This window comes from Odocoileus virginianus, chromosome 20 (genome assembly GCF_023699985.2).
Source record: "Odocoileus virginianus isolate 20LAN1187 ecotype Illinois chromosome 20, Ovbor_1.2, whole genome shotgun sequence".
Lineage (NCBI taxonomy): Eukaryota > Metazoa > Chordata > Mammalia > Artiodactyla > Cervidae > Odocoileus > Odocoileus virginianus.
The window spans coordinates 51,945,606-52,233,334 of NC_069693.1; the positions used below are offsets into that span (position 1 = coordinate 51,945,606).

Consider the following 287,729-nt stretch of genomic DNA (forward strand, 5'->3'; position numbering starts at 1 on the left):
TCATAGCCCCTGACCTCAGGGAGCTGACCTGACCTCATGGAGAAAGGAATGCAGGTAATAATAATAATAACCACACAGATGTATTGTATATTATCATTTATATAAAATGAATTTGTCACACTTGGGAGGTAGAACTGACAAGACTAAAATACAGTGGGCATTAATGTTAAAATGGAAGTAAACTGTTATAAAGACGTGGAATAAGTGGCACTTAACTCCTGCATCACCTGAGAAGGCTTAGGGGAAGAGGTTTACAGCTGAGCTATTCTTGAAAAAGTGTGTAAGTGGGCAAATGTATAAGAGAAGGCATTCTCAGTAGAGAAACAGCATGTGCAAAAGAGCAGTGGTGTGGCTGGCCGTGGCAGGCCACCCGGTGGGAGATAAGGTAAAGTCCTGTAGTTTATGTTGGTTCTGGGGTACTGATACAAAATAGGAACTTGGCAATCTGGGGGCCTCTGCCTGAGACGCCTCTTCAACTAGCTCTCCCCCAACCCCTACCTCTACCCCATTCCTCTCTAGTCCTTCAAGACCCAGGTTACCAGGCACCCTAGAGTAGCAAACAACCAGGGGTACACGAGCAAACCTGGAAGGCTCATCTACACAGAGGCTTAAAAATCTAGAGAATACCACCCACTATTCCAGGGACGGAGGTCGTTATCAGCTGCTCAGAGCTGGTCCCCAAGTGTAGTACTGAAATCATCAGAAAAGCGTTCAGGACACGACTCAGCTGTGCAGACACGTTTCTCGGAATTTGATCCAGCAGCCTAAGCCTTCATGTGGGATCAGCAACATGAACAACAGCGAGATTATTAATTTGGTTTAAATAGGTGTTGAGCCTATAGCAAGAATCACAGGATGTTCATGCCTTGTGGGCAGCATCCCAGTCCCGAGAAGAGACTTGTCTGAGCGTGGCTCTCCCAGAAGCAGACGCGAAGACCAAGATTCCAGTGCACAGACGGTTCATCTGGGGCGGGAGCCCAGCACACGCCAGTGAAGGAGTGGGCAGTGAGACCAGCAGGGCAGACATTGCCGATGTCATTTAGTCGCTGAGTCGCGTCTGACTCTTTGCGATGCTATGGACTGTAGCCTGCCAGGCTCTGCTGTCCTCGGGATTTCCCAGGTGAGAATACTGGAGTGGGTTGCCATTTCTTTCTCCAGGGTATCTTCCCAACCCGGGGATCAAACCTGTGTCTCCTGCTTGGCAGGCAGATTCTTCACCACCGAGCCACCAGGAAGCCTGTGGTGGACATTAACAGTGCATTATCAAGGCCATTACCTTCTGGGACAACTGAGCTCCCTCGGTGGGGAACTCTGGAGATGGTGTGAACATGTGATCTTGAGAGAGCTGAGGGGTTGACCCAGCAACTTTGGTCAATAACAGTGAGAGTTTCTCCTGAGAGGCTAACTTCCAGAAACTTCCATCCTGTCCCTTGTGTGCAGAGGGAGGCAAAGAGCCACGGGTGCCTGCATTGAGAAGCCTTACATGCCAGTGTCTGCTATAACCCTCAAGAGATAACTCAGATGTTCATAGCAGTGCTGACTAGGATAGCAAAACTGAATAGATGGAGAAAATCACACACAAAATCTAGCAAATGGGAATGGACTACTAAAGGTCCATTTATGAAAGGAGACTCAGCCACCACCATACTGATTTCAAAGCCATTTAGCAACGTGGAAAAGACTTACTATAATGCTAAGAGGGAAAGGCAGGATTCAATGTGAGCTAGTTATATGTGAACTATGATTGTGCCTGAGTAAAATGTTTATCTTCAAGAGAAGAAGCATTCAAAGGAAGCACAAAGAAATGAAAATGTATTAGGGGGATGAAACTGAAAATTCTTTTGCTTTGTAGCCTTATTGATCAAATAAGAGACAAAGATTCAATATGACCAACAAAAACACCAATTCATGTAGAATTGCACTGTTTTCCAAATAAACTGCTTGCAGTTGAGTTCTTGTCTCAGGTTTCTGAGGGAAGCCAGACTAAAGTGGGTTTGTTCCTAGGACTGGGATGTCTGGGCCGCAGGGCATGAACAGCTTTCTGGTTCTTTTTTTTTTGAATGTAAATCCTTCATTTTTCTTTCTGGTTCTTTTTACGGACTCAATGCCCTATTTAAACCAAACCTGCTCTCTTTCTGTTTTCACTTGCTGATAATGCAAACCAGGATTTGGAGGCTTGGGCAGCTGGATTGGATCCCTGGAATCAGGCTCACATGGGTCCAGTCATGTCCTGTGTCTTTTCTTCACATACACAGAGGTTAAGGCACATTGAGAGCTGACATCACCCAGATGAATTCTGTGCCCAGGAGTCTGCAATTAATCAGAATATGAAGAACGTGAAAATGGAATTTAGCCTGCAGATTTGCAATCCTTATCTAATGTCACCAAGCACATTTCATGAGGGACATGAATTAAGCCTTTACCCAGGAGATACACTATCTCTGCTTGTGGCCTTCCACATAGTTTTCTAATGAAAGTCATTTGTTGCTTGGCCCCTAGAGATAAGAGGCTAGCTCTGCCCAGCTGGTGTTTCAGCCTGTGAGTCAGCGCTGACAACGAATCCTACCCAGGGCCCTGCCTGGCGGAACGGCTCCTGAGGGCTTGGAAGTCTTCTGGAAATGGAAACTGGGCTGGGGGTGGGGGTTGGTTTTCAAGGGTCAGCCCCAGGGACCTGGGATGGGGCCAAGTTGGCCAGTGCGATTGAGTCCTACTGTGTGCCAGCCAAGGGACAGACAGAGATTAAGAGACATCATTCCTTTCCCCCAAGAAATGCACAGAATAAAATAATCCAAGTGTACCTCAACAAAAAGATGGATAAACAATATGTGGTCTATATTATCTGCAGTAAAGGAATAAAGTGAAAACTTTGAAAATATTATGCTAGACACAAAGGTACACATATGATTCTGTGTGTATGAAACATCCAGAATAGTTATGTCCATAAAGATAGAAAGTCGTAGTTGCCAGAGGCTGGGGGAGACAGGGATGGGAGTGAAAAACAAAAAGTGGTAACTTAGGTCAGAACAAGTTAACAGCTTAAAACCACACATTAGACAACTGTGTTTTCTGAAGCCATTGGCCACCCTGCCACGAGAATCCATTTATCTGATACCTTTTCTGAAGGCTCCAGAGTCCCACCATGTTGCATGGCTCCCTTCTCCAGCCTCACATTGCTAACTGCCTATGCAGCCCATCTCATCCAGTGCTGTGTTTTGTCCTAATGGTATAAATTGGGCCCTGGTGTCACCCCATCACAACCCAAATGGCCTACACAGATATCTTTCTAAAGAAAAAATTCCCTAGAGAAACTCTGGCATTTTCCCACTGCTAAAGTATCATAGTAATTTTGGGAAACTTAATTAATCTAGAAGGTTATCATGAACAACAAACATTACCCAGAAAGGCAAACGAAAAGCTAAGGTGAGGATATAACATATCTGAAAGACCCTTCATTGAACTTTTATTCTATAAGCTTTTTAGGAATGCCCCCCACCCCAAAAGGAATGAAGCATCAATACCTGCTATAAGATGGATGAACCTTGAAGACATTATGCTAAAGTGAAAGAAGCCAGTCACAAAAGGCCACATAGTGTAGGATTCCATTTAGATGAAATTTTCAGAATAGTGGGTATATAGGATGTACCATATTTTATTAACCAATTTTCTTTCAATGGATGTTTAGGTTGTTTCCAATCTTTCCTTCTTACAAAATTCTGCAACGAATAACCATATATCTATACATATGATATTTCATATATGTATGAATTTTTCTGTAGGTAAAATTCCTAGAAGTAGAACTGCAACATTACAGAGCTTTTGCTTTTAAAATTTTAATAGATGTTTTTTGATAGATATTTCTACACTGCCCACAACAGAGGTTGTACTAATTTATAATTCCAACAGCAATCAGTGAAAGAGCCTGTTTCCTCACATTTTGGGGGTGTATTTGGAAACACTGTCAGGGACCAGTTCTTATAGGGCCTTGAATACAAAGCCAAGAGGTTTGAACTTGATCCATTGACCATGGACACCTGCCTGTTAGAGGGTTTAGACAGTGGGTGAGGAATGGCAGGTTTGAAGTTTTAAGAACTTATTTTCACAAAGACATCATATAAATTGTGTAGGAAATATTTACTCTCAAATAGCCATGAGTGGTAATGTGATGAGTCAGAGAGCAGAAAAAAGTCTTCATTAGGATTGAAGCCATGCTGGGAGAATGTGATTATCATCTGGGCAGAGTGGCCACTCCAGACACTAGAGCTGGATATGAGCACAATTTGGTTTCTTTACCATCCATAACTCTAGCTTCCCTGCTGTTTTTCTTTTATCGCATAGTTCCCACAAGCTGATGGCTCCTCATGAAACATCTAGCCCTGAAAGGTAATGACATAAAACCAATAACCAGGAATTTTTATCAGAAGCTAACAGTTGACCCAATGACAAGCAGACAGGTGATACAGCAATGCTATCTTTCTCTACAAGACTGCTTTGCAAAGTAATTGGATTTGGAACTGTCATGGAACAAAGAGCTGGGGGAAGCAAAAAGGCAGACACATTCATTCTGAGTGTTTTGTCTCTTAAACAAGAGGTTAGTCACTATGATGTGATACAAAAAGAGGAGGAAAGATGGATGGCAGTCAGTTGTGAAGGCACCAACATATGAAGGACCTGAGCCCTCCACCCAGATGCTCCAGCTGAGGTTCAGAGATGAGCGCCTTGGCTGTGGTACTCCTGGGGCTTGCTCTGGGGTTTGGGGCCATTACTGCTAAGCCAGAGGATGGCAGCTTTTGTTCTAAGAGCCAAGTGGCTTTCAGAGATGCTTGCTATGAATTTGTGTCTCTCGGCCGCACCTTCTATGGTGCCCAGAGCTGGTGTGAGGGGCAAGGAGGCCACCTGGTTTTCATTCGTGATGAAGGTACCCAGCAATTTCTGCAGAAGCACCTCTCCCAGGACAGGGAATGGTGGATTGGACTCACAGGGAACTCAGCTCGGAATGGAACCACAGAAGGTAGGTGCTGTGATAATTACACTTTATGGGGAGTTTGTGGCTGTGATTCTCACCATAGCTTCTTATCCAGAGCTCCATTGAACAAATTAATATGTGCCAATTCTCATGATTAGGAGATTCTCCTTTTGGTTGTTTTGTGGATAAAAGGAAATAATTCTTGCTCAGTAGCCAGCAAAGAATCTGGCACACAGCTAACGTGCTAGAAATGTCCTTTTCTTTACTTGTGCCTAAGACTAGCTGTGGCATCTTCAGTTCTTGGTGGAATAGTGCTGGGCACTGTCCTGAGGGCTTCACATCCATTTTCACACTGAATCCTTATCATAATTGATGAGAGTTATTACTGTTGTCCCTACTCGACAGACAAGAAAACTGAGCCTCGGGAAATAATGACTAAGCTATTTCCAAAGCACTTCCATATGTCTTTCCTTACTTGTTATGAGGCTGAAGTGGGTTAAGTGCTTAACACAGTTCAGTTCACATGTTAACGGTCATCCTGGAAACCTGTCCTTATCCTTCTCTCAGTTCTTGGTGGAATAGTGAGCCTTCCGTCAACCCCTGCGCGTTCAGGTGAGTCTTCCTCTTTGCACCTGCAGTACCTTGTCCACTTCTAGCATGACATCAATGCTTAAGTGTCTTCCTCCACACTGTGAACGCTTCAAGGGAAGGACCATTCTGGCCGTTTTTGTTTTCCTGGGGCCCGTACATAACAAAGGATGGGTGTTCATACTTAAGCTTTACACCTGCCCCACGAGGCGAGCACTGCTACACTTATTTTATGGATGGGGAAAATAAGTCCAGAGAGAGGACATGACTTGCTCAAGATGACAGTGTCCTGCCACCATGCATTGCCCTGTAGAAGCTGCTGGGCTTTAGCAGTGAGTAGCTTGGTCTGGGCTGAGCACCTGCGGAAATGTGCCAGCGTGGATGGAAAGGGTTTAATAAAGGAGCAGCCGGCAAAGCTCAGTGTAGGAAACTCACAGCCAGGAGATCTGAATTCTAAGATGCATCTTCAGGTGACATCCATTGAATGGTTTCTTGTTTTGTCGGCACAGGAAGTGTGGATTTCAGTATAGCAGACACTCGTTTTACACGCAGCTAAAGGAGCATGTCTGTTTTAAATGTTTATTTATTTATTATTGGCTGTGCTGGGTCTTTGCTGCTGCATGAAGGCTTTCTCTAGTTGCAGCGAGTGGGGGCTGCTTTCCAGTTGCAGTGGCTTCTCTTGTCCTGGAGCACGGGCTCTAGGGTGCACTGGGTCCCGCAGCTGTTGCGTGTGGCCTCAGTAGTTGTGGCACACAGGCTTAGTCATCCCACAACATGCAGGATCCCCAGGCCAGGGATCCGACCAGTGTCCCCTGCATTGGCAGGTGGATTCTTTACCACTGGACTACCAGAGAGGTCCGCAGCACGTCTGTTTAAAATCTCCAAGGGATGCTGCATGGCTGTTACAGAAAATGGGGTAGATCTGAGTAGGCTGGTAGGTCCCAACCATCCACATTCAGTATTGTTTAAGAAGCAGGGGACTGTCCTGGCTGTGTGCAGTACCATAGCATTTGTGTACTATGCTATGTACTGTTTGTGTACTAGATTCCAGGCACTCTACAGGCTGATATGTGGATACCATTTGTTCTGGAACAATTTGCAAGAATCATAACAATGATGGGAGAAGTCTGTAAGTTGAAACAGGGAAGATGTTTTCATTTTATACCTTTTTGCTCTCTGAGTCTTCTTTAACCATATGTATGGATTCCTTTTCCTCTAAAAAATGGTAAATGTATTTTTAAGTCTTCACAGTAAATATTTCATATCCAGTGCTTTCGAGATCTCTGGTGTTCTTGATATACTTACACACACACACACACACACACACACACAATCTCTCTCTCTCTCACTTCTTCAGTAGTCTTGTCAGTGTATTCAAGTCTCTGAAGAGTTTCATTCAAGCAATGAAAACTACTTTTACTTTAACTCATCGCTATCCACGTATATCTAACAAGTCCCCCTGTTTCTTTCTGGAACATCTCTCACCATCCCAAGGCACACTGCTGTGCTCTTTTTTAGACTGTGCTTAGACATTGCTGGAAGCATCATTTACTTAGGGTGAAATGTCCTATAGATATCAATAGGTCTAGCTGGTCCATTGTGTCATTTAAAGTTTGTGTTTCCTTGTTAATTTTCTGTTTAGTTGATCTATCCACAGGTGTGAGTGGAGTATTAAAGTCTCCCACTATGATTGTGTTATTGTTAATTTCCCCTTTCATTCTTGTTAGCATTTGCCTTACATATTGCAATGCTCCTATGTTGGGTGCATATATATTTATAATTGTTATATCTTCTTCTTGGATTGATCCTTTGATCATTATATAGTGTCCTTCTTTGTCTCTTTACACAGCCTTTATTTTAAAGTCTATTTTATCTGATATGAGTATTGCGACTCCTGCTTTCTTTTGGTCTCCGTTTGCGTGAAATATTTTTTTCCAGCCCTTCACTTTCAGTCTGTATGTGTCCCTTGTTTTGAGGTGGGTCTCTTGTAGACTGCATATATAGGGGTCTTGCTTTAGTATCCATTCAACCAGTCTTTTTCTTTTGGTTGGGGCATTCAACCCATTTACATTTAAGGTAATTATTGATAAGAATGGTCCCGTTGCCATTTGCTTTGTTGTTTTGGGTTCGCGTTCATACAGCCTTTCTGTGTTTCCTGTCTAGAGAAGATCCTTTAGCATTTGTTGAAGAGCTGGTTTGGTGGTGCTGAATTCTCTCAGCTTTTGCTTGTCTGTAAAGCTTTTGAGTTCTCCTTCATATCTGAATGAGATCCTTGCTGGGTACAGTAATCTAGGTTGTAGGTTATCCTCTTTCATTACTTTAAGCATGTCCTGCCATTCCCTTCTGGCCTGAAGAGTTTCTAATGACAGATCAGCTGTTATCCTTAAAGGAATCCCCTTGTGTGTTATTTGTTGTTTCTCCCTTGCTGCTTTTAATATTTGTTCTTTGTGTTTGATCTTTGTTAATTTGATTAATTGTGTCTTGGGGTGTTTCACCTTGGGTTTATCCTGTTTGGGACTCTCTGGGTTTCTTGGACTTGTGTAACTATTTCTTTCCCCATCTTAGGGAAGTTTTCAGCTATTATCTCCTCGAGTATTTTCTCACGGCCTTTCTTTTTGTCTTCTTCTTCTGGGACTCCTATGATTCGAATGTTGGGGCATTTCACATTGTCCCAGAGGTCCCTGAGGTTGTCCTCATTTCTTTTGATTCTTTTTTCTTTCTTCCTCTCTGCTTCATTTATTTCCACCATTTTATCTTCTACCTCACTTATCCTATCTTCTGTCTCCGTTATTCTACTATTGTTTCCCTCCAGAGTGTTTTTGATCTCATTTATTGCATTTTTCATTTTTAGTTGACTCTTGTTTATTTCTTCTAGGTCCTTGTTAAACATTTCTTGCATCTTCTCAATCCATGTCTCCAGGTTACTTATCTGTAACTCTATTTTGTTTTCAAGATTTTGGATCATTTTTATTATCATTATTCTAAATTCTTTTTCAGGTAGATTCCCTATCTCCTCCTCTTTTGTTTGGCTTGGTGGGCATTTTTCATGTTCCTTTACCTGCTGGGTATTTCTCTGCCTTTTCATCCTATTTAGATTGCTGGGTTTGGGGTGGCCTTTCTGTATTCTGGAGGTCTGTGGTTCCTTTTTATTGTGGAGGTTTCTCCCAGTGGGTGGGGCTGGGTGTTTGGCTTGTCGAGGTTTGCTGGTTAGGGAAGCTTGTGTCGGTGTTCTGGTGGGTGGAGCTGGATTTCTTCTCTCTGGAGTGCAATGGAGTGTCCAGTAGTGAGTTTTGAGATGGGTCTATGGGTTTGGTGTGACTTTGGGCAGCCTGTATATTGACACTCAGGGCTATGTTCCTGCGTTGCTGGAGAATTTGCGTGGTATGTCTTGCTCTGGAACTTATTGGCTCTTGGGTGGTGGTTGGTTGCAGTGTAGGTATGGAGGCTTTTGGATGATCTCTTATTAATTAATGTTCCCTGTAGTCAGGAGTTCTCTGGTGGTCTCAGGTTTGGGGCTTAAGCCTCTTGCCTCTGGATTTCAGTCTTATTCTTTCAGAAGCCTCAAGGCTTCTCCCTCCATACAGCACTGATAATACAACTTCCAGGTTAATGGTGAAAGGATTCTCCACAGTGAGGGGCACCCAGAGAGGTTCACAGAGTTACATGAAGAAGAGGAGAGGGAGGAAGGAGATAGAGGTGAGCAGGAGGAGAAAAGGGGGGACCTAAGAGGAGAGAGACAGATCTACACAGTACTCCATTCCCTAAGTGTTCTCCGTAGCCCAGACGCCCACAGAGATTCACAGAATTGGACTGAGAAGAGAAGGGGGAGGGAGGAAATAGAGGTGATCTGGGGGAGAAAAAGGAGAGTCAAAAGGGGAGAGAGTAATCTAACCAGTAATCACACTCCTGAGTAAAAATGGTTACTGAAGGTTGGATTCTTAAATGTCCAAAATTGATATCAAATACTGAAAAACAAAGATTAAAAATCTAGAGTAGAGGTTAGACTCTTAAAAATACAATATTAAAAAAAACAAAAACACAAAAAATTTAAGAAATGTATATGGAGTTTGCTTTAAAAATAGGGTACTTTTTTTGCAAGGTTATAGTGGGTTATAAAAGTGAAAATTAAGGAGTAATAGAGGAGCAATAGAAGACTTTAAAAAAGAAAAGAGAAAAAAAATTTTTTAATTAAAAAAATAATAATAGTCAAAATATATCTAGGAATTCCTCCGGAGCTGTTGCGGGCAGTGTGGATTCGGTTCAGTTTCAGGTAGCTCCTTGTTCGAGCTTACACTTCTCGATATCTATAGGCCCCTTCCAGTGTAGTCGGTGTTAACTACAGGGATTTTAATCTGTTGCACCTGTCACTTATAAAGCGGTTCCCTGTGTTTATTTGGCTTCTGTTTGCAGGTCTCTTCAGCGTCTAACTTCCGTCCTGACACAGGCGGGCGGAGGTGGTCTCTTGTTTAGGTTCGCTTGTTCAGTCGTGCTGTGGGGAGGGAGGGGTGCTGCAGACAAATATCACTGGTGCGTGTGGGGAGCACTCGCAGTGTTCCGGCCACACTGGGTTTGCCCCCGCTCACGGTGTGTGTGCTTTCCCCGTCTACACTGCTCAGGCTCCAGGCTGCTCTCCAGGGAGCGGGCCCTGAGTTGCGTGCACTTCCCAGGCCTAAGCCGCTCAGGTTCAGGTTTTCGGGTACTCCACAAAAGCACAGGCTCGGTTGGGCCTGCGTTTTGTGCTCAGGCAGCCAGGAGCTTGACGAGTGCACTCTCCCCGGGTGCAGGGCGCCTTATCCCCTCCGCGGTCCCAGCCTCAGTTTCCCGGCTCGCTGGTCCGGTGCGCCCTGTGTCTCTTCTGGGGAGCTGATCTCTGGCTGCAACCCTCCTGGCGGATGTCAACCATCCAGAATCTCAGGAAGTCTTTGGTTAGAGACTGGAGGCCTGTTTGCAGTTTGGTAGGGGATGCCGTCCCTGGGGCCGAGTTTGCCCCTTTCCCCTCCCCCCTGCCTCCTGCCTCTGGTGGGGGATGGGTCGGTCCGCAGCCCGCTAGCTCTTCTCTGGTATTCACTCAGTCCTTTGTTTTGGGAACGGGCGGGTAGTGCCTTAGTTTAGGGCTTTTCGCAGGTTAATTCTCTCTCTCTTGCTATCCCACAGTTTAAGTTGCTATCTCATGTTAGCTCCCTCCGATTGCCCTCAGGGCATTCAGGCCCGGTCCTTACCCTAAGCACTGCCGCCCACTCCTCTCCATTCCGCCCCCACTTGCTGGTGGCGGATGCGAGCGTCGGGTACTTTTTTGCTGGGAGTTGCTTTTAGGCATGTAATCTGTGGGTTTTATTTTTCCTCCCAGTTAGGTTGCCCTGCGAGATTCGAACACTTCCCCCAGATCTTCTGGTGAGAGGGTTTCCTGGTGTTTGGAAACTTCCTCTATTAAGGCTCCCTACCCAGGACGGATCTCCGTACCTAACTCTTTTGTCTTTCTTTTTATCCTTTACATTTTGTCCTGCCTCCTTTCGAAGACAATGGGCTGCTTTTCTGGGTGCCTAGTGTCCTCTGCTAGCGGTCAGAAGTTGTTTTGTGGAGTTTGCTCAGCGTTCAAATGATCTTTTGATGAATTTGTGGGGGAGAAAGTGGTCTCCCTGTCCTATTCCTCTGCCATCTTAGCTCCTCCCTCAGCATCATTTATTTAATCAAACTGCCTTGCATAGCCTCTCTGGCTCAGTGCCCTGGTTTGCAGGTCAAGAAACCTGGAAGACAGGTCTTCCTGTCTTACATTGGAACACAGTGGCTAGGCAATGCCCCTGCACTGGTTTGGCACAGAGGCCTTCAGGCCGTCCGTCAGCACTGATTAAGCACCCGCTGCAGACAAGGAGTGGTGCTGGGGCAAGGCCTGGTGGTCGTGTTCCCATTCCAGGGCCCAGGATCTGGATGGATGCCTCATGTGTGAGCTACAGCCACTGGCGCCGAGGGCAGGATGCTTCTGCACCCAACGCCTGCAGCTACATTGGGAGAGACCCTTCCTTTAGGTGGGTGGCCTCGGACAACTGCACGCAGGAGTTCGCCTTCATCTGCGAGTTTGGTGAGTTGGCCTCTGCTCTGGGGTCTCCCTGCATCTCTTTCTGTCTCTTGGTTTGTCTTTCTCTCTGCAGCCCTTCTCTCACCGTGTCTCTCTTTGTATCTCTCTCTGTCTCTGTCTCTCTAAATGCCCGCGGTCTGTGTGTGTGTGATGCTCTGTGTCTCTGTGTCTCACTCCATCGTCTCTCCAGCTTGCAGCCCTGTCCACTTATCTGCCTACCTCTGTGCTAGTCTCACGTGTCTCTGTCTTTCCCTCTACAACCTGCATCAGAGGGAGATGCTCGGCCCCATTTCCTCTCCTTTCCAGTCTTCCGTGGAAGGAGATGTGGTCCCAGGAGCTTGTTCTCACTTGCCCTTGACTCCTGCTCCCTGGTCAGCCTGGCTTTGGGCCCCTCACCCCCAACTCCTGAATCCCCTCCATGCTCTGCTCTTGTGCGCTTTCCAGCTGCTGCCCGTGGTTGACCCTTTGTGGGCCCTGGGGGCTGTGTGTGTGTGTGAGTCCCTGAAGGCATGTCCTGTGGCTCCATGCTGGGTCCTGCCTGCCATGTGGGGCTTGGTCTTGGAGTTGAGCTATCCCATGGTCCCCTGACCCTCAAGCCAGGCTCAATAGAAGCTTCTGGGCTTCCTGGGCTCAGCTCTTTCCCTGTTTCTAAGCCCCTTAGTGGAGACTCTGGCTTTTAGGCCCCCTTCTGGGCTCAGACACCTACAGGGGTCCCTGCTCTATTCTCCCCATGCTCAGCTTTAAATAGGTGCCATTCGAGCTTAACTCTCCTGCCTGGCTGATTCTGAAACTCAGAAACTTTGTGCACCTGTGGGTTATGCAACTTCCCTGGCTTCTTACCAAAGTCCCTCCCCCAGCCCCACCAGCCTGCACTGCATTCCCCACCCCCACTGCAAGCCTGTCTCAGCACCTTCAGCCCCAGGAACTGAACTGTGCACGCCTGGTGCACTTACTTGTCACACAGTAGGAGGACCTCTACTATTCTGTTGCAGGCCTACTACAAAGTTAAGGAAAGGGAGGCTCAGAAGTTCTGGGGCAAGTTCCTGGCCCAAGGTCACACACCTAGGAAGTGAGATGAGATGTGACGATCAGAGACAGAGAGACGGGGGGAGATGCTATGCTGCTGGCTTTGAAGATAGAGGAAGGGGCCACAGGATGAGGACTGTAGGGGCCTCTAGAAGCTAGAAAAGGCAAGGGAATCAATTCTCCCCTAAAGGCTCCAGAAGCAATCAGCCCTGGCCACACCTGGATTTTAGCCCAGTAAAGCCCACACTGAACCACGACTATAAGAAGATAAATTTGTGATGCTTAAGCCACTAAGTTTGTGGTCATTTGTTACAGCAGCCATAAGAATGAACACAGATTTTGGTGTCAGCCTCTGCCCTGTGGCGCTCCCACCAGGTAGACAGGCCTGAGTTTGAAGCCAGTGGTTCCTACTTTCTGCTGTTCACACCTGAGCAGGTCAATAAATAAATGCTTACTGAGTGTGGACCACATGCCAGGAGCTGGGCTGGAGTGGGGTCTCAACATAGGGACCCCACAGAGCCCAGTGTCACCAAAGAAGAGGATAACAGTACAGCTCACGACTGGTAAAAAGACCCAATGAAATCACTCATTCATTCAAAAAATGCTTGTTTAGCATCTTTAATGTTCCAGGCGTTGCTTTCGGATAAGGCTCAAGGAAGGTACTTAAACAGGCAGAACAATAGTTGCCACCTCTGTAGCCCCGACTCTACATGTAAAGATTCTTCTGATCCTCCTAACAGTTCTGTGGGGAGTGGTATTGACTGCCCCACTCAGGGGAGGCACAGAGAAGCCAAGTAACCTGCAGAAGGCAGCACAGCCAGAGCAAGGCCGGGCTGGCCCAGACCCTGGGCAGTCTGGCTCTGGACCCACGCTCATGCTCACTACCTTGTTTCTCACCCCTGATGAGTCAGCTCCCACTGTGTCCAGCATCTCACAGTCCTGACCCGAGGCCCCTCCACTTCCCACCAACGGGCACTGGCCCATCTGCGGCCATGTGTCCCCCTTACCTTTGCCACAGGTGTCGGCCAGAGTCTGGCCTGCGAGGGCCTCAATGCCACCATGCACTGTGGCTCGGGGGAGGTCATCCAGATCCAGGAGGCTTTCTATGGGCGCCGGACACCCCATTACTGCATCCAGGAGGCCGGACGCCCCTCAGACCTGGAGGAGGAATGCAGCTGGGTCAGCGTCAAGGATGAGGTGGCAGGTAGGACCCCAGGGCTTTGCAGCTTTGGCTGCCAGGGCAGGGCACTTCCCGGTGTCCTGTGCCCAGCAAAGGGGGCTGGGAGGACTGCACGACCTGCACATCTGAACTTGGGCCTCTTTCATGGGGAAAACCGGCCAGTCTGCCCGCACCAAGTAAGGGAGTAAGGGGGCTGTGGCTCACACCTCACCTGACATCAAAGCCACCTGATGAATCTGGTGGGCATTTTGCTCCCCACGCCATTTTGCTCAAGCAGTGCAAACGATACTGCTTTCTCTTCCTAATTTAAACTTCTAAAATTTCAAAATAATTCAAATGTACAGACAAGACTAAAAAACAGTTCAACAAACTCCTTGGACTCAATACCCAACTTTGTCAGATCTTAACATTATTCCTTATTTGCTTAACATTCTCTCATTACCAAAATAAATAAAATGTTAGATCACCCATCATTCCTCTTGATACATGTACTAGCATATTTGTTTCACCTATTATTTGACTATATCATAGTTTAGCTCTTCCTTTATTGAGAGATGTGTGGATTGATCCTTGCTATGTGAACAATCCTTAAATAATTGTTTTTCTTTGTCCAAACAAACAACCATTCTGGGTGGTATCTCCCTTTCACATGGGAGGATTTCTCCAGAGCCTTGTTTTCCTAAACCAGATTAAATCTGCCTCTGAGCCAGGTTCGTCTGGTGACAAGGATTTTCCCTTGGAAAACAATTTGCTCCTCTCCCCACACGTCTGACCCACATTGCCCTTGCTCCCTTTAGAGCAGGCGCCGGGGAAGGAAATGCTGACTTCAGCTAGGTGGTCCTCTCCGACTCCCTCGCTGGTCCCACATTCCTGAGACCGTGGCTCCCCAAGGGGGAATGGCCTGGGCTGGATGGGCCGATGAGTATGCCTCACTCACAGGTGGAGCTCAGTGGGCTATTTCCTCAAACACTCAGGTGCAAGCTCTCAAACCTTGTAGCCACACCCAGAAGGCACACTGGATGAAGCCCTGCATCCTTTGGGGGAAGTTTGGAGGAGGTATGGGCAGAGCCCCAGGAGGTGTCTGTTTGTATCTAAGAGCCACCATCACTCATTCATTCAGTCAGTTTGCCAACAGACATTAATTGAGCACCAACAGTATGCCACGCACAATAGTGGGCTCTGTGGATTCAGCGATGAATAAAACACAATCTGTTCTTCAACAGAGGTCACAGTCTAATGGGGAGATAGACACAAATGCAGGCTATTAGCACTGTGCTGAGTGTCACACAGAAGGGAGCAAAGCTGCTTCTTAGTAACTCATGCAAAACTCACTTTGTACCTGCTCCATGTATCAGGCACTGTTCTGTGTGCAGGAGATAGAGCAGTGGGCAAAAACAAAGCAAAACAAAACATGCCCTCCCTCTTGGAGACTGTACTCTAGTGCTATGGGTGCCCCTAGTAGGGAAAGAACTCACGCTGAGGGATGTAGCAAACTGGGTCCCGGCAGGAAACCAGAAATCATGCTAGGTCTTCCAATAGAGTGGACTACCCAAGTCATGGAAGGGCTGAGAAGCCAAACAGGAGATAAGGATGCAACCCTGAGATCAGAGCAGCACAAAGCCACTGCCGTCCCAAAGGGCTGGAGGGACAGCCACAGAGGATGTCACAGCAAAACCAGAAGTCAGGGCTGCCCAGCAGGTGCTGGGACCACGATGGAGGCTGCCTTGTGGGAGCCAGGACCAGCGGGGAGGTCCTCGCCAGAGGGATCTGGGGCTGCAGAGGAGCTACTGTAAGAATGGGTGACAGGCATCCTGCCTGCACCGCTTCCCATCTGGGGCAGGAAGAATTGTGAACGCCAAGGTCCTGCCTGCACCGCTTCCCATCTGGGGCAGGAAGAATTGTGAACGCCAAGGTTCCCGCCCCGTCTCCGGAACTGTGGGTATGATGAGATGCCAGGACCGTGAATTTGATAAATTCACGTGGCAAGAGGGTCTCTGTGCAAGTAATTATGGTTGCTAATCTTAAAATAGGGAGATTATCCTGGATTACCCAAGTGGGCACAGTCTAATCGCATGAGCCCCTCAAAGCAGAGAACTTTCTCCAGCTAGAAGCATAAGACAGACGTGGCAGATGGAGAAGTTGGGTAGATTCGAGCATGAGACAGATCTGATGGTCACTGCAGGCTCTGAGATACAGGAGGCCATGTGGAAGGACTGGAGAGAGGCCTCTAAGAGCTAAGAGCGGTCCCAGCTGACAGCCAGAAAGGACATGGGACCTCAGTCCTACAGTCCCAAGGAACTGAGTTCAGCCATCAGGAAGAGTGAGATTGGAGGCAGGTTCCTCCCCAGAAGCTCCAGGAAGGAAACACAGCCCTGCTGTGACACTGTGATTTCAGCCTGTCATACCCTGAGCAGAGCCCGGGTGAGCCACCCAGACCTCTGGCCTCCAGAACTGTGAGGTAATAAATGTGCACTGCTTATGCCACCAAGTTCCTGTTATTTGCTACAGCAGCCACTGGACATTTCGTAGACGTAGTATGACTATTCCTGGAGGAATAGGCTAATACATTGTCTCCAGTCTTCCATCAGCACCTGCTAGAGCACAGGGGAGTGTGGGAAATGTAGTTCCCCGAATTTGAAACCAAGGGGGGTGAGGGTGGATCTGCAGGCTGATGGTCAAAGGGCTGGCCCACTTCCCAGGGTAGGTGAGATCTAACTGAGACCTGAAGATCTGATAGGAATCACGCAGGAAAAGGACAACAGGGTGAATGGGGGGTGGTGTTTAGGGAGGGGGAGAGCCTGTGTCGGTCTTGGGGCCGAGAAAGAGTGTGGTAGGCGTAGGGAGCTGCAAAGTGCTCAGCGCAGGTAGAGGTGGGGCGCTCGCACCCGAGGAACCCAGGCTGCAGCCCAGGATGTTGGGGGAGCACTGGAAGCTTCAGAGCAGGGGAGGAACATGGCCAGGTGTATTTTAAAGCCACCCACAGGCTGCTGTGAGTCCAGGCAAGGGAGGCTGATGCCAGAAACCCAAGTGAGAGAGGCTGGGGGCACAGACTAGGGCAGTGCAGATGGAGAGAAAGGGACAGGTTTCAGAAACAGGAAGTACTGATGGGACTCATCAATAATGGGAGTCCAGGATGGCCTTGGCATTGAGAGGAGAGGCTGGAGGAGGAGCAGCTGGTGGAGAGGGGAGAAAGGAGATTGTACTCAGGTCCTGGGGCTGCCTTACCAAGTACCACAGACTGAGCAGCTTAAAACAACAGAAATACATTCTCTGGCAGTCTGGAGGCCGAGTCCAAAATCAAGATGAGAGCTGGACTTCTCTAGCTCTGAAACCTGCAGAGGAGAGCCCTTCCTCTCCTCATCTAGCAGACAGTATTTGTCGGCAACACTCTGCCATAAACCCTTGTAGATGTGTCTCTCTAATCTCTGCTTCCAGCTTCGCGTGTCCTGTCTCTGTGTTCACAGGACAGCAATCATACTGGACAAAGGGCTCACCCTAATGACCTCATCCTAACTTGATTATGTTTGCAAAGACTCTATTTCCAAGTAAGCTCACACGCACAGGCACCAAAGGCTAGAACTTCAAGATACATTTTAGGGGACACACTTGAACTTTAGTCTGAGATCAAAACCTCATTTCAGGATATGAGAGACTCGGGGTACCCTGTGACATCCATGTGTAGATGCTGTGTAGATGACTGGACACACAGGATCGGAACTCAAGAGAAACCTAGACAAGAGACATAAATTGAAGAGTCATTGGTCCATGGCTAATAACAACAGGTGAGGGTTATTAGTCTAAAATCAGTATGGATGGTGACTGCAGCCATGAAGTTAGAAGACAATTGCTTCTCAGTAGGAAAATTATGACAAACCTAGACAGTGTGTTGAAAAGCAGACACATTACTCTGCTGACAAAAATCCATACAGTCAAGGCTATGGTCAAGGCTGTGGTCTTCCCAATGATCACCTACAGTTGTGAGAGCTGGACCATAAAGAAGGCAGAGCACCAAAGAATTGATGCCTTTGAACTGTGGTGCTGGAGAAGATGCCTGAGAGTCCCTTGGACAGCAAAAAAAAAGCAACCCTGGTTCTTCCCAGTGCACCAGGTCCGAGCATTTGTCTCATGCATCCAACCAGAGGGATCGGGCGGAGAGGGAGGTGGGAGGGGGGATCGGGATGGGGAACACATGTAAATCCATGGCTGATTCATGTCAATGTATGACAAAACCCACTACAATATTGTAAAGTAATTAGCCTCCAACTAATAAAAAAAAAAAAAATAGAACCAGATAAAGTCAAATCTAAAAAAAAAAAAAAAAGCAACCCTGAATACTCATTGGAAGAGCTGATGCTGAAGCTGAAGCTCTAATATTCAGTTACCTGATGCAAACAGCCGACTCATTGGAAAAGTCTCTGATACTAGGAAAGGTTGAGGGCAGGAGGAGAAGAAGGAGTCAGAGGATGAGATGGTTGGATGGCATCACCAATGCAGTGAACACGAACTTGGGCAAACTCTGGGAGATAGTGAGGGACAGGAAGGCCTGGCATGCTGCAATCCATGGGGTCACAAACAGTGGGACACGACTGGGCAAGTGAACACAACAAGACAAGAGGGAGGCATGAAACCATGACACAGGGGGAGGAATCAGGGCCAGGAGAGAATCTGAGGATGGGGTGGGGCTTGCCTGGCAAAGTAACTGGACAGGCAAAGAGCACTGAGATATGCCCAAATCTGGGACTTTCCTGGTGGCACAGTGAATAAGAGTCGGCTTCCCAATAAAGAGGACTCAGGATTGATCCCTGGTCTAGGAAGACTGTACATGCCACGGAGCAACTAAGCCCCCACGCTGCAGCTACTGAGTCTGCATGCCACAACTACTGAAGCCTGTGCGCCTAGAGTCTGCTCTGCAGTAAGAGAAGCTACTGCAATGAGAAGACCACACACTGCCACAAAGAGTAGCCCCAGTTCGCTGCAGCTAGAGAAAGTCCATATAAAGCAATGAAGACCCAGCACAGGCAAAAATATAAATAAAAGTAGAAAGAAAACTAAATTTTAATTTTAGTTACCAGTCAGGTCCGACTCTTTGCTACTCCATGGTAGCTTTGGTATCGCTATACTCTTTGAGTAGAGAGTAAGAGTATAACCATGATATAGCTCACCAAGCTCCTCTGTCCATGGGATTTCCCAGGCAAGAATACTGGAGTGGGTTGCCATTCCCTTCTCCAGAGGATCTTTCCAACCCAGGGATTGAAGCCAGGTCTCCTGCATTGCAGGCAGTCTCCTGCATTGCAGGCAGATTCTTTACCTACTGAGCCACTAACCCTAGTAAAGTTGTTTTAAAAAATAAATATGTATGCCAAACTCTGGAGCAAGCATGGGTTTCTGAGAGATAAAAGAGGACAAGGAAGGTGATGTAGTGCGGGGCAAACCTCCAGGATGCTCTGGAGCCAAGGAGGGAGCCAGGACCTGCCTGCCCCTTCTCCAGGCCTCTCTAGGCATCTATCACATCTACATGGGTGGAGGGAGGGGGTTTGGGATGACCCGCAGTTTCTGACCAGACCACACCCCTCTCCTGTGGACACCTGGCGCCCTTGGCGGACACAGAGTTCCTAACCTTGTCCTCTCTTTGCCAGTTCTCAGGGTGTGGAATTCTACCTTAGGTCATCTGACTAGATGCCACTGGACCAGTGATTCTTAAAGTGGGGTCCCTGGGCCAGCAGCCTCGACATCACCTGTTAGAAAAGCAAATTCTCAAGCTGCCGGCCAAAACTACTGCATTTAAATCAGGGTCTGGAATCTGTGTCGTCACAAGCCCCCCTGGGGATTCTGGTATATTCCAACATTCTGGACCCTGAGCTATTGGAGGGAGGGAATCTACTTTTCTCTCAGCCAGCACCAGGCTCGGTGCCGGGTCTTCAGTTGACACCAACTGGTGCTTGCTGGGGGCGCGGTGTGTGAATGAGCAAATGCAAGGTCGTTCATCTCTTGTCTGGTGTTGTCCCCTGTCTCCTTCACACGGCTCCTGTCTCCTCTGGGATGTGGGCGCCTCCCAGGCCAGTGCCAGGGGCTACAGGCCTGCCAGGTGGCAGCAGATGGGACCTACTTTGGAGACCTGTGCCCCAGCCGGGGCAGCTACCTGTGGGTGCAGTACCTGTGCCGGGAAGGTGAGTCCCCAGCTTGCCTGGGTGTGGGAATTCCCTTCTTACTTCCAAGCCATGTCTAGTCCCTCTTGGAGCAGAGGCAGCAGCCATCCACAGGGTGGATCTGCTGTGTGCTGAGACCTCCTCACTCAAAACTGCTGCACTCAAAACTCCCTGCCTGGCTTAGCCTGGGGGAAAACCACTTGAGGTTCAGTTGCAAAACAAGCCATCAAACCAGAAGTTTAAAATAACTGTTTTAACCCCAAGACCTTTCAAATTAAATTTCATGGATTGAGCCAATAAACACAACAGACAAAACCGAGATTACTTGATTAGAAGGATTCCTACATGCCACACCCACTCAACCACCCCCCCCCCAATTGCCTGCCATTTTAGAATGCACAAGGGCTTTCACAAATCTAAAAAACCATAAGCGTAACCCAACTACCACAGTTCCTGCAAGTTTTATGAATCAAGAAGGAAAACTCCCCCCATTCAATTCTACAATCCTGTTTGCTATTAGAAACAACTGTTAACTATTCAGATAAAATTTTCCTTCCTTTTAAAGTATTTTCATAGACAGCCATAGACATGAATGTACAGATGTATATTTTTATACAAATATACATGAGTTAAACATATTAGTCTACAACTCAATGTTTTTCACTTACTAATATATCCTGGACATCTCTCCAAGTCACTACTTTATCCTTTTAATGACTGCACAGTATCCCATCGTAAGTGAAAGTGAAGTCGCTGGTCGTGTCCAACTCTTTCTGACCCCATGGACTGTAGCCCACCAGGCTCCTTGGTCCACAGGATTTTCTAGGCAAGAGTACTGGAGTGGGTTGCCATTGCCTTCTCCCGTCATAAGATTAAGTCAAAATTTACTTAACCTGTTTCCCTCTTGATGGACACTTAGACTGCATCTGAGTTTTCCTTCTTACAGATCACTCTATGGTGATCTCTTGTGCATGTATCTTGGCATGTACCTGGGATTATTTTTAGAGGAGAGATCCCTAGTAGCAGACATGCTGGGTCATAGAGTAGGTGCATTTTATTTTATTTTATTTTATTATTTATTTATTTATTTATTTATTTTTTTTTTTTACTTTTTATTAGAGTACGTGCATTTTAAATGTTAGTAGATATTGCCACATTACCCTCCAAAATGGTTGTATCGAGTTCATTCTTACTAACAATGCCAATTCCCCTTGGGTTGGGACACCACATTATGCCCTTGTCCAACCAATTAATTGGTCAGAACAGCAAATTCTACTGAGGCTGTGAGTAATGGAGCAAGGAGCTCTGCAGAGGAAGGATGAGTCAGGGAAGGTTGGGGTCCCTAGGGGCCATCCAGGAGAGCAGAACCCACAGAGACAGAAGGAAGAAGGCTTCATAGAAGAGAAGGTACAGGACGTGGGGGTGGCATTAGTTTATGGAACACACATGAGTGGAATAAGAGTTAGCAGGGTGTCTTGTTTTGTTTGCTGGGAAGAAAGGCCACGTGGTTTGGCAGCAGTTTCCGTTTGGTGATTTTGCTCCTGGACAAAGGGTGCCCTTGGAGATCTGCCAGTCACAGCCTCAGTGTCATTAGACACACACACAGCTTAGGGCAGGGGGTGAGCTGGGTCTGGCTGCCACATGGACCAGATTTTCTGTCTCGACTTTGATTTCAAATATCCTGTCCCTTGTGAAACAGTGTGTTCTGATCACATCAGCTTCTGATTTCTGAAGGGAGGAACTTCATCCAGCAGTCCCCTTTCCCACACCCCCCGGCCTTTGTGCCCAGAACAGCCTGCTGCATCCCGAGTTTCCTCGGATGATTGTGAATCAGGACCAATCAGGACCGCGGCTGCTTTCTGACCAGCTCAGGAAAGTCCTTTTCATTTGTGTCTCCTTTTTGTTTCTTTTCCCTTCTCATTTGTGTCAGAAACCAAAAGATGGTATTGCACAAATTAGCCCAGGGCTGCATGAACCCCAGAAGTTCTACCCTTCACCCATCCTGTAGGCTAACTTATGAAGCTTAAGGTTTTGTAAAATGTAAGGAGCACTAAATGGCTAACGATGATTCATCAGCCACCCTAACCAAGGAAATTTTTCTAAAGATGCTTTGCCTTTTGTCTTTTTAAAGCATTTTAAAGTACATTTAGACAATCAATGGATCCTAGTTAAATAAATTAGGGTACATTGTGCAGCTATTAAAGGGTATAAGAGCTCTCTGACTGAATTCATACAGAACAATCTCCAAGATATATTAAGTGAAAAAAAAATGGAAGGTGCCAAATAGTGAACAGAGCACCATCTGTATAAATAAAAAAGTATGTACATGCTTGTGCATGTGTCAGTTCAGTTCAGTCGCTCAGTCGTGTCCGACCCTTTGCGACCCCATGAATCGCAGCACGCCAGGCCTCCCTGTCCATCACAAACTCCCGGAGTTTACTCAAACTCATGCCCATCTAGTCAGTGATGCCATCCAGCCATCTCATCCTCTGTCGTCCCCTTCTCCTTCTGCCCCCAGTCCCTCCCAGCATCAGGGTCTTTTCCAATGAGTCAACTCTTTCCATGAGGTGGCCAAAGTATTGGAGTTTCAGTTTCAGCATCAGTCCTTCCAGTGAACACCCAGGACTGATCTCCTTTAGGATGGACTGGTTGGATCTCCTTGCAGTCCAAGGGACTCTCAAGGGTCTGCTCCAACACCACAGTTCAAAAGCATCAATTTTTCGGTGCTCAGCTTTCTTCACAGTCCAACTCTCACATCCATACATGACCATTGGAAAAACCATACCCTTGACCAGACGGACCTTTGTTGGCAAAGTAATGTCTCTGCTTTTTAATATGCTATCTAGGTTGTCCATAACTTTCCTTCCAAGGAGTAAGCGTCTTTTAACTTCATGGCTGCAGTCACCATCTGCAGTGATTTTGGAGCCCCCCAAAATTAAGTCTGACACTGTTTCCACTGTTTCCCCATCTATCCGCCATGACGTGATGGGACCAGATGCCATGATCTTAGTTTTCTGAATGTTGAGCTTTAAGCCAACTTTTTCACTCTCCTCTTTCACTGTCATCAAGAGGCTTTTTAGTTCCTCTTCACTTTCTGCCATAAGGGTGGTGTCATCTGCTTATCTGAGGTTATTGATATTTCTCCTGGCAATCTTGATTCCAGTTTGTGCTTCTTCCAGACCAGCGTTTCTCATGATGTACTCTGCATATAAGTTAAATAGGCAGGGCGACAATATACAGCCTTGATGTACTCCTTTTCCTATTTGGAACCAGTCTGTTGTCCCATGTCCAGTTCTAACTGTTGCTTCCTGACCTGCATACAGGTTTCTCAAGAGGCAGGTCAGGTGGTCTGGTATTCCCATCTCCTTCAGAATTTTCCACAGTTTGTTGTGATCCACACAGTCGAAGGCTTTGGTGTAGTCAATAAAGCAGAAATACATGTTTTTCTGGAACTCTCTTGCTTTTTCGATGATCCAGAGGATATTGGCAATTTGATCTCTGGTGCCTCTGCCTTTTCTAAAACCAGCTTGAACACCTGGAAGTTCTCGGTTCACGTATTGCTGAAGCCTGGCTTGGAGGATTTTGACCATTACTTTACTAGCGTGTGAGATGAGTGCAATTGTGCGGTAGTTTGAGCATTCTTTGGCATTGTCTTTCTTAGGGATTGGAATGAAAACAGACCTTTTCCAGTCCTGTGGCCACTGCTGAGTTTTCCAAATTTGCTAGCATATTGAGTGCAGCACTTTCACAGCATCATCTTTCAGGATTTGAAATAGTTCAACTGGAATTCCATCACATCCACTAGCTTTGTTCGTAGTGATGCTTTCTAAGGCCCACTTGACTTCACATTCCAGGATGTCTGGCTCTAGGTGAGTAATCACACCATTGTGATTATCTGGGTCGTGAAGATCTTTTTTGTACAATTCTTCTGTGTATTCTTGCCACCTCTTCTTAATATCTGCTGCTTCTGTTAGGTCCATACCATTTCTGTCCTTTATTGAGCCCATTTTTGCATGAAATGTTCCCTTGATATCTCTAATTTTCTTTCCCATTCTGTTGTTTTCCTCTATCTCTTTGCATTGATTGCTGAGGAAGGCTTTCTAATCTCTCCTGGCTATTCTTTGGAACTCTGCATTCAAATGGGAATATCTTTCCTTTTCTCCTTTGCTTTTAGCTTCTCTTCATTTCACAGCTATTTGTAAGGCCTCCTCAGACAACCATTTTGCCTTTTTGCGTTTCTTTTCCATGGGGATGGTCTTGATCCCTGTCTCCTGTACAATGTCACAAACCTCCGTCCATAGTTCATCAGGCTCTCTATCAGATCTAGTCCCTTAAATCTATTTCTCACTTCCACTGTATATTCATAAGGGATTTTATTTAGGTCATACCTGAATGGTCTACTGGTTATCCCTACCTTCTTCAGTTTAAGTCTGAATTTGGCAATAAGGAGTTCATAATCTGAGCCACAGTCAGCTCCTGGTCTTGTTTTTGCTAACTGTATAGAGCTTCTCCATCTTTGGTTGCAAAGAATATAATCAATCTGATTTTGGTGTTGACCATCTGGTGATGTCCATGTGTAGAGTCTTCTCTTGTGTTGTTGGAAGAGGGTGTTTGCTATGACCAGCACATTCTCTTGGCAGAACTCTCTTAGCCTTTGCCCTGCTTCATTCCGTACTCCAAGGCCAAATTTGCCTGTTACTCCAGGTGTTTCTTGACTTCCTACTTTTGCATTCCAGTCCCCTATAATGAAAATGACAACTTTTTGGGGTTTTAGTTCTAAAGGGTCTTGTAGGTCTTCATAGAACCGTTCAACTTTGGCTTCTTCAGCATTAGTGGTTGGGGCATAGGCTTGGGTCACTGTGATATTGAATGGTTTGCCTTGGAAACGAACAGAGATCATTCTGTCGTTTTTGAGATTGCATCCAAGTACTGCATTTCAGACTCTTTTGTTGACTATGATGGCTACTCCATTTCTTCTAAGGGATTCCTGCCCACAGTAGTAGATATAATGGTCATCTGAGTTAAATTCACCCATTCCAGTCCATTTTCATTTGCTGATTCCTAGAATGTTGACGTTTACTCTTACCATCTCCTGTTTGACCACTTCCAATTTGCCCTGATTCATGGACCTAACATTCCAGGTTCTTATGCAATATTGCTCTTTACAGCATCGGACCTTGCTTCTATCACCAGTCCCATCCACAACTGGGTACTGTTTTTGCTTTGGCTCCATCCCTTCCTTCTTTCTGGAGTTATTTCTCCATTGATCTCCAGTAGCATATTGGGCACCTACCGACCTGGGGAGTTCCTCTTTCAGTATCCTATCATTTTGCCTTCTCATACTGTTCATGGGGTTCTCAAGGCAAGAATACTGAATTGGTTTGCCATTCCCTTCTCCAGTGGACCACATTCTGTCAGACCTCTCCACCATGACCCGACCGTCTTGGGTGGCCCCACACGGCATGGCTTAGTTTCATTGAGTTAGACAAGGCTGTGGTCCTGTGATCAGATTGGCTGGTTTTCTGTGATTATGGGTTTAGTGTGTCTGCCCTCTGATGCCCTCTCACAGCACCTACCGTCTTACTTGGGTTTCTCTTACCTTGGACGTGGGGTATCTCTTCACGGCTGCTCCAGCAAAGCGCAGCCGCTGCTCCTTACCTTGGACGAGGGGTATCTTCTCACGGCTGCCCCTCCTGACCTTGAACATGGAGTAGGTCCTCTCGGCCCTCCTGCGCCCGAGCAGCAGCCACTCCTGTGCATGTGTAGGTATCTGTAAAAGGTGACCCAGGAGACTGGTTAACAGCGATTGCTTCTGGGGACCAGATCTGGGGGTCTGAGGAGTAGCAGTAGGGAAGGACTTTCTTTTCATTGTAGACCCCTGTACATTTTAAGTTCTGTATCTTGGATGAAAAACAAAATTCAAAAGAACTTTATAAAGTAGAATAAACATGCAGAAGCTGTAAAAGCTCCACTAAGGACACGTAGACAGAAGACAGTAAGTTTTAAACAGAAACATGCAATTTTGCTTCATAACAGCAAATGGTGTTTGTGTTTTGATCTGCAGGCCTACAGTTGATGGTGTCCAATGAGAGTTTCATCTTTGACAATGTCACCATCTCCCTTACATGGCTTCTCTCTCCCTACATTGGAAACCTGTCCTGTATAATTAATACAGGAGATGGCCACATTTTTGATCCCTACTACCCACCCAGGTAAGAGGTATCTCTGAGCCTTGATTCAGAATGTATCAGTCAGTTTTTGCTGCGTAACAAAACATCCTAACACTTAGTGATTTACAATAATAGCGATTATTTTTCATGGTTCTTTGGATTATCCAGGTGGCTTTTCGTATGTGGACTAGCTCAGATGGATGGCCTAGGAAGGCCTCATTCATGTGTCTGGCAGTAAGTTGGACATTGGCTAGTGGCATGTGTCAGTCAACATCACCCAACAGGCTAGTCTAGGCTCATGTGCATGGCAGCAGAAGAGTCTCCAGCAATGAGTGAAAGCAAAGCGCAACATGCAAGCATTTCTGAATCACTACCTATGTCACATTTTCTAATTTTCCCATTGGCCAAAGCAAGTTCCAAGGCCAGAGAAATAGTTTCCACCTGTTGACAGAAGGCATGTCAGAACCCCAGTACAAAGTGGCATACATATGGAAATGGGAAGAACGGTGTTCACAGGTTTTCTCAGTGAAGGTCACTCCAACAGTCATGGAGAGCTGGGTCCTTTAGGCTTGGCTCAGTAGAATCTTCCCTGAGTCACTTTTCAAGGAGTCAGTAATGGGGTGAAGAAGATGCTCACCTGGGGTGGGAATGCTTTTTATTGATAAGGATAATAAAAATAATAGTAACATTATTAATAATAGTGCAGCTAAGCAGCTTTCATACATGATTTCACTTAATCCTCACAACCTCATGAGCTAAAGTTATGCTGTCCAATATAATAGTCACTCACCATATGAGCTACTGGGCCCTTGGAATAAGGCAGCTCTCAATTGAGATGTGCTGTAAATGTAAACACACATGGAGTATTGAAGACGTAGCTCCCTTCCCACCAAAGAGTGTAAAATATCTCACTAAATGACGTTTTGATATTGTTTATACATAGAAATGGGCTGTCCCCAGGCAGTGCCAGTGGTAAAGAACCCACCCACCAATGCAGGAGACATAAGAGACGTGGGTTCGATCCCTGGGTCAGGAAGATGTCCTGGAGGCAGGCACAGCAATCCACTTCAGAGTGTTTGCCCAGAGAATCTCCTGGACAGAGGAGCCTCTTGGGCTGCAGTCCACAGGGTTGCAAAGAGTTGGACATGACTAAAGTGACTTAGCATGCATCCACACATACATAGAAATGATAGTGTTATGGACCTATGAGGTTCAGTTCAGTTCAGTCAGTCAGTCATGTCCAGGTCTTTGCAACCCCATGGACTGCTGCATGCCAGGTCTCCCTGTCCATCACCATCTCCTGGAGCTTGCTCAAACTCATGTCCATTGAATTGGTGATGCCATCCAACCATTTCATCCTATGTCGTCCCCTTATCCTCCCACCTTCAATCTTTCCCAGCATCAGGGTCTTTACCAATGAGTCAGTTCTTCGAATCAGGTGGCCAAAGTATTGGAGCTTCAGTTCAGCATCAGTCCTTGCAGTGAATATTCAGGACTGATTTCCTTTAGGATGGACTGGTTTGATCTCCTTGCAGTTCAAGGGACTCTGAAGAGTCTTCTCCAACATCACAGTTCAAAAGCATCAGGTTAAAGGAAATAAATTATTAAAATTAATTTCACCCGTTCCTTCTCACTTTTTTCAATGTGACCCTTAGAAACTTTATAATGACACATGTGGCTCACAGTTTCTGTTGGACAATGCTGAGCTAGATAATGATTATCTTGTTTTACAGACAAAGCTGTTGAGGCTTAGAAGGTTCGGTAGCCTTGCTCAAGCCATGCAGCTAGTGAGTGGCAGCACAGCTAGATAAGTCAGGTCTGCCTGGGAATCAAAGCCCTGGCTCTTAGGCCCCCGTGGAGAACACTTGATGCTTGCCACATCAGGGCCCGAGGGCATCGGGTGCTGCCTCCTGCAGGAAAGTGTACCGCCCCAACCTGATGGCAGCTGCACACAATTCATAACATTTCAGAGTCCTACCTGGGCCTGAGTAAGCTCCATTCTGCCCTGCTGGGTGCCCCAGCCAGAGGGCTGCCCCATCAGTCCTAGGTCCTTCTTGAGTTCTGGTTCATTTCAGGGGCCCCAGTTCAACAAGGATCCTCAGGGAAATCATGGAGGCCCACAAGCCCCTCACCTAACCCTGAAACATCTCTGGTTCTACCCGAGGGGCTAGGTCTCTGAATCCAACCATATGGGTACCTGGCCTTCCTGAAAGGCCTGGGTGGGCTGGGGCAAACAAAGCCAAGCCCTGCCCACAGCCAAGATCTGGTCCAGTGAGTGTGCTGGGTTCTCAAGCTCAGAAATCCTCTGGGGTCTCAGGCATTGTGCCATGCTGCCAAATAAACTGTGTCAAGAGGCTGGGGTTCTTATCCCAGATACAATTTTTAAGACCCAGAGATGATACCTGGGTTTCCATTTCCTTTCCTATCACATTTATATTGATGGCGATCTTAACACATTTAGTGACCAGGGAATTTTTGTTGAAATTAATACTTGTGTTGTTAATATGTTTCTGGTCAATAATGTGTTAACACTTTCACAGAATAAAATAAATTATACATGAAGATGCTTTGTGGGGGAAAAAAAGTTTAAATGATAGAAATATCCAAGGCATTATTCTGTGGGTTTCTTCCCATTTGCTAGTATTTCATTAATAAAACAAGAAATGCTATGTTACACAATCTTTCACCTCCCAAATTTCATACAAATTGTATTTGGCATAAGTTAAAATTGACTGACTGTAGCCCTGCTAAGCTCTTCAGTTACATAAGGACATTTCAGTGACATACAAATATAGTTAAAAACTGGAGCAAGTGGGACAAAAGTGCAAATATTTGTCCACTCAGGATGGTGAATTCAAGGGTATTTACCATATTACTCTCTGGAATTCTCTGATTAATTTTTTTCATAATCTAAGAGAAACAGCAATAAGCAATGCTTTACATTTGCAATCCCTCTGGGCAGTCCTGTAAGTAAAAGTTACTGGTATTTTTTTTTTCTCTTTCGAAAGAAATAGATGGTGACACCCTTCACCATCACCCCACCCAAATAATCCAATTTTGTCTGCTTTAGAGATTTGTTAGACCTTGAAACTACCCACTCACCTTCTTCTATGATTTTTTTTAAACATTAGGAGATATATTTCTGATGCTCTCTTATCTGCACTAGCAGCCTCAGTGCTCAATTTACAATGTGAAAATAGCATGAATTTTAACTGTACAGAGGTCACATACTTTGCATGAATGTCACTATGCTCTTTTAAAATGTGTTTGTAGAGACTCCTATTTTTGCTTAACTCCTCATTAGAGTATGAGGTGCGCTTTTTAAATTGGACCATTCATCTCCATACCAGATACATCGCCCGAGTTAATGGGGTAGGAGGGCTCTCCCAGGGGCTCAGCAGTGAAGAATCCACCTGCCAGCACAGGAAACAATGGTTCTATCCCTGGATTGGGAAGATCCTCTGGAGAAGGAAATGGCAACCCACTCCAGTATTCCTGCCAGGGAGATCCCATGGATGGAGGAGCCTGGCAGGCTACAGTCCCGGGGCTGCAAAAGAGCCGGACCCAACTTACCCATTAAACAGCAGGATAGGATCAGACCTCAAACAGGAGCATCATAGTTAAGTCAAAGGGTTTCTCCTTTAAATGCTTGCCTTGCACCCCCATGTCTGGTGTCCATTTGCATGGCAAGCTGTTTTGTTTCTTTGTCACGGGCAACTTTCTACATTTCTGAAATTATGTTACATGCCTTAAGGGACAATTAGCACAAAGTGAAATTTGTCCTAGTGCTGGATAACTCAGTGCCACCTACTGGCAGATCAGGGTATTGCCGTTATTCCTGGGTCTTTTATTTCAAGTCACCTCTGGACACCTCTGAGTCTGGAGGGCGACCTTTCCTTTCCATTAAACTGTATTCCAGTCATGTCAAATATCAAAGCAATGTATACAAGTCAGTAAGTGAGGGAGTCTTGAACTAATTTTTTAACATTTTATTGAGGCACAAGGTGTGTACAGAAAAGCACACAAAAAGATACAGCTCAATTAATTTTTTACACAATAAACTCAGGCATATAACCAGCATCCAGATCAAGAAACAAAACATGACCCGCCCCCCCCATAAATCGTCCAGGGCGCCACCAAGGATACTGATTTCTAACATCACTGAATACTGTGACCTGTGTTTTAAGATTATATAAATATAACCATAAAGTATGTTTTCTTTTGTGTCCTACTTCTGCTCAATAAGCATGTCCCTGAGATTGATCCATGTTATTGTGTGTAACTATGGTTTCTTTTTTCTCATTGCCCTATAACACTCTGTTGTATGACAGTCCTCTGCTTATTCGTTCTAGCACTGATATGCATAGGGATGGTTTCGCATTTGGACTGTTATTAATACAACTTGTGCAGCTGTGAACACTCTAGTAAATGACTTTTCAAGCATATATGTACACATTTCTGCTGGGCTTATACCCAGGAGTGGAATTGCTGGGCCACAGGACTATTAAATTTACGTTCTTGTCTCCGTTGTTCTGTGCTCCGAGCATAGCTCCTCTTTGTTGGCAGCAGTTACTAAACCACTTTGTGTTCTTCTCCCTTGGGTAAGATCACTGAGAGAGAAATCAGGGGAAAAATCCATTTCCCTGCTTGTTAGTCCTGAGCAATTTCAGCTGGCATCAGAGTTTAGAGAATGAAATAAATTGCTTCTTCCAGATGGATTGCTAAAAAATGGGCTACATTCAAAGCTATCCTTCACATTTCTATAAAGAGTAAGAGCTTTTTTATTCTGAAATCTACATTGTTTGATATTAATGGACACTCCAGCATTCTTTTGATTAGTGTTTACTGTTACATCTTTATCTTTTTACTCTTAACCTAGCCATACTGTCATATTTAAAGTGGGCATCTAGTAGACAGCATGTGGTTGAGTCTTGGTTTTTATTCAATCCTGTCTGGCATAGTAATTGCTGTTTAGACCATTTACAATTAATGTAATTATTGATATAGTTAGATTTAGGTCTGTTATTTTGTTATTTGTGTTCTATTTGTACCCTCTGTCTACTTCCCCCGTGTTTCTCTCCTTTCTTGCCCTCTTTTGGATAATTTGAATATTTTCAGTATTCTATTTTTCCTTATTTATTGGCTTTTTGGTAACACTTATTTGGATAACGTTTTAAGTAGTTTCTTTGGGGATTATAATATATATATCTAAACTTTCACTTTATTAACTCTCAGTGGTAAATATTCACTTAGAGTTAATATTTTACCACTTCAGGTAAAATGTTAAGGCCTTATTAGCATATGGTTTCCTTTGCCTTCCATCTTTTATGTTATAATTGTCAATTGTAGGGCATTTATATACATTGAAAAGCCCTTTCAACAGTTATGCATATATCAAAGAACTTAAGAGGAAAAAAATAGTCTACATTTACCAAGACATTTACCTTTTCTTGTGCTCTCCCTTCATTCCTGAAGTTCCAAGTTTCCCTCTGATATCATTTCCCTTCAGCTGGAAAAACTTCCTTCAGCATTTCCTTTAAAGTAGATTTCACAGCAACAAAGTCTCTTAGAGAATTTCTTTATTCCTGATAATGTGTTTATTTTGCTTTAATTCCTGGAAGATACTTTTGCCAGCTATAGAATTATGTGTTGACAGTTTTTTCATCTTTTGAAGATGTCATTTACTGTCTCTGACCTCCACAGTTTCCAAAGAAATCTACAGTCATTCAAATCACTGTTTCCTCTGTATATGGGAGGTAAGTCACTTCAGTTGTGTCCAACTCTTTGTGACCCTATGGACTGCAGTCCTCCAGGCTCTTCTGTCCATGGGATTCTTCAGGCAAGAACGCTGGAGTGGGTTGCCATGCCCTTCTCCAGGGTATCTTCCTAACCCAGGGACTCAACCCGTGTTTCTTACATCTCCTGCATTGGCAGGCAGTTTCTTTTCCAATAGTGCCACCTGGGAAGCCCCTCTATATATGCAGTGTATCATTTTTCTTCAGCATGATTTCGAGATTTTCTTTTTATTCTTTTGATTTTCAAGCTATTCAGCAATTGTGTGGGTGTGCTTTAAGTTTTTTTGCTTGTTTGTTGTTTACATTTGGTTTCATAGAACTTCTTGAATCTTTGAATTTATGTGTTTTGCCAAATCTGGAAAAATTTCAGCCATTATTTCTTCAAATATATTTTTCTACACCAAGCTCTTTCTCTCTGGTGCTAAAATAACACAAATGTTTAATTTTTAGATATTGTTTCACAGATTGTGGACATTCTACTCATTTTAACAAATTTAATCTCTTTTCCCTCTGTGTTCTCTAGGTTGGATGATTCCTCCTGCTCTATCTTTAGGTTATTAGGTTTTTCCTCTTCCATCTCTATCCTGCTATTAAATCCATCCAAGGAGTCTTTTGTTTCATACATTGTGCTTTTCATTTCTAAAATTTCCATTTCGCTTTTAATGGTTTATATTTCGCTGCTGAGAATGTCTATCTTTCCATTCATTTCAAGAGGATTTCCTTTTACTTCGTGGAGCATGGTTATAATCCCTGGGTTAAAGTCTTTGGTAATTTCAATATCTGAGTCATCTCAGAGCTGACATTTATCGATGATATTTTCCCTGAAATTTGGTTACATTTTCCTTGTTCTTTGTGTATCAGGCAACTTTGAATTGTATTCTGAACATTTTGGGTAGTAGGTTCCAAGACTCTGTGTTCTTTCTAAAATGCTCTGGAAAATGTTAATATTTTGTTTGTTTGTTTGTTTTGTTTTAGCAGACAACCAACTCAATTAGATGCAGGCCACACATTCTGACCTGCCTTCTATGAGCAGAGATTCACACACCAGTTCAGTTTCCAAAGCTGTCAGGTTCTGTTCCACTCATGTGCCACTTGGGGTGCTGGTTTACATTGTAGTTCAGTCCTTTACTAAAGGCGTTTACTATGTTTCTTTGGGTCTGTTCTGCATGTGCACACATTACGGGTGAACTCATGATTCATGCTAGGTCACACGCAGAATTAGGGAATTCTCTTCTCTCCTTTTAAGGACTTTCCCTACAATCTCCAGCTTCCACAGTCCCCTTTCCATGGTTCCTCTGGATAGAAAGATCAGTTTTCTCTTAGGTATTTCGGCATCATCCCACACAGTCCATGCAGCTCCAAGAGAGAGGAGAGCTTGAGATGGGGACAGGAGAGAAGAAAAGAGAAACAACATGAAACAAAAAATGGGTATTTCCTCTGTACTCTCAGACTCACTAGGCCCCTTTCTCTGGTCCCCTGGCTAACAGAAGGGATTTCTCTTCAGGTTTTTGTTTTCTTTACTCACTGCACAGTACCATGACTCAGACTACCACTGGGACAAAGTCAAAAGATAAAAGGGACTTAAAAAAAAGGAAAGAAGGAAAACAGGAAACTCCCATCTTTATGGATGATTCTTAAAGTTTTGACTTTTGTCCTCAATCTGCCTGCTGGTGTTTACTTTTCAAGGTCCTCTCATAGTTTTTGTGTTCTCCCAGTATTTTAGTTGTAATTAATGAAGAAACAGGCTATCATGGGCTAACTCCATCTTGGTTGGCACCAAGAATCGGGTCACTGTTCTCCAAGCTTTTTCACAACTGTGTCCTTTTGTAAACTATTTCTCAAGCATTTGCTATGTGCTAGGTGCTGTGCCAGGTGCCAGGTATAAAGGGAGAACTAGACAGATACTATTTGCACTGACAGCCCCGCAGAGAAGAATGACAGTGAATAAGTAAGGGTCACCCAGGAGAAGCAGTGAAGCTACAGTGTCTATAAAGGGAATCTAGGAAAACTTCCCAGAGGAGGCAATGTTTAAAATGAGAACTGAAGGAAGACCAAAAGTATGAGCAAAGAGAAGGGCAGGAGTTTTCCCTGCAAAGAACAGCATGCTTCCTGGACTTTGGGTGGGGAAGAGGTGACAAGTCCTATGAACTGGAAAGATGTCTGAGCTACTAGGATAGTCAGAGAAGGGGAGTGTGGCAGGGGCTGAGGAGAGGGACAGGAAGGGAGGTGATGAGGATCTTTTTGGACCATTTTAGAGATTTAAACTAGTCCCCTTGGGAAAATGAGAAGCAAAACAGCCACAATTCTGATATGTTTGGACTCTGATCCCATTTTACAGATGGGAAAAGAAAGCTCAGAGAGGTAGACTGGGCACAGTATTTTACAGACTAAACACGAAGGCCCAAAGAGGGGGTTGGTATGAACCACAGAGGCAGTAAATGGCAGAGAACAGACTTGCAGCCAAATACTTGGCTCCCTGGTTAGTCAGAGCTATTTCTTCCACTTCTCATTTGCTTTGGGAGCCTTAATGTAACCTCTGTGAACACTGAGCCCTGGCTTAGTTGTGTGGCATATTTTTCTTCATTCCTTTTATCCTTGCAGAGCAGGGAAGATGTGCCGTGGGTGAGTACATGTGTGTACACGTGTGAATCATGTATTCGTGTGAGCCCAACACTGGCAACGTTTCTGACTGTTGATGGCAGTCTGTCCAGCAGGGTGACCCACCAGTTCAGAGCCCCTGGGGATTTCACCGTGTTTGCTGAGTGTTCGACCAGCGAGTGGCATGTGATGGCTCAGAAGCAAGTGATGATTCAAGACAACACGGAGAGGCTCCGTGTGACTGGGTGCTCTGGCCTGATTACATCAGGAGCCAGCCCTTTCTGCCGGGCAGTCTTCGGGGACCCTCTGTGGGTTCAGGTGGAACTTGATGGAGGTGAGTCTTCAGAAATGGTCAAGATCAAGGCAACCTTGATTTGCCCCAAATCTATCCATCCAGCTCCCAGGCTTTAATAAATACTAACAACAATGATTTATGGAGTCAGTTTTCTCAGCCATTCATTTATCTAGCACCTAGTGTATACCAGAACCTGGTCTAAGTGCTATATATATATATATATATATATATATATACTAGTCCACCCAGTATATTTTTCAAAGGGAGAAATGGAAGAAATGTTCAGAAATTTGGCCTAAGTCACAAGACTAGTGAGGGCAACTAGCCTCCTAAAGATCCTTGGCATGCCCATGTCCCGTTGCAAGAAATGGACCTCCAAGCCACCCCATTTGGGGAGTGTGAAGAGGAGTGTGAGGGCTGCCAGCTGGGCCTGAGCGCATCTCAGCTCAGCCAGCAGTGACCAGCTTGGCACAATCACACTGCCCCCAGTTCAAGCTAACATTCAGCTGCACACACTGGTACAGCCGCAGCAGCTGTTACGGCTGGTGTACATCTGGCTGCTCCGTTTCCCTTCTGACTGGTCACAGAGGCCATTCTGCTCGGTCATCATGCCCATTTTGATTGGTCATGGTATCCATTCTGATTGGTCATGGCATTTATTCCAGCTGGTCACAGCAGTATTTCTCATTGGTCACAATGTCCTTCTAATTGGTCACAGCGTGCATTTCGATTGGTCACAGTGTCCATTCTGATTTATCAGGACATCATTCTACTTTGTAGTGTCCATGCGATGGCAGTTGCTAAATACTTTGTGTATCACCCCTTCTGTCCATAGAGAACCCTTCTAACCAAGACCTGACCTCATCCGAAGCAGCATCTTTCCTCAAGGCACAGGTCCAGTCTGAGATCTGGACAGAGGCTACTGAGCGGCACAGAGCTGTGGGGAGGAGGACAGGTCTCAGCCCAGCCTCACGCCCCCTGGAACCTCACTCAGAGCAGCAACTTCATGGAGCTATAACCGGGCTTTAAACAGAGTGCTTGGGGCTCCTTTCTGTTCTGGTGTTCTGGTTGGCTGAAGATGCAACCTAGGTGCACCTGGAAAAGCTTTAGATAATCTTTTTTTCATTCTAAAAATATAATTGAGTGACTACTCTTTGCCAGATATGGGAAAGTCAAGGTTCGTGTTCTCAGAGGGCTATCATCACCATCATCACCCCCATCAACATCACCATCACTCAAAAAAGAAACACACTAGCTTGGTTTCTATTGGAAAGAATATTAATTTGGGGGCTTAAATCATATTTTAAGAGTCAACCACAATATTTAGCATCCAGGTAGCACAACCACCCCCAAGCTGTAAGGGAGCCCTATCTTAATGTGAATGGGCTGAGTTCTCCCATTGGGCAGGGTTTCAGGTGGCCAGTCATGGAGACGGAAATAATTAAGACTATGCAGGTGAGCAGTGAGGACCCTGAAAGAAAAATCACTTGTGAACCCAATACTCAGAGATCAGTGTTAATTATCTGGGGGAGGGTATACCCATACATACATCTTTATATCCACATCTATGTGGATATGTGGACTCTGACTTCACAGCTGGAGTCTGAACTATCTCAGTATAGCCTACTGCATGTTGTTACTGACATCCTTAAATGTTTCTTACTCCACCTAGGAACAAGGGTGACTTACACCGTGCTGTCAGGTGACACAACCCTGGCTGAGTTCACCACGCAGAGGGGCCCGCTGCCGTACAATCTGACCCTGGACAGAGGAGTCCAGCGCCAAATGGGCCCAGGGATGCACTACCTGGAGATCCGAGCCACCAGCGACACCACCACCTCTGCCCCCTCCAGAAACATCACCGTCCACTTTGTGGAGGCTCTGTCGGGGCTTCAGGCCTCCTGGGCTTCTGACCACTTGGAGCTTGGACAGGACCTACTAGTCAATGTCTCGGTGGCTCATGGCATCCCGGAGGGTTTGACCTTTGAGGTGGCAGGACTCAATACAACCTTCTCCTATGAGAAAGAGAACCTCAGAGGGTCATTTGGGACTTACCATGTGGTGGTTCCTCTTGAAGGTATTTGGGGTGTGTGGCTCCCCTTCCAAACCTCCCTTATCTTCCCTTCCCAACTTGGTGTCTAGGGTCCTCTTAGCCAGTTTCTTCATATGTCCAAGACACAAATGTGGTTCAAAGCATCCAGTTGAGGTCACAAAATAAGGAAGGGACAGAGGCCATCTTCAGTCATGGAGCTTATAGTTATAGGGATTCTCAACTCCGGCACTTCTGACATTTTGTTGTTCAGTCGCTCGGTCATGTCCGACTCTTTGAGACCCCATGGACTGCAGCACGCCAGGCTTCCCTGTCCTCCACTGTCTGGAGTTTACTCAAACTCACGTCCATTGAGTCAGTGATGCCATCCAACCAATTTATTCTCTGCTGCCCCCTTCTCCAGTGCTCAACCTTTCCCAGGAGCCAGGGAAGCCCCCTCCTGACATTCGGAACCAGATAATTCTTTGTTGTTGGCACAGTCCTGTGCATCACAGGATGTTTAGCAGAATCCCTGGCCTGGACCCACTACAAATGTCTCCAGTCACTGCCAACTGCGCCCTAGAGAGCAGAATCACCCCCATGGAGAATCACTGGACGTGAGCAGGCGCACTTGGATCTCTTCCATCATTTCTAGAGGAGAATGTGTTTCGGGAAACTGCAGTCCATGCCCTGTGGGGAGAGAGACTGGTAAAAACTACAGGGTGGGAAACAGAGGGACAAGAAAGGAAGTGTCGGGATGCTGGCGGGAATAGATGACAGGGCAGCAGACTGGCTGGCACCAGCCAGGGCAGGAAGCCACAGCTGACGTGCAATTAATCTGCAAAGAACAGAGCTCTTTGAGGCCAGTGTGGTGAGGTCAGCAGGCAGGAATGTGATGAAGGCCGCAGAGTCTCCAGCCCACCCAGGTCCCCTGCCCTGGACCTCAGACATGTGTGAGAAGGTGGGGTAATGAGGTACAGGTGTGGGCCACCATGCCCTCAGCAACGGAGTCGGTTTAAAAAAAAAAAGAGAGAGAGAGAGATGGCAGAAGGAATGATAGAGTCAAGAAGAGAAAAACTGCAATTTTGCCAGGTACTGAAGGATACAGATTGGAACAGGAAGAATCTGGAAATGAAACGGAATGACAATGGAAAAAACAATACAGAGGCTATAGTTCAAATGTAAATTAATTTTTTGTCCCCTTTAAAGTTACTCAGCAGGGGATGAGAGATTAAAATCTCTGTACACCCTCTGACTTTCGGACTCACTCTCAGATGATAAGCAGTCTTCTCCTCCCACGAGAAGAACAGACTCGATGCCTCCAGGATGAAGGGGACGAGGGAAGGGAAAGGGCACCGGGTGGGAACAGAAGGCCTTCACGTGATGGTGCCGGCCCTGCTCTCGGGGCCCTGCAGGGGTTTGCAGCTACCTCTCTTGGGGGCTTCCACAGGCTCCTGGGGTGGGGGTAATGCCTCTCCTTCGGGGTCACATCGCCTCAGCTGGTGCTTCTCCCGTCACCAAAAGGGTCCCTGTCTCTGATCTCCTCATTCTCTCTACCATCTCCAGTGCCCCCTCTCCCAAGGGCAAACGTCTGGTCCATAGCAAATTCTCACCCAGTCCTTGGCTGCTACCAGCCGACTGTAGTCATTTCCCAAATACAGAAATGCCACCTTTCCTGTCTTCCCTTCCCCCTCCCTCCACCTGTCACAGATCATTCCTTCAAGGCCACGAGTAAGAAATTGCCCATGGGAGTCTCAGTTGGCACTAGTGGTAAATAATCTGCCTGCTAATGCAGGAGACATGAGAGACACAGGTTCAATCCCTGGGTTAGGAAGATCCCCTGGGGGAGGAATTGGCAACCCACCCCAGTATTCCTGTCTGGAAAGTTCCATGGGCAGAGGAGCCTGGAGGGCTATAGTCCATGGGGTCACAGAGTCAGACACGACTGAGTGGCCGAGCACAGCACACGTGAGTCCTCAGCCCCAAAGAACACATGCCCAGCTGTCCAAGGGCCCTCTCTGGAGACCTTCTCTCCAGGCTTGAGAAGAGAAGAAGGCAGCGCCCAGCCCCCTTCCCCATGAGCGGCAAGATGGAGACACACATGTAGCAGCAGCTCTGTCCAAACCCTCTGACAAGTCTCTCTCCCCGCTCTCCACCCTTGACCCTTTAAAACACGTCAAGGCCCCCTTCTGCTGGAATCCCCTCTCTTGGCTGGCAAATGAGGACTACTCATCCTTTGAACTTCAGCTCTGGGCCCTGCCACACCCCATAAACATTTCTTTCTCCCCCAAGATGGAAGCCACCCCCCTAACCTGTGCCCACACTGCTCCCCATGCCAATTCCTACCCTGGAAAGCCCCACATGCCTCCTAGACAATAAGGTCCTGAGGACAAGGACCACCTGTCATTCATTCCTGTGTCCTAAGAGCCTTGCTCCATGCCTGGCACACAACAGGGAATCATTAAATGCTTCAGTGATGGAAGAGTCAGATGCTGCACTCAGAGGACTGGAGAAGCACAGGCTGGGAGAACTGTCTCACAGTAAGTTGAACCTCTGATTACAATGCCCATAATTCTCCACTTTTTGTATTGCAGGCACCTTTCTGGTCACTGTACTGGTGAGGGACGCCTTCTCAAACTTGAGTTTGGAAATTGGAAGCATCACTGTCACAGGTAAGAGTTTTCTGAAAAGGGGCATAAAATTTGTGACTAGGGGCATCCACACTGGCTCAGGATCTAGAGAGGAGCCCCTCAAAAAACAGAGCTTTGAATACTTACTTTGTTCTACAGATATCAAGAATTCTCTGGTTACTCTAAACAGGCAATAATGTAACCAGTATAACATCCAACCATTGATACAGAATTCTAAAACATCTGAACTCGTATTACTTACAATCTTTTTGGCTTCAAGTAATAGCAAGCCCCACCTAAGTGGCTTTAAGTTCAAGTCACATTATCTCATGTAATTGGTTAGGAGGTAAGTAGTTCCAGGGATGGTTCAATGGCTCAATATCACCAGCAAGGACCCAGGCTCCATCTGTCATTCTGCTCTGCCATCCTCAGAGCATTTATTTGATCCTTAGGCTCATGCCTCATGTAATCACGATGGCTGCTGCAGTTCCAGACATCACATGTCAACCCAGCATTATCCAGCAGCAGCAGAAACCCATTTACCCGCATTCATCTCTTTTTAAAAAATAATTTTATTTACTTATTTATGGTTGTGCTGGGTCTTTGTTGTTGTGGAGGCTTTTCTCTAGTTGCAATGAGAAACTCTCTACTCTCTAGTTGTGATGCATGGGCTTCTCATTGCGGTGGGTGGCATCACTTGTTGTGGAGCATGGGCTCTAGGATGCACGGGCTTCAGTAGTGGCAGCTCCCAGGTTCCAGAGCATGGGCTCAATAATTGCTGTGGTGCTCAGGCTTAGTTGATTTGTGGCATGTGGGATTTTCCTGGACCAGGGATAGAACCTATGTGTCTTGCATTGGTAGGCAGATTCATTACTACTGAGCCACCTGGGAAGCCCCCCTCTCTTTTTATTGGTGGGGGGGAGCTTTTCCACTAGTCCTTAGCAACCTTCCCTTTAAATACCATTGGCCAAGGTAGGGTCATATGCCCAACTGCAAGGGATGCTGGGAAGCCAGAATTTTTAGGCCCTGTGGGAGAAGATGGATTCTGTCAGCCAAGAGGAAGGCTGTTGGTAGGCAGCCAACAGTAGATGTCACTGTCTGAAAGTTTGCCTTGAACATGTTTGCCAAAACTTTTGAGTAGCAAGAGGCAGAAAATTCAAACTGGCTCAAGTCAAGCGGAAATTTTATCAACTCTCAGAAAAGTCCAGGGTTTAGGCACAGCAAGATCCGTCACTCAATGTCTTCAGAAATCTGCCTCTCTCCATCTCTTGATTCTATGTTGGCTGCAGTCTGATTCCCTCTTCCTAAGTAGTAGCAAGATGGCCCCAGGCTTCAGTCCTTAACCCCGAGGAGAAAAAGCATCTCTTTGTTGACATTTTCTCCGTAAGTCCTGACGCTGCCTCTCACTTACCCCAGCTTGGCTCATGGCCCCTCCTAGCCCCGCTGCAGAGGCCGGGAGGGAGTGGTCCTCAGGGCAGACCAGGGCCACATGTCCACCCCAGAACCTAACACAGGGTCAGGTCCGCCCCAGAACCTAACGCAGGGTCAGGTCCACCCCAGAACCTAACGTAGGGTCAAGTCCACCCCAGAACCTAACGTAGGTCAGGTCCGCCCCAGAACCTAACACAGGGTCAGGTCCGCCCCAGAACCTAACGTAGGGTCAGGTCCACCCCAGAACCTAGTCAGGTCTGCCCCAGAACCTAACGTAGGGTCAGGTCCGCCCCAGAACCTAACGTAGGGTCAGGTCCGCCCCAGAACCTAACGTAGGGTCAGATCCACCCACAGGAGTGCGGGTGAGAGTGCGGAGGGGTGCTCCCCAGGGAAAACATCACCTGTGAGTGCTGTTATCAAAAGAAGGTGGCAAGGACACCTGGGTGGGAGGAAAGATATGAGATGTCCATTCTGCTGTCCACAGCCCCCTAGGAGTTTTCACACGTGCCACTTAAGGCCCGGAGAGGTGAACTGACTTTGAAGAAGTCACTCAGTTAATTCACAGCGGGACCAGGGTAGCAACTATCTCTCTGAATTTCTTTATTCAGGGACCATCTTCCTTCTTAAGGTTAAGCAAGTTCTCTGGGTCTAGCATTTTAGCTTTGCTTTGTATAATTTTACAGACCTTCAAACTTATCATTGTAAGAATAAGAATTTACTGAGAGGGAATTTTTTTAAAGATCAGTAATACCTTGATATTAAAATATCCAAGCCACCAGGGCCTAGTGAATCACATGGAATGACCGACCCTAAGTGCTCAGCTTAATCACTACACTTTAATTAGGCAGTGATCACACTCACATTTCAGTTATCTTCAGAGCATATCACCTGAGAATACCGGCTCCATTTTTTAAAAACTTGACACACTAATATTCTTTATGGACGATGACAAAGCAATAATATATACAGCACAGCACTCAGTGCTCCTGGAGCTTTGAAAATAAGGGTTGCCTTCAGCCTTCTTCACAGCTGTGTATGCTCGGTCGCTCATTTGTGCCCGGCTCTTTGCAGACCCTGTGGGCTATAGTCCACCAGGCTCTTCTGTCCATGGCTTTCCAGGCAAGAACACTGAAGCAGGTTGCCATTTCCTACTCCAGGGAGTCTTCTCAACCCAGGGATCAAACCTGCGTCTCTTGCATCTCCTGCATTGGCAGGTGGATTCTTTACCACTAGTGCCACCTGGGAAGCCCACTCTTTATGGATGAATTATCTGATACTCAGTAACTAACCTGCCCAGGTTCACACAGCCAGTTAGAGGCCAATGAACGGATCCAGAAACACACCATGGTGTGCTGAGTCCAACTCCTACCAGACCGCCAGAGTGGGTTGTACCCATCTCTCCCCACTCTGCGTTCTGTGAGGTCACCTTGGCATCTTGGGATCTGCCTTTATGGGATCATTTGCACCACAGAAATCCACAAGCACTACAAATCAGGGCTCCCATCCTCACCCTTCAAGTGCTAGGTAAACACTAATAGAAAACAGTCGCATGTCTGACCTAAATCTTAAGTGCACTGGCAGCTGTCTACCTCTTTCTTACCTGCAAAAGCAGTATCTCTGGGCCAGTGGCAACCATGACGGTTTTGCTTCTGACCTGTTTCCTATGACCTGAATGTTTGCTATGTGTCCCTAAATTATTTCCAGAGACAGGCAGATGCTATGACTCTGCCCTTTGGTGACCTTATAAACACCACCAATGTTTGACATCCATCCCCACTGTGTTCACAGCTCCTTCCAGTCTCCAAGAACCACCTGGAACAAAGGTCCAGAGAAAGAATGTGAGTATTTTTAAAAAACACTTAACCTTACAAGAAAAAAGGTGTCCAAGTACTCTGTTTTAGTCTGGGGTTTGGGCCTTTTGGTGCTAACAGCCAGAGCACTAGCAATCAATAAGGCTTCTTCTGTTTAAAAAGAAGCCCAGAAGAACTGAAATCAAATGAAGCATATTCTCTAATCACAACAGCACTATGTAATAAATCAATAATAAGTTATCTAGGATGTGTAGATAACTATCAGACATTTTGGAAATTAAACAGCACACTTCTTTAAAAAAAGATCAATGGATCAAAGAAAAAAATCAGAAGGATATTTTAAAATATTTCTAAGTGATAATACAGCCTATCCAAATATATGGGACGCAGCTCAGGCAATGCTCAGAGGGAAATTCATGGCTTTTAATGCTTATTTTAGAAAAAAGACCTAGGTACTTTAGTGTTTATAGCAAGACTAAGTATTTGATTCCTTGCTGTTGACTTTTTTCTTGCATTCATTTCTTCAACAACAAGATCTACTGTGCCTCTACGATGCTCAACATTCAAATATTAGGGGTTGGGGATACACTGGTGAATAAACATATGTGTGGTCCCTGCCTTCATGAAGCTTACTGGGTGAGATTAACTAACAAATTAGCAAAGAATTAATAATTGTGATGTGTCTAACCAGAATCAATAGGGTGCGATGACAGCAACTAACAGACAGTATAAGTGTACTATTAAATGTGACCAGACAAGACCTCTTAAAGAAGTGACATTTAAGTGGGGACCTGAAGGTAGGATAGGCAGCCACCCTGTTAGGCAGAACAAGAGCTGTCTGGGTGCATAGATGAGAAGGCTCTGAGGCTGTGTCAGGGGAGGAGGAGGATGGAGGAGATTATTGAGATGGGCAGAGGCCAAATAACATGAGTGCAAGGGTGTTGGGTTTTATTCTCGGCCATGGAGACCCCTGGGGGTTGAGCTCTGTTGCAGCCTCCTGTTGTTCCCAGGCCAAGCCCTCTGGGCCTGAGCTTTCATCAGGTCCAACCAGAACTGATCCTGGAGCACACTGCACTCCTGACAACCCCTTTCCTAGCATCCATGGTCCCTCTGTCACTGCCCAGCTCTCCCTCCGTCCTCCTCCCAGAATGCCCCAGGGTCCTGTCCTCTGGGAAGCTTACCCCAACACCGGCTGTCTGCTGCGTAGAGCTAACAGCTCTGCAGCCTCTCTGCTCCAGGCACAAGAGCACACGCGTCACTCTTATTCTCATTTGATATGCAGCAACCCCAGGAGTCAGACACTATCAGAACCTCCAGGGGAGCAGATGCTCTTAGCCTACTGCCTCCCTCATCTACATTTCCATGATCCCCTGAGCGCCCCCTACTGCAGCAGTTAGCACTCTGCGTTTTAATCCTTGGTCTTCTCGTCTGTCAGTCAGAGGAGACAGGAGGGCAGGGGCTGGGTCTCTCTCTGTTCCTGTATCTCTAGGCATCAAGCACAGGGCCTGGCCCATAGCCGCTGCTGCTAACACAGCTGAATGTATGATGAACCCTTAGCCATCAGTCCACACCAGGCTAGTGACTTACCTGGTGATCCATCCCACTCCACACCTTACACTGTGGCCATCTCTTGCACAGACTGCTCTGGGGAGGAAGGTGGGGTGCCAACTGTGGAGGGTGTCTCACTGTCCAGCTGCTTCTTCTGCAGAGAGACAAAGGGAACATGGAGCTGTACGTGGAACCTGGTCAGTACTTGGATCCTTTCACCACAGTGACCCTGGGCTGGCCAGATGGGGATAAGGACTTACGCTTCCAGTGGGCATGTGGTAGGTAGTCTTAGAGTTCTCAACCATCTTATCTCATCATGAAGCAATGGACAGCAGTCAGCTTTTGCTGTTCTTAACCTTCACACCAGGATTATTCATGCTTAACATTTTGTGTGCCTTGTATGTGCCAGAGATGGTGAATTCCATGGAAATGGGAGGTGTGAAGAGCAGTGGCCTTAAAGGCAGGCAACCAGAAGAGGCACTATCTATAGAGAATTTAGGAACAATAATTAGATCCTAAAAGTCAGTCTGCTTTTTCATTATTGCCACAAATAATGTCAGTGGTAAAACACTCCTCTCCTCTTGGACTCCATCCCTCTTTTAACCTCCACGCTTTTGGTATGCCACAGTTTAGAAAGAGGAAATGATGAGGCCTTTTCTGACACAACTTTTTGTCAACCACTAGCACCTATTTTTAAGAAGTGGTTGTTCTCCTTTTTATAGGGATAGCTAGCTAGGTGTATGTGCTCAGTTGTGTCTGACTCTTTGCGACCCCGTGGACTGTAGTTCACCAGGCTCCTCTGTCCACGGAATTTCCCAGGTAGGAATACTGGAGTGGATTGCCATTTCCTACTCCAGGGGAATCTTTCCAATCCAGGGATCAAACCTGCACCTCTTGCACGTCCTGCATTAGTGGGCAGATTCTTAGATATATCCTACCTATGGACACACTCCTTTAGAAATAAAATGAATGCCATTCATACTGTACATATAGCTTTTGTTAACCATTTTTTTTCATTGAACAATATATCCCATATATTTTTAAGTCAATATATTCTTCTGCACCTTGATTTTCATAACTGCATAATAGACTGCCAAATTGCTATATGGGCATTTACTCACCAGTGCCCTCTTTTTTGACACTGAGTTTCTTTTGAATTATTTGCCCTTAAAAACAACGCTATTAATGAACATCCTTACAAGGTTCAATTTTTATTTGCATCTCTGATTACTTTCATCAACAAGTTCCCAGAAATGGAATAACTGGGTCAAAAGTCATGCAATATTTGAAATCTTTTGATATGAACTGGCAAGTCTCACAACACCCTTCAGCATGTTAGTTCTTATTATCTGAATTAACAGATGATACAACAAATACAGACTTCAGGTGACTGAGCTGATGACCTGACCCCCAGGCATGTCCTGTGAATGACTACACACTGAGGGTAGTTGGGGTAGTGGATAAACATTGATCAACAGAGTTGAAAGGCAAAGATTGACTGAGCTGATATAAAGCAGGAGATGATCTGCAGCCTCCCAGATGGGGATTTGTCCTCCCAGGTCCCCAGTATACCCCCAGAGACAGACAGCTGTGGACAATCCCTTATATCAAGAACAAGAAGATGCCTCGAATGTTCTCCAGGTGGGGCTGTTTATCCTCTCAGCGCCTCTCCAGCTATAGGCTGTCCTGCTCACCAGTGCAAGTCACTGATGCAAAACAAGCCAACAAACCCTGCAGGTTTGCTTAGAGTTTGGGTGAAGCAAGGGTCCTTTTCCCAGAAGCATCTTTCTGTAGCACCATTCCTGCAACCTGAAAGTGAACTGGAAAAAAATAAATCAAAATCTCTATTTGGAGCCAATTTTCTTAACAATGACCCATTTCTTCTAGAAACCCCAAACCAGAAGGTACCTGCATGTGTCAAGTTCAAGGTTCCTGGGTGGATTACTGTGTTGACCCACCTCTCTCTCTCAGGGCGCTGCTGGGCCCAGTGGAGCGACTGTGTTGAGAGGCAGCTGCTCCGCACAGACCAGAGGGAGCTGGTGGTTCCGCCGTCCTGCCTGCCGCCCTCGGACTCTGCTGTTACCCTGCGCCTGACAGTCTGGAGAGGCCTGGAGCTGGAGAACCTGGGGGAGCAGTGCCTCTATGTGTCCGCCCCCTTGGAACTCAGGCCACGAGTCAGGTGGGGGTGTGAGAGCAAACTCCTGTGGGGCTGTCATCCAGCAGGGTGTTCTGACAGTCAACTCTGGCTACACTGACTAAGGGGCAGGATGTACAGTGGTGGGGAAAACCAGGCCCTGTCTCTGTTCTCTCTGGGGTCACTCAGTGGTCAGTGATGAATCACACAAATGAATGGAAGAAGAGAGTGCACTTCCATGACAGCTTCCCTGACCTCAAGGCTGCCTTAGCGGAGATGTGAAGACGGAAGAGGAATGAACTTGGCCAGGAAAGGGGGTCTTGAGAGAGAACAGAACAGCAAAGGGAGGGAGCATAGAACAATCTGGAAGTGAAAGAGGCTGGTGTGGCTGGAACACAGAGGAAGGGCAGGCAGGGGCTAGTTCGGCAGGGCCTTGAGGGCTGTGTCAAACGCATGACTTTGGACTTTACCCTAAGAGTTCTGGAAAGCCACCAAGATGTTTAAGCAGGCTGGGAACATGATCATGTTTTGCTTCCAAACACTGGTAGCTGGGTAGAGAAGCAGCTGGAGCGGGTGAGAGAGGACTCAGGGAGATTGCTTAAGCTCATGCAGGAATCAAGAGGAGAGTTCAAGGTAGCATGACTGCCAGCTGGGTCCCTGGAGGAAAAAGATGGCTCACTCGAACTGGGAACTGATGGGAGCTGGATAAGGGTTGATTTACAGATGTGGGCAGGGATAAGAAGACCAACCAGGGATGACCATGCAGGCTGCAAGAGGACGAAGCCATTGTCCCTCTTAGGACTTCAGGGGTAAGAGGGAGGGATGGCGTTCCTGTGAATCCCCTGGGGAGTTGCAGCTGTGGGAGAGGTGCCCCTGGGAGCTGGGGCCTCAGCCAGAGGAACACGGCCTCTGCCAACTGCAGGCCATTTGGTGAGGAGCAGGGAGAGTGGTGAATAACTGTCTCAGTGCTCCCGATCAGCTGGGCCCAAATAGAAGACAGAGGGTGTGGGAACCTGGTGATGCAGTCTATGGACCTCAGTCCTGGGTACACAGAGCCACAGAGTTGATGGCGAGCGGGCTGCAGGGGCAAAGGGAGAATGTTCAGCCCACTAGTTCTAGGGTAGACGAGAAGTCAGAAGTAGGGAGATTCTTCAGCTACTATGAAGCTCATATGAAAAGGACTGGGCATGGCTGGACACAGCAGGAGTCAAACTGACCTCTCATTGACTTAAGAGAGGGAATGTACCACAGAGAAGGCCTAAGACTCAGGTCAGGATGTATGGGCCCATGTTCCATCCCCCAGTCAGGACGAATCACATAAACCCTCTGAGCTCGGCTTGCTCATCTGCGATATGGGAATGCTGAAAGGGTTATGGTCAGCACTGGATAAGCTAGTAAAAGTGGGACATTGCAGGTGTGCTGCAAGATCATAGCATTCATCGGAGCCAAAGCTCTAATACACTGGTCACCTGATGTGAAGAGCTGACTCACTGGAAAAGACCCTGATACTGGGGAAAACTGAAGGCAAAAGAAGAGGGGGCAGAGGATGAGATGGTTGGATGGCATTACTGACTCAATGGACATGAATCTGAGCAAACTCCAGGAGATACTGAAGGACGGGGGAGCCTGGTGTGCTGCAGTCCATGGGGTGACAAAGAGTCAGACATGACTTAGCAACTGAACAACAATAATTGATCATTATTAGAACTATAAAGAATCATGGAGATTGATAGCTCTCATCCCCTCACTTTGCAAGTGAGGAAACCGAGGCTCAGACAGGTTAAGTGACTTGTGCGAGGTAGCCTTTCATAAGTGGCAGGGACAAGATTGGAGCCTGGAGTCCTGTCAGCCTCCTGCATTTTTCACACTGCTATCCTGTGCAGTGAATGGAGTGGGGATTCAGGCAGGCACAAACTGCTCCATCTCCATGACCACGGGGATGCCCCAGTTTGGGTTGGGGCAGGGGCTGCTTTTATTCCGCTTTCACTTGAGAAAAGGCCATTTCCTACCTTCTCAAATAACTTGAGAAGAACTGGATCAGGCAAGGTGGCCCCTCAGACTGAGGAGCTCCCCGGCTCCGTTCTCTCCCCACTTTCAGCTGTGAGGAGAACTGCGGGCCAGTGGATGCCAGCAGGGATGTTACACTGAAGGTCACCATGGGGGACAAGTCAGCAGCAGCCATGTTCAGCTGGTATTTGGATGACACCCCACTGGAGAAGGTGAGGATACTGGCAGCCTCGCAAAAACAGAAATGTCTTCCCACTTTGACTGACCAGACCTGTGTCACAGGCCCAGGACTGAGCTGGGGGTGGGTCAGTCCACTCAGCCAGTGGAGTAGGAGTCAGGGGCTGGGGGTATGGGCCTGCAGAGAGAGAGGATGCAAGGGAGCAAAACCAACAGGAAACATCACAGCAGACGCCGTGGGAGACCCAGCCATCCCTCTTACCAGGCTGATCCGGGCCTCCCCCAGTGCTATGGGGAGACTGCTGGCCCGTAACCATGGGGGTGTAACAGCCAGCCCCCCAGCCTTTGAGTGCCACAATTTCCGTGGTGCAGCTTATGCTCCAGAGCCCCCCATGACACCAGGCTGAATGAAGCAGGAAGCCTCCTGAAACCACTTCTTTGCCTCATTTCATTTTCTCCCCACCTCAGCTACCCTCCTGGTTTTCCCTGGGATCCCTCCCTTGTAAATGCCCTGCACACAAACCCTCATCTCAGGCTCTGCTTCCAGGGAACCTGACCAAGGACAGACACCCCAACACGCTAGGGATGGGCATTTGGGCTGACCTTGGGGAAAGAGCCGGTGCTGCTGTCCATCCATCGGAGACAAATCCGAAAGGCCTCCCCAGTTCAGAAGCCACTGTCCAGGGGGATCCTGTAGCCTGGCTGCAGCCTTAGGGGTCCTGGGCTGTGCTCTCTTTCAGGCCGAGCCCCTCCCTGAGGCCTGCAGACTCCGAGGATTCTGGCCGCGTTCTTCAATCCTCCTTCAGAGCAACACCTCCACCCTGCTGCTCAACAGCTCCTTCCTGAGGATCCACGGCCAGGCCGCCTGGATCAGAGTCACAGGTGGGAAGGCTCCTCCAGTCTCTTGTCACAGACCCCACCTCCTGCAGAGAGTGAAACGAGAGGAAGCCAGGGGTGCTGAAACAAGGCCAGCAGCGCGGGGTGGGACCATACACAGGCTCTGGCGTGAATTCCACCACTGCCACCTTCTAGCTGGGAGACCTTAGGCCATAGATTTAAGCCTGTTTCCTCACATGCAAGCAGGGCAACAGAAATGTCTGCCTACAAACTGCATGGTAAATGTTGAGCGACACAACACAGGTGGTAAAAGCAGACCGTCCCGGGGTGTGCAGTCTATGAATCCTGCCAGGTGATTCAGCATGTCTCACTTTAAACAAGCACTGGACAGCAGAATGCAGATTCTCAGAAAGATAAATAATGGGGTGATTATTCCTTTTCAGATGAATTTCTTTGATTCAGTATTTCTCAAACTGGCTCATAAGCCACTTGCCCAGGATAACCTGGTACTATTTTAAATTACACATTCCTGGGTTCACCCCAAACCTTTTGAATTAAGTCTGGGCCAGGGAATTCATTTTAATTGATTAAAATTCTGTATGCACAACTTTTCCAGGCATGCACTGTTTTTGAAAACTAGGTGATTATAACAGGTGGTGCGGGGTGTTGGTGCAGGTTAGCTGGGGCTCTTCATGGTGCTGTGGGAGCCCATGGTTTGGGGTAGGATCTTCCTCTTTCTAGGTCCTGACTGTGGCCCTTCAAGCTCGGTCTCTTGAGAAAGTCTTGTTTTCCAATATTCTCCCTCCTCACTAAAGCCCTGTGAGGAATCTATTGTTATTAGCTCCATTTTACAGATGAGGAACTGAGTCTCAAAAAGGTCAAAGCCAGGGTCACATGCAGAGTAAATGGCAGGACTAGGATTCTGTCTCTGTCCAATTTTGCTGAGGGAGACCCTGGAATGCCCTGCCTGAGGTGTGAGGGGTAGGGGTAGAGTAGTTAAGATATGCAGATTTCTGAGCCTTACCCCCAATCTCCAGAGAGAGGCTCTGGAGCAAGGCCTGGGAATCTGCATGTTGAACAAGTTCCCAGGAGATCATGAGCCATGGTGGAGTCTGTGTGACACCCACAGCCCCTAAGCACACCTTTTGTCTTTTCACTCTTCAGCAGTGACCGAGTGTGCCTACGGGGAGGACACCTATGTGGTCAGCTCCCTGCCTCCCCTGGAGGTGCCCACCTGCACCGTTGCCCCAGAGGAGGGGACCATCCTGACGAGCTTTGCCATCTTCTGCAACGCCTCCGCTGCCCTGGGACCCCGGGAGTACTGCTTCTGCCTGGAGTCAGGTACCGGCTCAGGCCTGCATCACCCCTCACTCCTGGGCTCATTCCTCTCCAAGAGCAGGCACCTGTCTCTCTCTGAGGGCTGCAAAAAATGTGTTCCGTGGGTGAGAGAGGTTTGCAGGATGACCCTTAACCCCCATGCCAGGCCCACTGACCCAGCCACACACCACAGCGACATGAGAAGCAGGTCCCATCAGTATCTCCTCGCAACTATAGAGGCCAAAATGATCTCTGTCCTGGCATGAGGGACACGGTAAGGGTGAAAAGGAGGAGGGTGTGCAGAAGTATGACCACCAGGACACCATTCCTTAGTACACACCGGGAGGAGCCCTGACCCCTGGAGCTCTTCGGGACTAACACGGCCCAGTTCACAGAATCATCGGTGATGTTAGGACCCATTTTGGAGAGGCAACAGGGAGAGGGTGATGTCACAGAGCATGCCGAGAGCAGAATCGCTCGCAAAGGTCTACAGGAGGAGATGGAGCATGCTGACACCGCCCCACCACGATGCCCTGGCCAGTGTCCTGTCACTGTAGCCCCCACCCAGGACTGCCGCAGGGCATCTCCAGGGGAGACAGGCAAGCCAGCCAAGTTGCCTCTGCTTGCCTGGAATGGGGGTGGCTGGTCCTTGGCAGGTTTACCTGAGTCCTTGTGTCTTCCCAAAGAAATTCAGCATTTTATGACCCTTACAAGAGCTCTTGAAAATGTTCTAGTCAGACTGGGACCATCCTCCAAACTGAGGCTCCAGGAATGTTGCTGGGGGGCTCCCCAGTATCTAGCATTAAACACCACAATGATGTACACTGGACACCTTGACGAGGTGAAGGTAGAGGGGCGCTATCGTCAGATCATGCGGTGTCCTTCAAATAGAGGTGGATTGCATGTCTGTGACTGGGTCTGACCCTGCAGGAAAACAATTCAAGGAAGGTAAGTAGATTTCATTTCAAATCTGTGTCTCCCTAAATGAAGACACCAGGCCAGCTGCTCCAGTTCTGATTGGTTATTCTGTTATAGTTCCTCCTTCTGCCTCACACAGGTGAGCAGGGGGAGGGAAGCGTGACCAATATAAAAATGATTTGGCAATCGCAATTCAATAACTTTGTGATTGTTTGCATGCTACAATGAAGAGATTCCAATGATAGGCAGGTCCCCTTTAAGGATACAAAGGAAATTCACTCATTCATTCATTTTTACAACAAATATATTGAATTTCGGGCTCTGGTCTAGGTCCTATATATACAGTAATGAACAAAATAGAGAAAGTCTCTGACCTCACTGTACTTATAATCAGTGGTGGAGACAGTTGGTAAACAAAGACACAGCATGGAAGGCACTGTTTCAGATAGAGCAGCTGGGAAGACCTTTATACAGGAAGTAATATTTGAGGGAGTTTGGATAAGCTTTGAATCAGTTGTTAAGACCGTCTTACTTTCCTTCTGCTCCTCTTTCTCCTTATTTTTGTAATTTGGTTTACCACTTTGAATTTTTCTAAAAAATCTATAGAGGGGGATTGTTTTTCTGAAAATCTTCATGGATTCTAGTAAGGCTATTCCAAAGTCACAGCAGCAGGTGATTTCCTAGGGAGGACAGTCAGTCAGTTCAGTTGCTCAGTCGTGTCCGAGTCTTTGCAACCCCATGAACTGGAGCACGCTAGGCTTCCCTGTCCATTACCAACTCCCAGAGCTTGCTCAAACTCACATCCATCGAGTCAGCGACACTATCCAACCATCTCATCTTCTGTCGTCCCCTTCTCTTCCTGCCTTCAATCTTTCCCAGCATCAGGGTCTTTTCAAATGAGTCAGTTCTTCGCATCAGTGGCCAAAGTGCTGGAGGTTCAGCTTCAACATTGGTCCTTCCAATGAATATTCAGAACTGATTTCCTTTAGGATGGACTGGTTGGATTTCCTTGCTGTCCAAGGGACTCTTGAGAGTCTTTTCCAACATCACAGTTCAAAAGCATCAGTTCTTTGGCGCTCAGCTTTCTTTATAGTCCAACTCTAACATCCACATATGACTACAGAAAATATCATAGCCTTGACTAGACAGACCTTTGTCGGCAAAGTAATGTCTCTGCTTTTTAATATGCTGTCTAGTTTTGTCCTAGCTTTTCTTCCAAGGAGCAAGCGTCTTTTAACTTCATGGCTGCGGTCACCATCTGCAGTGATTTCGGAACCCAAGAAAATAACGTCTTTCACTGTTTCCATTGTTTCCCATCTATTTGCCATGAAGTGATGGGACTGAATGCCATGATCTTCATTTTTTGAATGTTGAGTTTTAAGCCATCTTTTTCACTCTCCTCTTTCACCTTCATCAAGAGGTTCTTTAGTTCCTCTTCACTTTCTGCCATAAGGGTGGTGTCATCTACATATCTGAGGTTATTGATATTTCTCCCTGCAATCTTGATTATAGCTTGTGCTTCATCCAGACTAGCATTTCACATGATGTACTCTGTATATAAGTTAAATAAGCAGGGTGACAATATACAGCTATTCCAAAGTCATAGCAGCAGGTGATTTCCTAGGAAGGACAGTGGATCAGCATAAACTCTGTCTTATCCTGGGAATTATGGAGTCCAAGAGTCCCTGCCGTGACCTCACGAGCTGTGGCTTTTGTGTCCTTGTCATCAGGCTCTAACTTAGTGGACTTACAGTCACCCTGAGACCTGAGAATGCCCCCTTAATTATTCAATGTCCATTTGCCAGGTTCCTGTCTACACTGTGGCCCTGAACCTGCCCTCCCATCAGTTTACCTGCCACTTGGAAAGGAAAACAATGACTTCATGCTGACAGTGGTCATTTCTGTCTCCAATCACGCGGGGGGCAGACAGCAGACCCAGGCAATGGTTAAGGTGAGTGGTAGCCACTGCTCCTCTACTGAGACAAGTTCTTTTTTGTTTGTTTATTTATTTATTTAATTAATTTATTTCTTTGCTTGGCTGTGTTGGGTCTTACTTGTGGCACGTGGGATCTTGGTTGCATCATGTAGAATCTTTCATTGTGGTGCATGGACTCTCTAGTTGTGGTGCACAGGCTTATTTGCCCCATGGCATGCAGGATCTTAGTTCCCCAACCAGGGACTGAACCCATGTCTTCTGCATCACAGGACAGATTCTTAACCAGTGGACCACCAGAAAAGTCCCTGAGATAACTTCTTGACTTGTCTGAACTTCACCAAGAGGGTGGTGGGGTTGAAAGGAGCCAAGGGCATGACCGTATGAGGGTTTATTCATTCATTCCTTCAACATATATTTACAGAGCACCTACCACATGCCTGGTCCTGGGGATACAGCCATGGGCAAAACAGACCTAGTATCTCCCTTTGTAGATCTTATGACTAGTGGCCAGTACAGGGGAAGGATCCAGGGGATTTGGGGTGGGGTACCTGAGAGAGGTGGGGGCAGAAGAACCTAGAGATGAGTTAGACCAGTGCCTTCAGAGTTCAGAGGAAGGAGGACCAAGATCAGCCACTACGTCTATAAGGAAGAGGTTGGATAAAATTTCAAGTCAGTTTCAAAGGTGAGGAGCCAGGTGGATGGAAAGACCTGAGGGCACAATGAGGAGAACAATGAGAGGTGAAGTCATGGCCTGCCCGAGATTTGCTTCAGGTGGCCATCAGCACAAGTGGGTCCACTGCCCTGAAGCCCTGGGGGGAGCGCTCATGCCAGGTAAAGCCATCCAGCCATACTCTGCTTCACCATGTGCAGGCTGGGCCTTCAGGCTCCAGATTCTAGAACAAGAACTGGTGGGTTGAGGTCCTCCTACTCTGAGCACATCTCTGGTCTCCTGTTAGGTGGGACCTGGACACACCTGTGTGGAGGAAGAAGCATTCCAGGCCACAGTGTGGGACAATGTCACCGCCATTCTGCAGGGTGGGCGTGGCCCTGAGCGGCTCTTCCAGATGGCCAGGGCCGTGTCATCCGTACTGGACCAGGGGCTGGGCTCCAGGCAGCTGCCGAGAGTGGACACCAGACACAAGGTGCTCCCAATGGACTCTGTCCTTTTGCTGGGGCCCTGGGGTCTGCATGCAGCCATCTGGGGAGGGGAGTGGGGTCCATGGATCCGTGGGGAAATCTTTGGTGTCTCCCAAGTTGATGTCATGTCTCCTTTCCAGTACTTTCAGTGAGTGACATAAAATGAAAGCAACCTTTCTCTGCTCAACTTCATGGAACCACAGGTTTCTAGGGTGGGAGGGAATTTAGAGGGTACCACTCCCGTCTCTTCCTATTCAATTCAGTTCAGTCGCACAGTCGTGTCCGACTCTATTCGATCCCACGGACTGCAGCACGCCAGGCTTCCCTGTCCATCACCAACTCCCAGAGCTTACTCAAATTCATGTCCATCGAGTCGGTGATGCCATCCAACCATTTTGTCCTCTGTTGTCCCCTTCTCCCGCCTTCAATCTTTCCCATCATCAGGGTCTTTTCCAATGAGTCAGTTCTTCGCATCAGGAAGGAGATGAAACTGAGACCCAGAGGAGAAAAGTTACCCTGTCTTGGTCATACAGTTCATGGTTTGATGCTGTCCCAGCTCTGCTACTTACCATTTCTATTGTCAGGCCCAAGACTGAAATTCTCTAAGCCTCAGTTTTCCCATCTGGAAAACAGGGACAATAATAGTATTTTCCTTACAAGGTTGTGGTGAATGTTCAGAATTACATTCACTGTAGCTATGAGTCAAATCACAGGAAAATTGCCAACATTCAAACAGCTTTAATTCATGAATATGGCTATTCCATGTGATACAACCTAGTATAAACAACTCTGGCAGAAGGCATGGTTACTTCCACTCTCAATGCATGCTCCTAGGCATCTGCCTGCACTCACCGCACACAGCGTCACACACACCTGCTGGGTGTGGGGGACAGAGGACAGACTCCTCTGGACCCTGAAGGGTTTGCATGAGAGCTCTGAGCACACTGCAGAGGATGTGAGCAGCTTTCCCAGGTCCACATTTCCAGCAGGTAGTGAAGACAGGAGCAAACCCAGGTTGGCTCTTCCCCTGCCCACCTCCAGCCCTCTCACCCTAGCCTTTCTCCCCACTTAGCCCCCCGGCCCCAACACACATGCACACAATGCCTCCTGGCTCTCATTCACCCTGAGCATGTCTTACATGCTTCCCTTTGGAAGGGAACTTCCTTTTGGATGCCCTATGATCCTAAGCACACAGACTACATAGCCTGACCCCAGGTCTTCTAGTGAAATACTGGGGTCCTGGTGGGAGACAGATGTCAAGCTCTCATTGGGCAATGGAGGGGACTTTAAGAAGGGCTCTGTTGAGAAAACTGGGGGCAAAGTTTCAGAAACAAATGAGAGAGGACACAGGACCCCAGGGGATTACCCTGAAGTGACCAGCATCCTGAAGGGGCAGCTGTGTGTGGAGGGGGCTCCCCGGTAGGAGTGGTGGTTTTGAAGGATGAGGCCGGCAACCCTGGCAGGGAGGGTGCCTGCAACAAAGCTTCCCACTCTCTCCTCCTGCCCGCGAATGAATCCACAGGCCAGAGGCCCAGCAGCCACTGACATCTCCATGCAGGCAGCCTCCAGGATGGCGACCAAGGATGGGGAAGATGTGCAGAGGCAAATGTGAGGTCATCCATTACTCACCTGAGTTTCCCTCCAGAACATTCTGATACGAGTCCCCTCACAGACAGGCCTGTTCTTCCCTCTACCCAAGCTGTAGCCTGAACGGAAGCCTGGCTGGCAGCAGGCACGCTCAGACTCTGCAGCTGTTGTTTTTCAGTTGCTCAGTCGTGTCTGACTCTTTGCAACTCCATGGACTGTTGCCTGCCAGGCTCCTCTGTCCATGGGATCTCCCAGGCAAGAACACTGGAGTGGGTTGCCATTTCCTTCTCTAGGGGTTCCTTCCTGACCGAGGGGTAGAACCCTCGTCTCCTGCATTGGCAGGTGAGTTCTTTATCACTGAGCCACCAGGGAAGCCTCAAAGACTGTTAGGCGATTAGATGAGCAAATTGTGAGTAGCGAGCGGGACAGGAGGGTGAGAGCGAAAGTTCACCTCTATTTGTGTTCTCCCAGATGGTTGCTATAAGCCATATCTGGCCACCTGTTTTTAAATTAAAATGTATTTTAATGAAATAAAGTTAAAAATCCAGTTCTCTGGTTGCACTAGCCACATTCTAAGGGCTTAATACGTAGTTACATTTGGCAAGCGGCTATGTTACTGGACAAGCACAAGGATAGAACATTTCTATCAACACAGAAAGTTCGATGGGGCAATGCTAAAATTATATTCTTAGGTTTTATCTGCCTCAACCAAAGCCAGTCCCTGGCCAGCCCCTCGTTAGGGCTTAGAAAGCATGTTCCCCCAGATGCTCCAAGAGGTCTGGCTTAAAGCTGGAGTTGGCGGGGGGACTGGAGGGAGCCTTGTCCCCAGTGCCCCCCAAAGCACACAGGGACCTACGCTTGCAACAAGCTCTCCCACCCACACTGAGCCATCACAGTAAGCCAGTTTCTGAATTTCACGCCATTTGAGTCACAATGAGACCATTTGTTTTAAAATAATGCCAGATTTTACAGATTTGATTTGAAGAACTGGAAAAAGCTTGAGACATCCTGTATTAGTTTCCTCCTGCTGCTGTAACAAATAACCATAAACTTCATGACTTAAAATGACACAAATGTCTTATCTTACCATTCTGGAGGAAAGGAGTGTGAAGGAAACAAGTTTCACTGGGGCTAAAGCCAAGGTGTTGGCAGGGCTGTGAGCTGTCTGGAGGCTACAGGCAAGAATCCATCTATTGGCTTTTCCAGCTTCTGGAAGCTGTCCACGTTGCCGGTTCCATTTTCAACACCAGCATCTTCAAACCTCCTCCCTCCACTGCCTCCCCCTTCTCCTCCTGTCTTCCGTCTCCCTCTCTGCCACCTCTGCCTCCAGCATCACATCTCCTTCTCTGACTCTGACCCTCCTAGCTCCCTCTTTTAAAGGCCCCATGAAGACTCAGAAAATGAAAATATGGTTGCTGGAGGGGGAAGGGAGAGTTGCAGAGTCTGAGAAGGTCATGTACACACTGCAGTGTTTAAAATGGATAACCAACAAGGACCTACTGTCCAGCACAGGGAACTCTGCTCACTGCTATGTGGCAGCCTGGATGGGAGGAGGGTTGGAGGGGAGAATGGATATGTGTACATGTATGGCTGCATCCTTTCACCATTCACCCGGAACTATCACAACATTGCTAACAGGCTACACCTGATTCAAAATAGAAAGTTTAAAGTTTGAAAAAAATAAAGGAGAAAAAAGTCACAGGGACCCCTGTAATTACACTGGTCCCACCTGGTAAGTACAGCATACGCTCCCCATCTCAGAATCCTTAATTTAATCAAAGCTCCACAGAGATTCTGCCCAAGTGTCTCTTGTCATGTGAGTAACACATGCACAGGTTTCAGGGACTAGGGTGTGCCTATCTTTGGGAGGCTATCATTCTGCCTACCGTACATCCTAGGAGACAAACAGAGATTTATCAGCTTTGGAAGACCCCACATGAGCCTGGTCACTTTTCTGGTCACTTTCTCAGACCTCAGATCTTTCTGGGACAGCCTCATCAAGCCGCTGGAATTACATTACTCCCCCCACCTTCCTTTGTCTTTCCCAAGGTCAGAGAACGCATCCTGGGGTCACTGTCTGTGGTCAGTGCCACCAGAGGGGACATGCAGAGGGTGCGGGGGCTGGCCGAGGTGCTGAAAGAGGTGACCCAGCGCAGTGAGGAGCTCACGCCCTTGGCCCAGGTGAGTAGTTCCCATCCACTAAGTCCTGACCTTTATTTCTGGGACCCTGATCACTCGTCCCACTTAACACATCCATTTTCTCATGCACCCATTCTATGCATATACATCTATACATATATATTCCTGAGCTTTCATTCATTTATCCACGTGTTAATTTATTCATTCCTTTAACAAATGCTCCCTAAACACCTAGTATGTGCCAGGTACTATGCAATTCATAGAAAATTCAGCAGCAAACCCCATAGACATGGCCTGTGCCTTCATGGCACTTTTAGACCCCTGGGGTGACCAGATACTGAAAAAATAACTTCACAAGTACATATATGATTACAAAATTGGAATAAGTGCTGTGTCTGGCCAGCCAGCCAGCCAGCCAGCTGTCCCCAGTCAGTGAATGTTTACTGAATGCCTACTATGTGCTGGGCATTGTGCAAGCCACTCTGGGAAAGACTCTGAGATGGAGAAGGCTACTGTCCTGAAGGAACTGAGCACACGGCAGGGAAGGAACACCTGGCCTCCAGTCCCTGACACAGGCAGCTGGTGTGACGGGCCTGGCCCAGATTTCCCCTGGCTTGAGTCCCCACGTGCTCCCTTCCACCGCAGTGCTGGTCCCTGGAGGGGTTCAGGGGGTGGTCTGTTCCAGACAGGGCCTCATGCTATTCTTCCTCCTCCCCTGGGTGAGCCAGCGGGAGGCCGGCTGGGCTCTGCAGCATGCCAGCGAGAGCCTGTTGGCAGTGAGTGCCGAGGCCCATCCTGAGGACCGGAGGCGCCAGGCGGCCACCAGGGACCTGCTCCAGGCTGTGGGTAATGTGCTGGAAGCTTCCCTGAGGGACCAGTCAGAAGAGCCTGCACAGGCCAATGGCAGCCAGGTGGGTGTCCCAGCCCAGATGTGGACCTCATGCTAACCATATGCCCAGCTCACACCAGCGTTTCTAGGTGGATCCTTCTCCACATCGTGCAGATGAGGAAACTGAGGTGTGGCGGTTAAAGGCCCTTCTAGGAGCTGACAGAAAGGCTCCAGGACAGGAGCTCCTGGGAGGTGGCATGGTGCAGCAGACTGAGCACAGGCTTCAAACGAGGTGGCCTGAGTTGGAACTCTGCCTTCGTCATGTACAAGCCTTGTGCCGTGGGCAAGGACACTTCCTACAGCCTCATCTCCTCACCTGTAGTAAGCTGACACGCTCTGCTTCATCCGATTGGAGAGATCGTATGCTCACTCTCACAAGTCTGAACTCCAGGTTCACTCAGCCAAGGACACAGAGCATCTTTAGGAGACAGGTCGTTCCAGCACGTCATCAGGATGGAGACGCAAAACCCACCTCCTGCTGCTGCACAGCCCTTTACTGTGTGGCACTCCCGTCCCATTCTTACGGTGGCCACACAGGCACACTCAAACACACAGCCACACACTTACCACATGCACAAACATGACTGCACACACACACACATTCACACACACTGAGAGCCATCACTTACACTTTCACGTATACCTCAAAGCACACACTCCTGCACACACTCATAACTTCACATTCAGCTACAGTCATACACACACAGACTCTCACATGTAGTTGCAATCACACAAAATCACATACATACACACTCATTCATGCACAGATATTTATACTCCCACACCCTCAAGCCACATCTACTCAGACACACATCCACACACTTCCACTCACACATACCCACATCAATTCAGTTCAGTTCAGTCACTCAGTTGTGTCCAACTCTTTGCGACCCCATGAACCGCAGCAGGCCAGGCCTCCCTGTCCATCACCAACTCCGGGAGCTTACTCAAACTCATGTCCATTGAGTCGGTGATGCCATCCAACCATCTCATCCTCTGTCGTCCCCTTCTCCTCCTGCCTTCAATCTTTCCCAGCATCAGGGTCTTTTCCAATGAGTCAGTTCTTCACATCAGGTGACCAAAGTATTGGAGTTTCAGCTTCAACATCAGTCCTTCCAATGAACACCCAGGACTGATCTCCTTTAGAATGGACTGGCTGGATCTCCTTGCTGTTCAAGGGACTCTCAAGAGTCTTCTCCAACACCACAGTTCAAAAGCATTAATTCTTCGGCGCTCAGCTTTCTTTGTAGTCCAACTCTCACATCCATACATGACTACTGGAAAAACCATAGCTTTGACTAGACAGACCTTTGTTGGCCAAGTTATGTCTCTGCTTTTTAATATGCTATCTAGGTTGGTCATAACTTTTCTTCCAAGGAGCAAGCATCTTTTAATTTCATGGCTGTGGTTACCATCTGCAGTGATTTTGGAGCCCAAAAAAATAAAGTCTGCCACTGTTTCCCCATCTATTTGCCATGAAGTGATGGGACCAGATGCCATGATCTTAGTTTTCTGAATGTTGAGTTTTAAGCCAACTTTTTCACTCTCCTTTGTCACTTTCATCAAGAGGCTCTTTAGTTACTCTTCACTTTCTCCCATAAGGGTGGTGTCATCTGCATATCTGAGGTTATTGATATTTCTCCCGGCAATCTTGACTCCAGCTTGTGCTTCCTCCAACCCACCAGAGTACATGTTGTACTCTGCATATAAGTTAAATAGGCAGGGTGACAATATACAGTTTTGACATACTCCTTTCCTGATTTGGAACCAGTCCATTGTTCCACATCAGGTTCTAACTGGTACTTCTTGACCTCCATACAGATTTCTGAAGAGGCAGGTCAGGTGGTCTGGTATGCCCATCTCTTTCAGAATTTTCCACAGTTTGTTGTGATCCACATAGTCAAAGGTTTTGGCGTAGTCAATGAAGCAGAAATAGATGTTTTTCTGGAACTCTCTTGCTTTTTCAATGATCCAGCAGATGTTGGCAATTTGATCTCTGGTTCCTCTGCCTTTTCTAAAACCAGCTTGAAGATCTGGAAGCTCACGGTTCACATATTGCTGAAGCCTGGCTTGGAGAATTCTGAGCATTACTTTATTAGCATGTGAGATGAGTGCAATTGTGCGGTAGTTTGAGCATTCTTTGGCATTGTCTTTCTTTGGGACTGGAATGAAAATGACCTTTTCCAGTCCTGTGGCCACTGCTGAGTTTTCCAAATTTGCTGGCATATTGAGTGAAGCACTTTCACAGCATCATCTTTTAGGCTTTGAAATAGTTCAACTGGAATTCTATCACCTCCACTAGCTTTGTTGGTAGTGATGCTTCCTAAGGCCCACTTGACTTCACATTCCAGGATGTCTGTCTCTAGGTGAGTGATCACACCATTGTGATTATCTGGGTCATGAAGATCTTTTTTGTACAGTTCTTCTGTGTATTCTTGCCACCTCTTCTTAATATCTTCTGCTTCTGTTCAGTCCATACCATTTCTGTCCTTTATTGAGCCCATCTTTGCATGAAATGTTCCCTTGGTATCTCTAATTTTTTTGAAGAAATCTCTAGTCTTTCCCACTCTATTGTTTTCCTCTATTTATTTGCACTGATCGCTGAGGAAGGCTTTCTTACCTCTCCTGGCTATTCTTTGGAACTCTGCATTCAAATGGGAACATCTTCCTTTTTCTCCTTTGCCTTTGCTTCTCTTCTTTTCACAGCTATTTGTAAGGCCTCCTCAGACAGCAATTTTGCCTTTTTGCATTTCTTTTTCTTGGGGATGGTCTTGATCCCTGCCTCCTGTACAATGTCACGAACCTCCATCCACAGTTCTTCAGGTACTCTATCAGATCTAATCCCTCAAATCTACTTCTCACTTCCACTGTATAATGGTAAGGAATTTGACTTAGGTCATACCTGAATGATCTAGTGGTTTTCACTATTTTCTTTAATTTAAGTCTGAATTTGGCAATAAGGAGTTCATGATCTGAGCCACAGTCAGCTCCTGGTCTTGTTTTTGCTGACTGTATAGAGCTTCTCCATCTTTGACTGCAAAGAATATAATCAATTAGATTTCAGTATTGACCATCAGGTGATGTCCAGTCTTCTCTTGTGTTGTTGGAAGAGGGTGTTTGCTATGACCAGTGCATTCTCTTGGCAAAACTATTAGCCTTTGCCCTGCTTCATTCTGTACTCCAAGGCCAAATTTGCCTATTACTCCAGGTATTTCTTGATTTCCTACTTTTGCATTCCAGTGATGAAAAGATCATTCCATAATGAAAAGAACATCTTTTTTGGGTGCTAGCTCTAGAAGGTCTTGTAGGTCTTCATAGAACCATTCAACTTCAGTTTCTTCAGCATTACTGGTCAGGGCATAGACTTGGATTACTGTGATATTGAATGGTTTGCCTTGGAAACGAACAGAGATCATTCTGTTGTTTTTGAGATTGCACCCATGTACTGCATTTCGGACTCTTGTTGACTGTGATGGCTACTCCATTTCTTCTGAGGGATTCTTGCCCACAGTAGTAGATATAATGGTCATCCGAGTTAAATTCACCCATTCTGGTCCATTTTAGTTCACTCTTGCCATCTCTTATTTGACCACTTCCAATTTGCCTTGATTCATGGACCTAACATTCCAGGTTACTATGCAATATTCCTCTTTACAGCACTGGACTTTACTTCCATCACCAGTCACATCCACAACTGGGTGTTGTTTTTGCTTTGGTTCCGTCTCTTCATTCTTTCTGGAGTTATTTCTCCACTGATCTCCAGTAGCATATTGGGCCCCTACCAACCTGGGGAGTTCCTCTTTCAGTGTCCTATCTTTTTGCCTTTTCATACTGTTCATGGGGTTCTCAAGGCAAGAATGCTGAAGTGGTTTGCCCTTCCCTTCTCCAGTACATACCCACATAAACACACTCATATAGGTATTTGAGTGTGTTTACATACCCACATAAACACACTCATATAGGTATTTGAGTGTGTTTACATACCCACATAAACACACTCAAATACTTATATTCACACACGATCGTCCTCAACACACACATACACACATTCACACATGTATCAGATGTATGTACACATGCACACATGATCTGTGCTCTGATAGGAAATCTGCACAAATGTCAAGCCCTCCTGGCCCTCACGCCTGCCTTGGCTTCAGCAAGGCTGCATCTTCACTCCAGGCTTGAGCGGGCTTGGGGGAGTAGTTTGAGCCTGGTTGACTCCACGCAATGGCTCCGCCTATGACTTTCCATTTCCCCTCGAATAAGACCTGGGCTGAGGGTGGACCTCAGGGTCCAGTGGAGCAGCAGAGGCAGGCACACAGTGAGCCTCCCCGTGGTTCTGCAGCTTCCCCTAATCAACGCATGGCCTCCACAAGTCACCACTCTCTCTGTGCCTCTGTCTCCCCGTCTGCCAAACAGGGTGGTAAAAGCACCTGCTTGTAGAGCTTGGAATCTTCTCAGTGTTTATGCCCAATTCCCTACAGCACCGGGTACTTGGTGCAGTGCACCCCATTCGAGTCTCTGCCTTGCTTCTGCTGAAGGCCCACATGAGCTTGGTGGCAGCAGCCAGAGGTGGTATATGGAGACCGGCCCACAGCACTGGTCCCCTGCTTCCTTTTCCAGATGGCCACAGTGTCCCAGCTGCTGGAAGCTGCAGAGCACGTGCAGGTCGCCCTCCTGCTGGGGAGACTACCTGGGAGACTTCCGGCCACAGTGACCACCCCCTCCATCTCTGTGTACACAAACAGGTAATCTGCTGTACTGTGGGTGCCCCAAGAAGTTCATCCCCTGACCTGGTACACTCCACATCCACATCCCATGACCCTGGGACAGGCAGAACCCAGGAGACCCACCTGGTGGGAGGCAGGGGGTGAGTGATGGGACCTAGAAGTGGGAAGGGCTTTTCACTGAGAGAAGGTCCCCACTCCGGGTTTGTACAGCATAGGAAGGGAGGTGCTAAATGCCATGCCAGTGTCAGAGCCGTCCATGTGTCTCGAGAGTTGGGTCATATTGAACTGTGCAGCGAAGGGGGCTGAATGCGGGGGACCAACCCACTTTTAACTTCACTCAGTACCTGGCAAGCCCGCTGCTCTGTGGACTATGGGCTTCCAGACACTCTGGCCTTAGGCATTTCCCCAAGGAGTGCCAGCCTCCTTTCACTGAGCCCTCCTTCAGCAGCTGGGAATGATCTCCCCCTTCCATGCCACCCCCTGATGATCGGGGACTAGACGATGCTGCAGGCATTTTTGGGACCCTTAGCACTGAGCACCCTCCCTTGGTTCTTCTGCCACAGCTGCCTTCCTGGATCCCAGGGGCAGTTTGCCAGAGCAGCACTGTGATCACAACTAGGATCTGAAACCAGGTCCCCAGTCTACTCAGATGGGATGAGGTTAAAGGCCAGGAAAGACAGTCTCATAGGAGGTCAAGTAGGTTGGGGAGATAGGTCTGGAGAAGTGTCTACGTTCAACAAAACATGTATTGACCACCATCACATGCCAGGCACTGCCCTAGGCACTGGGGTGCCACAGGAGACAAGGCAGGCCAAAGCCCTGTCCTCGTGGGGCCACCTGCCCAGCCTTGAGGCATCACCTGCCTTTTATGCTGCTCCCACTGATGCAAACACAGAATCATCTGAGTAAGGCAGGTCTCTGAGGTCTAATGCCTGATGGTCTGAGGTGGAGCTGATGTAATAATAATAGAAATAAAGTGCACAATAAGTGTAATGTGCTTGAATCATCCCCAAGCCATCCCCCTACCTGGTCCTTGGAAAATTTGTCTCCCATGAAACCGGTCCCTGGTGACAGAACGCTGGGGACTACTGATCTAAGGGGATCTCGAAAGAGGCACTGATGCTAAAGCTAGTCCCCATGCAGTGCTAGACCGGGCAGATCATCCTCTGACACTGGCCTTCTCTTCTCTCTCCCGGCACCTCCGTTCTCACCTTGTGGACAGAATACAGCCCCGGAGTTGGCGAGGCTCCACGGTGCACATTGCTGCAGCCAGTTCTGCGACCTTCACCTTGCCTGCTACCCTCTCCCTTGGCTCCAAGGAGGACTATCAGGAGCATGTGGACATAAGGGTAACAATAGAAAGAACACCCTTAGCAACAGACCTTTACAGTTTGTAAAGCACTGGCACACATGTTTTTCATTCATGTTGCTAACAGTTCTATCAATTAATTAAGCCCATTTTACAGGTGTGTTCAGTGACTTGCCCGAGGCGACTAGCAAAGTGACAGACCCAGGCCTTCTGACTCCCCCGGCCATCCTCTTTCCACTGTATAATGGAATTTCTCCAGCAGCCCTGGTTTAATTAGTCCTTGGAAATGAAGCTCTTCAGACTCCATTCCATAAGTAGGCAAAAGTAAACTCAGGGCCATTTCCTTCCCAAATTAGGGCATATTTGACTCTCGGCTCCTTGAGCCTCCAAGAAAGCAGACAAACATCTTTCTCTTAGAAACCTTGTGCCTTTGCTAGAAGAAAGTATCACACTGTTCATAGTCCAGTAATTGCTCAGCTGTAGCAAGTATGATCAGGTCTCTAGGCCCAGATTTCTGAGGTCACAGCCTTGAAGGTCACTCACACACACACACACACACACACACACCAGGAAAGATAGCAGCAGCTAAAAATAGGGCCCTTTAATTCACCCCACAGGGCAAGGGCCACCTATCCACCCATCTGGGGAAACCTTTTCCTTCACACAGGGGCCTGGTTATCTTCCAGCCCTTGGGGGCCTTGGCTAATGCTCTCTGTTCTTGGTTTCAGATGATGAGCTTCCCCAAGAGCCCCTTTCCAGCCCGAGGTCACTTTGATGTCAGCGGAACTGTGGGTGGCCTCTCTCTGACCAGTCCTAGTGGACAACGCATCCCTGTGAAGAATCTGTCGGAGTATATCGAGGTAGGCTTGGGGTATGCTCAGAAGTCAGGTGGCACTTCTGAATTCTTTTTCAACTTGGTTGGGTCCAAAATTAGCTGGTTATGAAAAAAAAAGACTAAAGAAGAGAATCCTTGGGAATCACCTGGCGGTCCAGTAGTTACGACTTCACATTTCCACTACTGAGGGCCTAGGTTCAATCCCTGGTCAGAGAACTAAGATCCTATAAGCTGCGTGGTTTGGGCAAAAAAAGAAAGAAAGAGAAAAGAAAAAAAGAAGAGAATCATGAAAAATTATCCTTACCCTACTATAAGCATTGCAAACATTGTAATTTAACATAAAACTATATATTATTTGGTTATATATATGCTGTGATAAAGAATGTTCAAATGACTGGTTCAACCCCTGGTCAGGGGACTAGATCCCACATGCCACAACTAAGATCCAGCTCAATCAAATAAATGCATATTTAAAAAAAGAAAAAGGATGGGAGGAATTCCCTGGTGGTCCAATGGTTAGGACTTGGTGCTTTCACTACTGTGGTCCCAGATTCAACCTTTGAGGTGCAGTCAAAAATTTTTTTTAATTAAATAATAAATAGTGGGTGGAGGGCATTAGTTAATTCAGAGAGCTGATTAAATGGAGAGTGGTTATGAGAAGTTCTAATATTAGGATAAAGCAGAGGAATAGCAGCAACTAATTGAGTGCTACTGTGTATGTGGCACTTGGCTAAGGATTTTGTACATAATAACATTTTTAATCCTCTCAGTGAGGGCTTCCCTGGTGGCTCTGTGGTTAAGAATCCACCTGCAATTCAGGAGACTGCCTGCAATACAGGAGACCTGGGTTTCATCTCCAGTGCAGGGGACATGGGTTTGATCCCTGGTCCAGGAAGATCCCACGTGCTGTGGAGCAACCAAGCCTGTGTACCACTATTGAGCCTGTGCTCTGGAGCCCAGAGCCATCCTCGTGCACTTTCTGTGCAGGTGCAGCCCTGAGCCAGGGTGCACAGCTTGAGGAGCAGGGGCTGAATAAAGGCCCCGAAGATATGCTCATCCTCATCCCTGAGCCGTGAATACGGCAGCTGACACGGCAAGACGTGACTCTGCAGATGTGATTTAAGTTAAAGATCCTGAAATAGAGATCACCTGGGTGGGCCCAGTGTCATCGAGAGGTCCTTCTAAGTGGCAGGTGGGTGGGGCAGGGGAAAGGCAGTTTGATGACAGAATCAACAGGTTGGGTGATGCAAGAAGGGGTACATGAGCCAAGGACTGCAGGCACTTCAAGAAACTGGAAAAGGCAAAGAAGTGGGCTCTCCCTCCTGGAACCTCGAGAAGGAAACAGCTCTGATAACTGTAGCCCCGTGCAACTGATTTGGGGGCTTCTGGCCTCCAGGGCTGTAACAGAATAAACTTGTGTTGTTCTAAGCCACAAAGCTGTGGTCAATTGTCATAGCAGCCTCAGGAAACTAATGGAAAGAGCAGAGCGCAGGCTGGATTTCAGCTCCCCAGGGGCTCTCCCTGATGTTCACAGGCATTCCTGTCCTGGCACACCCTTGATTTGACTGTTTCTGAATACAGATCCTGCTGCCTCGGCTTGGACACGGCGAGCCAACCGTGCTGAACCTGAGCAGACCTGAAGCTCTGCGAGTGAACCTGACGTCAGGCAGCGCGGCTTTAGTGATCCAGCTTCACTGGAGACCTGACGCCCCACTGACGCTCAGCCTGGGCTATGGCTACCACCCCAATGAGACCAGCTACGATGCCCAGGCTCACCTCCTGCCAACGGCTGCTCCAGGTAGTCCCACCACCCAGGGCAGCCTCTTGAGTTGCTTCCTGGGGGTGTGACCAGCTTAAAACTGGAAAATCAGAGCCATAGAGAAAAAAAAGAAAAAGAAAAAAAACATTTGCTACATTCAGTACTTATTTTTGTTAGTGGTATGATTATTATTATTAGGCAATACTAGGTGAACAATTACTATATGCCCTGAATAAGCTGACAAGCACTCACAGAACTGACCTCATTGCAGTCTTCCTGACAGCCCCTGGGGATGAGGATGAATGAAACGTTTACTTTTCAGATACAAACAGAGAGGCTAAGTAACTAGTCCACAGTCACACGGCCAGGGAGGAGCAAAGCCGGAATCTGTGCCTCCTCGGGCCAACTCAGCTCACTGAGCTGGGCGTGCCTGCTCTCCTTACTCCTGGGGCATCAGGGAGACCGTCAGGGTCTGCCTCCCTGCCCAGGCACTGGTGCCCTGCTCCCAGCACATTAGAGGCAGCTTCCACGAGGCTTCAGCTGACCTGGACCCCCACCCCCACCCCCCGTACCCACTGCTTCCTGCAGACGAGCTGTCCACGTGGATCCTGAGCCCAGAGGACCTGCATTTTGGAGAAGGTGTCTACTATCTGACCGTGATCCCTGAGTCTGACCTGGAGCCGGCTCCCGGCAGGGACCTCACAGTCGGCATCACCACCTTCCTGTCCCATTGCGTTTTCTGGGACGAGGTCCAGGGCACTTGGGACAACTCCGGGTGCCAGGTAAGGAGGGGGAAGCAAAGAAGATGGTAGAGAGTCAAGCCCAGGTCTGTCCCCAGAGCACAAGCTTTAAGCAACATGAGGCACTGCTTCTCCAGAGCCCAGCCCAGGCTCCTGGAGCCCTGGAGGCAGGTGGTTCTATTAACAGCAATCAAACCCTTGTCTCAGGGCAGCTCATCTCTGCCTCCACGGAGCCAAGGCCTGTGACAGTGTCCTGGTGTCAGACATAGGTTTTGAGGCCATCAGAAGCCATCCCTGGGGCATCAGTGTCTTCCTTCCCTCTTCCATGCCTTTGCACATGCAGTTCTTTCCCTCAGAATGCTCTTATTCCCTACCCTGCCTGCAAAACTTCCATTCCCACTTCGATCTTCCAATCCAATGCCATCTTCTTGGGGTGGCAGATGTCTGCAGTCTCCCTCTGCTGGACTTCCATACTCTCCCCAGAACAACCTCCACGTCTAGTTGAATTTTATGACACACCCACCCCAACCCCCTAGATCATATTCCTTCTTTCATTCACTCTACACATGTTCACCAGTGCCAGGCTAACGGGTAGGGATACAATGATGAGACAAACAGTGAGCACTCAGTCTAGCAGAGGACAGACCAGAAGCAAATGGTGCATATGTCCAATGATAGCAGTCACAAGTCTAAGAGGCCAGATCCTAGCAGAGCCATAATAGGGGACTCAGAACCAAGATCCTGTGGGGTTTGTTTCTGCTTCTTCTTTGGCTTCCTTGTCAACTCCAGCCTGGCTTCCAGCTGCCACACATGGCAGCTCCCCAAAGTGCCAATAAGAGACATGGGCTCACTGAGATGTCCAAGAGACAGCGTGTTTCCCATGCTTGCAGCCTAAGTCTTTGTACCTTGCGAACGAGACCTGAGTGTGTTGCCATCTTTGAGAGTCCTCGCTACCAGTGACTCGTCTGATCCCCACACTGCTGACACAGAATGCCCGTTGCAGACTGCGCTGAGGCCTGAGGCTCAGAATAGGATGGTGCAGGGGCTGGCTGCAAGGACTCTGCCACTGGACAGACTTGGGTCCAATTCCATGTCATCAGCACTTGCAAGATGACCTTGGACAAGGCCCCCCACCTCTCTGAACTTTCCCATCTGAAAATGGGGGTAAAGGATGGCTGCCACTTACCACAGGGTGGGACCTAGACCAGGTTATAAGTATAAAGTACTTAGTATGGCACCTGGTACGTAGTAGGTGCTCCACAGATGAAAGTCACTGTTGGGTTAGACACTCTGCGTTGAGAGGGAGCATGAGGACAGAGTGAGGGAGGACCACTTAGCCAAATGTAAGCTACTGGAAAGTTCCTAGCTTTTGGATGGAGTCATGGGTTCCCAGGTTCTTACACATTTTTAAGAACATAGATACTAATGCACACACACACAAATGTGGGGCATACAAAAGTCATGGGGAATGTGTTGTCATATTACCAAAATTATGTTAACCCAATACTGTGAACCTGATGCTCATTATAGAAATAGATGTTGATACAGATGGGTACTGATACAGAGCCATCTGGAATAGGAAATAGCAACCCACTCCAGTATTCTTGCCTGGGAAGTTCCATAAACAGAGGAGCCTGATGGGCTACAGTCCATGGGGTCGCAAAGAGTCAGACACGACTGAGGGCACATGCGCAAGCATGCACACACACACACACACAGAGCTATAAATAATTAAATGGGGGGAAAATAAGTAAATGGGATCACCAATTTTGGATGGAAAAATCACCACTGTCTATTCTCTAAATAACCAAAGAAAGCTCCAAATCTGTGAACTGCAGACCTTATCAGTGGAGCAAAGGCAGAATTATTGCAAGGGGTTTGAGAACTTCTTTATATATTTTCTCAAAGGATACTAAAGGTGTAGCTTCTGTCATGGGGGAATCTCATGAAGAGTTTCTGGTTTTTCCAGATTAACTTCTGGTTTTCAAAAGGACTCTCATGCTGGCAAAGAGTAGGAAAGCCACTGCCCTCCAAGTCTTTGTGAAAACCCAAGGAAGTAAAACGTTAGGCATAGATCAGGTCTGGCCCCTGAGCGCCTAGTGCTGAGAAGGTCTTGTCAGGAGCACTTGCTTGGGGTTCTCTGAACCAGCCCGCCCCCTCCTGGGTGTGCCAAGGGTTCCCGGCCCACAGCTGATGCAAAACACTGATCAGGATTGGGAAATAGTAAGCAAATACGGATGTGAGACCCACGTGAACTCTGTCAATAAAACAGTTGACGCCATAGCTGTCAGAGGGGTCAGCCTCTCCAGGAGGTGTGTTAAGGGTAAAAGATAAGAATTATCTGCTGAGGCATGTTTGGGCTGCCACAGGTTCTTCCTCACCAGGTGTTGAGCAAAGAACTTTCCACATGTCAGTATTTTCTGTTGTCTCCTACCTTACCACCTCATGGTGGACCCTGGAATGAAAAAGTAGTGCTGGGTTGTGGGTCTGAATGAAATCTTCACTATCTGAATAGCCCTGGGTGGATTGCAAGCTAAGGAAAGCCTTAGCCTGCAAGAGAAGCCTTGCCGCTAAGTGCACAAAATTAATTAAGAGCCAGATAGAGAGCCCTCCCCTGCCCCATTCCTGTCTCTCTCTCCCCTAGCCTCAGTCCCCATACCACAAGGACCCTGAGCCCAAGCTCCATCTACATGCCCCATTTCCCCATGTTTTGCCATAGGAAATGGCAACCCACTCCGGTATTCTTGACTGGAAAATTCCAAGGACAGAGGAGCCTTGGAGGCTACAGTCCATGGGGTCAAAAAGAGTTGGACATGACTGAACAACTTCACTTCACTTCTTTGCCACTCTTGTGCCCGTCAGTGGCCACACCAGTAGCCAGTCCTCCACAGAAGGACGATCCTAAGGAATGGGTCTGGGCGGGCCCTGGAAGAGGGAATTCTGAGGTCCAAGTCTCCAGACCACAGTCTAAAAGTGGGGAGGGTCCCAGGGTAAGACATTAGGTAAGACAAATGAGGCATCTGGAGTGCAAAATCTAAGGCGGGGCTCTTTCTCAGGGTCACCAAGGATCTCACCCTGGTCCTCGCTGCATTGTATGTGCTATGGTGGGCATGGTTCCTCTGCCCCCACGACTCTTCATCCTGTGCACAAGGGCACAGCCCTAGGATGGCTAGAGTGGGACCCTTCAAAGCATGAGCCTGGGACAGGGGTCACTCCCTAGGTCTAAAGTGGGTAAAATGTAGAGAATTCTTTTCTGCTGCTGAGAACCAGTTTAGGATGTGAATATTTGTCCTTCCTGTTTTCTTGCCATGGTTCACCTGATCTCTGCCATTTTTCTCTTCAGTGTAAGATAACCCACTGTCTCAGTTTGCCTGGGACTCAGGGGGCTCCCAGGATCTAAGGCTTTCGGTCTGAGAAACAGAGAGGTCCCTGCAAACTGGGATGAGTGGTCACCCTGAATGTCCTCTCAGCACCTTGCCCGTTGCCTGGCCTGGGAGTAGCACCCCACAAACACCTGCCCGGTGAGGGAGCACCAGGTGGGAGAGAGGACTGGGAAGGAGGCACAGCAAACACGTGGCAGTGGCTGCTTCTGGAGGCTGGCGGACAGAGGGTGTTTTGGTTTTACCCTTTATACTTTCTATCCAAAGAGGGAAAGCAGATTGGCAAGATGGACATGGTCACTCACTGAGAATGACAGGTGCAAAACTGCTTGTTCCAGACACGTGTAAGCGTTAGGTCGCTCAGTCATGCCTGACTCTTTGCGACCTCACGGGCGGTAGCCTGCCAGGCTCCTCTGTGCCTGGAATTCTCCAGGCAAGGACACTGGAGTGGGTAACTATTCCCTTCTTCAAGGGATCTTCCCAAACCAGGGATTGAACCTGGGTCTCGGGCATTGCAAGCAGATTCTTTACTGTCTGAGCCACCAGATGAGCCCATTACAAGACATAATTCACTATATTTAAAGATTAATGTTTAACTAAATAAAAAAGCCCGAAGAGAATCCTGAAGCTGGCCTTCAGCAGTCTCCCAGCCCTTCCCAGGACAGGATCCACCCCTCACTGCTCTCCTCCCGTGGGCAGGGAAGATACGCTCCCCGAGTGCTTTCACCAGGGCCTCTTTGGGGTTGCAGGTGGGGCCGCGGACCACCCTCTCGCAGACCCACTGCCTCTGCAACCACCTCACCTTCTTTGGGAGCACGTTCCTGGTGATGCCCAATGCTGTGGATGTCCGCCAGACTGCTAAGCTCTTTGCCACCTTTGAGGACAACCCTGTGGTTGTGACCACCGTGAGCTGCCTCTGCGTGGCCTACCTTCTGGTGTTGATCTGGGCGAGGAGGAAGGATGCTCAGGATCAAGCCAAGGTGAGGTGGCACGATCCACGGGAATAGCAGTGGGTGAGCAGTCCCCTTGCAGGAGCTCCAGAGAATGGAGTCCTGGTGGGGAGCTGAGGGGCCAGCTGCAAGTCCAGGCCTTGACCCCTGGAGTCATCTCCAATAAGCTGGCCCCTCAGCCTCTTTACCTGTAAAATGTTCTTGTTTATCACATTATCAGGAGGATTATAAAACTGACCACTTATTGAGGATCTACTATGTGCCAGGTACTATTCCCACTTAATACCCACAACAGCACCAAGGGGGAGGGTACTGATGTTGAGAGTCCCCTAGACCACCCTGAAATTCAATGATTTGCTAGAAGGAAACACAGAACTTTAAAAAGCTATTATCCTCATGGTTATGGTTTATTACAGTGAAAAAGTGCAGATTAAAATCAGCAAAGGGAAGGGTCCAGAAGAGATCAGGCAGGAGATTCTAACTGTCCTCTCCCCATGGAGCCCTACAGACAGATGAATTCTTCTAGCAATGATGTGCAACAGCACATGTGACATATTGTTCACCAGGGAAGCTCCCTAAACCTTGGTTTTACTAGGGGTCAGTCTCATAAGTATGGCACCTGCATGACTGCTTTTAGTCTGCAGCAACCACTGCCCCTCATCCCTGCCCAGGTCAGACTGACAGAGCATGGCCCAAAGCTCTCACCACAGATCAGACTGTTAGCACATAATGCTTAGGGTGGCCTGAGACCCCGGGTAGTCACATACCCTGATCATGCAGAATATTTCAAGGACTTAGAGGTTATCTTCCAGGAGTTTGCCAAAACCAGTCCTTTCATTGGAATGTGTGGGGTTTGAACAACCCAGGCCTGCACAGTACCTCTATCATTTTACAGAGGAAGCAAGAGAGGGGCAGAGAGGGCAATTATCTAGTCCAAAGCCACCTTCCAGGAGCCAGAATTCAAACCCAGATCTGCCTGATAAGTCAGGTCTGAGGGTAAAAACGAGATCAAGCAATAACCAATTGTGACAACAAAGTTCTGATTCTTTTTCTGATACATGCATCACATCTGACCCATAGGAGCCTTCAATACACACTCACAAGTTAGTGAGCACATAAATGAATTTAAGAATGCATTGAACCTTTCAACATTGCCTACCCTCCCTACATACAGCAACACCTCTCAGGATGTGAATGGTATGAAACCTAAAAAGATAATAGTTTCCCAATTTATACTGTTGTATTTGATTTGCCCAAAGGGTTTAACACTAATATTTTAAGTCCCTCAGCTGTAGGTTGGTTCCTGGGGAGCAGACCAGATGGAGTTGAATATGCAGGGTGTTTATCAAGAAGTGCTTGGGATCAGCCCCCGGGCAGGGAAGGAAGAAGGTAGGATGGGTAGGGGGAGAAGTCAAGTTGGGATGCAGCCTATTGACAGTTGATTGACCCCTTGAGGAGCTCTGAAATTGTCCTGAACTATGCTGAGAAGCCCAGGTCTTGATCTTTGGCAATGCACCAATCTGTCCTTAGATACTGGCTCCCCTAGGAGGTGCATGACTTTGACAGAGATGACTTGCATCCCTGACAACACCACCTTGGCAACTGAGCAAACAGCCCTCCACTGACAATAGATCTGGGCAGCTCATCACTGCCCAGCCCTCTGTAGCCTCTGACCAACTCCAGCTATTTATTTTTTGCTAAAACAACATTCATTCATTTTCAATTCCCTTAGAGGCACAATCTGGTTACCAATGTTATGAGAAGTCATTTATGAACAGAGTTTGTATTTACCAGCTCAAACATCAAACATTCTCAGCTTAATATCAAGTTCATTTCCAATTTGACTACTTTGGGTCATATTTAATAATGAGTGTATATTTTTTATTTTAAAACTTTTGGTTTTCACTTGAAACCCTGCTTTTATAAAGAACAGTTCTTATCTGATGCAATGACTCAATAGCAGACATAATTGTCCTTCCCCCCTTTAATTGTCATGAATGCCCAACTCACTCCCGGCTACATGTGTGGTGGATGATCCCACAATGCCATCCTTCTATCCAGGTAAAGGTCACAGTGCTGGAGGACAACGACCCCTTTGCTCAGTACCACTACCTGGTGACAGTCTACACCGGACACCGGAGGGGGGCAGCCACTTCCTCAAAGGTACTTGACTCACAAGACCCCTTGGTCAGTTAGCATGTACCACCCAGCAAAGTGCTTGCCAGTTGGTTGTTGAGTTACTTTAGCACACTGGATTTCATTGTGGGTTTTTTTTAAACTAGACAAAAATAATACCCTAAGCCCTAATACTTAACAAGATAAAGGAGGAGGGGATTAAGGGAGATCTGGGGTCTGGTGCTGCTTCTCTGGTGGCTCAGTTGGTAAAGAATCTGCCTGCCGATGTAGTAGACGCGAGAGATGTGGGTTCAGTCCCTGGGCTGGGAAGATCCCCTGGAGAAGGAAATGGCAACCCATTCCAGCATTCTTGCCTGGGAAATCCCGTGGACAAAGGAGTCTGGCAGGCTATAGTCCATGGGGTTTCAAGAGTTGGACACTACTTAGAGACTAAGCTACCACCATCACTTTACCCACTGGTCTTCTCATTTAACCCTACTAAAGGATAATTCAAACAGCTAGTTACCTGCACTCAAACATGCTCACATATGCAGAACAGTCATTAGACTGCTAGCAATGGATAAAGGGGAAAAAAGAATTTTTTGGAGAAAGGGGAGAAAAGAAAGAAACATTGGCAACCATTTGAAAAAGAACCTCGAATTATATTTTTGAGGAAAACATATTAGCTGGCATCCAGCTAAGAGGTCAGGTTGTCCTTGAGAGGCTGCCTAAAGGTAGTGAAGCCATGATTTCATCTGTCTATGGATTCTCCAAAACCCTTAACAGTTTAGTTGTGGAGCACACAGCAGGTTGTTTCTGCCACGGGTCAGCATCCTTAGCTAAGTCCGCCCTGCATCACGTCTCTCATCAGGATGTACCATCCCTCACAGCAGCCTCCAAGCTTCCTTTGCTGAAACTGTGCTCCACAGAACATAGTTTGAGAACCATGGATATTGTGTGTACTGTGCTGAAGAAAGCTCTGCTGATTTGGGTTTTTTAAAAAAAATATTTATTTATTTATTTGGTTGCATCAGGTCTTAGTTGTAGCTTGCAGGATCTTCCATCTTCACTGCAGCACGAAAACTCTTAGTTGTGGCATTGAAGATTTAGTTCCCTGGCTAGGGATGGAACCCCCTGCATTGAGAGCTCAGAGTCTTAGCCACTGAACCACCAGGGAAGTCCCTCCACTGTTGTTTTAAATGGTGTTAGGCTCCATGAGAGCACGGCATGTGTCCACTTACTTTTTACTTTTTGAGTCTTATTTAAATCTTATTTTTACTTGTGTATATATTTTTATTTGAATTAAATGAATTTTTTAAAATCGCTGCACCTCAGTGCCTCAATCAGCTATCTAACACAGAGTAAGTGCTTAGTAACTATTTGCTGAATAATTGCAGGAATCACTTTCATCCATCTATGAAACACCCACTCCACTTTTGTTTGATACGAGGAACTAACCTTCCTAGGAATGAAAGAGTGAAAGCGTGTGATCCACAGGCCATTTCATGGCTCCCCATTTCACTTTTCGATTGATGTCTGTTAGCTGGGTTCTCCTGGCACAGCAGTTCTCAAATGGTTGGCCCCCAGGGATGGCTGGTAATTTGGAAGTGGTTCTGGTTGTCACAACTTGGGAGAGGAAGAGATGCTACTGGCACCTCATGAGCAGAGGCCAAGGGTGATGCTAACATCCTAGAGCACACAGGAAGGCCCCAGGGCAAGGAATTATCTGACTGAGAGTGTCTACAGTGCAGACTCTGCCTCAGAAGCTGACTCTGAAACAAGGATTCCAGCACAAGTAGTTCGCTTGAGGGGGGATTCCAGGGCACCCCATAGGGGAGCGGGAAGCCAGGCAGGGAAGGAACAAAAAACAGTGTCCACCCTGTGGACAGCTGGAGCCTAATCCCACCGGGGAACCCCAGGAAGCAGTGAGGAATGTGGGCCTCACAGTTATCCCAGCAGAGGCCTGAGTCAACTGCGCTGTGCACCCACCAACCCCACCAGTCATCAGCGGAAAACAGCTTGCAGGGGCCATTAATTCTCTGCTGCCTTCCACCTGCTGCTCTGACAGCCGAGACCCCCCAGGGCAAGAGACGCAGCAGCTGGCAGGGGGACATGGGGACACCACAGTGGTGAGGCTGAGGGACGGACATCAGTGGGGCATAGTAACACCTGCTGTAGTTGGTTTGGGCTCAGGTAATCAGGCATGGCCACCAGCAGCACCTGCAGGGCTTCAGAAAAATACGGGTTCCTGTGTCCAGTATTCTTGTTAGGTCTGGATGGGGCCGGGAATATGTATTTTCAGAGTAATGGGCAGTCATTCATTCCTGCCTCAATAATGGGAACTCTGGGAGCCCTGAGAATATAGTCATTAGGGAGAAAAACCAGTTCCTGTCCTATGGCCCTTTCCAATAAATAGACGGATAGTCTGAAAAGTTAATCAGGAAGCATTTTATGAGTATAGCTCATCTCAAAGATGTGCATACAGATAGTGTCACCCCAAATCTTCATACAACTGAAAAATAACTCAGGCAGGCCCAAGGTGGGAGGAGAGGAGGAGAAAGGGCCAAGCTTTGCTGGTTTTCATTGGTTTTCATGCACCTCCAGCGAAACACGGGCTCAGTTACCACAAAGAGTTAGTCACTACTGGCCTCTGGGTTTCAGGTGACGGTCACCCTGTATGGCCTGGATGGAGAGAGTGAGCCCCACCACCTGTTGGACCCTGACATACCGGTTTTTGAGCGAGGGGGAGTGGATGTCTTCTTGCTCTCCACCCTGTTTCCCCTGGGGGAGCTGAGGAGCCTGCGACTATGGCATGACAACTCAGGGGACCAGCCATCCTGGTGAGTCAGGGGTGGGCAAACCACAGGGACCTACTAAGCGCCAGGTCCAAGGCTGGGCGCTATGCATGTGCTGCCTTGCTGATCCTCATAAGCCTCTGGTAGAAAACATAGACTGGATGGCTATTTCACAGATGAGGAAACCAAGGGTCAGAGAGGCCCATCAGCCCACAGGCCACACATAATGCTCAGTCTCTCATTTAGCTCTCAGTTTCCCCATCTATAAAATGGGGATAGATGCCTAATCTAACGACAAACCCTGCCCAATATGAGGAGAGTAGATGAGACACTGGCTGATTCTCCAGGAGAAGATGTGAGAACGGCTCCACTGCAGAGCACTAAGCTAATTCCTCCTGTGCTTTCCTCACTGAACGCTCATTGACCCTCTGAGACAAACGCTGTTATTATCCTTGTTTTATAAGTGGGTGAATCTAAGCTTGGGAAAGATTAACTGACTTGCTCAAGATCATACAACTGGTAAGCTCAGAGCCAAGACTCCTCCCCATTTTGTCTGAGGCCCAGATGAGTGGCCTCCAGCCTGAACACTCGCCGGTAGCTGGCAGCTTTTGGAAAACACAGCATTTCGACCACTGTCCTTGACTCATCTAAAGGATTAAGACCCTCAGCTGAGGGTTGGTTCCTAGGATGCAGACTCTGAGATGAAGTTGAATATGGAGGCTGTTTACCCAAGGGATGCCTAGGATCAACCCATGGACAGGGAGGGAAGCAAGCAGGATGGGCAGAAGAGCTTTGATGCAGCCCAAAGACAGCTCAGCTGACCACACAGGGAGCTCTGGAACTGTGCTGAGTTGGGCTGAGGTGTCCAGGTCTTGATCACACCCAGGAGCCTCACCCAATGGGCACTGGATGTCAGCCACCTCAGGAGGGTGTGTGACCTCAACAGAGGTGGCTCTTACATGCCTGATGGGGACTATCCTCCATGAAAGGAGAAAATGCATGTCGGGAGATTCTTAGCATAATCCCCACTGTGTAGTAAATGCTCAATAAAGAGTGCCTACTGGGCTTCCCTGGAGACTCAGTGGTAAAGAATCCCCCTGCCAGTGTAGGAGACAGGGGTTTGATCCCTAATCTGGGAAGATCCCACATGTGTCGGAGCAACTAAGCCCATGCACCACAACTTTTGAGCCTGAGCTCTAGATCCCTGGAGCCACAACTACTGAAGGCCAAGTGCCCAAGAACTCATGTTCCACAACAAGAGAAGCCACCACAATGAGAAATCCACTTACTGCAACCAAGAGTAGCCCCCACTTGCTACAACTAGAGAAAAGCCCACACAGCAACAAAGACCCAGCAGAGCCAAAAATAAAAATAAATAAAATTATTTTTAAATAAATAAAACATAAAAGTAGATAATTTTAAAAAAAGGGTGCCTATTGATATCATTAGGCTCATTTCCCTATAAAGCAACAGGGAAAACAGCTGCTGCTGAATCTGACCTCCCAGCAGAGGCAAGATGACTTCATTTCTTCCCTGGGCCTCAAAGATCTAAATCAGATTTGATGATCACCACAGAGCCCTAAGTCCCAGATGGAGGGCAGGCCCATTCTCTGGATGCAGGCCCAGGGGTGGACCAGGTTTGTGAGCTCGAGCCTGCACCTCCCTGGACACATGATCCAAACAACTCGCCTTTCCTGCTTGTATCATGACAGTGACCCGGGGCTTGCTGCCCTACATGAGGGTTCACAGTTTCAGAATGCATGCTCTTGCAGCATACCTATGAAAACTTGGCAGCCTCCAAGCTGGTGGTCTACACTAGCTGAATTCCCTACATGAAGCCAAATTCACCCACTGAGTGGGGCATTTTGATCAAGGCACTAACAGCAATGAAGAAAAATACAGTGTCTTTTTAGTTCTTGTTCTTGGATTCAGGTCTGCAATATATTAACATTATCTTCAAGGGGTCCAAAGACATCTCATCCGCCTAACATTATCCTCAAAACTCTGGATCCCCTCCAGGTATGTAAGCCGTGTGCTGGTGCATGACCTGGCAATGGACCGGAAGTGGTACTTCCTCTGCAACTCATGGCTGTCCATCGATGTCGGAGACTGTGTCCTTGACAAGGTATTTCCGGTGGCCACAGAGGAGGACAGGAAACAATTCAGGTACTGTTCTTTTTTCTTTAAAGCAAATGCTTTTTTACTTTGTTATTTCATCTCTAGAGGAGTTGCATCATAATTCAGTCTCAGCCAAATAAAAGCATGTTTCAGCTTGCATGTCTAGGTAGCTCTGAATGTGTGATATTAATGACTAATCAGGTTTTTTGCTGTGATAGAAGGGCCCTGGAGGGACATGGACCCTTCAAGACAGAATTATCTTCAGGTGGTGATAACAGTTATGGAACAGTTATCCAAATTTCCTTACACACGTCACAGAATAATACTTTTTATATGAGTGAACAGACTGATCTGAATGGCGATTCTACGTCTGGCCACGTGGAGCCTCTTCTTCACACCATTTTACTCTCGATGCATTTTTCAGCGTCTCCCATGCTTTCCTCACTCCCTCCCTTCCCTGTCGTGTGCCCTTCGACATCCGCTCCCAGACACACATAAGCAGACACAAATGTACACCCCTGTGCACCCACCCACACAGGGCACCACATACTGCTGTTTATCTTGTATCTTTTAAAACAGCATGTTATCCTGAATATGTTGCCTTTTTTCTTTTAAAGGACTTTCCTGGTGGCTCAGATGGTAAAGCGTCTGCCTACAATGCAGGAGACCCAGGTTCAATCTCTGGGTCAGGAAGATCTCCTGGAGAAGGAAATGGCAACCCACTCCAGTATTCTTACCTGGAAAATCCCATGGACGGAGGAGCCTGTAGGCTATAGTCTATGGGGTCGCAAAGAGTCAAACACGACTGAGTGACTTCACTTTCACTTTTCACTTTTTTCTTTAATAATATATCACACACATCCTTCTGAGGGTCAAACTTCTGAGTCAAACTTTCCTTATTGGCTGCATGATATTCCACAGAATGGATGACCCACAATTTTCCTACACACGGGCATTCGGTCTACTTCTAGTGTATCTACCGAAAGGCGACATTTCCTCCCAGCTGCCACTGGGAGCAGCTCAGCCTCCAAGGGGGAAGAAGTCTGAACCAGAGAGACTTGGACCCCAACAGAGGCATAAAACAGATGTGGGCACAGGTCATAAAGTCCCACACGCCTGCTAGTGACTCGCTGTGTGACCTTGGATAAGTCACGCACTTCCCCAGGTCTCAGCTTCCACATCTGAAAACTGACCAATCAATGTGCATACCCCACAGGGGGCCCCGGGGCCCATGGAACGATGTGGTAATGTGCTTGGCACACTGTGCGGTTCAGGCTAAGTACTCAGTTCCAGGAGCAGAGCTTATCTCCAACCGCATCAGCACACGTGATGCCGAGAAGCCAGGCAACGAGCTCTCTGACGACAGGAGCTTCTCATCCCTGTGAAACCTGGGGGCCCAGCACACAGCCTGGAACACAGGACTGGGGGCATCAGACATTTGCTGAATAAGACAAATAACATGGACACTGTTGCTGGCAACTGACCTCTCTCTCTTTCTTCACCTTTACTCTGAGTCCAGGGCATCCACACTCCCTCGAGTGACAGTCAAAGTATTGTACAACCCTGGAGGGTGCTGGCACTGACCAATCAGAACAAGCGACAGTAGGAAATCTCTGCTCTGGACACTCTATTAGCAGAACCTGCACCTTTGAAATGCTCCTGAGGTTGAACTACATTCTACTCACAGGGAAATAATACAGATCCTTTACGAGAATGTGATGCCTTTTCTGAGACCCTGTCTCACAATTTTTACTCTCTCAATTCAGTCTGAATCCAAAGCCTGGGATTTTTAACCACTATTCTTTAATGCTCTAATTATAACAAAGCAAATAATATTAAAGAGTTATATTATTATATAAAAATTTTAACAAAAATTATTGCTAACACTGATGAATACTTACCTGTATGTCAGCTACTTTGCCAAATGCTTTTATCACTTTTAATCCTTTCAACAATCCAGTGAAGCACTTTCTGTTATTAACCACCTCCCCGCCATTTTACAGATAAGTAAACTGAGGTACAAAAAGTAAAATAACTTGCCTGAGGTCACAGAGTAGGTAAGAGGCCTGTCCAGGGTTCCAACCACTCTGTCCAGAGTCCCCATCACTAATTCTAAATGATGCTACTATGATGCTGTATTTCTTCTATAACAGAAGAAAACAGATGAAGAATTTAGAAACAAATCCTCCCTCTCAGTCCAGGATTGCTCCAAAAAGACCAGGCTTCTCCCCTATTCCTGCCTCCCTAAACGACTGTCCCTCTCCCTTGGTCTGTCCACAGCCACCTATTTTTCATGAAGACCTCCAAAGGCTTCCAGGATGGCCACATTTGGTGCTCCATCTTCAGCAGCTCAGCTCGGAGCAACTTCACACGTGTCCAGAGGGTGTCCTGCTGTTTCTCACTGCTCCTCTGCACCATGCTGACCAGCATCATGTTCTGGGGTGTCCCCAAGGACCCAGCTGAGCAAAAGATGGACTTGGGTAACTCCCACTCTCAAGGCATGGAGATCAGGGTTACTGGCAGTAGACATGAGTTGTCACTGCCCCAGAAATGCCATGCAATTCTAGAGGTCCCAAGACTACCCTGAAGTTCAATAACTCATTAGAAGGACTCAGAAGTCAGAAATGCCATTATACTCATAATTATTAGAGAAAGGATATAGATCAAAATCAGAGGCATGTGGGGCAGGAACCATGGGAGACTAGGCACTGAGCTTCCAGTGGAGTCTGGATGGCACTCACTCCTCCAGACAATGACATGTGATCACACGTGCAGAGTAATGCCAACCATGGATCCTCTCTTGAGCCTTAGTGTCTAGTTTTTATTGGGGCACGCTAACATAGACATGGCTGACCCTGGATGACTGACCTAAGATTCCAGCTCCTCTAGGCATTGAGGTGATACAGGGCAACCAAGGCCCCCACCATAAATCACATTGTTAGCACAGAGTATACCAGATGGCCCAAGACGCCAGGTAAACAAAGGCATACCCACCATGCAGGACATCCCAAGGGCTTAGTGGTCACTACTCCCCCAGCCCCCAGCCTTGGAGCCATTCAAGGGGCAGACCTCTCTTCAGGCAAGGTTAACCCTTGCTGCACAGCCACATTCTGGGAGGGGTGGAGGGGACTCTCTCCTTGACCCCTGCCCTCCATCTGCCCCAGGTCAAATCGAGTTCACTTGGCAGGAAGTGATGATTGGGCTGGAGAGCTCACTCCTCATGTTCCCCATCAACCTCCTGATCGTTCAGATCTTTCGGAATACCCGTCCTTGGGTAGCCAAGGAGCAGAATGCTGGGAAATGGGACAGGAGACGCCTCAGCCTGGCGCCCTCACCACAGCCCATGGAGGATGGCCTTCTGACGCCTGAAGCAGTGACCAAGGCAGGTCTCAACCCCGGAAGCATAGGGGGACCTCTAGCCTGGGAAGAAGTTGGGGTGGGGACTGGGGTTTGAGGCCTGCAGTCCATGTTGTCTGACAGCATCGGTCACCAAGATTCATCAACTGCACACACATGCACACATACACATATGCAAACATGTGTACATGACATGTAAACATGCGTGCACACACATGCCACATGTACACACATTCACACAAACCATGGATACATTCACAAACATGTATATATGTACACAAAGTACATCTGCACAGTGCACCCATGTACACATGCACACACGTACCCACACGAATGCTTACATACATGCCACATGTACACATTCATACACACCACGCATCTACAACACATACATATATGCAAACAATATGCACACATCACACACATGTACACACATGTGTACAGATGCACATGTTTATACACATGTACTCATGTGCAAGCAAAGACCTACAACATACATTCACACATGCACAGATACCTTTTTTGGGTACCTACTCTGTACAAAATATATACTTTCACTACAGATCACAGGCTAGAAGTACACAGAAAGAATTCCCTCTGTATTCATGCACTCATTAAGCATTTATTGAGCACCTACTATGTGCCACACTTTGAGGAATATAGCCTGAAATATGTCAGTTGGAATCCTAGAAGAGAGATTTTATGCAGGACAAAACAGAAGCTCAAGGTGGTCCAAGGTCATGTCTCAGTAGGCAGACCTGGGATCAGACCCAGAATGTACAGCCCCAGGGTGAGTGCTCTTGATTACTCTGCTATCCCCTTACCTGTAGCTCACATCCTGTTCCCACTGGGTGACTTGCAGGATCTGTGGAGACTTGTCAGCTCCCTGTTCAAAGCTCTGAAGGTGCCACCCCCTCTCTTGGGCTGGGACTCCACAAACTCAATGAACATCAACCAACTGCTGGCCTTGATGGAAGACGTCATCTGTCGACAGAACAAAGCAGGGCAGGTCTTCTCAGACGAAGTCAGCCAGACAGGGGCCTCTTTAACACTCACTCTTGGGTCAGTACAAGTAAAAGGTGAGTCTTCATATTTCTCTGCTTTGAGGGGGCATGTTGGAGCCAGGTGGATGCAGGACTGAGGGTCATGTCTGTATCACTAGGGGCTCAAGAAGTCCTCCCAGGGTCTCCCTCACCAGCCTCCACTCCAACCACTCACCACAGCCTCCCTCTCTGTACTGCAGGCAGCCTGGTCTCCACATAATTCCAAGGTGCCTTCCCATGAAGGCCTGTGCACATTGTTGGTCCTCTGATCTAGAATGTTCTCTCTCCTCTCTTCTCTTGGCTAATACCTACTCAGCCTTTATTCTTGGCTGACCTGTCCTTTCCTCAGAGGAGCAACTCAACCACTCAGCCCACAAGAGGGTCTCCAGCCATGTGCTCTTTAGCCCCTAAGCATCTCCTGCACTGCTTCACATTGCTTGTTGCTGAATCATGAATTACGTGGAGAGCTGCACATGTGTACTGCACAGTATTCTGGTCTGAACTAGTCTGACTCCCCTCTTGCACCTTTCCACCTAGATCACTATCTCCAGTGCTTAGACCAGTTGTCCCATAGGACGTTTCACAGTGACAGGAATGGTCTATGTTTCCATTGACCAATATGGCAGCCACCGGCCACAAGAAGCTATTGGCACACTTGAAACGTGGCCAGTGTGACTAGGGAACTAAATTGGTCTTATTTTAATTTAAATAGTCACACAGGGCAAGAGGCTGCCATATTTGGTGGTGTGGCTTAAGTATGCTGCCATTTTTAACACACAAGGCTGATCAATGTCTTAACCTTCTTTAGAATACAAAAATGGGCTCTATAGATTGGGGAGTTTGAATTCATAACTCTTTGGGCCACTTCTGATACAATGGATTAAATTTTCTGGAGTGAGGCCAGGAATCTGCATTTTTAACCAGTTACTTTGGTGACTGTTATGTGGACTGAATGTTGAGAGCCACCACCATCAAGACAAGGTCCCAGTTCCTTACTGGAGCACTCAAAGCCCACCTGGCCAGGCCTATGCTGACCCCATGGTCAGGCCCATTTTGACCCCTGTGTTCCAGCCACGCTGGAAGATTAGCCCCAGAGAGCTGGGCTCCGGCTGCCTGTGAAGGTCGTCCCCACAGGAGCTCTGCTGATGCCCACACTGGACACTTGGTCCTGTTTGGGGGTCTTTGGGGTTTGGGGGCATAGGCAATCACAGCATGGGCCTTAGAACAAGGGCTCTGGAGTTGGTCAGACCTAGGGCTTTCCCACATGCAAGAGCAGCTGTGCAGCTTTGGACAGCTGGTCAACCTCCCTGAGAAAACCATTTCCTCCCCTGTAAAATGGAAGCATTGATCCAGTCCTCTCCTTGGCTGGTTCTGAGGACTCAGTGAGGTTATTTGACACGTGAACTGCTTAGACCCGAGGCTGACACAGAGCAGGATTCAGTAAGTGGTTATGATTGGGAGTGATGGCATCTTCCGGAAACACTGCCAGAATGCTTGCAACACCAAGGCTGTTGATGCTGGACACTTTAGCTGTGGCATCAGTGAGGGAGGCCCAGGAAGGAGGGGAAGGTAGGAGGCCTGGGATGAGTCAAGGGAGGCAGGGTCCGTGTCGCCATGCCTTTACCCACAGCTAGTCTGCGTTTCTACTTTCTCCACATCACTTATTTTCTCAGTCACTTCTCACTCGTGACTGGAGAGGGGTCCTGGAGCCAGGGTGCTCCATCGTGCCAGCTTCTATATCCAGTTACATGCACCCTTTATGAAAATGAACTCTGGTCCAGACCTGGGCCCTTCTTGCCCAGGAGAAAGCCCTGAGGGTGCCGGTCTCCCATCTCAGGGTCCAGGGACCCAGGCCAGGCTCTACCTGCAGAGGCCAGGCTTCCCTTAGAAGGTATGGGGAAACAGTGGAAAGGGTCAAAAGTGTGTTCTTCTTGCATGGATGTTTTACCTCTGTAATTTAAGACATAAAACACCTTTGCTCTTTTAAACACGTTTTAGGAAATGAAATTTGAAGAAAAGAATTGGAGAAGAACATTCAGAAGTAATCAAGGGAAACTTTTTCACTGGCTGTTTCAGGCTGTTAAGGAATTATTATTATTGTTTTAAAAATTAATAATGACACTGGTTTTGTTTTTAAAAGGAGCCCTTTCCTGATACAGGAGAATATTTAGTGTCAGGACATGAGGCTTGGAATTTAGATGAGATATGACTGGCCATGAGGAGACAATTTTGAGCAATGGGTACAGATTCATCTCATTCTCTTTTCCAATTTAGAATTTTTCATAATAAAAAAACTAAAAACAAAAGATCAAGATTTATACCATCTTTGGCAACAGGCAAACTTGGCTTCAAATTAAAATCTTGTATATATTAAAATATTTGCAGATGACAGAACTCTGTGTCTAGGATTTGCTTTTTATATACTCCAGAAATTAAAAAAAAAAAAAAAAAACATTGTGGGGCAGAGACAAGACTGACAAAATGTGGGTATATGCTGTGGGAGGGCAATAGGTATATTATTCTCATCTCTTCTAAGTGTAAGGAAATTTTGAAAATGCCCTTGGTAAAAGACAAGCAGTGTGTGTGCTCAGTTGCTCAGTCATGTCTGATTCTTTGTGGACCCATGGACATGGACATGGACATGGACCCTGGCATGATCTTCTGTCCATGGGATTTTCGGGCAAGAAAAAGTACATTCAAATCCTAACTGACTGTGTGGGCTGAGTACCCCATCTTTCTGAATCTCAGATTTCTCATGGCCTGGCATATCGAAAGTGCTTGATATAAGAAAATCATCATCAACACTCCTGTTTCTTTTGCAGGCAGTCTACTCTGTCACTCAGCACCAGCTGATGCTCTTTCTCTCCCTTGTCTTCCAGAAAACGTGCAGCGCCTCAGGCCCAAGGTGGGCCCAAGTGAAGGCTGGAAGAACAGTGCCTACCGGCAGTGTCTCTACCTTCAGCTGGAGCACCTGGAGCAAGGGCTGCTGCTGCTGGAGGCCCAGGGCTCCTCCCAGGGTCAGAGCCACACCAGGGCACTAGGGCAGCTGCAGGCCCTGAAGGGCTGTCTGGTGGCCCAGGCTGGCACCCTGCCCCCAGCACACTCCAGGTAACCCACTCCCCTGGTGCTCCCAGCCGAGGGGCCTGCCGGGAGAGCATCTGGGCAACTTCCGAGGGTTATTCATCCAGATCTCCCCAGGAAGCAGCGACTCGGGACTCGTGGGCAAATTCAGGGAAGAGGACTTTGGACAGGGTGATTTTACCAGATGACCGTTGGAGCCCTTTGTATAGCATTTTACAGTTTATAAACATGTTCACATGGGTGTTTCAAGGCTGCATGCTTAGACAAGTCCCTCAACCTCTCTGAGCCATGTTTTCCCTATCTGTAATATGGGAATGATAACACCTATCTCTTGGTCCAGACCTAAAAAGAATTTAAAAGGTCCTGGCCCATAAAGAGCAGTATCACTCAGGACATCTACAAAGAATACAGGCTAGGTGTGGAAGGGCTGGAGACAGAGTCCTCTCCAGAGTCCTCTTGACCTGGCATAGTAAGCATTTGTTTACCAAACATCTGCTTTCATCTCCAGGTGAACTGCCTTCCTCCCCTTTGAGGTCCCAAGCTCCAACCCACTTCTCAGATGCTCACAACCTTCAATTGCCTAACTTGTCCTTGGGTCTTAAATTCTTCTGAAGCCCCATACATATGTAATTAAATTTGATTTTTCTCCTGTTAATCTGTCTCATGTCAATTTAATTTAAACCAGCCAGAAGAATCTAGAAAGGGTAGAAGGAAATTTTCTTTTTTTTCTCCAACAGTAGCACCATAACTGAGTGAGAAAATGACCATTTTTGAGATGTAGTCTGAAATAATTGGTGACAATTTTATATCATGTGTGGAATTTATTTTTAAATATTTCAGGGGGGAAAATGTGGAAATAGATGAAATAAGTGACAAGGAGGTGATGGTTGTTGAAAGTAGTTGATGAGGGTTCCGTCTACTCACTGATTTTTGTATAATGGGGAATTTTCATAATAAAAACAATTATATAGTACCAGCCTTCTAGGCTTGCCATCTGTATAAAGCAGTCTGTATGGGGACTGGCTCCTAGTAAGCATTGAATAAAGATGACCTCAATAGCATACGTGTATGTATATCAGACAGAATACAGAACAGGACAGAGGAGAAAACTGAGGGTCTAAGGGGTCAAGGAGCTTGACCAAGTCACGCAGCTGGTGGAGGTGGAGTAGGAGTTGAACTTGAGCCCAAATGGGGCCACACTGATTATATCCACCCTCTCCTGCAGTTTCTTGCAGGCAAGCAAGCTCCCTCGAGGCCTGCCCTGGTGGTGTGTCCTGGTGGGCTGGCTCCTGGTGGTAGTCACAAGCGGGGTGGCAGCCTTCTTCACCATGCTCTACGGCTTGCACTATGGGCGGACCAGCTCCCTCAAGTGGCTCATCTCCATGGCTGTCTCCTTCGTGGAAAGCGTGTTTGTCACCCAGCCACTGAAGGTCAGGACCTCTGTGGGGCTGCCCTCATGTCCTCCTCCCCTCTGTCCACACTTTCCCTCCTGCCAGCTGCTCCGTCCTCAGGCTTCAGCAGTTCCCTCATCTGTTCATTCACAAACCCAGCTGGAGTGCCACTTCTGGGTGGACCTGGGGCAGGAAGGTAATTACCAGGATAACTCACGCTCCCTCACGGCCAGATGCTGGCATCTCATCATCACTCTCACCCTTGGGAGGGTCCTCACCTCCACTTTACAGGTGGGAAAACCTGAGGTAAAGTGGACATGAGTTTGAGCAAACTCTGGGAGATGGTAAAGGACTGGGAAGCCTGGTGTGCTGCAGTCCACAGGGTCACAAAGAGTCAGACAAGATTCAGAGACTGAACAACAACAACAAAAGAGGATAAGGTCACAAAAAAATCTTGCCCTAGGTCACATGTAAAATAGGAATGATGTATTTCCTCAGGGCTAGGATGTTTTTGATTGTGGCATGTATAATGCCACAAGAACTTTATCTTCAGAAAATAAAAACACCAAGTCATTAGATGTGTCCATGAACTGGAAATACACTCCTATTCTTGAAAATGTAAAATTATGCAAGTGAGCAGTCAGTCACTGAATCTAGCCTGGAAGAAGCCAGGCAGTAGGAATCCTGGCATGGGGTAGGGGGAAGCTATAGAAATGAGGGAACAAAATTTATAGAGACTCTTTCTACCTATGCAGTATTGCGGAATCCTCCTCATCATACACCGCCCCCCGCCACCACCAGCAAACAGCTCCTGACACCTGCCCCAATCCAGTCTGAGAATATTAAGAACAGAGTCCTGAGCCTTATGCTTCTATGCTGTGGGTGCAAAGACAATGTAATGGGAGGAATTACTTCATACAGAAAGGGAGGGACAGACAGAGGGAGGAGGCAGGTGTATATGCTAGGGAGGTGTAAGTCACCAGGCTGAGAGGTAACAGAAAGGCTGAGCAAAAGGAGAGCAGCGGGTGGGAGGGCTCAGGACACGCCAGAAGCAGGGTGAGTTCAAGGATTTGCCTGTCTCAGCCTGGCGGGTGACCAGGCGCACACACACTTCATGACCACGTGCCCTCTCTGCAGAGGCCGGGTTGGTTCCCACCTGGCTGCCCCAGAGCATGACTCCTGTCCCAACTGACAGTTTCCAACACACGGTGGGTGTTTTGCAGGTGCTGGGGTTCGCAGCTTTCTTTGCGCTGGTGTGGAAGCGCGTGGAGGATGAGGAGGAGCCTGTGGCCCCCCTCCCGGGACGTCTCTCTCGTCCAGGTAACGGCTCCCTGGGTGTAGGCAGGGGCTGACGGGGCTAAGAAAGCCCACAGAGCTCAGCCGCTGGGTGGTCCTGGGCTCAGATCTCTGCTTCCCATCAGACTCCACCCTACTGGTGAGGCACCCCCAGACCATCCAGGGACAAGTGCCTCCTCCTCTGTCTCCTGAGCAACCTCATTCCTCCCCTATCCAAGCCTTTCTGACACCCAAGCATGAAGAGGCACCGTGGGGTCCATGTTCGGCAGGGGCCATCATCCTCTGTGTAATAGCAAGCAAGCATTCCTCTCCAGGGTTCATGTCATTAGAAAACCAAACTACAAGTTGTGGGGGTGAGGGGTAAGAATGAGGGGTAAGAGAGTTGTAATTAGGGTTCTCAGACAAGGGTCTGCAAACAACAGCCAGGGGCCCAAATCCAGCCCAGCGCCTGCTTTTGTAAAGCATTTTAGTGGAACACAGCCATGCTGCCTCTGGTCAGAGGAGCCCATGACCAGACCTCTTCCCCCCAACCTGACCTCTCACCTTTCCAGCCAAAACTCCTGAGGGTGCGTTCAATAAGAGAATTACAAAACACACACAGGCAAACAGAACAGAATCAACACTCTCACAGTCTATGCAGAGATTCCGACTCTCAAGGGAAAACGGGAGCAGACAAAAGCCCACACCCCTACATCCCCATGCAGTATGGTGACCTCCTCATGGGCCTGGATCCTTCCATCCTCCAATAGGGTTTTGGCTTTGCAGATCCAAAAACTCCATTAAAACCATCTTCCAAGTCAAAAGATTAATTTTCTCCAAAGAGACGTCAGCCTCCCGATGAATTACATATTCCCTGGTCATTCCTTTGGCATTTATCCAGGGAGTATTTGCTGTGTCCCAGGCAGTGCACTGGCTTGGGAACATGACTCACATAAAATCCAGTCACTCTTAGTGTATAATGCATTGATTCTAGTAAATTATGGAGTTGTGCAACTATCACCACAATTCAGAACAGCCGTGTTACCCCCAAAAGTTCCTTCTTGCCTGTTTGAAGTCAATCCCTGCTCTCTGCGCAGCCCTTGCAACACAGCACTGACTGGCTGGAACAGGTTACTGCTCTTAGAATAAAGGGCATCTGTGGTGTTAGGGGTGCCAGGGCAGGAGATGTAAGAGATCCAGGTTTGATCCCTGGGTCAAGAAGATCCCCTGGAGGAGAACATGGCAACCCACTCCAGTATTCTTGCCTGGAGAATCCCACGGACAGAGTAACCTGGTAGGCTACAGTTCATGGGGTCACAAAGAGTTGGACACGACTGAAGCGACTTAGCACACTTGGAATAAACAACCCATCTGGGAGACACAGTAAACAAATATATGTACAAAACGACTTGTAAGAAAGAATGAGGAGGGTAGAATAAGAGGGTACAGGCCTCTCTGCTGAAGGGGTACCTAAGCTGGCTCCCAGAGGATGGGAGAGGGCAGGACTGAACACTGAGTATGTTCAGAGACCCTGAGGTGGCACCACAGCTTGTCATTTGATAGCAGTTACTGACAGGGTGGCTACAGCACGGGGAGCTGTGTGTATGCGGAAGCAGTGGTTCAAGGTGAGGACAGAGTGGTGGGTGAGGAGCAGGTCACACAGTGCCCTGGGGCAATGCCGGGGCTTTGGAGTGTTTTAAATAGGAGATTTGTGATTTTAGGAAGATTACTATGACTGCTCTTGGAGACCAGAGGTAGTGGGTCAAAGGCAGGAGTGGAGAAGCCAGTAGGAAGACTAATGAAATGGTCCTAGACTGGGGATGGCATGTGTTAGCAGTGGGGATGGACAGAGGGGCGTGGATCTAAAAAGACAGTTGGGTCAATATACCCATTCCAGACTGCCTATAAACAGTGTTAACACCAAATGCAGACAAGGATGCAGAGAAGCTGGAGGGCGGACACAGTCCCAGCGGGAATGTAAAATGGTACAGACACTCTGGAAAAGAGTTTGGCAGTTCCTTTCAAAACTAAAAATGGGTTTACCATATGACTCGGCAATTGCACTCTTGGGCATTCATCCCAGAGAAATGAAGACTTATTTTCATACAGGAATCTGTGCACAAACATTCATAGCAGCTTCATTCGCAACAGCCAAAAGATACTTAGCCACTCCAAGGAACCTACCCAAGAGAAATGAAAATATATGTCCATACAAAACATTCATAGTCACATTATTCTTAATAGCCCAAGCAAGGAGTAATCCAAATATCCATCAATAGGTGAATTAAACAAAAGCTAGTCTGTCCATACAACAGAATACTACTCAAACATAAAAAGAAGCTAACTACTAACATACACAACATGGATGAGCATCAAATCATTACACTAAGTGAAAGATGCCAAATACAGAAAACTATCACGTATGACCCTATGTGAAAAGTCTAGAAAGAAAATCTATGGATACAGAAAGCAAATTAATGAGGCTGAGGGTGGAGATAGAGTGGGAGTAGAGACCAACTTCAGGGACATGAGGGAACCTCTAGGGGTGACAGAAACACTCTAAAACTGGGTTGTGGTGATGGTGGCGCAACTCTATAAATTTCCTAAAATCACTGAATTGTAGGCTTCCATAGGGTGAGTTTGTGAAAATTATAGCTCAATAAAGTGGTCTGAGAAAGAAGATACTTGGAATTAGACATAACAGGACTTTGAGATATTAGATACCCTCAACTTTCCAAGTTCGGGAAGCACTGAGATCCCCCTTAGAATCCAGGAACACAGGAAGACTGCATCCAGTGATCAGTGAGACCACAGGAGGGGAGGCATTTGTTCCTGGAGAAGGGACAGGATCCTGGGCACTGGGATAGCCCAGGCAGAGGCACGGAGGGCAGTGTTGGGAAATGGCTCCCGAAGAGTGGGAATGGTGGGTCCCGTGGTGCCTGGTGAGGGAGTCTCTTGGTTGCAAATGTACAGCCTGGTTCTACTGCCCATTTGGGGGACTGCTCTTACGCCCTTTGCTTTCACAGACCCCTCTGCCTTGTTCCGAGTGCGAAGAAACAGCAGAAGGGATATCTACCAGCCACCTCTGGCCTCTGACATTGAGAAGATGAAAACTACGCACCTCAAGGAGCAGAAAGCACTTGCTTTAATCAGAGAAATCTTAGGTAAGCAGCCAAGATTACCTATGAGCGACCTTCCCACTTGCTGGTTCTTAACAAAGACTTGAGCAGATGTGGTACAATCTCTCTTTTTCTTTTTTGACTCTTTTTGTTCTGCTTGTTTATTTGGTTTTCTAGGCATTGGTCAACTCCTGATTATATGTCAGTGTTCTAGATGTCTCTTGAGATGTGCATTCATATTTTGTCTCTTCATCTTCTGGGGGAGTCTCTCCGGAGTCCTCTGACAAGGTCTTGTAAGGACTGGCTACTGTCATTCTGAGGTCCCTCTTCACTGGGGCCTGAGAGTTCTCTTAATTATTCTACTGTGTTGAAGCTGTGGCCTGGATCTCATATTTTCTTCCTTCTTGGTTCATTCTTTTGCTTCATGAAACCCACTCTCCCATAGTTTCCATGACAAGGAGGCCATGCTCGCATCTGTGCTTCCACTGGCCATGCACGTATGGCCAAAGCACAGAGTTGGGGAGCTTGTGTAGGAATTGCATACACAGAATGAAGAACAAGAGGGGTGTGGGCAGAACTCCAGTAAGTCATCTTGAGGTTGGGGGGTATGTGTGTGTGCCAGAATGCATATTCCCAAGCCCTGGACCCAGAGATTCCAGTTCAGTAAGGTTATGCATCCCTGAGGTGATTCTAACATTGGGCTTTCTAAACTAAGTCTTTGTACCTAATGGCCCTTAGGTCACAATCATCTGTTTACAGGTGAGCTGCATGAGGGCAGGGAACATATCTGCCATATATATTGCTCTATCCTCAGCATTGCAACATGGCAGAGCACCGCCCCCCGCCCCCAGGTTTTTTTTGGCTGTGCTGCACAGCGTGTGGGGTCTTAGCTCCCCAACCAGGGATTGAACCCATGCTCCCTGCAGTGGAAGCCCTGGACCACCAGGGGAGTCCCCGGAGCCCTGTTTTTAAAAAATTCTCTTTTGAGAAACATTCAAACAGCACGAAGTCCATGCAGGCACTATTTCAAGTGCTTTATGAACATTAACTTGTTGACTCCATCACAACCCCGTGTGACAGAATTTTCATCCCCACTTCACAGACAAGGAAAAGGAGGCACAGAAGGGTTAAGTCACTTGCGAAGGGCACAAGGACAGGAAATGTCAGAGCTGGAGTTTGAACCCAGGCAGAGGCTCACGGCCTGTGGACTTTGCTCCTTTCTGCTGTCCTTATAAGGACTGGCTCCTTTGTCACCAGAGGGGCGAGTGGCAGGTCTACAAGACCTCAACTGTTCTGAGTCATGTGCCTTTCCACACCCTGCCCTGGGCTTGGTAGGAGTTGGGACTTCTGCCTGACGAGGGGCTTTGCCTCCCTTCCCAGCGTACCTGGGCTTTCTGTGGATGCTGCTGCTGGTCGCCTATGGGCAGAGGGACCCCTGCGCCTATCACTTCAACAGACACCTCGAACACAGCTTCACCCGAGGCTTTTCAACTGTGCTGAGCTTCCAGCAGTTCTTCACATGGGCCAACACCACCCTCGTGAGCAACCTGTACAGTCATTACCCAGGTATTGTCCCCAGCCCAGGATGTATATTAGCACCTTGCACATACTCCTTTCTTGGAACAGCAGGGGGTCACTGTCAACATCAGCCTTACAGAGAACCAATAACCACAGAACCATATGTTTTGAAGGAGAGACCCTTTGGGGGCCCCTAATCACCCCCTTGCATGCAGAGTAGAGAAACTCCTTCTTAGATAACTGAGCAGGAGTTGGCCAGGTGGAAATGGTGTGCCAGGCAGAAAGGACAACTCGAGCGAAGGCAAGCCTGAAACACCAAGGCACTTCACTTCCTGGAACTACAGAGTGTTGGGTGTGGCTGCCTTGGAGGGGAGGAGCAGAGGACCTGTGAGGAGCCAAGAAGGAGAGAGGAACAGGGGCCACATCATGAAGGCTCTGGGAGTTCACAGTTTATGTTTAAGCAAGTGAAGAGCCATTGACAGTTTCTTTGTGCGGCAGTAACATAATCAGTTCTGTGGTGTAAACAGCACATGGAAGCTGGAGTAGAGGGTAGGTAGGTGAGGAAGCTAGGGAGAAATGATGGGACTGATGTAAGGACAAGAGGCAGAGGTGATGGAGAAACGGAGGTGGGAACATCAAAGACGCACTCCTGATGGGCCCTGTTGACTCACAGGATGAGCATTGAGGGAAAGGACAAAAATGGTCTCCAAGATGATGCCTGGGTAGGGTGTGTCATTCCTCAAGAGAAGTCATGCAAAAAGTAGACCAGGTCCAAGGTAGGGAGACGGTGACGAGTGGTTGAATGTGGTTGGCCATGAACTTCTCCTGGCCGATTCTACATGGGTACACTGGAGGTCGTGTTAGCATCCAGGCCAAAAAGCTTGGAAGGTGTTAAGACGATGTTGATGGCTGTATTTAACCACATGTTTCTCATCCCCAGGCTTTGTCACTGATGGGAACGCCAAGCTGGTTGGCAGTGCCCAGATTCGCCAAGTGAGGGTCCAGGAGAGCTCCTGCCTTCTTGCCCCGCAGCTGCAGGCTTTTCTTGACAGGTGCCGTGCACCATATTCCCTGGATGTGGAAGACCTGTCAGACTATGGGGAAGGCTGGAATGCCTCTGTCCTCAACAACAGCAATGACTTTTCCCAGGCTTGGCGGTACCAGAGCCAGAGCCAGCGCCGAGGGTATCCCCTCTGGGGCAAACTCACTGTGTACCGGGGAGGAGGTTACGTGGTCCCCTTGGGGACTGATCGCCAAAGTGCATCAAGGTAAGGCTCACTTGATTCATGTGCAGCAGAGGAAAGACATTTACTTGATTCCAGGCCTGATTGGTGGGTGCAGCCTTCAAAACAGGACTGAGCCAAGCTCATTTTATCATTGTGGGGACGGCCTGGGGGATTCAGAGGGACTCAGGTTGTATTTTCAGGCTGCTGGGAACTATGCAGTCTCCAAGTTGGAAGAGAAATCCTGCCTCCAGGATTCTCAGCCTGGGACACCAAGCCTGGTGGCCTTGGCTAGAAACAGTAGAGGAATGGGGAACTCAGGACCATACAAAGCACCCACCACCAGGCAAGTAGGAAGTGGTTAGGGCTCTTAAACCTTAACCATGAATTTGCAAGGTCTGAGGTTTTACCTACTCATAAGCTAACATACTAGTTTGTTTCATGGATGCTGGCGGAACACACAAGACTCCTATGTCAGAGACAAAGGATTTCACTCCTCACAGCAAAAAACAGTAGCAGAGCTTCATGGTGATGGGAGTCAGTCCCCAGGAAGGGCCATGATAGACACTTGCCCATGCAGGGAGTGACAGTACCAAGGAGGAACACCAAGCATGGAGCACTTTATCCACTGTTTCTACAGTGGCAGAAGCAAGCCTGCTCTTTGTCTGAAGGAGGACATCACCCCATCCCTTGAAGCTGCTCACTGCAAATGCAGCGCTGAGATGAGGCCTGGGCAAGCCCAGCCGGAGCCTTGCATTTCTGGGACACTCGGCACGAATGTGTGGGGACACTCAGGGCTCACGCACACTGCCTCTCCCAGCACACTCTAGTGTTGGGGTTTGAGACTTGGCACTGCTCCTGCTGGCGGTGCAGATCCAGGTGACTAAGTACTCCCGTGTGAACCTCTGGCTCCTCCACTGCATTATTACAACATCAAAGAACAGAGGTAACAAACTCCAAAGGAAAACACCTGACAGGGTCCCCTGGGATTAAGGACAGCTCAGAAATAGTCTATTTCCACCTAAGAGGTGTTTTCCTGCCACTCAGAACAACTGACACATTCAGCAGGATGCAAACCCACCAGAAAAGTAAAAGTTGCTCAGTCACGTCTGACTCTTTGCGACCCCATGGAATTCTCCAGGCCAGAATACTGGGGTGCGTAGCTCTTCCCTTCTCCAGGGGATCTTCCTGACCCAGGAATTGAATTGGGGTCTCCCACACTGCAGGCAGATTCTTTATCAGTTGAGCTACCAGGGAAGCCCCAAACCCACCAGGGATGGAGCATATTTTAAAACAGGCCCATCATTATTGCTCTAATAACAGCTATTGTTATTAATACTGCATGCACACACACACATTTCTGTTTTCTCTTCACAACGATCCCGAGGCATTGGTATTAACACCACTGCAGATGAGGAAGCTGAGACCTTGAGATGTTATCAGCTTGCCCCAAGGCAGGCAAGTTTTGAACCCAGGTCCCTCTGACACATGCTGTTCCCATAACACCTGTGAGCAGATCTCCGGGAACTGGTTTTGTGAACTGCCAGCCCAAGAGGGACTGCGGCAGCTATAGCTGCTGCCTGCCTAAGCCCCTAATGTTCTACGTGGCTCCTTTAACACCATGTCCTCAAACTTCAAAATGCATCAGACACTAAGTACTATGTATAAGATTGGGACTTCCCTGGTGGTCCAGTGGTTAAGACTCCATGCTTCCACTGCAGGGGGCATGGATTTGGTCTCTCTGGTCAGGGAACTGAGATCTCGCATGATACTTCACATGCCAAAAAAATAATAAAAATGAAAATGAAATAGACAAGCAACAGGATATATTGTCCAGCAAAGATAATTATAGGCTTTACTTTGTAATAACTTTTAATGGAAGTTATTAAAATCTATAAAAATGCTGAATCACTATCTGTACACCCGAACTAACATTGTACACCAACTATACTTAAAAAGAGACAGAGATGGATAATGGTTAAAACAAACCAAAAAACCACATCATAATCCCTTGGATGGCTCACCAAAGCACAGATTCCCAGGTCCCCACCCCCAGAGATTCTGACTGGGGAGATCCGGGGTGGAGCTTGAGAATTTGCATTTCTAACAAGTTTCCAGATGATGTGATGCTAGTAGTCTGGGGACCAGATTTTTAGATCCTCTGCACTCCCAGGAGCAGCCTGAAGGCCCTGGGGCCTGGGGTGCAGAGCAGAAACAGAGGGAGGAATCTTGACAGGAAGAGCTGGGCTCCTCCCTGGGCTGAGAGGGCAGGGAGCCCCTGTGCATTGAGACATCCCTAAATGCTCCTCTTTCCACAGAACACTCCAGTATCTCTTTGACAACACCTGGCTAGACAGCTTGACCAGAGCCGTATTTGTGGAGTTCACGGTCTACAACGCTAACGTCAACCTGTTCTGCACTGTCACTCTGACTCTGGAGACCAGCGCCCTTGGTGGGCAGGCTTGCCTGTGAACCTATCTGCATGTTCCAGATGATAGACACCCCTCCCTCTGGGCTAGGGCTCCTCACCCCCAGGCCAGAGCTCCAGGGCGAAAGGTTGTTTGGGCAATACTGCCAAAGGGTCTTGGTTCGGCCTTTGCCCCTAAAGGCAAGGTTTCAGGGCTGCTCCACCCTTCTTCCTGGCTGCCTGCATTTCTCTCTGGCCTGTCTCTGAAGTCTAGGAGACAGCTGGGGCCTGAAGGCACTCATGTTCTTGAGCTTTCCACTCTCCTGTGTGAGGGGATGGGGGCCTAGCAGTGAAGGGCTGGGGAGGGGGTGACCTGGTAACAGATAACTTCACCTAAACCACACTTTACTTGTGGTACCTCAACCTACATTGCAAAAGTTACATGCAACCTACATGTAAAAGTTCATTTTACATCAAATTCTAATACACACATACCAATATATTAAAACATAACTCAGACAAGGGCTTCAAAAATAATTTCCTTAACCACATGTAATACTCTATTTTGCATTCTATTCTTTCTCCCCATTTCCTGCTTTCCACCCTTTTTTAATGCTAATCATAATCCACTAAAAACACTGATCTAAGGCCTCTTCAGCTAATAATCAATTTTCCTAAAATCAACCACCTCTGTTTTAAAAAATAAAACTTTTAAAATATGACCTTTTTTTTTCCTGGCCACTTCTTGTGGCATGTGGGATCTTACTCTCCCGACCTGGCATTGAACCTGGGTCCCCTGAACTGAAAGCACAGGGTCCTAACCACCAGACTGCCAGGGAATTCTGTAAATTATGTATTTTAAAAAGTAATATTTGTAGTTCTTTTAAAATTTCAGGACTGTGTAAAGTGAAAAGTAAAAGGCTTTCAACTTCCATTATCATTCGCTACTGTCAAAAGTTTCTTTTAAATCCTTTTTGGGGGATTTATTCGCACATCTTGTAATTTCCTATTTCTTTTTGCCATCTCTTTGGCTGTTTAAGAACCTTTTAAACAATTTGTCCCCAACACAGCCTGACTAATTTATTTCTACAAATGAGAAGTGTGGTGGAGGTTTCTGGTCTATTGATTCAGCAGCCCACTGATGTCAGCAAGGTCTCAGGTGGTTTGTATCTCTCCAGTCTGCCATTTTTTGGACTGCCTTTGTCTTTGCAGGCAGAAGCTTTATTAGTCAAATTGGTCTACGAAAAGACATAAATGGATCAAAAAGAATTCTAAAGAAGGCTGAATTTTAGGCGTATTGGTTAACAGCTGAACTGATCTCCAGAGTTCTCTTTAGATGAAACAGCCTTAAACAAGCCAACTTGGAGTAAATTGACGTTAGGCAAGCGGGTGTGCTGCGGCTGGAGGTGATGAGGGCACAATGGCTGACGCTGAAGGAAAAGGCCGGAGGCCTATCTTCCACTGCAGCCTGCCTTGTGCTGTCAGATACGGCAGCCGTTTCTGGCCTTCCCCGTTCAGCCCCTTGGTCTGTGGGTTAGGAGGACCTCTATCTTCTTTTCTGCCCGCGGCCACCCCTCAGAAGGGCTTGAGTTCACTTCATCTCACTGATGACTTCTGGTATTGAGTGGGCACGTGGCCGTGGTGAGCAGAACACGCTCTGCTTTGCAGGAACCTTCTTTGCACATGCGCACCTGCAGAGCCTACGCCTGTACCCCTTTACTGACGGCTGGCACCCCTTCGTGGTAGCCGCGGAGATCGTCTACTTCCTGTTCCTCCTCTACTACATGGTTGTGCAGGTGAGGGGCGGGCTTGTGGCTCCCTGAGTGAGGATGGAGTGGGCGTGTGCCTGCCTGTCCTCTCTCCCTGGTCCCCTCTCCCTCGGAGGGGGCCTAAAGAAGGGGGAGGAAGATGTTCTGCTTAGCTGTGTGCCATGGTAAGCTTCCACATCCCCTGCTGGTCCCAAGGGCTGAACTAGCTCAGGCACTAGCTCAGGCACCTCTCAGGAACCGAGACTTTTAAGATGGTCCTTCCTGGGCGGTCTCTAGGAATTAGGAAAAATCCCCTTTGCCACATTTACCACCATGTTGCACACTGATCCATAAACCTGGATTCCACATGGTCTGTAAGCACTGCCAATTCAAACCCACCAGCCAACAGTTACCTTATAGCAGTTTAGTGACAGTGAAGTCGCTCAGTCGTGTCCAACTCTTTGCGACCCCATGGACTGTAGCCTACCAGAATCCTCAGTCCATGGGATTTTCCAGGCAAGAATACTGGAGTGGGTTGCTATTTCCTTCTCCAGGGTATCTTCCCGATCCAGGGATCAAACTCGGGTCTCCCGCATTGTAGGCAGATGCTTTACCATCTGAGCTACCAGGGAAGCAGTTTAAGTCCCTGCATTTCTCTAACAACATCAAAGGAGGCCCATCCACCACCCACCTCTCCTCTCTGTTGCCCTCACACTCTGCCTGCAGCTGCTTCAGAAGGCCTCTCTCTAAAACTCTTAAATCCATCTCATCACGTTGCTTAAACAGTTAAAAATCTCTCCATCTCTTTATAAAAGAGGTGAACTTAGCCTCTTACCAGCCAAACACATGTCCTTCTTCCAGAGGAGTGGGAAAGAGGAAGGAAGTGGAACAGACAACACAAGATTCTCTTGCATGTGAGGGAAAAGGCTGAGAGGGAGGGCAAGACCACAAACTGTTCCCATTTAACAATAACTCCCCATTCCCCCTAAGAAAACAACTTTTTTCTTTGTTTTTAATTGATTAGGCATTGAAGCCTCTAGTGGCTCAGTGGTAAAGAATCTGCCTGCCAATGCAGGAGCCATGTGTTCAATCCCTGGGTTGGGAAGATCCCCCAGAGAAGGAAACGGCAACCCACTCCAGTATTCCTGCCTGGGAGAATCCTCATGGACTGAGGAGCTTGGCGGGCTACAGTCCATGCGGTCTCAAAGAGTCGGATATGATTTAGCAACTAAACAACAAAGCATTAAACTGAATGTGAATCTCATCGCAGACAATCTGATAAAGAGGCTGTAAAGACAAAGAAATCTCACCCTTGCTTACCTTCAGGCAGATACAAAACCGTTACACACCCACTCTTAAAATTAATGTTGATTAATCCTTAGGAGGACTTAGAACACCATTTTTCTTAAAATTAATGTTGATTAATCCTTAGGAGGACTTAGAACACCATTTATACCTCTGTAGGATTGTTTATACCACTAGTTCAGCCTAAGTTCACCTGTTAATTGCGGTAGCCACCTGAGTGTGCTAACTGCCTCTACCAAAAGAAAAAAATGGACTTCCCCTGTGCTTACCACAGGAGGTAAGTTTCCAACTTGTAACAAGTGGCTTGGCTCCTGCTTCCCAGGGAGACTGGGAGATAAGGGCTCTGTGATCCTTGATGGTTACACTTCAAAGAGAGGACTCCGTGGCCCTAGAGAAAAAGCTTCTGCGTTTTCACACTGGGCAAGAGGATTGCTTTCGCTCCCCTGGCGGCTCAGACAGCGAAGCGTCCGCCTGCAGTGCAGGAGACAGCTTGGATCCCTGGGTCGGGAAGACCCCCGGGAGAAGGCGATGGCACCCCACTCCAGTACTCTTGCCTGGAAAACCCCATGGACGGAGGGGCCTGGCGGGCTACAGTCCACGTGGTTGCAGAGTCAGACAAGCCTGAATGACTTCACTTCACTTAAGAGGACTGTCTAGCTTTAAAAAGACTTACATACATCTCAAATTAAGAGCAAGTCAGTTCTTGTGTATTGGCTTCTATGTGTGTGTTAGTCACTCATGTCCGACTCTTTGCGACCCCGTGGACTGTAGCCCGCCAGGCTCCTCCGTCCATGGGATTTCCCAGGCAAGAATACTGGAGTGGGTTGTCATTTCCTTCTCCAGGGGATCTTCCTGATCCAGGAATTGAACCGGGGTCTCCTGCACCGCAGGCAGATTATTTACTGTCTGAGCCACCAGGAAAGTTCTTGCATCTCAAAGAGGCAGAGAAAGAATTCACAATTATAAGTTTTCTAAAGTAAATGCTTTTTTGAGGGGAGGGTTTTTTTCCTCCCTTCTCCCCCCTACCTTTTTTTTTGGCATCTGAAAAAATTAAGTGCTTTTTTAAATTAGATCCTGTACTTTCTCTTAAACACCCACAAATCCTGCAGCCCCGATTGATGATGGGAACAGGTGAGGTCCATGCACAGGATTGGGAGAGGCCCCTGGTGCTCTATGCATTTGAGGCCAGGGCTCTGAGAAACCCCTAGGGATCCACAGCCTTTGTTAGAACCTCTGGCTCCTTTCCTAGGGCAAGCTCCTGAGGAAGCAAAAGTGGTGCTATTTCCACAGCAAGTGGAATGTTCTGGAGCTGGCCATCATTCTGGCCAGCTGGAGTGCCCTGGCGGTGTTTGTGAAGAGGGCCGTCCTGGTGGAGCGTGACCTCCAGCGCTACCGGAAACATGGGGAGGAGTAAGTGGCTTTGCCTCAGCCCCCAGCTCCCACCACTGACACTGACGCTGCTGCCTCCAGCTCTGAGTGGCCCAGAGAGAGGCTTCTGAAATCCTGCCTCAGAAGATCCGGGGTTACTCTTTAAAAAATAACTTTAGCTGTAGCACTTAGATTTAGTGTCTGAAGCATACACAACTGGAGAGGACTCAAAGACAAAAACAGAATCTTTTGCAAATCTTACCAGAGCACAGGACTATGTGACACTCGGTAAGGTCCCTCCCAGCTTTGCGGGCAGGGTCTTTGCAGGTAATTAGTGCCCAGTCAACCCATGTCTGCTGCTATTTACCCAGAGTCCACTCTGTACTGTGCAGGAGGTACTGACCCATTAGATTCTCAGGAGAGCCCATGGGGGTAAATGCTGTCATCATTCCAGTTCACAAATAAGGAAATCAGAGAGGTAACGGGGCTTCCCCAACGCCACATAACGAAAAAGTGGCAGAGAAACAATTCAAACCTAGTTTATGTCTCCAGGATCTTAGTACTTACTCTGAAACATCCATTGATTGTATAGATATGGCTAACGCTTATTGAGTCACTGTTGGATACCTTACACATTCATAAAAACACCACTTTAAAAGCATTATCTCAAAAAAAAAAAAAATAAACAAAAGCATTATCTCATCTACTTTAATCTTCCCAGAACTTCTAAGAGATGATGTTATCCCTTTTTTTGCAGATGAAGCAACTGAGGCTCAGAGAGGTTGTCTATGCAAGGTCACACAGCAAGGAAATGCAGAGCTTAGAATCTGAACTCTGCACTCTATCCTAGACTGTGTCCTTCATTAACAAACTTCATTCACAAACCCCTCAAAAGGGAGAAAACAGAAGGCAGGAGGTTAAACAGAAGAGTGGCTTTTCTCAGGCATTATGTATGTATATTAAATGCTTTTATAAACTTCAGATCATATAATTTTTTCTATAACCTGTTCACCATCCATGTCAATAGATACAGTTATAAGTCATACTTGATAATGTACCAACATTAAGACTGAATTAACGTGCCAACATTAAGACTGAATTGACGTACAAAGGCAGGCACAAAAGGGGCATGAAAGGCAGGGTGGAATAGCAGGAAGAGCCTGGACTGTGGAATGAGACACAGTTGGATTCCAACTCTCATTCTTCCACCACTAGTTTTGTCACTATATCACTAGCTATGTGACCTTGTACCAACTATCTGTCCTTACCTGTAAAATGGAGATGTGATACCTCACCCTGTGGTCTTGAAGGTCAAATGGAACAATGCAATTGAGGTTCCTCAGCACAGCAACTGAATGGTACTTCCATCGTTCCTTTAAATGTAAGGATGGTGCAGATACACGCTCAGACAGGTGTGCAGGAGGATGTGGCATCCAGGGACCCCCCCAAATCAGGAGGGGAGGCTCGTGGAATTCCCTTGCCTCTGTCCTCTCAAGCCTGGGAGGCTTTGTCATTCTTCCTCAGCTCTGTGGCCACTAACCAAGACTGTCAGGTAACAGCCCCGTGACCACCACCAGCACTGTCCCTTTGGTAACCAGGACGCTCACCCTTACCATGACCACCATGTCATCATCGCCTGGCTGGGGGAGTTAGGATAGCTCTGTCCCCAGACCATGATCAGGCTAATCTTGACAAATGAGCGCTGGCTGAGGCTCTCACCGTCTCTGAGACCAGTCTCCCCATTCGGTCCCACAGAGGGATCAGCTTCAGCGAAACTGCAGCAGCCGACGCTGCCCTTGGCTACATCCTTGCCTTCCTGGTCCTCCTGTCCACAGTGAAGCTTTGGCATCTGCTCAGGCTGAACCCCAAAATGAACATGATCACATCAGCTCTGCGTCGTGCCTGGGGGGACATTTCAGGCTTTATCATCGTCATCCTTATCATGCTCCTGGCTTACTCCATTGCAGTGAGTGGCTCCTTTGGGAAAACTTTCTGGGCTGGTCTCCTCAGAAGTAAAGGCTGCTCAGTGGTGGAGAGTTGGGGTGTTAGGAGAACCCTGGGAATCTGAGGGAGATGGTGGATCTTCTTTCTGAGTCTGGAGCCTTTCAGTTGGGAGCTCATGAACTGGTCACCCCAAATGGCAGAGGATGGACACTTCGGTTGGGTAAGAATGAGGAAGTGTAGTCTCTAAGACTGAAGGGACCAACTATCTGCCACGAAGGACTCCTTTCTGTACTGACTCTGCCTTAAGGGCCAGTTCACCTGACATCCCAGTTACTCCAACATGCACAGAGCCCTCCCTCAGGCCAGGGGATGCAGAGGTGAAGTGGGCAGTCTCTGACCCTGAGGTGGGGCAGAGGTGGGGGAGAAAGGATGGACACGACTGTAGGCCATGTTGGTGCCTGATGCCCTACACATGAGGCATGAACTTAGAAGGGCCGAAACCACTTCATTTAGCTCCTTAACATTGAGAGCTTTTTGACAATCATGCTCTTATGTGACTGAAAAAAATTTGTTTTGAACTATCGATTATTTTTTTACTATCGAGTAAAATAAGAAACAAAGACCCTCTGCCACATGGTGATTTCCATCTAAATAAGCGTCAACCCCATCCTCTCCAAGTCTGATTCCCACTGTAACCCAGGCTCCCACCTCTCTGTGACCCTTCGCCCAGTCCCAACCCATGCCAGCCCCCTTCCCAATTCTCACCCTGCCCCATCCAGTCTCTCAGCTTCTGTCATCCCCTTGATGTCCATACCATACAGCAGGCCATCTTATCCTAGTCTTCACTCCACCTCTAACCTTCTCCCTGCCCTTTTCACCCCAGTCCTGCCTCTCACACCACTGACCCCATCACATCTTCCTCTCTTACTCTCAGAAATGGGATGAAGTATGCTGAATAAGTAATGGAGGGTATTGGCTAAGAAGCTGAAATCTGGCTTTGTTAAAAGTACCCCATCCCATGCTTTAATTCATGTGGATTTATTCAGTCCTCCATCTGCAGTGCGTGGGCTGCAAGGACACTGCAGTGTCCTGTGGGACCAGGAGTCACCAACTCAGGGCCGAGGAACCGCTGGGTTTCCCTCTGATACAAGAGCTATGGGGAATCTTTGAGGAGAGGGTAACTGTGGTGAAAGGAAAATATGGTGGGGAGGCTGGTCCTGCCCAGGCAGAAGACTGTTGTTCATCCAACCCAAATCCTCCAGAGCAAAGAGGCTGGGGCTTCAGAGAGTGCAGCTCCATTAATAAGTCTTAGAGTGACCATCTGGGAGACCACAGCAGTGGCCTCCGAGTGACTGGTGTGTGAGCCCAGGTGCATGTGCATCCCCTACAGAACTAAGTGTGTACACACACCCATTTGAAGGCCCTGTGGACGTGGATAGTATTGCCAGGCCAAGGATGTGGCTGATTCAGACTGTTGACTCTACTGTCAAACAACACCCTTTGGGGGTAGCATGGTTTCTTTCCTTGTTCATAAGGACTCTTTCCTTAACAGTCAAACTTAATCTTTGGTTGGAAACTCCGTTCCTACAAAACTCTCTTTGATGCGGCAGAAACAATGATCAGCCTTCAGCTGGGAATCTTCAACTACGAGGAGGTAATGGGGGAGAGAGGCAGTGATAGGGGTATGGACACTACCATCAACACCAAACCTTTATGAAAATTAGAGAAAGCACCTCCTCAAATGCCTCTGCAGTGGATGTCACCCCTTGGGTCCGTGGCCTGGCAAACACAGGGCAACTCTGCACAAATAAAAAGGTTTCCACAGCTCACCCCGGGGACCCCTGTCTACAGAACATCAGACACTGGCTAATCAGGGGAAGGCTGTGCTTGTGGGTGTCTGGAAGGGAATGCTCCTGGGCCTAGCCAGAATGACGCCCATGCTGGAAACGGCAGCAGTGGGGAAGAGAGGGGCTGCCCTTCCCATCTCCGGGCAGCTTTTGAGAGCGTTGCCCACACTCCCAGCGCCCAGGCAGAAGGGAAGCGTCCTGGCTCCAGGACCTGCCCAGCTCTAAGGGCCAGCTCCGCTCTGAGGGTGGCTGCCGAGGTAAATGGGCGCGGGCACACACGACGGAGGGATGACTCTGGTCCTCTTCCTGACAGGTCCTGGACCACAGCCCAGTCCTCGGCTCCTTCCTGATTGGGTCCTGCATCGTTTTCATGACGTTTGTGGTGCTGAATCTGTTTATCTCTGTCATCCTGGTGGCGTTCAGTGAGGAGCAAAAATACTATCAGGTGGGTCCCTTTGGCTTGGTCTTCAAAAGTCACTGACCTTGAACTAGGAAGAGCTTGGCTGAACAGCATCAGACATTAGGGGAACTAAAGGATCACTGTAGCTCAAGGCCCTCATTTCACGGGAAGGGAAACTGAGGCCCAGCAGGAGGAAATTAACTCCCCAAGATCACAGCAAATGAAAGGGAGACTATAATCACGTCTCCAATTCCCAGCTTGGGACTCTGTTCATTATACCGGTGATTCCCAGCTATGCCTGTACACTAGAATCATCTGGAGGCTTCTGGAAATGCCTGCTACTGCACCTGGGACAAATAAAAACAGAATCCCTGGGGGAAGGATCCAGCCACTGGTATTCCTAAAATTTCTTGTGTGGTCTGCATGTACAGTCAAGACTGAGAACCCCTTGGATTTAGGTTATGACAGACAAAAGTTAATATTTCATGAAGTGGACTGTCTCCATTCAGAGATCTGCAAAATAGGATGTAAGGCAGGAAACTTGTATAGGATAAAGAATAAAGGATAAGGAAGTAGAAAACGGAAAATATCTTATTGGCCAGGACCACAGAGTCAGCCTTGTTTGGGGTGAGAAGGAAGGGGAATTAAATATACAGCCTGGAGTGGTCTGGCGTCTGGGGACTGGCTGATTGGATATACTGCATTGCTGGGGGAGCCTTTACAGAAACACAAAAGGTATCCAAGTTTCAATTTGCTGACACGGCACCCTGGGAAGGAGTGGTTCCATCTTGGGGCTAGAAATTTATTTCAAGATGTCATATGGTCACCTTGGTTTAAATTTGAGAAACCACCAAACTCTTCTCCATTTCACATTCCCAGAAGCAACACATGAGGGTCTTTGTACACAAATTCCTAATAGCCTTTGTGGGGGGTGGTAGAGGGCATCTTGTCATTTTCAATGGAGGGGAAGAAAGGAAATCCCTGGGGTTAAAGGCAGGAGTGAATACTCTTAAGATTCCCAGAAGGAGGTCAATTCCAAAACAAAAGCAACTCTAAACAGTGATATAACTTCAGCAGGGACCAAAGTGGATGATAAAACCATGGTCTCCCCATAAGAAAGAAAAGCCCCTGAAGAGAATAACTCTACCTAAATCGCATGGTTCTTTTTCCCTCTGCAGCTGTCAGAGGAAGGAGAGATCGTCGATTTGCTACTGATGAAGATACTCAGTTTTCTGGGCATTAAATGTAAAAGACAGGAGCCTGGAAGCAGCAGTGAGCAGCCTGAGTTGTTGTCTGAGGCCTGGCCCCCTCAACCTGTTTCAACTATGCCGCAAATTTAAGCTGTTGGTCCAGGCATGATCTGTAGAATAAGGGGAGGCCAGCACACTAGGCCTACACTTACAAGTGATTCTGTAATCTCTCCAGGTTAGAACTTTTCTGTGTCCATATTAGAGTCACCAAGCCTGGCAAGCAAAAAAAGATAAGAGAAATACATACATATAGTTGCCACCACTGTGATACCGTTCAAATGTGTTTCCTCCTAGAAATAAAACAAATATTGTCTGGAGTTCGTGGGGAAAAGATCCCCTCTACAGACTATTTCATCTTCTTGGTCAGTCAGGAGTTGCCTTTGAATGATTCTAGTTCAGGGTTTCCCAAAATGTGGTCCAACAGATGCTAATGGATGTCGTATTAGTTTGCTAGGGCTGCCAGAACAAAGTACCACAAACTGGGTAGCTTAAAACAATGAAAATGTATTGCTCCACAGTCTGGAGGATAGAAGTCTACAATCAAGGTGCCGACAGGGCCATGCTCCTGTGGTAGGCTCTATGAAGGAATCCTCTCTTTTAGTTTCTAGTGTGTGCCAGCAATCCTTGGCATTGCTTGGCTTGTAGGTGCATCATTGTAACCTCTGCCTCAGTTGTCACATGGCCTTCTCCCCAGTATGGGGGCTGGGACTTCAATCTATCTCATTAGGGGACACAATTCAACTCACAACAGGTGTCATCCTCCCGTAGATGTTTCTAAATCATGTGGGAATCACTGGACATATAAATTCTTTAGCATGGGAATTGTTAGAGCTTTTAATATGCTAAATGTGCACTGTGAATCTCCTGGATAAGTGTGAGCAATAACATGTGTAATGATTCCCAAACCCCTGTAACCAATGCTTCTGGTATTACAGAACTTCAATCAGGGCTAGTGTTCTTTAGGCAATATTTTGAGAACTGCTGATCCATATTAGTGGTTCTCAATCTTGCCTACATGCTGGCAACCCCAGACTTCACCCCAATTTATCAGCATCTCTGGGTCACAGGCATCAATATTTTTTATGCCCCCAAGGTAATTCCAAAGTGCATTCAGACATGATAAACATGCTTTAAATTCTGAGAACCATAGATCTAGGTAATAAAAGTCTTCCAGTAACTGTGAGGATAAGTGCACATATCCTCTCTGCTGCACAGTGGAAGCACCTGATGATTCTTCTCCAATTCACCCTGTCTTGTCTCTCCTCGCACACCCATTGGAGCAGATACTCTAGGTTACCTGCCCCAGATCCATTCCATGCTTTCCTCCTTGCTGATACAATCCTGATCTATTCAAGTAGCCACTACCCCTACCCCACGTGACTCACAGCAAGGTGAGGCTACAGCCATCTCAAAGTAAATGTCAATCTGTCTTAATAATAGCCCTTGACAATGAGCCATTTAGGGTGGCCACATGATCCAGTCTGGCCAATGAAAATTTTGAAAAGAGGTCTCTGGGACACTTCTGGGAAAGGTCAGTTTGGTAATAAAAAGAGATAAGTTCGAGGGCTGCTGGACACTGTCTGGTGTAAGACTGCTGGAACTCTGACAGCTACCTTGAGACCACAGGGTACAATCTGAAGATGGCAGAGCAGAAAGATGAAAGGAACATGCATAATTGATGAGGTCTTTAAACAGCTAGTGTAACCATGAAGCTGAACTATTGCCAGCCTTCTATCTGGATGACAGCCTAAATTTCCTTTTATGATGGTTGAACCAGGATCCCACCCTACTACAGACAATAAAAAGCCAGGATCCTTTACAAACAAAGAGACACATAACATGACAATGCACATAAAACCTTGGGGGATTTATCTTCTATCCACCCCAAAACCCATCATCCGTTATGTATTTTGTCATGAGCTATATTTGCAGATACTCATCAAATAACTCATAGCAAAGTATACACATGTCTTCTGAAAATATGGCACAGAAATCAACCCAAACACAGACTGTTTGTTTTAAACAGGAAAATTTCTAAGATCTGAATTAGTTATAAATTCTTCATTTCTTTTTCCAACTATTCTCCACTTCTCTATTGACTGTAAATATCAAGTTGTAAACTTCTTCCACTGTATTTCTGTGAGGGAAATAAATATATCTGCACAAAGAGATGAGCAGACCCCTTTGAGACACCTGAAAGAAACCACCTGAATTTTCAGGTGCCTGTACCAATTGTGTAATGACATGACCTTTCACATGTCAAGCCATGGATGCTACAAAGATAATCAGATGGAAAATAAATGTTTAATCCTCAATGTTTGTTACATTAAAAAAAAAAAAAAGACACACTTCCTACTGCTTTGGCATAAGGGCCCATGACATAGCCCACAGATTGATAAGTGAACCTATTCTTTGTATCAAATGAGTTATTGAAGCTGGGAATAAATATTTTAGGGCATGGCTTGCATTATGCTGCAGTGACTTGCAACAAAACAATAAAAACAAAACACTGATATTATGGAAATTAACCAAGATCTGGAGTTTAGAATACAGCACTGTGAATCAGTCAGCATCACAAACAGTGGCAAGTAGAACTGAGTTTAAGAGTAGCTGAGTGCAAATTGGACTGAAGAGCAAGTTCTGCTACTGCTACGCAGTATGCTTAAGCCCTGGCATGTCTTCCTCATTCCACTCCTGGGAAAGTTAATTAACCTTTCCAAGCCTCCAGCTCTTCATCTGTGAAATGAGTATAATACCTACCAGTAGGGGTTTGGTGAGGATTACAAAGAGTGCCTGTACGGTCCCAGGCACATAACAAAGGCTCAGTGAATGGCTAAGATGTACTCAGAGGAAAAGACTACTCAGAGGAGCATGACAGCCCCTGCAAACCACTGCACAGATGTGCTGACATTCCCAGTTTGGTAAGTGAGGCAGAATCTCAGTTCAACATTTGGGTCTCCCAAACACACACACACACACACACACACACACATTTGCACATATACTCATACACGCATATACTTCAAGGTATACCCTGTAATACTGACAGTGTGGAGATTCAGGTGTTTCTCACTCCAGTGTTTCTTTGCTGATTCGTGCCCACTCCACAAAATCTGTGTTAAAGGTTAGGGCTTTCCCCAAACCTAATTTTCTGTCTCCTTGGGTTGGGTGAGACATGTCTTCTGCTTTTCTCCTAAAGTTTTAGTCACAGGACTGACTGAGTAAGGAGTTGATCATGCTGGGTCTCAATTCTGCCTTTTGACTGCTACTGCAGTAGCTCCTGCAGTAGAGACTCCACCAGAAGCCACTCCTGAGCCTTCAAGTCCTTGCCCCTCTATGAGCTTCATGATTCGGTTTCTCCCCTCTGTGGAGACTGTGGGGTTTTGGGAATATGCAAAGTAATAAAGTTTTCAATATTTCAAAAAGTCAAAGAGAAACTGCATTTGTGTTAGCGCGCCTTTGGCCAGTGCCCAACAACCAACTTTGGCTGGAATGATTCTTTGGATCGCTATGAGTACTGCTCTGGGTGACCTTGATCCTCTTTAGAAGGTGGGGACCCCATCTTTTAACAGGACTGGGAGCACCCTGCCTTCCCGAGGACCCAAGAGCACCACTCCTGCTTGGAGCCCCTCTTACAGCCCGGGTGGGTCTTTGGAGGTCACAAATGCAGACCTACACCTTTCACTCTTCCAGAAGCACCGCCTGAACGCGTGGTCCCACCCCACTCCCGGGAAGCCCAGCCCCCGACGCCCTGCCCAACTCAGCCTGGCCTGCCTAGCCCACGAACCAGTCCCCACCCCTCGCCACCGCCCCTTCCGGGCCTCAGGGCTTTCCGAGCGTCCACGCCCCTCCCGCAAGCGGCCCCGTCAGGCCCCGCCCCTCCCGGGGCCCCGCCCCCGCGCCCCAGGTCCAGCCAGATCGCTCCGGCTCGCTCCGGCCCGGGGCCGCCCCGCCCCCGCCGGCCGGGGTGCTCTAGGAGCCGCGCGGAGACCCTCTGCACCCGTGCGAACATGGCGCTGCAAGCGGTGCGGAGCGTGCGGGCCGCAGTCGGCAGCCTGCGCGCCATCTCAGCACCCAGCGCACCCTGCTCGCCGCGGCCCTGGGGACTGCGGGCGGGTGCCGTCCGGGCACTGCGCACCGGCCCTGCTCTGCTGTCGGGTAAGTGCGGGCGGGCACGTGGGCCGAGCCGGGCTGCCTCGGGGGAAAGGGGCTGGGCCTCGATCCTTACTTTGGGTCCTCGGCCGCGGGCCGCCCGGGTCCAGTGAGGCGACCTCTGCGCGCTTTTTGTTGCTGGGATCCCGTGTTGCGGGGCCTTGCTATCTCCCTGAGCTGCTTGGACGGCCCCGCAGCCTTTGTCCTGCGTGTTGGGAGCCGGGGCGAGGGGGCGGGGAGACTGAAGACACACGCCGCCGCCGTGTCTGGGGTGGTTCTGGCAGGAGCGTCGGCCTCTTGCTGCTGCAGACACGAGCAAGGTCGCTGAGCGCCTTCGTGACCTTAGGTTCCTCGCATTTGTGAGCATCGTGCACCCTAAGAGTGAGGACAAGTAATAGGCTTTACTTTGCTATACATATCGTCACTGTAAATTCTGAAGTAAAAGTAAAGCAAGAGCATTCATTGAAACTTAAAGCACTGGGTCTAGTTTTACCAGCTAAAGCTAGCATAATTTTGCAGACAGCTATTTCCTAAAGCAGTGCGATAAAGTCTCCCGGGTTCCACAGAGGACGTTCTGCTAAAGTCTGTATCGTCGTATATAAAGTATAGTCGTGAGTGTGTGTTGGGCTGGAACGAGGCCTTACATACACGGGCTTGAAGTAACGGGGAGACTTGCCCGTACATATCTTGGCCATCTGTGCTACTTTAGCACAAGATAAGGCAGAGGAAAAACTGTTGTACTTCATGCACCAATACGTGAGGCACTCAGTGCACCTCTTCGCGAACTCCGGCTTCTTACTTACACGGAGCACAGGTCTGGTGGCTGTTGTTTCATTAAATTCGTTGTTTTAGAAACCTATTTGGGACTGGAAAAGTTGATAAATTTAGTTCAAAGTCTAGCATAACGAAGCTTACTTATCTCTTCCCCACCCCCCACTCCCCACCGTAATCTCTCAGATCTGTTGGTGGTACATATCGGTACATTACTAATTGCCATACATCAGTACATTACTAATTTGAATAAAAGGGAAAAGCATTTCTCAGATAATTGACTTTCAAGCCTATATTTTTTGGTTAGTTCAGTATTACTTTTTTTGCATTGTCCTGTTAACTAGTTAAATATTGCCCAAGATATCAATAGCCATAATCTGGTTGAACACCTGAGTTTTCAATACTAGAGACTGAGTTCCAAATTTTGACACTTCGTCTCCATGGGATCTTGGATGGTCACTTGTTTCCCTCGCTGGAAAAATGGAAATGATAATCCCTACTTTACAAACTTGTTGGATGAAATGAAACGTTTAACTGCTGTGCATATCGTCTGATACATAGTACTTGATAATGTTACTTATTAAATATTAGTGTATAAAATCAAATAGCAGAAAATTGATCAAATGTTAGTATATTTGATTCAGTGACTTTGAAAGGGGGAAAATGCAAAGTTCTCATAAATTACTCAAAACACTTTATTTTCTGGGGGCTGAAACCCATTGTTTTCAAGACTCAGAAGAAAGTAACTATTTACCTAATCTCCTGTTCACTTCTTTCCCCATTGGGCCAGGGGTTAAAGGAGAATTGTACCAATCATTGTTTTTAGCCTAAACTGAGTGGCCTGGTATAAAGACTTAATGACCTTTGATGCCAACAGGACCTGGGTGCATTTAGCTTAGCAATATTGCTGCCTTTTCCTCTAAACTGTGGTTGCTCAGTTGCTAAAATTGAATGTTGAGTACTCTTGTTCCTTAAGATTATCTTTACAGTTAGGCAAGATGGCAAGACCAAGGTCAGGAAGTCTCAGAGAAGTCATATTTATGGTTGTCCAGTCCTTTCTATAAAAAGGTGTATTAGTTTAAACTGCCAGTTCTAGAGTTGTCACAGAATGTTAGGGAGAATTGAGTGCTGTAGCCAGATAACTATATACTAGATATTTTACTCAGAATCCTCTTACACTTTAAAAAATTACTTCCCTCCAACTTTTGAGTGCTTACTATATGCCAAGGACAGTGTTTAGAACTGGGGCTACAAATGCAATAAACCCTGCTCTTGCTTGCTTTGTGCTTGGTCTACTCCCTGGGGGAAGGTGACAGAAGGACTGTATCTGTAGCATGTTAAGTGCCGTGAGTGTGTTGGGGGGAGAGGTGCAGAGTGCTGGGGTAGCAGGCTGGACAGCCCAGGAACCCAGGCTTGGAGAGCTAGATAAGGCTGCTGGCAGGAAGAGTTTCTAAGCTGAGATCTGAAAGTCAAGAAAAGGCAGTGGGGAGAGTGGGTTGCACTAAGTACAAACCTAGTACAAACTAAGTGCAACAAACTTAGTGGGTTTCCTTAGGGAAACATCAGATTGACTTGAAGCATTCAGTAATTTGAAGTGGAGTGAAGCAACTGACTTTGTGAGATTTTGCAACCTCTTCCACTGAGGAGTATGATATTCAAGTTATTTAATGATGGGGTGGAAATTAATACTTTTTATTTACATTCTGCTATGTATCAAAGCTGTGTAATCAAGAGAGTTTAATGTTTTAAGTACAGTTATCTTTTGGGTTGTGGTAAGAGTGAACTAGCAATACTTCTTTTAAAACAGTATTGAAATTAATGAGCCATTTTCATATTAATTTCTGTACTTTTGGAAAACAGCCTCACTTCAGAATGTGGTATATATTTAAGAAAATATGCTTTATAAAAAATTTTATTCTTCTAAGCAAGTACTACTAATTCCTATGTAATTTTTTTCACATCACTTAAATTTTGGTAGGTCTTTGTTCCAGGAATCCTTGAGTAGTTTGGCCATCTTTGTATTGGAAAAGAAGCAGGTTATAAAGCCAAGGGCTAGCCTGTCCAGTGAATGTTGAGCAGAGCTTGCCTTTCTATGGGTTAATGTCGTAACTCTGAGGTGACAACTGAGTTCTGATGGTATAATTTGTTTCTCATAATGATGGTAGCCACTTTATTCAAGGGCTGACTTGAATTCAGTTAAAGTAGAATCAAGAACTTAGTCAAGTTATAATTGTTCAAGGTCAGTTTTATTCCTGACACAGCTCTACCTAAAGAGGCACATTATTTTTTAGGTTAAATCATTTATGAGCAGTCTTTATGCTCCCAAAACTTCATCATTCCTTCTTCAGAGGGACAGACTTCTTTCTGCAAGACAGACCAGTAATTGATAGGTATACATTTGAAATGTGCTCCAGTGTTTGTGTGTATGATTTAGACTGAGTAATGTTCAGTACAAATAATCAAATCGCCAAAAGATCCAAAGGTATTCACATCAAGCCATCTTTGCCTAAATAATACCACTGTTGAGATGTCTCTTTTCACATGATCTGTTTTGTCCTGGGCAGTATACTGTTGAATGACAATGTCAATAAGTCAAACAAATACTGGGAAGGCCTGGCCTTTTGATAGCATTGATATGAAAAAAAAAAAATGCTTTTAAAGAAGTGATGCCACTGCTTTTCTGAAATATTGGTCTTTATTTTAGTGCGGAAATTCACAGAAAAACACGAATGGGTAACAACAGAAAACGGTGTTGGAACAGTGGGAATCAGCAATTTTGCACAGGTACTGGATTGTCTTGAAATATTTAAAACAGTCTGCCCTCACCTAAATTGGATTCTTTATATTTTAAAAATTGTTTATTCTGCCCCTTAGTATCTTGGGCCCTTTAAAGGCTCTTAGAAGAACATGTTATAGGTGGAAAAAGGAAAACACAGGAAAGTGTATAGTGTTTTAAGAGATTAAAAGGTTAACAGTTAAAAAATAAATTCAAGAGAAGTGTTTGTTTCACATTGGGGCAGTTAAGGAAAGCAGCAGGGCAAGCAAAAGGGCTGGAGTGTTAGTGTTTTGTGGATAATAGTGATATACACATGACCTGGGGACTTGAAGAGGGAACACCTGGAATGGCACAGATTACACAAAGATAAACTCTTTATTTAGAGTTTATCTCAACTAATTTTACTATTGCCACTGAGCCTCTAGTTTGATATTGTGTAAAGAAAACTAGAAGCCAAATAGCGATATGGATCAGTGACTTTTCAACTGGACCTCTGGGTGGGGTGGGGAGAGGAGGGGGCAGGGGATATTAAACTGATGGGAGGATATGGTATTCCTCAGAAATGCTGGGATCTCATGTACTGAGAATCAATGACAGCTGTATCTTTGTGGGCATATCTGTGTACCTGAGGCCAAGTACAGAATGCTCTGTGAAATACTGTATAAATATTGTCCTCCTCTCCTCAAGTTTATGAGGGGAGATCATTGAACATGGAAAATGACATGCAAAACAATATGTGATGGATGACCTGAGTCGTACAAGGGGTTGTAACCCACTCACTTGATGGAGAAATCAATATTGATCAGTCAGCAAATGCAATAGGAGAAAGGTCCTCAGTAAAATTGCAGAAGTGGAGAAGCACAAAGTGTGTTTGTTCTTAAAGGAGCTAGTCATCTTTTCGGGGGCATATGGTTGGTGACAAGGGTCACTGCCACCTGTAGGCCAGCTGATGGCATGTTTTCTTGCAAGTCCTGAGGTAATAATAATTTTGCATTTTTACAGGGTTATAAGAAAAAACAGAATTTGACCCCTCAAGTGTAAAGTATATACTATTTGAATTAAAGGGATTAAGTGTTTGGCTTGTTCCTAATTACTAGGTTTAATTTGATTTCTTAGAGATTTTTGTTTTTGTTTTTTAAAGGAAGCTTTGGGAGATGTTGTTTACTGTAGTCTGCCTGAAGTTGGGACAAAGTTGAATAAACAAGGTGAGTGTTTTTCTCATCTTGGTGTGTCATGATTCATGCCATGAGTTTTCTTTATCTTGAATAATAACTTGTCTGTGTCCTATTGCCATCCCTAGCTGTAAGGAATGATGATAAGGAGAATAGTGAACATTTTCATATTTTATAATGGAAGGTAGGAGGTAGAGGGAAATGGCTCTTAGCACCATCCCTGCCACACATTGATGCATTAGTGATATAATATAGCTGAAGTCTCTTAAGTTTAAAAAATAAAATCTGTTTTTCTTTGGAGGCAGTAAAGAATATCAGAACATGAGCTCGTGAATCAGAATCTGGTTTTAAATCCAGGCCCCTCAACATATCAGCTGTGTGATTTGGGGGAAATTACTTAATATGGTCTCATCTGTGAGTTAGCATAATAATAACTGCTTCATATAGTGGTTGTAAAGATTAAGTGAAATTAGCATAATATCCAGCATAAGATTTGTTGTTGCTTAATCACTAAGTTGTGTCCAACTCTTTTGTAACCCTTTGGACTGTGGCCCGCCAGGCTCCTCTGACCATGGGATTTTCCAGGCAAGAATCTTGGAGTGGGTTGCCATTTTCTCCTCTTCCTGACCCAGGCATGAAACTCATGTCTCCTGCATTGGCAGGTGGATTCTTTACCACGGAGATTAGTACTTGATAAATGTCAAGCAGTGGAACCACATGTATTATTATTCATGGGCTCCTTGACATATATGACAGGGCTAGAGAATTTAAGTATCTGTTTTCTAAATATCTTTGACAATATTGGCCATGTCTTTTTCTGCTTAAACTTTCCCTATCACTTATCTTGTTTAAACTTTCTTTTTATATCTGTACATCAGTTGTTTTCTTTTTTATGCTTAATTTTAAAGTTTCCATTAATAAAAATACATTGAGTAACCTCCTTAAACTAATGAATGCTTTCAACTTTCTGCCAAAGGTGTTTTTTAAATTGATGTGAAATTTACATATGGTGAAAATGCCTAGACCTAGATCTTAACTAGATCTAGGCCTTAACTGTATAACCAGAGTTTTGACAAACGATAATCTCTTCTCTGATTTCTGTCACCATAGATTACTTCTGACTTCTGCCTATTCTTTAACTTCATTTAAAAGGAATTGGATATTATGATGCCTGGCTTCTTTTGTCTACTGTCATGAGTATGAGATATATTCATATTAAGTGCTCAGTAATTTGCTTTTTATGCCAGAGGTATCTCATTGTGTTTGCTGAAGTGGTTATACCATTTGTATTCTCACCAACAGTATCAGAGTTCCATGTATAACATATCTCATTGTGGTTTTAACGTGCATTTCCCTAGTGACAGATTATTCACCTTTCCATGTGCTTTTTGCCACTCACAGCTTTGTGAAGTCTCAAGTCTAATTTATCTTTTTTACCATTGATTTTAGGCATCTTTTATACATTCTAGATACAAACCTTTTTCAGATATGTATTTTATGAATATTTCGTCGTATTTATGTATAAAACATTGTGTCTTCTCTAAGATATCTTTGTCTGTCTTCATAGTTCCCAGGTTATATACCCCAGTAACATGAGGTGCTGTGGGATATTTTTAATTTTTAACATCTGTTGAACACAGCACAAACTAAGAATCAGTGAAGTTAACAATTTCAATTTTGGATCTTACTCTATTACTTTGGGTAATGTATCTTTGAAGCAAGTACTACACATTGGTGTGGAGCATGAAGCTGGGCATTGGTTGATGTGACCTGATTCCCTGATGGAGAACTTACACAATATGCAGTAGACACATGTATATCTGTAAATTGTAATTAAGAATGAAAATTCTATTTGTTCAATTTCTGTATTTTTTTTAAACTGCTACTCAATTGTTAGGATGTAAAAACTTTCTAAGTAGTTTGGTCCTGAACTCTTAATAAACTGAAATGTTAGGTATTTGTTTTGGTTTAGCGATTACCACAAAATCACCATCAAGGGCACTGTGAACTGAGAAAGGGTACGGTATGGGCAACTCAGGTCCATACCAAGGTTCACAGAGATTGAACATTTCATTATTATGTATATTTAGCTGTGGGATTTTTCACAGATGCCAACTATCAGATGAAGTAGTTCCCTTCTATAACTAGTTTGCTGAGATTATCATTTGTGGATGTTGAATTTTTGTTGAATTTTCTCCATCTGTTGACATGATTGAAGGGTTTTTCTTGTTAATGTGATGAATGATGATTCATTTTTGAGTATTAAACATTCATTTTGACTGTTTAACCAACCGTGGATTCCTAGTAGTCATTGTATAAGAACTGTTTCTTTGAAATGTACTGTTGAATTTGATTTGCTGTTTTTTACATTATGTTCATGAGAGATACTGGTATTTTCTTAAAATGGCTGTGTCAAATTTTGGAATCTGTTCTATTTGCCACATAGAATAAGTTTAGAAATTTCTAACTTATTTTCCACCTCTTTTTCTGAAAGAATGTGCATCAGTCTTGCTAGCTCTTAACCAATTTTATCAATCTCTTGAAAGAATTTCTACTATGCTAAATTTTCTACTTTCCATTTATTTTTTCATAGCTTTATTTTCTTCCTCCAACTTGATGTTTTCTTGCTTCTGGGAATTTGTGGATTTGTTGGCTTCCATGGTTTTTCTTAGACAGACTTTATCGGTACTGTAAAATGCTGTCGCCCTTGAGATGAGTGGCAGCTAGAATCTAGTTGGATTCTCTGTTGTTGCTGTTGTTGTGCTGGGCATTCGTTGCTGCGAGGGCTTTTGTCTAGTTGTGGGCAGCCGGGCTGTTCTCCAGCTGGAGCACACGGGCTCCTCATTCAGCGGCTTCTCTCGCTGTGAAGCACGGGAGCACACGGGCTCCTCATTCAGCAGCTTCTCTCGCTGTGAAGCACGGGAGCACACGGGCTCCTCATTCAGCGGCTTCTCTCGCTGTGAAGCACGGGAGCACACGGGCTCCTCATCCAGCGGCTTCTCTCGCTGTGAAGCACGGGAGCACACGGGCTCCTCATCCAGCGGCTTCTCTCGCTGTGAAGCACGGGAGCACACGGGCTCCTCATTCAGCGGCTTCTCTCGCTGTGAAGCACGGGAGCACACGGGCTCCTCATTCAGCGGCTTCTCTCGCTGTGAAGCACGGGAGCACACGGGCTCCTCATTCAGCGGCTTCTCTCGCTGTGAAGCACGGGAGCACACGGGCTCCTCATTCAGCGGCTTCTCTCGCTGTGAAGCACGGGAGCACACGGGCTCCTCATTCAGCGGCTTCTCTCGCTGTGAAGCACGGGAGCACACGGGCTCCTCATTCAGCGGCTTCTCTCGCTGTGAAGCACGGGAGCACACGGGCTCCTCATTCCAGCGGCTTCTCTCGCTGTGAAGCACGGGAGCACACGGGCTCCTCATCAGCGGCTTCTCTCGCTGTGAAGCACGGGGTACACGGGCTCCTCATTCAGCGGCTTCTCTCGCTGTGAAGCACGGGAGACACGGGCTCCTCATTCAGCGGCTTCTCTCGCTGTGAAGCACGGGACACACGGGCTCTCATTCAGGCTTCTCACGCTGTCAGCAGGAGCACACGTGGCTCCTCATCGGGCGGCTTCTCTCAGTGTTGAACACTGACTTCTCTCGCTGTGAAGCACGGGAGTAGACGGGCTCCTCATCCAGCGGCTTCTCTCGCTGTGAAGCACGGGAGTACACGGGCTCCTCATCCAGCGGCTTCTCTCGCTGTGAAGCACGGGAGCACACGGGCTCCTCATCCAGCGGCTTCTCTCGCTGTGAAGCACGGGAGCTCGCTGTGAAGCACGGGAGCACACGGGCTCCTCATTCAGCGGCTTCTCTCGCTGTGAAGCACGGGAGCACACGGGCTCCTCATTCAGCGGCTTCTCTCGCTGTGAAGCACGGGAGTACACGGGCTCCTCATTCAGCGGCTTCTCTCGCTGTGAAGCACGGGAGTACACGGGCTCCTCATTCAGCGGCTTCTCTCGTTGTGAAGCACGGGCTCGAGGTGTGTGGGCTTCAGTAGTTGTGGCTCATGCGCTCAGCAGTTGCAGCACACAGGCTTAGTTGCTCCACTGCATGTGGGAGTCTTTCTGGATCAGGGATTGAACCCATGACCCCTGCACGTGGATTCTTAACCACTGGACCACCAGGGAAGTAGTCCCTAAAAATCATTTTTTTAAAATAAGAATCAAAAGTGACATCACTTCCTTCGAATGCTGCCTCTTCTCTATAAACTGCGTTCTTTTGTTCATTTTCTAGTATCTTTAGAAGCCAGGTCATTGATTTTAAGATGTTATTTTTAAATAAAACCTAAAGATATTACCATTACCTCTGTTTCATTGAATACACTAAAGGCTTTGACTGTGTGGATCATAACAAACTGAAAAGCTCTTAAAGAGATGGGGATACCATACCATCTTATCTGTCTCCTCAGAAACCTGTATGCAGGTCAAGAAGCAACAGTTAGAACCCTGTATGGAACAACTGATTGGTTCAAGATTGAGAAAGGAGTAGGACAGGGCTGGCTACTATCACTCTGTTTGTCTAACCAACCTATACACTGAGCACATCATGAAAAATGCTGGGCTGGATGAGTTACAAGCTGGCATCAAGATAGGTGGGAAAGGGACTTCCCTGGTGGTCTAGTGTCTAAGACTCTGTGCTCCCCAGTGCAGGGGGCCTAGGTCCAATCCCTGGTCAAGTAAACTAGATCCCATATGCTACAACTAAGAGCCTGCATGCCGCAACTAAAGATCCTGTGTATCGCAACTAACCCAGTGCAGTCAAAAAAAAAAAGATAGATGGGAGAAACATCAACCTCAGATATGCAGATGGTACCACAGAATAGTATCTACCACTAAATGGCAGAAAGCAAAGAGGAACTAAAGAGCTTCTTGGTGACAGTGAAGGAGGAAAGTGAAAAAGCTGGCTTGAAGCTCAACACTGAAAACTAAGATCATGGCATCTGGTCCCATTACTTCATGGCAAATAGAAGGGGAAAAGGTGGAAGTAGTGACTGATTTCTTCTTCCTGGGCTCTAAAAATCACTGCAGATGGTGACTACTGCCATGAAATCAGATGATGATTGCTTCTTGGCAGGAAAGCGATGACAAACCTAGACAGGGTGTTGAAAAGCAGAGTCATTACTCTGCCAACAAAGCTCTGTACAGTCAAGGCTATGGTCTTCCCACTGGTCACGTAAGGTTGTCAGAGCTGGACTGTAAAGAAGGCAGAGCGCCAGAGAATTGATGCCTTCAAACTGTGGTGCTGGAGAAGGCTCCTGAAAGTCCCTTGGACAGCAAGAAGATCAAACCAGTCAATCTTGAGGGAAATCATCAACCCTGAATACTGATTGGAAGAAATGATGCTGAAGCTGAAGCTTCAATATTTTGATCATCTGATGCGAAGAGCTGACTCATTAGAAAAGACCTTGATGCTGGGAAGGATTGAGGGCAGAAGAATAGGGTGTCAGAGGATGAGATATCTGGATGGCATCATGGATGTAATGGACACGAAGTTGGGCAAACCTCAGGAGATGGTGAGGGACAGGGAGGCTTGGTGCACTGCAGTCCATGGGGTTGCAAAGAGTCGGACATGACAGGGTGACTGAACAAAAGATATTTTTTCCTTCTAAGCATTACTTTAGCTCTACCCCCACAAACTGGTATGTTATATTCACATTCAGTTCAGATCCATTTTAGATGGTCTTTCTTCATGTTCATTGATCCTTTCTTCTGTATCCAGTCGACTATTAGTGTCATCTAGTGAGTATTTTTAGATAGGTTTTCCAGTTCTAGAATGTCCATTTTTAAAATTACTAGTTTTTTGTAGGTATTCCCCCAAACATTCACTCACTGTGATTTTATAACAGCTACTTTGAGATTCTCTGCTAATTCCAATATGTGGGTCTGTGGAACATTTTGAGATCTTTATATTGACTACTTTTCCACTTTGGCAGGCCCATACTCAATCCTCTGACCCCCTGGGCAAATTAGACTATGGTTTTCTACTTGTGTTCTAGTTACACTGTGCTGTTTGGATGGGGCAATGTTGTCAGGCTACAAATTGTGTAAGTGAAGATCTCGCATGACAAAACCTATGGTTTTATTTAAATTAAAGATCTTTAGATCTTTTTATCATGACTTATAGAGGTGATCACTTTTCTCTGTTTTGTATTTTGGGATCACTAACTTTTGACATTTACTATTTTCTTTAATTTTCTCAATTTAGAGGAGTTTGGTGCTTTGGAAAGTGTGAAAGCTGCTAGTGAACTCTATTCCCCTCTATCAGGAGAAGTAACAGAAATTAATAAAGCTCTAGCAGAAAATCCAGGACTTGTCAACAAGTCTTGTTATGAAGATGGTAAGTTGGAAATTTAAGGATTGTTTGCTGCAGTTAACATTTAATCTAGACTATAAAGCAATCTTTAACTGATTGTGATTTCTTTTTGTACTTCTTAGTATTATAATAGATATTCTGCTTTTAAAAGGAAAAACACAGGTTAGGTTATGTTTTAGATCTCTGTCAATAAAAGCATTGCCTAATTTTATAGGGTTCTTAGTATTGTACTTGTAGACTCATTGTAAACACTTCAAAGTACTTACCTCTTCAGTCATAAAGCATCTAATCACATTTTGTGATAAAGGTGGTAACAATATTTATTGCATTCAGTTTTCTGATATTTCTGTCTTCCTAATAATGTGGTAAAGTAAACTAGTAGCAGTTTTTTCCCTTTCGTAGATGAAATTCTCTAAGGATTTCTTTGGTAAGGTCAAGCAGCCAATTAAATGCAAAATTAGCATTAAGTTGTAGTTTTCTATTTCCTATCACCTACTTCTCTCTTCTAATGCTTTCTAATGCCATTAATTTCAGTAGTTACAGTGTTTGTGTTCCTTATTTATATACCTTTATATTTGGATCCCTGTGTAGTTGTTAATGCTTATTAACTACAACCTAAGATTTCTTAATCTGTGATGGTACAATTTCTTCTAGTTCTTTTCAGTTATTATATGTAAGGAATATTAATTTAATTCTTAAGGTTAAAATTTATGTAAAGAATACTAGATTAATTTTGAGGCACTCAATTTAATTTTTGAATGAATTTGACTTTCTCTTTTAAAAGGTGATTTGGAATGTATGATACTTTTTTTGGTTGCAGGTTGGCTGATCAAGATGACATTCAGTAACCCTTCAGAACTAGATGAACTAATGAGTGAAGAAGCATATGAAAAATACATAAAATCTATTGAGGAATGAAAATGGAACCCCTAAATAAACTACTTTGAAACAACTTAATCTAGCATAGTTGTCTTAAATTAGTGGTGGATAGATATTTAAAAAGCAACTTTTAGCAAAAGAAACTACTTGTAACAATGTTTCCTGAAGAAAATACCCCTTAACTTTCTAATGCCTTCAGATAAACACTGTATCTTTTCCACAGCATCCTGTGATTTTTAGGCTAGGGTCCAGTTATACTATTCAGAATTCCTGAAATTATCTCTGATAAAACTAATTACAAAAATTATGTAATTCAAGGATAACATGGTTATCTTATACCTTATATGACATTGTAACTTGCTTACAGCTATCCTTGGATTTGGGTCAAAATGATCTTCCCACTAGAAATAACTGGCAGTGGAGAAAAGTTTGTTAGTTGTATAGTGTCCAGTGAAGGATATTACTGTCTTAACTTTGCAATATACTGTGTTTGCTGGTGCTATTTTTATACAGTGAAGCAACAGCCTTGCAGGAGAATAAACAATTTAATAATAAAATATTCAACTTCTTAATCATGTATTTTGTTCTGCTGTTAATATTTCATAGTATGTTTCCTGGTATTTATAAAGATGCTAATTTTAACTTATGGGAAGTCTTTTTTTTTTTTTTTTTAAGGAAATTTAAGTCCTGACAATGAGAAAGTTCCAAGAAAATGTTTCCTTTTAGTCACAAATCTGGCTTTTCTTAAGCAAAGATCTAATTGCCCAATAACATCAAGTACTATTTTTTTATCATCTTTAATGTACTGAAAAAGAAATCACTGACCTTGTTTTTCTGTCATGCTAAATTAGAAGAGTGGAGTAGAAACAAGAAAAGGTGAAATTGTGACCAGCCTAGCACATGACAACCTTAAGAAAGCTAAGCCACATAAGTAATGGGAATAGAAGTGGACACAGTGAAACTTGTGGCCAACATAGTATACAGCAAGAACAAACTCTTCTATCATTTTCCCAAAACTGGAGAAGGGAAGTATTTAGGCATTACTATCTTCTGGTAAATAAAGAGCAAACACGAGAACCTAGAGTATGTAGATAGATAAATAACATACAAGCCTTTCCTGTTCTTCTGCAAAATGAATGCATTCTTTCCAGGACTGAGCCAGTAACCCTGAGCCAGTAGCCCTATCACTGCTGAACTGTCTGTTAATAATCTATTTGCTTTGGAAGTAGAAAGGGATGAGTAATAATTGTTCATCTTAGTCTAAATAATTAAATTTTGTTTTAAAGGTGCTCTCATGTATTACCTTCTTTGGTCTTTACGATAGAGCTCGGTAGGGCATATCCATAACTACCACCATTTCACAGATGAGGTGATGGAAAGGATAAAAGCTGGGAAGTTATAGTTAGGGTTTTCACATTTCCTGATTCACTATCAGTTCCTTAGCAAATGTATGTTACTATAAAAAGACAAGGGAATTCCCTGGAGAGCAAGTGGTTAGGACTTTTTCACTATGCAATGAAAGTTAGGCACTTTCATTGCTGGGGCCCAGGTTCAATCCCTGGTTGGGGAACTAAGACCACACAAGATGTGTGACATAGCCAAATATATATATTTAAATGGGAATCTAGTTAAAGCTATGGTTTTTCCAGTAGTCATGTATGGATGTAAGACTTGGACCATAAAGAAAGCTGAGTGCCGAAGAACTGTGATGTTGGAGAAGGTTCTTGAGAGAGTCCCTTGGACTGCAAGGAGATCAAACCAGTCAATCCTAAAGGAAATCAGTCCTGAATATTCACTGGAAGGACTGATGCTGAAGCTCTAATACTTTAGACACATGATGCGAAGAACTGATTCACTGGGAAAAAACCCTGATGCTGGGAAAGATGAAGGCAGGAGGAGAAGGGGTCAACAGAGGATGAGATGGTTGGATGGCATCACTGACTCAAAGGACATGAGTTTGAACAAGCTCCAAGAGTTGGTGATGGACAGGGAAGCCTGGTGTGCTGCAGAGCATGGGGTTGAAAGAGCTGGGACACAGCTGAATGACTGAACTGAATTGGGAGTCTGATGGGGGAAGGGGATCGGATCAAAGAATAACTATCACAACTTGCTCTTTCACAGTTTAGAATATAGAGCCAATTCAATCCTCTTTTCTGTTACAGTGCTGCTGAAAATAATAGGTGTTGAATGGCCTTTCAAATGGACTAAATCAACAAAGAATTCAGTTTCTCAGATCTCATTCCTTTGAATCATTTTGGTCTTAATAGAGAAGCTTAATACATGTTTTGAATAATGCTCTCTAATTAAAACTCTAGAAATGGAACAGGAAACCCTGAGGTTTAAATTTCTTTTTTTTCATTTCCCCGAAGTTGACAGCCTTAAGTTTTAATAAAGAAACCACTAGAGGGCTCTCTATAAGCATGCTAGTATGAAAATGAGGCTGGTACTTCAGATCACCGCAGCATAATCAACTTCTGAATTTTTCTGAATTTCTGCAGCTTTTGGGCTGCTAAAATGTCAAGGTACCACCCACTTTCAGTTTTTAAAAATATGCTAAGTATATAACTGCCTTATTACTCAACAATCACTGTATTATTTCAGACCTAACCATACATCTGTATTTGATGAACTTTTTTCTTACCATAAACATGGTTTTACTATTGACTACTTCCTCCACCCCTTTTAAGTGGACTTTTTTTTAAGGGTAGATTTAGGTTCAAAACTGAGCAGAAAGTTTCTGTATACCTCCTGCCACCATTTTGGTGTTTTTTAAAACACCCCTTTGCCAACTCTGAGATCTTATTCTACAAGAACTTTTGTATCTTGATTCCATTTCTACTTCGGCATTTTATAAACATGACTAGCTAAACACACTTGTCCATTTATGTTTCTGCTCAGTCATGCTATCAAACTTCTACCTGCTAAGCCTCAATGGTGATTACAAGCCCCTTTAAAAGGGGTATGAAGGCACAATTAGTGTGAAGCACATCAACTGCCACATCTTCCAACTTCCACATGTACTTAGGGCAACGTGCTTTAGTTAAGACATTTGGTATACTTCCCAGAAACTGAGAATGTAGCTTTAATGACTGGGGTGATAAATCCTGCTAGTCAGGTGGTTTCAGATTTTCTGTTTTCAACAGAACTGAAGGAGGTCCTTCCTAACCAAACTGTCCACTGAAGTTAAGAGACACTGCAATGACAAAATCCCTTTCATGTGTGTCTTCCTATGAACAAGTTATTTCACTCAGCTTACATCTATGAGGAAAAATGAATAAAATTGAGACTGAATCTCTCATTCTGGTAATGTGTAATGTTTGCCCATAGATATATGAATTGATGAGAGAGGAGGAAAAGCCCCATATCTCATTCTGTACACTTTCAGTAACATTATTTTGTTTACTATTTGTAAACACAAGGAATACATTCCTATTATTTGCCGAGTGAGTAGAAATAAAGGTGATTATATATCTGAAAAAAAAATTTAGTTGTTTTAGCTTTACAGTCTTAGAAAAATTTTTTAAGTTTCATTTTCAAATTGTGTTGTTAGGATGAAATTATGTGGATAAAATAAAAATACAGTTATGAATTTAAGGGGAAAAATCAAAAGAAAATTTTATATTTTTCTTCCACTTTATATAGTTTTTTCCTTTACAATTTTTTAAATAAAAAACAGGATGCTTCACAGATTTGCATGTCATCCTTGCACAGGGACCACACTAATCTCTGTATTATTCCAATTTTAGTCTATGTGCTGCCAAAGCGAGCACAAAATTTTCCATTTTTTTTCATGTATTTTGATCATCTGGATGTTACAGCCTTTAACATTTATGACTGGGAACTTCTGATGTCCCAGTGGTTATCATTCTGGGCTTTCATTGCAAGGGCCCACGTTCAATCCCTGGTTTAGAGAAGTGATATTCCATGTGGGTCAGTCACATAAAAAAATATATAATTGAAAATTTTATGTTTTAACACAAAAAATGTGGAATGAGGCATGCAGTTTCACACAATTCTTAGAAGTATGCAGAAATACTACTAATTAAAGGTTATGAAACACAAAAGATCCAAAAGTGTATTTTTAGGTAAAGAATACCCTAATAAGTAGTCATATTCTAGAAAAGTACGTTGTTCTAAGGTCTTAGAATGTCGTATTTATGTCATAAAAATGGTCTTTCCATAGAATTGATAGGCTTTGTAATTAATATAGTGTAGGTCAATCACCTTGGACTCTTGAGACCCCATGGGCTGTAGCTTGCCAGGCTCCTCTGTCCATGGAATCGGAATTTTTCTAGGCAAGAATACTGGAGTCAGTTGCCATTTCCTTCTCAAGGGGATCTTCCAAACCCAGGAATCGAACAGGGTCTCCTGCACTGCAGACAGAATCTTTACCATCTTAGTCACCAGGGTAGCCCAAACAGGTTTTAATCACAGTGGTATAAAAGGCTTATATTTCTCAAGCAGTAATATTTACCCTTCTAAAACCAGAAAGGTTTTGGGACCAGAACTGAGTTGCGTTCCACCATGAATGTCTGATTTCGGGCAGTTCCCATTCCTGGCTGCACCTTGGGATGCTCGAAAGTACCAGCACCAAAAGTGGGAAGGGAGGAGACGGGGACTTTTCACGGTCTTCAACGAGTTCCTCAGCTGATTTAACGGCGTGGGGCTATTTTTGACATCTGTAGAAAACATGCCAACGCCCACTTCACAGGCTGCGCTGCTACAAGACTTGGGTGCAAACTAGTCCTGTCCAGTGGCTTAAATGCCTACTGTGAAGTTTCTGGCCTGTACCGCCCTGGCACAGTCCTTATGTGGCAAAGGGCAATTTGGGGACTGTTGGCAAAGTCTGGGGACAATTTCGTTCATCTGGTACCTCGTGGGGAGAGGCCAGGGATACTACTATCCACCCGTCATCACAGAACCAACCGCGCCATGGGCAATGGTGCTGAGGGTGAGGCTCTGGCTCTCTGAGGGAAAGCTGAGCCCTCGCTTTCTAACCCTAAGGCCTGACGGGCGCCTAAGGGGACACGGTACCTGGCCACGTGACCTCCTGCGCGCTCACAGGCTGTGAGCTCCTCACTCGCCGGTGGAAGGTTCGTGGCCGCGCACAGCCTGTCGGGAGCACGCGGCAACCGCGGTCAGTCAGAGCCGCTTCCCGCGCTGAGCTTTGTTGCGCTGGGCGAATATACGTCACTTCCGCCGCGAATCCCCTCCCCTCCGGGACCGCCTATCGCCCCGCCCCTAGCGCGTCTGTAACGCAGGGCAACCGCCCCTGTAGCCCGCCCGCGGGGACTTAGCTGCCCGGGGCCTTCCACCCCGCTGGCCCTTCAGGAGGGTGTGAGCGGCCGGACCGCTTCCCCGCCTCCGGGTCGACGCCCCAGACTACTCCACCGGCGGCAGAGCGAGACGCCTTGCCCAGTTGGGAAGGGAGCTGCCTTCTGAGGCGCGGAGGTAAAAGGGAGAGGCGAAGCTGGGCCTTTAGAAGAGTGGGCAGGGTCTGGGGAGGGGGTGCGGAGGGGGTGGGGCAGTGGGAGGAGCCGCTGAAAGGGCGGAGCCCTGTGAGGGAGCGGCCCTTGGAGAAAGGGGTGGGGCTGGTGGGGGGCGCTTCGCTGGTGGGCATAGCTATTGAAAGAAGGGGAGGCATCTTTTGTGGCCAGGCAGGATGCTGGAGGAAGGGGAGGGCCGAGAGGAGGAAGGAAGAAAGAAAGGTCTTAGAAGAAGGGTGGTGGGCCATGCTGTCAGGTGCCTGGGCTTTTGGAAACAGGTGGCGAGAGTTGTGTGTTTGAAGACTTGAATTTTCCTATACATTGTATGCTGTGTGAGAGCTGGGAATACTGGGGTTGCTTTACCATTTTACTACCCTTGCTAGGCAGAAGGAGAAGCGGGTGGCAGAGGATGGCAGAAGCGGGTGGCAGAGGTCGAATAGCAACAACAGCTCCATGGACATGAAAAGACCCCTGATGCTGGGAAAGATTGAAGGCAGGAGGAGAAGGGGTGACAGAGGATGAGAGGGTTGAATGGCATCACCTACTCAATGGACATGAGTTTGAGTAAACCACGGAAGTTGGTGATCGACAGGGAGGCGTGGAGTACTGCGGTCTATGGGGAGGGTCACCAAGAGTCGACAGGACTTAGCAACTGAACAACCACCACCAGTGCTACGCACCTCATGGGCACTTAATGAGTAATGAATGTGACTGGAAAAAGCAGAAGAGTTGGGAGACTGGGATTGGAGTGAAATGTTCTGATAGGGAGGGATGGTTGTAGAAACTGCGCTCCTAGGAATCATTCTATGAATAGTCAAAGCTTCTATGCTCTGTGGGCATGTTAAGAAGCATAAAGCACAGATAATTAACATGGTGGTTTAGTCACTAAGTTGTGTCGGACTCTTGCGACCCCATGGACTGTAGCCTGCCAGGCTCCTCTGTCCATGGGATTCTCCAGGTGAGAATACGGAGTGGGTTGCCATTTCCTTCTCCTGGGGATCTTCCCGACCCAGGAATCCAACCCAGGTCTCCTGCATTGGAGGAAAATTCTTTACCGACTGAGCTATGAGGTATAGGAATTGAGGGTAGCCATTCGTAGTCTGATTATATGGATAAGTGATAGCAAAAATGTGGCAAAGATAATGGCGAAAAGAAAGAGTGTCAGCTTTCTTCAGAGTCACTAAGATGTCTTAAGTTCCTCTCATGCTTTAAATCTCTGACTTCTGCTGCTCCTGCTGCTAGCCAGAGAAAACTGTGCTTTTAAAGGACACATATCATTAGATTTCCTGAAGGAGGGCATGACAACCCACTCCAGTATCCTTGCCTGGGGAATCCCCATGGACAGAAGAGCCTGGTGGGCTACAGTCCATGGAGTCGCAGAGTCGGACATGACTGAGTGACTAAGCACAGCACATCATTAGATTAGGCCCATCCCATAAACCAAGATTGTTTCCCTGTCATCAGGTCAACTGATTGGTACCCATAATTACATCTGTAAAATCCCTTTTGCTGTGTAACATAACTTATTCATGGAATAGTCCCAGGGATTAGGATGGGAAACCTTGTGGAGGGAGGATTTGCAGATTTTAATTTAGTACGTTATATTTTAGGAATATTGTAGAAAAATTACTGCAGAAGTTTTTGTTTTTTTTCTTTTACCCAGTTTCAGTGAACATAAATTATACACTATTAAGCCTACATTTAATGAGAATTTTGTCTTTGAATTGACTCAGGTATACTCTTAGTCTTTTGGAGAATGGTCCTTGGGACTTACCTGGTGTTGCAGTGAATAAGAATCCACCTGCCAGTACAAGAGACAGGGGTTTGATCCCTGGTCCAGGGAGATTCCACACGCCGCAGAGCAACTAAGCCCATGCACCACAATTCCTGAGCCTGAGCTCTAAAGCCTGCAAACCACAACTGCTGAGCCCTTGTGCTGCAGTTTCTGAAGCCCATGTGCCCAAGTGTGTGTATTACTGTTGTTGTTGTTGTTTAGGTGCTCAGTTGTGTCTGACTCTTTTGCCAACTGTGATGGCAAAATATGATGGCAAAGGTGGGGAATCACTGGCTTTTAGAAGTGACTCATATGATTTCAGTCCTGTTATTAGCTGAAATAAGTCACAAGGCACTGCTTAACTTCAAGAAGAAATGTAGATGATACTTCTCTATCTCCAAAAGGAAGAGGAAGCAAGATTTTGGTGACCAGTAGTAGCATCTTGGTACCACACTGATCCAGTATCATGAGAGGTGATGTACGAAGCAAATGACCTTTACGTATATTATAAATGTCACTACCTAAAATAAGAACATTTGTGGTCTTTGAAAATAGAGTCCAGGGAGTCTAGGAATGAAAAAGTCCTAGATTTGGGGACAGAGGAAGAGATGGTTGGATGGTATCACTGACTCAATGGACATGAGTTTGAGCAAACTCCAGGAGATAGTGGAGGATGGAGAAGCCTGGTGTGCTGCAGTCCATGGGGTCGCAAAAAGTCAGACACGACTTAGCAACTGAAGATAGAACTAAATAAAACATTATAATTATTTTCTTGACTGTTTTCAATTTTCTAGATTCAGAAACATTTATGAAAATACAAAATACAAGGTCCAAGAATAGATAGACAATCTCAAAGAAGTTGGATGAGTAACTGTTGAATATCAAGATATGAATCTGGAGCAGGATTTATTATAGATATTAACAAGCTGGTTTTAAAATTTATTAGGAAATGTAAAAGGAACTATAATAGGTAAAACAATTATGAAAATGAAGAATAAAATGGAGAAATCACATTACCCAGTTTTAAAAATTACTATAAACTATAGGAATCATTATGATATTGGTGAATGATGAGACACAGGTCAATGGGCCAGAATAGGGTGTTCTAAGATATACCCAAATAAACATCAGTTCAGTCGCTCAGTCGTGTCCGACTCTTTGCGACCCCACAGGCTGCAGCATGCCAGGCTTTCCCTGCCCATGATCAACTCCTGGAGTTCACCCAAACTCATATCCATTGAGTAGGTGATGCCATCCAACCATCTCATCCTCTGTCGTCCCCTTCTCCTCCTGCCTTTAATCTTTCCCAGGATCAGGGTCTTTTCAAATGAGTCAGTTCTTCACATCAGGTGGCCAAAGTGTTGGAGTTTTAGCTTCAACATCAGTCCTTCCGATGAACACTCAGGACTGATCTCCTTTAGGATGGACTGGTTGGATCTCCTTGCAGTCCAAGGGACTTTCAAGAATCTTCTCCAATACCACAGTTCAAAAGCATTAATTCTTTGGCACTCAGCTTTCTTTATAGTCCAACTCTCACATCCATACATGACTACTGGAGAAACCATTGCCTTGACTAGACGGATCTTTGTTGGCCAAGTAATGTCTCTGCTTTTTAATATGCTGTCTAGGTTGGTTATAACTTTCCTTCCAAGGAGTAAGCATCTTTTAATTTCATAGCTGCAGTCACCATCTGCAGTGATTTTGGAGCCCCGAAAAATAAAGTCAGCCACTGTTTCCCCATCTGTTTGCCATGAAGTGATGGGACCAGATGCCATGATCTTAGTTTTCTGAATGTTGAGCTTTAAGCCAACTTTTTCACTCTCCTCTTTCACTTTCATCAAGAGGCTCTTTAGTTCTTCACTTTCTGCCATAAGGGTGGTGTCATCTGCATATTAGGCAAAGTGTTCTTAGACATGACACCAAAAACATAATCCATTAAAAACCAAACCAAGCCAAAATTTGATAAAACTGGTCCTCATTTTAACTTTTATACAACATATCTGTGAGAGTAGTAACAGAAGATAATGTCCTTTCACTAGACTCTGCTGTAATATTGGTGTGTCTTTGCCACTGACCAGTGGTAATGAAGTCTTTGTTCCTTTCAGGAGCAGGGCAGTTCGTATTCTAAGTTACAGATTGGTTAGGGTGTCAAAGCTCCATTGAGTTTGCCAGATGTCTAACAAAGAGGCATTTGGTAGTCTCTGTACTTAGCAGTTCATTAACAAATGACATCATCACAACGTGGGGTCAGAGATCCTAAAGGTAATGTCTGTGTTTTTTCTTTTCCTCCTGCGTTTCCGACGCCTTCTTTTGTATTCAGTAATTTCAATGAGAAGGCCTTAAGTCCTTTTACTTAGAGTAATTGGCCAGTTATTTATGGAGTGTCTCCAAATCTTCCCCTGTGGTTCAGCTGGTAAAGAATCTGCCTGCAATGTGGGAGACCTTGGTTCAATCACTGGGTTGGGAAGATCCCTTGGAGAAGAGAAAGGCTATCCACTCCAGTATTCTGGCCCAGAGAATTCCATGGACTGTATAGCCCATGGGGTCACAAAGAGTCGGACACAACTAGGCGACTTTCACTTTCACTTTTCCAAATCATTTTTGTAAACTATATTCTCCAATTTTTTTCTGATTTTTTTCTCCGCCTTTTGGTACATCTCTTCTCTTTAAGTCCCTGTTCAAGGTCTTTACCCCAGTTAAAATTATCCAAACCGTGTAATCTGTTCTTTGATACATTTATTCAGTTTGCTTAAGATCAAAATTCATGGTTTGCTCACCTCCACTGTTATCCCATGTTTTATTTCTTGAACCATTATGTTAACATGATGGCTTAAAAAAAAAACCATTTTATTATGGAAAATTTCACAGTGACCCAAAAGTAGAGTGAATAGTGCAGTTAACCTCCATGTCCTCATACCCTTCTACAACAAACAGAATTTGTGGCTTTTTAAATTTCCTCATTCTCTCTCTAACCACAACCAACCACCCCCACCTCCTTGCAGGATTATTTTGAAGCAAGTCATAATGGCTTATGTTCAATTGGTAAAATAATAAGCTAGTTTACAGGCTTTTTTTTTTTTTTTTTGGCTGTGCCAGGTCTTAGTTACAGCATGCGGGATCCAATTCCCTGACCAGGGATTGAACCCAGGCTCCCTGCACTGGGAGTGCAGAGTCTTAGCCACCGGACAACTGGGGAAGGCCCCTACTAACAGGGTTTTTGCTGATCATTTTCTTCCACCGCTGTTTAGTTTACATGCTGCTAGAAAAGATATTTTCTGTATCACACTGAATTTCCCATAGGCTCTGTTTCTTAGACTCTCACTCATCTTTTTTTTTAATTTTCATTCATCTTCTTTATTTCATTTCTAAATATCTTAAGTTTCTTTGGCCTTTTCATCTTGAAAAGCATCACTTTTCTTTGGGTTTATTCTTGTCTATCCAGACATATACTTTTGGGGCTTGGACCTCAGTCAACATTTTCTTCTTTGTACATTTTTTTGTTCTAGCCACTTCAATAGCATATGTCATAGAATTTAATATCTTCTGGCATACATGTGTGTGCCTTCCTGCTTTGTACTCCAAATCCAATTTTCTAGTTGCATCTGCAAATGCATTTTCCCATGGGAGCATTTTCACTGTGATCATTGTGTTTCCTTGATGTGATTTTCTTGGAAACATATGGATTTTGATGTATGTTTTATACCAGTGACTCTTAAACCAAATCAGATTGTAAATCTCTGTGGAAGTCAAGAAGTGGAAGAACATGAGCTCTGATTTACTTCAAATCTATACACAAGGCATAAGTTTACCATCAGAAAATGAATATTATACCACTGCAGATTTTTGCATTCCAAATAGAAGGAAAACTGCATGTAATTGGTAAGAAATCACATAGCCACCCTTTCAGTTGACCTTTGATTGCTTTTTGCATATTTTTGCTTTTTCATCTCTTACATGAGTTTGGAAGATAAGAATGGACAATGAATCTTTTTTCTTTTAAATAAATCCAGGTGTTTTATTTGTTTTTTGCCACACTATTCAGCATGCGGGATCTTAGTTCCCTGATCAGGGATAGAACCCACACCCCCTGCAGTGAAAGCTCCAGGGAAGTCCTAAATCCATAAGTCTTTGAAATTAGCCTTGGATTTTATAATGCCAATAGTTGGCAAAGGATGGTTTCATAATATTTCTTCCGTCTATTCCTGAACATGTCTTGACAATGTTTCACCTGAGTTACGGAATTGGTTTTTTAAAAGAAACAAAGCAGTATTAAAAGCTAAGTTCCATTTGCATTTTAAACCACAGGAAGAAGATGTTAAAGACTTTAAGCAACCATCACAGTAATGGATTTCAGTCACAAAAATGAGACTGAATTAGAAAATAGTGAAAATTATGAAATTCAAAGCACAGAAGAAACTGAATTAATCTATACTTGTCCAGATGGAAGAAGTGAAAAGAATCATGTTTGTTGTCTTCTCAGTGTCAGTGACGTTACACTTGAACAGGATAAAAAAGCCAAAGAGTTTGTCATTGGAACTGGATGGGAAGAAGCGGTGAGTATTTTCTTGAGTTAGGTCTTGTGCATGTCAGGGTTTTGACACAAACCTTTTACTATTTTCAGAAATAGTTACTGTTGCAAAAAACAAAAAAATGTGTAAGCAATGAAACATAGAAACCTCTGAAACAGAGGTAGAATATTAATGATGATAATAGCAGTACCTTTTGAGTATTTATGACCATTCTGTATGGGCAAGCACAGTACTAAATGCTTCACATACATCAATTCATTCACCCTCTCAGGTGTTATGAATAGCCTCACTTTTTGGAAAAGGAAACCAAAGCACCAAAAATGAAATGTGTCAAAATCTCCCAGGCGGTGGTCAAGGCAGGAGCTTGAACTGAGCTTTTCTGGACTCCAGAACCCAGTTCCCTTAACTCAAGCTACCTAACTTAACTCCTGCTATTTAACTCCCCAGGAGACCAGAGATTTCTATCCTGGTGGTTCTACACAGAACCCGGTGGTTTATTCTTAAACTATTCTTAGAATCAATAATGAAATACAGTTCTAAATTTAGAACTGTAAGGGAATTGGTCTGATTGCTTGGCACAGCTAGGGCGGGGAGGGGAGAGGGTTGTTTCTGGATGTACTGGGGTTGAGGCCAGGGTGCTGCTCCACATTGTAGAATGCCCGGGGTGGCTTCCACCACAGGAGATGCTCCAGCCCTGTCTCAGTTCGGGCTGCTATAAGAGAATACCGTAAGCTGGGCAGCTTCAGCAGCAGACATTTATTTCTTACAGTTTTGAGAGGAAAGTTCGAGATCTGGGTGCCAACATGGTCGGGTTCTTGGTGGGAGCCATATTCTTGGTTATATCCTCACACAGCCTTCCTTGGTGCAGGCAAGCGCAGAGAGCCTGCAGTACAAGAAAGCCTGGCAGGCAGGACAAGTATGGTTTTGATTTTATTTTAATAGTTCTGAATTTATTTTAATACACATCTAAAAAATATATATAGTCAGCATGTCAGTGTGCTGATAGATACTATCGCTTAGTATTTTAGTGTTTAAAAATACTATTAAAAAAAATAAAAATACTATTACAAATACTGTGGCGTAGTTGGAGGCTAAACTAAGCATGAAAAGTTAAAACTAAAATAAATTAAGTCAATCTGAAGAAAAATATTGATTCAAATAGAGTCAAAATGGGGATGGGCCACAGTGGGGGCAGCTAGGCTGAGAGTAACACACTGCTTTATCTGCAGGTCCGAGGCTGGGGACAGATTTCTCCAACTGCCTGCATCTGGCCCAGGAAGAAGCTTAAGAAGGCGAGGGTGGAAGAAAGTGCCAGCAGCTGCTTACTCTGTGTCAATCTCTCCCATGGGAGCCTGGAGGCCAGGCTTCAGTTGGAGGCGGGGAAGTTGCAGTCTGGGGCTTCAGCTCCAGCTCCGGCCAAGGCAGGCCTGGAGAAGGATGGAGGCAGCCTCTCCCAGACCCTGGGCACCCCCCCAGGCCCCACTATGGCCTCTAGGGAAGTTAATAAGATCTGCTTTCCCACCTACAGTCAGGGAGAGAAGAAAAGTCTGCAAATAAAAGAGTTCATTTGGTGCCTGGAAGACTGGGCCACCCCAGAGACTGTTAGGGGCAAGGACCCCAGAAGGCCCTGGAGAGGCACTGACAGAATTCTCGCCGCCTCAGACTCCCTGACTTCCAAAGCCCTTTTAGTCCTCCCTCCCTTGAAATCTTCGCCTGCAAATGGCTTGGATGTTCTGGGTAGGAAGACTAAGAACTTTTTCTTGCGGCCAGAAGAGAAGGGGCTAAGTGTGGAAAAGGATGAGTGTGTGGCTTATGCCTCTGGAGTGAAAGCAATTGACGGGGCAGGCGAAAAGCAGCCCACTGAGCTGGCCAGGCCCCACAAAGTCAAGGAGACGCAGCCTTTCCTCAGCCCGGCGGCCCTGACGCCCCTGCTGGCTGAGCCTGAGCCCTGCTGCCTGCGCTGGTCCCTCCTGCCTGAGAAAAACCTGGTGTGCCCTCCTTGCTATCTTGCCACCTTCCAGCTTTTGCAGAAACAAGGAGCGAGGAACTGCAAAACCAGACTCAAAGCCAGGGAGCCCAGACCTCCCACGAAAACCCCAAAGCGCGTCCTCACAGAGACCAAGCAGGAAAACAGGCCCCAAATGTTGGAGACCAAAGTGTTCTCAAGACCTCTCTTGCCGTCTCTCACAGTGAGCAGAGTTGTTATTCCCATTTCCACTCACAGACTCCTTTGAGCTGCTACAATATAATTCCCTGGGAACAAGCAGCGTCTGAACGTGGTTCATCTTCTCTCCCCTCTCTCCCTCCTGCTCCACCCTAGGTTCTTGCTCTTTCTCCTTTTCCTTCTCTTCATCTCTCACACTCTTCTTTCCCTCTCTCCCCTGGTCCTTTTTTGGTAGTAGATCGGGGACAGCTGAACCTCGTAGTATGGATTTTGATGTATTCTCAAAACCTCCACATTTTTGTGTTACCTGCCTCTGTTGCTTAGCCATTTACAAAACGCACACTGGTAGTGCCAGTCTCAGCCTCAGCCTGGCTTATCTGTGCCCTGGGAGACAAGTGGATGGTGGGGAAGCTGGAGGGCCTCCCTCCGGGGTTGCCCCCAGGTCAGCCCCCGAGCCAGCTGGCAGGGGCTCTTTCTGTCCCCTCAACCCCAGTGCTTGGAGCCAGGCATCCTGGGCTTGTTAAGACCAAATTCTTTCCTGCTCTTTGAACCTGGCAGATGGTCTATTGGTTGCCACATTTTCTCTTGCAACAGAGATCTGCTTTAACTGAAACAGTGTTGTAAGAGGAAATTCCAGCCTCTGTCCAGATGAATTTCCTATGTCCAGGGTGGCATATCCTTATGCTGATATTAGATGGATGGATGTGCCATATCCATTGTATCTTATGTGTCCCAGATTTCATATACTTAGAGCCTCATGCTAGTTTCTGTGTCTGAGAGGTTTTGGCTACCTTTCTACAAAATTCATCATTAGAGGCAGATTGAGAATAATTATTATTTTTTAAATGTCACTGTGAAAAAAAAAAGTCACTGTGATTATTGTTGGCACACATGCTTCTTCCAGTCTTACATCTACTGTTTGGGAACGCGACAGCCCCAGACAGAGTTATGGAATGGAGTTGTGACTGTCTTCCTTCTTCCATCTTTCCTCCCCGCTTATTTTACCCCAGTGCGCACTTCCTGAAGTTGTGTATAAATTAAATGTTTAAATAAGTTATATTTTAAATGTGAAGTGACAATGCAAATGCAGAGAGATGCTCTGAAGAACCATTTTGTAATGTGAATAACCATTTAGCTGCTCTGTAATTACATAGTTTGCATTTGCTTAAAGTAGATCATACTTGAACTGTAGGCTTTCCATCTTCTAAATGATGGGCAGACAGAATATATGGCTATTTGTAAACATCTGCTTTCCATAACTGGTCTTTGTAATGTCTTGTCTGTTTAAGTTTAGGAGTTTTGTTAGTTTGTCTTTACAAAACACCAGAAATGCAGGAATGATTATAGTACAGTAGTCATTTAAAGGTGTATTTTGCCTTTTGAGGTTGGACACTTTACAGACTAGACGCAGTTTTCAGGTTCTACTCATCCTTTCTTGTCTGAATGAAGAAACCATCTGAATTCATCCCCAAGAAGAGGTCCCAATTTCCCTCTGTGTCTGCACACTGGGGGTGTTGGGCCCAGTACTGCTTGAGCACTGTCCAGCTCTGGCAACCTACCTACCTGAGTCAGTGGTTTTTTTCAAGTCCTCCTTTGTAGGCTGCAGAATAATGAATAAGCTCACTATGTATACACCTGTCAAAGTGTTTGCTTGCGAGGGAAAAGAATCTACCAGTATGAACGAGGGACAAAGCTCACCTGCTCAGCCCAGGGGTACTTACCAGTTGAGATCTTGCCACAGTTTGAACTGATGCAAGTTACAAGAGAATGCGATTTTTTTTTTTCCTTAAGAAAAACTTACTGTTGAGATAAGGGTTATACATTCTATACCTTTGGGGATAAACATATAATAATTTATTGAGATTTAGTTTGAACAAAGGAAGGACCCAAATTTAAAGGTTTGTTGTTCAGTCGCTTAGTTGTATCTGACTCTTTGCAACCCCATGTCAGTTTTAGTATCTTTAAAAATTTTTTTAATCAACTGTTTTTTTTTTTAAATTATGAAAGCATCTTTTTCTTTAGGTAATTATTCAAATACCTGATAAAAATCCCTCTGGTATCTTATTTGTATTGGCCAAGGAAGTTTGGCTTGCTTTTCTGTGGACAAAGTCACTGTAGGCCTTGTCCCGGTTTCTAGTCAGATTAAATCAGGACGTTCAAACTGGTCTTTGATATCCAAGTCTAGATAAAGGCTAAATGTTTACTGGAATGCAATAACAAAAATCTCGGTCAATAACAAGAATCCTTCCATTTTAAGGCAGCAACGTGTTATAATTCAGTGCCAATGACCCTCTTCCTACCTCCAGGTGATGACCTCAAATTAGGTTTCTGTTCTTGTGTGTTGTTGTTAGTCGCTCAGTTGTGTCCAACTCTCTGCCACCCCCTGAACTGTAGCCCGCCAGGCCCCTCTGGCCATGGAATTCCCCTGCGAGAATACTGGAGTGGGTTGCCATTCCCTTCTCCAGGGGATCTTCCCGACCCAGGGCTCGATTCTCAAGCCAAACAGAGGTCTCTGTGTTTCATCTTTTATTCTATTAGTTTGTATCATTAGTAAAACTTTCCGAACTCCTGTTTTTCTGGAGATTTAAAAAAATCACTGAGTGGAAGTGTGGCTGCAGCCAACACAGGGCTCCTCCTGCAGAGCCTCACCTCCTGGGGGAGGCCACTCCGAGTTCTGGGGGTGCTACTGAGCAAGTGCAGGGCCGCAGGGACTGGACACCCGGGAGAGTGTAGATCTGACAGCGATGAAGGGGACGAGGGCGAGGGGAAGGTTAAGTCAGAATAAGACCCAGCAGTGTTTGGACAAGTATGGCGAGCTTTGGCTGCTCGGGGAGACTTCCTCTCATTTTTAGCTTTTTTCTTTTTAGTCTGGGCTGGATCTAATTTGCTTTCAATCTCTCCCTCTCCCTAAGTGCCAGAGCGCCAGCCCATCTCTATGCAGGCTCCCCCAGCTGGCCAAGCAGGCTGAGCTGCACAGTTGGGGTCCTCACACCTGGGACTTTTTGGGGTGTCTGGGCTTGGGTCTGAGTGCAGCCTTGGTGCTGCAGTGCCGGGGCTCCTGAGAAGCCAGATGAGGAAGAAACCCGGGGCTCCCATGGCTGTGACTAAGGGCAGACGAGGGAGTTTGCTGGTACCACCGGCAACACTCGTCCACTGTCTGCCAGGCTGACTGTGGCCCTGGAGCCAGGAGAGGCTCTGTGCTGTGCCCTTGATGCCCAGGCTAAACTCTGACCTGAGTGCCACTAACCCATCACATGACACAATAAGTCCACTTGAATTGGCAAGGCACTATTCTAAGTGTTCAGAGCCTGCTCTGGGTATTGCCTCCTTTTATCCTGAGCAAATTCACGGGGCTCAGGGCTCATTTTCTCCCAAGAAGAAACCCATCCACAGAGAGTTTGGGTCCAGGTGTGCAGCTTGGGCATCTGAAGGTGCCAACTTATCTGCAAGGTGAGGAAACAGCTGGAGCGCTGGATGGAACCAATCATGTAGGGCCAGGAAGGAGGACTGTGGAATGTCTTTCCTTCCTGGTAGATGGGAACAGTTTCAGACACAGGATGTAGTGAAGATGAGGAGGTAAGGTATGTAAAACGCTCATAGAGATTTGTGGTTTTCCAGAATGTCATGATCAGATCAAATACAAAGAGCTGGATAATTTCCCTTTAATGAATGCCTGGCTGTTCAAAATCATTTAGAAATCCTGTGGGCATGGCCAGTTGTTACTTGGACTCTTTAAAAATCTCACCTCCCTAACTTGTCAACTTGGGGGTCCTTGGTTGGGATGCCTGTCAATCAGTTCATGGGCCATCTTCATTGCCTGGCCCTTCCCCTCATCCTGTTTTGCCTGAATTTCTACTGCACCAGTCTAAACATGATTGCTCTGTAGACTTACACCATGTCTCTCAGACTGGTGTTGTGTCATCCTGAGGTGTTACGGCAAAAAATTTACTTTTCAAGTTTAATCTCACAGATCAAAACTATTATATATCTTCCTGAACACAGTCTTAAAGTAACTGCAGTGCAGTAACTAAAACTAGTACCATCATCCTTTTTCCTAGGAGCTGAAAACTAGACATTTTTAAATGGACTCTGTCCTATAAAATGAGGGGTTAGGGACTTTCCTGATGTTCCAGTGGTTAAGACCCTGTGCTTCTAATGTAGGAGATGCAGGTTCGATCCCTGGTCAGGGGAAAAAATTGAGGGAATTAATACCTAAGGTACTTCCTGATTCTGTCATCTTAATAAAGTTAACTTGCCTGTAAACATTACTAGACACTCAAATTGTGAACAGTTCTTTCTGTCATAGATTTGTGATCAGATTGACTCTGGATGGTGGCTTTTGTAGTGTGAAATTAAAAGAAAATCTAAGTGAATTTCAATTTCTACATTTCAAAGTTGCTTACAGTAGAAGTCCTAAAATATATTTTTATTTTTTAACATAAGACCCAGGTGGCTCAGTGGTAAAGGACCCTCTTTAATGCAGGTAGATGCACGAGATGTGGGTTCGACTCCTGGGTAGATCCCCTGGAGGAGGAAATGGCAACCCACTCCAGTGTTCTTGCCTGGGAAATCCCATGGACAGAGGAGCCTACAGTCCATGGGGTTGCAAAGAGACATGACTGAGCAACTGAGCACCCACCAGAACTCAACTTTTCTAATACATCCTTTCTAAACAGCATACACACTTTATTTTAGGCTGTGCAGGGTCTTTGTTGCTGGGTGCGGACTTTCTCTAGTTGCGGCAAGTAGGGGCTTCTCATTGCTGTGGCTTCTCTTGTTGAGGAGCACGGGCTCTAGGGTGCGTGTGCTTCAGTAGTTGATGCACACGGGCCCAGTAGTTGTGGCGCATGGGCTTAGTTGCCCCGAGGCATCTGGGATCTTCCTGAGCCAGGGATCAAGCTGCAGTATGCACACTTCTTAAAGATTTCAGTGGCCGAGCATCTTTGGAAATAAGCATTGCATCCACAGCAGTGCTTAAAGTTCCACCTCGCCAACTGGCCCTGTCCCTTGGGCAGGACTCTTCAACCTTGGCACTACTGGCGTTAGGGATGGGTAAATCTTTGTGTGGGGTTGTTTTGTGCATAAAGGAAAACTGAGCAGCATCTCTGGCCTCTACGCACTAGATGCCAATAGTCCCCTCCCAGTTGTGACAGTCAAGAATGTCTTTAGACATTGCCAAGTGCCACAAGGGCCCAGGTGAGAATTAATTAGGGAATTAATTATCTAGAATCCAATACCTGTTTGCAGCTTCTCGGACAGCTCTGCTTCGAGAGCGAGCAGAAGCCTTGGCACAGAGGCAAAGGGAATGTGGGAGAAGCTCCGCCTGCCTCATCCTGGGCAGCGCAAGTGCTCTTGGTTTTGTCCTGGTCCCTCAGGGCCTCCTGGGGTCACCTGCCCTGTTTCCCTCCAGGCCTGCTTTTCTCTGGGACCACTTCTCTCAGAGTTAACAGTAGGGCTCATTTAGTCAGAGCCAGGGAGAGCTGTAGGCATTCCCTGATTCTCTTTAAGAGAATGTGCATTATTGTTTTGGCAAGGTTTTCAAGAAAATTCTAAGATGCTAAATTTAATGGCGTAATTCAGAATTCTCTACTTTTCAACCAGTACTCTCCTCACGCTCACTGTGCTAAATCGCTGCGAATACTGAGGCAGCCCAGTATGTATGACCCTCCTTAGTAGCCACTGGAAAATCGATACTTTATATATGTGAAAATGGCTTTTTTCCTCCCATTTAGGTCAAACTACAAGCCTTGCTCCCCTATGTATCTTATAATGAAACAGTTTCTCACTTACTTAAACTTGAGGAGTGCTAACCTGAAGACATAATATAAACTAGCCTTATTTCCAGCAACACAGCAGGGTTAGGACTATTAACTGTAAAATGTGAAAGAACTGTTAGCAATTTCATTTCACATCTGCATGTGCTCTGAAGAGAAGTAGAAATCTAACTAACGAGATAAAAACCATTGGTCCTGAAACTGTTCATGACTCTGCTCAGGCTCTGTTTTGTGGCCATTCACCAAATCCTCATGACGGACTTTTCTAATGTAATCCTAATGTAATCCCAGGAAAATGGAATGTTAGGGAGTCACCATTATAGTAGCTAATGAGAGAACTTGAAATCTGAAGACTTACTCTTTAGACACATAGGTCGTCAGAGAAACGGGATTTAAACAGTTCTAAAATATACCATACCAAAAGAAAAGGCGAAAAAAAAATTTATACCAGCCTACAACTAATTAAATCAGTACTAGAGTCTCAAATACAGCTAAACAAAAACTATTACCACAAACTGAACTAAGACAATATAAACAGTTCCTAAAGCATCATTTGCCAAAGTTTGGATGGCTTCTCAAAAAGCAAACTATAAAATCTTAAGTTTTGAGAGCTCACTTTTTAAATAGGGAAGTCTTTGAGGAGCATTTTAAGGTTAGATATCCTTTCGTGATAAGTTAATTCAGATGCACTGACTTCTGCCAAATTTTTATTGCAGCACAAGCTCTACATTTTCTGATGTCACTAAATTTCTCGTTACAGCATAGGAAAAAGAAGATAAAATAGGAGAGGTATCAGTTTCAAATTCAGTGCTAAGCAGCAACATTTCTGAGATGCAATCATAAAACCAAATATTTCATCCAGGACAAGGAAAAAGCAGTGGATCACCAGAAAGCAGAGTAGAAAGCTGCAAGAAGATGTGAAAAACAAAAAGAAAAGCAAGAAAAGCAGTGAGAAGATGCCAAACTTGGAACAAGGTCTTATTGACACATGCTAATCTCACTTCTTTAGGCCAAAGAAAAGAAAAAGTCTTTGTTCACATAGGTAATATATGCATCTTTGAGAATAACAAAGTTGCTATGGAGATAAATTTTTATAAAAATATTTTTTTATTTTCTGAAATATTTGACTGTTTCAACGATAAACCAAAAGTTATAAATTTTGTTGTTTCTTCTTTATGTCCTGTAATATTAACTTGCTAGATGGTAAAGGAACCAAGTTAATGGAAGGGCCTTGATAATGAGTTTCTCCTGTGACAATCTTTGCTATTTCTGATTTTGTGGATTTAGAACAAAGTTACAAATGTGCTTATTATTTTATTAGTAAGGCAATATATAGATTTTTTTCCCTGAAGTTGAAGGAAATGAATGAATACTGGCACTCTTCCCATTTATTACAGACAATACTCTTATTCCCTCATTTGCTGCTTTCAAACAGGCATATTTCATTTCTAAAGATGTATTTACTTATTCTGTTTGGCAGCACTGGGTTCCCTTTACCACACGTGGGCTTCTCACTGCCGTGGCTCCCCTATTGTGGAGCACAGGCTCAGTAATTGTGGCACACAGGCTTAGCCGTGTGGCATGTGTAATCTTCCTGGACCAGGGATCGAACCTGTGTCCCTGGCATTGTCAGGGGGATTCTTAACCACTGGACCACCAGGGAAGTCCCCACACATGCATATTTTAAAATAAAGAGCCCAAATGTGTTAATTTGAGGACACCAACAATCTGAGAGTCCTTTCCATTATTTCTTTAGCCTGCCTCTCTCGATACACTAGTATCAAGTATTTACACTAGTAAATGCAGTTCACACACCTGCGAGAAACTTTGGATTTAAGCACTGCAAAACAGTGATATTTAAAGGACTATCTTCTCGACTATCATTAGATTAGCCTACATCCTGCTGAAAAGACTAGATTAACATTCGTGTGTTTTAAGTCTTTTAGGTGTTGGGAGTAACCAGTAAGTCAAAAGACTGTGTACTTTCCTAGTGTCAGATCTAATCAGTGACACTTTAATGTATGTAAGATGAGCACACACACACATATAAGGAAAATAAAACCACATAATACTTGAGACTCCAAAGGCATCACCGACTCAATGGACATGGGTTTGGGTGGACTTCGGGAGTTGGTAATGGACAGGGAGGCCTGGCGTGCTGTGGTTCATGGGGTTGCAAAGAGTTGGACATGACTGAGCAACTGAACTGAACTGAACTGAACCAAAGGCATCATTCCTAAATGCCTCTAAGTTACACATTCCTCCCAGTCTTTGTTTAAGAGCCTTCTGAAGACAAATCTGAGAAGCATTACTTTAAATATTCAAGTAGTAAGCGCTCTTTAGTGTCAGTATTAGGTTAAGTTTGGACTGGAACTAAGATAAGCATTCTAAAATTGAGATCATAAAGGATTACATGAAAATACCACCCTGTCAGTTGCCACTAGTAAAACAATTCAACTTCACAACTAGACGGACACTGATATGTTTTCTTCCAATCAAAAGTAGCTTCAAACTTTGCATCTTTCAGGTAAGTCTATAAAAAATTTCTTCATTTCCCTTTATCTCAAAGGAATCAAATATATTGATTTGGCTTTCCTACAGTTAGTGACTGAGCAAAGAACTACTCATAGCCTTACTCTCGCATATTTGCTCTTAAGCCAGAACCACATTACTTACAAAGATAAAAGACACCCCATTATGAAATGGTGACATTTGGATGAAAAAAAGAGAGTAATTTCCTTTGAAAAAATTTTCCAAAAACTTATTGTAGTTTTTATCAAAATAAAAACTTTACATCAAAATAGCGGCTTTGGTAATGGAATGTCTTTTTCCTTTCTACTGGGAAAACTTAGCATATTTTCATGAACAAAGGTAATGGAAATAACTAGGCACAGTCATTTCATCATGTGACTTTCAGAGGATGATGAATTTGTAAAGAGTTAAAGCAACAAAGTCATGAATATGTTGAAGAATTCACACAAAAGGTAGAATTCTCACTTCTCTTTAATCACTGAGTGTTCAGCTTTTACAAATCTTAGAACAATTCAGGGAACTAAGGTTCGGGGTGGGAGACAGTTCTTACTGGTACATGAACTATTACATGCTCAATTTTATGTAAATAATTCAGTTGGCTGGATTAACAAACATTGTCACAGAAACACACAAAAAAAAATTTTTAAAGCCATAGATCACTGCATATATATTTACAAAAAGCCAAAACAAACATGCACTTCTCCTACAGGAGAACTGAAATAGATGTTTGAAATGTTAAGGCAGTGATGATTCTAAAACATAATGAAATACTAAGTTAAGGCTTTATGTTTGTTTTGAAACCCATATTCATAGGCAGCTGTGACCCAAGCAAACTTCTATCTACCAGGTTGAGTTCATCTGCCCAGGACATGTTATTTATCCATTACCACCAATGGGACAGGAATTAGTAGCAACACCAGTGATTTTCTCTAACGAATTATTATTAGTTCCCTCCTTAGGTTGTATTTTGAGGGTTTAGTCTTCAGCAGCATAAAGCATGTGCCACATGAGGAATAGAGCATTTTTTTGGGTAAACTTAGAAAAATGTACAGACTGCATTGATTTTTACCTGCCTGAAAACTGGCCAACAATCAAGAACTCAGGATCTTATAAATACAAAAAACCCTACAAGTGTATCTGACTGCTCAGTCATCTCAAAACATATTATGTTCTTGAAGTACTGGATCTTCACCTCATTTCTTTGAAGACTGTTCAGTATTACCCTCTCTAAACAAACAAAGCAACATAATGCAGAATGCCGTATTTTAGACAGATCTATTCTAGAATTGCTATCTTCAAGGCACAAACACTGTTCTTGCTAGACCAATGTGTTTCCTCATTCAAGGAAAAAAATGAAAGGTGGATGAAAAGATTCACTTTACTATAGTTGCTGATTGCACTCTTGCCCTAGCAAGCTTATGAAAAGTATGGAAGTGTAACAGGGAATATCTTTTTCTCCTTACATCACTGTGTTTGTTTTTTAACATTTAGAGACAACACTCAGAGGGTGGGGTGCGCCTTGAGCAGCAGCTCTGGAGCACCACCGTGGCCTCCGGCAGGGTGCAGGAGGAATGGCTTGTGGGACACAGTCCAGGAGGAGCTAACAGGCGTGATTCCACAGCCCAGCCTTTCCAGAGTTGGGGTGACTTACTGTCACTTAGACTGAAAGGATCACTATTTACACTAGGTGCTTGCCGCTACTACTTTAAGCAATAATTGTACAGCAACATGTCTTGTGAGCAAAGTACTATACACTTATGTTCATACCAGTAACAGTTCACGTAGAGGGATGGCATTGACTATATGCAAATTGTCTCAGGAGCTAAAAACAACAGCAGTTTTCCTTTGTGTCTTCAAATCAGGGAAGAGTGAGATGTCAAAGCAGGTGAAGCTGTTGGTGTTTAAATCTGACGGTGCAGCGTCAGACTTCTTTACACGTCATCAGGGAACAGGAATTTCCTAACAAGCACTGGCAAGAGTATTTTCGGTGCAATTTAAGTCAGTCATGCTTTGACGAAAATGTTTTGAAGATATGAAGTTTGTACCCTAAGTCCTGGTGAGCTTGGCTTCAGCTAAATGGCAAGATGGGTTTTAAAGGTGTGAGATACATTTTTTTTTTAAAGAAGGGAAGACTACACTGAAAGGGCAAATGTCGGCAACATAAAAACAATCATGTTCAGATCAACATCTTATACTTTATAATACACTCACAAATTTTTACACAAATTTCGTTTACAAGTACAAAAAGGCAAAGAACCTCAAAGAATCGAAGTAACTGTATCGTTGACTACATTCAGTAGAGTTAATACTGTTGTCCCTGTTCTTCATCTTCTAAATCCAGAAGGGAACTGTGAATCCATCCCCCATGTGGACTCCGCTTTCAGAAGTTGGAGACTGGGTGTAGTTCTGCACACGTCTGGGTTTCAACAGAGCTGAACTGAGATTCCATCGTGTTCCAGGCCAGATCGGCCAGAAGAAAGTCATCCATTGCTGTCTGAGTTTCATTGCTGGTGAAGAATAAGCTCCCCAAAGTTTCGAAGCCAGAATTCATGGTCTGTGTTTCGGCAGTATTCAACTGAACTTTGCTTTCCAGGGCAGGCAGGTTTTTAGCAGTGGAGATTCCGTCAGTCTGGGTCTCTGTGTCAGATGAATCAGTACTCATGGAAAAGCTAGAGTGTTTTAGGATACTTCCCAGTGGCAGACGGGGGCTACTGTCTAAAAAGAAGTTCAGGTCTGTCTGTGTCTGCGTGTCAAACATCTCAAGGCCTAAGAAGCTAGAATTCCCCCTACAACTGTAGGCCTGGGCAGAAGGGTCTGCAAGGAAGAAGTCAGTTTGGGTTTCTATGTCCAGCGACTCCAAGACTGGCTCAGTGGTCATGGTGCTAAGCTCACTCTCCTCGGTTTGTGTCTGTATATTTGAGGCTGAAAAGAACTCTTCGATATCAAAATCAATTGCAGGATTCTGGGTTGGGCCAGATGGGAGCTGGGTGTCAGGTCCAGTATTTGTGTCAGACAAAAGACTACGATTGTCCAGTGTCTGACCAGGTAGGTTACTTGACAAGATATTTTCTAGATCACTTAATAAATCCATGGTTTGGGTCTGATTATCTGTCATGTTCTGTGACGAAAGCATACTATTTGGTGCACTGAAGTTTATAATTGGGGTGGATTTCTCAATATCTTGAGTTAAAGTTTTAGGGTGGTTCTGAGGTAACAAGTCATGAGTTACAGTCTCTGCTACTAAGCCACTGCTTATAATGTTGTCTGTAGACACACCGTATGATGAATGGACACTCTCAAAAATGTCTCCACACATTACAGCTTGGTCCATCTGTACTCGGTCCTCTGCTGGACTTTGCATTCCGCTGGTCTGAGTTTCTCTGGAGATCCCACCTGGCTGGAAACTGGCATCTATAAATGCATCAGTCTGAGCAGCGATGGATGAGGTTACCTTAGAACTGGGCAAAAAAGTCTGAGTTTGAACACTAATGGGAAGGGAAACCTGGGAACCAAATGTCAAATCAGTTTGCGAACAGGACGACACAGAGGAGTCAGGGCTGGCCCACTGTGCAGACGGCATGAACTGTGGTGTGGTGTAGGACAGGTCTGTCTGTACATTGATGGAAGAAATGCTGTTCTTTTGACAAGTGTTCCCAAGTTCTTGTAATGGGCTAAATGGATTTTTACCCAAGTTCACTTGAATACCTGTGCTAATCGGCTCAACAGCAACAGGATTGACAACTTTTGAAAGAGGGAGGCTCTCCTTGAGAGAGCAGGCCTCCGAATCCAGGCCGAGGATCAGGGTTCCAATGGACAAGGGCAGTAAGTGCACGGCCCCGGGGGCAGAGCCCTGCTGGTCGACACCCAACACCACAGGCTGGGCCGAGGAGTCGGCTGCAGGCACGAAGACGGGCACAGGAGAAAACTGCATGACGGGGAGTTTAACCAAAGCCACTTTGGGCTTTGGTAAAAGCAACTTCTGAGGGTACCTTGGAGGTGCTGGAAGAGTCTGCTGTTTGGCATTAGAGCTACAAGAGTCTTCAAAGGAAGCCACCAGCTTTATTTCTGAAGTTTCTAGTTCTGGAGCATCTGGTCGTGGAATTGGTTGGTTGCTCAGTGATTCAGCGGTCTTCCTGGACAGCTTCTGACTGTGCAAGCAGTTTTCCATTTTCCTTTTCTTACTAGGTGGATCCCTGAAAGCAATGGCAGAGTGAAAAAGAGAAAAGTGATTTTAAACTGCAGCTTTCTTCATCAACCCTGGCACTGTGTCTTCACTTGTAAGCTCTATGTCTCACATCTACAGCAGGGGTCAGATTCAGCTCAGTGAAAAGAAAGCCTCTTTGTAACCTGGCCTATTACACAGAAGTTCAGAAACATGCAAACAGGGAAGGAGGAAGCACACCTTCTTTGGGTAAAGCTCTAAGTACTAGAGCTCAGCTCAGATCCGTAAGCATCAGGAAGCTAACATATAATGCAGTGATTATCATTTCTAAAATAGGAAGCTATTAATCCAAATATAAATTTGACCTTTCAAATGAAGCGGTTTCATGATTTAAAAAACTCTCCAACAATCCAGTATCCCTCTAATAGAAAATGATGAACGTTTTGGAAGAATTGAAAACTCAGTAGGGGCTTCCCTGGTGGGCCAGTGGTTAAGAATCCAGCTCCAATGCAATGACACAGATTTGATCCCTGGTCCAAGGAGATCCTGCCTGTGGTGGACCAACCAAGCCCGTACACCGCAACTACTGCAGCCTGTGCTCCACAGCAAGAGAAGCCGCCACGTGAGAAGCCCCAGCATCGCACACAAGAGCAGCCCCCGCTCACTGCAACTAGAGAAAGCCCATGCAGCAATCAAGACTCAGAAGAGCCAAAAATAAATAAATCTTTAAGAAAGCCCAGTAAGTTTTCAATTGGGAATAATAAGGGACCTTTAAAAGGACTTGGTGGAAGAGTAAGGAGAACAACTGGGTCAAGTAGACGTGGATTATTTACTAGTACTGCTGCCATTTCCAAAAGTTCCCTTCTGCTCGCCTCATCTTTTCTCCACCATTCCTCCTTTCTCCTCAGGCTAATGGCTCTCCAGGAAGTGTCGCCTGAAGCTCTCCCCACAGCTGCTGGCTCTGGGGCCACCCCGGCCACCGCCACCCCCGGTACCTGTGTTCTGCAGGGATCTCATGGCCAGTTCGGTAGATGTGGGACTGTAACGCAGTCCTGCTGGCATAGGGACAGCCACACGTGCACTGGAAGGTCTTGCCACAATCCTCTGCATGTCTTTTCAAGTCCCACTCAGTGCCATACGAATTGCTGCACTTACTACATTTATGCTTCTTTTCAGCATGCATTTTCATAAAGTGCTAGGAAGAACACAAAAGGACCAAAATGAAAATCTGCAACTGCTCAAAACCTTTCAAAAGTCATCAACATACCCCAAATAACAATGATTTTACATGATAAAATATAGCTGTGCAAATCAAAAGAATGTAAAAGCAGGCAAGCTGCCCTTTATCATAAGCTTCATCTTTGTGAAAAGTTGAGACTGTTTTGGAAACAATTCGTGGTATCCACCCCCCAGGTTCTGATTTACAAGTAAGTGCTGCAAGCAGAACAAGTCTTAAGAGTGCTTCTCTCAGGACGCCCTCCAGCAAACCCTCAGGGTAGTGTTTCAGTTTCTTCCAGTCCAGAATCACCACCTTCCCCACTGACTGGGTCCCTCCCTCCTCTCTAAGGGAGCTGCTTCTGAAATTCTTTTCCTACAGTTTCTTACTCCCTTGGGAGAACATCTCCCTATGCCTCTGCTCCTCTGACCTTGAAAGATTCACACCAGAGATCTGGAAGCACACCCAATTTATCATACTTTGCTGACTTGGTCTCTCCAAATCCACTCTGGACATCTTCCCCACCCCCTGCCCCCCAGGACCAGCCAGCCTTTACTCACACCCACTCATTTTTCTCCAAGTGAGAGACTTGGGTGTCCGTCCTTATAAGCAGCTTTCTGCTCAATTCTCTTGGAATGATTGTAAGTAATTAGAATGCATTGGGTTTATGACATCTGCATTTCATCCCTAGAGAAGTATATAGTTAAGACAAGTAAAATACCTGTTTTACGAGAGAAAATTGAGAAAATGGTCTGTCAGGGCCTCTAGGGCATCCTTCAATTGGACAACAGTAGAATTTCGGTACAGTTTTCAAATCTTTTCTTATTGTTGGATTTACTATGCCATCCTGCAAAAGAAATGAAATAATTATCTTTAAAAAACCATCAGAATGAGTTGGGAGTGATAATAAGGAAGGACTAAAGATGTGCACAGGGATCTTTATAGAGTGATGAAAATGTTCTCAAGTTTGGGATTGCAGTGATAGTTGCAGAACTGTACATCTACTTAAAAATAAATGAATTACTCACTTAAAATGGGTAAATTTTATCATGCGTAAACTATAACTTAATACATGTTAAAATTTTTCAAAACAAGATAAAAAACAACTATGTTGTTTAAAAATCTTCTATCCATTTCTTTAACATTCCTTCTAGATTTAAAAATCTCTGTCCTTAACCCAATGTCTCTAATTCTAAGACTTTCTCAGGCTCAAGACTTAGTGTCATCCTTAAGTCTTCCCTTCTTTTTTATCTCGCCCCCACTGAATTAGGGTGAGCCTCTGGAAAAAACCTCCTTTGACTATGATTTAGGTCTTCCTGATAAAGAGCACAGTGACTTTCTCTGATCAGCACTATGTCCCCCTAACACAGCTAAAGCTAGCTGACACAGCTCTTTTATGGCAGCATGAATACAGGCACCAGGCTCTAATTTGAAATTTAGTAATCATTATAATGGCCAGCACTAACATAGATTTTACTACTGTGCCAGGCATTGCTGTAAGCACTTCACATATATATATTAACTCATCCTAGTTATCCTTTGTTTTTAAGTATGTGACTGACTTTTTGACTGGGGTTTTTAAAATAACTAGTGAGTTAATTTAGCTTGAAGTACTATCTTATTGCCCTTGATGAACCCACATACGTCAGGAGTGAAACACCTATGGCCTCCTGTATAATTCTTAACTGGCCACCCCCAGTTGGCCCCAGAGGAAGGCGTGTGGGGGGTTGGAGTGATGAAGGACCTCTCTATGGGTCACTGGAAACAACCAGACACATGTTCAGGCCTCAGCTGCTGCAGCAGCACCTGGATGTTTTAGTCCTTAGGTACTGTGATGAGAAAGGATTCAGTACTTCTGGAACGTGCCACCTCCTCTACCATCAGTGTGTACCTAGACAGGAAATGAACAACCTTGTGGCCTTTAAGACTCACTCCCTTTGGTTTAACAATCTCTGTAGATGATCCTAATGTGTAGCTGAGCTTAAGAACCATGGTGCAGTGGTTAAACCCAGGGATTCTGGAAACATGGACTGCTGTAGTTTGAATTCTCTGCTGTAGTTTGAATTGCTTCTTTCCTTTGACCTTGAAAAACTTAACTGTCTTGGTTTCCTTATCTGTGAAGTAGGCATGATAATAGGACCTACTGCAGGGTTGTGCTGAGTACTCAGTTAATTAGTTAACAGTATTACAGAACGGCACTTGTCACATAATCCCCCAATGGCTCAGCAGGTGAAGAATCCACCTGCAAAGCAGGATCAATCCCTGGTTGGGAAGATTCCCTGGAGGAGAAGTACTCCACTCCAGTATTCTTGCCTGGAAAATCCTGTGGACAAAGGAGTCTGGTGGGCTACAGTCCATGGGTCCCAAAGAGTCAGACATGACTGAGCAACTAAGGCTATCACATAATCACTCCATTATTATACCTACTAGTTATCTGCTGTGGAGATTTTTGTTGCTTCTCTTGCTTTCTGCCAACCAACTTAGGGCCAATAAGCGAATCTAAACTCATACTATACATTAAATACTGTTTTTGTGGCAACAGAAATAAAAGCAAAGTAAACAGATCAGATTGAATCAAACTTACATGCTTCTGCACAGCAAAGGAAACCATAATAAAACGAAAAAACAACCTGTGGAATGGGAGAAAATATTTGCAACAATGCAACATAGAAGGGCTTAATGTCTAAAACATACAAACAGCTCATATAACTCAACAACAAAAAACAAACGACCCATTCAAAAAACAGGTCGAAGAACTAAATAGACATTTCTCCAAAGAAGACATACATATGGCCAATAAGCACATGAAACATTACTCAACATCGCTAATTATTAGAGAAATGCTAATCAAATTACAGTGAACTACCACTTCACATCAGTCAGAATGGCCATCATTAAAGTCTACAAATAATAAACACTGAAGAGGTGTGGAGAAAAGGGAACCCTCCTAACTGTTGCTGGGAATGTAAGTTGGTGCAGCCACTATGGAAAATGGTATGAGGTTCCTCAGAAAACTAAAAATAGAGCTGCCATATGATCCAGCAATCCCACTCCTGGGCATATATCCAGATAAAACTATAATTCAAAAAGATACAGGCACCGTTATATTCATAACAGCGCTATTCACAATAGCCAAGACATGGAAACAACCCAAATGTCCATCAACAGATGAATGGATAAAGATGATGTGCTGTATACACATACAACAGAGTACAACTCAGCCATAAAAAAGAATGAAATGACGCTACTGGCAGCAACATGGATGGAACTAGAAATGATCATCCTAAGTGAAGTGAGTCAAGAGAAAGACAACCACCAAATGATATCACTTATATGTGAAATCTGACACACAATAATCTATCTATGAAACAGAAATGGACTCACAGATACAGAGAACAGACCTGTGGCAGCCAAGGAGGAGGAGTGCTGGGGGAGGGGCAGACAGAGTTCGGGGTCAGCAGGTTCTAACTACTATATACAGAATATACAGACGAGGTTCTACTGTCTACTCCAGGGAACTATATTCAGTACCTGGTGATAAACCGTAACAGAAAAAAATATAAAAAAGAAGGTATATATATATGTAAAACTGAGTCACTTTGCTGTGAACATAACATTATAAATCAACGATACTTCAATTTAAAAAAGAAAATCTACGGACTCATCTTAAAGAAAATATTATACTTGTGAAAGTCTGACTGGAATGCTGCTTTTGTTAAAAAAAGGACATCTGCTAGGCTCAAATGACACTGTCATCAAACTCATCCCATTCACCAAGTTATCTTTTTTAAAGGAAATACATTTTAAACTTATATTAAATATACTATGCAAGAAAAAAATGAAATGTGGAGAAGATATTAAGAAAGACTCTAAAAGCCTTAATTCACTTAACCATTACCAAATTATTCTTAAGTTATATGCCAAGGAGACGGCCCTCTTCTGTGTTTTAGCCTGTCAAATGTTCTATAAAACTCTCCTTACAGGGTCACCATGAAATTCATGCTCATTTCTAAAACATCCTCAATTTGCTTAGCAATCCTTTTATTACCCCTTTTCAAATTCCCTATCATGTTCTCATATACCTGTTCACTTCCCTTTTTAAAAAATGTAATAAAATTTATTTTTAAGAGTTGTGGAAAGTACAGAGTTCCCATACACTATATGCAGCCCCCATCCCACTCCAATATAGCCTGCTTCACTATTAACATGTCTCAGCAGAATGGTACATTTGTTTACAATTGATAAAACTACACTGACACATCATTATGATCCAAAGTCTATAGATTATATTAGAATTCACTATTGGTGCTGCACAATCTACGGGTTCTGCCAAATGATAGTGACGGCTATCCATTATTATAATATCACACAGAGTGTATTCACTTCCCTACAGCTCTGTGCTCCACCTACTCACGCCAGCTTTCCCTGTAAGCACTGACAACCACTGCCTGGCCCCTCGTCTCTCTGGGGCTGAAACGTCGCTGTCTGGATGTATCACTGTTAGTTACTGATCCACCTCCTGGAGGACATCTTGGTTGCTTACAAGTTTTGCTAGCTATTCTTTTATGATGTCTCCTACCAACACCTCATCTTTCCTTTCTCACTGCTACCATCAATAGTTCAAGTATTCCTGACTTTCTGTTTGGACTTTGTCTCTAGCCTAATTTCTGAACCTTCAATTTTCTTTTCATTCACATGTTGCCAAATTCACCTTTCTAAAATCTAGCTCTGATTATAACATTACCTCACTCAAACATATTCGAGGGCACTCCAATACTGCTCAAGTCCAAATTCTTCTAGCCACTGGGACATCCAAAGTCCTGACTAAACAGCTTCAAACTACACATCTTTTCTGTCATTCCTCTGTTACATCTAATGGAACTGCTTAACATTCCCCAAATATTTTCAAGAGGAGGAACATATGTTTGCTGCACTTAGGAATCTTTTAAGGAGTGAATGTTTATGGTCACCGAAGTCAAAGCTGTATCACACACCAGGATGAGACACTAGAGGCAGCCATACTGATGGCAACATCTTGCTGCTGTCATTACACGTGTGGCAACAACCGGGCGCTGTTCAGTTTTACCGCATTCTCAGGGCCAGTGCCTCCGTCCATCCCAACACCACCTCTCTACCCCAGCTCCTGACCTTCTGCCCATCCCTGTTTAGAGACAATAAGCTCTGAGATGAGAACGGGGAGAAAAGAAATGGTGATGGCACAGTAAAATATGAACTGCAGTAAAAAGTGATATTTTCGTTCTTAAGTGCTATATACATTCTAGAATGAAACTTAGCAGACTTTTTTTTTTAACTTTACCTTCTATGCATAACTAAAAAAAATATACAGAGAATACTTCATGTTTTGTGTACTTTTTTGGGTACCTGTTTATAAAATCTTTTAAATAAAAGAATTTGAAAAAGAACTTATGACAGGAAACAACTAAAAAACAAGATGGAGAAAAATAAAGAGAAGAAAAGCAAGAGGAAGGACCCCGTTGAAGAAGAGAGGATAAAAGCGCAAAGAATTGTGGGAACTGTGGCAAAAACTGGGGGAAAAAAAGGCACTGTAGCTTCTCAAGCACCTCTCTGCATTCACAGAAATATATCCAAGAAGAAAAACAGCTTGCTCTGTTATTGTAAATTTAAAATTAGAAGTCTTTGTACAATATGATCTGGAGCAACTTGGAATCTTTCCTTTAAGAAAAAAAAAGAAAAAATTGCTGGCAAATCATTAAAAATAAACCCTGAACTGAACATAACATAAAATCCACTACGCCATGCTTTAAAAATATGTGTTGCTGGATAAGATGTTCTTTAATGGTCCTTGTGTCCCTTTCACTATTTTCAAACATGAGGGATAAAAGAATCAAGAAATGCTCATCTACTCCTACTCTTTTTTTCCCCGAATCACCAGGAACCCACATAAAATCACAAGGTATTATGTACCTTACAACTTACAACTCTATCTCGACTTTTATCCATCATCATTCAGAAGAACTTGTTAATCATAAGGGAATATGTGAGTAAGGGCAGGATACCTTTTGAAAAAAGGTTAGAATAAAAGAAGAACCCCACAGCAACCAATGGGGAAGGGACGAAAAGATGATCATAATCTAGGAGGAAAAAAACAAACTAGGAAAGAAAAAAAGCTAAAACAAACTAGGAAAGAAAAAAGAAAAGTAGGAAAGAAACTAGAATTATGTAAGTAGCTGTAATCAACAGAAGAAAGGGAAAGTCTCCATGGAATACTATGCATATCTCCAAGCAAACATACTCAGGCTTCCGGGCAACAGGGAGCTCCCCATCAGCTCTGTCCTTAGGCCTCTTTCCCCTACCCACCCCAACACTTGGAGATCATCAAGTGTCAAGGACAGTGTTTGAACTCAAGAGCCTGCTACTCTGGCTCCTAAGTGTAGATTCACCACACTGGGCAACACTATGCAGATATGGCTGTTTTGTCACATAGGCCACCTTTATTAAAAAAAAAAAAAAAAAAAAGAACCGCTTTCCACCAAGACAGCAGATGTTCAGGGGCTACATGTTTAGAAAGACAACAAGGAAACAAAGTGAGCCTGTGTGACAAGAAAAACAGACGATGGTTCAGGGTGGTTTCTCCAATTTCCCCTGAAACAGGTCTCTCTGGTGACCTAGAAAGGAAACTCAGGAGAGTCCATTTTGGGGTTGTTAATTTTCAGTTCAGAAAGAGATAGTGAATGCAGTGTGCTGTCTTCAGACAAGAGAAATTTGAGAGATGACTAGAACTAGAAGAATGGCTTCATACAGATTCTAAGCAGGAGAGGCTACTGATACTCAGCTGGGCTAAAGTTCAAGTAAAGACCTGACTGTCAAAATCTGCACTTGCCTCAAACATATTCCTTCTTCTTAGTCTACTGTATGCTCAGAATTGGTATCGTCAGAATTCCTGAACTTTATATATTTTAAAAACACAATTAGAAATAAACTTATTCAAGTTAGGCTTCAGCAGTATGTGAACTGAGAACTTCCAGATGAACAAGCTGGATTTAGAAAAGGCAGAGGAATCAGAGATCAAACTGCCAACATACGCTGTATCATAGAAAACGCAAAGGGAGTTAAAAAAAAGATCTCCTTCTGCTTCACTGACTACGCTAAAGCCTTTAACTGTGTGGGTTACAACAAACTGTGGAATACTCTTAATGAGATGGGAATACCAGACCACATTACCTGCCTCCTGAGAAACCTGCATGCAGGACAAGAAGCAACAGTTAGAAGTGGACATGGAACAATGGACTGGTTCCAAATTGGGAAAGGAGTATATCAAGGCTATATATTGTCACGCTGCTTATTTAACTTACATGCAGAGAACATCATGAGAAATGCTGGGCTGGATGAATCACAAGCTAGAATAGATTGCTGGGAGAAATATCAACAACCTCAGATAATGCAGATGATACCACTTTAGTGGGACAAAGTGAAGAGGAACTAAAGAGCCTCTTGATGAAGGTGAAAGAGGAGAGTGAAAAAGCTGGCTTAAAACTCAACATTCAAAAAATGAAGATCATGGCATCCGGCCCCACCACTTCATGGCAAATAGATGGGGAAACAATGGAGACAGTGTCAGATTTCATTTTCACGGGCTCCAAAATCACTGCAGAAGGTGACTGCAGCCATGGAATCAAAAGACGCTTACTCCTTGGAAGAATAGCTAGGACAAACCTAGAGAGTGTACTAAAAAGCAGAGACATCATTTTGCTGACAAAGGTCCGTATAAGTCGAGGCTATGGTTTTTCCAGTAGTCATCTATGGATGTCAGAGTTGGTCCATAAGAAAGGCTGAGCGCAGAAGAATTGATGCTTTTGAACTCTGGTGTTGGAGAAGACTTTCGAGAGTCCCTTGGACAGCAAGGAGATCAAACCAATCAATCCAAAAGGAAATCAATCCTGAATATTCATTGGAAGGGCTGGTGCTGAAGCTGAAGTTTCAGTACTTCAGCCATCTGATGGGAAGAGCCAACTAACTGGAAAAGACCTTGATGCTGGGTAAGATTGAGGGCTAGAGGAGAAGGGGATGACACAGGATGAGATGGTTGAATGGTATCACTGACTCAATGGACATGAGTTTGAGAGCTTGTTTGGAGGTTCTAGCAGGGGAGTGCAGCTACTCGTATACCCTTGACCGAAGACCGGTCCTCCTCTATCGGGTATGGTTGTCCTCTTCGACTGAGCGCGCAGCTTCGGGAGGGATGCACATGGAGCGGTGAGGGAGGAAGGGGACACCCGCCTAGCCAGCCAGATCAGCCGAATCAACCCTGGCGATCAATGGGGTGACAGATGTCGCAACCAGATCGCCCTCACATGCTGGACATGAGTTTGAGTAAACTCAGGGAGATGGTGAAGGACAGTGAAGCTTGGAGTGCTGCAGTTCAAGGGGTTGCAAAAAGTCAGACAGGACAAAGCAAATGAACAATTGTATACTACCAAACCAATCCTGAGAAGTGTTGATACATGGTATCTTTTGCTTAAAGGATGCTTCACAAGGTCTGGACAGATATAGCTCCTGTCAGCAGTTCCACAAAAAACAACAATATAAACGTGTTAAAAAGTGCTTGCCAGAATGATGTTCAGGCCAACAACTGTAGAGAGAGTCCTCATCAGACTGGCCACTTCTGTTGTGCTTAGAGATGTAATGTCTGCCTTAGTAATTCATCAGTGAGGGGATGATCTGAAGGTGTGTGATGGCTGTTACATATGAGCTCAAGAGAACACAGGAATCAGGCTGCAGAATTCCTACAAATATACAGTTCATCCACTCAACTTAAAATATGATTAAGGAAGGGAAGTGTTTACATTTCCTGATTGGGCTCCCTCATTTTCCTAAGAACACTGCCTCTCTAATCAGCTGGAAGTGGACAGCCCTTCATGGTCATCATATCTGCCCTACTATAGAAGACAACCTCAAGCTTTCTGTTAAATTCTTATCAGAAGTCTGATTCTAACAACATTCCTGAGGAAGCTTTACCTGAAGGGCAGACATACCATGCAGGAGGCCAGGTGAATTAAACTTGCTCCTCAATCAAGTCAGACCACCAAAAGCTACATACTCACAATGTAGGTTCAATGACACACTTTGAAATTACGTTCTAAGCCACTGTTGGCTCAGAGACTTTAAGAAGCGGTGGAAGGAAATGTCCTATTGTAATAATTGAGAAATTATGATTTAAGAGGTATGGGGTGGGGCTGGACCTATGAGTTTTTAATAAGCACTCCACAGACGTGCACTTCGGGTTGAAAAAAGAATCACCTCTCCATTTTATTTAAGGTGGAATGGACGTTCAGGATTATTGTCCTGTAATTATATATGAGGTCCCCTCTTAAGATCCTCGGGCGAGACTTCCCTTAGGTCTCATTCCTGAGCAAAGCTGATATTACCAACGCGGTAGAACTTGTTGCCAAATCTGCAGCTCCCTGCTGACGACTGGGCAGCACCCAAAGGCCCGAAGGAGGTGCTTGTGGGTGTGGTGCAAAGAGCGCCGGCATAGAGCCGAGTCCGTGTTTAAAGCCCAGCACTACGCGGGCAGCGTCACCGGTTTCTCTGCAACAACAGGACGGAGGTGCCGTGAGAGCTCCCGGCACGACCATGAGAAACATCCGGGCCGCCGCCGCGTGCGCGCCGGTGGTCCCGCGGGTCGGAGCCAGACAGCCTGGCGCGTGACACAAGGCTTTCCCCTCGCCGTGCCCTCCCGCGTCCGGGCTTCCACTCTCCCTGCCGGGACCCCCGTTGGCGGTCCGGCCCGTTCCGAGGGCCGCGGCGGCCCCCACCCCCGCCGCCCGCGTCAGACGCTCGGTGGCGCCAGGCCCCGGGAGGCGCGGCCCGCGGCGGGCTCACCTGCAGGCGGTGGCTTTTGACCAGGTGCATGTTGAGCGCGGGGCTGTTGGGCAGGATCTTGCCGCAGCCGCGCACTGTGCACAGGATGTTGGTCCGCACGGCCCGGGACAGCTCGCTCACCGACGGCTGGATGAGCTCCCGGGCCGGCGGCGTCGAGCCCGCGGGCTGCTGCCTCGCCGCCGGCGGTCGCGGCCGGCTGCCTCTCAGCCTCCCAGGGGGCACCCACGGGCCCGAGGCGGCGGCGGCTCCCCTCGCGGCCGCCGGGACGGCCGGGGCGCCCGAGGCGAGAGCCGCGGGATCCGCCGCCGCCGCCTCAGAGGCCGCCATGGCTCTCGCGCCGCGGCCGGACCAAGCCAGCCAGCCCCGCCTCCCGCCGCAGCGACTTCCGGCAGGGGGCGGGGCCTTATTAGCATCCGGCGGGGCCAGGGCGGCGGCGCCCCCTACTGAAGGCGTAGGGCGCGTCAGCGGTGGAGCGCTGCCAGGTGAGGAGGGCGGGCCGGGTGTAAAACTTCACAGGGGGTCCTGGGGACAGGTAGGACGTGTAGGCCCCTCTGAGCCTCATTCGCCTTCCTAGAAATCTGAACCTCGGGCAAAAGTTGGATACAAGAAAAAGCAATGGGCTCGGGAACTTTACTTCCCAAAGATTAGAAATAAACCAGGTGTTCAAGAGCAGCAGAGGCCGAACTTTGTTAATTACAATGATCTGTTTACCAGACACTGGGAAATGCACTTTTCATCCAGTATCTCATTTTGTCCTCGAAACAGCCCTCGCGGGTACGTACTGTGAATTCTTCCTCATCTGCAGAGAGGCAAGTAACTAGCCTGAGGTCACATTATACAAAAAAAAAGAAGTTATAATTGACCTAGTTAATCATTTTAGAGAGGGTAGATTTAGTTGCCTGTATTTTATTTTAACTGGTGAAATCTAATTACTATTTGGGAGACAGTGTAGCTCAGGGCAGGGTTCCAAAAACGAAGTAGGAAGAGGGACCAGATAGGTCAAGTCAATGAGTGTAGGCCAGGTGTAGGTAAAAGGGAGGGGTGAGGACCCCAGGGAAATGAGATCTAGCCTAATCGGGGCAGCTACTACCAGGCTTTGGTATTGCCATGTTTATTTTTCAAGATTTTTATGTGAAAAATCCCAACTTTTTAATATATTAGCAGCTCTGTTTGTATTCCACTGCTGCAATATGCAATAACAAGCTACCACACACCTGGTGACCTGAAACAGTTTGTCACTCACAGTTCTGGAGGTCAGAAGCCTGAAATAAGTCTACTAGGTGAAGATCAAGGTGTGGGCCTGGCTGCATTTCTTCTGGAGGATCTATGGAAGAATCTTGTTTACTTGCCTTGTCCAGCTTCTCAGTCATTAATGGTGAGTCACGTCCTCTTCACATCACTCTGGTTTCTTCAGTACTCACATGTCCTTCTGCTCTCTTCTATTCCTTTTCCAACTTTTGAGGACCTAGTGATTACACTGGGTCCTTCCAGGAAACTTGAGATAACTTCCCCATCTGCAAAGTAACAGGTTTATATATTCCAGGGACTAGGATGTGGACATCTTTGAGATGGGTACTGTTTTGCCCACCAGAGTAACTAATTCTGATTTTTAAAGTATTGTGTGCCAAAAAACCCTCACGTGTGAGACAGCATCCATAAGGCTTTTCTTTCTTCCAGCTCGGTGTCCAAGAGGGCAGACTCAAGTCTGACTGCCTGGGTTAGTTAGTTAGTTAGTTAGTTAGTTAGTCGTTCAGTTGTGTCTGACTCTTTGTGACCCCATGGACTGTAGCCTGCCAGGCTCCTCTGTCCATGGAATTCTCCAGGCAAGAGTACTGGAGTGGGTTGCCATTTCCTTCCCCAGGGGATCTTCCCAACCCAGGGATCGAACCCCGGGCTCCTGCACTGCAGGCAGATTCTTTACCACTGAGCCGCCGGGGAAGCCCAATGGTAATCTTACCTCTAGTTTTATTTTGTCCTCCTGTTTCTTTTCTCGTCCTTCATTTGCCCAGATTTCCTCTTTTAATTCTATCATAATTGTAACGTATGTTGTTTTAACACCAAATCCTTTGTGGATCAAGATAAGGACTATGTTTTAAAGTGTTATTATAAAAGGACATGTGATTTAGTGATGATCACCGAAGGATTTTCACCAAAAGTGACTGATGTACCAGTTTTTAAATATCTTTATTTACAAATTGGTATATTATCGGTCAGTTTGAATGCCATATGTGTGATAAAATAGATTATGAGAAATATCATATTTACAATGAAATCATTATTTTATATAACTGAATCACCTAGTAGGCTACCTCCTGCAATAATAACTTAATGGGCCTAATTCTGCCTTTTGAATGGGCTAATTTCATTCTTCCCTTAGAAAATTTTGAGTTCGGTATAGTTTCTTGGTGCTTAAGGAAAATCCCTGGGAACCAGCAAATGGAACCAGACCTCTCTGGGACTGAGAGACAGGAGTGAGAGAAAAGACATCCTGTCACATCTTAGTCCCACGACTGCTATGCTTTGCAGCAGGAGGAAAGAGTCAGTCCCAGGAATTACATCGAACATTTCCAAATCTTCAATATCAAGGATGAATTTCTAAAACAAGTTTTGTAGACAGAAGCTCTCCAGCTAGTCATTAACTAAAATTCATATGCAATACAGTCAAGGATGCTGTGCTTACAAAAACCACATATAGCTTATTTATCTCTAATTTTAAAATAATTCTTTCTCTTATTGGGTATGCAAGTGAGCAGTGGAGAAAGTGGTGCATCTGCAATACCTGAAATTTAAAAATAAAAAAGAAAAACATCAGTTTAAAAATGGCCAAGATTAGAGGGTGGATCATGGACCCTCGTTAAGTGAAACAGAATATTTTCAAAACGAGGCATGACAGAATAGCAGCCTGGAGCCATGAGAAAGTTGAGAGGCAATTAGCATAGAGGGTCAAATGTAGTGTGTTGTTAATTCCCCCTGGTGAAATAAGCTGACCACTTACCGGCTGGGGCCAGGGATTTTAGTGCTTCCAGAAGATGAGGGCTAGAGAACTTTACCAGGCACCGGAGGGGCTCTTCTCTCTCAGCCAGGATGCCCCCATTTAAGTCACTTTTGAATTTCGTTTCAAGCTGTCATCAGATATATTTATAAATGACTATTAAATACAAATATTTTGCAATGGCAAAATATAAAGAGACACGATTATGTGTTTCACTAATTCTTGTTATCAAGAAACATAGGGATGAATGGGAGTGGGGACCATTTAAATTGCTAATTGCAAACACTGGGGGAAACCAGGATATCAACAATATTGCACACAAAATGCCGAGTGTGCACTCATGAGATCCTGCCCTCAGGATGTCCTTTACTTGAGCATTAGGTTTACATTCTTAATGGAAAATGAGCACTACTTTTTGTAATCTGTCATTTCAGTGTAAAAAATCTCATGTGTTTTGGGTCACTACCACAATTTAACTTATTATAGAAAATTTAAGAAACATACAGAAGGAGCACAGTGTAAGGAGTCCCCCTGTACATATCACCCAGCTGAAACCATCACCAGTCTTTTTCCATCTATTACCCTACCTCCTGTTCCCTACTACCCATATCCACTGGATTATTTTGAAGCAAATCCAAGACATCATAGTGTCCTGCTTGTAAATATGTTGATATCTACCTAAAAAGGATTTTTTCTAAACTCCACCTCCAAAACATTAGCACACCTAAGAAAATTAATAACAGTTCCTCATATCATCAAATATCCAAGTATTGCTACTTCAATAGGTACTTGGCTCTTAGATTCTATCTTGAGCTTTTTTCTTTTTGCTTAAAATGATTCTTAAAATTTAGAGGCAGGATGCTGAAGTATTCATGCATGAAACAATGCAGAGGGTGAGTAATGTCTGCAGCTAATTCAAATGGTTCAGAACAAAGAAAGAGAAAAAAGCAAACGTGGCAAAATGTTAACAATGAGTGCATTTTGAAGCAAAGGGGAAATGGATGTTCACTGAGGTATTCATGCATGTTTCCTGAAGGTTTGACATTTTTCAAAACAGAAGAGGTAGGGAAAAATTAGTAGCAGGTATGAATAAATGTGTACCTTGACTTATAGAATAGACACATTCTCAGATGTGTATAAAGGAAGTTTTGTGTATTAAATGTTATGTGTCCTAGATCAGCAGTTCTCTATGCAGAATCAGCTTGTGGGCTTGTGAAAACAGATGGTTGGGACCCACCTCCAGAGTCCCCTATCCAGTAGGATTACGGCAGGCCAAGAACCTGCATTTCTTACCCATTCCCAGGTGATGGTGATGCTGTTGGCCCAGAGACCATACTTGGAGAATGATTGTCTTAGGATATATTTAAAAGAACTGGGTTAAAACCTGCCATTCAGGGACCTTAACTTGAAAGGTGTCAAATCAACTTTTTCCACAAAAAACAAACCAAACCAAACAGATGTTGGGCCTGACTAAGCAGATCACTGGTAGATTTCAAGTGTGGCCTGTAGCTGCAGAAAATTCTAAGCAGGAAGAATTTTATTGGAAGGTTTGAAGGGAGGGGAGTGTTATGAATATGAACATGAGTATCACATTAGGGTGGTCATGATATAAATCTTGAATTTTGCTAATGGTGGCCAAGGGCTTGCCCCTCACCTGGCTTTCCTGGTGGGCACTGACTCACTTCTGGAATGAGACAGGTTTGCAGGCTACTGTTTTTTTCCCTATGTGATGCCAACTGGGCTATATAATGACTGATTTATTCAATCTTTTGTCCAATAAGTATTTATGAGCACTGACCATGTACAAACACTGTTCTAGGTGTGGATGGGCTAGAAGGATACAATTTTTTTTTTCCCTCAAAAATACAGATCACAGCTGGTTACACATAACTAGATTAATATAAAAGGTGAAATGAAAAGGCAAATTCAAAATTTCCAAAGGTTGTCCTTTGCAACAGAGGAACTTACTAAATACAATAAAGAAGTCTATTTTAACTCATAAATTATACAGAATTAAAGTGATGAATGACATAAGTTTCTTTGAATTGTTTTCCACTTGAAACTTTAGTTCTTTTTAAAAAATACTGATAACTTGTAGTTAGGTTATAGCGGCGTCCTACCTTATATTGTGCAAATTCTAGTCTTGGTTGAGGATAGTCTCCAAAAATTTCTTGAGTCACTTTCTGCACTCTCTCTTTTTCTACTTTGTTTTCATGAATGATCCTTGAATCCACTATAGATGGAAGATTTCAAGAGAAACCAGCTGTTAGGAATGTATTTCACCCACAAAGTATCATCCTTTCATTCCTAATCTTTCAACATGCTGGTATAATTTTGAAGTAACATTTACTGCTTTTTTACTTGATTGTAATAATTTCTTACAAAGTAGAAATTTAGAAATATAGGCTGATAAGAAGATAAAAATCACCCATAATCCTACCACACAAAGATAAATACTATTAAAACATTTTAATACATTTGTCTAACCCCTTTTTTCAGTGAATAAAAAGATATGTATTTTAAAGGCTGGGTTTATAAAATATACACAATTTTGTGCCCTGCTTTCTTTACTTAACATGAAATCAATAGCAGTTCCTGTGCCATTGGAAAGTCATGGTTTACTTCATGATGGCTGTACCATTTCATTTTACTGCTAAGTCACTGCCAAGAAAGAGGAACATTTCCATTTTTATAGTATATTATACCCACCACTTGTTTTGAACTTTCTGATCCACATTAGTAGTTTCATATTCTATTCTATTGGGTTTTCTATGGATGGACTCATGTCAACTATGAATGATGAAATGGTCACGATTCTGATTACAGGCACACCACAGAAATGTGGGTGCAGTTTTCTATACCACTGCACTGAAGTGACTCACATGAGTTTTTTGGTTTCCCAGTGCATATGAAAGTTATGTTTATATCGTATTGTGGTCTATTACGTGTGCAACAGTATTATGTCTAAAAGGACAATATACATGGCTTAATTAGAAAGTACTTTATTGCTAAAAAATTGCTGACCATCATCTAAGCCTTCAACAAGTTGTAATCTTTTACAATAGTAACATCAAAGATCACTGATCACCGTAACAAAAATGAAAAAGTCTGAAACATTGTGAGAAACTGTGACAGAGAAACGACCTGAGCCAGTGCTACTGGAAAAATGGTGCCCACAGATTTGCTCAATACAGGGTGACCACAAACCTTCAATTTGTAAAAAGCGAAATACCCACCAAGTGCAATAAAGTACTTGGGAAGCAATTTACTCAATGCATTAAGATCCTGGGCTCCAGGCTCAGATTCGGTTTTTCCTTCTGGCTTTGCTGATTCCTAGTTATGTGATTCTGCTCAGCAAGTTACTAAACCTCTCTGAAACCCAGTTTTCTACCTCTCTTTTCTGATGAAAAGAGCTTGCTCATGGGACTGCTGTGAAGATTACGGAAATGATACATGTGAACACTTTAGTATGGTGCCTGGCACAGAAGAAATGCTCAGTTAAATTATTTAGTGTTTTGTTTTGGTTGTGATTCTGACTAGATGCCATTCTAGCAAATTCTAAAGGAGACCTACATTAGCTTAGCTTCCCCACTTCAACAGAAATTTACTTTTCAGTTTTCTGAAAACAGGAGATACTTTTGAATCACAATCCTGGTACAGAAATGTTTTTTACTGGGTGAGAGAAATCTGAAAAGGAATGTCCTTCCAAATTTCAGTGTTTATCTTAAAATACACGTACTATTTATATCTAGCCCAAGGCTTCTTTCTTGTAGAGATGTAGTAGAGTTGTGAGTTTCAAAGCTCTAGGAAAAAGAAAACAGGAAAAAGTGAATGCTTTCCTAATTTTATCACCTCAAAGTATAGATATTAATTGGTTTTAGTGCACAAAAGTATGGCAAATCTTATCTTTCATTTTTTCCAACACAGATATTTGAGGCCCTATGCAGACTGAGTTGAGCATTTCTCCTAGAGCGATACTGACGGAGACTGCCGGGGCCAGCAACAAGGCTGCTTTGTTTGAGGAACTCTGTACCTTGTTAACATAAAAGTGTATCTGGAAGAACTATAGCTGCTGAGCCAAAAGCTAGAGAAATCAAAGGCAGCCTTTACAATGTGATGCTGCAGTTTTATATTTATGTCTTTATAACTGTGAAAAAACACCTCACGAACATTCCTTACAGAAAAATAACTTTCCTGCTGTAAGTCTAAATCTCCCAGACTCCTTCACTCACTTTCCCCCACTGAAGGCACTGTCTTTATAATAAAGTGTTTGATGAGTTTTTCTAGAAACGCAACTGATCATAGCAGAACTGTTGATATTAATAGCAATTTGGTAGGAGGCTGGTAGGTAAGAGGGAAGGTGCTATGGGGGAAATCATAATCTAAATTTTTTTAAAATTATTTTTAACTGGAGGGTAATTGCTTTCCAGTATTGTGTTGGTTTCTGCCATACATCAACATGAATCAGCCATAATCAGACATATTACATGTGTCCCTTCCCTCCTGAGCCCCTTCCCACCTCCCACCCACCCCAGCTCTCCAGGCTGACAGAGCATCGGGTGTGAGCTACCTGCATCATGACAGCAAATTCCCACTGGCTACCTGTTTTACACATGGGAACATACATGTATGCAACTTCTTAGTGTTAAGCTTGTTCTCCTTAAAGAGTAGCTTGTAGAAAGCCATCACTTCTTTCTACTTAGAACAGATGAAAATACGTAAGTAGAACATAGCTAGGGGCTTGAAGATATACAGTCTTAACAATTCTATAGGAGTCTGAACATATGAGCACACAGATGCCATGCAGAGGGGAAAAAAAAACAAAAACCCTGAGCCTTGGAGCAAGGTCAGATCCATTATCATTAAAAGGAAAATAATACACTCAAACAATTTTTTATCTTATTAGGTTTTTTTTTTTTTTTGGTTTACTCCTAGTACACTAGACACACCTCATGAAGTTATGAGGAATTATGGTTATACCCTTTGTACCAAATTGGCCCCATATAATATGCCTTGATATTTGACCAGAAACATTTTTTATTTTTTTGACTCACACAGCATGGCACGTGGGATCTTAGTTTCCTGACCAGGGATTGAACCCATGCCCACTGCTTTGGAAGTGAAGTCTTAACCACTGAACTGCTAGGGAAGTTCCACACTCAAATAATTTTTTTTTTTAACATTCAAATGCAGAGTTCATTTTATTGAAGCTCAGTCGAACAAATTACCATTAATTTGCCCCCAGTAAAATTCAGTATTAAAAATGTTTCATGTTTGCCAAGTGAAAAGTAAATAGCTAAAAGGTGTTAATAAAACTTTTTAATTTATTTTTTTATTGAAGGATAATTGCTTTACAGAATTTTGTTGTTTTCTGTCAATACACTCAAATAATTTTGACAAATAAACAAACTGTGGGAATTCATAAACCAATGCTTCCTCTTTTACTTTTAATTCCTGTATCACTTGCTTGACTAGTGGGACAAAAAATTCTGCTTCTCTCTTGCATAGCAGAATAATATAATCAGCTTCAAAAGATAATGTAAAGTTACTCTGAAGAGAAAATAAATTCTGATTGGAATAGCTGATTAGGAAATAGGGGGCCTATAACATACACTCCAATGACCAACGGGCAGTATAAACACAATACAATTATGAAAAGATGAAAGTGAGGAATTATCTTATTTCCTATCATGTTTGCTGAAAATTTTCCACTTCAGGGACATCTGATGTGATCTCCTATTGTTGGAGGTAGACTTTCCCACCTGCTCAGCTTCTAAATTACACATGAAAGAGAAAATGGAGACTCAGCTTTAAATAGAGTTACTGATGGGCTCACCTGATTATACTGTTTAAAAACAATAGCCTTAAGAGAGTCCAGATACCGGCTTCTGAGGTCCATTTTCACAATCTGATGGTGTTTGCTAGCAACTGTCAGTGCCTTGAAGTGAAAATTAGCAAGATTATTATTAATAGCATCACTGTGTCTATCCCTGTATTTATACTTGTTCAGAAAAAATGTAGGAGTTGTAATCAGTGAATAATTTCTACTTAAAAAAATCCAGAACAATTAAATTTCATGGTCTGTTACTCACCTTGAAAAACAAAAACAGTGGCTAGTGGCATTAAGATCCTCAGAAAGGCAAGGTCTTTTGTACCATTTTTAGAAAAGAGATCCTATTTTTTTTTTTTAATTAAAAAAAAATTTTTTTTGGTCAAACTACACAGCAGGCAGGATATTAGACCCCCAACCAGGGACTGAACCCATGCCCCCTGCAGTGGCAGTATGGAGTCTTAACCACTGGACTGCCAGGGAAGCCCCAGAGTGATCCTGTTTAAAGTTAGGAATTATGATAAATTAAGGTGAGAGTTAAGAATAAAGGATGAATACTCAAATGTTACCATTTTTTATGACTAGTCGTTAGTTCTGTATGACGCCATACAAAAATGCAAATAGATAAAGCAAATTATAGACCTTATGTACCACTCTGGTTTCTGGAATAAAACATCTTCCGAAAGGAACCAGCAAAACTGTTAAAAGCAGTTACTTTGGGTGAGTGGGATTGGGAAAAGGGTATGAAGTCGTAAAAGATTGTTTAGAGACTTCGTTGGTTGGATTTTTACCTCGATTGTGCATTATTCTCAATTTCGAGACAGTAGTGAAGAGTTCTAAAGCAATGCTGATGCTGTGCGCTCACTTGCAGGATAATAGTACTTGCTGCTCTTTATTTTAGGAGATCAAGAATTATGGGTGGTATTTTACACCAGATGATATATAGAAGTTTAAACGTACATGGCCCTGAGATATACAAGAGCTGACTCATTGGAAAAGACCCTGATGCTGGGAAAGATTGAAGGCAAAAGAAGAGGGCAGCAGAGGATGAGATAGGTAGATAGCATCAATGACTCAATGGACATGCACTTGAGCAAACCCCAGGAGATAGTGGAGGACAGGGAAGCCTGGCGTGCTGCAGTCCATGGGATCGCAAAGAGTCAGACACGACTTAGCAACTGAACAACAATACTATCGCTTATAGTAGTTGGTTCCATACCTGACCCAGAAGGGGTAGATTGCTCTTCAGTTGGGAGGACGAAGTGAAGGCATATGGAGTTTGGGAATAGTATACCACGTAAGCAGGTTTGTACTGGTTTGGCTTTTTATACTGTGTTCCCCAGGCAATTCGAATCCATACTGAGTTCTCCTCGGCATCTCTGAAGCTGACTGTCACCTTATTTAAAAAAAAAAAAAGACATAAGTTCTCTAATTAACATATCATGCTTTTTATGGATGAAGGATGTCACTGTCTGGCTGAAATCTGGCAGTTTTTCTCTTACTTCTCATTGCAGTGATTTGGGAAATCTCTGGAAAAGCGTTTTGTGGTTGCTTTGTAAAGATACATTCGTGCCTTGCAAAGTCTTTTGGAAGGAAAAAAAAAATTTAAATCCCACAATTGGTGTATGACATCACAAATTCTCAATAATTTCTTGGGCTTTGTCCTGAAAAAATAGTAGAAAGGGACAGAAAATGGGCTACCTTTTTACAACTGAAACATAGTTTTTAGTTTGTCTCTTCTTTGTAAGTTTTCCCAAGAACTTTCTATCTTGAAGAGTTTTATCTGATAAGATGTGCAGTTAATCCTCTCTCTCTCACACACACACACACACACACACACACACACACACACGCACACACTCCACCTATCACTCCCCAGGTACGCTTCCTGTGCCCTCATACCAGCTTCTCTCTCCCGTGGTTCTGGGCAGGAGTTCTTAACCTAAAGTCGACGGTTAGAATTCAGGGCATCTATGGAGTTGGTGAGGGGGAAATGTCATCTTTACTCGTGGGCCTACCTGATGACTCAGACAGTAAAGAATCTGCCTGCAATGCAGGACCCCCGGGTTCAGTCCCTTATTTGTAAGTGAAATTTAGCATTTCCTTCAATTGTGAAAGTAGGCATCAAGACAGAGAATTTTAGGATGTTATTTTGTTGTCCACAGAAATCTCAAGTTATTTTTATCACATCACAATTGTTGCATGGGCCTCAAGAATGTCATTTACACTTATTAGCACTTTGAAGCTAGTTATTCTCAGACCCACTATGAGATTATTTAGTGTGTTAATAAAGGAGCCACATGCATTACTGTATCACAGTTTGCCATCCCAATGCCTTCACAGTAACTGTATTTTCGGTATCATTTGTTTCCCCTGTGATTCTGTAGGTTCCATTTTACAGCATTAAACACACTTCTGAGAAGTCGTCCCTCAGCGTCACTGCCACAGAAAGGTTGAGATGCTCGTCCGAGAGCGGCTGGTGAGTCACTCCTCATTCCTGGGCTCCGGGAGATACTACCTGGCATAGGTTGCCATCATCAGCCTTTGGGAAATTGGGTTAACCAGCCACTAGTTAGGTTATGCAGAGGAAGGTAAAGATAAGCCAGGAGGCCTCAGTTGGTTGAGGAAAGGGATGAGGACGTGTTGGTCAGCCTGGAGTAGAGGGACGGGGCAGACGGAGAAGACCCAAGGCCTTTACCTGTCTATCCTCATCTAAAGCCTGCAGCGCACACAGCATGTCACTCTCCAGCTGGTCTTTCAAGCAGGACAGACGTGACCAGTAAAAAGGCTCCTTTGTCCCCCCAGCCCCATGCTTTTGCTGCTGTTCAGTCGCTAAGTCGTGTCTGACTCTTGGCGACCCCATGGCCTGTAGCATGCCAGGCTCCGTGGGGTTCTCCAGGCAAGAACACTGGGGTGGTTGCCTTTTCCTTCTCCACCAGCCCCACTGGTGTGCCTGAAATTCATTCATGAGGCAAAACCTTTCAGACCATGGTAGAGATAAGAAGAGATCTAACAACTAAAATACAAGGGCATCAAAGTAGGAGGAAATGTGAGTGTTTCAGACTCTTTTTCTCCTTGCATGGTAGGGGCAGTGGCCTAGGGTTCAGAAAACAGAAATCCCTGCTGCCTGAAAGAGGGACAGGAAAGACCATCAAGTGAGGAGAAGGTGCGGGGAAGGAAGATGCATATAAACTCTTAATTGGAGCCAAGAGAGAGAGACGCTCTCTAGCTTTCTTGTTTTGGGTGAAGTAAGATGGGTGTCCTGGCTGCAGTTTTGCAAGAGGAGTCAGCCAGTCAGTTTGAGCTTCATGAGAAGGCTGCTTCCAGAAGGGTCCAGATCATATATCTACAACATTTCTGGAGAACTGGCCAGGGATTCTGTGCCTATGAGGCTCTTTAGTTTTGTTTTGTTTTTTTTTTTTTTTAAAAAAAAGCAGGTGCATGCAACATACCCACAGTCCAGACAGGACTCTCCTATAACCTCTGCAGAGTTCACAATTTCATGGTAACAAGAGTTTTCAAATAATATAATCCAAAATGACAACTTATTCACAAAATTTAAATAATAAGAGAAATCTTCTTTTGGTTCACAGTTTTATTTGAACTAATTTATAAATTAAATACATCCCCACTCAAAAGGCTGAAGATTTTGTTTTGTTATATAAACCTGATAAAATGATTCTAAGGTTCATCTGGAGGAATGGTTAGGGCATTTTTGATAAAGAAAAAAATAATTGGGGGAATTGGGGGTAGGGGTAGGGTTGACTTGTCTTAAGGGTTATGAAAATGTTTTAAAAACTAGTGATTAATGGAATGGGGAGTGTGCTCCAGGCAAGTGGCCCCTCTGATACCAAAAGCAGAAGCAGAAAGAGTCGCCTACATGGTCACTGGCAGGACCACTGCGAGTGGTCTCCCTGCTAGGGCAGGGCCGGCCCCTGGAGGAGTAGACCAGAGCAGGAGCTCTCTGCAGGCAGCTGCTCACTCAGGCCAAGCTCATGCTCCTGCTGGAGACAAGCGAAGGGGACGATGGGGAGGGGCCAGTGGGATTCCTTCCACCTCGTGGGCACAGCAGGAACAAGAAGAAATATTTCCCTCCAAGAATCTTGGGGCAGAAAAAAACAGGGCTTGAGGATAAGCCTGGGGAAAGGATGTATTTTCTCTGAGAATTAAGCATGTTTATAAGCAGTAGAATAGGAAGCAGAAGAGGGAAGGAAGTAAGGATGCAAAAGAGGACAGAGAAAAATAGAGCAGAAAAATTGGATGAGGATGTAAGAGATGAATGCACAGCACACAGAAGGGTCGTTATAAGAAAGGAGATGAGGGAACATGTTCGGTGACGCGTGGATATGTAGAAAGCAGGATCAGTTCCAGACTAAAGGATGAGGTAAGGGGATGGAGGTGACATCACCCTACGGCAGAAGGCAAAGAGGAACTGAAGAGCCTCTTGATGAAGGTGAAAGAGGAGAGTGAAAAAGCTTAAAACTCAACATTCAAAAAACTAAGATCATGGCATCCGGCCCCATCACTTCATGGCAAATAGATGGGTAAACAATGGAAACAGTGACAGACTTTTATTTTCTTGGGCTCCAAAATCACTGCAGATGGTGACTGCAGCCATGAAATGAAAAGATGCTTGCTCCTTGGAAGAAAAGCTATGACCAACCTAGACAGCATATTAAAAAGCACAGACATTACTTTGCTGACAAAGGTTCATCTAGTCAAAGCCATGGTTTTTCCAGCAGTCATGTATGGATGTGATAGCTGGACCATACAGAAATTTGAGCGCCAAAGAATTGATGCTTTTGAACTACGGTGCTGGAGAAGTCTCTGGGGAGTCCCTTGGACCACAAGGAGATCAAACCAGTCAATCCTAAAGGAAATCAGTCCTAAATATTCATTGGAAGGACTGATGCTGAAGCTGAAGCTCCACTACTTTGGCCACCTGATGCAAAGGACTCATTTGAAAAGATCCTAATGTCAGGAAAAATTGAAGGCAGGAGGAGAAGGGGACAACAGAGGACGAGATGGTTGGATGGCATCACTGACTTGATGGACGAATTTGAGCAAGCTCCAGAAGTTGGTGAAGGACAGGGAAGCCTGGTGTGCTGCAGTCCATGGGGTCACAAAGAGTTGGACACGACTGAGCGACTGAACTGGACTAAAGGGGATGGAGAGACAAGTCAAGGAGTTTGAGAATCAAAATATGCTCCAAAAGGGAACACCTGTGTGCCAGAGGATGGGCACAGTGAGGTGGATAGGACAGAATTTGGGGGCATTTGTTAGTCTTCCTCTATGCAAGGAGGACTAAGGCAGAGTCAGGTGGAAAGGGAATGAAGCAGGGGAGGCTGTGAAAAAGCTATCATCAACCTGTGACAAGATGCTGAAGTGGTGCTTGGCTCTTCAGTTACAATGACCAAAGCATAGCCGTTAGCCACCCAGGGCCATTTAAGTAAAATTCATTATTGTTACATAAGATGAACACCTTTAGATTCTCAGTCACACCAGCCATTCTTCAGGTTCTTGGTGGCCACATGTAGCTACTGGGCCGTGTCCTGGACATCTCTGATCTAGAACATTTCCATCAATGCAGAGTCCTACCAGGCAGTGCTGCTCTTGAGGAAGAAGCAGAACCCCTGAACTGAAAGGTAAAGGGAGCAGAAAGTTTTTACAATGAGCAGAGTTTGTCTCTGATATCGAGTAGAACAGTATGGAATATTACTAACTGAAATTCTTGCAAATTAAAAAAACAAGGTAGTGATGAATTTTAAGTGCATGGAATCCGTGAAATTGAATCTCATGGAAATTCAGATAAATTCTATTCTTACATTTTTTAATGCTCTCTGAAGAATTTTCTTGAATGAACTTTTGAATTGTTCCATATCAAAAAGGTCAATGTCGTCACCTGTCAAAGTGAAAAGAAAAATCAAGAAAAATCAAGGGAGCTACACTGTCTTTAATACATTTGCAAAGACCCTGAGTAAGAACAATAATGATCAAATCACACAAACACTGCCAGTATCTCTGACTCAGCATCACCAAATATATTTCTCACTTTTCTATACATGAGTAATAATCTCTTCATTTGGAAAGAAAAGACTTAAGAGGAACATGCTGCTGTTCCTTTTTAAATTGCCCAAATATCAAATACAAGTGTTTGGTTTAAAATGAGAAACATTACCTGGTCCTTTACTCATCTGAAAAACATCCCAAATTTTCTGGTGCCGATGAAACTGAGTATCTGAGGGAGGAAGAAAGAGCTTATTACCGCACATCAGAGAACTTTCAAGCAACAGGCTTCTAAGTACATATTTTTAATAATGTGAAAGTGGAGAAAATAACAGTAATTTACAAATTAAGTTATGCAGATTTTTCTTTGAAATATAAATTTTCAATGGATTAAATTTACTCCAATAAAATAAGTTATAATGAACTACTCAACATAGTAGAGATTTAGCCTTTATTCTTAGACCATTTATTCTGTCCATACAGGTCTATTCCACAGAGTGCTGCATCTCTCCAGCAAGCCAGCGATGACGTGTTCCTGGCACTGGTGTTTCCATTGACTGCTTATTCTGGACCACTCTTCTCCTAGCTCCTTGGGCACCTCATTCTGGTCTCTACTAAAACGTCACCATGCAGAAAGGCCTTCCTGAGCACTCTACCCAAATTGAAGCCCCCATCCCACTATGGTTTTTCCAGTAGTCATGTATGGATGTGAGAGCTGGACAATAAAGAAGGCTGAGCACCAAAGAATTGATGCTTTCGAACTGTGGTGTTGGAGAAGACTCTGGAGAGTCCCTTGGACTGCAAGAGATCAAACCAGTCAATCCTAAAGGAAATCAGTCCTGAATATTCATTGGAAGGACTGATGCTGAAGCTGAAGCTCCAATACTTTGGCCACCTGATGTGAAGAGTCGACTCATCAGAAAAGACCCTGATGCTGGGAAAGACTGAAGGCAGGAAGAGAAGGGGATGACAGAGGATGAGATGGTTGGATGGTATCACAGACTCAATGGATATGAGTTTGAGCAAGCTCTGGGAGATGGTAAAGGACAGGGAACCCTGGTGTGCTGCAGTCCATGGGGTCACAAAGAGTTGGACATGACTTAGCAACTGAACAATAACAACAACATTCCATCCTGCTCTAGTTTCCTTCATGGCACTTATCACTACCTGACATTACAGCATATATTCAGATGTTCATTTGTACACTTGCTTGTACACATGGGATACTGGACTTAGTCTTGTTCACCTTATTCCCAGTGTCTAGCCACTGGCTGGCATTAAAAATATTCATTTGATGACTGACTGAATGAATGGATGAATGTATGATACAGAATGTATGAATGTATGTAACCCTTTAGGAGTTACAAACTTAAAGAGTATTTTGGATTAAAAATGGATCCAGTAAGTTACTGAGCTCAGTCCCAACACATCATCATCCTGGCTTTACTCGGACCCTGTGCTGACTCCCATCTGCATCCGTGTCTAGGACCAAGGTGCTCTGCACCCCAAAAAGAGGTACTGTGGGCTCCAATACTCGAGGGCACCAACGTGCTGTGCCTTTGAACTATTATTTTTTGTGCCCTGTGTCTTTTTCTTTTCTTCCCCTTTTTGGTGCCTTGGTGTTCTCTCCCTATCCCAGTCTGTTTATGGCGATGGCCTGAGAAATCTTGATTATCTAGTTTTGTCTAAAACAGCTGTAATCAGGTACAATGTGATGTCTGCCCTTAAAGACAGCATCCAAAGGGTTTTGTTTTTTTCTGGCATTTTCTTCCTTGGTTCTGTGTTTCAGAGTTCAGATGGCCTGCTAAATCATCTCTGAATAAGGTTATTATAATAATAATAATGGAGATGAATCATCTTTTGTTGATAATGATTCTTTTAAACACCATGCAGAAGTTCATGATAAATGGCAAAGAATTAAGTACAAATGCAGACATTTCCTCGAATAGTATGCATCGGAGACTAACCCATGATCTTTGTGACAAGCTTGGTCCACTTCTAGTGTCCACTGTCTCAGTCGGGGGTCCACTTTCCTTCTAGGGGCACATGCAGACCCCAGAGTCATGCCTGCCTCTCTCTCTCAGTATCCCTTGACCACACCATGCGCAAGTCCAGTCAGCATTATCCTTACAAACTTAAGAGTACTTAAGCGGCACTGTGATTATAACAAATTCTCAGAAATATATTTTCAGATTCTGTTAGCAATAACACAAAGCCTAGCAAATATTTACTATGTGCTTATTATGTGCCAATTACTGTGTTAAGAACTTTTCATCAAGGCTTATCTTACTTAACCCTCATAACAACCCTGTGAAATACAGGTTGTTATTATGTCCATTTGAGTTAGGAAAAGTCTGAAGCTTAGAAAAAGGTGACGTGACTTGGCAAAGGACACAAGACTGGTAAGTGACAGAGCTGAAATATGAAACCAGGTCAGCTTGATTCTAAAATCTGAGCCATCACATACAAAACTGCCTCTCTGATGAAACTGGACTGGTTAAGTGTAAATACAAATCACCAAGACTTACAAATTATGTCTAAAAGGGCTGCGTCATTGAGACTCGCACGATTCTCCTGAAAGAGAATATAATAATACTTTTAGTAATTATGGTGGCAGGTTTGGTTCCACTCCATCTACAGCACATTTTAGGGTTGCTTAGGACAGACTATGAGGGCCCTCTCAAAACTGTACTGACAACGTGTCTCCCACCTATGCTCTTCTGTTAAGTAACAAATATGCCTTCTGATTCGTGTCCCAGTACAGGCTCTCACAACTGTTCTCCCACGATCTACTCTTCATTGATCACTTTTAACTTTGTTTGGTTTTTTCAATCAGTGGTATCCTTCCAGACCCCCTCTATACCAGTGTTTCTCAACTAGGCTTGAGTGACATTTTGAGTCAGACACATCTGTGTTGTGGAAGCTGTCCTAGGATGTAAAGGAACATTCCTGGCCTCTATCCCCTGGAAGCCAGCAGCTCCCACTCCCAGTTTTGACAACCAGAAACGTCTCCAGACATCGTGTCTTCTGGGAGCAAAACCACCTCAGCTGAGAACTACTACTCTATACATACACATTTGTATGTTCACATAGTATATAGTTTCTTTTAATGTTATACATAAAGATCTAGTTTATTCTTTTTAATGATCGAAGAGTATTTTGTTAAGTGGATGTATCATTATTTATCTCATCTCCTAAGTATAGTTAGTTTCAATTTTTTGTGTGTAAATAATGCTAGTTAACATCTTTATTTACATGTAACCATTTATATATAACTAGATATACAAGTGTTTATCAATTACATCATATATACCTCCTTAATTTTTATGTTTTCTATATATTTAAATATCCAGAAGTGGAATTGCTGGGTCATAAAGTATATTTATTTAAAGATGAATGAGGAAAGGATATACTGGGTATATAAGGGTATAGTAAAATTCTTTGTACTATACTTGCAACTTTTCTGAAAGCCTGAAATCACTTTAAAATAAAAAGCAAATAAGTAAATAAGTACATGTGAAAGAGAATGTCTCTTTCTGCATAACTTGATCAACATATCTGAGTATTATCTTTTCATCTTTGACAATCTGATAGTTTGCTCATTATTTTAACTTCTTTGTCTGTTTCTTCTCCCTTGGTAGTCACTTTTTTTTTTCTCACTAATTTGTAAGCATTCTTTCTAAGTTGAAAAATCCAATTAAAAATTAGCACCTTTTCCACTATAGTGGGACAGAACCCTCCTCACGTCACAGGCTAGAGCAACTTAAATCTCTTTTGGACTAAGGAAAGGAAAGAAAGAGAAAAACCTAAGGTAGCGTGGTATTCAAGGTTAATCATTTTGAACACTGTTACCTCACAAAGCAGAACCAAGTCCTGAACAATAGATTCCTTTCTCTGCCGAAAGTTTACAGTCTGCAGTTGATTTTCAGACAAAAAATTCCAGGTTTTTAGGACTGTCATCATTTCAGTCATTGGGATTTTCAAGATGGTCCTCCTGAAAAACTCAGCAAGAGTTTCATCCATCTCTTTGGCACTTTAATAAAAATAAAAACAAAAACAACACAACAAAGTATTAAGCAAACACAAAAGTACAACTTAGTGAACTTTCAGCATCATAATTTTAGCCAGAATTATGATTTGTAGGTCAAACACCCAAAATTTTCAGGTATTCTGCAGAGAGTATTTCAACAAGAGGATTTTCTCTTAAGTGTACCTTTAAACATATTTTAAGGTTTCTAAAAATTAATGTTCTCTCTTTCTTGGCTAGAGTATTTTGATCTTTTGATAGCAATAATAAGTGATTCATTCACTCATTTACCTATTCATGTATCAAATTACTATGCACCCATGAGAGCCAGGCACTTTTTTAGGCACAGGGGATAGAGCTTTAACCAAAAGTGACAAAAATCCCTGTCAGTAGGAAGTGTCCTTCCTAGCTGGGAGAGACAGGCAACAGGAAAATCACAAAAAAAACGTTAAAAGTGGTAAGCGCTGAGGAGAAAAGGGAGCAATGTTAGGAAGCTAGTAGCAGTGAATATGGAGCAGGCTGGGAATGGGTGGGGGGAGAGGGGAATGGAGAGCAGGCCTGAGAGAAGGTGGCATCTGAGCCAATTCTTGGGGGAGGAAGAGTGAGCCATGTGGCTGGTTGCTGGAAGAGCTCTCCAGGCAGATGGAATAGCAAGTGCAAAAGCCTTGGGGCCATCAAGGGGAGAAGGAGGCCTCCAGACAGGCCAGAGAGGAGAGTGAAAAGGCCCAGAGGAGGAGCTGAGGAGGGCCGTATTTATGACAAGAAGCAGAAGTCAGTCAGTCAGTCAATCTCATCCGCTTCCACCAAGACTACGGGATTTACAAGGACAAACAGAAGAGATTCCCCTAAAAGGATCGTGGCTATGAGTTATTTCTACCATTTAAGCGTTTGTTGAATGGCATATGATTATATATTATATGATTAAGCTCCACTAGGGCAGGAACTATGTTTGTCTTATTCACACCTGCCTTCCTAGAATCTAGAACAGTTTCAGCCCAAGAACTGTCTTAGTGGAAATACTTGTTGAATAGGAAGCCCCAAAGTATTAGATACTCTCCCTAAGAAGCCGTGCCTGCGGAGATAAACAACCTGGGAATGATTAGGGTTCAACAGCCAGTGACAATATCAAGCCAACGTCCCCCATCAAAAACACTGAAGGTGGGGGGTGGTTCTTAAAACGCAGACTCCTGAGCCCAGCGATTTAAACGAGGGGAGGGGAATGCGGGGGAAGTGCTTGAGATTTCTGCATTTTTACAATTAGTCTTAATTCTGGCTAAAGTTTGGGAATGTCATTGTAAAGAATTCTGGAAGAGGGAATGGAGGGAATGCAACCTCATCAATAAAACTGGAAACCCTTGAATAAACTCTTCTGATTCCCTGTGATTATCTAATTTCTTCCCACTTCGCTGCGCGTGGCACAGAGTCTCGCATATAGTAGGTACACGAGATATAACAACTGAATGAGCGCATGACCAAAAAGGTCCCTGTAAATATACACCGCCGAAGAGCTGCCACAAGGAGCAGGAGTAATGCGAGACTAAAAAGGACGGACGGCAAGGTTATCCCCAAATCAAAACACCCAACTCTGAGGGAAGCAGCAACGGAACGCTGAGTTTAGCACTTGACAGCTCTGGGCGGCGCCCGCGTGACGCAGGCCCTACGTAAGGCCCCGCCCCAGCAGGGCGGATGTGACGTCACGACCCAGCTTCTCCGCCCTCTTCGCCTCAGCCTCAACCGAAGTTCCCCCGCTTCAGGCCCAAGACCAAGGACTAGTCCCTCACCTTGGGGACCGTGGCAGTCACAAGAGGGTAGCCTCAGAGTCGTGGGACGTGGCTTCTTCTAGGCTCCCGCCACATCCCGCCCGATCCCACGCCGCCACGGGCTCTCTTACCGTCCCACATCGCCGGCCGGCTCTCTCCTCATCGACTGTTCCCGCCCGCTGCACCTTCAAAACCACCAATTGCAGTTCCCGCCGTGCTGGAGCCCCGCCCACCGGGGGGACGCCAACTCTGGACTGTACCCTCGACAGAGGGGACCGTGTGAGGAGAGCGACAGAAGTGAAACGCGCCGAGCGCCCTGCCTCACTCTTCTCAGCAGAGAATATTTTTTGAGTGCTTTAACCCCAGCCACGAAATCTGGCTTGTCGGTTCCCCTTCAATTTTAGGCTCTGCGGCGCCTCGGCGGACTCGCTCTCCCTCCCCTCACAACTCCTGAAAATGGGCTCGTCCAGGCAGGGCGGCGCAGGCGCCTGAGGCGGCGAGCGGCGGGGGCTGGCAGAGCAGGGTCAGCAGTGGAGGGCGCCTTGCCTTAGCCTCGCGGAGCTGGCCCGGCTCCGGCGTCCAGGCCTCGCGTTTGGAGGCGCAGAGTCTTCGCCGGTGAATACCTGTTCCGGTCTCCGGGTGTGGCCACTAGTCGGGTGAGTCTTGGGGGTCCGGGCGCGCTCTCTTCCTGGCCGCGTTGTGCGGGGAGGCCGCGGGACACCCACCGGGCCCCCCTCAGGTCCCTCTCACGGTCGCGCCCCGTCGTGTCCCGTCCTGCCGTGACTTCCCGCCGGCCTCGGGGGTCGGGACCGCCACGCTGGGTTTCCCGGGGCGGTATAGGTCGACTTGAGCTCTCCGCCCTCGGGCATTTTTTGAGGATGCGCTGGTAGTTGAGAGCAGGCTTCGGGGTAGACATTGTCTCTGCCTCACAACTCTCAAGTTGGTGACCTTGGTCAGGCTTCTCCCTCCTCGGTTTCCTCGCCTGAGAAATGAGTGTAATCCAGCGCCTAGGTTGTGAGAAGCGCTTAACAGCGTGTCTGACACGGCGAGCGCTCCCTACGATGTATGATTGTTATTGCTCTTGGGGATCCAGGAGTTCAGGGTTTGCTTGTGGGAGCCTGTTAGGGCGCCTCTCAGCTGCAGTGAAAATTTCCACCAGTCCGTCCTGCGATGTGAGAATCCAGTAAGATCCTCATCAGTAGACTTTTCAAGGAAAGTGACAGGCAGATCCCTTTTATCGGGTTTAAAGATGACCGAGCTTGTTTCACAATAAGTGGTTTGTGAAGAGTTAAGTAAATCCTAGTACTGATTTAAATGCATAAAGGAAGGTTGCAAAGACAAAGGAATTCTGTTGTAAGACACTCCTTGTGTCTCCTTTCCTGTTCATACAGGCTGCTGCACATGTTTGGTTGATTTTAAATGACCCTCATTTCCCACCTTTTTTAAAAAAGAAAAACTATGTTAAGGTCTGAATCAGTGCTCAAATCTGTGATAATACTGCATTCAGGAAACATTTATTGGGCATATACTGTGTGCATTTAGGAGAATATCTCTTCCCCTACTAGCCTGTGTGTTCTTTGATGGTTATGGACTAGTTTTTTTTTTTTTTTTTTTTGCTCTGAACTTCAGGTGGTTTGACAGAGGGCTCAGCACCAAGAAAGTGGTGATAAATCCTAGTTCAGGGAATGCTACAGCTGGGCCCATGCCTTAAGAAATGACCTGAGGTTGCTGTCAGTAGCAGTAGGGGCATGGTCTGTACTCGGAGCACTTGTCACCAACTCAGAAGCCTCTGTTTAGATTTGGTCATTTTGCAGCTGTGTAAGAAAAAGTGAGTGGAGAAGGTCGTGCCCTGTTGTGTCTGCTACTTCTGCTCAATACTGTGCAGTTTGAAGTAGAGAGATACTAATTTAACTAATTCCAGAGCTTTCTGAAATTAGACTTAAAAAAAATATGTTTTAGAGAGCAGTTTTTTCCTGGAGAACAGATTCTTTAGGCTCTGAACAAGAGACTTTTCTGGCCTTGTTTTAAAATGACATTAGAAATTGTAACTGTAGTGTGAATTTCTTTTTGGTGAAGCCACACAATAGCAAAATCTCTCTAAAGAAAGCCTTAGTGGCATTAAAATATAGGGTTTCCTTCTTGTGATTATAGATCTGCTGAAATGTGTTATTAGAATGTTTCCTCTCTTTTCTTCACTAGAGTTCATATATTGCTTGTGCTCAGTGGGTTTTTTTTTTCTTCTAAAATTGTGCCACCTGGTGGTTGAAATCTATCATAGACTGCTTGTTAGATTTTACCTGAGTCTTGGTAGAATAAGGTGAAGCAGTGAATAAAATATAAGTTTTGTATCTTTAGCGAGAGCTCCCTATTGCTTCGACCCTCCCAGCTCGCCCCCAAGTGAAAGTTATGATTGCTTTGCAGGGACCTATTAGACAGTTATAAAAATATCAGATGTCACAGATGAACATTTTTAAAAGTTCAAGTAGACTGTTTTGGTATCAATCTGCATACCTGAGGAAGTGGATGGGATTGGCATGGGGAGAGAACAGTTGTGATTGTGAGAAGTAAACTGTTCTGATGTTTTCTAAATGCCAGTGTAAAAATGGAACTGAAGTTTTGTGTTTAGCTAAATAATAACTGTTTGAATAGAGTTATCCCTCTCTTTCTCATTAGAACACCCCTACACTAAATCTTACCACAAATGAATGTTTCCTTCACTTTTTTTTTTAATACAGTGTGTCTGTAATTATCTTGGTGCTACCTTTTGAAACTGTTTTCTCTATTCTTAACAATAAGAAGTATTTATCCTTTGAGTGCAAATTTTATTTTTGGAAATGGCTTAAATTTAATTGTGAACTTAGATTTGAGAAAAAACTTAAGGATGCAATGTAAGAATGTACTCTGTGACATCCTTACTTAACTTAGCCAGTCTCTTGGGCACAGGAGACCAGATAAATGGTCACACAGCAGCTTGTTTCAATGTTGGACAGCCCCAGGAAAATGATATCTGCCCATGTAACTTCCAGTTTGATTTCCAGTCCTGTCCTCCGACACATCTCAGAGTCAGTTCAGTTCAGCCTTTCTCATCAGGTGACAACACTTCAGATATACTAATGATAATACATTTGTCACACTTACTCTTGATATAGGCCTAGAGCTAATTGCATTTTATGGAAGAAGAAACTTATGTTTCAGATTAAGTAGCCAAAGTGATATTTGTGAATATCTGTGTCCACAGTTTTTACCTTCAGACCCACATCTTCTCCCTTCAAATCCATTACTTGTCCTACTTATTCTGGCTGTTCTTTTTATCTGTTTTCTCTGTTGTGGATTTCCCTTAGTTGGTAAATATTCCCAATTTCATGAATGGCTTCCTGTTTAAACCTAATATCAGAGCCGTCTCCTTTCTGAGCATTCGCCCCAAGGATATCCAGATTGTCAGTGTTCTGGACATGGCTGATCAGGACAAGCATAATACTTTTCTTTTTCTTGATGTGGACAGATACTCTTGTTTCTAGTAATACAGGATAGTATTACATTGACTTCTTTGAACCTCAGCCTGCAATTAGTCCCTGTTGAACTTGTAGCTAACCAGAGGTTGTTTGGGGAGTAGTTTTTTCTATCTGAATTTATTTCATTCACAAACTGCTGGGAAGGCATATCTTTCTTATTTTGAAAGTGGGAGAAATCTGTCACGGTGAGAGATTACGTTGAGCAGTAACTCTGCTATTTACTGTGTGACCTGGGGCTTAGTTTTGCTATGAAAATATGAGTAACACATATTTTGACCTACAAAAAAGCAATTTCTTATGGTTTAACTGAATTTAAAAAGGTACCTGCTTCCTACAGTTATTGGAAGAATTATGAGACTTGTGCCTGCACATGGTAAGTATTCAACAAATTATTTCTACTCTAATAATATATTGTTACAGCTTTGAACAAATTTTAAAAATAAGAATATGGAATATATATTTGACTTTTGTTCATTTCATGAAATTTTACTTGAGTTATAATAGTGTTATTAGAATAGGCTTTTAAAGATGACTACTGAAAGGTGTCAGCATTCATCTAAATGTGATCTAAGAACAATGTTATTGTTTTATAGTTATACTTTGTATATTATACCCAAGAGTACCCCAGTACATATGCGTATGCACCAACAGTTAGCCAAAGCTGGTGGATGGAAGGAAGGGGGAGGAAGAGAATATCTAACTAAAAGGGTAGAGGCAAGAGGGGAATGATTGATAAAACGAGGAATTTGTCAGGTAAGGGATAAGATAAGTGTTTAGAGCTTTAAGTTAAATAATAGCTTTCACAAAGAACAAGAAAAGGAAACTACTATATATGAAACCATTTTCATATATCATCTAGGATAAGTAGGTAGAAGGGGAGATAAGTAGGTAGAAGTACACCATGGCTGTGTGTAGAGTAACATACACATTTGAAGTAAACTTTTAAGGAAGGAGAAAAAAAATATGTACCATGGTATATATTTTTGCTTATATACAATGTGCATATGTGTGTTTATCTCAGTACCCAAGTGTTTTCTTAAGTATTTACTTTGCCAATTAGAGAGGGCTTTTCAGTACCTCAGAAGTTTGTTTCTGAACTGTAAAAGCACACATTTGAGGGCTGGTTCATAGATATATGCAAAAATATTTTGTTAAATATGCTTACAAAATAAAATGTTAAAGACATTTTCTAGATGACTAAAACCAGTGTACATCTTCCTTCAGAAAAAAGAAGCCAGGCAGAAGCCAGATAACTCTTACTATATATAAGTGTAGGTGTATAATATTGATATAATATTAGATGACTTAAATTGCTGTATTGTATGAGACCTCTTTTTTCTGAGGTAGAATATTTATATCATTTTAAAAGATTGTAGTCAGTGACAGGCAAACAAAACTTGAACTTGGCTGCGTTTTCAGTTTCCATTTCCAATACTCAAGTATTTTAACTTGGCACAATGGCCTGATTTGTGATCTTTAGCTGTGGTATGTTTGTGTGTGTGGCAGGGGGTGGGGTTGAGGTTATTAGTCACTCAGTGGAACAGTGATTTGATACTTTTAGAAGTTGAAATCTGAAGTAGTAGGTATAATTCTCTGCAATTATTTGTTTAGTCATTTTTAAGGGTTTCGTTTGTCAAGAGTAGAAGGTGGATAGGCTGTTTGAATTTCTTGAAACTTTTTTCACAACTTTATTAAGGCATAATTTACATACTGTAAAATTTGCCCATTCTAAGTGGATTAAGTGATTTTAGTAAGCTTATACAATTATGCAACCATTACCACAATCCTATTTTAGAACATTTTTGTCACCCAAAGTTTTCTTTTTGCCATTTGCAAGTTAATCCTCACTCTCACCTTTGGACCTCCACATTGATCAGCTTTTGCCTCTACAAAATTGCCTTTTCTAGACGTTGCATGTAAATAGAATCATACAGTACTGTCTTTTGAGTCTACTTTATTTCATTTAGCTTAGTGCTTTTGAGATTCCTCCATGTAGGCACATGCATAAGTTTATTCCTTTTTAGTGCTAAATAGTGTCCCATTGAGTAGATACACAAATTTGTTTATCCAGTACTTGGTTGTTAGACATTTGGATTGTTACCAGTATTGACTGTTATGAATAATGCTATGAACATTCATATGTAAATCTTTGTGGGGATATATGTTTTCATTTCTCTTGGGTGTGTTCTTAGGAGAGAAATTTCTAGGTCATATGTTAAGTTTATATTTAACTTAAGAAACTACTAAATAGTTTTCCAAAGTGTCTGTATTACTTAACCTTCGCAGTAGCATTGTACAAGATCCCTTTCCACCACATTGTAAGCAGTGCTTGCTACTGTCTAATTTTTTGATTATAGCTATTCTGGTTGGATGTAGTGTCTCATTGTGGTTTAAATTTCCATTTCTCTAGTGACTAGTGATGTTCAGCATCTTTTCATGTGCTTAAATAACCATTCCTATATCCTCTTTGGTGAAATATCTGTTTAAATCTTTTGCCCATTTTGGGGGTATATTTTAAACACTGGATTGTTTGAAAACTTTCTTTATATGTTTTAGGTGCAAATCCTTTGTCATATATGATTTGCAAATATTTTCCTTTAGTGTGTAGCTTGTAGAGCAGCTACACACTATTTTATTTTTTAGAGCAGTTTTAGGTTCCTAGCAAAATTGAGCAGAAAGTACAGAGAGACCCCCTAGGCCCCCTCTGCCCACAGATGCCCTGCCTCTCTTCCATAGTCAACATCCTCCAAGAGTGGTATGTTAATTACAATTGATGAGCCTACATTAACATGTCATTATCACCCAAAGGGTGACTTGTCTTTTCATTTTCTTAATTTTGAAGATGGAAAGTTTTTAATTTTGATAAGTTTTAACCAATTTATTCTTTTAAGGATTTTGATGTATCTTTGCCCAACCTAATGGATTTCCCTGGTGGCTCAGACGGTAAAGCGTCTACCTGCAATGCGGGAGACCTGGGTTTGATACCTGGGTCCGGAAGATCCTCTGGAGTAGGAAATGGCAACCCACTCCAGTACTCTTGCCTGGAAAATCCCATCGATGGGGGAGCCTGGTAGGCTACAGTCCATGGGAGTGCAAAGAGTCGGACACGACTGAGAGACTTCACTTCACTCACTTTTGCCCAACCTACTGTCATGATTTCTCCTATGTTTTCTTTCTTGGAACTTTTAAAAGACTGAAGTAGTTAATTGGTTCTTTCCTTTGGTAATCTCTTCTGGGTTATAAAGAATTGGTTTAAGAGAGAAATGGGTGAATAGAGAAATAGGTGACTGTAACTATAGCAAACACCTCAAAATAATGTTTTATCTTAGACCTTGGATGCTAATTTTCTTTTTTGTGAATGAACCAATTAAACCTAATTTCAGGGATTTTTAGCTTTTTGTTTTCATTGTAATAATTGCATTTTATGGATAGATCTGCTAAATTTGAGAAAAAATCCACACCTACATCTTGTTTCTCTTCATGGTTTAGTTAAGATTTTCTCAGCCAGATGTTACTTAGGAAGAAAGCAGTCTATATTAATTCACACTAATGTGAGACTAATGGCCCTTTAACCCTTATACATTTAAAAAGGGTTAATAGGCCAGTTCTCTTCATTGGTAGGATTTTACCTGAATAAAATGAGTTTTAATCTATTTCAGGAATATGGGAAAAGTAATTGAAGTCAGGCTTGTTAACATAGGCAAGCTGTTTCTGGTAAAGCACCTATTTCGAGGATCGGGTGTCTTGAGTCTGCTTTTTTCTGAACCTGCATGTTCTCTAAATACTCCTGATAACCCACGGGATCTAAGTCATTGGATAGGAAGATGAGGCTCAGGTTTAATTTGCCTAAGGTCACCTTTCTTTTCTGATAAAGGTCACTGAAATTTCTTACGGAAAATAATTTTAGATCACATTAACAAATACAGTCACACATATTCAAGACACTCTTGTATCCACAGGTTGCTCTGCTGTGTTCCATCTCCTCCTAAAGATGCATCCTGACTTATCTCCACACTTGCATACTGAAGAATGCAACGTCTTGATTAACTTGCTTAAGGAATGTCACAAAAATGTAAGAGTTCAGAAAATAACCCTGAAGCAACAGTGAAACCTAGATACAATACAGTGATGTAAAATCTCCATTAATAGAAGGAAATGATAATGTCTTAGTATGGGTCTTAGCTTAGTAAAGATTAGCAGTTGATGCTTGTTATTTGGTTTTAGAAACTACTTCCTTAATCAAGCCTAGTAATTTTATTAGGGAGCTTCTGAAGTGATACATAGTAGTTACAATCCATGTTCCTTGACATCCATCATTATGTGCTTAAAGGAAGTTGAAACATTTTTTATAATTACATGTTAACTAGATTTAAATTATGACTGGCCTCATTTGGCAGGTTTACTTAATGGTTGCTGTGTGCTTAGTCGCTCAGTCGTGTCTGACTCTTTGTGACCCCATGGACTGTAGCCAGCCAGCCTCCCCTGCCCATGGGGATTCTTCAGGCAAGAATACTGGAGTGGGTTGCCATGCCCTCCTGGTTAGTGGAATGGAAATAAAATTCCATTTTTAAAACCAAAATAGAAAATAGACCCGTTTTTGCAATACATTAAATTTGACATTTACAGATGTCAAAGTTTTGTGTGTTTTTTTTAAATACATTTGGTGTATGAGACAGTTATAAGAAGCATTTGTGTTTTTAACTTTGCATGATGCATTATTTCCTTCATGTTCTTCATAAACTGTAGATATATCAGATTCTTATTTAAATGAGTAAAATCTTAAGAACAAAAGTGAGGTAGTAAGGAATGTTGATGACCTGTAAAGTCCGATATTCTTTGAAACAGCATTTCAAAGAATGCTGTTGATGACAATACACTTTCAGCAAACTATTTCCGCCATACATCTAGATTAAGAATTGATACTGTAAGTCTTTTTAACTTTAGCCATTCTGTGGATGTGTAATAGTATATTATTTGGTTTTAAATTGTGTTTCCCTCTGGCTGATGACTTTAGGCATCTTTTCATGTACTTATTGGCCATTCACATAATGTCTTTTGCCTATATTTAAAGATTGGGTGTTTGTCTTGTTATTGAATTGTAAGAATTCTTTTTATCATTTGACATACAAAGTGTGTTGTGAATATTTTCTCCCAGCCTGTGGCGTCCTTTTTTATTTTCTTAAAGATGTGTTACAAAGAGTTTGTAAGTTTGATGAAGTCTGTAATAATTTACCAGGCTTTTCATTCATTGTTTATTTATTTATTTTTTTTTTGTTCTAGGGATCTTTGTCAATTTCCTGGTCGCAAAGAGTTCTCTCCTATTTTTTTCTTCTGGAAATTTTATAGTTTTAGTTTTTGAAATTTAGGTCTGTGATTCAAATTAATTTTTGTGTATGTTTTGAGGTATGAGTCAAGGTTTATTTCTCTCCCTGTGGATACCCAGTTATTCCAGCACCACTTGGTGAAGAGCTTTCTTTCCCCACTAAATTACCTTGGTGCTTTTGTCAAAAATCAATTGCCCATATGTGAATGGGCCTACCTCTGGGCTCTCTAGTCTGTTCCACTGATTTATTTGTTTATTCTTAACACAGTTGATTTTGACATTCTCTTACTGGGGCCACCTGGTCCCATGACTGTTCTGTCCTCTTTTCTGTCTTAATTTACTTGCATTGCGTCTAGACTGATCTCTCAGTCCTAAGTTTAATCATTGTTCCCCTTTAGTGGCTCCCTTTGCCTGTAGAATAAATTCTACATTTCTTTGTGTTTTGAGGCCTTCATGTACTGGCCCTGCTTACACTTGGGCTTGACCACCCTCCTACCCCGCATCCTTCCTGCTCACTCTGTCTGCAGTTGTACTGGAGCTTGTTTCTCTCTTCTAGGCTTTTGTACTTGCTTTTTCCCTTTACTTAAAGGTTTCCTCACTGTCTCCACTCCTCACTTGCTTGATAAGGTTTTATCATCCTCCAGGCTTTATTCTGCTTAATTTATCCTTTCCTCTTCCTTTTCTTTCTTCGCCTGGATTCCCTTGGTATAATTACTCTATACTTCAGTAATACTTTATGTATAGTTACTCTCACACTTTTTAGTCTCAGAACTCCTTTACACTCTTCAGAGTTATTGAGGACCCAAAGAACTTTTGTTTATGTGGGCTATATCTGTCAAGATTTGTTGAATTAGAAGTTAAAACTGAGAAATTGAAAAATATTTATTTTTAAATGACAATAACAAACCATTACACATTAATAGTTATTTTTCATAAAAAATACCTTATTTTCCAAAACAATAAAAGGGTGAAAAGAATGACATTGCTTTTACATTTTTGCAGTTCTTTTTAATGTTTGGTTTAATAGAATACAGTTGGATTCTCATATGTGCCACTATGCTCAATCTGTGGTGATATTACAGGTCATGTAGCCTCTGGAAAAATCTACTGTACCCTTGTGAGAGAATGAAAGTGAACAAAACAAATAAGATCCTCAGTTATTAGGAAGTTAGGTTTTACCTTCTCCTGAAAAGGTTTTGAATAGTCCTGGGACTACACTTTGAGAACTGCTGCTGTATAGTGATCACTTCCTGTTTTGTCTCTTCCTTCTGACTCTGGGCTGTGAGAGTGGGGCCCAGGCCCACCATGCTCACTGCTGTGTCCCAAGTGGCTGGGACCCTGTCCTCCAGACCCTGGTTGATTCACTTGTCCAGTCAGGAGCTCTGCCAGTTTGCTCTCTAGAAATAGACACCAGGCACTGGAGGCTCCTGCCATGTGTATACAAGAGCAGTGCAGTCCAAGGGCATTTCTTTCACTTTTCAACTTTTTATTTTATATTGGAATATAGCCAATTAACAATATTGTGATAGTTTCAGGTGGACAGCAAAGAGGCTCAGCCATACATACACATGTGTCCATTTTCCTCCACATTCATGGACATTTCTTTTATCACTGCCACTGGGGCATTTTTGGGTTTGTTTTTCATGTAACATCACAGAGTATTATTCTCATTTGAGTTTAATGTTGAGGTGAAAGTTAAGAGTATAAATTAGCTTTTATTTTGAATTTAAAAAAAAATTTTTTTGTCTTGAATTTTTAAAATAAGATGTATGAATATGGGATGATATCAATAAATATAAAGTAAACTATGAAATATTGCCTTACATTCTAAAAATTTAATCCTGTCTATTGTTTCTGTTTGGCCAGAAGGTGTATGAAAAAGCATTGTCCCTTTGTATTGTCAAGGAGGTAGTTTATGCAAAGGAATTATTTATCCTGAAAAGGTCATTAGGTAATCACTAGGAAACCTTAAATCCTTGCCAGAAAAACTCTGATCATTTATTCAGTGTGGACAAGAAAAGTACATTTAAAGTGGTAAAGAAACAGGGAAAAAAGAGATAGCATGACTGTTACTAATAGCATGACTATTACTAATTATGTGTTGTCTGGTTTCCATGAAATCCTTAATTATAAAGAAAAGGGGAAAAGTGCTTATTTTACAAGTTCAACATTTATGGCATGTCATTATAGGAGATCACCATGCTCTCTGACCTACACTTAAAAATGGCAATGTGCAAACACACTAATTATGGCAAAGCAGAACAGACTTTGAATATTAAGCATTGATTTCCTTTTATTGTGAATTAGTGACTTGTATATGGCCCATACAGGCTGTGTAATGTTAGTGTTATGTGTTTTTTATTTATTTTGATGACATTTTGAATAGGGGCAAATGAGAAAATGGCTTTGGCACCAAGCATTTCATAGGTTACTCTTCTATGGGACAGGAGTGTTTGCTCATGAAGGAAGTTACTGTCATGTCAATATGGCTACACTGCATTTTGACATCACTCTGTAATAGAGGATGGATAACATGCCCTTAAAGAAAGGGTATTAGATAATAAAATGCTTTTCACTAGGTCATTATGAGGTTTTGGCAGGTTAATAGGCTTCTCTTCTATCAAAGAAGAGTCTTTTATTTTTCATTTCTACCTATAGAACATTCCTTCCTTTTTTGTAGGAATGCTAGGGTAAGCCCATTTATTTGTATGTTTTGTACTTGTGGGTTAACTGTTTGATTAACTATTAGCCGTTTGCTCATTGACAAGGTGACACATTAAGTATTTCAATTCTGAGCCAGAGACCTTAGCATATCATGGGATGAAATATTTTACCCCTTTTCTTCCTTTTAGCACAGCATTCTGAAATTTTTTGGTCATTGCAATGATCTTGATCGGGAGATGAGAAAATGCTTGAAGAATGAGGTAAGGAAAACATTAAAGAATGGAAATGGTTGAGCAGTAGAAAAGAATATTTTGGAGCAATATTATTTATTAATACCATTATTAAGTTGTTGTTTTTTTTTCAAGTTTCCATATAACACCAAAACTTGACTTTATAGGTATGTCTTCCCCTAAAGTCAAGAGGAGAAATGAAAGCATCTTCTGGGGACAGTTTTGGAACATTGCTGATTTTTTTGCATGTACATAAATGAAAGCAAGTATTTTATAATAATCACTGTAACTCCTCTGGATGAATTTTAAGGTTGAATTTTGAGAAGTTGAATCTGTACAGCAGAAAGAATTGTTGATCAGCTTTTAGCTCTAGCAGGTAACTAAAACTCTGGGCCTCAATTTCCTGGTATAACATGAGGAGGCTAGATTTAGGCTCTTTCCAGCTTTAAAATTTGGAATTTCTTTATAATTATAGTATATACAGTCCATAGGGATCTAGTTTGACTTGTTTGGAAAGACTCATTTCCTGAACACAGCTTTAGGTTATGACTTGGACTTGGGCAAATAGCCAAAGTTTATTGACTTTTTGTAGGTACCGCAGACTGAACAGAGTGCATTTTAAATCTTTGAAAAGAAATTTAATTCCATTTCTGTTTTATTCATCAGAAATTTTATGTCCAGAACCTTTAAAAATATGTAACTACTAAAAATCTGCCTTCCAATTTTCATTTTCTGTACTTTTGAACTTTCTCCCCCCATGAGCCTCATATTGAAAGGTATTAGATATTTGAAGACATTCAGCGTCTATCTTTAATCATTTTTTCCTGGTTTCTACTTTGGGCTTTTTTCCTCCCTCCTTCCTGGAATCCCTTTACAGCATCTTTACTGTTTGAAGAGCTTCCTGAAGTTCTGATAATTTTCTTCATGTGCACAAATGGGTATATGTATACATGTTTTAAACTGATTTTTGAAACACTTTTTCTTTATATGTAAAGGGTATTTGTATGGAAGCTAAACCTAGGGCTGTCTTCCTTTTTAAATAAGATTATGGAAAAATAAGCCCATACTGTTTTATTTGGTATAGGTATTTATTTCTTACGTGCTTGCAGTTGTGTAAGATAGCCTTTTTCCTAAGTTTAGATTTTTTTTATCCTCACAGTTTAGTGATTTTTGTCATTGGTTTGGTGATTATATCTTCATATGAAAATTTCCCCCCCAGGTGGTCCTGAGCTGTCAGGAACTATTTGGTAGAAGAATGTTGGTAGATTTAATCCTTTAAATTTTAAATTCTTATTTTGTCCCAGTTTGTTTTTGTATAAATTTCAGATTTTCTCCTTGACTACTTTCTAGTCCTCTCTGTGGTTTTTATGTTGCTTCATTTCCTGATTTATAGATTGTTTTCTATCTGTTCTTTCATCCTTCAGTTCTCCAAACGTGTGCCCATCCATTTATTTCCTCTCTGCTTTTAATGCTTCCCAGTTTCCCTTTTACTGCTCCTGATGTTCTCCTCCTACCATTTCCTTCACGTGTCATTTAAGTACTTCATTCTAGCTTTTAACTAGAAAAAAGGTCTGGCCAGTTCTTTCTGACCCTCTCTTTGCTGCTGTGTTGCTGCTTTTGTCCTTTTTATTAAAATAATCACTAATACTACTAGTTTTGCAGTGTCCTCTTTTGTTCCTCTTACTTGTTTGGTTTGGTTTCTGCGTTGTTTGGTGGCATTTTGTGAATAACTTAGTAGTCACCCTTTGTATCTTTTTTTTTTTTTTTTTTAATTCAGGGGCCATCTTGACTCCTTCTGGAGAGTTCATAACATATATTTTAATATAAGCTCTGTTTTAATTTGCTCTATGACTTGTTTTATTGGCTACAAAGTACTGTCTTCTGAAGACTTACTTTAGAATCTTCTTTCCAAGCTGATTTTAGAAGCTTCATATGATATGAAGAGAGATATCAAATATTTTTCTCAGAGCAGGTATCCCTCCATGTTCTAGAATTTTTTTCTTTAACCTTTTAAAGCAATAATATGCCCTTCTCCCCCTAGCAGGAAAATTAATGTAGGACAGATAAAAGGAATGTTTTTGTTAAAGAGACCTGGTGCTTCATCTGTTACTTAAAGTGGCCCTTCGATGAGGAAAAAAACAAGTTTGAAAATTGCTACTATTCCAGAAGATATGTTAGAACTCTTGAGTCAAAACTTTAGACTTAGAAAACTGCTTAAAGATTATCTAGCCCAACTCCTTATATTTGAGGTTACTGGCCCAGAAAATCAAGTAAGTACCTCAGAGATATGAATGTCAGGGCTCAGGGGACGGAAGCTGGAGCTCCTGGTTAGTGCTCTGCCACTAATCTTTTGTTTCTTTGGCTTCTTTCTGTGTCTGATGGCTGAAAGATTTTGATGTCCAGCTGTTTACATGTACTCAGTTTTTTCAACTTGAATCTGCTTTTACTTTTTTCCCACTCTACCTAAGAACCTCTTGCACCTTTAAAATATATCTTTGTTGGTGAATATATTATAAGCTTAGTATGTAAATAGTGACATAATCTGCTGTCTCTTTTCTCTCCCCTTCCTTTTATTTTCTAGTACATGGAAAAGAGGAACAAGAGCAGGGAACTTGGCAACGCAATGCGAAAGAGACTTTTTAATCCTCCAGAGGAATCTGAAAACTAGATCTTATTTTCACTGGATGCCTTGCCTGAGAGAAGACCCAAAGACTCTTGGTTGGTAACTGAAGGAATCCTGTTGCATTTGGTCCCTAAAATCCTTTGAATGGAAAGTGACCCATGAGAAATCAAGCCTTGGAGAAGTATGGAAGCCCTGGATCTGGAATGTTTGTCGGGCAGAGTTGTTTGTACCCTCCCTCCTCTACCAGCGCATCTGAGACTTCTGTTTCTTCCCTTTGCCTATGACCTGTTAACATTTGAGTACCTTAACCTTCAATAAAACCATTGATTCTAATCATATTTCCTCTGTTCTTTTAGACTGTCTTGGAATTAGGGCTGAATGGTGCCATTAGACTTCTCTTTTTGCAGTGTGGCACTTCTGGAGCCTAAACATTGAAAGCACAGCAAGAGTTTGGGGAAATCCCAGCTGTTTTAACTCTAAGAAAATGTTCCAACTTGATTGTTTTTAAAGAGCTCTTTTCCAAAAGGTTAAATGTTTAACACTGATAAAATTGCTTCTGGCTAGGATTTAAGTCTGAGCAGACTTAGCTTTTCCATTTGGTTGAAGGGCCCACCCTGGGTGCCAGCTATCTCCTGGGGCTGTGAGCTTCCTCTTTGCTGGGTGCACGGTTCTTCTTCCCAGATTCATTTCTAGCAGCCATCCTGCCAGTGTTCCTTTTGCCATGCAGTGTTTCTGAGACCTGTGAATCTGGAAGCCAGCTTCCAGTCATGGCCACAGCAGGGGCTTGAACTTCCTGTTGGATAAGTTTTCAGCAGACTGTGAGCCATGAGTTCCTTGTAGTGAACTCTGTGTACATGTATGGTAGGAAGCCTTGTTGAGCGTCGGTGTTTACTAGTGATTTCCCTATCACAAGAGGCATTGAAAAGGCTGGACATTAATTTAGCAAAGGAGTTAAACAGGGTAACAGATTTAGTGAAGATATGGAGGATGAAGCAGAGTTAATTCTGAGGTCCCTTTTAAGACTCAGATTTATGAATATTTATTCAGTCACCCCTTCCCCTCCCAGCCTCCCTGAGACCAAGTACAGGTACAAAAGTGAGACATTGTGTCTTCAGAAGCTTGTAGTGAGCTGACAAGTTGACTGTTACAGCAGTATAGTAAGTACCACGATTAGTCAGGTGCCATGGAAACACAGGGCATCCATGCCCAGCCTTCAGGAAGAAGCCACTCCAAGAAAGCTACTTAGCACAGATGACCTTTGGCAAACAGTGAAAATGAAATACATTCTCAGGAACTTAAAGTTGTTTAACCTGAGCAGAATACGAGAACTACTAGTAAAGGAAGGTCACAAACAGCTTTGAATTCTGTTGCAATTTTATCTTTAGTGCTGTGATAACCACCTGGGGGTTTAGAAGTGATGATTAGGGATTTATGGGGGGCCTTAGTTGGAAGGATGATGTGTTTCACTCTGTACTTCAGTAATATTTTTCTGATTATGGTTTGGGGCATAAATTGAAAGAGATGGAAGATTATACCCAGGAAGACCAATTTGGGTTTTTCCCCAATATAAATGAGAAATTAGGGCCTGAGTTAAAGAAGGGATCAGGGTTTTGAGGGAAATTTGGACCTAGAATCAGCATTTCTGACTACGTGGAGGGTTTAAGAAGAGTCCAGGCAGCCTCAGGCATTTGATTTATGTTTATTGCTGATGGTCCCTGCCCTGTGTGAGAGGGAGTTCAACAGAGGTGTGGTGTGCAGTGCTGAATTTGCAGTATGTGTGTGTAAGATCCAGGTGGAGATGGATGCTTTTAGACTTCTGAGTGTTAGAACCTAGAGCTTATTAGGATCACAGACGAGAGCAGAATTGGGAGATGGCAGCATGCAGGTGGCAGCTAATGCCCTGTGGGCCATGTCTGTAGTGAACTGTGAATGTTTATAGAGGAGAATGAAAACTTGGGGTCACTTAATTTTTTAAAACTTGTGTAAGTAGCAGCTTTTTATGGAACATTCAAGCAATTTGTAAGTTAGGCACCCTCCTTGACACCCCGGGATTCCTTGATGCCCCAGACGTCTCTAGCCGTCAGTTGGGTGAGTTTCCTCTACACATTTACACAGATATTTCAGGTCAGGAGAAGAAGCCCTGTGTGTGGAGAAGGAGCAGGCATAGAGGTAGAAGATAAACCGTAGGAAAATGTGCCTCAGATTGTCAAGGGGGTTAGGGAGGAGGGAGTTTCACTGAGTCAGAGTAGGGCTGAGGTGCCAGATGGTTTGGTTCCTCTGTCTTGTATGACCTTAGAACAGTGTAGTGTGGGGTGGGGAGAAGTGGGTGGGAGCCCGGGTGGAGGTGAGGATTCAAGCACCTTTGAAAAGTCTTGGCTCTGAAGAGAAGGGCAGTGCTGTATTGAAAGATGGTCTTCAAAAAAATCAAAATACGGTGGGGAGTGGCACTTGGGAATGGATATATGTTGAAAGAATGCCAGAAAAGAAGGATTCATTTGTGGAGTAAAGTTCTTTGAGGATGCGAAAATGAATGAGATTCAGGGCTCAGGCTGACAGTGATAATGTTTTTTTCCAGAAGATAAATTAGAAACTTTGAAAACTTGAAGCACTATAGGAAGTGATAAGTATTCCTTTCACAGAGCAATAAACACCTATTTGTGCAGGATGCAGTGCTGTTTCTTCTCTAAAGAATTAAGAGGTTCTTTCTGAGCACCAGAAGCTCAGACACACTAACATGGTCGCCAGTGACCAGTGACAAGCTGGTAAACGTTTAATAACTGACTCTCAGGAAAAAACAAACAAATGAAACCACTCATTTGTAGCTTTTGCCATTTTCCATGGTGTAAAGTCCTGCCATGGCAGATTTTAAGGTACCCAGCTGACCTAGCTGAAGGTGGCGTAGGGAAGAGAAGTGCGCACAGGGGTCCCTCCTGAGCTGACACCCACCCTCACAACATCCACTGCTCCACAGAAGGAATCACCCTTGATTGCCCCCCAATTGTCACCTTTCCCACCTTCAGCGTTTGGTGAGTTGAAAGTACTTGTAACTGAGGTGTATGCCGAAGCAAGAGTGTTGTGACTTCTGTGCCAGGGTAACTTCAGTCCAGGATTCCTGGAATCCAGAGAGTGTCCGGGGCATGTCATTTTGTAGAGGAATGAATAACCACTTTCCAGGTGAATTAGGAAGGAAATGAGACCTGCCTCTGCCCTGAGGGTTGGGTTTGTGTCCCAGGAGCTCAGATGCCTCCTGCCCTCAACCCTCCTCTCCATAATCACACCATGATAGCCATCTCAAGGACTTTGGGGATCTTCCTGGCTGTGTGACTTCTCAAGGCATGCTCAGCCTGAATTTCAACTCTTTATTTTTAAAACGAGGTTGTCAGACTAGTAAACAGTGCTGTTTACCTCAAGCTGACAAAGCACTAAGGTAATCAGTGGGAGAAAACTTTGTTTTGTAATTTAAAAAAATGCTATGACTGTGAGAGGAAATTTAGCCAGGGTGCTTTTGCTCTTTTGTGTTGTTTTCCCTCTAAAGTTCCATCCCATCTAGATCTCGGCTTCCTACCTTCACGTCTCTTTCTGACTGCTATAAGGCACCACCTTTACTCATAGGACTAAATCATATCCCTCAAGAGTATGGAGGCTAAATCAAGGGTCACAAATACTGCTCAGAACTCCTCTCCTTGCTCTGGTCTGACTTCCCTCTAAACAACCAACCTTCTTTCTATTGCTGGGGAAGTGCTTTTCACGTCCTGCCCTGAATATTCCAGCTGTTCCTAATTTCTGTACAATAACATGCACACCTAAGGCCTTGGCCATATGAACCCTTTCTAGTTTTCTAGCTCCTTCTAGGAAGGAGTTTGTGAAGGAAAAAATGCTATGGAGCTGGCACACAGTGAGCAAGGGAGAGAGGAGGAAGGAGTTTTCTTCATCTCCTTAAATACTTAAGTAGTGTTACTTAATACCTTGCTGTAGTAAATACTTTTCTGCCATCACATACTACACTCTCCTTTTTAATGTACTTTATTATATAAGTTATGTGTTTTATGCTCACTGCTAGTCATATATTAATATATTTCTAGTTAATTTTTGTTGTCTGAAGCATATTCTTGCAGATTCCTCAAGAAAGTCTCATGGAAACAGTACTCCCCGGGTTTTGGCATAAATAACAGTTTGTCTGTACTGTTAAAGAAGGAGTCTTGATTCGAATGACTTTTCTGACTTAGTATGAAGTCTTTATTGCCTTTGCATAATATTAAACAAATACTGTGCTTTCTGAGATTCCTTGGCTTTCCTCTTCCATTTTTATCTGAGCCCTCACTTTTCCGTGTCTCTGTTGTCCTGTCCTGCTCAGCTCTTATTCTACTCAGCATTTCCTCTCTTTTATCCTGCTCAGCATTTCCTCCCCAGGGTGGGGTCTTATCCTGGAAAGGAACCCTGGAGGATGGGTGTTGAAAGTTCACAGAGGCTAAACTGTTTCACCCCTTTTCACACTATCCAGGGACCCCTTTTTTTAAAACAAAAATTGTTTTTAAATTGAAGGATAATTGCCTTACAGTATTGTGTTGGTTTCTACCAAACATCAACATGAATCACCGTGGGCCCCTTTTAACTTACCCACTATTGAAGTAGGCAAAAACTCACCCAGTTGCAACTGCTAGTCTCAGATTGGCTTGTCAAGCTTCGCCATGAATATTCATTGACTATTTTGGGTGCTTCAGATGCCCTATTGCTTCTCTGCTTCTTACCATATAGTAGATGCCGGTACATCACAGCTCTGTGGCACTTGATTTGCCTTCTGTTTTACTTTGTGGGTTACCTGTTTATCTACTTTTATCATAAATGTTGTTCATGGGCCTTTTGTTTGTTTGTTTTGGTATTATCTAGTTTCTCTGTTTTTATGTGGGGATTTGGAAAGATCTAAAATAAATTTGCTTCACAGCCATCTTTCCAGAATTTCTTGTCATTACCCATCATGTACACCTGATTAACAAAGGCTAGAATTAATCAATATCTCCTGAGTAGAATGTACTTTAACTTATACCTTATTGTTATTTCCTATCCAGAGATGTCTCTAACTTTTTTATCCCTTAAAGTTTTGGTTTTTAACTTCAGTATGTGTTTAGGTTTGCCATAGGTTGCTTGTCATTCCATCTTTTATCCCACTGTTTCTAACTTTAATTACTTTCCTTCTGAAAAACAAACCTTTGAGGTTCTTTTAGTCAGTGTCACTAGTTGTAAACTCTTTCAGAGTTTGTCTGAGAATGTATTAATTTTGTCCTCACCTTTTATGGTATTTTGGCTGGGTATAGAATTCTAGGTTATCATTTTCTCTCATCATTTTGAAGAACTTTTCTTACTATCTTCTGGCTTATTGTTTCAAATTTTTTATCACCTTACCTTTCTGTCCTGCCTTCTTGGTAATTTTCTTAAATCTATTTTGCAGTTTACTAATTATCTCTTCTGCTTTGTCGTCTCCACTGTTCAAACAATCCATCAAGTTTTTTATTTCAATGACTGATTTTCCCTTTCTAGAAGCTTTATTTGGTATATTTTCAGGTTTACTCTTTCTATTTTCATAAATATTGTTCTTATATTTTCAATTCTTCTATTTTAAATAGTTTTTATCCAATAGTTCTATTATTTGAAGTTTTTGTCTGTTTGCTATCTCTTCCTCATGGTTGATTGTTTCTTTGTGTGTTTTCTTTTTGTGTTCATTATTGTTAGCATATCTTTCACAGTGTTTATTTAATTGAACTTTGTACAGTGTAACTTGAGGTTATATTCTACTGTATTTGCTTCTACTAGGTGCCCCAGAGGTATTACTGACTCAGAGCCTAATTTTTCTTGTCGAGAATTCCTGGATCACTTGAGTAGTGAAAATTGCTCAGGTTTAGACTCAGTGTTATCAATTCTAGGTGAAAATTTTTCTGCTCAGAACTCAAGATTTATGTCAGGGTTTACCCCTATCTCCCTATGCTGGTGAGTGAATGTTTTCTAGTTTCCTTTTCTCAGAGGTGAGTGCCCTTTTGGTGGTCCTGGTACAGTGTGGTATTCTTACTTTCTACGCCACTCCTCATACAGACCCAGTGCCTTCAATCTTTTTTTATGTATGAATGAAAACCTATTTCTAGGTTACTGGAACTGGTCCAGGATGCACAGCATCTCCTGCTGCTCTTATCTTTCCAGTTTACCAATGCTTTCAACCCCCAAGAATTTTCTTTACTTTATTGTGAGCTCAACTGTACCTTAAAAACCTCATCTGAAATATGTTCTCTGGTTTTTTTTTTTTTTTTTTGGTTCATGCTGACCAGCTTGTGAGACCTTAGTTCCCAATCAGAGATCAAACCAGGACCCCCCACAGTGGAAGCACGGAGTCCCAACCACTGGACCACCAGGGAATTCCCTGTTTTCTAGTATTTTAGAATAGCTTTTTAGTGGGAAGGTTTTCAGATGACCTAATCAGCCATGTTATCAGAACTGATATACCACGCATAAAATTTTAGCTTTCCCTAGAGGGTGAGTGGAGAGTGAAAGGAGTTGGAAGGAAGGGAGAAGTGAGAAGGGCATGGCAAAGAGAGGAGAGAGAGCCTTCTTTTCAGGTGCCTTCATTGACGTTTGGACTCCTGCTACTTAACTGGTCCATAATGAGCAGTTTCAGCATCACCTGGGAGGTTTGTTAGAAATATGGAGTCTTAGGCTCCATTCCAGACCTACCAAATTAGAATCTGTATTTTTCTTTTTTAATTTCTTTTTTGCCACACTATGCAGCATGATCTTAGTTCCCTGACTGGGTATTGAACCCATGCCCTCTGCATTGGAAGCTCAGAGTCCTAACCACTGGACCACAAGGGAATTCCTGAGAATCCGCATTTTAATAAAAATGTCCAGGTGATTTGTGTGCACATACAAATCTGACCTAGACTATTTCTGATCTAATTACCTTCCATAAAATGACTTTTTTTTTTTTTTGAGGGCAAAAACCTTCCACTCTTGTCAACCACTTCTCTGGCTTTATCTTTTTCTCCAGTTAATTTTTAAACACTTTCCTGAAATGACTTTTGTACTGAGGTTTTTGAGAACATTCCTATTGGTGATATATTGAGGAAGTGTTAATGTGACCGATTGTCATATTGAATATGACAGCAAAATCTTAATGCTGGAGCAAAGCCGTTATGAAATTCTCAGGGCATTTGCTTTCTTACTCAACTCTGCAGGGCAGAGAGTTGGGAAAATGGAGCATTCTGTATAGAGCGCTTTGGAGAGAGCTGTATAGAGAGCTTTTATTTTTCACTGGTGTATTTGCTCTGCACATGGAGGATTCATATTTGCTTATGCCCCAACAGTGCAGAAGAGCTCCTTTTGCTCCACATGCTCACCAGCACTTACTGTCTTCTGTCTTTTTGATACTGTTCAGACAAATGTGAGGTGATACCTTGTGGCTTTTTTGGTTAGCGTTTCTCTGATGATTACCATTGTTGAGCATCTTTTTGTATACTTGTCCATCCATATGTCTTCTTTGGGAAAATGTCTATTCAGTTCTTTTGCCCATTTTTAAGTTGCTTGTTTTTAGCTTTTGAGTTATAGGTGTTTCTTATATATTTACATTTTGGATATTAACCTCTTATCAAATATATGGTTTGCAAATGTTTTTTCTCATTCTGATTGCCTTTTCATTTTATTGATTGTTTCTTTTGCTGTGCAGAGATTTTTAGTTCAGTGTAGTCCCACTCGTTTATTTTTGCTTTTGTTTATGCTTTCAATACTGTATGCAAAAAATTGTTGCCACAGTTTCAAAGAGCTTTTCTTTCTCCCTGCCCCCCACTCCTCTGGCTAGGAACTTTACAGTTTCAGGTCTTATGTTTAAGGTTTTAATTCATTTTGAATGTGTATTTGTGAGTGGTATAAGATTAAGGGACTTAAGAAACATAAGAACCAAGTGTAAAGTATGAATCATGCTTGGATTCTGATGGGAACAAGCCAACTGGAAAAAAAGCCATTGGGGGGATAGTTGGAGAACTCTTGGGTATGACTAGATTTCAGATGATGTTAAGAGATTACTGTAATTTTGTTAGGTGTGATAACATTGTGATTATATTTTTAAAAGTGTCCTTTTCAGTCAAATATGCATTTTGGAAGTGTTCACAGTGGGAGTAATGGGTGTGTGGGATTTACTTTAAAATACCAGCTAACAAAGTGAGTTTGAGGGTATTGGGTAAAAATGAGATTGATCATGAGTCTGTAACTATTGAAACTGAATGGTGGATTCATAAGATTGTGTTATACTTTTCTCTCTTCTTTAATGAATGCTTGAAAATTTCCATAATAAAAAATGTTTTTAAGAGTCCTAGATTTTTAGTCAAGAAGCAATTTCAGCAAGAAGTATGATTTGTCATAAATACATGTTTTTCTGAGAAAAGCACTCAGTATCGTTGGTTCTTTTTTTTCCTAAATGCTTAAGATTTATCTTGAATTTTTTGACTCTGAAATGTTCTGGGTTTTTCTGCTGAAAACAAAGGACAGCCTTTCAAGAAAGACAAATGTTGACCATGGAAATGCTAGGAGTGGAATAGAAATGTGTTCACATTATGTTATATATATGCCCACACAGAAACCTACTCATAACTATTCTGAAGACTATTTTTTCTCCCCAGGGCTTTATTTTCCATGACAAATTCCCATAATTCCAAAATGTGTATTTTAGACTTTGTTATCAGAATACTGCCATGATCAGGAGTTTGGAATCAGACACACCTATATTCAAACCCCAGCTCTGTCACCTATGAACTGTGGTGATAGAGGGAAATTTTACTTAAATTCTCAGAACCTTGATTTCTTCAACTGTCAAATGGGACTAATTATAGTACCTACCTCATAGAGTTGTAGTGAGGATTAAATGACTGTATCTCACATGTGGAGAGTTTAAATGATCATGTTCTTGGAATGCTGTGAGTGTCCCTAGAATCCTAGCTTTTTTGTATGTGTTAGAAATCTAGAAACTCAGGGACACGGCCCTTTGGAGACAGATGCCTCCTGTCTGTCTTTATAACTCCATCTCAGTTGCAATACATAACTTCTTGTGTCACTGTAAGGCATTCACTCCTTTGAAGTGCATTTGTACAAAATTCCTCTATTTCTGAAGCTGACAACTCAGAAGTGCAGTTTCACATGTTTGCTTGTTTCATTTCCCTTTGGACTTGGTTTGTCTTCTCAAATTCCCCCAGGGGAAGAGAGTGAGATGTGAAAACTAAGCTTAAAGACTGTTTTCCTTGATTGAGGAGGGGACTGCTAGATACTGCCTGGGCTACACAGATGAGCAAGGCCCACCCGTGTCCTCAGGGCCTCAAACATGTGTCTGTGTGTTCAGAGAAGAAGGAAGGTGGTGTAAAATGCAAGTTTTAGAGTCAAGTTTTCACTGGAATCTTGGCTTTCTTGCATATCTTTGGCAAGTCATCTCTTCTGTCCTTTGAACCCCAATTTTCTCAGTTATAAAATGGAGTTCTCTACGTCACCTGTTGTTGGGTGGATCAAAGGAGACAGTGGCATTGCTTTTGAACTACACAGTGCTATGCATACGCTCACTGATATTTTCGAGAGTATGTCCGACTTCTGTTGGCATCCCAACAGGCATCAGAACAAACAGGGAGCAACACCTGAACGCTCAGTAGACTGCTGGAGCACGAGCTGGGCCTTGGGAGGGTCTGAAGCAGAGTCTAGCCCCACTGTCTTGTTCTCAGCCTCCCTGTGCTGCTCCTGGGCCCAGACAAGGGAGCTTCCCAGGATGTGGTCCTTGGTCCAAGTTGCAGTGTCCCTCAGAGCATCCAGGAAAGCCCTACTCAGAAGGACAAGGAATGAGGAGTCACAGTCCCTAGGGTCACTCTGCACCTCCATACAGATCATTATGGGATCCCCAGGGCATGCTGGCCAGTGTGCAAAGTGCTGGGAACATAGCGTGAACCAACAGACATGGAGGTTGTAAGTTCAGTGAGCAGTCCACTGGGTCTTCCATGTTGTTGGCCCAGCACTGTCTAGTAAAATTCCTATAATAATGGAAATATTTATGTATCTGGGCTTCCCTGGTGTCTCAGTGGTAAAAAAAATTCGCCTGCCAATGCAGGAGACATGGGTTTGATCTCTGAGTCGAGAAGATCCCCTGGAGGAGGGCATGCAACCCACTCCAGTATCCTTGCCTGGAGAATTCCCATGGACTGAGGAGTCTGGCGGGCTACAGTCCATGAGGTCGCAGAGTTGGACATGACTGAGCGTGCAGCGTGTGTGCTATGCAACTCAGTAGTCCCCTTGCCCCGTGTGAGCATAGGGCTCTTGAAATGTGGTTTCTGTGATTGAAGGACTGAATTTTAAATTTAATCTTAATTTGAACAGCCACATGTGGCCAGTGGCTACCATATGGACAGTATTATACAGCACTGGAAGCATTCTGAGAAAGTTAGAAGGGTACCCACACACACCAAAGGTTTGATTTCCCTTCTTAAGAAAGAGAAGACCTGATCACTCAGAAGACCTGATTTTAGCTCTGCCTCCCACTGTGTGTGGATTTGTTATGGTACTTGGCCTCCTCTCTGTTGAGCTTCCTCATCTATAAAACAGGAACAGAAGGATTGGATTAAATTCTTTCTTTCATTGCTAAATTTTGGACTCTCTTGTGATTGGCTTTTTATTTGCATGGTCTATTACTGTGCCATTGCCTCTGTAACAAAATGCCATGGACACAGGAGTTTAAAACAGCAGAAGTTTATTTTCTTAGTTTTGGGAGGCCAGAATTCCAAGGTTGGTTTCATTGTGTTGAAATCATGGTGTCAGCAAGGACTGTGCTCGCACACAGTCTCGAGACTCGAGTGGAGGGCTCGAGGAAAAAATCAGCTCCTGGTGGCTGCCGACACTCCGTGGCTGGTAGCTGCATCACTCCAAGCTCTGTCTCCCTGGCCTGGCCGCATGTCCTCATCTTCCGTTTGGATCTCACTCTGCCTCCTTATCAGGACACTTGTGATGGCACTTGGGGCCCACCAGACAATCCAGGGTAATCCTCCATCTCAAGATCCTGAATTTAATCATTCTCAAAGACTCTTTTTCCATATAAGGTAACATTTGCAGGTTTCGTGTATTAGGACCCAATGTCTTTGGGGGCTGCTCTTCAGCCTAACACACAATACTGTTTAATAATTTGGGTTAGCTTTCAATCAAAATAACAGCCCTGTAATTGGTTGCATGCACGTTACTGCCTGCCCACATGCTCTCCAGGGGAAAATTGTCCCAGCTTTCAGAACAGGGACTTGAGTTCGGTATGAAACACACTTCCCTGCTCCCACCTTGATTTGTTTATGCCAGAACAACTGTACTAAAAGATTGATTGACTCATGCATATGCTCCAGTTCTTATACTACCAATATCGAAATAATGCCTACATCACCAGCAGTCTCCAAAACGTGTGGCAGGGGGCTTTGACAGGAATTCGAGACAAGAAGACCCAAACTATATTGTATGGGATGAGAGGAGACAACGTTTGTTGGATCAGTTGGGTAAGTGATATTTCTCTAGTGGCATACTCATAAATTTGAAAATATAAAGGATTGGCCCTAACACATCCCAGGAACAGCCTGTAACTGATTTGGAACGTCATGTTTTACTGTTACTTAATCAAATCTGAGAGCAGTGGTTGGCGAAGTAGGTTTTGTAAATATGGCTCTGAAGCTTTCACATTTCAACAGAGAACAGATGCCAAGTGTTTTTATTGATCAGTGTTCAAAGTTATTGAAATAAACCACAAATATACTCCTTGAAACAGCAAGATGCCAACAATGGCCTGGGGTGGGGAAAAGGTGGAGAGCAGAGGAAGAAAAATGAATTTGTAAAGTTTGAAGGAAGAATAAGTTGGCTGAAAGACCTTCATTTTCTTTCTTTCTTTCTTTCTCTTTTTTGCATAAGAGGCCTAAAAGTGAAATATTTATCATCACAGAGATAGAGAAACACAATTATCATTTAATATGAGTCACAACATTGTGTTGTTCAAAAAGGAACAAAATGACTTAGAGGCGGAATAAAATAACTTCATTTATGTCTCAAGAACACAAAGTTCTTTTGGTTTGCTTAAGTCCTTGGATTAAATCAGTGGACAAACATCTGTTCTGTTCCCTCAGGTGGTCAGTGGCTTTATTACTTCCCATTCACCAGTAATGATGAGGTATTTCTTAAGTAGCAGGCAGCATGCTTTATTTGAATTATCTCATTTAGTTCTCATGTTGTCATATTATAGGGCTAGTATCAATAGCTTCCCAAGGACAGAGAACACAGTCTTTTCCCCACATCTAAAGAAAATCTCTGACTTCCGGCTTCCCAACAAGGAGGGCATTTTTCCTTCAGATTCCTGTCTGGTTCTGACTGACGAGTTAACACTCTGGTTTCCCGAGTGTGCTCGTGGCAGGCACTTGAGTTCTGTGGACCAGTGCCATAGAATACTGGGTTCACACGTGCCTTCTTAACAGGCATTTATGGGGCTTTTGCTAGGCCAGGTCCCAGGCTAAGTGTTGGGGATACACTTGTCCTCAGCCTCCCAGAGCCCACAGAGTTTTCAACGAGAGTGCTACGGACATTTTAGGCCAGATAGTTCCTCACTGCGGGTCTGTGCTTCTCATAAAGAGACTTCAGCATCCCTGGCCCTGACCCACTAAATTCCTAGCAGGGAGACAGCTAAAAATTCCACGGCACATTTCCATTTGCCTCCAGAGGGCGCTGCTGCCCCTGGTTGAGAACCACTGTAAGGAAGAGGATTTGGAACAAAGCAGAGGAAGTTTAGATGTACGTCTCGGGTGTGGTGCACACTTGTCTTTTTTCCTAGGAATTTGGCCCATTAGGACAGTAGAAGGTGGAATTTAAAAAGCTGAGGGAAAACCAGATCCCTTTATCTGAGAAGTTGCTGCTGCTTAGATGCTGCTGCTGAGGCGGGGACCAGAAGCTGCTTTCTTCCTTTTCCTTCATCTCTTCTCCATGGTCTCCCATCCACTACCCTGTCCCTCTGTCTCCTGCAAAGGGGACACCTGATGGACCTGAGTGACTGAGCCTAAGCTAGAGGCAGAGGGGGAGCCTGAAGAGGCACAGTGAAGGGCTTGGTGACCCGGAGCACCGTGGATGAGAGAGAGGGGGTAGGAGGACTCCTCGATAAGACTGGTCAGCAGCCTGAGGGCACAGGTAAAGACATCCTTTCCCCTTCCTCCAGATCCCTGGAGTGTGCTGATTCAGCCCACAGCAAGATTATCCCAGTCACCAGACTGTACCCTCCCACCTTTCCCCCTTTCTGTTAACAACATAGTAAAGGATTTACACTGAGAAGAAGAATAAGGCCGGGACCCTGCCCTCAAAAAACTCAGCATCTGGCCCAACTCTCTCTCATGAAACCTACCAAGTGCTACGTGTTGTCTGGGGGCTGGGAGCGAATGACGTAAACACTGCCTTGGCCTACCTGGAGTTTGGAGACCAGCAAGAGATTTATAGGACCAACTCATTTCAAAGTTGGACCCGACATGTGGTTGGCAGGAATGTGGAGGGACCGAATCATCATGCACAGCTGGTGGAGATACAGCTCGGTACGGCCTCTGCTGAGAACAGCGTAAGCTGAAGATGCAGGTACCTTATGACTCAGCGACACCACTCCTGCTCATGCATCCCAAAGAAACCCTCCAAGGAATACACCCAGTCAGGTACCAATGGCATGTTCACAGCAGCTTTCTCTGCAGTAGTGAAAGAAAGAAAAAGCATCGGAAATGGTGAACAGGAGGATGAAGGAATACGTTCATCATATGTTGGGATACATCTGTGAAAATGTGTGAACTGAAACTTCACATATGCCTGTGGACGTGTCTCACTAATCTGATCATGAACAATAAAAGCACGCTACAGAATAGTATGTACAGTATGATCCCATTTGTATTGTTTATTATTGGCCACATCATACAGCTGGTGGGATCTTAGCTCCCCGCCCAGGGGTGGAACCCTTGCCCCTGCAGAGAAAGTGCAGAGTCCTAACCACTGGGCCGTGAGGGAATTCCCTGTATTAAGTTTTAAAACACACAAAAGAATGCAACATATTGGTTAGACATACAAGCGTAGATAGTAAAAATAGAATGAAATAAATGGGAATTATAAGCCCTAAATTTATACTAGCAGGTAACTGGAAGAAGGAAAAAGGGAATGTAATTGTTCATGAGACTGCAGGGATCTTCACCCGTGGCTGTATTTTCTATTTTAAGGCAGATGGGATGGTGGCCACTTTGGTATTGTTCTGTTATTTATCTTTAATGCCCACCCATCTTCTGTTCCCCTCTGTCCTTCCTGACAAAATCTTCACTTTATTTAGGGATCTACTCTCCCTTTATACATCCTGTTGGGGGCCTCGGGGAAGCTGAACCACCCTCAGGTTTGTGGGGCATGGACTCATTAGTTTAAGGACTCATCATTCTTAACCACCAGTTGGTTTAGAAAAGGGCATGTAGTCCAGCTGTGTTCAGTTAAACTCGGCAAGGTTTGCTGAAGTCTTCTGGGGAGCACCTTCTCCAAGGAGAGGGCTGCAGGAAGCCTCTCTGTCATTCTCTGACTCTCTTCCTGGACCCCAAAGAGGAAGCACATAGTCCTGCTTGCCAGGGCGGCCCTCCTCCAACAGTGAGGGGAACAGCCTTAAAAAGCAACCACCTCTGTAAACGGCAGAGTGGAGAGATGATTAAATCCTTTGACTATCACGCTGGCTCTGAAGCCCGTCCCACTTCTGCTTTTCCAGAATGGGAGCCAGTAAATGTTCTTGAGGTTTGAGCTGCACTGAAAGCATTCTCCCTGTGCCACACAGGTTGCTATGGAAGCACACAGCAATCGTTCCCTAATCAGGCAAGTTAAGTGTTTCTTAATTTACTCAGTTTTAAGCTTTTCTCCTATTTGTACTATAAACATTTGTAGTAGTAGCAAGGTTAGCCACTGAGGAAACCCATGAACAAGAAGGAAACCAAATATTAATGGAAAAAGATCTCTGAAGAGTCTGGTGTGATCATGATTGTCTTTTTTTTTTTTTTTTTGAGAACATGTTTATTAGTTCCCTGTGTCTGCTATAACAAATTACTACAAACTTGGTGTCTTAAAACAACAGAATTTATTTTCTCTCACTTTGGGGGGCCAGATATCTGAAATAAAAATGTTGGCAGGGCTGCATTCCTTCCAAAGGCTCTAGGGGAAGGTTCTGTTCCTTGATTCTTCCAGCTTCTGGGGGCTGTTGGCATCATTCTAGTCTGTACATCTGTCTCCACAGTCTCCTCCTTGGGTCTCTGTGTCTCTCCTCTTCTGTTTCTCATGAGGACACTTGTCACTGGGTTTGGGGCACCTGGATATTCAGAGTGGTCTCATCTTGAGATCTTTAACTGAATTACATCTGCAAAGACACATTTCCCAGATAAAATTGCATTCACAGGTTTGGGGAGTAAGGACATAGACACACTTTATTTTTTTGGTGGCAACATTCAACCCACTACAATGTAGTTGCTGTTTGTTGGGATTTTATGGAGCAAACAGATGACATGGTTTTACCTGCAACCTAAAAAGTGGTTCCTGATTCATAAAAAATAGGAATAAATAGATCAGTAGTTACTGGTGCTCTATAGAAAGTATTAAATCTTCTCTCATCCAAGTTGGGTAACTGCTTAGTTAACATTTGAGACTTGGGTTTTTGTTTTTTGCTTTAAAGATTTTAACAGAGGAAATGAAGTTGCGTGATATATATGTTGGACAACATGTTCTTGACACTGTAAATTCCTGGCTCCCTGGGATACAAACGGTGTTCCGCCTCAGATAACGTCCCAGGACAAATGTGAACAAAGAAACCCAGCACCACACACAGGTTAGCCAGAAAGGAAAAGTGTGAATAAAATTAGCAGACCACAGTTGAGTGTGAGAAGGGACAAGCTAGTCACGTTTTGAGACCATTTGATCTCCTCTGAGAGATGATAAGTCCCCGAAAGACAGCTGTGGATGTTGGAAAGGAAGGAAAGGACCTTGAACTTGGAATCAGACAGACCTGATTCACACTACTGACATGTTTCCATATGATCTTGCGGAAGTAATATCCTGTCCCTGGATCTGTTTCATCTCCCCCTTAATCTTAGGAAAGTTGCACTTCCCAATACAATTTTATTTTATAAAAAATGGGGATGATGATGCATACCTCTCAGGGTTTGGGCTTCCCTAATAGCTCAGTTGATAAAAAACAAATCCTGCAGTAGACCCCGGTTCGATTCCTGGGTCAGGAATCGACCAGGAATTGTTTGGAGAAGGGATAGCCTATCCCTCCGCTGGAGAAGGGATAGGCTACCAACTCCAGCATTCTTGGGCTTCCCTTGTGGCTCAGCTGGCAAAGAATCTGCCTGCAATGTGGGAGACCTGGGTTCTGATCCCTGGGTTGGGAAGATCCCCTGGAGAAGGGAAAGGCTACCCACTCCATTATTCTGGCCTGGAGAATTCCATGGACTGTATAGTCCATGGGGTCGCAAAGAGTCGGACACGACTGAGTCACTTTCACTTTTCAGGGTTGTTATGAGGATAAATTGATTTGTCCTCTGCAAGAGAACCTTGCCCATAGTCAGGGCTCAGGACATGTCTGTTGCATGAGAATCTGAACTATAAATGTCTTCAGTGAGCGGCCGATGAAGCACACCTACAGTGTGGGCGTGTTACCATAGTTCTTCAGATTCATCAGTTTCTACATGGCTTCAAGTGGAAATAGAAAGGCCAAGGTAAACAGACTGGACTTCAGTTTCTAGCCATCACAGAGTAACTGGTGTGGATTAAACCTCCCAACACAAACAAATATAAAAATGTATGAGGCAACCTCTTTCAGACAGTGGGCAACAAATACAGCAATCACGTGATCCCTGAGAGACAGGAAACTCGAGGATTGAGTCCCATAATCATCTAGCACTCTGCCTGGGAACAATATTCTGACTGTGGCCTGAAGAATTGGAATTTGACCAGAGCACAGAGGTCCCACTGACTTAAGGAAGGAGAGATCAGAGGTCAGGGCAACTGAAGAAGTGGAATCCACGGGGCAGGATGTTGCAGAGGAGGGCGCCGTACAGGGAGAGTTTTACCGTCTCTGTGGGGGGGGGTCCCCTTTGAATCTGGTTGAGAGACGCAGAGGCAAACAAGTCCACTCGATGCTCACAGAGAATAGCAGCCACAGGGTTCAGAGAAGAATATAGGTACTAGAGGGTAAACAGTGCTGGGGATCATTGAATATTAGTCCTGCCAGAACAGAGATTTCATTAATGGCTTGTGAATACTCTGGCATTCAGCTGAGATGCTAGAAAGGTCAGGCTTTAGGAATAAAGACTTAGAGCAGGGTTTCTCAACATTGGTATTATTGACATTAGTTCTTTCTTGTGTGGGGCTATCCAGTGCATGTTGGGTGTATAAGCATCATTCCTGGTCTCTACCTAGTAGATGCCAGGAGTGCTTCACCACCTGATGATAACCAAAAATGTCTCCAGAGGTTGCCAAGCGTCCCCTAGGGGCAGAATCGTAGTTGAGAACACTGCCCTAGGGTAAGATCCAATTTGTACTTTTCCTAACAAAACCCAAAATAATGTCCTGACAAGATTTGCAGTCTGGAAAGCAGAGTATGGAAATTGAGTCCTACCAAGTTGGAGGGGCTGGGCTTTCCACAGATCCACACTAACATCGTAAAACTAAACCTGCACTAGTTCAAGATGGTTTGCCAGTAACTGAACGGCGGAAGCCATACCTTTCAGGAGATAATAAAAACATCTACAATATACACCCTATTATGTATTAGTCACATGTCTGATTTTCAGTCAAAGAAATACTAGACATACAAGGAAATAGAAAAATGTGATTTCTTGTCTAGGGAAAAAAAAAAGCAGGCACTAAAAACTAAACCCAAGGTAGCCCAGATATTGGACTTAGAAAATGAAAGCTTTAAAGCAGTTATTACAAATATATTCAGAAAATTAGAGTAAACTGATAATCTTGGCAAAGAAATAGAGACTATAAAAAAGAACAAATGGAAATTCTACAAGTGAAAGTAAAAACTGGAATGAATAATACCTGAATGTATTTAACAGCAGATTTGAGATAGCAGAAGACACAGTCAGGAAACTTGAAGGCAAATGAGTAATAATGATTCAATCATTATTGCAGAGATTTTTGTAAAGCTGAAGAGAACAGACAGTGAAGAGATTTTAAAAAATGAACTGAGCCTCAGGGACTTATGGGACAATATCAAATAATCTTATCTACATGCAATTAGAGTCCCAGAAGGAAGAAGCTGAGAGGGTTCACCTCCAGCAGACTTGTATTACAAAATAATGCCAAGGGATGTCATTCAGCCATAAAGAAAATGAAACAAATATACAGACCAATCTAGGGACCATGTCATATTAAAGCAACAAAAACAGCAAGACTAGTGTAGTCAAAGGGAGAAAAAAAAAAAAAAGCAGTCCCCCAATAGTATTCAAGGGAATTAAAATCACAGGCCACAGTGACACTCTCTTAAATCCTTTTGGTGGCTTTAAAATATATCCATAAATTCTCTGATACTCCTCCTTTCAAAAGATGGAGGTCAGTTCTCTCCTTGAGTGTGAGTTGGCCTCCAGGACTCCCTTCTAGTGACTGGATTATGGTGGAGGGCTGGTGCCTGATTTCCGAGGCTGGGTTGTAAAAGGCCTTACAGACGCCTCCTTGCGCTCTCTCCTGGACGTCCCTGGGGAGGCCAGCTGCCCCGTTGTGAAGACGCTCAGGCAGCCCTTGGGAGAGCCCCTGTGGTGAGGGACTGAGGCTCCCACCCACAGCCATATGAATGAGCCATCTTGAAAGAGTGCCTTCTGGTCCATCAAGCTTTCAAAGGAGGAGCTTCCATGGGGGTCCAGTGGTTAAGACTTCATGCTCTGAATGCAGGGGACCCAGGTTTGATCCCCAGTCAGAGAACTAGATCCTGCACCCTGCAACTGAGTCCAGGAGCAGCCAAATAAAATAAAAAGCCTTCCGAGGACTTCAGCCCTGGCTCACATCTTAACAGCATCCTCATTGGAGACCTTGAGTCAGAATAGCCCAGCTAAGCATCTCCCAAATTCTTGACCCACAGAAATAGGGAGATGATATATCGTTTTTGTTTTGTGTTGCCAAATTTTGAGATTATGTACCAGGGCTGCCCTCATAGCTCAGACGGTAAAGAATCTGCCTGCAATGCAGGAGACCCAGGTTCGATCCCAGGGTCTAGAAGATCCCCTGGAGAAGGAAATGGCAACCCACTCCAGTATTCTTGCCTGGAGAATCCCATGGGCAGCAGAGACTGGCAGGCCACAGTCCATGGAGTTGCAAGAGTCATATACAACTTAGCGACTAAACCACCACCACCAATTATGTACCAATCGATAACATTCAATCCCTTCCTTGATGGATCTCAGTTACCACCTCTCTCACACTATACAACAACTCCAAAATCTCTCACCCTATTTCTTATTTCTATACTTTTCAAAATTTTAACAAATACTCTTAACTATCGAGCCCAATTCTCCCCTCCTCTCCCCTCCCCCCACCTCTCTCCATTTCCCTCCCTCTCTCTCTCTCTCTTTCTTCTTTATTGTTTACTTGATTTTGGTTTTGTTCTGTTTAGCCTTTTTCCATTCTAAATTCTCACCTGCATTTTTCTGTTTCTTTTCACACTGATGAGTCAGATTTCCCTAGTAAGCCCCAAGAATGGAAGAGAGTGTGGGGAGGGGCAGAAGGAGGAAATGTTGACCAAGTAATTCCAGCTTTTCTTCAGTAGAAGAGGGAAAGCTATGAACACACACTCACCTTGTGCTCATTCGGGTCTGACTCTTTGAGTCTCCATGGACTATAGCCCTCCAGGCTCCTCTGTCCAGGCAAGAATAGTGGAGTGGGTTGCCATTTCCTCCTCCAGGGAATCATCCCAACCCAGGGATTGAACCCGAATCTCTTGTGTCTCCTGCATTGGCAGGCAGAGTCTTTTACCACTGGGCCACCAGGGAAGCCCTTCACACACATTATCAATCATTTTTGTCCCTATTACATTAGTGTTTAAAAACCACAATTTGTTAAAAAAAACAAAACAAAAAACAAACCACAATTTGTTATTTACTTGCTATATGTCAGGAATGGTGCTAGTAGCTTTAGATGTGTGTATTTAATCCTAAAAACACATCCCAATGAGGTAGATACTATTATCTTATTTTTTCAAGAAGAAAATTGAGGCACAGAGAAATTACTTAACCACACTCAAAGAGCTGTCAAGCAACACGATCAAGGTTTAAAAATAACTCAAAAGTCCATGGCCAATGTTGATATGCATATTGTACCAAATTGGTCTGACATTGGTTCAAACTCAGATTTAACTTTTACCAAACCACAAGGCTGACTTCTCACAGATTCAGTACTAGTCAAAGCTATGGTTTTTCCAGTTGTCATGTACAGATGTGAGAGTTGGGCCATAAAGAAGCCTGAGTTTCAAAGAATTGATACTTTCAAATTGTGGTGCTGGAGAAGACTGTTCAGAGTCCCTTGGACAGCAAGGAGATCCAACCAGTGAATCCTAAAGGAAACCAACCCTGAATACTCATTGGAAGGACTGATTCTGAAGCTCCAATATTTTGGCCACCTGATGGGAATTGCCAGCTAATTAGAAAAGACCCTGATGTTGGGAAAGATTGAGGGCAAGAGGAGAAGGGGGCAACAGAGAATGAGATGGTTGGATAGCATCACTGACTCAATGGACATGAGCTTGAGCAAACTCTGAGAGATAGTGAAGGACAGAGGAGGCTAAAGCGCTGCAGTTCATGGGATGACAAAGAGTTGGACACGACTTAACGACAACAACAAGAAGACCTTTTAACGCCCTTGTTGCCTAATCATCCTTTTTGGGCCAGAAAGAAATCCAGGATCTCCAACTACTACAAAACAGGTGATCATTCTCTTTCTTCAACCATAGATGGGATCTGAGTGGAAAATTCCTGGAACATCTCAGTTCATTTCAGTTCAGTTGCTCAGTCGTGTCAGACTCTTTGAGACCCTATGAACTGCATCACCCCAGGCTTTTCTGTCCATCACCAACTCCCAGAGCTTGCTGAAACTCATGTCCATTGAGTTAGTAATGCCATCCAACCATCTCATCCTCTGTTGTCCCCTTCTCCTGCCTTCAGTCTTTCCCGGCATCAAGGTCTTTTCCAATGAGTCAGTTCTTTGCATCTGGAACATCTAGGTTTTGCAAATGAAGTCTAGTTTGTAGACACACAGAACCCAAGGAACAAGATTATCCTGATCACTACCTTTCTGTTTGTCAGTGCTCCCGTGAACAGCAGGAGCATTTGCCCCACAGGATTGGATTTACGCACCCTTGGTGCATCATCTGACACACAAACCTTCCTCAACATGGTGAGGTTTGGTGTTGAAAAGCAGTTGCCTCTGTTGCCCATGCTGTTTTTGATTTCAGCAAGGGAACGTGTCTTTAAAAAAAAATGCTCATTTTTATAATTAAGAAAGTAGCATAATAACACAATAGAAAACAGAAGGGGAAATTACTCATAACCCAAGGCCTTGAGACAATGATTATTCTTATGACACATCCATCAGGCATGCCTTGGGCCATTGTGTTCTGGCGTTTTGTGAGGCCTCTATTTGGGCTCCAGATGTCGAAAGTTTAGCTTTCAGGAACTGTTTGTTTCTGCCACTGAAATATGGTCTGTCTGCAGCTGAGACTCTGTCTTTGCTCAACTCAGAAGTTTGGGAGCTTTGAGCCTCCTCCATTAACCCTCCTGGAGGGCTTCCTGTGATGAAAGGTAGATTTGATTAGGTCTTCTGTTGTTCCAGCACATGCTCCTTTCTCAGTATAACTGATTGCGTTATTGTTTGTAACCATCTTCCTCCTCCCCAGGAGAGTATTATACATCCACACCCTTTGCCACATGACTCCCAGGAGTGATGCCCGTGAGTGGAACGTATTTCTTCCAAGAGTTATTCCAGTGCATGGAATGTATTGTCAGACTTGGCCATGTGACTTGCTTTGGCCAGTGGAATGTGAATGGACATGATCCAGGCTGTGTCCAAGCAGAAGCTTTCAATGATCTCGCCCAATTTGGCTTGCCCACTCGCCATCAAATCACATTCCAAATACTGGCTGCTCCTTCAGCCTGGGTCCTGCAGTGAGAAGACATGGATCAGAGCTGAGGGGAGCTGTGAACCTGAATGCAAGAAGTACCCTTTGTTGTTGTAAAACCCTGAAATTTTTGGAGTGGTTTGTTCCAGCAGAATACTGACCAGTGCATTTGTTCTCTAGGTAAGCAAGGAGTCCCTCTTCTGGGACAAACCTTCTGCAGTGGAGGTATCTCAGCTACTTCTAGCTCCCTCCTCAAACTGAGGCATAACATCCCTCCCTTCACAGGTAGGACTCAGATACTGGCGCGTATCTCCATGATGTTGACGGAAAGCAGTGTGACATGGAGATTAAGTTGGAGCCCTGCCACTCACCTCTGTGTGACCCTGGGCAAATGTGCTTAACCACTTTGTCCCTGATTTCTCTCCTTTTTGTAAAAGAATAGCACTTACCTTAGAGTTTTGATGCCAAGAATAAATGTAGTGATAGGTCACTATGGAGTTTATGGTTATTGTGCTTCCACTGACTGACTCCATCTGTCCAAGCTTTTGGGAGAGACATTCATAGAATGCCAAGGAGAACTTCTAGAGCTGGACCTGGAGGCCCAGAGCTACTGGAGTCCTGCTGCCCATCTCCCATTTCTTCTGGTTTCTGACTGACTTTATTCTCTCTTCTTGAAGATGTTTTTCCCAAGACCCAAGAAGCAAAGGGCTGTCCCCACTTGCACAATCCAGGGAAGAACTCTGATGGTTCTGACATGGGTCATGTTTTCACCCATCAATCAATCTCTGTGTCTGGGGGTGAATACCAGACAGCCACACCTGGGTTCACAGTCCTGAACCCAGGTCCACTGCTAGAAACATTAAAGGGGGATCAAGACAGTAGCACCATAACCAAAGTTACCACAGGACCAACACGTGATTACCCTTCTTTGGATGTGGTTTGTGGTTGTTTTGGGCAGCATGAAAACACATGGTCTTGGAAGCCATGCAGCTGTGTGAACCCAAGGAAATTTTTAAAGTTCTATAAACCTTGGTGTCCTCATATAAAAATGAGGGTAATAATCTCCCTCTCCCTGGTTTGTTACGATTAAATAAGATAACATATGAAAGCATCTGGAACATAGGCTCAACAAATACTAATAGTTATTATCCTCCATGTTCTGTGATCTGTGCACCTGGGGCTGCCTAGGAGAATTCTTTCCCTCCTTTCCTCATGTCCCTGTTTTTTACTTTGTGGTGAGTAACACAGATCTCAAGTGGAGCCAAGGGCCCCCCATCAGTAACTCACTGCATTCTCTCCCTGGAGGCCAGCCACACGGGAAAGCTGATGAACAGAGGGTAGTGTCCTAAGAATGAAACTGGAATATACAAAAGAATTTGGGTAGTTTTCAGAAGAGTTTCTCCACTAGGATGCCTGAAATACTTTCACTTGCTACGCTAGCAAATCTTAACCTTCTTGATGTAATCAACCCTCAGAGTCTGATTAAAACTATAGACCACTCTTCTCTGAAAGATGCACAGTTGTACAGACAATTTCAGAGGGCCACAAAGTTCCAGAAAACCCAGCCCTGGGACCCCAGGTTCACAGCCCTTGCACTAGGTAGGGAATCTTGCTAAGGAAACTCTAATACCCATTAACCCAGATGGTGGTGCTGGTGGTGGACACAATGATAACCTAGATAGGGTACCATGACTAGAAAGAAAAAAGCCCCACTGTTGTTATTACTGTTACTATTATTGGTATCATTGCTTTCTTCTGTCCTTGCATGTTCTTTTCATGATTCCAAGTCCCGGGGACGAAAGTCCAATTGGCCAGTGGGGTCATGGGCACTTCTTGGCCTGGGGAGGGTGAGAGACTTTTTCAGTCACCCAAGACAGCACAGTGCAGGAGAGGTAATTTCCCCAGAAGAAATCAATATATTAACCATAATAGGGGGTATGGACCCCCCTCATCTATGACCCCCTCCAGATGACAGATATCTACTCATACTGTGCTGCTTATATCCGTCTCAATTTTCCTCCTGTCAGTTGCCGCTGAGAAGCTAAGAGAGGTATTTCCCCTAAAGCTCTGGCACCCATCATCTTGTCTGTATCACAGGAGTTGCTTATTCTAAGAGTTTCTAAATAGGAACTTCCCTCGTGGTCCAGCCGCTAAGACTCAGTTCTCCCCAGGCAGGGCGCTGGGGTTCAGCTCCTGGTCGGGGAACTGGATCCCACAAGCCACGGCTAAAGACCCAGCATGCCAAAACTAAGACCTGGTGCAGCGAAATAAAGAAACCAAGAAAGATGAGACTCCAGGGCGTCAAGCGACTTTCCCACGGACACAGATGGAAGACGGCACAGCTGAGCTGACAACCTGAACTTAGTCTGCAAGTCTCCCGCAGATGCTGGGAGGCTGGCTGGACCAGGAGGAAGTGTGTGTGTGCGTGTGTGTGTGCGTGCGCGTCTAAACGTTTCACCACGTGGGCCTCACATGGGCCTGGAGGGGACATCAGTTGAGGGTCCCAGAACACAAGAGTCTAGTCCAGCCCCAGGGAGAAGGGAGTCTGCTCTCTGGCCAGAGATCCCATGCAGGGACTCAGGTTTATGGACGAAGCCCCGTGATCTCGAAGAGAAGCCTGGCCTCAGCTCTGCGAAGAGATTCCGGCTTTTCCCAGGAAGCTAGAGTGGATAAAACTGACAGCCCTCTGCGCCGAGGGAGGAGGAGACCGCGGCCGGCATCCGGCTTGGCTTCCTGCGAGTCTCACCGAGCACCGGGCTGTCTCCACAGTAGCTTTGGCGGCAAACAGATCGGCCCAAGAAAAGTAGGTCAGCTTGCGGCCCAGCGGCACTTCCTGCCGGTCTCCGGCGCCCCGCTCCGCGCCCTCCCCGCCCCGCCCCGCTTCTCCGCACTCTCCGCTCTCCCTCGGTCTGAGCTCCCTGCGGCTCCCCTTCTCTCATCCCTCCTCCCTGCCCTCTCCTCCTTCTGGTCCCCTGCCCCTTCCTCGCCTCAGTTCTCTCTCCACCGACGTCCTCCCCTCCTTCCTCTCTCCGCCTCTGACACTTCAGGTACTAGTATAAGAATACAACCAATCTGTTGTCTTTCAAAACAGATAACGTGTTTATTTTAAAGAGATCAAAAGTCGCAGAAAAAACGCAAAATCCTACCACTCAGGATTAACATTAGTGAACACGGAGTGAATATATGCACATATTTTTATGTATTATGTGTATGTATATAGTAGAGCATATATACAGTTTATTAAAATGAAATACTATTTTTATTGAGTATTCAATTTTATAATTTACCTTTATTTAAATTCAATGCAAGAAAAGAAATTATAGTGAAATGGAAAGAACTGTTGAATTTTAAATAAACGCATCTTTACTACAAGAGATAGAATAAAATATTCCTTTAAAAAGGGAGGAAAGGAGGGAAAGAGAAAACAAATGTAAATTAAGTGGTTGGGGATTTGTAAAACTATATGTTTTAGTTTTTATTATAACTAGTATAATTAACCCTTATCAAGAAAGATGGGAGCATTAACATTTGTGCATTTTCTCCTATCACTTCTTATGCTTCCAGATTTTTTTCTTAATATTTATTATTTACTTATTTAATTAATTTGTTTGATCACACCAGATCTTAGCTGCAGCATTCGGCACGCTAGATCTTTAGTTGTGTGTGGGATGTAGTTCCCTGACCAGGGATCGAACCCAGGCCCCCTCCATTGGGAGTGCACAGTCTTAGCCACTGGACCACCAGGAAAGTCCCCTGCTTCCTGATTTTTAACAAGTTACACTATGATAGTTTTTAATTTTCTGAGCTTCACACTCAGTAAATATATGTATTTATATATTATATATTCACTTATATAAATCTATTTCTCCTAGTAACCATTGTTGTTGAGCGCTAAGTCATATCTGATTCTTTGTGACCTCATGGACTGCAGCCAGGCTTCACTATCTCTTGCAGTTTGCTCAGATTCATGTCCAGTGAGTCCGTGATGCTATCTAACCATCTCTTCCTCTGCCACCCCCTTTTCCTTTTACCTTCAGTTTTTCCCAGCATCAGGGTCTTTTCCAGTAAGTTGGCTCTTCGCTTCAGGTGGCCAAAGCATTCGAGCTTCAGCTTCAGCATCAGTCCTTCCAATGAATATTCAGAATTGATTTCTTTTAGGATTGACTGGTTTGATCTCCTTGCTGCCTCAAGACTCTTCTCCAACACCACAGTTCAAAAGCATCAATTCTTTGGAGCTCAGCCTTCTTTATAGTCCAACTCTCACATCCATACATGACTACTAGAAAAACCATAGCTTTGACTATTCAGACCTCTGTTTCCAAGTGATGTCTCTGCTTTTTAACGACAGACCTAGCTGTGTCTAGGTTTGTCATAGCTTTCCTTCCAAGGAGCAAGTATCTTAATTTCATAGCTGCAGTCACCATCTGCAGTGATTTTGGAGTCCAAGAAAATAAAATTTGTCACTGCTTCCACTTTTTCCCTTTCTATTTGCTATGCAGTGATGGGACCAGATGCCATGATCTTAGTTTTTTGAATGTTGAGTTTTAAGCCAGCTTCTTCACTCTCCTCTTTCACCCTCATCGAGAGGCTCTTTATTTTCTCTTCACTTTGTGCCATTAGAGAGGTATCATCTGTATCTGAGGTTGATGCTATTTCTCCCGGCAGTCTTGATTCCAGCTTGTGATTCATCCAGCCTGGCATTTACTCTACATGTAAGTTAAATAAGCAGGGTGTTGTTAAAACCATAGTAAATAGTAACCATAGTAAAACACATTTACTGTTGGTTCTATATTTAAATAGATTCCGTGCTTATGACTAGCCCCTTTCCTATATCTTTTGCATTCCTCAATTATTTATTTACGGTCATCTCAATTGTCTAAATTTCATTTTGAAGTCACTGTTTGAAGAATGACTATGGGTTCTGTATTGCTTGAACAACACTGTGGACTGGATGCAACTTTCTCAAGACACACTGTCTCTCATTTAAAACTGTATAGACAGGATCCTATTGTGTTCTGGCATGAGTGCTGCTATGGTATTTTTTGAGGATAGCTAGAATTTTTTTTTCTTCCTGTGGGTAATTTACTTTGCTACTTATTGGAACAATTCTTTCTGATTCTATGTAACTCCCATTTAACTGGAACATATATGAGCATTCTGAATAAAATTTTCCTGCCATGAATTGTGCTTTTAGAGGTTAAAAAATCATTCTTCTATCACAGGAAAATTATTTGTACCATGTGGTCTTTAAGTACATCTTAAATCTTTGTTGGGCTATCAATTTAAGGAATCAGATATCCATATGTTGGATATTTTTTGTCTTCCATACCTGTTAGTTTCTCTAACAGTTTTAAGATGTCTGTCATTTTAATTGTAGCACGTCTTTTATTTCAGTAATTCAATTTCCAGCACAAGATCTGTTCTTTCTTTGCTGTCTTGAATTATGTGTTAGCTCCATAATATTGTTGTTTGGGTCCTCAATTTGTTTCCTTAGTTCTTCTGTCTCCATTGAGAGCATCTCACTTGTTTTATTTTCTTGTTTGGTGCTCTTGTTTTAATGACATTCATTTTCTTATTTGTTGCTATATAGCATGAAGTAGTTGTAAGGGATTTCCTTCTCTTTTTGAATAATGCTTTCTTCTTGGCTGAGTTCTTTATTTTGTATTTGCATGTCCCTTCCTCCCACCCTTCCCCATTCCTGCCTCCTTCTCCCTCCTTCCTCCTCCTTCCCCTCCCTCTCTCCTTTCCTTCCTCCTTCCCTCCCTTCTTTCCTTTCTTCTTTTCTTTTTTTGCAGTGTCTGCACACTTTCTATCACATTTCTTTTCATTTTATTTATGCTTGAAAATGAAAGTGAAAGTCGCTCAGTCATGTCTGACTCTATGTGACCCCATGGAATTCTGCAGGCCAGAATACTGGAGTGGGTAGCCTTTCCCTTCTCCAGGGGATCTTCCCAACCCAGGAATCGAACCGGGGTCTCCTGCATTGTAGGCAGATTCTTTACCAACTGAGCTATCAGGAAAGCCTTTATTTATGCTTGGGCAACACTAATCAGACATTCTGGTTTGCAGTTATAAAGCATAGATGACATTTTGACTGTCTCCCTACCCTATCTGAAACCAGATTGTTTCCTCTCCAAGTTGTATTTTGAGGGCAAGGTATTGTGTTCTATCCACTTACCTGTGGCCTAGGGGGATGAGGGAGAGAGATCAGCAAACATGCTGTCTGTTAGAACTGTCTGGACTCCATTCTCTCTTCTAAATTATGCCAAACATCCTGGTTCAAGATTCACTCCTCTCAGTGGGGATGGTGGTGATGGTGGTGGTGAACAGCCATTTCTCCAGGGGTTGGAATATCCTTGGTTTTGTTTTCCAATTCAGCAGATAGGTTTAGAGCCTTCCTTTCTCTGTTCACTTTTCTCTGTTGTTTCCTACCGTCTCCTTATCTCTTCCCAGCAACTCTTTCCCCTACTCCTGCATCAGAAGAGAAAAAGGTGAGAATTAGGGGGTTCGGTAAAACATCCCTGGATTTTGTTGGTTTACAGGTAGAATTTCTGGGCGATGACGGCAGCCCGAGAGCCATGCCACATTGTCCTTTCTGCTCTGAGCCATAATTTTTGTTTCTTTTCTTCATTGATCTTTCATCAATTTACTCCTTTGGTCTTATTTGAATACTACTGATGACTGTTTTTTTGCTTGTTTAACTGTTTTACTCATTGTTTTAGATGTCAGGGCTGGGAATTTTTATTTTGTTTATTGTCAGGGCTGGGAATTTTTGAGATGCAATTTCAATCACCATCTTAACCTGGAATTTCTGAATTTGTGCTCTGTCCATGACACCCGGTTATCCATAAGCCCACCACCGTGATTAAAAAAATCTTCCCTGGGGGACTTCCCTGGTAGTCTAGGGCTAAGACTCCACATTCCCAATGCAGGGGACCTGGGTTCAATCCCTTGTCAGGCAACTAGATCCCACATGCCACAGCTAAGAGTTTGAAGGAAAAAAAAATCCTTCCTGGCCCTCATGCATATTTATTTATTTGCTCCTTCATTCACTCATTCATTCAACCACATTTGTGTTAAGACACTGTGGTAATTATACTATTTCTCCACTCTCACTTCCAAACTGCACGTTCTGCACATCCCTAAATCAGATTTATCCAGACAGCTTAACTGATAAGAGTATATTGTGCCACCATGTAAGAACTACCCAAAACATGGAGAATTAAAGAAACTTTTTTCACATTTTTAAAAGGTAGCTTGGAGGGAATAGATTAAGTTGTAAATGTAGTCTTTCAATTTTAAAAACTCTGCCAGCAAAGTTCACTTCAAAACTAGCTCATAAACACAAGCACGCACACACATACACACACACACATACACCCTGAAGTTGTTTAAAATCTTAGGTCATCAGCCCTGCTATTTACTAGTCTTCCAACTTCCTGTTGAACCATCCCTTAGCTTTCTGCTATTTCCATGTCATTGGAACATTTTGTTTATATGGCACTTTATAGTTTGGAAAGTGTTTTCCTTATTGTATCTTTTCTTTATTTTTCTCTTTCTTTCTTTCCTTCCTTCCTTCCACTCATTTTTTCCTTCAATTTGCTAAGGAAGGAACCAAGATTTAGAAGGTGTGACTTTCTTACATGGCCAGTAAGGGAGAAAAAGTAGCAGAGAAATGGAATTCAACACAAACCTCTCCTTGTTTCCCAGATATTATTGGTTCCTGCTGTCTTGAAATAAATGGGACATTTTTGTTCATAGGGAACAAAATTTAGTTCTTGTTCATGGTGAGAAAGCATGATACGTATAATTTTGTATCCCATTTTTTTCCCCCAAGACTATACATCATTAGCATTTTAAAATTCTCCTCAGCTTTTCAGATGCCATTTTTGGTGGATATGTCACAATTTACAATGCAGTTCTCTAACGTTGGACATTTAGATGGTTGTTTAGGTGCTGTTATTTCCTGTAATAGCTGAGAAAGTAATAAACATACTTGTGACATATAGCTTTTTGCTTTTGTTGAATTCTTTGCTTAGATTACGTTTCCAGGAATGAAATGATCAGGAATGTCTTGTAATAGCAGTATCCAAAGAGGTCATTGTAATTTATAATGGCACCCTTGGTGAATGAGGTTCTACTTTCATTCCAACTTGGCCCGAATTACATCTTGTTTGTATTGTGAAATTTTGCCAAATTGGTCAGGTTTAAAATAATGTGTCAAGGTTGCTTTAGCCTGCATTAAAATTTAATAGTATGGATTTTTTCCATAGGCTTTTTTACCACGTGTATTGGCCCATATAGATTATCTATTTATATTCTCTCTCTGTAAGATCTTAAAGTGCCCACAAAATCTGAATTACCCCAAATATTGACATATTTGGGGCTTCCCTAGTGGCTCAGATGGTAAAGAATCTGCCTGCAATGCAGCAGACCTATGTTCGATCCCTGGGTTGGGAGAATCCCCTGGAGGAGGGAATGGCTATCCACTCCAGTGTTCCGTGGACAGAGGAACCTGGTGGGCTACAGTCCCTGGGGTCAAAAAGAGTTGTACATGAATCTTCTCTGGTCTCTCCTACCCCTGGGTGGGGAGGGGAGAAACAAAAGAGCAGACATAGGACAGCTTCTTGGCACAAAAAGGTGCCGTTCCCAGTCTATTATTTGAGTAAAACACTGTCGAATCATCAGAGCCTATTTCCTGAGTCCTGACAGCCTCTTTTCACATCCTTAGTCTTCCTTTCTTCTTTGTAAGATGCCTGTAGCCACCGGGAGCTGTCTTCAGCCGGCTGTAGAACATGGAGATTGTCCTCATGGACTGTTATTCTCAGCCTAACCTAACCTGAATGACACTAAGCAGTGGGGCTTTCTGAGCCTCAGCGCGTTGCTGACTTGGTGATGTGGATCCGTTGGTCCCGGGTTCCCTGAATAAGGGGAGAGGGACATGTCCTTGGGGTGGCAGATGCTTTGCATGGTGGGTCTATAATATCAAATACCTACATGAATCCACTACTTAGATTTTGTTTGTTTTGAATGTTGATACTGTGTGGACAAAACAGTAAGTTGTTTAGCTTTACCTCTGCAACCATTTGCTTCGGAATTAGATGAGAGTCCAAACCCAGTATCCAAACAGAAACAGCTAATTACCCAGGTGGAGAAGTTTGATAGGGACAGATGCTACGCAGGGGGCCTGAAAACCAGCCATAAAGCACAGAAACTCCAACTCCCTTCACCTCCCCACTGTGAAGCTCCAGCTGGAATCCCACAGAGACCTGGAGCTCCCTGTGTTCCAAACCTCCCCCACCCCATTCCTTGGTGTCCGTTCTCTTAGTGACTAAGACCATGAATATATATCTATGTGTGTGTATGGACACGTACCTACATGTCTGTATGGGCTTCTCTTGTGGCTCAGCTGGTAAAGAATCTGCCTGCACTGGCGGGAGACCTCAGTTCGATCCCTGGGTGGGCAAGATCCCCTGGAGAAGGGAAAGGCTACCCACACCAGTATTTTGGCCTGGAGAATTCCATGGACTGGATAGTCCATGGGGTCACAGAGAGTCGGACATGACTGAGCTACCTTCATTTTCACTTTCTGTATGGAAACCCACGTCACTTTCGACTTCCTTCTTCCCTTCACCCCCACATCCAGTCACTCACCAAGTCCCGATGATTCTGCCTCCTTAATGTCTCTCCAGTCTGTTCCTTCTTCCCTTCTCTCCACGGACCTCTAGCATCTCTGGCCAGGCTGGTGAGTGAAGAGTCCTCCTAAATGCTCTTGCTGCCTTCACTACTGCCCGTCTTCAGATCCAGTCTTACCACAGGTCTGCATTCTCTTGGGATAAAGGGCCTTCATGATCTCACCTTTGTGTGTCTCCCTGGCCATGTGCCCGGCTTTCCCTTCCTTTAGGTTCTGGCCATTCAGTCCCCCGTCAGTTCCTCCAGTGTGGGGGCCACGCGCTGCACTTCCCCTCCAACCCGGCCCCACACCTCTGCCATTCGCACTGCTGGCTGATTCCTACGCATCTCAGAAGTCTAGGTGGATGTCTCTCCCTGACCCCCTAAACTGGCAGAGTTGGGGGCCCTGCCCTGTGTCCCTACTGTGCCCTGTGCCCACCCCCCACCCCATGGCAGGTATCAGGCTGCATCATAATTGCCTGTTTGCTGTGGTAGCTTCATTGCCTAATACAGAGCCTGGTGCCTAGTAGATGCTTAATCAGGCCAAAATACAGCAGTTGGCTGAACAAGAACAAGAGAGATTGGCTTGGCACCAGATGAGCATGTTAAGACCTGATAGGTTACCAAGATGTATTACTGGGAAATTATATCTTTCTGGGTAATAATTAATATCTTTCTGGGCTAGTCTTACCCCCCCCCCCCTTCTTTTTTTTTTTTTTTTTTTGCTGTCCGTTCTCCTTCTTGTCCTCCTTTATCTTTTAGCTTATGTGTTTTCTACAGTTTTTACAATCAACATGCATTTTTTTTTTTTTTTTGCTAATAATAGAAGGGGGAAAAAAATGACTCATTTGTCTTATCACCACCAGGAATGAATTTTGCTTTCTGGGTTTTGAATTTTATGGCCCAGAGATGAGACATTGAACCCGGGTGCTGCTCCTTAAAGGCCAGCAACAGCCTTCTATGTTGCTTGTATTTTTGTATTGCTTAGCTACATTTCAGCCTTTCAAGGATTTTCAGCTCATTAAGATGGATGTATTTGGATGAAAAGGCTTTTAAAAAGTCTTTAAAATGCTAAAAGCAGGCAAAATAGCAAACGACATTTAAAAGGAAGCAAAAACACTGAAGGGACGAAAAGCGACAAATCATGGAAAAAAGAATTACTTTTGAAAAATGCTTTGCTACCCATATGAAATTAAGGTGGACGCGTCCTTGGACCAATAAACCAAAAGCGCTTGAGTGAAAGACTCCCGCCCGGCGCACGCGCAGTGCAGGGCCACCGGGCCGACGGCGTTGTTTTTGGAGCGCCTGGGCCTTCGCCGCGAGGCCCGCCCACCCCAGCGGTGGTGGGGCGGCTCTCGACGGCCGGGAGAGGTTCTTCCGCCTGTCAGTCGCCCGAGTGAGGGGTGTTGGGGGGTTCCTCCGACAGGAAAGTTTTCTCTCAGGCCTGGGAGAAAGCGCATTCTGCATTATCTCGGGGTCCTGTTCTTTGGCTCTAGGCTTCAAGGAAATTGAAACGTCTAGTCGAAGTGTTTATGCCTCCGGCCAGTTTACGCTCCACACAGACCTTTGTCCTGGTTCCCTAAAGCTGCGTAAATGCATTCTCCTCCGCATCTTAGTGGTGTCAAACAAGCATTTTTTGTTTGTTTTGCATTGATGGATTCTGTGCGGGAGGAATTCCAGCGGCTCCCCAAGGCTGGCGGCCGGAGCCCTCTGAAGGCGTCGTGACTCATCCGTCTGGCGGCTGCCGTCGGCTATTGACTGGGGGTCCCCGGCCCGCCTCCACGTGGATCCGTCCACGCGGGCTCCCTGGGCTCCTCTGCGCGGCTTCCCCAGAGCAGGCGCCCGCCGCCGTGGCGGGGGGCCAGGCGGGAGCTGTGTGCTCTGGGCCGCTTGTCCTGGAGAGTCGCCCCGCCCTCACGGCGCGGGAGAGAGCGGCCCCAGCCCCTGCCCGGTCTCGGAGCTGGGGTGCGCTGGGAACGTGGACCCCGCCTCTCGGTGGGGCGGTGTGTGGGATGGAGGTCTGGGGGCCACTGAGGCGTCCTCCCTGCTTAAAGACCTTCTTTAGGATTCCACCGGCCAAAGGGTCGCGACTGAGCACGCACGCCCTAACGCACTTTTAGGACCAAGTCCAGACTCGTGTCAGAGAACCTGGCCCCCTGCCTCGCCCACCGAGACGCCCCTCTGGTCTTCCTTCTGGTTCTCCATCACGTCAGCGTCTTGACACCGGCTCCCCACCTGCCTGCTTCCTTCCTTGCAAAGCTGACCGCTCCTCCTCAAGTCTCAGGTTGAAGACCCCTTGAGAGAGGTCTTCGCTGGCCGCGACACAAGCTCCGAAGTTCTCCATCTACACACCACTCCATTCCCTTCATTTGGCCTATTCCACTTTAAGATTACGTATTGATTTCTTCGTCAACTGTAAGATCTATGCCTCTTTTATTAAAAATATATCCCCACCGCCTAGCACAGGGCCTGGCACGCGGTGTTCACCCAGTAGACATGTGTTCGGTCAGTACATACAGCCTGCAAGCGGCCTACCTCAAGGAGGCTGGCCGAGAGCTGGATTTTAGGGCTGGCCCAGGGCGCCGCGTGATCACGTTTCCAGCAGGTCCGCTGTGATCCACCTCCCCTTTGCTCCGCCTTGGCTCCTTTGCAAAGGCCTTGACTCCTGAGCTAAGGGACCTCCGAGGAGCCCTGCGATTGCTCTGAAGACCAGGAGGGCGTTAAGTGGGAAGCAACGCCCCCTAGCGGCCAGCATGGCGGTGGTTAGGACAGACCGCCGAAGGAAGGCTGACCTGTTGGAACTGGAGATCCCGCCCCTCCTTCCCACGTGACGATGCCCCGAGATTCGTTTCCAGTTCCACCTTTGGGGAATTAGGGTTTTAATGGTACTACTGGAAGTCGCTTTTGATAAAGGTTGGCAATGAAGGGAAAGACTCAATCCCTTAAGTATGCTTAGAAAGGGCTTTTGTGTCATGTGTAAAATATTGCAATTATTTAAAAAATGTCATTTAGGTGAGCTTCCTTCCACCAGGTGAGCTGACAAGAGTGGCTGCGAGTTACCTTTGGCATGTAACTTCCATTAATTAAAAAAAAAACACGTAATTAACCCCATTGTTAATCCTTTCCCCTTCATTCACTCTGCGCTGGTCCAGTGGCCTCTTGGCTAGTCTTCAAACCCATGTAGAAAGCCCCAATTTCAGGGCCTCTGTGCTCACTGTTCTCTCTGCCTCATGTACTCTTGGCCCAAGGGTTTTCATGATTCACCTCTTTATCTCCTTCCGGACTTTACCCAAAGAACATTTCCTCCAGGAGGCCTTTGCCTGAACATCCTCTTGAAAATTGCAACCTCCTGGCTGCCCAACAAACCGAGCTCTTTTTAATGTCATGTAATAATAATTATTGTTTTCACTAATTGTCTGATTTCTCCCACCAAATTTTAAGCTGTAAGAGGGCAGGAATTTTTGTTTGCTTTCTTCACTGCTGTATCCCCAGCTCCCAGCACAATGCCTGGAACATAGTATGTGCTCAGTAAATACCTTGTCTAATGAATGGATAAACAACTTTGTTAATAATCATCCTTATTCTGGGCATTTATTAAATAAAAATTAAATAAGAATGCACATATAGTTCCTGGCACGTAGGAGGTATTCCATAACTTCCTTTGCCTCCTGCATCCCTCCTCCCTTTGCCTGGATAAGCAATTCACAGTAATGAAAAGAAAAACTTGATGGGCTCAAGAATTCCTTGAAGACCATCCATACTTGCTGTCTTCCAATTCCACTCAGTTCGTGAACCCACCCGTGTCAGGTTTTTCTATCTCTGTTCACTGAATCTGCCCTTCTCCGGGTCTGCAGTAACCTGCTTGAGGCTAAATCCAGTAGTTCTTTCTGGGTCCTTATCTGATGTGCTCCATCAGTAGTACTTGACACGGTTGATCCCCTTGTCCTTGACATGGTTCTTGGGCAGCCTCCTCTACTGATCCTCCTCCCATTTCCGGACACGAGTCTTCTCTGCTGAGTGTCCATACTCGCTTGCTCTCTAAAAGGTAAAGTTCTCCAGAGCTCATGCCTTTGGCCCCTTCTCTTTTCTATTCATACTCTCTTCCTATGTGATCTCATCCAACTTCACAGTTGTAATCCCATCCACATGCTACTGATGGCTTCTGAATTTGTATCCCCACCCTGGACCTCTCCCCTGATTACCACTCTGGAATATCCACTTGCCTCTGCACTGTCTCCACTTAGATGCTGAATAGGTTTCTTAAACATGACAAGTCCCAGCAGAGCCTGGATGCACCTGCCCCCCATTGTGCATCAACTCACTCTCTGACACAATTTTCCCATCTTGATTAATGGCAGTGTCATCAATCCTATAACTCAGGCTCAAAACCCTGGCTTCGTTCTTGATGCCTCTCCTTCTCTTATGTCTCATGTCCAGCTGGCAGCAAGTCCTCTTGGCTTACTTTCTGAATCTATCCAGAGTCCAGTTCTCAGCACTCCCTGTGGGTCTCTGTCTTCTCTCTGTTGCTTGGATTTTTGCAGGGCCTTCTAAATGCTTATGCCCTTGCTTCCCCTGCAGGTAATTTCCACACAATGATCAGAGAAATCTTGTTAACATGTCAGTCAGGCTATGTAACTCCCATGTCCCAAATCTTCCCTAACATGTGTCTCCTCTCACCTCTCTGTTAGTGTTCTAGAGCTGCCATAACAAAGTGCCACAAACTGGGTGGCCTGAAACAATAGAAACTTGTTCTCTCACAGTTCTGGAGGCCAGAAGTCCAAAATTAAGGTGTCAGCAGGGCCAAGCTCCATCTGAAGTTTCTGAGGGAGGAACTGTCCCATGTATCTCTCCTAGCTTTTGGTGGTTCCAGCAGTTCTTGGTGTTCCTTGGCTTGTGGCTGCATTATGCTAATCTTTGCCTCCGTCCTGATATGGTCTCCGTGTCTGTCCCTTCTTTTCTGATAAGGACCCCACTCATTGAATCTAGGATCCACCCTAATCCAGTGTGGCCTATCTTAACTGAATACATTTCCAAATATGGTCACATCCTGAGGTTCTGGGTGATCATGAATTTTGGAAGGAGGCGCTATTCACCCTTGTCCTCTCTCTAACCTCCTTTCAGCTTCATCCACACTTTCCTCCTCATGCTCCTTGATCATGCCAGGCTTGGTCTCACTTAAGTCTTTGCATTTTCTCTTCCCGCTGTGTGGACTGCTGACTTATTCAAGTCTTTTCTAAAATGTTACCTTCTCAGTGAGACCTTTTTTGGCCACCCTCTCTAAAAACCTAACTCCTCCCATTGGATTTCATATTCCCTTTTTCAGCTTTGTATTTTCTTCCTTAGCACTTATCGCTTTCTAACACACTATATATTTTATTGTTTTCTTTGTTTATATATGCCAATAGAGTGTAAGCTCCATGAAGGCAGGATTTTTGGTGTGGTTTTTTTTACTCTTCTCTTCCCAGCACTCAAAACAGTGCCTGGTACATAAAAGGTGCCCAATAAAACTGTTGGGAATTTTTTGAATTAATGAACTGAATTGTCTAAGAGTGGACTCATTTGATCATTGAATTTTATTAAAAAAATTTTTTTAATTTATTTATTGATTGCCATGTAGAATCTAGTTCTCAGACCAGGAACTGAACCCATGCTCCCTGCTTTGGAAGTGTGGAGTCTTAACTACAGGACCTCCAGCGAAGTACCTAGAATTTGTTATTTGAGTCTATTTTTAAAAATATTTTATTTATTTATTCGACTGCACCAGGTCTCAGTTGGGAGACATGGGATCTTTTAGTTGTGGCATGTGGGATCTAACTCCTCAACCAGGGATCAAACTCAAGTCCCCTGCATTGGGAGTGTGGAGTCCCAGCCACTGGACTACCAGGGAAGTCCCTATTTAAATTTATATACAAACACTGTTCATGTCTATCTGTTGACTTTTTCTTTCTGTTGACTTCATTTTCAGGGAGGTTCTTCTCTTATTTGGGGGGCAATGACCACTAACAACTCTAGGTTTATATCTTACCAGTTTGACAAGAATTTCAGTCAACTATTGCCACAGCAATGCTACATAACAAGACATCCAAAGACTCAGTGGCTTTCTACAATAAGCATTTATTTTTCTGGCTCACAGCTTTCTGCTGGTTGACTGAGACAGCTCTGCTCTTTGGGGATTTTTCCTGGGCTCAGGTCCACTCCATATGTCTTCATATTCTCTCTGGATCTGCATCTATCCATGAAATGTTCTCCTCATGGCAAAGGGTGGGAGCCCAAGAGTGCAAGTGGAAATATGTGATACCTCTCAAGGCTTTGGCTTAGAACAAACACATTGTCACATCTGACCACATCCCTTTGACCAAAACAAGTCACCTGGAGGTGAAGAATCAAACTCCAGCCACTACAAAGTCATATGAGAGGAGGGAATGAAAAGCTGAGGACAGTCCTCTAATACCCCATAGTAGGCTCAGCAGAAAGAAACTCTTGTTCCATAATCTCAAGGAAAGTCTTCAGCTGACTCTCTGTTGACTGACTTGGTTCATACCCATCCTTGACTTAATCACTGCAGCTTTGGGCAGGTATTACAATAATTAATCAGACCAGTGTCATGCACTCATTTCTGGAAATGGCAGTGGGATGAGTGTGGCAGAGGTCCACCTCTCCCAAGCCCCTGGATTAAGGATCAGAAAGATGCATCCTTCTGAAGGGAAACTGGGGCTGTCTTTGCCCCCAGGAAGTGTGAAGGGTGCTGGAAAAACAAAGCCATAAGTGCATTCTTCTCTCTAACTCTAGAATTATTTGAGATACTTGGCAGATGGGCAGTCTCAGGAAGCAGAGAGCAGCATGTGGTGTGGCACATGGGCTGTGGTACTTGGTTTGGAAGTCTAAAGGCAGTCCCTTGCCTACAAGTGTGTTGAAAGGGAGATCCACTGGGTCACCGCAAATGAGGACTCCTGCCTTCGCATGGGGAAGCGGGCCATCATAGCTTGAGGCATCCTTTAGCCTCTAGATTCACACTCAAGTTGGTCCAGTCAGAGTGAAGCCCAGGATTTGCCCAGAAGTCCCTTAGAAGAGAATTTCTCTCTTTTCTGCTGGGCTCGTCCCTGGGAGAGCAAAGTCTTATCTGAGCTGTAGCCAGTGCAGCAGAAGCAAAGGATGGAGAGAAGCTGGTGATATTGTTCAAATCCCAGAATTCAGCAATGCCTGTCTTTGCTATTTCATGTCAATGAATTTCCCTTTTTCACTTAACTGTTATGAGTCATCTCTAAGTGAAGTGCTCCCTTCCTGACACCATGCCTACGCTCAGGACCAACCCTGCCCCTCGCTTGGCCTCTTTTGATCCCATTTTGCATTGAACATTTGCTCTCCTGTGGCTCCAACACCTGTGTAATTTATCAAAGAGGACTGTAGACGAGGCGACAGGTCACCAGTGACACGTTTTCTGAGTGGAGAAAACTGTCCTCAAAATAGGATACTTTGTGCTCTTCCATTTGAAATGGCTTTACCATCAAGTCACAGAAGGAGGTTTTGTCCCCTACATTTTAAGTATGTAACATTACAACAAAGGCCCAAGGAGCAATATCTCTTTTTTGGGGGGATGAGTAAATATAGAACTAGCCATTGCCAGAAACCAGTGTTCTAGATAAATGCACTCTCTTAAGAGAATCATTTTTCTTATAACTGTACCATATTAACTAGCATTTTATAGTCTACGTATAGTGCTTTGTGAACATTTTTATATTTATCATCTGACCCAATCACCCCAGGTTAAAGTCACCCCAAGAAGTGGGAATTTTAATTCCCATTTTATGGATGTAGATATTGAAGCTCAACAAAATTAAAATAGGTCACCCGCATTCTCCAGCTAATGAGAGTCAGAGGTGAAATCAGAATCCTGGTCTTTGTGATTTCACAGTCCTTTGTAGTTCACCCCACACTGTGCTGGCAGAATGAAAAAGTTTGTGTCAGTGTTGGGTGGATTTTAGCTTAGAGTCTATTTTATTTTCTTTGCTGCCAAGACAGTCTTCCATGACTTCCTTGGACTATTGGATAAGGGTTGTAGAAAAATCAGAATGTCCTGAATGGAAAGCAGCTTCCAGAGTTAAGAGGTTACCACCCTGATCTTAGCCTCTCATCTTCCACCTAGTTCTATTGGTTTTATTTCTCAAACAACCCTCAGATCTGTCCCTTCCATTTCTTCAGGTCCCCATTTTGTTTGCTGGGAACACAGCCTCCTCATAGGCCTGCCATTTCTACTCTTCTCAGTTCCAACTCATTCTCCAAAGTGCTTGAGAATGAAGAAAACACAAGTCAGATTGTGTCACATCTCTACTAAAGACCTTTCAGTGAGTCCATGTTCTCTTGGGATAAAAATCAAACATCTTACAAAGGCTTTGGGGGCCATGCATGATCTGCCCTGACTCCCGTAGCCCTTTAACTCGCTTCTTTCCCTGATTTCTGAACTCCTCTCCCAGCTTCTGAGGTACCTCAGTGGAGCCTAGCCTAAATCAGCCAAGGTCAACCTGACCTGTAAACACATGAGAGCTAATAAGCTATTGTCATTTTAAGATAATAAATAATGAGGGGACTTCCCTGACAGTCCAGTGGGTAAGACTTTAGTTTCCAATGGGGGGGTGTGGGTTCTATCTCTGGGTGGAGAGCTAAGGTCCTACATGCCTCATGGCCAAAAAAACAAAACATAAAACAGAGACAATATTGTAATAGATTCAAATAAAGACTTTAAAAATGGTCCACATTAAAAAAATAAACTTTAAAAAAAAGGACAGATAAATAATTTGGGCAAGGTGAGGTTGCTTGTTATACAGTAATAGTTAACTGATACAGTCGTCAATGAAAACACTGCCCCACTAGATGTAGCCATTTCTGCCAGTGCCTTGTGGTCAGTGACCAACTGTGTGTGTGACTGTCATTTTCCCCACATTTGGTCATGCTTATGCCCAGCTTCTCAAACACTCTTTCTTCGATGAAGCTCCTTCCACTGTTGGCCATTTCCCCCTCTTTCCAAGCAGGCTCAAACCAGCTGCTGAGGCTTGGTAAAGAGATAGTACTCATGTCATTTCCTCTGTCAGCCTGCTCTCTTCAGTTCCCAAGCCCCACACCCATTCATCCTCTTTCTTAAAAATAACTAAAATAAATGAAAGCATCCTTGCATTGACAGGCTTGCAAACCCATGCAAACATCTGCCTGTGGGCATCAGTAGCCTATTCAATTTGGTAAACTGCCAGACTTTATGTGATGAATTGTGTTGGATTGGCCGAAAAGTCCATTTGGGTTTTTTCTGTAAGATGCTATGGAAAAACCCAAATGAACTCTTTGGCCAACCCAGTATCTCCAAGAAGCAGATATTAAGATGGGATTAGACAAGCAGAAGATTCAGTGGGGGACTTCCTTGTGGAAGGTGAGACAAGCGGAGGAAGCAGAAAGAGGTAGGATGAGGCTTCAGGTTAGATGTCCACGTCTGACACCGTCGAGAGGAGAATTAGGAGGAAGAGCCCCAGACCACAGTACAGGTCTAAGAACATTTAGGCCAGGCCAGTAAGGAATCCTCCAGATAAAGTGTGTGTTCTGTGGGAAAGGGCTGGCACTGCACTGTGCCCAGTCATTGGGTGGTGTAGCCTGGGAGAAGTGTAGCCTCAAGGTGAACGCGGTACCTCCCCACAGGCGGCAGCTGGAGCTGTGTCTCCGCAGCAGAAGATCTGAGCAGTGAGTCTCCCTGGCCATCGTACCCTTAAGCCCAGCTTGGCCCTCACCCACTACGCCCTGAATAGAGAAATGTATTTAGGTAAATACGTGTGGGGTGAATAGATGGTTGGGGAGGGGAAGAAATCAGATCTCTCCAAGGAGAGAGTTTGGCCTCTTTAGATGACATTCATGTGGAGTAGACATATGGGATACCTTGACTCAGAGACAGGTACCCAAGAAAACGTGTCTATCTTCGTCTAAATCGGGAACACTAACCAGATGGCTTTGGAGCAGGTGGCAGTTCCTGTGGTTTTTCACCAAAACCGTGTCGATTGTCAAAAGGCACAGGGTAGCAAGACGAGTATGGGAATCAGTTCTGCACTCTTCCTTCAAAGCAAAGGAGGAAGGTACACGAAATCCGGAAGACCTGCCTTTACTGGCAGACTCCCGGCACAGGAGAGAAGACTGGGGTCAGAATGGTCATTCATTCACAATATTGATTTCACACTTGTGCCCATAACTGTGCTGAGTGCTAGGGGCATGCTCCAGGTAGCCTCCGCTTGCCCCTTCAGACCTGTGCTCTATGTGTCCCCACCCTGCTCCAGCCCTGGAAGGAGGACCTATGTGGGAGGCACCGGGCTTCAATGCCCGCTGGCTTCTGTTTGGGCTTGGATAACAGGGGGTCCTGGCAGGAGGCTGGGGGGAGGAGAGGGAGGAGTCAGGCACTTCCTCCTCTGGCTCCCTCTCTGGTCCCATTTACAGCTCCATGACTGGCAATCACTCCTGCTCTCCAGGAGGCTGATTTGCTATAGCTGTCCCATTCATGTTATCCCCAGTGATCCCTCCCTCCCTCCCTCTAGGCTTAGGGTGGTAAGTTCTGGGCTACATCCCCTACACTCACCCCTTTGGGTAAATAAGCCCTCCTCTTCTTATCAAGTTCAGGTGGGTCATCGGTCTCCCGGTGCGGGGAAGGGGCCTGGGAGTAAACAAGGGACAGTCACAAGACAGACTTGGTATCTCTGAGGTCAACAAACATTGTCTTAATCAGCTGTGGCTGCCCGAACAACATACCATAAACTGGGTGACTTGAACTACAGATCTTTATCTCTCGCATTTCTGGAGGCTGAACATCCAAGATCAAGATTCATTTCCTGGTGAGCGCTCTCTTCCTGGTTTGCAGACAGCCACCTTCTCACTGCGTCTCCATGTGGCAGAAAGCGCATGTGAGACCGCCAACTCTCGTCTCTCTTCCTCTTGTTGTAAGGACGTCATGGGGCGCCACCCTCGTGACCTCTTCTAAACCTAACCACCTTCTGAAGGCCCTGTCTGCAAATACTATCACACTGGGGGCTAGGAATTTCAATACAGGAATTTGCAGGGCTGTGGGGGACACAATTTAGCCCATAGCAGGCACCAAGCATGTAATTCCACAAACATTTAAAATTATAATACAATAAAATCTACAATGGAAAAGTACTTGGGTCTGTAGTCTGGGGTCAGGTGGGAATCAGAAAGGGCTCCCTTGAGGGGATGACTCATTTCACTTGCTCTGTGCTGGGCACAGAAGGTAAGTTTCAAGCTGGGCAACAGCAGATAGGAAAGCCCAAGGTGGGAAGGAGCCAGGGGTGTTCCACACACCAGAGAAGGCTCAAGGGTGGGCAGCAGCCTAGTGAAGGCCTTGGAATCGGTGCAGACAAATCTCTCTCTTCTTTCTTCTCCTTTCTCTCCTTCATGACCCCACCCTTTCTTTGGGGGGGGGGGCGGGTAGGGTTCAAAGAGGTCTTTAGTCCAAGATCACCTGCTGATCTTGAGAAGGATATAGGTTTGGGGCCTCTGGCTGAGCCAAGGCAAAAGTCCCCAAGTTCAAAATTCTGAGTACAGCCTGAGCTATTGCTTTCTGCACTCTTCTTTCTCTGGACTGCAAGGTGGATGGGAGGATTAACTCCTGGTGATCCAAGCGATGAGAGGGACCGAATGACTCAGCAGCAGAACTGGCCTGATGTGTAGAGGGTTGGTTATGAAGGGTTCCCAGATGCCAGGACAGGCAAGACAGAGTGCACTTGGCAGGACACTGTGGGATTTCATTTATTGGACCCATTATCTGAATTATGAACAATTTGAAATGATGACCATGAGATAAAAATAAAAGATAAGAGCATCTGTAATCATCCTTGCCCCTGCCTGTCTGTGTTGTGAGCATTGCTGAGGTCTCTCCTACCTCTCCTTGTGTTTCAGATCATTTAATTAAATTTAACTAGTTCTCTGGAAGCCAGAAAAGGAAGAAGCGAGCCAGCATTTACTATGTGCTAGGCACTGCATTAAGCATGTTGATGCTGGAAGCCACACACAGTAGTTCAGTTTCTCATTCAATCTTCACAGCAACTCTACACAGAAGGTGTTATTTTTTACATTTGATGGGTGGAAGCATGCTGAGGTTTAGAAAGACTGGACAACCTAATTGTCATCCCTTAGTTAGAGTTATACATCTGTCTGTACATCTGTCCATCCATCCACCAATTCATCTAACCATCTACTCATCCATCTATCCATCATCCACCCATCCATTCATCTATCCATCCATCCATCAACAACAATACTACTGATCATGTTTCATGTGCTTTTCAGCACTAAGGGTATCGTTGGGGAAAGAGACACTTGGTCTTCTGCCCTCATGGAGCTGTCAGTCTAGTGGGGTGTGTGCTCAGACCTCCCCGATCCCTTTTGAGATAAAATGGTCTCAAAAGCCATTTTATCCATGGTTCCATTCCAAGATTCTCTACACTGTCTGGGTCTGGGCTTGGGTTTCTGGAAAAACACAGGGCTTTTCAGTGGCACATAAGCTATTCTTAGCTCTCAAAGAGAATATATTTGGGGTGGGCAACTGACTTGAGTGGTGTCTTTTAGTGCTAAAACCAGAGAGTCCTGGGCATACCTGGATGGTTGGCCACCATAACTCAACAGTGGGATGATTTTGCTACCCTTTTCCCCACTCCCCCCCAATCCCCCAGGAACACTTGGCAATGTCTGCAGACATGTTTGGTGGACACAACTAGGGTGGGGGAGCTGTTGTTTTATTTCTAGTGGCTAGAGACCTAGCATGCTGATGAAGATCCTACAGTCCCAGGGCAGCCCCCTTACAAAGAATCATACGGTTTAAAATGTCAGTAGAGCCCCAAGCTAAGGGAGGGGCTAGTAGTGCTGCACAGTTACTGATGCCAGGAGCAGCATTCAGCCAGTGTGGGTGGAGTTTCTCACACCAGGAGCAGCATTCAGCCAATGATGACAGTCCCCCAGGCTGGTTGCACTCAAGTTCTTAAATCAAGGTCTGCTTCTGGTGGAACCCAATTATCTTTAGAAAATCAAACATGGCCAGTTTTATTAATATTTAAAGATAACTCCATTCTTCTCCCCATTTCTGGCCCCTAAACTCAGCTCAGGGGTCCTGCTGCACAGCCAAATGCAGATCCATGAGGGCGAGGGGCCACCCTAAAGCTGAGCAGCAGTTCACGCAGAAGCTGCCAGTGCCGTGGCCCTCTTTGTATGGCCTTAGGTGCGCACAGATTTGCCTAAAGGAAGGAAGGTGGGGTGGTGTTGAAGCAAGGAGTGGAAAGGGAAGTAGAAGTGTTCAGGCAGGCTGAATTTCCTTTGACCTGACCTCACTGACATAAGCCACTTGTTTCTATTGACCTTGTGATTGTACCCTGAGGCTTTTCCTACCCACAGTTGGGCATGGGTTAGTTGGGTTGGTATAGCAGGGTGGGTAAGGAACATTCCAGACTTTAAAGGCAGACAGAGTTTGACTTGAAATCTGGAGTTGGCATTTACTAGTTCTTTGACCTTGGATTACCTACTCAGTCCCTTGCCTCACGTGATTGTCATGAAAATTACATAACATGCACATAGAATGGTTATTTTGCCTGGTCTGCTGTATACTGGCAGGTATAGTAATTACAGTATTAATGTGTCCACACGTACAATATATGTATGTGTGTATGTATATTCCAAAGTATAATTTTGCAGTTTGCAAGTTCTTGTAGCGTCTAGGATGTGTAATATGGCCAAGTCATGATTCAAAAATGATCTGCAGAGAGATAAGATCCATGAATGCAGGATAGAGACCCATTTGCTTCCAATTTTTTTCAATATTGACATTTTCAAAGCCTATACAAAAGTAGAAAAATTAACGAACCCCCAAATACTCACCAGGCTTCCCAGGTGGCTCTGTGCTAAAGAATTTGCCTACCAATACAATAGACATAGGAAACGTGGGTTTGATCCCTGGGTTGGGAAGATCTTCTAGAGAAGGAAATGGCAAACCCACTTCAGTATTTTTGCCTGGGAGATCTCGGAGCCTGGTGGACTACGGTCCCAAAGAGTTCCTGGTGGGTGGGGTTGCAAAAGTCAAACACAACTGAGCGACTGAGCACACAGCACAAATACTCACCACCTAGCTTCAGCCATCATCAATATCTTGCTTTATCCAAAACAATATTTTTAAAAACTTTGCGGGGAGGAAAATCTTGTTTTATCTATCCACCCCCCAATATTTTTCTTTCTGGAGTATTTCAGAGCAGGTTCCAGACAAGTCATTTCAGCCATCATCTTCCATTCACACTGTAATGAATTTAGCCTCACTCTTCACCCAGGGCTGCAGACCCTCTGGCGAGTGCCACCAGGACTGCCGTCTGCCCTGGGCTATGGGGTCTATATGGTTCCATCCCACAGGCCTAGGGAAGGCCTGATGTCCTGAGCCCCCCCCACGCGTGCTCTTTCCTCTCAGGCCTTTGTTTGTCATGATGGTTTCGAGGTCATATCTCATTTCTGCCCGGGTACCTGCCGCCTGCTTCAGCAGACTTAGCCGGCGTAATTCATGCTGAGCGTCTGTCTCGACTCTGGGAAGACGCGGCTGGCTCCACATTTCACAATAAATATCTTTTTAAACGGCTTGGTGTTCAGGCTCGTTTCTCATTTCCAAGGAGACTCTTGACTGATGACCTAAAGAATTGCTTCCCCATGACTGACAGGGGAATGAAGCATCCCAGGCTCCCTGTTCCCTCCCTCTCGGAGGTGTATAGGAGCTGTGGCTTCAAGGGCCACAGGCTGCTCCCAGCAGAGGCATTTACCCAGTTTCAGCCCGCTTTCCTCTGCCCCTGCGAGGCTGCTGGCTGCCAGCCTGGGGGGTGCTCCAATGGGATGCATTTTTGCAGGAAATCCATGTGAAAGGCCTCCAAGGGCAAGGTGAATTAGGGCCCCCTGTCTGCCAGCAGCCCGCAGAAGGCACAGTTTTATAGAGACCTTGAAATCCACGGAATGCAAAAGCTCTACAAGGTGGGTTGTTGTGGTTAGATTCTCTTGACGTAGAGGCCACGCTGCAAAAGCTGGCTGTTTTAAGATGTGCACAGGAAGCCCTCGGCACTCCCACTTTGTGATGCACCTTCTTACATCCCATCCATCATAATAAAATGTACCCACATTCCACGTGAAATGCAATTCATGTGTAAATGTCAGGTTACAGATGACTAGAGGCCTGGAGCAGATTCTACTCCTAGAGCGTTCAGTGAGAGCACGGCCCTGTTTGCGCCACCCGTGAAAGCAAAGAGGCCTACAAAAACGATGGTTCTTCATTTTTTATTCTTCCACCAGACTTAATTCTGTGTTATAGAATCATAAAGGGCCTGAAAAAGACACCTGCCTTTTTCAGTTATACTTTTCTGTGTCTTAGGGAGAAAGACTGTATCTTATCCAGGTTTGGAGTTTCATGATATAAAAACCAAGCTTTCAGTTTCCGGTAACTTGCTAACATGACCAAAGCAGCCTGCCCTTCTGCTTTCTAGATGATCTGGAAAGGTTTTTCTCTCCTTAAAATGTGAGTGGAATGCAGTTTGCTGTGACTGAGTTAATTCTGCTTTAATGATTGATGATGCTTCAAAACCCCTAACCAACTCCATCTCAGAAGTCAGTCAATAAAACACAAAAGTGTCATAAATGAGAAGGGCCTGGGGAGCGTATTTGGCTCAAGGCCACTGGAGGCTCCTGAGCAGCTCTGGCCTCTTCTCTCTGAGATTCATCATCAAGTCATCCTGCTGCTGACAGTTTGGTTCTGACTGTGGTCCCTTGTTATGGGCTGGATTGTGTCCCCCCCGCCCCCCTGCCCCCAAATTCAAAAGTCCTAACCCTCAGCACTTCAGAGTGTGCCTGTATTTGGAGACAGGTCTTTAAAGAGGTAATTAAGATGAGGCCACTAGGGTGGGTCCTAATCCAATATGACTGATGCCCCTATAAGAAGAGGGGCTTAGACTCAGATACACACAGAGGGAAGGCCATGGGAAGACTGGGGGCAAGGATGGCCAACTACAATCCAAGGAGAGGGGTCTCAGAAGATGCTAACCCTGGGACGTCCTTGGTGGTCCAGTGGTTACAAATCCATCTTCCAGGCAGGTTTCATTGCGTTCCCTCCATTGAACCACCCATCTGGACCATCATTCTTTTTTTTATAAAAATAGTATTAAAAAAATATCTTGGCTCAATGTATTTTTTATTTTCTTTTCTGCCATACAAAGTCTTTTTTTTTTTTTTTAACTTTCCCTGGAGAGCTTTATTTATTTATTTTAATTGGAGGCTAATTACTTTACAATATTGTAGTGGTTTTTGCCATACATTGACATGAATCAGCCTTGGGTGTACAAGTGTTCCTCAACCTGAATCCTCCTCCCACCTCCCTCCCCATCCCATCCCTCAGGGTCATCCCAGTGCACCATTGGCTCAATTTGTTTCAAAACAGGTTCAATCCTTGGTTGGGGAACTAAGATCCCACATGCCATGGGGCAATTAGGCCTACACACCACAACGGAAGATCCCACATCTTGCGACTAAGACCCAATGCAGCCACATAAATAAATATTTTTTTTAAATGGTACAAAGAGTTTGAAAGCTCAGTGAGTTAAAAAAAAAAAAAAGACACTAACCTTGCTGACCCCTTGAATTTGGATTTCCAGCCTCTATAGCTATGAGAAAATCAATTGCTGCTGTTTAAGCCACCCAGTCTGGTACTTTGTTATGGCCGCCCTACTTCTGATAGTGGTCTGGTACCTTAGTCTCTTTCTCTAGGACATACCCCACCTCCCAATGCCTACCCCAGTCTGATCGTTCCAGTTCCTCTTTCTCAGGGGCTGGTGTCATGTGATTGTGACTTGATTCTCTACATACACTTTTCTGAAGCCAGCTCTCAAAACTTGTGAATATCACAGCTCCTAAATTCCTCGCTGAGATGCTATTGTGGGTTTTGCTTGCCTGTCGTACTTCTCTTGGGAAACCTCCCTTCTCTCATTCCATGTATTTCTAGTAGAACTGTTAATCATAACATCTGCCTTCTCTCCATTGAACACCCATCTGGACCATCATTTTTTTTTTAAATAGTATTTTAAAAATTTTTTATTTTTATTTATTTATTTTTTGACTCCACAGCATGCAGGATCTTAGTTCTCTGACCAGGGATCGAACCCATGCCCCCTGCAGTGGAAGTCAGAGTCTTAACCACTGGACCAAAGGGAAGTCCCTGGAACATTATTCTTGACCAAACATTTCTGAGGGAGAATCTAATGGTCTTGGTGGCCAGCTGGATATGAAGAGAGTAGAAGATATCAATACTCTGGTTTGGTCATTTAGATGGATGTTTTGTGAGACTGGGAACGTGGACAGAAAATAAAATTTGGGAGAAGGTAATGAACTTTGACTTTCAAAGCGTGAGAAGTGAGTGGATAAAAGTGATGTTTCAGGACAGCTGATTTTGGACTGATAGGAGTCTGGAGATTGAGAGACCCGGCAAGAGATGATAATTGATCCTAATATGAGAAGAGAAATGATGTCGTTAACCAACCACTTCTACCTAAGGATAGTGGCAATTGCGAGGTTCAGATGAACATGTTTTCAATAGTGAATCCAGTGATATGTTAGGGAGTGGAAACCAGAGAGGGTTCATGATTTTCCAAGAGAGAAGGAAGAGAATTTGAAGTTCCCAAGGGTAATCAAGAAGTGAGGAGGTAAGAGAGAAAAATGGAAAGAAGAAGGTAGAAGGAGAACCAGAGATCTGTCTCAGCATGGGGCTCCTGGTGGAGTCGTTACTGACTTAGGCAAAGGAATCTTAAAAGATTCAACATTTAATTTTAAGTTCTCTGCTTTGCTCCACCCACCTAAACTTCCATTTCCTCTAAGCACACAAATTTCTTTAGTTTTGCTTTTAAAAGGAGATTGAGGAAGGGTGTGAGTGTGGATACTTTCAGAAAAGCAAGAGCATCGGCGATGTCACAGGACACATACAGTGGGGGTAGGGGGGCTCAGTTGACAGCTGGGTTTCACTTATTACTGTTTGTTATTTGCCTCAAACCTGACCTCACCAGCTGGGCCTGAAACCTTCTTCCAGGTTGCTGGGTTCCACTGCACAGTGGAGGTCCCTGGCAAGCACTTGTTGCCTCCAAAATGTTCGCACGTAAGAAGCCTCTGAATGACCCACCTCCCAGTTCCATCCAGTGGTCTGGCCTGGAGAATGCTGCTCCAAAGATAGCACAGAAATTGCCCACTGCCACTTTGAGATCACACAGTAAGGGAACTGGCTGCACTTAAAGAGGTAAGTTTCACTCAGCAGCTTCAAAAAAAAATTTTTTTTTTTTTTCCCAGCCAAGTTTCTGTTCTGCTAGCAGTTCTTGCTTGTGACCTAGAAGCGGCCAGTGCCCCCAGGGAATGATGCTGTCTAAACTTCCTCCTATTTCCTGGCCTCCCCTCCCCCTCCCACTACCCCTAGGCACTTGGGCTTCCCAGCAGCCTTTGCAGGCCTTTCCTGCACCCCTCCTCCAGCCACATCCCTGCTCAGAACCCTCATCCTATCAGATGCAGGCCCGCAGCTGGACTGCAGCCAATGGCAGCCATGAATGTTGGCATCGGGCTTAAATCCACACTGGCCTCCCTCCTGCCTGCAGCGGGTCCAGTCTGGTCTTCCTGTGCTGACTTCTCTCTCACTCTGGCCAAGGCGCGTGTGCAGAGTTTCTCAGTCCAAATCACACACTGACAACTGGGATTTGTGTCAGTACATGCATCCTGAGTTTTGTGGCTGTGAACTCTGGAAATATTGTCTGTAAGTTCACTTTTCTTTTGTACACTGGTGTTTGTTTGATCCACTAATGAATGCAGCCCTCCATGCTTCAGGACATTCTAGAGTCCCCTTTTCCTTGCCTTTGAACGGAAATGATTACTTGTCTGGTTGCCCGGATGTGGCTGGGAGCTGGGCCAAGTATCCCCTCTCATACACACCACTCAGTGCCCACACCCATCCTCAGTCCTCTCAAAAACGCTGACTCATCCCCTCTATCACCATCGTTTGTTCACTTACAAGAATATTGAAACCCACTGGGTGTCAGGGGCTGTGCTAGGTGCCGAGGGCACAATGCCAAAACAAAGCAATGGCTCTGCCATCCTGGCACTTGGAATCTGGTGGGAGATACAAATAACCCAACAATTCAGTCCACTGACTTAAGAGGAAAAGATGGGGAACACACCTAAGCCAGCCTTGGAAATTCAGAGGCAGTTTTAGGAAGAACTGCCATGTGCGTGGACCTGTGAAATGCTGCCACGGGCAGGGACAGCTGACTGAGGCCGGCACCGATGGTGGCCGTAAGCCACGCCGTGCATCTCTCGTGCCGGGAAAACCCATACTGGCACCACACACAAGGAAATAGGGAAAGACATTCACTCAGTGGTTTTCCCATTTCTTGGTTCAAAATGTCTTCATTGGCAGCCTCTAAAAGTGTCATTGTAGTTTACTGCTTGTCCCCTTTTCACTTGTAGAATCTGTGCTTTGTCGAGTCAAGACCTTTGACTTTGTAGAGTCAAGACTTGTTCACTGTCCTAATAGATAAACATGTTACCCTATGGTAGAGCTCCCGTTGGAATGCCACCCACCCCACCAAGTTCAGCCTCATCTTTAAGCCCCACTTTCTGGATACTGACCATAAAGTTCCCATAGAATGAACACCTTAAATATATGTGCTGAAGGCAGGCAGGCAGATGGGGAAAGGGCACCTATTATTTTACACACACACACACACACACAAACACACACACAAGCACACACAACCAAAGCAGCCAGTAACTTTGGAAAATTTAGTTATATTTGGAATTAATTCAGGTAACTAATAGCAGGTGATATTTGTTGAGTGCTTACTATATGTTGCTTCCCTGGTGGCTCAGCTGGTAAAGACTCTGCCTGCAATGCTGGAGACTTGGGTTTGATCCTTGGGTTGGGAAGATCCCCTGGAGAAGGGACAGGCTACCTGCTCCAGTATTCTGGCCTGGAGAATTCCGTGGGCTGTATAGTCCATGGAGTCGCAAAGAGTCGGACACGACTGAGAGACTTTCACTTACTACCTGTCAGGTTCTAAAAGTTTGATTTGTGTGCCCTCATTCCATCCTCACAACCAGCCAGGGAAGTAGGAACCATTGGCGCTCCAGGGTAGAGACAGAAAAACACACAGCCAGGCTGAGTTATCGGCTTCATGTCTCACGGGCAGGGGTGAGAACTCAGGGCTCCTTGCTTTGGAGCCAGGGCTCCTGACCACGCTGACTCTCATGGTTTCTCATGCACAGAACAGAGCTCCCTTCAAAGGTTTGGATCCTTCAGGTTGAGAGGATGTTTGGTCCAGGAATCTGAGCAGGAGAAAAGAGCGTGGAGAGAGAGTGTGTGTGAAGTGGCACTCCACGGTTGCCTTGGCATGTGGGCGAAGCTGCGGACCCCCTTCTTACAGAGTCTGCAGTGAGCTCAGGGCCACCAGAAGTGGGTGCGTGCGTGGGAGCTGAAATCCAGCACCGCTTCCCTCGTTAAGCCCAAGGGGACACCCTTCTCCAGTTCCGCAAAGGCGCCGGCTCCCCTGCACATGCGCACTGGGCAGCCCCTCGCTCCGAGACGCGCGGCCCTTTGGAGGACATCTTTGGCCTCTGGGCCCGCCCTGTGTAGATTGGAGACTTTGCAGGACCAACACGATTCTGCCCAGGCTCACTCAGCAGCCAGAATCTACACCAGGAGGTGGATTCAGGTTTCTGACTTTCCTGGGAGGGGAATTCCAACAAGAGCAGGGTCTTAGGGAAGAAAAACAGAAAAAAAGAGAGGGGAAGAAATAGCAGGGGTGATGGCTTACTCATGTGAGGCCACTAATTGAAGCCTTAGGAGAGCGGGACCTCCCTCATCTAAGGTCAGGTATAATTCCTAACCCTCTCAGCCCTTGCCAGCTAACACGGGAGCTGAGTTGGATGAATGGGATCAGCACACATTTACAAATACCATACAGAGCATTTATTGGGTTTCAATCTCCCCCTGTTTACTTGTAAGAAATATTAAAGGGCAAATATGAAACCAACTAAGTATATCCTTGGAAAGCTAACTTCTCTGGCCAGAATAAGAAATAAAATGTCTGTTTCTTTTTAAAAGATTCATTGTGGTTGTTCAGTTGCTCAGTCATGCCCGACTCTTTGCGACCCCATGGACTGTAGCACACCAGACTTCCCTGTCCATCACCAACTCCTGGAGCTTGCTCAAACTCATGTCCAACGTCGTCGGTGATGCCGTCCAACCATCTCATCCTCTGTCGTCCCCTTCTCCCGCCTTCAGTCTTTCCCAGCATCAAGGTCTTTTCAAATGAGTCAGTTATACGTATCAGGTGTCCAAAGTATTGGAGCTTCAGCTTCAGCATCTGTCCTTCGAATGAATATTCAGGACTGATTTCCTCTAGGATTGACTGGTTTGACCTCCTTGCGGTCCAAGGGACTCTCAAGAGTCTTCTCCAGCCCCGCAACTTTATAATATCGGAGATCAGTGCCTGGATGTGTGCATGTGTGTTTTTCAGCTGTGCCTGCTTAAGTGTGTCCCCATACTGGTGTGTGACTGTGTTTGCACATATTCATGTGGGGCTCTCTGCCTGCAGCATCTGTAAGGCACAACGTGCAGTTGCTTTGGAAACAGCATTCTTGCCCTGGCACAGCCGGGGACCACGGGGCATGGCAGACTGTGACATGGCCATGCGGCTGTGGTGCTCTCAGGGAGGTGGAGGCTCTCAGGCACTAATGCCTTCTCTCGACTCTGTGCATACGCATGGACCACAGGGGATAAGAGGTCTCAAGGAAGCTATGAAGTGCTCACGTGGAGGCAAATCTGGAAAAGAAGGCCACCTGACTGTGTAGATGTGCTCTTGGAACCGTATTTTCTGCTCCCTTGAAGAATGGCACCACTTCCTCCCGTCAGTGAGATCTCTTTCACAGGAAGCAGCTACTGCTTCTGGCCACCGGGGGACACAATTTAAGGCATCTCAGGGAGTACCCTGGATTTGCTTTACATAATGGAATGTTAGCAGCCACATTGTATTTTGGGGTAAAGAGGTTTTAGGGAATTCCTGCTGGGCAAATGAAATGATTCAGTGAGAAAAACCTTGGTTAGAGTGATGGTCTGTAGGGAAGGTTATAAGTATAAATATAGATTTATATAGAGCATGTGCTGATATACTTTTTTTGTTTTTGGCCTCACTGCATGACTTGTGGGATCTTAGTTCCCCGACCGGGGATTAAACCTGCCCAGTGCTGGTGTACTTTTGAATGAGATGCTTATTCTCACACCTTGGTAAATAATGTCATTAAATCATTTAAGGGATGGGAGAGAGGCTCAAGAGGGAGAGGATATATGTTTATGTGGCTCAGTGGTAAAGAATCCACCTGCCAATGCAGGAGACGCAAGAGACGTGGGTGCAATCCGTGGGTCAGGAAGAGTCCCTGGAGAAGGAAATGGCAACCCACTCCAGTATTCTTGCCTGGGAAATCTCAAGGACAGAGAAACCTGGTGGGCTACAGTCCATGGGGTTCCAGAAGAGTCGGACATGATTTAATGACTGAAAAACAACAAGAAAAACAGCTGGTTCACTTTGGTGTACAACAGAAACTAGCACAGCATTGTAAAGCAATTATATACCAATAAAAAATAACAATAGCATTAACTCATTTAAGAAATCCAGGAGCCAGGCAGTGAAGATCCAGGGATGAAAATTCCAGCATGTTCTGACAGAGTTCACAGAGAGTGGAGAAAGTGTTTAATTCAAGAGATAATTGCAACAAAGTGCAATTTGTGTGAAAAAAGAAGTATCCAGGTGTGACAGAGCAGGGGAGAGGGAGGCAAACCAGAGAGGATCAGCGTGGCCAGCTCTCTGTCCTCTCCCCAAGCCTGTCCCTTACTCTTACCAGCCTGGGAACTTGTCATCCCTGACCAATAAGTCAGGAGAGGAGAGTGGTACTGAGTAAAGAAATGTCAATGTCAGTGTTACTTGTGTGTGTGGCGGGGGAAGAGCCCATAGTAGCAGGCTCTGCTGTATGGTGATGTGACAGATGAAGCCCTGACTGCAGATTGGTGTGGCTGTTAGTGACGATGCACATGATTTCGCAGGTGACCACTGAGTGGCCGTGAGAACACGTGTACTAATGATCAGAACACCCAGAGCTGTCGTCTGTTCGTTCTGCAGGATGGCAGGCTCTGTGCAAAGAACTCTGCACCCCTCATCTCATTTAAACCCCACTTATTCTCATCCCCAGTGTTAAGCTGAGAAAATGGCACTTCATGGGGGTTAACAGGCTGCAAAGCTTCAGGTCTTTATGTCTGAGTCGTTTCTACTGTCCCCACCTCAGCCACAGCAGACAGAATGACAGACAGTCTAAGCACATGTGGTTGTAACTGGCCTCTTAGAGTAGGACCACAAGCAGCTATATCTCTTTCTCCCCTCTGCCCAGTCAACCCATGTCATGGGACAAGCTCTCTCGTGCCCATGGTGGAAGCTCCGATGGGCCTGCTAGTCTTTCCAGCCATTCGCAAATAATAATAATGCAAAACACCCAGCTCACTTTATGTCCCCAAGATTCTCATCTCAGTAAGGGATGTGTTCAGTCCAGGGGAAGGGGCCAAACTCCAGGCCCCCTAACGGTGAAACTTCAGTCCTGGAAGTGGGTGGTGGGAGATGCTGTGTGGTCAGCTTTGCCCCGTTTCTCTGCCTTTGACGCCCTCCGCTGGGTGAGCAGTTTCTGGTCTCTCCTGGGTCCAAGTAATGGAGGAAGGAAGGAGAAGGGGTCCCGAAAAGTCTTTCCTGCCAGGTCCTGCCTTGAACTTGAGGCCACATCAAAACATCAAATGAGGGGAATATTTTAGCACCCCCTCCAAAAAAAGAGATGTAGATTAGTTTTGGAGGAAAGGGGTCCTTGGGAAATAATGATTGTTAACACTATCCGAGCCACTTTTTCTGTACTGTGCAAACACATATATAACCAGATGGGCTACAATGATTTTTTCCCATTTTATTGTTAGGGAAACTGAGGCTCTGAGAAAGAAAGAATTTGTGTCAAAGGCAGAGAGCTTGGTAAGTATAAGATCAAATGATTTGGGCCAAGAGAATGTGAAGTAAGAACTTGGTCTCTTAACGGCTCTGCTATCTGAAGTTGGAAATCTATCAGGAGAGGAAATTACTACTCCTTACCAACTTGGCAATTTTGCTTCTTTCTTATTCTAGGAAATATTCCCAGACTAGAGAGCATTTCCTTTTAATAGCTAGTATCAAAGCAAATCTAATGAAAAAGTGTAACCTGGGGAAAAAAAAACACTGAGATGGTACTAATTTATGATCATAAAGGGATGTCTTGTGTTTGAAAATAACCAACAACTGGATGGTATGTAACGAATTAGGAAAACAAAACAAATCTCAAGAGACTGAATTTGTATGACTAGAAACTATCTCAAGAGAATTATTTCTTGCATTGCATGATACTTGGAGCATATTTCACACAGTTGAACTTGCACCCAGAAGTAATTTGTTGTAGGAGATAAGATAGCCTCCCCCGCAACTGGTGACCTGTAGGGAGAGAAGAAGAATGTATCACTGATGATGGCTTTTGCACATCAAGCTGCTATTTCCGTTGTTGGAGTTTGTCCCTTTCTCAATGCTTCTGTTTAGTTGGTGCTCACAGAAGCATTGAAACACTTTTTACATGTTACACTTTCCCAAGACATTTTAGTTCAAGATACTGAAATATCTGTGGTGGAAGTGGGCAATTTTGGAAGGTGGTGTCTTGCATCTGCCAGTCCTCACCCCTTTGCCCAAGCCGTTCTCTTTGCATAACTTAATTGTCTCTACTTGTTGAACACCTACTCATCACATAAGGCCGGCAGGGATAGTCACCTCATAGAAGGCTTCCTAATTGCCACAGAGGCTGTCTGCCTTCATTGGACCATAGAGGGTTTTGCAACATTTTACCTTTTATGAGGGGCTTCCCAGATGGCTCAGTGGTAAAGAATCCGCCAGTCGATGCGATGCGGGAGATGCGGGTTTGATGCCTGGGTGGGGAAGATCCCCTGGAAAAGGTAATGGCAACCCACTCCAGTATTCTTGCCTGGAAATTCCATGACAAAGGAGCATGGAAGGCTACACAGTCCACGGGGTCGCAAAGAGACGGACGTGACTTAGCGCTGAGCACGCAGACCCCTCGTATGGGAGCCGCCCGTCTTGGGGTGGTTGTTCTAATTAGAGAGTTCTCTCCTAGTAGGTGGCAGAGTGCAGTCGTAGAGCAGAGGTTGCTAGTGATGGCTCACAGCCTGTTTTTGTACAACCCTTGAGGTAAGAATGGTTTTCATAATTTTAATTGGTTGGAAAAAAAAGTCAAAAGACAAATGCTATTTTGTGACACATAAAAATGATATAAAATTCAGATTTCATTGTCCGTAATTAAAGTTTTATTGGAGCACAGCCACACTCATTTGCTTGAGTATTGTCTGTGACTGCTTCTGAACCATAACAGCAGAACTGAGTAGTTGCAACACAGACCATCTGGCCCGAAAAGCCTGGAATATTTTCTGTCTGGTCCTTTACAGAAAGCATTTATTGACTTTTGCTCTAGGCCAGATGTCCTCAAATCTTAGTGTGTCTCAGCATATTGTGGGGGTGCCTCTGCTGGAACTTAATAGGAATGCAGATTCTCAGGACCCACCTCAGACTTTCTGAGTCAGAAATTACAGGAGTGGGGTCCATAAAATGTGTGTTAACCAGGCCCCCAGTCAATAAATGCTTTCTGTAAAGGACTAGACAGAAAATATTCCGTGTAGGATCATCAGTACCATCTTTCTAAGTTCCATATATATGCATAATAAACAGTGTTTGTCTTTCTCTTTCTTACTTACTTCACTGTATAATAGGCTCCAGGTTCATCCACCTCATTAGAACTGGCTCAAATGTGTTCATTTTTATAGCTGAGTAATATTCCATTGTGTGTATGTACCACCACTTCCTTATCCATTCATCTGCCAACAGACATCTGAGTTGCTTCCATGTCCTACCTATTGTAAATAGTGCTTCAGTGAACATTGAAATACTCGTGTCTGTTTCATTTCTGGTTTCCTCGGGGTGTATGCCCAGCAGTCGGATTTCTGGGTTGTATGGCAGTTCTTTTCCCAGTTTTTTCAGGAATCTCCACACTGTTCTCCATAGTGGCTGTACCGGTTTGCATTCCCACCAACAGTGCAAGAGTGTTCCCTTTTTTAGAAGGAAATCTTAGTCTAACCTGTGATCTTGCCTTTAGGATGAGCCACACAGATACATCTTTGTTATCTGTCAGTCTCTCTGAATCTCAGCTTCTTACCTGTCAAATGGGGCTCATGGTAACCAAGTCAGATTGTCTGAAGATTCAGAACACGACATCTGTGAAAGTTCCTGAAACATGTTATAGGGCTTCTATAAATGGACATTTCTTTCTCTCCCTCCCTCCCTCTCTCCTTCCTTCTGTTTTCTCTTCCTATCCCTTCTCTCTGAAAAGGAACTGTACATACTTACTGTCTCACTGCCTCTGAATTGCCTTCCTTCACGAGGCTGCTTGGGACTTTTATAGCCTTGAACAACTCATTATGTGTCTCACTCCAGTATGGCGTTTGTCTTATAATTCATGCAAGGCAGGCTGGGAAAACCATTCTTACTTAATTTACTTGATCACATACTGTGTACAGGCTTCTATACTAATGAAGAAAATTAAGATCAAGGACTAAAAAAAAAAAAAAAAGATTGCCTGTCTACCTTTTAAAAGATTTCATGATAAAGGCAGAGGCCAGTTTAAAAAATTAATGGTTGCCCCTTGTTAATTGTGATCAGATGGGTTTTGTCTTCTTTGTCAGGAAGAATGTTAAAGAGTGAGTGCTTGAGAAACAAAACCATACCGAAATCTTTTAAGGAACCAGATATGAATACATTTAAAAGAAATACAGCATTTTTCTTGGGTCTGGTTTTAAAACCATGATTAAATTAAGCACACAAAAATATTACATTTTCCTTGGGATATTTTTCCCCTTAAAATGTAGCCATTTCTGCTTTATAAAAATTTATTAGGAGAATCAAATGAGATAATTAATATAATTGTATTTGAAAATTATAAAGTAATGCTTTAATGCAAAGGAGATCAGGTTTCCCACATTAAGTCACAATCTCATTAGAGGAGAAAGTACAGTTTATTGGATGAATAGTAAAGGGCTCAGAGAATTAGGTAGAGGCTGGAGGACCCCCTTTATCTCTGAGCCCCTGGGAGTCTATGCACCTTAATTTACCTGTTAAGTTAATTACAGAGAAGACCTTTTAACTTTCTTGCTCTCAGATATCTTATTGTCTTTCTTTACCTGTGGCAGAAACTGAAAGATGAGGAATAACCTTCCTATTGATTTCCTCCATGCGGGGTGCAAAATGTGGGGCACAGAATGTTGGTTGTTTACCCTTCCTGTGGGTTCTCAGTTGCATCTGATACTGTGACCTCATGGACCATCGCCCGCCAGGCTCCTCAGCCCATGGGATTTTCCCAGCAAAAATACTGGAGTGGGTTGTCATTTCCTCCTCCGGGGGATCTTTCTGACTGAAGGGTTGAACTTGAGTCTTCTTCATTGCAGGCAGATTCTTTACCGCTGAGCCACTGCGGAAGTCCTGACCCTTCTTTAGCCTAAGTTAGAACAGGGACTTTTTACCTTTACCTCTTCACTTTAGTGCTCTTCCCCATCAGCTCTTTAGGTTCTTCAGCTGTGGATATATTTACAAGGGCTTCCCTGGTAGCTCAGGCTGTAAGGAATCTGCCTGCAATGCAGGAGACCTGGTTCGATCCCTGGGTTGGGAAGATTCCCTACAGAAGGGGATGGCAACCCACTCCAGTATTCTTGCCTGGAGAATTCCATGGACAAAGGAGCCTGGCAGGCTACGGTCCATAGGGTTGCAAAGAGTCACTCACGATTGAGTGACTAACACTAACTATTTTGCAAATCATGTTTATGCTAGTAACTTGTTTCTACCACTGCTTTTAGGCAGCGGTGTGCTGGTAAATACTTAACAACTGGCTCCCTGGGAAAATGGATGCATATAAGTTTGAACATTATTACTATTACTGACATAAAGGAAGTATAGCATACAGTTTACAAATAAAGATAAAGTAAGCAATACTCATAAATTCCATAGAGCTGATTGATTTTCGCAGGGTGTTTTTGCTGATCTCTGCTGAATGCTGGTATCCGTAGCCAAATTATGGTTGCTATTGATCAGCAAGTGTAGTAAATGTTGGTTGATGTTTTCCTTTCTGTTAACTAGTAAGAAGGAAGTGAAATAACCAGACATATGTAGGGATGTTGGTTCATGATATGAGCAACTTCTTTGCTGGATTAGGTAATAGCTTTTGAATCCTGGGCTAATAAACACATGCAAAGAAGCTCAACCTCTCTTGTTAGAGAAATGCAAATCAAATCTACAATGAGCTATCACCTCACACCCATCAGAATGGCCGTCAGCAACAAATCTACAAACAATAAATGCTAGAGAGAGTGTGGAGAAAAGGGAACCCTCTTGCACTGTTGATGGGTATGTAAATTGATACAGCCACCGTAAAGAACAGTATGGAAATTCCTTACAAAGCTAGGAATAAAAAATTACCGTATGATCTAGCAATCCCGCTGTTGGGTCTATACACTGAGGAAACTATAATTGAAAAAGACGCATGTACCCCAATGTTCATTGCAGCGCTATTTACAATAGCTAGGACATGGAAGCAACCTAGGTGTCCATCAACAGATGAATGGATAAAGAAGTTGTGGATGAATAAAGAAGATGAATGGAATATTACTCAGCTGTAAAAAGAATGCATCTGAGTCAGTTCTAATGAGGTGGATGAACCTACAGCCTATTATACAGAGGGAAGTAAGTCAGAAAAACAAATGCCATATATCAATGCATATAATATGGAATCTAGAAAGATGGTACTGATAAACCTATTTGCAAAGCACCAATGGAGATGCAGACATAGAGAACAGTCGTGTAAACGCAATGGGGGAAGGAGAGGTAGGGATGAGTTGAAAGAGTAACATTGAAGCATACACATTACCGTATATAAAATACACAGCCAGTGGGAATTTGCTGTGCGATGCAATGCTGTGTGACAGCTTAGAGGGGTGGGATGGGGTGGGAGCTGGGAGGGCGGTTGAAGAGGGAAGGGACATATGCATACCTATGGCTGATTCATGTTGATGCATGGCAGAAACTAACAATATTGTAAAGCAATTATCCTCCAATTAAAAATAAAGGGAAAAAAGGTAAAACAAATATCTTTTGAATCCTGGAAGAATATTTCCTTAATTTTAAGGGTGATTAGTATAAATATAGGACTTCCCCAATGGCTCAGCAGTAAAGAATCTGCCTGCAATGCAAGAGACTCAGGAGAGAGTAAACATCCTCAGTGTTGCAGGTCAAACAGTCTCTATTGCAGCTACTCAACTCTGAAATTGCAACACAAAGGCAGCTATGGACAGCATGGACGTCAATGAGTGTGAATGGTTATATCCTAATAAAACTTAATCTATAAAAACAAGTAGTGGGCCAGGCTTGGTTCGTAGGCTACAGCTTGCCAAACTGTGGTACTTAATTTCCTGATTATAATGTTCAGTACTCTTCAAACTTGTTTTCAATCAGGAAAAAGTACTTAAATCTATAACAAACATCATCTATTTGTTGAATACTTATTATGAGCCAAGCACTGTGGTTAGCTTTGGGAATCACTCACAGAATATTAACTCCTCCACCCTCCTCCCCTCAAAAATGAATCTTAACTGGAACTCAGTATGTAAATAGATAAAAGCTGAACTGTTCAACCTAGAAATATAGAACTCAGAGTCCCATCAACTTAACCACTTTCTGTTCCCACTGGTTTCCACTGTGTTTAATTCTAGGGCTCCACTGGAAACAACCTGAAAACCATGACCAAAACTTTCAGCTGTAGGATATTGACAGCTTTTCTTTATTATGCCGCTGCTTTGAATTTTTTTGTACATAAATCTTTGATTTTCTACTTTTCTATACTAGATTTCTAACAGAATTTATGAGGTCAAATGTTATACCTGTTTTGAAGGCTGTTGCTCTCTTTTGCCAAAACATTTTTCAGTTTGTGCCACCATGAACACTATTATATGAGTTGTATCCCACCTTTGCCAGCATCCAGTACTGGCATTTAAAAAACATTTGCAAAGAAAAAAAAAAATAATTTAAAAAACCCAACATTTGCAAGTTTGATAGGTAAAAAATATTGCCTTGTTGTTTTAATTTGCATTTCTTTGATTAGTTGAGTGCTGAACATTTTTTCATATTTATTACTCATTTGCATTTTCTCCCTGAATTGATGATAATAGGACATTTTGAACATAATTTAAATGGAGTTTTGAAGAGAGATTAAAAAAATCAGTTTTTTATTTTCCTCCCCAGATACCAGACTTTGAATTGGAATGAGGTCATGGTCAAGAAAAGCAGAATTTCCACAGAACTCTCCTAGGTGGCCAAGCCTGTGTTTTATTCTGTATGTATTATTATTCTCAATTTGATAAAATAATATTGTTTTTTCAAGTGTTAAAAAACACTCTTTGAAAATGTACAGGCAAAGATTTAAGTGTGAGAGAGAAATAGTATGGTATAAACAGAAAGAGAAACTGAAGCTAGGTGTAATAAAAAAAAAAAACTATATATGTGCTATGGATTGAAAGTTTGTGATCCTTCAATTCATATGTATAAGCCTGACTTGCCAATGTGATGGGCTTTGGAAGTGGGACTTCCGGGAGATGATTAGGTCACGAGGATGGACTTTCATGAATGCTCTTAGTGTTCTTTTAAGAAGAGATATGAGAGAGATGAGCAACTTCACTTCTCATGAATCAGCTGGCTTGCCACTTCTTGGGGCCTCTCTGGTGGCTCAGAGGGTAAAGCGTCTGCCTGCAATGCAGGAGACGTGGGTTCAGTCCCAGGGCTGGGAAGATCCCCTGGAGAAGGAAATGGCAACCCACTCCAGTACTCTTGCCTAAAAAAATTCCATGGATGGAGGAGCCTGGTAGGCTACAGTCCATGGGATTGCAAAGAGTCGCACATGACTCAGCAACTTCACTTCATGAGAGATGGTCTCTCTGCCCTCCACTGTGTGAGGATTCTAGGTGAAATTCTGCAAAGAAGGAAGAATTCCCTCCCCAGACAATGAATCTGCCCACATCTTTTTTTTTTTTTTTTTGGCTGTGCTGCATGGCTTGTGGGATCTTAGTTCCTCAAACAGGGATTGAATCCAGGCTCTTGGCAATGAAGGTACAGAGTCCTAACCACCAGGGAATTTCCCTGCCTATATCTTGATCTTGGATTTCTTAACCTCTAGAACTGTATGAAATAAATTTTTGTTGTTTAAGCCATCCTGTTATAGCAACTCAAATTAAGATAGAAATCGATATTTGTCAGGTCCAGTCATATGTATTACATAGCTTGTAATAAAAACAAAAGCTAAGAAAGAGATTTATTTATTTATTTATTTTTCCCCATTTATTTTTATTAGTTGGAGGCTAATTACTTTACATCATTACAGTAGTTTTTGTCATACATTGAAATGAATTAGCCATGGATTTACATGTATTCCCCATCCCGGTCCCCCCTCCCACCTCCCTCTCCACCCGATCCCTCTGGGTCTTCCCAGTGCACCAGGCCCGAGCACTTGTCTCATGCACCCAACCTGGGCTGGTGATCTGTTTCACCCTAGATAATATACATGTTTCGATGCTGTTCTCTTGAAACATCCCACCCTCGCCTTCTCCCAGAGTCCACAGGTCTGTTCTATACATCTGAGTCTCTTTTTCTGTTTTGCATATAGGGTTATCATTACCATCTTTCTAAATTCCATATATATGTGTTAGTATACTGTAATGGTCTTTATCTTTCTGGCTTACTTCGCTCTGTATAATGGGCTCCAGTTTCATCCATCTCATTAGAACTGATTCAAATGAATTCTTTTTAATGGCTGAGTAATATTCCATGGTGTATATGTACCACAGCTTCCTCATCCATTCGTCTGCTGATGGGCATCTAGGTTGCTTCCATGTCCTGGCTATTATAAACAGTGCTGCGATGAACATTGGGGTGCACGTGTCTCAGAAAGAGATTTATTATAATAGCTCACACAATTATGGAGGCTGAGAAGTCCCACAGTCTGTCATCTGCAAACTGGAGACCCAGGAAAGCTGGTGGTGTAAGTTCAGAGGCCTAAGAACCAGAGGGCCAATGGTATAGATTCCAGTCCAGGTCCGAAGGCCTGAGAACCAGGAGGGCCAAGGGCTGGAGAAGATCAATGTTCCAGCTCAAGTAGTCAGGCAGAGGACTAATTCAGCTTTCCTCCACTTTTTTTTTGGAATCTATTCCAATCCTCAATGGATTAGATGATGCCTACCTTCCCTGGGGAGGGCTGTCTTGCTTTACATGTGCTCACCTTACATGTGCTCACTTTACATGTTTCCACCTTAGTCTCTCTGCGTGTTTAAATCCTGCTCCTGCTTCAGAATTCTCGAACGTCCTCAGGGAGGCCTCACCTGACCCCTGAGGTTATGCCAGAACTCCTATTCTGTGAATCCCTTGACCCTGGGCTTCTCTGGCATCATCACAAAGGTAATTAAATAACTGGTTGTGCAATTCAACCTTTGATGTCTGCATTATGGTTGCCATGTCAATTAAGGTAGGAACTATTGGGAGGCAGAATAAGAGCTGTTTTATTGGCCACAAGCCACACCTCAGGTTATACTTCTCAGATGACATCCCAATCCAAGCACAGACCGGGAGAGGGAGAGACACTTATGTATGTACTTTTTTTGAAGCTGATTTTTTTCTTCTCACTTCTCATTAATTCAGCCCCTGATGGTGAAAATGCTATCAAGGATACATTATCTTGTGATTGCTACCTTTGCCCTTTGTTCTGGAAGATCCCCTCCACCTTCTTGTGAGCTTATGGCTCTCTGTCCTCAGCATGTGCTCTGACGTGTTGAGGAAGCTGAGTTTTAAACATCCTAGTCCTTGATTTCTTTTTCTTGGGGATGGTTTTGATCACTGTCTCCTGTATACTGTCATGAACCTCCATCCACAGTTCTTCAGGCACTCTATCTAACAGGTCTAATCCCTTGGATCTATTTGTCACTTCCACTGCATAATCGTAAGGGATTTGATTTAGGTCATACCTGAATGGTCTACTGGTTTTCCATACTTTCTTCAATTTAAGTCTGAATTTGGCAATAAGGAGTTCATGATCTGAGCCACAGTCATCTCCCGGTCTTGTTTTTGCTGACTGTATAGAGCTTCTCCATCTTTGACTATAAAGAATATAATCAATATGATTTTGGTATTGACCATCTGGTGATGCTCATGTGTAGAGTCATCTCTTGTGTTGTTGAAAGAGGGTGTTTGCTTTGACCAGTGAGTTCTCTTGGCAAAACTCTATTAGCCTTTGCCCTGCTTCATTTTGTACTCCAAGGCCAAATTTGCCCGTTACTCCAAGTATCTCTTGACTTCCCACTTTTGCATTCCAGTCCCTTATGATGCAAAGGACATCTTTTTGGGGGTGTTAGTTCTAGCAGGTCTTGTAGGTCTTCATAGAACCATTCAACTTCAGCTTCTTCAGCATTGGTGGTTGGGGCATAGACTTGGACTACTGTGATAGCAAATGGTTTGCCTTGGAAATGAACAGAGATCATTCTGTCATTTTTGAGACAGAAAATTCTTTTTTTTTTAAATTAATTTGACTGTACCAGGTCTTAGTTGCAGCATGTGGGATCTAGTTCCCTGACTAGGGATCTAACTCAGGCCCCTTGCCTTGGGAGCCTGGAGTCTTAGCCACTGGACCACCAGGGAAGTCCCGAGACAGAAAATTCTTAAAGAGATGGGAATACCAGACCACCTTACCTGCCTCCTGAGAAATCTGTATGCAGGTCTAAAAGCAACAGTTAGAACCAGACATGGAACAATGGACTGGTTCAAAATTGAGAAAGGAGTATGTCAAGATGACAAGTATATTGTCACCCTGCTTATTTGACTTATATGCAGAGGACATCATGCAAAATGCTGGGCTGGATGAAGCACAAGCTGGAATCATGATTGCCGGGAGAAATATCAATAACTCAAATATGCAGATAACACCACGCTTATGGTAAAAAGTGAAGAGGAAGAGCCTCTTGATGAAAGTGAACTAGCTGGCTTAAAACTCAACATTCAGAAAATGAAGATCATGGCATCCAGTTCCATCAATTTATGGCAATAGATGGGGAAACAATGGAAACAGTGAGAGACTTTATTTTCTTGGGCTCCAAAATCACTGCAGATGGTGACTGCAGCCATGAAATTAAAAGGCACATGCTCCTTGGAAGAAAAGCTATGACAAACTTAGCGTATTAAAAAGCAGAGACATTACTTTGCCAACAAAGTTCCGTTTAGTCAAAGCTATGGTTTTTCCAGTAGTCATGTATGAATACGAGAGTTGGACCATAAGGAAGGCTGAAGAATTGATGCTTCTGAACTGTGGTGTTGGAGAAGACTCTTGAGAGTCCCTTGGACTGCAAGGAGATCCAACCAGTCAATCCTAAAAGAAGTCAATCCTGAATATTCATTAGAAGAACTGATGCTGAAATGGAAGCTCCAGTACTTTGGCCACTTGATGTGAAGAGCCAACTCTTTAGAAAAGACCCTGATGCTGGGAAAGATTGAGGGCAGGAGGAGAAGGGGACAACAGAGGATGAGATGCTTGGATGGCATCACTGACTCAATGGACGTGAGTTTGAACAAGCTCCAGGAGATGGTGAAGGACAGTTCACTGGTGTGCTGCAGTCCATGGGGTAGTTGGCCATGACTGAGCAACTGAACAGCAGTCCTTGATTTGGCTTCCCAGGTGGCGCTAGTGATAAAGAACCTGCCTGCCAATGCAGGAGACATAAAAGACATGGGTTCAATCCTGGAGAATCCCATGGACAGAGGAACCTGGTAGGCTACAGTCCATGGGGGTCACAAAGTGTTGGACACAACTGAAGCGACTTAGCACAGACCTTGATTACCTCCCCACCCACTATTCCTAAAGGTAAGCAGGAAACAACCTGAAGTTTACTATCATCAAGGGAAAGGTGAAAAGCCAAAGGATTATCCCTGGGTAGATCTGTTCACTAGATAAAAGAAATGCAGGGTGGGCAGTGAAACACTATTACCTAATCCTGGAGTTGCTCTGGCTGGACCCCTGATACCTAATGTTTCCTCAATTCCACTGAAGTTACCAGCACTCACCATTAGATAACAGCTAGGGGGTCAGCCCCATTAGTGTGTGGAATTCCTGGGGGATCTGGTTGACTACTCTGTCCTTGCTGTGGCACAATAATCTAGCTCATAGGGGTGAGATGGGGGGATGGAGGCTCAAGAGGGAGGGTTTTATATATATATATATATATATATATATATATATATATAAAATAGAATGGGAAAGACTAGCGATCTCTTTAAGAAAATTAGAGATACCAAGGGAACTTTTCACGCAAAGATGGGCACAATAAAGGACAGAAATGGTATGGATCTAACAGAAGCAGAAGATATTAAGAAGAGGTGGCAAGAATACACAGAAGTACTATACAAAAAGATCTTCATGACCCAGATAATCATGATGGTGTGATCACTCACCTAGAGCCAGACATCCTGGAATGTGAAGTCAAGTGGGCCTTAGGAAGCATCACAATGAACAAAGCTAGTGGAGGTGATGGAATTCCAGTTGAACTATTTCAAATCCTAAAAGATGATGCTGTGAAAATGCTGCACTCAATATGCCAGCAAATTCGGAAAACTCAGCTGTGGCCACAGGACTGGAAAAGGTCAGTTTTCATTCCAATCCCAAAGAAAGGCAATACCAAAGAATGCTCAAACTACTGCACAATTGCACTCATCTCACACGCTAGCAAAGTAGTGCTCAAAATTCTCCAAGCCAGGCTTCAACAGGATGTGAACCTTGAACTTCCAAATGTCCAAGATGGATTTAGAAAAGGCAGAGGAACCAGAGATCAAATTGCCAACATCTGTTGGATCATCAGAAAAGCAAGCTAGTTCCAGAAAAACATCTACTTCTGCTTTATTGACTATGCCAAAGCCTTTGACTGTGTGGATCACAACAAACTGGAAAATTCTTAAAGAGATGGGAATACCAGACTACCTGACCTGCCTGCTAAGAAATCTGTATGCAGGTCAAGAAGCAACACTTTGAACTGGACATGGAACAACAGACTGGTTCCAAATTGGGAAAGGAGTACGTCAAGGCTGTATATTGTCACCCTGCTTATTTAACCTATATTCAGAATACATCAAAGAAACACTGGGCTGGATGAAGCACAAGCTGGAATCAAGATTGCAGGGAGAAATAGTAATAACCTCAAATATGCAGATGACGTCACACTTATGGCAGAAAGTGAAGAACTAAAGAGCCTCTTGATGAAAGTGAAAGAGGAGAGTTAAAAAGTTGGCTTAACACTCAATATTCAGAAAACTAAGATCATGGCATCTGGTCCCATCACTTCATGGGAAATAGATGGGAAAACAGTGGAAACAGTGAAAGACTTTATTTTTTGGGCTCCAAAATCACTGCAGATGGTGACTGCAGCCATGAAATTAAAAAACATTTGCTCCTTGGAAGAAAAGTTATGACCAAGCTAGACAGAGTATTAAAAAGCAGAGACATTACTTTGCCAACAAAGGTCTGTCTAGTCAAAGCTATGGTTTTTCCAGCGGTCATGTATGGATATATGAGTTGGACTACAAAGAAAACTGAGTGCCAAAGAATTGATGCTTTTGAACTGTGGTGTTGGAGAAGACTCTTGAGAGTCCCTTGGACTGCTAGGAGATCCAACCAGTCCATCCTAAAGGATATCAGTCCTGAATATTCATTGGAAGGACTGGTGCTGAAGCTGAAACTCCAGTACTTGGCCACCTGAAGTGAAGAACTGACTCATCTGAAAAGACCCTGATGCTGGGAAATATTGAAGGCAGGAAGAGAAGGGGATGACAGAGGATGGGATGGTTGAATGACATCACCGACTCAATGGACATGAGTTTGAGTAAACTCCGGGAGTTGGTGATGGACAGGGAGGCCTGGCGTGCTGCAGTCCATGAGGTCACGAAGAGTCAGACACGACTGAGCAACTGAACTGAGCTGGAAAAAAAAAAAAATATATATATATATATATATATACACACACACACATACACATATAGCTGACTCATTTTGTTGTATAGCAGAAACTAACCCACTGTAAAGTTATTATATTCCAATAAAAATAATTAAAATCAGTGTTTCAGGACTAAAAAGAAATCTAGCTCATAAATTTGTACTTGGTAAACATTTGTCAAATGTATGGAAGAATTAAACTCTTCAGTCCATTTAGAATTCATTTTAGTGTAAACCATGATTTAGAGAACTCCTTTTTAAAACACATTTATTTATTTGGCTCGGCTGGGTCTTTGTTGCTGCATGCTCTTTTCTCTAGTTGCGGCGAGTGGGGGCTCCTCTCTAGTTGGGGTGCCTGGGCTTCTCATTGCAGTGGCTTCTCTCATCGTGGCGCACAGGCTCTGGGGTGCTCGGGCTCAGTACCTGCGGCACAGGGGCCCAGAATTTTGGCTCCTGGCCTCCAGAGCACAGGCTCTGGGGTGCTCGGGCTCAGTACCTGCGGCACAGGGGCTCAGTATTTTGGCTCCTGGCCTCCAGAGCGCAGGCTTGGCAGGTGTGCTGCACGGGCTTAGTTGCTCCAAGTCATGTGGGCTCTTCCCGGACCAGGGGTTGAGTTTGTGTCTCCTGTGTTGGCCGGCGGATGCTTTACCATCAAGCCACCAGGGAAGTCACTAATTTTATTTTTTTCCCCACAAACGATCAGTCTGTAACTTCAGTGGCAAATGGCAAATAATTTGTCTTTTTCCTATTGACTTGAAACACTGTACTTACTGTATATGAGAATCATGTATATACTTGGTGCTGTTTCTATAGTTTCTATTGTTTATTACTCTGTCTATTTGATCTCATAACCATTCTCTAAGAAATTGTTCTTGATTATTATTTTTCAAGGACCAGTAGAATATTTACTTATTTTTATAGAAAGATTTTGCTTTCATGAATTGTACAAGAAGACAATAAGATATTCAAGAATACTGAATATCTTTAAAGCTTAGAGCCAAAAACCACAGAATATTAAGGCATTCTGTAATACACTTTGGTTAACTTATACAGCACAACTAATCAGTTTATTTCCAATTGTAATGTTCTATTTTAAAAATTAAAAAAGAAAAAATCAAAAATAGAGAATATATTAAAAGCAAATTCTACTGAAGGTGCTTGTTTACTAGGTTAAAGTAACTTAGCAACTTGAGGTAATGTTTTCTCTTTCTCTGGATGATTGTTAGTGAGCTGGGATGAGCTGAATTTCTAGTCTTCTGAAAGGGAGTAAAAGAAATTATACAGCACATTATGCATTTCTGGAATGGCTCCTCCTTCCTCATTACTAATTTTCAAAATCTTCTTGGCTATTTTCACTCATATTTTATTCCAGATAAACCTTGTAATTATTGTGTCAAATTCTGAAAGGGAAATCCTCCTGATATTTTGACTAGAACTGAATTACCTTTAAAGATTAGCTTGGAGAATTTTTAGATTTTTGTAATATTGAATGCATTCATCCTGGAATATGATGCCTTTTGAAAAAAGCTCAGTTGTCTTTGATGTCCCTTAACAAACATTTTTAGTTTCCTAAGAGTCCTGCATCTTTCTCCTTTCCACCCTCCATCCTTTGCTTCTTCTTTTCTTCTCATCTTCTCCTTTCACCTTCCTCTCTCCTACCTCTCTCCCTCCCTCCCTTCCTTCCCTCTCTCTTTCTCTCTCTCCCTTGTCTGTTGTGAATGCTTGTTTTTTACCCATTAACTTTAAAAAACTAGTTAGGTTGGAAAGATCCCCTGGAGGAGGAAATGGCAACCCATTCCAGTATTCTTGCCTGGAGAATCCCAAGGACAGAGAAGCCTGGCAGACTAGAGTCCATGGCACTGCAAAGAGTTGGACACAACTTAGCCACTAAACAACAAAACAACAACAATCTATTAAAAAAAAATCAAGCATTTGTATAGGGCCAGTCTTACACCAAGTGACTGAAGCCATTGGGATTTTTCTTTTATCATGGTTAAAGATAAATAACACTAAAATTTACCATTTTAAGCATTTTGAAGTATAGAGTTTAGTGGAATTAAGTACATTGACATTGTTGTCCAACACGGATCATCCCAAACTGAAACTATCAGGCCATAGTAACCAGTGTAAACAGACACTTTTGAAAACTTTCCTGTTAGTTTCAATAGCTTTACAATTGGTTTGTTGTTTTTGAGATATATATTTGTGCTGTATGCAAATAAAGAGTATTACAATGGTGTATAGAACTTCCACCATAATCTAAAATACGAGAAGTGATTGTGGGCATTCTTGTTTTGTTGTCTGTTTTAATGAGAATGCCTTTAGTGGCTGTTTGTTTGTTTGTTTTAATGAGCAATGTGCTGTTACTTCCTGGCTTGCCAGTTGGTATTGATATGTGTGTGCACACTAAGTTGCTTCAGTCGTGTCTGACTCTGTGAGACCCTATGGACTGTAGCCCGCCAGGCTCCTCTGTCCGTGGGAATTCTCCAGGCAAGAATACTGGAGTGGGTTGCCATGCCCTTCACCAGGGGATCTTCCTAACCCAGGGATCAAACCCGTGTCTCTTACATCTGCTGCATTGGCAGGTGGATTCTTACCACTGGTGACACCTGGGAAGCCCATATATATATATGTATGTACAAATATCTTAATTAAACTTGCTAAAATTTGCTTAACTGGCCATTTCAAAGAACTCATTCTCGTGTATATCAGCTCTACTAATTTCTCCTTTATTGCAATTTCTTACTTCATTCTCTGTAGGTTTATAGCTTCCTGTGTTGGCTGTTTGTTTTTATTATTTCTTATTCAGTAACAAAAGCATTTAGGGCTATGAATGTTCTTCTGAATACAGCTTTGACTGCATACTGTAAAAAGTGCTATTTATTGTTTTGACAGAGATTTTCTAAATTATCTTGAAATAAAGATTTTATTTCTAAACTGAATCAAGAGCTACTTTATAAAGTTTAAAATTCTGCTGATGATAAAATGGTGAGAGCATATGGCCTGTATAAATTCTAGTTTTGAAAAAATCTAGAGATTTTCTTTGGAAACAAATAGATACTGAGTATATATCTTGATATACAGATTTTCCTACTTATTTTATCTTTAAAGAGTGTTTTAGTCTAACTTGTTGCTCAACTCTTTCTGAAGATTTTTATAGCAATTCTTATGTATTTTGGACCAATACATTAAGGGTCTTGACTGTTGTAAATTTACTGGCTCTGCCTTTACCAGGTGGTTACATTCTATGTGAGGGAAGTGTTCCCAGAGACTTTGAAAATCTAACACTGATTTTCTAATTGGAATGAGTGTAAAATTTGTATGAGAGGATATTCCTTGTGTGTGTAAATCTTCAACTACTACAATATATTTTTGCTTTAATGAGTCTTTATTTTTCAGCATTCTTTTGATAGTTTTTTTCCAAAGAGCGTCATATATCATGAGTTTTAAAAAATTCTCTGTGTAATGTAATATATCTAAATTTTATTTTAAAGTTATTGATTCATGGTTACCGTTTCAGCAATGGTGATTGTATTAGAATTTGACAAACATTCTTATAAATATAAAAATAGTTGAAATTTATATTTAAAAATTATTGTTTACTACAAATTATTATTTTTACTGAATACTTTAGCAAAATAATAAATACCCAACAAAATAATCTATAGAATGTCTAAAATTTAGTGCAGTTTGGGCCTCAAAGTAATGACACAGGATAACGGTGTATATTTATTTTCTGCTAACATGGTGCCATCATGTGGCAACTTCAACCATTATCATCATCATTGTGATCAGAATGATCATCACCACCAAGATCATTTCACAATAAACGCCATGTAATACTTATATGTGCAAGGCTGTGTTCTAAATACTTTAAATATGTTATTTCATTTAATACTTATAATATATAAAGTAGTTATTATTGCTATACAATTCACTTCATTGGAGAGCTCAGTAATTTTACTATGTTTTTCAAGTTTTAAGGATGCTGGGCTTTGCATTATTTCAAATGTTGCACACAAATTATAATGCTCTTAAGATATTTATATCCCACTACTTAATTTACTTAATTCAAAATGATACAAAATGCAGCCCTACTGTTTTGCTAGATTGCATTACAGAAAGTTTGCATGCATTTATATCTGTATTACAATCTTACTACCATTATTTAAAAGAAATCTTCATCAACAAAGGGAAATGTAAAATGACATGTTGTTTTAATTTGCATCTTTTATTGGATTAAAAAAGAAGTTTTGAACTTTAGTGTCTCTTCTGTTGATTTTCTGCTCATGTCAGTTTTTCATCTGGGATTTTAGTATTTTGCTCTTTGATTTCTGAAAATTCTTTCTATTTTAAGGAAATCAACTAGTTCTTGAAGTTTAAAGCAACTTGACCAAACAGTGCAGTTGTGTTTTGTATGATTTTTGTTTTGTTTTTGAAGTAGAGAAGGAGAGCTTTATTACTTTGCCAGGCAAAGGGGGACACAGTGGGCTCCTACCTTGAAAATCTACATGTCCCCACTTGGAAAGGGTAGTGAGAAGCTTTATAGTAATGGTTCAAAGAGGGCATGATCAGCTTGTGGACATTCTTCTGAGGGGTTGGTCATGGGGTAAGTGGAAGTCAGCACCATCAACCTTCAGGTTCCAACTGGTCTGGGGTCTACATGCTTGAGGGCAGCATGCCGTAATTCACTGTTAGCTTCTCCCTCCTGGAGGGGTTTCAGTATCTGTGAGTGTCCAGGAGTCTCCGGCGGAGGGGTGGGTTGCCAGTGGCCTGCTGCAGGGCCTGGGGCGCTGAGGGCAGCAGTGTGTGCAGGAGACCTTTTGAAGGAGGTCGCCGTTATCGTCACTACCTCCACCAGTTTGGTCTCGGGTCAAACCTTGTATGATTTTAAGTTATATTTGCTGTAACTTTTCTGCTTGCCTTTGCCTCTGAACTAAGTTTTTATTTAGTTAATGGAGAATTTACATTTTTATGTTATCAGGTCAGTTGCTATTTTCCTTTGTAATTTACTGCATAGGCTTTTCTTCTCCATTGAGAGTTGACAAATATTTAATAATACACATTCTGTTTTTATGATACAATTTGGTTTTATTTAACTCTTTATTCCAGTTAGGACTTCTGTTTGTGTATAGTGAAAGGGGAAATTATTAATTCAAAAGGAATCTTTACCCTCCCCTTGCAGTTCTTAGCCTGTTGTGCTAAAACAGCTTATGAAAATATCTCTCTGATTTTGAATACACCTATAATTAAATTAATGTAGACAATAGATTCTGTTTCTCAGTGATTGATTTTGTTCCCCTGATTCCCTTTATCTATTTCATATAATATCACACTGTGTATTACACCCCACCCACCCCAGAGATAGCTGTCGGGGCTAGTCCGCTTCCATTCATGTTTTTCTTTGATAGCCTTATCTATTTATTTTCCCAGTTTTTATTTTAAAAGACAAGTTGCAATGGCATTTACAGCATAGGAACTTCAGGTGGATTTCTGTTCAAGTTCAAATCCTGTTTTGACATCTGCCAGCCTTATAAGCTTGGGCAAGTTGCCTCAGCTTCCTCATTTGAGAATAATAGTAGTATCTTCCATGAGAACAATAGTACTATCTTCTATAAGGACAGTAGTATCATCTTCTGCATGGGACTGTGGTGAGGATTAATGGAATTAAAACTCATATGGCACGCAGATACATTTGACATACAGTAAGTTCTAAATAATATACTAGTGATTGTCATGATTTTGTGAAGTTCAAAACTCACCCCTTTGGGATACTGATTGAAATCATAGTAAGTGAAACCTAAGCATTGGTTTGGAATGATAACTCCCTCTTCAGAAGCCTAGCTTGCTTTATTCAAGTCATACTGAATATTTTATCAATGCATGCATGCATGCTCAGTCATATCTGACTGCGACCCCATGGACTGTAGCCTACCACGCTCCTCTGTCCATGGAATTTTCTAGGCAAGAGTACTGGAGCGGGTTGCCATTTCCCACTCCAGGGGATCTTCCTGACTCAGGGATCAAATCCACATCTCCTGAATTGTCAGGTGGATTTTATACCACTATACCACCTGGGAAGCCCCTATTTTATCAATGAGCATTTGTTATTTTACCCACATATAGTGTTCCAGTTGGATTATTAGTTAACTAGAGAATTTAAGATGCGGGTAGAGGGGGATTTGGATCATCCACCACCCTCTCCACCCCGAGATGAGGCCACTGAACTCAGTATTTCCCACCAGTCTCTTAAAAGGATAAGGCCCATTTATTGCATGTGGTTGATAAAGAGGATAGAAGTAGCCTCAGCCATTCCTCTCCCTGATAAGAGAAGTCTTAACCCTAGGGCAAGACCTTCTTTGGTTAGGATGTTCTTTCTGGGGTGAGATGTGGCTGGCTGCAGTAGCGATGTGGACTAGGCTTGACCTGGATGCTACCCAGAGCCTGTTGCTGAGAAGGTCAAGGGTTGAGCACCTCTGCCTTCCCACAGAGGGGCACACCTTCTCTAGAGAGATGCAGGAATTCTCCACTTCCCAGTCCTCTGCAAGCTGTTCCATCAGAAACAGGGATTAACTTGTGCAGATGTTTTACTTCTGGCATCCCCTTATTAGGAATTCTGAAGGGGAATAGTAACATAGTAACATAGTAACATAGTCTTTATGTTACTCAGCTGGTCAAAGTTTGACACGTTAGAAACTGTGGCTTTCTTGCAGTCAGTCCTTGCAGACCAGTGCAATGTGGTTACTTTTGCTTTCTTATCAAGGACGCGCTTTTCACAAACAAATTCTAAACTCACTCTCCTTTCCTTATCTCTCAAGGCCAAAGAGCCACGTATAAACAGAACTTATTCCGCAAATATTTGTAGTTTTCTTCACATGCCACACACAGAGTTTTCATTTAGATCTTTAAGTCTGCTTAGTTGCTCAGTCTTGTCCCATCCACTCTTTGCAACCATATGAACTGTAGCCTGCCAGGCTCCTCTGTCCATGGAGATTCTCCAGGCAAGAACACTGGAGTGGGTTGCCATGCCCTCATGCCATGCCATGCTCTCATGCCAACCCAGAGATTGAACCCAGGTTTCCCACACTGTAGGTGGATTCTTTACCATCTGAGCCACCAGGGAAGCCCTAGATCTTTTATAGACATTATAATTATTTTATTATTATTATGCATTGAATTACTTTTTCCTAATTCATTCTTACTGATGTTGTAGGAAAGTTATGACTTTTTGAATATATATGTTTTAGCAAGCCACTTTATTGTTTTTTCCTTCTGTCACTTATTGAATTAATCAATTTCTCCTTATTATGTTTCCCCTCTCTCTCTGATTTAGAAACTGTACATTTTTTCTATTCTTTTATTGTCTTCTTTAAATTTTTAATGACATAGTTGGCTAAGGTTTAATCAATATCTTTGTCCTCTCTTCAAACATAGGAAGACCTCAAAATGATTTAGCTCTGATCTTTCCTGCCATCTTCCATATTTGTTACTATTTAGTGGTATCATCTCTTTTTAAAAAACATTTTCTTTTGAAGTAATTATAGATTCATAGGAAGTTACAGAGATAGTTCAGAGCAGTCTCTGTATTCCACCCAGTACCTTCTAAAAGTTAGGGCTTCCCTGATGGTTCAGTGGTAAAGAATTCACCTGCCAATGCAGGAGACACGAGTTCGATCTCTGATCAGGGAAGATCCCACATGCCACAGAGCAACTAAGTCTGTGCGTCACAACTATTGAACCTGTGTTCCAGAGCCTGGGAGCCTCAACTACTGAGCCTGTGTGTTGCAGCTACTGAAAGCCTGCGTGCCCTGGAGTCTGTGCTCTGTACCAAGAGAAGCCACCACAATTAGAAGCCTGTGCACCCCAACTAGACAGTAGCTGCCACTCTCTGCAACTAGATCAAAGCCCTTGCAGCAGCAAAGAAGACCCAGGACAGCTATTTTAAATAATTTTAAATAAAATTATTTAAAAAGTTCCATCTTAGACAAGTAAAGTGCAATGTCAAAACCAGGAAGTTGACATCGGCACAATGTTTATTTATAGTTCTATGCCACTTTATCATGGGTAAGTTTGTATGACAACTACTGTAATCAAGATGCAGAACTGATCAGCCACCATAAAGCTCTCCCTGTGATATTCTTTTATGGTCTCACCCTCTCTTGCTCTCCCACTGCCTCCAACCCCTGGCAATTACTAATCTGTGCTTCATGTCAATAACAGTATCACTTCAGGAATGCCATATAAATGGAATTGTACAGTATGTGACCTTTTGAGACTGGGTCTTTTCACACGGCATAATGTCCTTGAGATCTATCCAAGTTGTTGAGTGTATCAATACTTTGTTCCTTTTTATTGCTAAGTCAGGTTACTGTTATCACCACTGTTTTGTTTTTATTCCCTCCACGAATGTCATTATTATTGCCATTACTTAGATTTACTGATGTGTTTACCAGTTTCTCTACTCACTGTTTCTTGCATGACTCTACTTCCTTCTGAGTTCAACTTCCCACTTCCTGAAAGTGCTATAACCTTCAGTAACTCTTGAAGTGAGGGTTTGTTAGTGCTAAATTCTTTCCATCTCTTTTTATCAAAAAGTACCCTTTTTCCCCTTTGCTTTTTTAAAAAGTGAAGTATAAGTTGATTTACAATATTACAGTAGTTTCAAGTGTACAGCAAAGTGATTCAGTTATATATGTATACCTATTTTCAGGTTATTTTCCATTGCAGGTTTTTTATTACAAGATATTGACTATAGTTCCCTGTGCTATACAGTGACTTCTTTCCATCTATTATATATATAGTCGTGTGTGTCTGTTAATCCTAAATTCCTAATTTGTCCCTCCCCCTCTTTCCCTTCTGGCAACAAGTTTGTTTTCTGTGCTTGTGAGTCTGTTTCTATTTTGTAAATAAGTTAATTTGTATTATTTTTTATGTTACACGTATAAGTGATATCATATATTTATCTTTATCCCACTTTACTTAGTATGATAATCTCTAGATCCATAAATGTTGCTGCAAATGGCAACATTTCAATCTTTTTTATGGCTGAGTAATATTCCATTGCCTATATATGTAATGGATCACAGCCTTGTCATGGTGAAAAGGCCTGCATAAATTAATGAAGCTCTGAGCCATACCATGCAGGACCACCCAAGATGGTTGGGTCCCCATGAAGAGTTCTGAAAAAATGTGGTCCACGGGAGAAAGAAATGGCAATGCACCCTGGTATTCTTGCCTGAAAAACCCCTTGGACAGTATGAGAAGGCAAAAAGATATGACAATGGAAGATGAGCCTCCCAGGTTGGAAGGTGCCCACTATGCTACTGGGAAAGAGCAGAGGACAATTACTAATACTCCAGAAAGAAAGAAGTGGCTGGGCCAAAGCCGAAATAATGCTCAATTGTGGATGTGTCTGGTGGGGAAAGTAACATCCAATGCTGTAAAGAACAACATTGCATAGGAACCTTCACGAATTGAGGTAAATTGGACGTGGTTGAGCAGAAGATTGCAAGAGTGAACATTGACATATTAAGTATCAGTGAACTAAAATGGGCAGGAATGGGTGAATTTAATTCAAATGACCATTATATCTACTATTGTGGGTGAGAATCCCTTAGAAGAAATGGAGTAGCCCTCATAGTCAACAAAAGAGTCTGAAGTGCAGTATTTGGATATAACCTCAAAAACGACAGAATGATTTTGGTTCGTTTCCAAGGCAAACAAATCAACATCAGAGTAATCCAAGTCTATGCTGCAACCACCAATGCTGAAGAAGCTGAAGTTGATCGGTTCTATGAAGACCCACAAGACCTTCTAGAGCTAACACCAAAAAAGATGTCCTTTTCATCATAGGAGGTTGGAATGCAAAAGTAGGAAGTCAAGAGATACCTGGAGTAACAGGCAAATTTGGCCTTGGAGTACAAAATGAAGCAGAGGAAAGATTAGCAAAGTTTTGTCAAGAGAGCCTGCTGGTCACAGCAAACACCCTTTTCCAACAGCCCAAGGGACAGTTATACACGTGAACATCACAAAATAGTCAATACCGAAATCAGATTGATTATTTTCTTTGCAGCCAAAGATGGAAAAGCTCTATATGGTCAGCTGAAACAAGGCCTGGAGCTGACTGTGACTCACATTATGAGCTCCTTATTTCAAAATTCAAGCTTAAGTTGAAGAAAGTAGGGAAAACCACTAGGCCATTCAGATATGACCTAAATCAAATCCCTTATGATTATACAGTGACGGTGATGAATATATTCAATGGATTAAGTTGAATTAAAGTTCAAGATCTGGTAGACAGAGTGCCTGAAGAACTGCGGACAGAGGTTCATAATGTTGTACAGGAGGCAGTGACTGAAACCATCCCAAAGAAAAAGAAATTCAAGAAGCCAAAGTGGTTGTCCGAGGAGGCTTTACAAATAGCTGAGGAAAGAAAAGAAGTGAAAAGCAAGGAAGAAAGGGAAAGATACACCCAATTGAATGCAGAGTTCCAGATAAGAACAAGGAGAGCTAAGAAGTCCTTCTTAAATGAACAAAGCAAAGAAATAGAGGAAAAGAATAGAAAGGGCAAGATTAGACATCTCTAAGAAAATGGAATATATCAAGGGATGGAATATATGCAAGGATGGGCACAATAAAGGACAGAAATGGTAAGGATTTAACAGAAGCAGAAGAGATTAAGAAGAGGTGGCAAGAACACACAAAAGAACTATACAAAAAAGGTCTTAATGACCTGTATAACTATGCTTGTGTGGTTATTCATGTAGAGTTGGACATCCTGGAGTGTGAAGTCAAGTGGGCCTTAGGAAGCATTACAACCAACAAAGCTAATGGAGGTGATAGAATTCCAGCTGAGCTATTTGAAATCCTAACAGATGTTGCTGTTAAAAGTGCTGCACTCAATATGCCAGCAAATTTGAAAATCTCGGCAGTGACCACAGGACTGGAAAAGGTCAGTTTTCATTCCAGTCCCAAAGAAGGGCAATGCCAAAGAATGTTCAAACTACCCTACAACTGTATTCATTTCAAATGCTATTATAGTAAGATTATGCTCAAAATCCTTCAGCTAGACTTCAACAGTATGTGAACTGAGAGCTTCCAGATGTACAACTGGGCTTAAAAAAGGCAGAGAAACCAGAGATCAAATTGCCAACATAGAGAAAGCAAGGGAATTCCAGAAAAACGTCTACTTCATTGACTACGCTAAAGTCTTTGTGTGGATCATAACAAACTATGGAAAATTCTTAAGGAGATGGGAATACCAGATGACCTTACCTGTCTTCTGGGAAACCTGTATGCAGATGTTATGTTAGAAGCAATGTTAGAACTGAACATGGAACAACTGACTGGCTCAAAATAGGGAAAGGAAAAAAAAAATAGGGAAAGGAGTATTGCAAGGCTATATATTGTCACCGTGTTTATTTAACTGACATGCAGAGTACATAACACAAAATGCTGGGCTGAGTGAATCACAAGCTGGAATCAAGATTGCTGGGAGAAATATCAACAACCTCAGATATGCAGATGACACCACTCTAATGGCAGAAAGTGAAGAGGAATTAAAGCGCCTCTTAATGAAGGTGAAAGAGGAGAATGAAAAAACTTGCTTGAAACTCAGCATTCAAAAAGTAAGATAATGGCATCTGGTCCCATCACTTCATTGCAAATAGAAGGGGAAAAAGTGGAAGCAATGACAGATTTTATTTTCTTGGGCTCCAAAATCACTGTGGACAGTTACTGCAGTCATGAAATTAAAAGACACTTGCTCCTTGATAGGAAAGCTATGACAAACCTAGACAGCATATTAAAAAGCAGAGTCATCACTTTGCCAACAAACGTCCATATGGTCAAAGCTATGGTTTTTTTCAGTTGTCATATGCGGATGTGAGAGTTGGACCATGAGGAAGGCTCAGAGCCAAAGAGTTAACGATTTTGAGTTGTGGTGCTAGAGAAGATGCTTTTTTTGTTGTTTGTTGTTGGACAAGACTCTTTAGAGTTCCTTGGACAGCAAGGAAGTCAAACCAGTCAATCTTAAAGGAAATCATTCCTGAATATTCACTGGAAGGACTGATGCTGAAGCTGAAGCTCAAGTACTTTGGCCACCTGATGCTGACTCATTGGATCTTGACTCAAAGATCTTAGTGTTGGGAAAGATTGAAGGCAGGAGGAGAAGGCGATGACAGGGATGAGATGGTTGGATGGCGTCACTGATTCAGTGGACATGAGTTTGAGCAAACTCAGGGAGATAGTGAAGGACAGGGAAGCCTGGTGTGCTGCAGTCCATGGGGTCACAAAGAGTCGGATACAACTGAGTGACTGAACACAAATTTGTTTTCTGGCTAAAAGAATTTAACCCAACTAAGGAGGAGAGAGAATCTTCCTTAAGAAAGTGATGACATAAAAGAAGAAGCTTGAATAATGAGTCAGAGTTGGATAGGTTGAGATATAGGAAGTAGAAAGGAAAAAAATTGTAAACAAAGGGAACATTATATGACAACATGAATTAAGAAATAGGTGTCACATCTGAGGAAGACTGGAGGAGAATCAAGCAAAGGGGAGAATGCTTCCCTAAAGTATGCAGATCATAGGTTATATAAGATTACTTGAGAGGTGATATGTTTTCCTAAAAGCAGAGTCAAAGTGAAAAGTTTAAATAGTTGTAGGTGTTGATGTAGGCAACTTGATCATTTTTCTATTTTAGAAAGATCTCTCTGGTTGCAGAATGGTGAATGAATTTAGATGGGATGCAAGGTGGGTTGCTAGGAAGCCAGATTTGAGGCTACTATCTCATTCTCAAAAGTTTAATGATGCTTAGCTTGTACAAATTTTCTCTTATTATACCTTTGAGTATTGCTTTGCTATATTTGCTCTTTTTCTGCAAAAGATCCCCTCATTAGTGAAATCTTTGTAATGTGTCCAATTTATCTGCCAACTCCTCTAATATTTTCATTTTCATTCAATATTGCTTTAATAGTTGATTTTTAAAAAATTCTGTTTAGTGTTTCTCAAATTTGATCTATCCATCGTTTAATTAAGTTTGGGCAGCATTGTTTGTTTGTTTGTTTTCCATGTCCAATAGAGCTGTACTTTTAATTAAAATTTCTTATATCAGTTGGTTTATATCAGTTTGTTCTTGTTTACTAGAAAATATTTCCCTTGTATCCTACTAAACATAAGAGGTGAATCTTTTAATGAATCATCCTTTTACTTCACAAAGTTTGGTATAATAGAATATCATTTATCCAAGAGTCTAAACATGAATATATGATGGAATTATTACATACTTGTTATATCCTTATTTTTTTTAAAGAAAAAAACATTGCCCACTTAAAAAAGCCATTTATTATAGTCATTGAAGAATGACTTCCTGAAGTGAATGATCCATGGTAATGCTGAGTTATACTGGGCTGCATCTGTGAATGTGAGATTTGAAATGGGTGGATGAAGAATTCCTTTATCTGATGCCATTTTATACTGTGAAAAACTCATAAATTTCGTGGGACAAATGTAATTCATTCCTGAGCAAAAGATGGCTCAGATGTAGAGGCTGAAAGAGAAATCTGAATAAGAACAGCAGAGGAAGGAAAAGCAGATGATGGATCTTTTCATCAGCACTGTGGCACTGTTCCATTCTGTTTTTGTGCTGTTATGACATCAAACCCTGTTGATAAGAGATTCTAGCCACATCCTCCTCTTCAGATCAAGGAGGATTTCCTGGGAAATAAAAACTTCATTTCAAAGAGTAATTTGTCATTTTTATAAGTCTGTCGTTTTTTAAAGGAAATGAGTGTAAAGCAAATTCTCTCTTTGTGTTTGAATTGATAAGTAAAATATGGTTGCTGTGTTCCCATTATTAGATATTAGTTATATGTTATTTTTCCATTTTCAAGTTAATCCAGATATTTTTCTTGGGTGTAAAATGATGGCTTCATGTTTAGTATTCTTCCGTTATTTTGCACGAGACATTTATATTAGATAATACTCTCCTAGGATATATAAAACCTTAAAAAATAATTTATTTTTTCTATGCCATAGGTGCCACATAAGATTCTAGGATGCCTTTTGAAAAAATCTTTGTCCAGTCAGAATGTCTGCTATCAAAAACTCTACAAAAAATAAATGCTGGAGAGGGTGTGGAGAAAAGGGAACCCTCTTACACATTGGTGGGAATGCAAACTAGTACAGCCACAATGGAGAACAGTATGGAGATTCCTTAAAATACTGGAAATAGAACTGCCATACGACCCAGCAATCCCACTGCTGGGCATACACCCTGAGGAAACCAGAATTGAAAGAGACACATGTACTCCAATGTTCATCGCAGCACCGTTTACAATAGATAGGAGAAGCAACCTAGATGTCCATTGGCAGACAAATGGATAAGAAAGTTGTGCTACATACACACAATGGAGTATTACTCAGCTATTAAAAAGAATGCATTTAAGTCAGTTCTAATAAGGTAGATGAAACTGGAACCTATTATACAGAGTGAAGTAAGTCAGAAAGAAAAACATCAATACAGTATATTAACACATATATATGGAATTTAGAAAGATGGTAATGATAACCCCGTATGCGAGACAGCATACAAAGAACAGATACAAAGACAGATACACAGAACAGAGTTCTGGACTCTGTGGGAGAAGGCGAGGGTGGGATGATCTGAGAGAACAGCATTGAAACATGTGTATTACCATATGTGAAATAGATGACCAGTCCAAGTTCGATGCATGAAACGGGGCACTCAAAGCCAGTGCTCTGGGACAACCCAGAGGGATGGGAGGGGAGGGAGGTGGGAGGGGCTCAGGATGGGGGACACGTGTACACCCGTGCCTGATTCATGTCAACTTATGGCAAAAACCACCACAATATTGTAAAATAATCAGCTTCCAATTAAAATAAATTAATTAATTTTTAAAAAATGAAATAAAAAATCTTTGTACTTGTTTGAAGTTAAGATACTGAAATCTGGAAATACCACATTGTTCTGTAAGAGGTCAAATCCTGGACATTCTGGTGAAATGATCTTCCGTTGGAAAAGTCTTTTACAGGAAACTCTTCTTTGAACCTTCCTTAGAATTTTACACCTTTCTCTTGAACTTCAGAGCACCTTTTGCCCTTTCTTGATTTCTTATAGCATCTCCAGGTGGACTCACCATTTAGAGTGTGTAAGCAGCAGCAGAGAGATTGCTGGCTGCCACTATAGCTGGCAGCACTAGTCAACATTCTGCAACTGTCAGACAAGTAATTTCATCGTCTTGTAGATCCAATATTTTCTTCACACAGCACAGTTTTTAAGCAAGAGAGGCAAATCAACATAGATGGTTTCATGCTTGCAGAGTTGGAATTATCAAGACGGAAAGAGACGGCAGGATGAAACCATATGAAGACGCTGTCAGGCAGATAGGCTCAATATATCCCTTTCAGCCATCCCAAAAGGAGTTTATCACCATCTGTCAGCTACAGAAACTCCCCTCAACTTGCACCACACTGTATCCCCCACCTCTGGCTTCTGTTTGCACTTTCACTCTTTATCTGGTCCACAGTCTTAAAGTGTTTATCTAATGGAGACCTGATTAAAAAAAAAAACAAGAAACAACTGCAATGTTTCTCTAATTCTGATTCAGTAATTCTTTTTCAGTCATCACAACATTATGTTCTAAATAATCCCATATTTTCATCACTGTATATGGAACCTCATACAAAGTCTACTTTCCAAGTGTGATATTTAACCAGACGCAAATGTCTTCCTTCGTAAGGTACTGTTTTTCAGTTTGGATCCTTATGACCCATCTGAGTCTACGTGGATTTTTATTTTTTGCCTACTCCTTCTTGAATGTACAATAGCATATCACATAGCATTATCTGGTGTTGGGTAGCAATCAGTATTGTTCCTAATCCTCTCAGAGATGTGGTTGCTGGTTGATACGTCTCCTGTATCTGAGGTTGACAGTGGCTTTGTGGATTGTGTCTCACTGTTACTGGTGCACAGCAAATGTTTAATAAAATTCCCTCCAACTCCAAGCAGTCTAGGCAAGATTAAAGGCTTTTGTAAGTAGAGTTATGTTTCAGGAAATGAAGAACTGTGAGACCAATTGGTTTTTAAAAGCTGATTTTGAGATGACTGAGGCCCTGCTTCCCAGAAGGGGGAGATGGCTGGGTAACAGTGTTTCTCTTTGGAGCAGTGAAAACATGCTCTCTTGTTGATTGTGGCAATGGACACAGAATGCTCCAACTAAAAGCCATTGAGCCTCGTGAGGCAGAGAAAGGCAAGGAGGGTAAACCGGCACAGACAGGGAGGAGTAAATCTCATGGCATGTTCTGGAAATGGTCATTACTCTATAATCATTTACTTTGATTATTAATTTTTTAACTTTTTTTTTTTGCTGATTTCATTAGATTGATATTCATTCCATTTTCCATTTTGTTTTTTCCCCCTTGTTCATTTGAGTATTTTACCAAACTTTTCTGTCTCACTCTGTTCCCTTTTTCTGTGTTCACATGACATCTGTATATTGTGATTTGCAAATAAGACTCCAACTCTTTACTCAAGAAAGGCATATTGTTCCCCACCATGGTGTTCTGCTCCCTGCATGTCTCAACCCCAAGAGAGACATCTCACTCTTCCTGGGACCTCTTTACAATCTCTGCCTCAAGGTCCTCTGATGCTGGCCCCTTGGGTTTTGCTCAGCTCAGAGGGAGGAAACTCAACAGAGTCTCTGCCTATTGGAACCCGTTCCCTCCCACCTCCAGTCTGTCTGTGTGAGAAGCTGACAATCTCAAGAGAGGAACCAGGCAGGAGTGGGAAGGGAAGACAGGTGTGGAACACTCCAAAAGACCTGAAACATTCAATCTGCTCCAGAAAATGACTATCAGATTAGATGTGAGCAAAAGACCTGTAAAAAGAATTAGGAAAAATATTAAAACCTATAAGGATATTTCTCTCAGAATGTGTCACAATTTTCTTTAAATCTTCACTCCATTTTAAGGAAATCAAGAACTGAAAATCAGAGAGGAGGCATGTGGTGTGGTTTATACAGGAAAAATAACACAGGAATTATGCCTTGTGTGGCTGATACCACACACAGTTATTGCTATAGCCCTATGGCTGGTGATAACTGCATGAGGACAGGTATAGAACATTTCCAGCATCACAGAGAGTTCCACTGTACACCACTGCTTGCAGGGGTACCCAGTCACAGGTCTGTATAGTCAAAGCTATGGTTTTTCCAGTAGTCATGTATGGATGTGAGTGTTGGACTATAAAGAAAGCTGAGCACCAAAGGATTGATACTTTGGAAATGTGGTGTTGGAGAAGACTCTTAAGAGTTCCTTGGACTGCAAGGAGATCAAACCAGTCTATCCTAAAGGAAATCAATCCTGAGTATTCATCGAATGAATGTATTCAGTTTATGCTGAAACTGAAGTTCCAATACTTTGGCCACCTGATGGGAAGAGCTGACGCATTAGAAAAGACCCTGATGCTGAGAAAGACTGAAGGCAGGAGGAGAAGGGGACGACAGAGGACAAGATGGTTGGAAGGCATCACCGACTCAATGAACATGAGTTTGAGCAAGCTCTGAGAGTTGGTGATGGACAGGGAGGCCTGGGGTGCTGCAGTCTGTGGGATCTCAAAGAGTCAGATGTGACTGAGCGACTAAACAACAACTCACAGAAAAGTCCTCATCTTTCCATTACAAGCATCGGTTAACCAGTGTGCACGTGCATATCTTATATATTTAACATATACATTGTTTAATGGCATACTGTTTTCATTGACTAAAATTTTTAAGCTATCATTAGTCTCCCAGTGTCATTGGAGAATTAGATTCTACCATGGTTATAAGTTGTTATATATGAAGTGAAACAATTAAATGATTCAGAAGAAGACAGGGGAAAAAGGGAGAATGAACTGTAGGTGGAGTCTGTTTTCTTTACAGGAAAAAAAAAATAAGTAAAGGACTTTTTATTTCGTTAGAGAGTGCTTACTTTTAGAATGGACTTCACTGAGGATAGGTGATTCATTCCTTTCCCCCATGATTCTGGAGGTGAAGGCTCTTGTAGTTGTGTAAGCTGGCAGGGCAGCAGATTGTGGAGTCTGTCCTGGACAACCATGCTTGTTCTGTCACCTGGATGGTCACGCCAGGAAGCCCTCTCAGGACCCCCAGCAGACTCTACTTTCTATATCAAACTCACTCGTGTTTCTCTTTGACTTGCAGTTTTCTTTCCCCACTGTAAGCTCCATGAGGGGAGGGAGGGTGACTGGCTTTGTTCACCACTGTATCTTTGGTATAAAAGGACATCATTACGTGTTAGTTGAATGGAAGATGACATCAATACAAAAGGTTTAAGAGCATGGTGATCACAGGTGTGCATCAAGTGGGGCTTGTTCCTTCGAGAAATAAGAGGTTGCTCCCCCCCCCCCCCCACTCCCGGAGACAAAAGCATATTTCATTGACATTTACACCTTTGACCCCTCACATGTCACCAGATTTTACAACTCATTTACAATAGTGTCTGGGAAAGACTGCAGCCTCATAAATAACTTGGCAAGTTAAGGCTAAAGAAAAACAAAAACAGAAACAGTTGAAGAATTAGTCACTTGTTTTAAAAAACTCATTTCACGATGCATTTTCTTCTTTCTTATTAAAGAGGCAGGAAGCTCAGTGTGTATAAATCTTTAATGTTAAGCATACCCGTTTGAAATGAGGACAAGTTCTTAAACATCCCCATGAAGCAATCTCTTCATGAAAGTTTATGCTGTGTTGGGAAGAGCATGTGCTAATGTAAGTGGGATACACAGGGAAGATAGAGCACTGCAGAAGGAAAAACAAACCTTAACTGTAATCTCAAATAATGACTGATGGGTGTATGGCTGGTTTGGGGGTAGAATTCTCAAATGATGACTGATAATTATGCAAGAAATATTAAGGATGTTAAAAAAAACATAAGCAGTCTTTTACATTTCTATTGACAACTTAACTGTGTACCCTGGCAATCAGAACGTGGTGTTAAAGTTCATTTTCAAGGACTTGAAATAAAAAGGCAAATAGCAAAGCATATGCCAAAGCAGGCTGCTTATGAGTAACTTCTCAACTGGGGACTCTGCCTTTGTGAGAGAAATATCAATAAGGAAGCTTCTTACATAAAGAAGCTGAAGGAAATATCTTGATTTTTAGAACTGATAGGATTCCAAAACAGGAAAATCTTCAAAGCAGATGCTTTAAAAAAAAAAAAAAGAGCAAAATATTTCTTCCCAAGGCGATACTCATGCTCTGGAAATAGCTGCGCAATCTCCTTGTTGACTTTTCCCCTGGTTCTGACAATTTTAGTGGTAACTTAGGTGCCATTTTCTCATTCTCTTGAGCAGCTGTGGTGCCTTGAGTTTTGCCCTCTAAATAAAAGTCTATATTTGTAAATTCTGCACCTTGAGAATGAAATAGATCTAAATCATAAGGACTGGGCTTCTTATGGTAGCTCCGCATTTTCTGATTTGCGGATACTGAAGAACCCTTAAAGCACCAACTATGTGCGTGCTCACTCACCGAGTCACGTCTGACTCTTTGCAACCCCGTGGGCTGTGGTCCTCCAGGCCTCTCTGTCCACGAAATTCTCCAGGCAAGAATACAGGAGTGGGTTGCCAGGAGATCTTCCCAACCCAGGGACTGAACCCCTCTCTCTTGCGTCTCCTGCATTGGCAGCAGATTCTTTACCATTAGCACCAACTGGGAAAGGTCTATAAAACCCTCATCCTCCCCTTATGGAATCTTGGAGCACTTGAAACACTCAAAGCTATGTAAATGCAACGCACTAGTTGCTGGGGACAGAATAGCCTCTTGTGCTCTTATCCTTGGTTTTGCACCCTTGGGTTGTGAGCATTTTTAAGTGTGGCCACCTTAAAGCAGAGGTAGAGTGGAAACAAGAATTGTGGTGTAGCAGTTGAGCTTTCTGGCTTCATGTAGCACTGAGCTCTTTTATTCCCATACCTTTCTTTCTTTTAAAAAATATTTTAAAGAATTGAAGTATAGTTGCTGTCCAATACTACATAAGTTACAGGTATACAATATAGTGATTCACTATTTTTTAAAGGTTATGAACCATTTGTAGTTATTATAAAATATTGGTTATATCCCCCATGTTGTACAATATATTCTTGTAGCTTATTTTATACCTAATGGTTTGTACCCCTTAATTCCCCAACCCTGTGCTGTCCCTCCCCCTTCTCACTCTCCACTGGCAACTTGGTTTGTTCTACACACCTGAGTCTGCTTCTTTTTGTTATATTCACTAGTTTGTTGTATTTTTTAGATAACACTTATAAGTGATATCTACTTGCACCCCCTGCATTGGAAGGCAAAGTCTTAACCACTGGGCAACCAGGAAAGTACCTCCTTGGCCTACTTTTCTGAAGTAGATGAATGAATGAGTGTGGAGAGTTAAAAGGAGCAGCCCAGGAAACTGTCTAAGCAGAAGCAGGGCTGCTCTTGACCAAGGGTGGAAAGAGGCCAATGTTTTCCTTGCCCTTATTAGAAGGGATGTCCCCTACTAATACAGAATTTCCTGGTGACTCAGAGGATAAAGAGTCTGCCTGCAATGTGGGAGACCTGAGTTCGATCTCTGGGTTGGGAAGATCCCCTGGAGAAGAAAATGGCAACCCACTCCAGTACTCTTGCCTGGAAAATCCCATCAATGGAGGAGCCTGGCATGCTATAGTCCATGGGGTGGCAAAGTGTCAGACATTACTGAACGACTTCACTTTCACTTTTCTACTAATACTTGCTGGACTGCATTATTCTTCCCATTTTCTTTTCTAGCCACTCTTTTTTTTTTTTTTTTTTTAACAAAGGGTGGGATCAATTCACTGATGTTGTCAAGGTGTGACCCTTCTTCTAGGAGCAGTGGCATTGTAATGGGATATCAAATTTTAAAGATGACCCTGGAAAAAAGAATTTGACCTTCTATATCTCCTTTAGAACCAAGTTTATAGGGAAGTTCATAAGATTTTGTGACCTGCAAAGCTACTCAGTGTAGATGTTAAACAGTCTGCTGCTGCTGCTAAGTCACTTCAGTCGTGTCTGACTCTGTGTGACCCCATAGACAGCAGCCCACCAGGCTCCCCCATCCCTGGGATTCTCCAGGCAAGAATACTGGAGTGGGTTGCCATTTCCTTCTCCTATGCATGAAAGTGAAATATGAAAGTGAAGTCGCTCAGTCGTGTCCAACTCTTAGCAACCCCATGGACTGCAGCCTACCAGGCTCCTCCGTCCATGGGATTCTCCAGGCAAGAGTATTGGAGTGGGTTGCCATTGCCTTCTCCGGTTAAACAGTCTAGTTCCTTCTAATTGTGCCTCACTTCAACTGTGTCCTCTTGACACAAAGTGTTCCCCAGGGACTGGGCTGTGTTATAAGCTCCCCAAAGAATGAAAGCTGAAAAAATTCATTCAATCATTGGGACTTGCTAGCTTACTGAAAACAGGATAAATTAATGTTCAAGCAGATGTTTGGCTTCTGCCAGACGGACGAAGCCAATTTCTATGTTTGAACTGCTTGGCAATCTTCTTCAAGGGTTTGTTGATGGAGCGCTTCAAGGACAGCCAGTCTTCCCCCAAGTCCATCAGAGGAGTCCTGAGATGCAGCCAACACCTCATCCAC

General features: G+C 44.1%; 6 protein-coding genes, 2 long non-coding RNA genes and 1 other non-coding gene across 18 annotated transcripts; 4 read left to right on the top strand and 5 right to left on the bottom strand.

The window, feature by feature from the left end:
* Positions 1–4,707: 4,707 nt before the first annotated feature.
* Positions 4,708–110,742, top strand: LOC110143931 (polycystin-1-like protein 2). The gene is made up of 43 exons (XM_070451499.1): positions 4,708–5,008; positions 11,463–11,627; positions 13,669–13,854; positions 19,887–19,997; positions 26,041–26,188; positions 34,653–34,873; positions 36,507–36,911; positions 39,458–39,535; positions 42,713–42,762; positions 44,444–44,561; positions 46,255–46,462; positions 48,516–48,636; positions 49,342–49,483; positions 50,603–50,779; positions 53,479–53,624; positions 54,566–54,751; positions 58,383–58,514; positions 59,201–59,383; positions 63,985–64,109; positions 65,314–65,440; positions 66,129–66,260; positions 67,817–68,033; positions 68,583–68,776; positions 72,864–73,094; positions 75,126–75,227; positions 77,841–78,019; positions 79,994–80,140; positions 82,373–82,572; positions 83,257–83,474; positions 84,312–84,528; positions 87,372–87,600; positions 88,799–89,003; positions 90,188–90,284; positions 93,266–93,403; positions 94,739–94,924; positions 95,817–96,144; positions 98,418–98,551; positions 100,175–100,302; positions 102,809–102,969; positions 104,683–104,893; positions 106,424–106,525; positions 107,032–107,163; positions 108,297–110,742. Exons 1-43 carry the CDS (start codon positions 4,708–4,710, stop codon positions 108,456–108,458), a joined length of 7,380 nt encoding a protein of 2,459 aa, XP_070307600.1. The 3' UTR covers positions 108,459–110,742.
* LOC110143935 (uncharacterized) lies at positions 30,121–51,679 on the bottom strand. 3 transcript variants are annotated; one of them, XR_011482298.1, is made up of 8 exons: positions 51,418–51,679; positions 50,673–50,858; positions 49,205–49,524; positions 44,544–46,406; positions 44,323–44,437; positions 42,525–42,736; positions 36,890–37,553; positions 30,121–33,315 (listed from the first exon to the last, which is right to left on the bottom strand). It is a non-coding gene; the product is annotated as an uncharacterized lncRNA (long non-coding RNA). The 3 variants fall into 3 exon arrangements; XR_011482299.1 differs by having other exon boundaries at positions 44,544–44,767; positions 45,978–49,524; XR_011482297.1 differs by having other exon boundaries at positions 44,544–49,524.
* LOC110143936 (uncharacterized) lies at positions 84,345–129,637 on the bottom strand. The gene is made up of 5 exons (XR_002315746.2): positions 129,506–129,637; positions 128,696–128,762; positions 113,324–113,386; positions 112,597–112,895; positions 84,345–84,433 (listed from the first exon to the last, which is right to left on the bottom strand). It is a non-coding gene; the product is annotated as an uncharacterized lncRNA (long non-coding RNA).
* Positions 112,214–125,761, top strand: GCSH (glycine cleavage system protein H). Its single transcript, XM_020903711.2, has 5 exons — positions 112,214–112,526; positions 115,996–116,075; positions 117,209–117,272; positions 123,485–123,616; positions 124,413–125,761. Exons 1-5 carry the CDS (start codon positions 112,379–112,381, stop codon positions 124,508–124,510), a joined length of 522 nt encoding a protein of 173 aa, XP_020759370.1. The 5' UTR covers positions 112,214–112,378; the 3' UTR covers positions 124,511–125,761.
* Positions 115,996–180,355, top strand: C20H16orf46 (chromosome 20 C16orf46 homolog). 4 transcript variants are annotated; one of them, XM_020903703.2, is made up of 7 exons: positions 129,706–129,922; positions 136,037–136,284; positions 137,490–138,449; positions 144,959–146,725; positions 163,218–163,347; positions 173,182–173,273; positions 177,284–180,355. In XM_020903703.2, exons 2-4 carry the CDS (start codon positions 136,075–136,077, stop codon positions 144,980–144,982), a joined length of 1,194 nt encoding a protein of 397 aa, XP_020759362.2. In that variant the 5' UTR covers positions 129,706–129,922; positions 136,037–136,074; the 3' UTR covers positions 144,983–146,725; positions 163,218–163,347; positions 173,182–173,273; positions 177,284–180,355. The 4 variants fall into 4 exon arrangements, with proteins under 4 accessions (XP_070307598.1, XP_020759362.2, XP_020759359.2 ...); XM_070451497.1 differs by lacking the exons at positions 129,706–129,922; positions 144,959–146,725; positions 163,218–163,347; positions 173,182–173,273; positions 177,284–180,355 and adding exons at positions 115,996–116,075; positions 117,213–117,272 and having other exon boundaries at positions 137,490–139,669; XM_020903700.2 differs by lacking the exons at positions 144,959–146,725; positions 163,218–163,347; positions 173,182–173,273; positions 177,284–180,355 and having other exon boundaries at positions 137,490–139,669.
* Positions 128,138–128,241, bottom strand: LOC139030073 (U6 spliceosomal RNA). Its single transcript, XR_011482392.1, has one exon. It is a non-coding gene; the product is annotated as a U6 spliceosomal RNA (small nuclear RNA).
* ATMIN (ATM interactor) lies at positions 148,906–162,347 on the bottom strand. Of its 3 annotated transcripts, none has more exons than XM_070451494.1 (4): positions 161,973–162,339; positions 152,830–152,955; positions 151,888–152,087; positions 148,906–150,923 (listed from the first exon to the last, which is right to left on the bottom strand). In XM_070451494.1, exons 1-4 carry the CDS (start codon positions 162,297–162,299, stop codon positions 149,111–149,113), a joined length of 2,466 nt encoding a protein of 821 aa, XP_070307595.1. In that variant the 5' UTR covers positions 162,300–162,339; the 3' UTR covers positions 148,906–149,110. The 3 variants fall into 3 exon arrangements, with proteins under 3 accessions (XP_070307595.1, XP_020759357.2, XP_070307596.1); XM_020903698.2 differs by lacking the exon at positions 161,973–162,339 and adding an exon at positions 154,693–154,736; XM_070451495.1 differs by lacking the exons at positions 148,906–150,923; positions 151,888–152,087; positions 152,830–152,955 and adding an exon at positions 160,339–161,678 and having other exon boundaries at positions 161,973–162,347.
* On the bottom strand, positions 163,343–182,820 carry CENPN (centromere protein N). 3 transcript variants are annotated; one of them, XM_020903704.2, is made up of 11 exons: positions 182,719–182,820; positions 180,653–180,833; positions 179,329–179,374; positions 176,973–177,032; positions 176,620–176,696; positions 172,014–172,190; positions 170,801–170,902; positions 168,704–168,767; positions 167,085–167,197; positions 164,968–165,094; positions 163,343–163,486 (listed from the first exon to the last, which is right to left on the bottom strand). In XM_020903704.2, exons 1-11 carry the CDS (start codon positions 182,748–182,750, stop codon positions 163,383–163,385), a joined length of 1,083 nt encoding a protein of 360 aa, XP_020759363.1. In that variant the 5' UTR covers positions 182,751–182,820; the 3' UTR covers positions 163,343–163,382. The 3 variants fall into 3 exon arrangements, with proteins under 3 accessions (XP_020759363.1, XP_020759365.1, XP_020759364.1); XM_020903706.2 differs by having other exon boundaries at positions 182,609–182,740; XM_020903705.2 differs by lacking the exon at positions 163,343–163,486 and adding an exon at positions 164,138–164,751.
* Positions 182,821–183,038: 218 nt separating this feature from the next.
* CMC2 (C-X9-C motif containing 2) lies at positions 183,039–197,275 on the top strand. Its single transcript, XM_020903708.2, has 4 exons — positions 183,039–183,243; positions 190,059–190,171; positions 194,275–194,346; positions 196,898–197,275. Exons 2-4 carry the CDS (start codon positions 190,091–190,093, stop codon positions 196,982–196,984), a joined length of 240 nt encoding a protein of 79 aa, XP_020759367.1. The 5' UTR covers positions 183,039–183,243; positions 190,059–190,090; the 3' UTR covers positions 196,985–197,275.
* The last annotated feature ends 90,454 nt before the right edge of the window (positions 197,276–287,729 follow it).

Bases quoted from the DNA above. Each gene is read 5' to 3' on its own strand.
- CMC2 (XM_020903708.2), top strand. From the start codon at position 190,091: ATGCATCCTGACTTATCTCCACACTTGCATACTGAAGAATGCAACGTC. The intron at 190,172-194,274 runs GTAAGAGTTCAG...TCTTCCTTTTAG, and splicing joins TTAAGGAATGTCACAAAAAT to CACAGCATTCTGAAATTTTT. The intron at 194,347-196,897 runs GTAAGGAAAACA...TTTATTTTCTAG, and splicing joins GAAAATGCTTGAAGAATGAG to TACATGGAAAAGAGGAACAA.
- GCSH (XM_020903711.2), top strand. From the start codon at position 112,379: ATGGCGCTGCAAGCGGTGCGGAGCGTGCGGGCCGCAGTCGGCAGCCTG. The intron at 116,076-117,208 runs GTACTGGATTGT...TGTTTTTTAAAG, and splicing joins GAATCAGCAATTTTGCACAG to GAAGCTTTGGGAGATGTTGT. The intron at 117,273-123,484 runs GTGAGTGTTTTT...TTCTCAATTTAG, and splicing joins GACAAAGTTGAATAAACAAG to AGGAGTTTGGTGCTTTGGAA.
- ATMIN (XM_070451494.1), bottom strand. From the start codon at position 162,299: ATGGCGGCCTCTGAGGCGGCGGCGGCGGATCCCGCGGCTCTCGCCTCG. The intron at 152,956-161,972 runs GTGAGCCCGCCG...TTTCTTTTGCAG, and splicing joins TCAAAAGCCACCGCCTGCAG to GATGGCATAGTAAATCCAAC. The intron at 150,924-151,887 runs GTACCGGGGGTG...CATTGCTTTCAG, and splicing joins GAGATCCCTGCAGAACACAG to GGATCCACCTAGTAAGAAAA.
- LOC110143931 (XM_070451499.1), top strand. From the start codon at position 4,708: ATGAGCGCCTTGGCTGTGGTACTCCTGGGGCTTGCTCTGGGGTTTGGG. The intron at 65,441-66,128 runs GTAACAATAGAA...TCTTGGTTTCAG, and splicing joins AGGAGCATGTGGACATAAGG to ATGATGAGCTTCCCCAAGAG. The intron at 98,552-100,174 runs GTGGGCAGGCTT...TCTGCTTTGCAG, and splicing joins TCTGGAGACCAGCGCCCTTG to GAACCTTCTTTGCACATGCG.
- C20H16orf46 (XM_070451497.1), top strand. From the start codon at position 136,075: ATGGATTTCAGTCACAAAAATGAGACTGAATTAGAAAATAGTGAAAAT. The intron at 136,285-137,489 runs GTGAGTATTTTC...CTTTATCTGCAG, and splicing joins GAACTGGATGGGAAGAAGCG to GTCCGAGGCTGGGGACAGAT.
- CENPN (XM_020903704.2), bottom strand. From the start codon at position 182,750: ATGAGGAGAGAGCCGGCCGGCGATGTGGGACG. The intron at 172,191-176,619 runs GTAAGAATAGAA...TTTTTAAATAAG, and splicing joins TTCAGAGAGCATTAAAAAAT to GTGACAGTCAGCTTCAGAGA. The intron at 168,768-170,800 runs GTGAGCCCATCA...TCTTTTTCCTAG, and splicing joins TTTTTAAACAGTATAATCAG to AGCTTTGAAACTCACAACTC.